The 249,888-nt window shown below is 43.1% G+C and overlaps 1 protein-coding gene across 5 annotated transcripts; it reads right to left on the bottom strand.

Annotated features, from left to right (window-relative positions):
• Positions 1–45,561: 45,561 nt before the first annotated feature.
• Positions 45,562–249,417, bottom strand: REEP1 (receptor accessory protein 1). 5 transcript variants are annotated; one of them, XM_030191049.1, is made up of 10 exons: positions 249,100–249,413; positions 198,380–198,452; positions 165,926–166,002; positions 153,609–153,729; positions 143,276–143,389; positions 136,466–136,628; positions 113,444–113,479; positions 93,114–93,188; positions 75,706–75,854; positions 45,562–46,884 (listed from the first exon to the last, which is right to left on the bottom strand). In XM_030191049.1, exons 1-10 carry the CDS (start codon positions 249,129–249,131, stop codon positions 46,813–46,815), a joined length of 912 nt encoding a protein of 303 aa, XP_030046909.1. In that variant the 5' UTR covers positions 249,132–249,413; the 3' UTR covers positions 45,562–46,812. The 5 variants fall into 5 exon arrangements, with proteins under 5 accessions (XP_030046909.1, XP_030046910.1, XP_030046912.1 ...); XM_030191051.1 differs by lacking the exon at positions 75,706–75,854 and adding an exon at positions 54,746–54,886 and having other exon boundaries at positions 46,796–46,884; XM_030191053.1 differs by lacking the exon at positions 45,562–46,884 and adding an exon at positions 54,791–54,886 and having other exon boundaries at positions 249,100–249,417.
• Positions 249,418–249,888: the final 471 nt, after the last annotated feature.

The raw sequence follows: 249,888 nt of genomic DNA, 5'->3' as shown, positions 1-249,888 counted from the left end.
CTACTACTACTAATCATTTCTATAGCGGTACTAGACATATGCAGCGCTGTACTTTGAGTTTCTCTGTCCCTGGAGGGCTCACAATCTGTTTTTGTACCTGGGGCAATGGGGGGGTTAAGTGACTTGCCCAAGATCACAAGGAGCTGCAGTGGGTATAGAACCCAGGTTGCCAGGATCAAAGCCCACTGCACTAAGCATACCTTCCTGCCTACTTTTTCCTCTGATCCTTTTCCCTTTACTGCATGTACATGTGCTCTGAAACCGATGTAAATACCTTTAACTACTGGATGGAAGATTTTCAGCTGAAAAAATCTACCTAAATTGTGCCCTGCTTTGTCTATATTCTTTTAGAGACTCCAAAGAAAAGCCAATATCATTTGCAAAGCAGGTCCTGTTGTGGATTAAAAACTGGTTAAAAGATAGAAAACAGAGAGTAGGATTAAGTGGTCAGTATTCTCAATGGAGAAGGGTAGATAGTGGGGTTTCCCAGGGGTCTGTGCTGGGACCGCTGCTTTTTAACATATTTATAAATGATCTCGAGATGGGAATAATTAGCAAGGTAATTACATTTGCTGATTACACAAAGTTTATTCAAAGTTATTAAATCACAAGAGGATTGTGAAAAATTGTAAAACCTTACAAGACTGGGAGATTGGGCATCCAAATGGCAGGTGACTTTTAATGTGAGCAAGGTTAAAGTGATTCATGTGGGAAAGAGGAACCCAAACCATAGTTATGTGATACAAAATTAAACATTAGGAATCACTGCCTAGGAAAAGGATCTAGCCCCCCTGTTTACTAAGCTACAGTAGCGCCGACACAGCCTATTCAGTTTGAATGGATTGTGTCAGAATTGCTGTGCAGCTTAGTAAACGGGGGGGGGGGGGGGGGGGGTAGATGTCATAGTTAATGATACGTTGTAACCCTCTGGTCAATGTTCAGTGGCAGCAAAGAAGGAGGGGAATGGGATATACTGTCTTTCTGTGGTTTTTGCTACTACATTCAAAGCGGTTTACTTTTTATATACAGGTACTTATTTTGTACCTGGGACAACGGAGGGTTAAGTGACTTGTCCAGAGTCATAAGGAGTTGCAGTGGGAATCGAGCCAAGTTCCCCAGGATCAAAGTCCATTGCACTAACCACTAGGCTATTCCTCCACTGCAAATAGAATGTTAGGAATTATTAGGAAAGGAATGGAAAACAAAACTGAGAATGTTATAATGCCTTTGTATCACTCCATGATACGACCACACCTCAAATACTGTGTGCCGTTCTGGTCACCGTGTCTCAAAAAAGATATAGTGGAATTAGAAAAGGTACATAGAATGGGGATGAAAATGATAAAAGAGATGGGGCGACTTCCCTATGAGGAAAGGCTAAAACAGCTAGGGCTCTTCATCTTGGAGAAGAGATGGCTGAGGGGGAGTTATGATAGAGGTATATAAAATACAGAATGGAGTGGAACAGGTAAAAGTGAATTGCTTGTTTACTCTTTCCAAAAATTCTAGGACTAGGGGCCATGCAAAGAAGCTACAAAGTAGTAAATTTAAAACAAATCATTGAAAATATTTCTTCACTCAACGAGTAATTAAACTCTGGAATTCGTTGTGATGTGGTAAAAGCAGTTGGCTTAGTGGGGTTTAAAAAAAGGTTTGAATAATTTCCTAAAAGAAAAGTCCGTAAGCCATTATTAAGATGGATTTGGGAAAATCCACTGCATATTCTAGGATAAGCAGCATAAAATCTGTTTTACTGTTCTGGGATCTTGCCAGGTATTTGTGACCTGGATCATCCACTGTTAGAAACAGGATACTGGGCTTGATGGACCTTCGGTCTGTCCCAATATGGCAATGGTTATGTTCTTATGTTAATACTACATTTAAGTCGATCTAGATTTATACCCTGGATGTACCGTTTAAAAAAATATCACTCTTTTGGATGGTTCACCCTTGGCATCTCTGCAGTTATATTTTTTGAGGGTTTGAATAAGCAGGTGTGTTTATCTGACTGAGGAGCCAATGCATTTACTATGCATTAAAGCTGTAAGCTGAAGCTCATTTCACAGTTTTCTAGTGCAAGTGCAGTGCAAAAGTTTTGCTCCTTGATGATGCAAGCAAATAGCATGCAAATAGGCCAAGTGCAAAAAATGTGTGCTAACATTGTTTATCATTTACTAAAAAAGAAATTTCTACACCACCTTTTCTAACATAGGTTAAGGCGGTTCACTTACTAGAAAAAAAGAAAGAAAAGGACTCCCGTTAAAAACAGGAAAGTAATTATCAGTCAAACGTAGATTCAATCAAATAAAATCAAGCATACAATTCCTGTTTTTGAAAGGTCAAACCACCCCTCAGTTTGGAGCGACGTATTAACTTCAGTCCTCTGACAGTTCACCAAAGGGAATGTCAAAGACATGGGATTTTAATGCTGTCTGAAATTTCCTATATGAAGATTCAGCACATAAAGATACAGGAAAATTGTTCCTTAAAGAGAGCGCACTGAAGAGAATTGCAGCATGTCAGGTAGGCCCCCAACGTGCCATTGATGAACCCCAATCTGTGATAATTTAAGGAACTCAAAAGGCAGGCTGGAGCATAGTGGATGATATTCCAAGTTACCTGTCTTCCCTTACTATCACATAGTGCTTTAAATTACAATGTTAATATCTTAAACATAATCCTGTACTTAACAGTAAGCCAATGTAACTGGATGAGTAAAGGGGTGACATGATCTCGTCTAGGGGCCTAAGACATGAGACAGGCAGCTGTGTTCTGTAGGGATAGGGATTTAATTTTTGTTCAGATTTAGTTGTGAGATGGCAGCATAAACAACATTACAGTACTTGTAATGTGAACCCACAAAGGCATGAAATATTGCATTCAGTACATTAATTTCAAGGTACAGTAGCTTCAAATAGATGTGAGTTTGCATAGAGCCAAAAGACTGTATTTACCAACGTTGATAATTTGTTGAGTAAAAGAGAGTAGAGAGCGCACACTGAAGGTGTGAGTGGAAACTTGTCTCGCACAAAAAATTTGTATCGCACTTGGTTTGCATGCACATTTATCCAAGTATATGTTGGAATACTGTTCTGTACATAAAACATTAATATTTACTTAATATTTATTTATGTAGTATGTACTTCATTCAGTCCACTAAGTGCCTTACCCATTTGTCAAAAGTATACAGATTCATTTTCAAAGCACGTAGACTTAAAAATTTGGCTGCATGACCAAACAGTTAGATGTGGGAGGGGCACTAGATGTGGTGTACCTGGATTTTAGCAAAGCCTTTGACACTGTTCTGCACAGGTGACTAATAAATAAACTGAGTGTGCTCAATATGGGCACTAAAGTGACTGACTGGGTTAAAAACTGGTTAAATGGAAGGAGACAGAGGGTAATGGTAAATTGAGTTTCCTCCAAGGAAAAGGATGTTATCAGTGGTGCACCACATGGATCGGTCCTTGAGCCAGCTCTTTTTAACATCTTTGTGAACTGAGACTAGTTTGCAGTAAATAATGTGTCCTTGGATGAAGTCATCACAGCTATGGCAAGCAGTAATATTCCATTGTAAAAAAAACTGGTTTCTGATGTATTCAGGCCACAGGCTGTAGAATCCATATTAGTTGGTTCAGGCTTGGACAGGCTTCAGACCAGTGAAGGTGAGAGAGCAGGAAAATACCCCTCAATGTCCAATAGCTTCATAAGTCTTTTACAGTGATTTGTACCTCACTACATAATAAACAGATCCGGTTTGCATTACTATATTCTTCCAAGCTGCAGGTTATTCATGATGGCCACACACAGATTTTTGAGAAGGTCGCAGAAGCTCTAGCCTTTCTACACAACCTAGAGAGTAAGTCTCCATAACCATCTTATAGATTCCTTATATCTAGTTGCATAAGATGGGATTTGCTCGTCTACTCTCAACTAGCCACGGATTTACATTTTGAATCTGTGAATTCATTATATTGAGATGGATCATTCTGATGCTGCTACTTGATAGGCTCAGGCTGTTTAGTTCAGACTGCAGCAGCTATATATGTGTTTTACTAGAAGCTACCCTGCACCCATGGGAACACTTGAGATTTGGGACCGCTGGAGCTTCTGACATGAGTTTCCTGAAGGCCTGCTATGTTTTGTGAAAATCATGAGGTGATTGCCATTTGAACAGCCAAATTTGGAAATGTAATCCCTCCCTTTTACGCTACTTTAGATTCACTTAAGAGTATATTTAGAGGTGTAGGGTATCTTGCAGTGTGGCACCTGCCCCCTTGATTGCTGTGCAGATCCCTATGGGGGTAGTGTTTGGATTCTTTAGGGGGTGCAATTTCAAACGCTTAGGACGTTGAATTCAACTGCAGTATCAATACAGGAGGCACTTGATGACCTAGATCTTTGGGTGGAGCTCTTGCTTACTTATATGGATGTTTGGGTTTCATTTGTGACTTTGTGTAATCCAAATTGCTGTTTTGGGAATTAGTTATATTGTGGGAACAGATTGCTGTGTTATGCTGGTTGATAATTGAAGGAGGGGACATGGGCAATATTCAAGTGACTGGACCCACTACGGGATGGATTCAGAGAGTAGTTGAGGTTGGGGGGTTCTTTATATAGGGTTTTTTTCCCTTGTTGGTAGGGGGTGGGGGTATGAAGGAAGGGCTATATGGTTTTCTGGAGGGGGGGAGGTTATAAGTTGAGAAGGGGGGAGGTTTCTAAATGATTACCCAACATTTGGGTCCTCATATTGACCAGTTGCATAATAAGAAGAGGGGAGAATTCTCTCTCTGATGTTGGAGGTTGGGACAACATACCCAGAGTTCTATTACAGATTTTATTTTATTTTGCATTCTATTATACCTTGGGTGTTATTTAATGGCTATGAAACTTTATTGCTGGAATGTGGGAGGTATCTTCTCCTATTAAATGAAAAGAGATAAGCTTGCACAGAAAATGAGCATCCATAGCAGTGCTTCAAGAAACACACTTGACATCAGCTGAACATCAAAAACTAAAACCTTGGTGGGTTGGAGAGTATATTGACACTCCAGCACAAGGGAAGAGAGCGGGAGTTATTTTATTTCATAAATCTTTACATGTGGAGATGTAGTCAGTTGTTATAGATCCAGAAGGCTGCTAAAATATCGCTCAAAAGTTGTCCTAGAGAGGATATTTTTCTTGCTTTGCAATGTTTATGTCCCCAATGTGTATAGCAAACAATTTTATCACAAAATTATTAATCTGATCCAAAGACATTATACTAACAACAACAATCATAGGAGGGGATTTTAATAGGCAATTCCAGACAGATAAGACGCATAACCCTCATAAGGATGTTAACAAAGGGATACCATTGCTCTGAGAAGCTGGCAAAAAACATCGGTTGGACCACTAGATGACTTGAGTGGTAAAAGGGGCAGTCAGGGAAGACAAAGCCTTAGCAGAGAGATTAAATGAATTCTTTGCTTCGGTCTTCACCGAGGAAGATTTCGGAGAGATACCAGTGCCAGAAATGGTATTCAAAGCTGACAAGTCGGAGAAACTGAATGAAATCTCTATAAACCTGGAGGATGTAATGGCTCAATTTGACAAAAGGAAGAGTAGCAAATCTCCAGGACCAGATGGTATTCATCCCAGAGTACTGATAGAATTGAAAATTGAACTTGCGGAACTATTATTAGTAATATGTAATTTTTCTTTAAAATCAAGCATGGTTCTGGAAGATTGGAGGGTAGAGGAGATCCGGGAAATTATAGACCGGTGAGCCTGACGTCAGTGTTGGGAAAATGGTGGAGATTATTATAAAGAACAAAATTACAGATCATATTCAAAAGCATGGATTAATGAGACAAAGCCAACATGGATTTAGTGAAGGGAAATCTTGCCTCACCAACCTACTACATTTCTTTGAAGGGGGTGAACAAACATGTGGATAAAGGTGAGCCGGTTGATACTGTTTATCTGGATTTTCAAAAAAACGTTTTACAAAGTACCTCATGAGAGACTTCAGAGGAAATTCGAGAGTCATGGGATAGGAGGTAGTGGCCTATTGTGGATTAATAACTGGCTAAAAGAAAACAGGGAGTAGGGTTAAATGTTCAGTATTCTCAATAGAGAAGGGTAGATTGTGGGGATCCCCATGGGCCTGTGCTGGGACCGCTGCTTTTTAACATATTTATAAATTATCTAGAGATGGGATTAACTAGTGAGGTAATTAAATTTGCTGATGACACAAAGTTATTAAATCGCAAGAGGATTGTGAAAAATTATAAGAGGACCTTACGAGACTGGGAGACTGGGCATCTAAATGGCAGATGACGTTTAATGTGAGCAAGTGCAAAGTGATGCATGTGGAAAAGAGGAACCCGAATTATAGCTACGTAATGCAAGGTTCCACATTAGAAGTCACCGACCAGGAAAGGGATCTAGGAATCATCGTTGATAATACGTTGAAACCCTCTGCTCAGGGTGCGGCAGCTAAGAAAGCAAATAGAATGTTAGGCATTATTCGGAAAGGATGGAAAACAAAAATGAGGTTGTTATAATGCCTTTGTATCGCACCATGGTCCAATCACACCTCGTATATTGTGTGCAATTCTGGTCACCACGTCTCAAAAAAGATATAGTGGAATTAGAAAAGGTGCAGAGAAGAGCGACGAAAATGATAAAGGGGATGGGACGACTTCCCTATGAGGAAAAGCTAAAGCGGCTAGGGCTCTTCAGCTTGGAGAAAAGATGACTGAGGGGGGGAGGTGTGATAGAGGTCTATAAAATAATGAGTGGAGTGGAACGGGTAGACGTGGATCACTGGTTTACTTTTTCCAAAAATACTAGGATTAGGGGGCACGCAATGAAGCTGCAAAGTAGTAAATTTAAAACGAATTGGAGAAAATGTTTCTTCACTCAACATGTAATTAAACTCTGGAATTTGGTGCCAGAGAATGCATTAAAAGCAGTTAGCTTAGTGGGGTTTAAAAACGGTTTGGATGGCTTTCTAAAGGAAAAGTCCATAGACCATTATTAAAATGGACTTGGGGAAAATCCACTGCTTATTTCTAGGATAAGCAGCATAAAATGTATTATTTTTTGGGGGGATCTTTCCAGGCACTTGTGACCTGGATTGGCCACTGTTGGAAACAGGATGCTAGCTTGATGGACCTTTTGTCTGTCCCGGTATGTCAATACTTATGTAGCTTGCAGAGTCCCGGTGGGCCCTGTGAGCTCTACCATTATCTGTGGCCGAATACCTCAAGCTCGCAGCTCACCCCTGAGCTCGGAGACAATTAAACTAACCTGGTTTCCAAAGTTCTAAACTGTGGAGAGGAGTGGAACATAAAAAGAGTTTGAGACCCGGAAAGCAGACAGATGGTATATTATAAGTTACTTTTTTAAATTTTAAATCTGATTTGAGGTATAGAGAATTTGGTGTTCAAGTTAACAAAATTGGTTCTTTTGTTGCATAAACATATATTCAAACAATTCTTCATGTAGAACAATTTAACAACTCAAATTCAAATTTCTTTTTGACAGGTACAGTAATAGCACTCTGAAACAGTGAAACCATCAGATAAGTATTGACCAAGTTATCTTATTTTCATTCTTTTTACTCTATAGCTATAACTTTCTTTTGCAGTGTGTATCTTAAGAATTGATTCTTTGTGATCTATTTTATGTTTTTCATGTGCAGACACCCAAAACCAGTCTCTAGAAAAGGTAAGTTTTATTGAACTCAGTGACTTCTCAATGTCCTCTCCTTTGTGTATATGGAGGTGCAGACTTATCTTTACTTTGGTCTTTCTTTGTGCTTCTTTTCTTCACCTTGTTTGACCATTGGAGCTCAGGTTCTTTTCTTCCAGCTTTAGAACCTACTGCCTTGCACTTTAAAACAAATCAACAAAAAAGACTTTTTTCCTTCAGTCTTAATTACTAAACTTTCAAACAGCACACAAGTAAGAAAAAATCAGTTTTCAGATTTTTCCCGAGCAAATCCCATACCTTTCACTTCCAGCTCACTTTATCTTCACTCAGTTTTTCTTCAAGTGTTAAGTACTAACTTTCAACCACTTTCTTGCTCAGAAATCCTATCACACATTCAGAGTTTCCTCACACACATCCTCATTCTTCAGTGTCTTCAGCCCCACTCCCAGGCAAGCTGTTTCTAAGGGAGACAGTGACTGAGTCACCAGCTGACCTTCGCTAGCCAATCCGGTCTCCGATCACAGGATGTGTTTAAGCATGGACCCTCACTGAATTTTTCACATTTCCATTTTGAAAGAGAATTTCTCCATAGAGAATAATGGAAAAGTTACATTTTTAATAAAAACACCAAAAAAATTACTATGAAATTTGTTCAAAATGTCCTCCAACCATTAGTAGAAATCCACCAAAGTGGAGAACTCTGAGATCCCACGAGATGCAACAGGAGTCAAGTGGGAAGACGATTGTGGACTCCAGAAACAAAAGGAACAACCTTGATACTTTAAGAACGCTTTATTGATAAAAAGACAAGACACGGCGCCGTATTTCGGCCTATGGCCTGCCTCAGGAGTCTAAAAAAAATAAAAGAAAACATACAATACAATAAATAAAACAATAATATTATTTTAAAAAAAACAATGATGCAGTGTTACAAAAAATGAAAAGTACAAAAACCAATAATATTAACAGAAAAGTGTGTGTATAATAATACAAATAGTCAATATAAAACAGGAAATTAAAGAAACACATAAAAGGAATGCATAGACCAATCTGTCGATGACAAATGGATGATAAAATCTCCAATGTAGTATCTTTTTTTTTGCAAAAAACGTAAGAGGGGTCTATAAAAGATGCACCACAAGATAAGAATACATACTATGTACAATGTAATAAACTTAAATAATAAGAACAACAGTCATATATTTAAAACAAAAAGATTTGAAAAAAAATTTTCTGTGCATATGTACAAAACATAAATATACATATACATGTATATACATATAATATATATATATATATATACACACACACACACACACATATATATATACTGGAAAATATATATCCCAAAATACGGTCGTGAATGACATGCATGGATAGAATTTGGAAATATACAATCATGACACAAAGCTGATGATAAAAATGGAGTATCAAGTATGTATTGTGTTAGACAATCCTATTCTAAGCTGGAAAGTAATATCAGTGATGTGCTTCATATGGGAATGAGAGGGATAAGGACGTACCTTTTCATAAAGTAGACAATGAAATTAATATGCATAAGATTTTATGGTTAAGACCATATAAACGGTAGCCAGAATGCTAATGACAAGTAGTCTCAATAAAAACAAAAATCCAAAAGATGTATTCATTATTAATTGTTAAATTAGTGTCCTTGGGAGAAAAAAATAATAATTTTGGAAAAATGGGACAAACATGGCAATCCCAAACGTGGGAATGTGTTGTCAAAATTGTATAAAAAATGGGATGGGACTGTTTTTATCTCAATAAGGAATCTAAAAAAACAAAGAGGACGTTGGTATGAACCTCTGACAACATATAATATGTGCTGAAACTGAAAAGGCACCAAACCAGCTGTGGTTAAAAGAAAGAAGAAAAGATCAAATCATATTCTTATCACTTAATAAAATCTCAAAAAAATATCAATGAGAAAAATAAGAAAAATTAAAAGTGAAAAGATAAGCAAATGTGAACAAATGAAGAAATGGCGCTCAAACCGTCATAACGGGTGTATAGGAACTGCGATGTAATCGCCAAATTACAACAGAAAAAAATAAACAAAAAACTTAATCTTAATTGTCAAGCAGATTGCATCAGTAAAGGTAATGACAATACCTATGAAGGGGTGCTTAAAATGAACAGTGCTGTGCATAAGGGACAAAAATCCATTAGGAAGCCAACTGAAAGAAAAAGAGAGTTAAAAAAGAAAAGCATATGACAGAGCACAGTGCCGTGGCCCACCACTTGATCATTTGTTGCGTGGCTCACGGTTAAAAAAAATATATATATATGAATAACTGTGCATGAGCTGGATAATAAAATCTTAAGTGTGTAATGGGGAAACATCACAGAGTTGCAGCAGTCTGATGGATAATAAAAAGGTAAACAAGAGAAAGAAAAGAAGCTGGCTGATGTAGTAAAGTGAAAAAGCATTCTCAGAATCTTATAGAGACAATGGATTGTACAAAGAAACCAATAACTACTTTAAAAAAGTACTGTCTTACCTTCAAAAAGGCCATGTGATAACGATTTTCGTCAGTGCTACCTCTAGTCGCTTAACCAATGCACTGAATGAAAAAAGACCTCTGTCAAAATATCGCCTTTTAAAAGTGAAATGGTGCCAAAAATGACATAATGAGGACGATAATATCAGTCCTGCTTGATGAGTGGTGCTTTAAACAGACATAACAAAATAGCGAAGAAAAAAAACTACACAGTTAGATAAGATGGTCATTCTCATATTTTTAAAATATAAAGATAGTGATGAAACGATGGAAAAGAATAGATGCTGTACGTCACTAAATGACATAATTAGGGGCATAATCGAATGGGGCGCCCAAGTTTTCCTGAGGGCATCCTCACAGGGCGTCCCCGTGAAGGGGCAGGGAAACCTGTATTATTGAAACAAGATGGGCGGCCATCTTTTGTTTTGATAATATGGTCGGGGACGCCCAAATCTCAACATTTAGGTCAACCTTAGAGATGCTCGACCTAAATGGTGAGATGGTCAACCTTAGAGATGGTTGTCCCCGGTTTTTGGCCATAATGGAAACCGAGGATGCTCATCTCAAAAACGACCAAATCCAAGTTATTTGGTCGTGGGAGGAGCCAGCATTCGTAATGCAGTGGTCCCCCTGACATGCCAGGACACCAACCGGGCACCCTAGGGGACACTGCAGTGGACTAGCTGATGCACTGACTGAACGGAAAAAGCCCTTCCCTTAGCGATTCGGAAAGGAACGGGCATGCATGAAAGAAATCGCATGCAAATGAGCTGCTCACTGTTAGGTCATTTGCACATGATTTCCTTCCTATGGAGGGGAAGTCAGTGCAGAGCAGCCAAGCATTATGCGTGGCTGCTCTGTGCGTGCCAAAGACTACAACCTTAAACTGCCATCTACAACCTTAGAAAAATACAAGTCCAGGTGAAAACGTCCAAGTGCTCATTTTTTTTTTTTTTTAGAGTATGGATGAAGGACGTCCTTCGCTATGCCTCCGCCCCTGCGACGGGAGTTGAGGACGTCCAAAATGTGGATGTTTCTGTGAGAAGGACGTCCATGCCTTTGCTATGCCTCTGACACTCCCTTTATTTATTTGGATTTTGGATCACAAGTAGCAGCAGTGGGATTTGAACCGGCCACCTCTGGATTGCAAGACCAGTGTTCTAACCACTAGGCCACTCCTCCACTCCAGTCCCTTGAAATTTGGCTGTCCCTTTGGGGGGGGGGGGGTAGTTCAGGATGTCCAAAATGTTTGAAAGAAGGACATCCATGCCTTCGCTATGCCTCTGCTGATACACACATACCTCCCCCCCAGGGACCTGCATACTGCTGCGATTGACCTGAGTATGACATTTCAGGCTGGCAAAAAAAGTTTTTAAAGTTGTTTTTTTTCAGAGTGGGAGGGGGTTAGTCACCACTGGGGGAGTCAGGGGAGGTCATCCCCGATTCCCTCCGGTGGTCATCTGGTCAGTTTGGGCACCTTTTTGAGGCTTGGTCGTAAGAAAAAATGGACCAAGTAAAGTCGCCCAAGTGCTCGTCAGGAACGCCCTTCTTTTTTCCATTATCTGTTGGCACGCCTCCAACACGCCCCCGGGAACTTTGGTCGTCCCTGTGACGGAAAGCAGTTGGGGACGCCCAAAATCGGCTTTCCATTATGCCAATTTTGGGCGGCCCTGAGAGAAGGACTCCTATCTCTCGATTTGTGTCGAAAGATGGGCGCCCTTCTCTTTCGAAAATAAGCCTGAATGCATTGTTATGTAAATGAATGGACCAATGGTTGCGTTTGTATTCCGCTGTTCTAAATACAATACAGTTTCGAGAATAACCACAAGGTAACCTACAAAAATTATGGGATATGTGCGTGTAATGTCCCATCCGTAAAATTCACCTGACAAAACATAAACAATAAAGACTGGAAAAATAAAAAAATATATTAAAAAAATGAATGAATAGAACATCTACTATAATAAAATGCACCCTCAACGTTCTGAGGACACTGACATCACTGCAGGCACTCACACACCAGTTCGTAAGTTCATGGTGGTGAAGCCACAACACTCACCATGTCTTCATGCCCCGCCCTCGCATCACACGTGATGACGTCGAGGGCAGAACAAGAAAACAAGGCAAATGAACGCACGGGGAGCAGTAAGGAAACGCGCGGAGCGTGTTTCCCTACTCCTCCCTTTCCAAGAAATCCTAGCCGACGACGACGTGCCCATCACCCCTGCCCCTTTCGCCCCATCGCCCCACCCCTTTCAAGGTACCGCCCCGCCCCCGGTAGCAGACTCTTCCCTTCATCACCTTCCCTCCCCCCTGTCACCTCCCCTCCCCTTATGCCACTATCCCTGGTGGTCTAGCGGTACCTGTTCACTCGGGCAGGAACGAAGGAACCCCCGCTTTCTTGCCCGGAGCGCTGCTGCTAGCTGCCCGGCTGCATCATGTCAGAGTCCGGCTCTTGGCAATTCAAAATGGCCGCCGAGAGTTGAAGCTGCCTCGCGAGACTTCAACTCTCGCCGGCCATTTTGAAACTCTGAGAGCCGGACTCCCACACGATGCAGCAAGGCAGCTAGCAGCACCGCTATGGGCAGGAAAGAGGGGGCTCTTTCTTTCCTGCCCCGACTGAACAGGTACCTCTAGACCACCAGGGAGACTAGCGTAAGGGGAGGGGAAGGGACTCCCGTGCCCGCTAGCGCCTGTTTCATCAGAGGCAGAAACGGGCCCTTTTTTACTAGTATTGCTATAAAAATCTAAAAGGTGAGTAGGGGGAAAAGGGAATTCTACAAATACATTGGACTGGTTGTGTTGCATACTGACATGGGGGCATAACTTAAGAGTGTAATTGTGTATAATGAAACATAATGAACTATAAGAATATGGCACGAAGTACCATTACACAAGGGGTATAAGTACAAGCCTCTCTAATGAGGACATGTACTATAGGTTAAGTAAGCTGTGAGCTTAAGACACTAAGGGGGTCTTTTACTAAAGATTAGCTCGAGTTATCTGCAGCAGGGCCCATTTTATTCCTATGGGCCCTGTTTACTAAGCAGCATTATAGGCGTGTTAACATTTTTAACGCACCTTAACCATGTACGTGCCTACAATATCCCTATAGGCGCCTACATGGTTAGCACGTGCACTAATGCCTATGTTTACTATGGTGCGCTATAGACACATTAGCAGTTTTAACTCACGTTAATGGTTTACGTGCGTTAAACGCTAACGTACCCATAGAAATGTATAGGCGTGTTAGTGTATAACGCGCCTTAACTTTAAAGGCACATTAAAAATGCTAACGCACCTTAGTAAACAGGGCCCTAAATGTATTTCATGTGCTTTAAAAAGAGCATACGATGAGTGCAAAATATAAATGACACTGTAAAAATGTATCAAAAATGAATATTAATAAAAATCTAAACACAAAAACATCTTCTAATGAGACACCTCGTTATTCCATGCTTGTAAAGCAAATTGGAAAGCTATCAAGCTATATGAGCTCAAGAGACTGCAATGGCTCCCAATCAAAGAACGTATCAATTTCAAAGCCCAAACTTTAATCCACAAGATAATAGACGGAGAATCTCCGAACTATATGATAAATCTGGTCGACCTTCGAGCAAGAAACATGTCTGTATCCTCAGGAAAGTACCTCAACCTGCACTTACCCCAGCTGTAAAGGTCTCAAGTACAAAACTTATTATGGATCCAATTTCTCCTTCCTGGGCAGCCGTCTATGGAACGCTCTCCCTAGACCTATCCGAGCAATCCATGACCACCTACCATTCAGAAAAGCACTAAAAATCCATCTATTCAAACAAGCCTACCCAAAAGACCCAGATTAATCTCATGAACCTATCTACCTTACATATACTGAAGAGAAAACGACATTGACCCAGACTCTATCTCCCACCTTACCCTTCCTCTCTCTATCACCTGTCTCTACCTACCTACCCATCCATCCTTCTATTATGTTATACTTAATTTCCTACTTTACATAACAAAATTCTGTGTTACCTATTACTATGTAAGCCACATTGAGCCTGCTTTTAGTGGGAAAGTGCGGGATACAAATATAATAAATAAATAATGTGTATGTGTGCTTGATGATTGAATATCTGATTCCCCAAGGGGAAGTTTTACTCACTGTAAAATATAAGTAAATAACAGAGTTAATAAAAACAATATACTTTTGTCACAAAGCACTTTTGCTATTTACAAATACATGTTACATTTAGCCCCAATGTGAGTATGTAATACTGTCTTGAAGCGTAATACATCACTGTAAATATAAATATTTTTAGTGATCAATAACTTCAAACAAGATTGGAAAAGAGGGAATGTGAACAATATCCTTCTCCAGGAGGAATAAGAATCCATTTTTGAACTCTACACTCGCACTCCTTCATGTTCAAATACAGGAGGAGGGGGCACATGTGCGTGGAAGGCCTCTGCTGCTGGTCCCCTGCCCTCTCGCACATCAACTTCCTGTTCCGTGGCTGGGGACCGGCAGAGCTGACAGTGCACACCTGCTCCATACATCCCCTCGCTACCAGCACCCTGGGCAGATCACCCCCACTGCCCTGCCGCTAAGTACACTAGAATATATAAGAATATAAAAAAAAAAAAATTTAAATATCCCAGTTGGACTATTGTAATGCTCTGTATGCCAGTATCTCTGTAGTCTTCTTGGAAAACTTCATTTATTTATTTGTATCCCACATTTTCTTGCATAGCAGTAGGCTCAATGTGGCTTACAGGTTCCGGAGAGGAGAGTACCAACTCCGGGAATATATACAGCGTGGAAAATAGAGTAACAGTAGGTGCAAGGAAGCTGATAAGGTTCCGGAAAATAATACAATTCTGGGATGAATATATAGTAGCATATAGAGAGAAGTAATCCCAATGAGGCTGATAAGTCTCCGGGGATGGGACTACAGCTTCTAGTGAGCAATACTGAGTAGGATAAGGGTAGAAGTACACTTAATTATAACTGGAGTGGTAAAATTCGTACAGTTTTAAGTAATAGGATTATGTGGAAGGGGTATTGTTCATTTCTTAGTTCGATAGATGTGATGCATTGTTCACGAATTAGTTCGGGTCTGCTGGGTAGGCTTTCTGGAAGAGGTGAGTCTTGAGGTCTTTTCAATATTCTAGGTGGGTGTTCACAGTTCTAATGTCTACTTCCTAATACAGCGACTAAGCTGATAATTCAAGTGGAAAAAAGTTTATCATGTTATGCCATTGTTCAGGGACCTCCATTGGTTGCCAGTCAAGGGAAGGATTGAATTTAAATTAGCTTGTTCGGTTTTTAAAGCCTTAAATGGGTCTACTTCTGAGCTCATTTCACCTGATCTCTCTATCCCGTGCTAAGGGTACTATTAGTTGAAGGGATCATTGAGCTGTAAATTTTCCTTTGTTTAAAAAGGAATGTTACAAGAAGATACTTAATTAGTTATTTTCTTAACAGACAACTAACACATGAAACTCCTTAACATCTGAAATCAAACTATTGTCTATCTATGTCTTTTTGTAAACACTTAAAAGCTTATTTGTTTGAAAAATATCTATTGTAAATTGTTACTGTTATCCTAGTTTATTTTGAGTCTCATGTAAACCGCTTTGGACAATCTTTGGGATCTGGCAGTCTATAAGTACCTTGATTAGATTAGGAGCATCAGTGGGTGAAGCAGGATTTGAACCCTGGTTGTCCTGGTTCTAAGCACTATATCAGAGCTTCTCAACTCGATCCTGGCCAGTCAGGGTTTCAGGGTTGCTACAATGAATATATATGTGATTTGCATACAATGAATTTCCTGAAAACCCTACTGACTGAATTTTCCTCTAGGAGAGGGTTGAGAAACACTGGACTAGGTTACTCCTCACCTTCTTAAGAAGACTTGACATCTTATTTATAGATTGGATAAAAAAAGACTAAACCCTAGGTTTTATATATGGCGCTCAAAATTGGGCAGTGATCCAAGATGTGCACCCAACTAAATTGGCTAACGAGCCAGTTAGTGCCAATATTTGGGTACTAATTAGCACTAATTGGTCCCAATTTGAATTTGCACGTTCATTTTGCTATACACTATTCTACAACAAGGTACACCCAAATCACATAGTGTGCAACCCAAAGAGGGATGTGACCATGGGAGGTGCATAGGCAGGTCAAGGGCATTCATAACATTTTTCACGCAGAGTTATAGAATAATGGGGATGTGCGCCCAAATTGGGCACCAAGAATTACCCCTGGTTTCAGCAGTGTTAGTCCTGGCGCCCAAATTTGGGGGCCGAAATCAGCACTCAATGCTATTCTTTAATAGGCACTCAACTTTTGAGAGCCAATTATAGAATAGCACTGAATGCTGATTTTTGAGCAATATTTATTGAATCTAGCCCTAAATATTGTTCACGAAATATGTAAAAAGTATAGAATAATCTCTATACAATTTGCAGTAAGATGCAGTTATTATAAAATGGGTTAACACAATACCATGTGTTAGAGGAACCAGGTGCAATTTCCTCTAGCTGCCACTAGATAGCACCAGTTAAATTTGTAGTTGAACAGTTAATTAAACAACAAACCTTACAAGCAATAATGAAGCAACAGTATATGTTGTTATCAATTCTAATACAAAATGCATCACTCAGTCTTTGCATGATACACCTTTTACCTACCTATCCTACCAGTGCTGACCTAGTCCCACAGCACAACACCTAAGAAGAGAGGTCTTGGTTCTTATAGCCTCCCCTCTCTATAAACTACCCATCCTATCCTCCACAACACCCCAATCCAACCCCCCACAACCAAATCCCATAGATTTCCATAGGTATGGTCGTGCTCATTCTCACTCCATTCCTCTTACAGCTAATTTAAAATCAAACTTAACCACCCTCTGCAGGAGGACCTCCAAATATGGGTCCCATATCAACGGGAACCGTTTAGTCCATTTGTGAATAAGGTGAGCTGCTCTTGCCTCCCATTCCACCTGCTAGTGAATCTGTGCTCTCCGTTTCCAAAAAGAGGGTGACAGATGATATCCAGGCAGGCTAGTAAGGTGCATTGTCTCCCCAGTAGACTTAGCTTCCTACTCAATAATTTCAGGCCTTTGCTCACAGTATTCAATGTAGCAGGAATGTCCAGCACCAGAGCCTCAGAAGAAGCATTAATTTGATGCCCAAGCAACAATATTTGCGCACCTCCTCCCAAAACTACAGTACCATCAAACGACTTCTGGATGCATTACATTTTGAAAATATATCAATGTGAAATTGTCCTGTTTTATAAAGTTGGGTCTGTGTAAAATAAACTTTGTGTACAATCCAAAAATAGCGTTCTCTAGGGGAATAGGTTTATTTAAGTCAAAGTTTCATTCATAGAAGACTATATTTTCTTCTTCCTCTTACTTACCTCTCCTGTATTTCTTTAGTCTGTCTGTCTGTATTCTTCTGGTCACTTGTGTATGTTTTCTGCAAATGTTCTCTGTGTTCTTTTTATGGTATCTTGTCAGACTGAAGCAAGATTGGTCATATGTTGTATTATCATACAGCAGGACATAGGTTGGGATGATGGGTATATAGAAGGGAGGCTCATCTCCCTACTCTCATCTCTCCCTACATTCCTCCCCCTGAACTCCGCTCACTGGACAAATCTCTCTTGTTGTCCCCCTTCTCCTCCACTGCTAACTCCAGGCTTCGCTCCTTTTCTCTCGCGGCACCTTATGCCTGGAATAGACTTCCTGGACCTATACGTCTAGCTCCATCTCTACCTGTTTTCAAATCTATGCTGAAAACCCACCTTTTCACTGCTGCTTTTTAGCTCCCATTACTTCCCTCACCCGTAACTGTCTTGTCTGTCTGTATTATTTAGATTGTAAGCTCTTTTGAGCAGGGACTGTCTCTTTGTATCTGGTGTTCAGCACTACGTGCGTCTGGTAGCGCTATACAAATGCTAATAATAATAAAGAAGAATTAGGACAAGACTTTACTAGTGTAGCCTGATCCTCAATGTATTGGAGATGAGGGTGACCCCAGGAGCAGGTGCACAACTTATTTAGGGCCCCTTTTACCAAGCTGTGGTAAAAGGGTGCCTATGGTGGTGTCAGCTTGTAGATTTGCCGTGTGCCGAGACCCCTTTTTACCACAGCGAGTAAAAGGTTGTTTTTGGCCAAAAAAAAGAAATGGCCCTGTGCTAATCGCAGGGATTGGCGCACAGCCATTTCCAGGGAGAGCCCTTGCTGCCACCTATTTAACTCAAATCAAAGTGCAAAACCCCTTCGCGAAAAACTACACTGGCTCTCAATCAGAGAACGCATTGCTTTCAAAATCTGCACTCTGGTTCACAAAATTATCTATGGTGAAGCTCCGGGATACGTGACAGACTTGATCGACCTACCAACTAGAAACACATCTGAATCAACACGAACGTACCTAAATCTGCACTACCCAAGCTGCAAAGGACTCAAATACAAATCAACTTACGCGTCCAGTTTTTCCTACATAAGCACACAACTGTGGAACACATTTACCAAAAACCTTGAAAACTACAAACGACCACCTAAACTTCCGGAAAACACTAAAAAGTAACCTGTTTAAAAAGGCATACCCTACTGATACAACATAAATGCCTGATCTTGGCAACACAACAAAGCTAAAGAACGTAATGGACATAACACAACTCTTCCGTTGTACAATTCCCTAGTGTGGCTGTGCCACATGAACTTTATCTTACCACTACATCACTTTGTATTTGTTTACACCGGAGTCTGTAACGCCTCTCCGGTACTATGTAAGCCACATTGAGCCTACAAATAGGTGGGAAAATGTGGGATATAAATGTAACAAATAAATATTTAGGTGACGGTAAGGAGTCCCATGCTAATCCGGTGGTAACTGGGAAGCACACAGTGCTGCTCGATTACCGCCAGGTAAGCCCCAGCACTACAAAAATTAAAAATATTTTTGTTGCACCAGAAATGGTAGTCCCGATTTGGTGCATGACAGTGCTGTGGTAGCTGTATCATGGCATTGTAAAAAGGCCCCTTAGTTTGTGGCCAAAATGTGCAATCGCCTGATAACCCTTCCCTAAGCGTACAGACTGGTCATAAAGGTCCTCTGACAAACTAGCTGCTTATTGAAGGAAAACAAAATCTGTTGACATACACATTAAATCCAATAATGTATAGGAGGAGGCTGATCATGGTTAAGATAAAAGTATCTTTCATCTTATTGTGGTCTAAATGGTACATTATGTTCTGAATTACTTCAGTACTTTTCTTTTGACAAGCTATTGTGCTAGCAATATAACTTTGAATCTTATAAATATATTTAAGTACAGTATCTTTTATTGGACCTTCTCCAACAGTAGAAAAATAAACAACAGCAGAGCTATGAAAATCATAAGACATAGAATCCATAAAAACAAGGTAAGATGGTAGCAAAAGCCATCAAAGTTGTGAAAAGTATTTACTATCCTTAGTCTCCTCTGAGGTGGGCTTTCTCCCCTATTCTCCTCATTCTTTTGTGCTCCTTCATTGGTGACTGGGCTTTCCACTTCTTTTCCTGACTCTGATACTAGTTGCAGCCTCTCCCTCCTCCTCATCCTTCTCCACATCCTCCATCATCATCATCTCCATCTAGGGAGAGAAGCATCTAGTTTAGTGGTTCAAGCACCAAGATAATAACCAGAGAAACATGTTTGAATGTAAAAAAAAAAGCTAACGTTAACTATTTTCCATAGTGTATAAACCTTTTTCCCATAGTTTTAAACTTGAACTTTTTGCCAGAGGTAGAAACTTAACTGTCATAGCATTAACAGATAGCCTCTAGAAGGCACACAAGGCACACAGCAGGGCCTAGTTCAGGCTTCATTCCCGCCCATCAATGGACTGCAGGAGAACACAGGAAGGAAGGTTGGAGAAAGAACAGGAGACGGCATGAAGTCACAAAGCCAAAGCCAGGTTTCCAAGCAGCCATCATATTGGTACACCCAAAACAAAGCAAGGAGGCTATCAGCTTCTGTGTTCACGTTGTTGTTCATTGGTATTTTATCTCAGTTATATTTAGAAACATGCTGGCTTTTTCAGCATACAGATGTACACAGAGGAACTATCACAATGGAGTAACCTTTCATCAGTTAAAGTAGTAATTTGTCCTAAATAGTAATCAGTGTATCATTTGGAGGGGCTGGTTATAGGGACACCCTAGCACTCTAACAGGCATTGTAAGGTGGGGTTTGTTTGTTTTTTACTTTATTTAGGTTGGATCCTGGGAGTATTTAAAATCTTTTTTCCTGTGTGTACATCAGAAGAAAAAGATGGTATGTGGAAACTTGCTCCTTTTGTTTTCTGGAATGCAGTGGTATATTATAAAAACGCAGTTGATTTTTTTTTTATTCTATTTAAAAGAAAGATATTGAATAATGCAAAAGTTCTGTTTAGATGTAAATGGCATGATTTTTTTTGTTTTCGCTTGTCTTTGTTTTGTTTTCTTATCTTTGTCTCCCCTATGGGTGTTAGTATAGTGTTTCCCAAGTTGGTCCTGGAGTACCCCCTCTCTTTCAGGTTTTCAGAATATTCACAATGTAATTCACAATCCCTTGCCCCTTGGGAGGGGAAGACACTTCAGCCCTCGGAGATAAACTCCTTGGCTGGAATAAGAGAGACAATCAGACTTAGTTTTAGGCGCAACAAGTAAAAGTTTTATTGGTATTTCTCTAAGTCATTACAAAAGCGATGGATCCCTTTGGAGCAGTTTGTCACCCAGAAAGCCAGACGCTCAGATTGAATAGCAAAATCTGCTTAGCAAAGCTTTCTCATTCTGCACTTATATACTGTTATAAGTTTAATTTCTTCTAAATCATATGAGTTTTCTCCTATTCCAACTTATTGTTCATATAAGGAAATGCCCTATTTTCTTTCTTTATACATATATGGTTATATTCTGTTACTCTTTCTCATTATACAAACATGGTTATTTCCTTGTTATTTCGTTATTATAAATGGGGGTGGGGTTCTGTCAACCAATCATTTTCCACCAGGAAGTAAGATGTTACTTAATTTTTGGTATTAAATCTAGAAGGCATTTTGCCGCCATCTTTGGAAGCAGGCACTAGGCAGGCACATTGAATGTATGGTGCCACAATGAATTAAAGGTTTGTACTAGTCAAGATTTGAATAATATTTTAACATTGCAACAATAGTGATATGCTCGTAATGGAATCTCCTATTGCAGTTTGGTCCTGGAATATCCTGATTCAGCATGAAAGCAAAACGCTGGCTACTGTCAGTGGGGCCATTCTTTTATCCTGGTTAACACTGAACTGAAGAGTTTCAGATACGATTTTCTAGCTGAAATATAATGAGAATTAAGTAGTGCATGGCACAAGTTTGATTTAAGGAGAGCCTTCACTGATTTTTGCACAGAATACACATTTAGTTTTGATTTGGAATTTTTTGCCGATGAGGTAAATGCCGATTTACATTGAGTTCAGAAAACTCAGTGTGGCTTTTCCTCACATTAAAAATTCATTTACGTTGTTCTAAGTGTTTTAAGCAGTTGTATGGTAAGTACTGAATCCTGTTTGGAAATCATTTTGAAGAGTAGGTGGTTATTTGAATATATATTCTTTTCATTCCTTTATTGATTGTTTTGACATTGGTAACCTACCTGGATTCCTGAAATTTTTCATAAGCCCATCCCTCAGTAGATTCTAAGGCTTTTGCAGCTCCTGAACATTGAATGGTATTACCATGCCTCCATTAATATATGCCTATGAGATGTGAAAGTTTGAGATTTGATCATCACAAGTGTGCCTTGAGTCACATGTCCTAACTCCTGAACTTCACCTTTGACTATTGGCTGTTCATCATCTATCGTATCAATTTTTCAAAATGAAATCCTTACACTTGAGATAAACTGATTACACCCTCTCTCCTGATTCATGCATATCCTGATGACACTATTATTATTGGTCACACTCTTATTGAACATTTGCATACTGCGCTTATCCTATAAAGCAGTGACACAACTGCTTAAATATAAGCGCCACTATTTATAGGTAGCCATTTACCATGTGAGCGGCAGCCTTCTGAATATTGGCGGTTAGAGGATGCTAACTGTGGGACTTGAAATTAATAGGTTACAGCTGCCGCCAATATTCAGGTAACCTGTTATATTTTGGTCACATAATTAGACCCAATTTAACCATGAGTCTGCTCATTAGCAATACATAGCCATTGATATTTAAAAGGCTAAGCAGCCATGTCGTTGGAAAGCTCTCTTTATTAACTTGTTAAGATGCAAGACTCTGTGAAAACAATTTTTCAAGGCAGACGACCCAGTTGGCAATTGACCTCATGCTGAGACACAGGGAAGGTCTCTTTAGGACTGCAGATGCCAGTCAGAAGCAACACCTGTGGCAAGACATAACTGCCTGAGTGAATGCAGTCCATCACCACAACCGTGATGTAGAGGACATTAGAAAAAGGGAGGGTGATGAGAAAAAGATTGCAAACCCCTTGCCCCCTCGCCCAAAGAAAACATGCAGACAACCTTAAGGTCTGGTAGCTACTTACTGACCTTGAGAAGAGGGTCTTGGCAATGGTTGAGAAGGTGGCCATAGCAAGAGTAGCTTGACATGACAGCTTACAGCCTGTGGAGGCCAGTAAGTTCTCTAAAGTCATATTGTTCTCACTTACAGGCTACTGTATGTATCTTGCTGTCTACTCCCTACCATTGCCATGTTTGTACTAGGGGCATAGCCAGCCCTGATATTTGGGGGGGGGGCACTAGGCATATAGTTGTGAGTAGTGCTTGGTATATGCTTAAATAATGCCTTAGAGTGCACTTAGTAATGGATTTCTATGTAAACAGTGTGTCCTGCATCAACATAAACTAGATGTACACTTATGGAAAACTTGGAAACCCTGATATTTTTAAATGAAGTTGCATTATCCCCATAACATAAATTTTGCCATTATAATGGACTTAAGTCTGGTCAATCTCTCAACATACATCACGGTATCCTGGAAAATAATTACTGTAGTGGCCCATATCTATCAAATTTGCTTTATAACAAATATAAAATGCCAAATTAAGCTGTATTCATAAAATAAGTCATCTTCTCCCTTCCTCTGGTTCTACTGCTTTCTCTCCCAGGAGTTCCTTACAGTGTTCCTTCCACCCCCTTCTCCCTTACATGAACAATTGTGATATTGAATAAATAAGTATATGTTTGTGTTCCTAGCCATACACCCAAAGGTTATATAATCCTTTTAAGAAAGACAATTAATTGTTTAACTTATTAGTGGAACATAACCACAGAGGCATGGTATGGTCGCATTTTCAATATGGTAATACTAGAGCCCAGCTAAGGAACAGTTTATTTTGAGTTCGTCTTCATATGGCTTACATTTGAAAATACAGTGAAACAGAATAATAGAATTCAATTATATCATGGGAACAAGTAGGTGGATAAGTCTGAAACATTTAACAAAGTTGAGATTAGCATATATACCCAACTGGGCATTTAAAAGCCTGTCCTTTAATGATGCTGCATGATCAGAAATCATAGCCATATGTATAGACATGCACACACCAGAACAGGCATCCATACACACATTACAAAAGTAAACAACAGTTTCTACTATTAATCTGAGCGTGAGCCATTGTGTCTAGGCTGAGGCTTAGGAAGGACCATGGCCAAGGCATAGGGTAGACCAAACAGGCGCTAAACAATACCACAGGCCACAAAGCCCCGCACACTCAGGACAATCAGTAAGCACCACCAGAAAAGGGAGATAGACCACTCAGGTGGGCCGCAAGGCCGATCCGGAACCCACTCGTACAGAAGCCAAGTGGACGTGCCTCATGGCCAAACTGGAACCGAATCATACACTAGGGAAGGGAAAAGAACAACGAGGGGTCCCCGAAGGGACTGGAGCTTAAGCAACACACCCCGCGCTAGCCAGTGACACAAAGGGAAGGGTGACCGATAAAACTGGCGGATACAGCCTATGACCAGAGGGAGAGAATACAAAGGCTACACAGAAACTCAGGTAGCGGAGGGCAAAGCCCACAGGGAAAAAGGGAAAGCCGCGGACAGAATGGGACACTATAGACACAAACTGTACGAAGCTCCACGGGAATGGCTAAACAGGGAAAAACAGGCTGAAAGAAAAGGCTGCTTTCAAATAAGGACAGGAAAGAAGCAGGCACACAAGAGTACAGAAAGGGATACGGCAGACACCAGAGAGAGGCTGCCTAACAAAGGCAGCGCTCACAGAAGGCAAATACCAAGCACTGCACATAAAGGGTTAACACTGAGTAAAGGGAAACACACACACACACACTCACTCACTCACTCACTCACTCTCTCTCTCTCTCTCTCTCTCTCTCTCTCCCCCCCCCCCCCCCCCCCCCCAGTCATTCCCCTGCTTGTCTCGGTAGAATCATAACATCCACAGAGTATATCCAAAATTTCATTTTATTTTCTCATTTCCATCTTCCAAAATCCTAGACACCAGATGTACAGATTAGTAGGACCCAAAGCAGTCCGAAACAAGTAAAGTCAGAAACAACACAGTTTATATCTAATTGTTCAACCACCCTTAGGATTCACCTTTGGGTTTAAAAAGCAAAACCATGTGCATGTAAAGACTGGATAAACAAAGTTTAAAGCAAATGCCCTTAATATGTAATACTTGGTAGCAATATTGAAACAGTGATGGAAATTTCCATTGAACATAATTAACTTTCTATGAACTTGTCAGCTAATAGCGTGCTGAACTGGCACATTTAGACTGACTCTGGACAGTTCTGCATAAAGGAGACCCTTCCCTCTTTATTCAATACCTTTTCTGTGAAATAGTAGAAATAAAAAAAAGTTGTGCGTTTTTATAATATACCTCTGCAATCCACAAAACAAAAGGAGCAAGTTCCCACATGCCATCTTTTTCTTTTGATATAGGCACAGGGAAAAAGATGTTAAAAGCTCCCAGATCTCAAGCTAATTAATTATTTTTTTTAAACTGTACTTATAAGTCTGATTGTTAAGCACCTGATACTCGTAATGTTTGTTTTGGTGGCCCTTTACTAGGTGAAAACATCAGAATACAGTGAGACCATATATTTTATTTTTGTTACATTTGTACCCTGCGCTTTCCCACTCATGGTAGGCTCAATGCAGCTTACATGGGGCAATGGAGGGTTAAGTGATAATACAGTTCCGGCCAGCTGTAGCGCCGCCGCCAACATAGATCGCCGGCGATGTTCGATTATGCCCCTATATGTGTGAGATTGTATACACATTGGCAGCTATTGGTTTTAGGGAGTTTGTGTGATACTATGGGTGACCTGTGAGAACTTAGCACCCACATCCAGCATACCCCTTCACACAGTCACTCCACGTGGTTTCCTATGGTAGGCCCAATACATATATGTGCATTGTCACAGGTGTCTGGGAATACACAATGGCTGAGGCTGCGTGTGGAACAGCAGCAGGATACGCACAACCCCAGCAACAGGTGGAGCAACAACAGCTGCTTGCCCCGGGGCTGGGGCCAAAGCCAGACGACAAACGTCCTGAGGCAGCACCACTTATTTCTAATCCTCAGTCATTGAAAGAGGAAGTCTACAGGGAGCAATGGGAGATATAGAACTCCCAAGGCAGCTCATTGCGAATGTGGCAACCATTAAAGAGAACTGTATCTTCCAAACAGAGTATATGCAGCACTAGTCATAAGCCAAGGAAACTATGGCTCAGAGTAGTGAGTGACACTCCCATTATTTGTCATTAAGACACAGGGAGATGTTCTCCATAACTGCCTCCCTGAAGGACATGTTTTCCAGTCTGCCACCTCCAACACCAATGGCAGTAGCCCACATGGAGGTGATTCCAGCTCCACCCCATCAGCCACCCAGCAGTTGCCTCACAGCAGGGAGAGGCCGAAGATGTGGAAGATGAGGACAGGGCAGTGCCTATTTGCATGAGCGCAAAGGCCCACAAGAGGACTTTTATTGGAGGTGTGTGGTGGTGTAGGGATCACAATGAGACGAGGGGGCACTGAATGGGTGTGGGTGGAGGTGGGGGTCACAGCACAGGGAGGCGGGGGAAAAGGGGTGGGAGTGGGGGTAGGGCTGGGGGGGTCACTGTTTTGTTCTGTGGATGTTTACCTCCTGCTTTTCTGTTACTTCCCTGCACACTTGTTTTCACACCCTGTCAAAATAAATACATTCCCCTCCTCCCCCCCCCCCCCCCTTTACACTTAAAATGCCTCTTGTATCTTGTCTGGCAGCCACATCTGCAGCAGTGTCTGCTGGGATATGCCTGTGTGCTGCATCAGCATCACAGAATACAGAGCTCCTATCCTGATCCTGATGCCCCTCTTGTTCTGGTAGGGCTATTCTCTGGGCAGCAATGTTATGTAAGATGCAGCATGCAGCATACATATCTCAGACCTTCTCGGGAGTGCTTTACATCCCAAGCAAAGCCTGCTGCATGTGCCACAATTTTTCATCAACTGGTGGATGTCTGAACCTGAGGGACCAATGCTAGCATACCCAGATGATGATGAGGGGGAGGCTGTTTATTCTAGAGATCTGGCACCCCCCACAGGCTTACCAGCATGCAATGTCTGCAAGGAATTAACACATCCACATTAAACCTTTTATTAAATGTGCACTATAGTACAACAATCAGCCCCAATCTGTGCCCAGTGTGCCCCCAATAACAAATATTCCTCTCCCATGTGTGTCACTACATTTGTATGTTATGTGCTCCCATGATCTCCCCTCCCTCCCCCACGCTCTGTGTGTAAGTGTGCCACCCTTCTAAATCCCTGGCTATTTCCCCCACCATGGCTGTGCTTTGGGGGAGCTGGCTGCAGGCAATTTCTGCAACACAAAGGCTGCAGTGTGACAGAGGGCTGACCTGAAGAGACTGGTCCACCTTGCCTCACCCCAGAGACCCACCTGATTTCCTCATGGAAGTCAGGAAAAAAACAGGTGTTGATGATTTGGACCACTGATGCTAGGCGCTGGGATGGGGCAAGGTGGATGATGAAGGTGGTCCAGATGTAGGTAGACATAAAATCAACTGGGGAAGCAAGGGGGCCAGGGTGCAATTCAGGCTCAGGAGCTCTGTTCTGATGACATTCAGTTTCTAGGTCACTTGTTCCTTCCTCCACTGTGGCTTGCAGACACTGAACATTCACATGGAGGCCACAAAGGAGTAAGTGGCCAAAAAAAGGAGTGCAGAAAATCAATAGACTACTGCTAAGGGATATGTGCACCATTTTGAACCCAGAATTATTATTATTAACATTTGTATAGCGCTACCAGACGCACGCAGCGCTGAACAGCTGACATAAAGAGACAGTCCCTGCTCAATAGAGCTTACAATCTAAAAGTAATACAGACAGACAAGACAATTAAGGGTGAGGGAAGTATTGGGTGAGAAGGAACAAGGGGAGGCAAATGAGTAATAGATAGGAGCCAAAAGCAGTGGTGAAAAGGTGGGTTTTCAGCATAGATTTGAAAACAGGTAGAGATGGAACTAGACGTACAGGCTCAGGAAGTCTATTCCAGGCATAAGGTGCCGCGAGGGAAAAGGAAAGAAGTCTGAAGTTAACAGTGGAGGAGAAGGGAGACGACAAGAGAGATTTGTCCAGTGAGCGGAGTTCACGGGGAGGAATGTAGGGAGAGATGAGAGTGGAGAGGTAATGGGGAGCTGCAGAATGGATGCATTTAAAGGTCAGTAAGAGAAGTTTGAATTGTATGCGAAAGCGGACAGGGAGCCAGTGAAGTGACTTGAGGAGTGGGCTAGTGTGGGTATAACGATTTTGGCGGAAAATAAGTCGTGCTGCAGAATTTTGGACAGACTGGAGAGGAGAGAGATGGCTGAGAGGAAGACCAGTGAGAAGTAAAATTGCAATAATCCAAACAAGAGGTGATAAGGGTTTGGACAAGGGTTCTGGTAGCGTATTCAGAAAGGAAGGGGTGGATTTTGCTAATGTTGTAGATGAAGAAACGACAGGTTTTGGCGATCTGTTGAATATGCGCAGAGAAGAAGAGAGAGGAATCAAAGATGACTCCAAGGTTACGAGCCGAGGAGACAGGGAGGATGTGAGAGCCATTAACAGAGATAGAGAATGGGGGAAGAGGGGAGGTGGATTTAGGGGGAAAGATGTGCAGTTCAGTTTTAGTCATGTTTAGCTTCAGATGGTGTTGAGACATCCAAGGAGCAATGTCAGACAAGCAGGATGAAATTTTGTCCTGGATTACGGTTGAGATTTCAGGGGTGGAGATGTAGATCTAAGAGTCATCTGCAGAATTGCATGGAATCACTCCTTCCCACCCACCCACCCTCCATCAAGAAGATCCCTGGGAAGTGCCAGATGCATATATGGGGGTGGGTAAGTTCAGAAGGGAGTGTTGGGGAATTGTGATTAGGCGTGCCAAAGGGTAGAGGTTTATTGGAATCCACAGCCAGCTCCTTTAAGAAGCTCCCGGGAGCATCAGGCCATGCAGTAGTGCATTATTGCCTCTATGCATATTAGTAACTGCCCCTCTTGGTATGTTTCTTGAACATTAAGAATTTGATAGTCACTGGGAACATGCTGATAGGAGTACGGACCCCTTCTACAGTGGCATGTTGCAAGTAAAGTTTGAAGTCTGGCTGTCTGCAAGAATCGCTTATGTGGAAAATGAATAATTCTGGAACATATGCTGCAATAGTGAAGTGCTAGACTACTGTTTAACATGCAGTGAATCCTGTGTTTAAGGCACAGCTGCCAAGTTCCTCAGTTCTAGAACAGAGACGTTTTGGCCTCTCCTGGTTTAGGAAATTGCAACTAAAATTTGTAGTCCTTATTTCCACCCATTTACATAGGTTGTATAATGCATCATGCTGGGAGAAAGCTTGTCTATAGGTCCTCAGCCGTTTAGCTACCAACAATGAAAGGGGGGGGGGGAGGTGGGATGATGGACTGGTTGAGAGTGCTGGGCTAGGGCCAAGATGTAATGCTCTCCTTGAAGTAAAGTAGAATAAATCAATTTACAACTTGAAATAGAAAGGACAAAGTTTAAATTAACGTCTGTATTCTACAAGTAACTAGTGGAAAGCCAAATGTATTGGTGAAATATTATATTCATGGCTGAACCTTGAAAGAAGCCAGTCCACCCTATCCTGCATGTATTGGAGACAGTGAATCAGTGTTACCAGGTCAGCAGATTCTAAAAAGGGCTTAGTTGAAAATGCTGACTTAAATGTTTAAAAAAGAGTTTTAGCAACATTGGCAACATGAAGTCTCATGGGAATTTCAGAGTTAACCAGCACATCCAATACACAAACCACTTTTTTTTACAGCAAGGTCTACTCTGTTTAATTTCAAGCATTATGATGATGTAAGTTGGGAAGCCAAATTTTCATCTCAGATTCCTGAGGGTTTAAGATCAACTTACTTTCAACCAAAGGGAAATTTTATTTAAACAAGATGACGCCTCAACTACATTTTCTTCTCTATCTGGATCCAACTCCATTTGGAGCTGAATAGTACCAACATACATAATCGAATCCCTTCAACTTGAATCAGGGTTCCCAGTGGCCTAACAGTGCGTTAAAAAAAAATAAAACTAGAAGGAAACAGGGACTCCTTTAGGCCTCTACATATCAATTTCTACACAGCAGCAAGTTGATTATTAAAAAGAACACATTGGATAAGATCAGATAAAAAAATGAGTGAAACCAGGCCACTGCCCTGCCTTCAACACCGCAAGAGTGTACTGTAGCTGTTCCAAAAAGAGGTAAGGATCCATGGCAGTTGGCTTTTCAGGATATCAACAGTGAATACATATGAGGTAAATCTGCAACTAGTGAATTTCTGATGCATGGAAATTTATCTCGTGCACAGTCTTTGTGGATATCCTGAAAACACAACAGGCCAGGTTAGGTTTGGAAAGCCTTGATCTGTGGTTCCAAGCGCAGTGTTTAGGTCTATGGCCTTTATTCAAAGAAAGGAGTTACATCAGCAAACAAAGAAACAAGAATGATCTATTGTGCTGCAGGTTAGCTGAAATCCCAATGGATGACAATCAGGTTTGAACAGGTCCTGGAGAAAAAGTTCTTTAAAAATCATCAGCCAAGTAAGACAGGAAAAGGCAAGCCATCACTTATACCTGGAAATGGGCTATGAGAAACAAACCTACTTTCTGGGATCTCTAGGCCACTGTCAGAGATATAAGAAAAAAAATAGCAATTTCATGCAAAAGTCTCATTAGTCTCTTAAACTAAAGGGAGACATGATTAAAACAAGCTGCCGTTAAAACATGTTATTTTATTGTTAAACCTCATTATTAGTAACTAGGTCTCATTCCATAAAATGGGATCTGTGTAAAATAGCACAAGGTACCACTTTTCCAGTATAATTTTTAAACATGAATTTAGTGAATGTTATGCTGATGGAATTCTTTGTTGTAAAATTGGCTTAAAGACCTGGTTTGTACATTTGCATTTCTACATTAATAAAAATGAGTTAAACATAAACATGAATTTAGAGGCCAATACCTGGGAAACAATATTAAAGAAATGGACACTATTCTCCTTTGTCCTTGGCTAAACAAAGTAGCGATTAGTTGGCTGGTATCATGAAGGCTTACTACTAATTAAACATCAGCTGAGACGTTGAGAGACTTTGGAAGAAAAACTGTTCACAAGAACAGTATTATTTGTTTAAGGATCAAAAGAAATATAACAATCAAGTTATCATCAAAACAATCTTACTTTGGTAAGATGATTAATTACAGTGATAATGGTGCTTGTCAATTGTGAATCTATTTCTGGTAGGAGTCTACCTATATCAACTATGCAAGCTGCAAGTCTTGAGGCTATGGGAAATGAACTACAAACTAAGAGAAACAATTTGTGTTTAAATAACCCTCTCAAAGTAGCAGTGGAAGAGGATACAGCCAATGTAGATGTAATCCCAAAACTCAGATTTACCATTTTTTAATCATGCTCTTTGATTTTAGCTCGAGTGGCTGCTGATATAAAGAGTGTGAACTGTTTTCTCAACCCAGTTCCAATTAAATGTATTAAAACAGCTAGACATGGTCTGTTCCCCTTATTTTTACACATGGTCAATCAGAGCCTTTCAACAGCTATAGTCCCCTCTAAGTGTAAATGTTCATACTTTTGGCCAATTGTAAAATCTTCGAAGGCAGATCTTTTAGCGATAAAAAAGTATAGACCTATTTGTAATTTAATATTTTCCAGCAAAAGTATTAGAACATATTGTTTTGAGACAGCTTCATGACTTTATTGAAGGATTCTGTGCTGGTAATAGTATGGAGACATTACCTGTTTGTTTGTTTGTTTGTTTTTGAATGAAACATAATAAGTTTGGGAGGGGGAGGATATTGCCCTTGCTGTGGTCCTGGATTTGGCACCAGCCTTCGATTTGATAGATCATAGGTTATTGATTCAAAGATCACAAGCAACTGGATTAACATCAGCAGTTTTGTCTTGGTTTGATCTTTTCTGGATAAGAGAACGTATATGGTTATGGTTATACTTCTATTTGATATACCACTATTCACATATTATGGCATAGTGGTTTACAATATACCAGATTATCAGATGGATGTTGCACCTCTGGATTATTTAGCTCTTCATGTGGTGCACCAAAGGGTTCAGGGGGGGGCACAGAGGGGAGCAGTTGCTCCCCCAAACAGATTTTGTAATAAAATGGTGTCTATGCACCATAGGTTAAGTCTCCCTGAGGTGATGGTCACAATTTAAATATTTTTACTTGTAGTTAAGAAGACAGACTGCCTGCTCTGGCCGGTCCTGGGACCTCTCCTGCATCCTGCTTCCTGGTGTAATTTCCTGTTTTTCTTGTAGGCGGGATATAGCAGAGGCAGCCTATGTCAATCATTGCCAGCCACAGCAATTGCACCTGAGTGATAACGCACTGCTACCTTGCCGACACCAACAGGTGCCTATTTTACAGGTCTGCTGACACTGATGTCAAAACCTGGCTACACCTTTGGGTTCTGCCCTTTCACCTGTGTTATTTAACATTTTATTGCTCTTATGTTGACTAAAATGCAAGAATTTGGTATAAAGGTTTACTGCTATACTGATGATCTACTATTAGTGGCTAAGGTGAATCCACTAGTACTAGATTTAATAGTATTACAAAAACTCTTTTAAGTGCTGGTCTAGTTATGAATGTGGTCAAAACTCGAACTTATTGGAATACAGGGAATGAGGATCAACTGACTTTAATTTGTTGAGTTCAAAGTTTTAGGTATGTAGGAGTCAATCTAGATTCAAAATTAACATTTGATAAACAAATTTCTTCAGTCATTAAGAGAGATTTCTATGCAATCAATTAAACATTGTTTTGATGAAAAGGCTCTTGATGCTTCAATACATTCATGCTCTTTTTACTTCTGGTATAGATTTTGGTAACATAGCATATGCTGGAATTTCTGCCCTTAATGTGAAAAAATTACAAACACTGCAAAAGGAAGCTATAAGGCTCTTGGGGAATGTAAGGAGGTTCAGCCGTGTTACTCCCATGTTGTTGAAGTACTTTGGTTGCCAGTTTGGTTTAGGATACATTTTAAACTTTTGACATTAACACATAAAGCATATTATAATTGTCAATCTGTTTATGTATATTCTTTAGTAAAACGAAGATACCTGTAGCGGGTATTCTCCAAGGACAGCATGCTTTATATTCACACAAGTGTGTGACGCCGATCCGCGTTGCCCAGTCTGGAATTTACCAATGCTAAATGAGAGCTTTGTGGAGCACGAGACACACTCCACCATGCATGCATGAGTGCCTTCCTGCCTGACATGAGAATGCAGTCTCCTCAGTTTAATACTATAGCAAAAAATAAAGTAAAAATATCAAAGGAGATAACTCCAAGGGGAGGTGGGAGGGATTGGAAGAACATAAAGCCTGTTGTCCTCAGAGAATACCTGCTAAAGGTAAGTATCTTTGCTTTCTCCAAGGACAAGCAGTCTTATAATTCTCATAAGTGGGGAATCCCTAGCATCCGGGCACACCAAAAACAACAAACATTGGTTAATTGGGCCTTGCAACACTGATGACATAATACAGATTAACCAGAAACTATATACAATCTGAATAAGAGTGCAGCCTGGAACAGAATAAAACGAGCCTAGGAGGATGGAGTTGGATTCTAGACCCCAAACAGATTCTGCAACACTGTCTGCCCAAACCGACTGTCGCGTTGGGCATCCTGCTCAAGGCGGTAGTGTGATGTGAATGTGTGGACTGAAGACCACCTCGCAGCCTTGCAAATTTCTTCAATGGAGGCTGACCTCAAGTGGGCTACCGACACGGCCATGACTCTGACATTATGAGATGTGACATGACCCTCTAAGGCTAGCCCAGCCTGGCCATAAGTGAAGGAAGTGCAATCTGCAAGCCAATTAGAAATGGTGAGTTTCCCGATGGCGACCCCCATCCTGTTGGGACCAAAAGAAACAAAAAGTTGGGTGGACTGTCTGTTGGACCTTGTCCGCTCCATGGAATAGGCCAATGCTCTCTTGCACTCCAAGGTGTGCAAGCTGCTTTCGCCAGAATGGGCATGAGGTTGAGGAAAGAATGTTGGCAAGACAATAGACTGGTTCAGATGAAACTCCAATACCACTTTTGGCAGGAACTTAGGGTGAGTGCTGTGATGAAACTTAGTTTAAGGTGCATCCACTACTAAGGCCTGAAGCCTACTGACTCTATGAGCTGAAGTAACAGCCACCAAGAAAATGACCTTCCAGGTCAAGTACTTCAGATGTCAGGAATTCAGTGGCTCAAAAGCAGCTTTCATCAACTGGGTGAAAACGATATTGAGATCCCATGACACTGGTGGAGGTTTGACAGGGGCCTTAGGCACATGCTGTTGACATGAACAAGTGTGCAGGGGTTGAGCCTGAGTAGGCTGGAGAGCCGAACAGTTGTACCAACACCTAGGATAGTAATAGGAACTCTTCTTTGGTTTGCCAAAAGTCCTCCTAGCTGAGAAGGCTGATGCGGAAAGCACCTGGCGAGAGACAGAAGATATGGTATCAGTATGTTTTTTGATTTAGTCTGCAACCTCCTTAACCTTCTATTCAAAAAGGTTTTCCCCCTGGCACAGGGCATTCGCCAACCTCTGCTGATCAGAATGTTCCAAGTCAGAAACATGCAGCCATGAGAGTCTGCACATTGCTATATTTTGAGCAGAAATCCTGGATGCCACATCAAAAGTGTCGTATGTGCCCCTGGCCAAGAACATTTGACATGCCTTCTGCTGCTTGACTAACTGGCAAACTGACTCGGCCTGCTCTGGAAGGAGTGTTTCAGCCAGGTCAGATAACTTGCACACCGAGTTTTGCAAGTAGATGGTCGTGAGCAGCTGGTAAGATTGTATAAGGGAAATGAATATTGAAGACTGGTATATCTTCCTCCCAAAAGAATCCAGGGTTCTAGCTTCTCTATTTGGGGGCGCCGAGGCATAGTCCCTGAAACTGGCTCTATTGAAAGCAGACTCCACTACCATGGAGTTGTGAGACAACTGAAGCCTATCAAAACCAGGCGCACTGTGGAGCCGATACTGGGTGTCAATCTTCTTGGGCATGACAGGGACCGACAGAGGGGACTCCCAGTTCCTGATGAGGACTTCCTTGAGTACCTTGTGGACAGGTGTAGTCACAGCATTCTTAGGAAGAGATGTGTAGTCCAGGACCTCAAGCATCTTGGCTCTGGGCTCATTCTCCACTTCCAAAGGAAATGGAAAGGCATGAGCCATTTCCTCCACAAACGATGGAAATGAAAGGCTCTCCAGAGACTTTCTCCTTTCAGGTGAAGGGAAAGGTTCAGAGGGAATTCCATAGGACTTATCTGAGTAAAAGTACCTTGGATCCTCCTCTGAATCCCATGAGCACTCCTCTTCGGTGTCAGACAATACCTTCCAATGGGAGTGTTGAGACCAAACCTGCCTCAATGCTGAGGAACCATGTCCTCGAAAGTTGATTCCCGTCTTGACTCCAATGAAGCTTCCTCCACTGATGTTGAGGGAGTGCCAGCGTGGGTGACACTCGACACCCGGGCCACATGAGAAACTGGTGTCAGAAGCTGCACCGCAGGCTGAGGGTCATGCGGGGCTGCAACAGGAGGCAGGGTAGGTGCAAGCACCCCCGATGCTGATGCATGCCATTCCATAAGGCCATCCAGCAGTTCAGGGAACAAGGCCCAGATGCACTCATCGAGGGTCGACACTGGGAAAAGCTGGGGTTCCGGCTCAGGCGCAGATTGCAGAACCGCTGGGGTTTACGCAGAAGCTGGATTTTGGCTGCTAGTAGACTGGTGCATTGGCACCTCTTGTACGGAGGAAGCGCGTTCCTCCTGGTGCCGACGCTTTTCGAGTGCCGAATCTTTCAAAGTCCCAGAGCTCCCAGTACTATACATTGAGGGCAACAGATGATGATGCGTCTTGGCTTTTGCCCGATGTGCCATTGAGGCTCCTCGGTGCCAACGAAGACGTTAAATCCATACAGTGCCTCGGGGTTGGGTCTGACGATGGACCGTCCCGGGGGCCCTGCACAGCAGGAGGCCTTGAGGCATCTGGAGACCCATTCAATGCTTTACTGCTCCCCGTGTCTACGGGTCTAGTAGCAGCCATGTTTACCGACACTCCCGATGCCGGTACGATGCTTGACATCGATGCCGATGTCTCCGACCTCAATGCCGCTGTGGACGAACTGGAATTGGCTCAAAAAATCCTCTCTTGTTGAGCCTCTCTGGAGGCTTGAGTCCTATTCTTCATATGAAGACTGAGAACACAGTTAACGGGGCTATGGTCGACCCCAGACACTGCAGACACCAAGAATGGGTGTTTTTTTCGAGAGATTGTCTGATTGCACTGGGTACAGCGCTTGAAGCTACTGGGAACCTTCGTGGAGATGCAAGGAAAAACTTTGTCAGCTAAATTAAGTGAAGGGAAATGATATACCACCTTTCTGAGGTTTTTGCAACTACATTCAAAGTGGTTTACATATATTCAGATACTTATTTTGTACCAGGGGCAATGGAGGGTTAAGTGACTTGCCCAGAGTCACAAGGAGCTGCAGTGGGAATTAAACACAGTTCCCCAGGATCAAAGTCCACTGCACTAACCACTAGGCTACTCCTCAAACAATGCTAGGTTGCCTGAAAAAGGGACAAGGCACGGAAAAAGAAAGGGAAAGTTCCTGATGGAAGTCGAGGCCTAAAAGTGGCCTGATAACGATGGAAAACAAATTAAACTTAAAACTGGGCAAAATTACTAACAAAATGAAAGGAAAATAAAGGATGGAGGTTCCAACAACAGGAACACAATAAAAAACGAAAAAGAACTAAAAATAGTCGAAAGGCACAAAAAAAGCTCTCTAGGACCGAGCGATGTGAGGAGACAGTAAAAAAACACGCCCTCTCCTCACCGCGGAAAAAGAACTGAGGAGACCGTGTTCTCACAGCGGGCAGGAAAGCACTCACGCATGTGCAGTAGAGCGGGTCTCGCGCTCCACAAAGCTCTCTTTTAGCTTTGATAAATTCCGGACTGAGTGACGCAGATTGGCATTACTCACTTGTGAGAATTATAAGCCTGCTTGTCCTCGGAGAATTCCATGTACACCTTCTACAGTATTAAGATCATTGCAAGATTATAGGTTAGCTGTACCAGGTCTGTCATGATGTAAATGGCCATCAACCCGCTCTAGGGCTTTGTACTGGTTGGTGGCTACATTATGGAATAACCTTCAAAAGGAAATACAAGCAGTAGTAAGTTTTACAAAGCTAAGAGATTGTTGAAAACCTACATTTTAAGACAAGGTTTTGGTGTTTATTTTGGATACTGAGGGAAGGATACTCTAGTGGATCTCTAGAATACAATTTCAGAGTAGATACGTTTAATGTGTTGATAAGTGCTGGATTTTTTCTATCTGAAAATGGAGTTCCTTTTATGATTTATTATTTTTAGTTGTAAGCCACTATGTGCTGTGAAAGTTTAGCAGTGTGTCATTTTAATAAAATATAAAACACACCTTAACAGTAGCCCACAATTGATAACTATGCCCCTAAGGGGGTTATTTTAGAAGCATCTCCATGTGTAAATGGTGACATTTACCTGTATAGCTTGCATACACAAGAAAATGGCAATTTTAGAAAGCTGCTATTTACATATGGAGATCCACACCTGCAGAAATTTGAAGGCAACACGGTGGGGGCATGGTTTTGGGTGCAACACAACTATATATGTATACCCCCCATTTTACAAAGACAATATGTATTCATGGGGAAAATTTTACCACATTGGGTTTTACCCTAACTCAAAGGCACACACAGCATTTTAAAAAGTGCTTATTTTGGCCAGGGCTTTACACAAGGAATTAAGGGGGGAAGTTATCAAGCTGCGTTAGGGCTTTTATTTTTTGTCATGTTATTTGCTACTTTAAGTGACTTAAAGGGCACTAATACTGCTTGCACTACCCTAATGCTGTGATACTTAAGTCACCGTTGGTTACATGGTAAATGAGATGCAAACATGTATGTAAAGAGCTCATTACTATGTAAATTCTATAATGTGACTTGCAGTAAATACCAGGTGCCTACTGCAAGTCGCATTATGGCCCTTAATTTAAGGTAAAATAATCTACACTTTTAGCTGGGGTTATTTTACCACCCTGGAACATCAGGCCACTTTTTAAAGAGATAGCATCTGTAGTAGTAGGCCTCCATGGGGGCCCCCCAATCATGGCCTCCCCTCCCCAAAGGGCACACCCAAGTTCTGAAGGACCCCCACATGAGCCTCCTTCACCCGTAACTTAAAATATTCATGGTGGTCTTTTACTAGGGATGGAAAAATATAGGGGTTCTCTGTCCAAAGGACACCGATATTTTCTATATAAAGTATGTGTGGTGGGTGTGAAGTGCATCTTGCAGAAGTGGTGTGTGAGAGAGGTTCCTAATTAGTAGCATTGATGTAATGCGCTTCAGTTGCTATTGACCTGGGAGGCTTGGTCTGCCTATTTCACAGCAAAGCGGAGAAAATGGTTTTGGATGGTCTGGGAGCCTTATAAATGGTGCCTCTCCCATCGAGCACCTAGCCTCCTTCTTAATACTTTACCTTTATAGGCATTAATGTGGAAATCTGCCTCTGGTTTCTGTGTCCCCTGTATTGTTAGTATGCATACCTTTGGGTGGGGGTGGGGGAGGATGGGAAGGGGGGACTGCTCTGGAGATTTTTGCTGTTCATGAAGGGGAGTGTCGGAAGAAGCAGGCCTCTCCTGTGCTTGGTATGAATGCTTTATATTACATGACAGAACAGTATTGGGATTGGAACTCTTATCGACTCTGTTATATTGATATATATATGAAGGTGGGGGTGAAAACTCTTTTAAAAAATTTGATGACAAGTTGTAAGGTACTTTCCAAACTTTAATTACCTATGTATTTACATATTGTACTGTTGACAATGTTACTTTTCTTCAGTCATCAATAAAAACATTTACAAATAAAATATTCATGGTGGTCTAGATGGTGGGCAGGAGCGATCATCATTCACTCCTTTTCTGCTGGCACCAGGATCCAAAATGGCAATGGTGACCCTAGCAGTAGTCTGCTCCTACCTGCCCCCTAGACTACCATGGATATCTTAAGATACAGGTCTGGGTGGGTCATGTGGGGGGTGCAAGGATCTTTCTGAGCTTGGAGGCACACCTGGGGTATGTGTATTGGGGAAACTATTGGGGGAGTCCTTTATGAGGGGCCCATGCAGAGGACTATTACTCCCGAGTCAATGGACAAATACTGCTTGTTGTGAACTGGCTTGCAGGCAGTGTTAGTTTTTTTTACTACAGGAGTCAGCAACCTGTGGTCCATCAAGGTGTGATTAAAGCTCGCTTTTACTGCACCATAACTTCCCTCCTAATTCTCTTTAATCCCCTGTTGTTTATTCTACCTCCAAAATAAAGAAAAATAAACATTACAGCCTTACTACTTACTGTAGTGGGCTGAACTTACAATCTTTGTAAAATTGAGGAACTGCACATGGAAGCAGCCCCACTTACATGTGGAAGCTGCAAAGTTGCCATCTCCACGTGGAAGTTGCTTTGCTAAATGGCTACTCTCGCTCTGTACGCCAGCAAAGATGGGTATGCTCTTGCATGTCCTTATCAGTCTTTTACAAAAGGCTTCTTGTTCAGCAGAGCCTTTTGTAAAATACTGCCAGAACTGAGAATGTCCTGACCTGGATATCTGAATTCTGATCTCACTGTTCTTTATAAAATGGGCCACCACAAAGGGCAGTTACTAATCTTGGTGGACTTTGGTCTGACAGTACAGCTTTTCTTAAATTGTTAATCCAGTAAACTGTAAGACTCCAAGAACTCCGACATTTGGGTAAAAATTGCACACACCACTAATTTTCCTAAAAGTGGCAAATTCACAATTCACTAAAAAGGGATGTGGTATTGTTGCACTTTAGCTTAAGAAGGATAAATTCTGGTCCTTGAGGGCTGCAGACAGGTCTAGTTTTTAATTCAGCAATGGTGATTTTCTGCCAGGTCACTGATCTGGAGCCTTCTGCCGCCAGCTTTTTCCTTTTTTCCAGTGCAAATGGAGGCCAGCACTGGCCCTAACCCAACAGGTTTTTTTGTTTTAATTGACAAAATGACCCACTGGTTTTCAGGATAGGTGACTATGCAAATCACATGGTTATTGAATGAACATTCAGCATTTGTTCTTCCTGTTCTACCGCAGACTTGTGGTAAGTATCACTCCTGTATGATAAGAGAGGTATCTTCCACAAGATAATCATTTGTGGCACATAGCACTGACCTCTAACTATCAAGATCATATTGAGGGATTTTGGGCCCAATATTCAACATAAGCTGAGCTCCTAAATGTATGACCTATTTTCAGCCAAATTTAGGGCTAGTTTTCAGTTGAGAATTCATCTTAATTTAGGAATTTAAAAACTATGCTTATATTTAGGCCTGCCATTCATTGGCGTAGATTTATGAGCCTAAAAATCAGTACTTAGCTCCTAACTTTTTCTCTCAATCCAAATTTACCCATCACTACTCACTTTTTATTTATTTATTGCATTTGTATCCCACATTCCCCCACCTATTTGCAGGCTCAAAGTGGCTTACATAGATTTGATAACATTGTCATAACAGGATATCGGGTACAATTAGTAATGTGTAGCGCTTAGGAGGGGGTGAGGGAAGAGAGTTGTTAGGGTAATTATAGGAGGTGTGCGCTCATAGTTGAGTGGACTTAGTGAGGTTATAAGTTCTCATTGTAGGCCTTGTTGAAGAAGAATGTTTTCAGAGATTTCCGAAAGATAGATGTTTCTTTGATTGCTTTCAGGTCTGTAGGTAATGCATTCCATATCTGCGTGCTCTTGTAAGAGAAGGTAGTGGCGTGCATCATCTTGTATTTAAGTCCTTTGCAGCTGGCGTAGTGCAGGTTGAGAAATTTACGGGATGATCCTGTGGCGTTTCTGGGAGGTAGGTCTACGAGGTTTAGCATGTAGATTGGGGCGTCTGCATGAATAATTTTGTGTACCAACGTGCAGATCTTGAACGCAATACGTTCCTTCAGTGGAAGCCAGTGAAGTTTCTCTCTTAGTGGTTTTGCGCTTTCATATTTGGCTTTTCCAAATATGAGTCTGGCGGCTGTATTCTGGGCAGTTTGAAGTTTTTTGATTGTCTGTTCTTTGCACCCGGCGTATAGTGCATTGCAGTAGTCCAGATGGCTTATTACCATTGACTGTACCAGGGTACGGAAGATGTATGGGAAGAAAGGTTTTACTCTTTTAAGTTTCCACATGGTGTAGAACATCTTTTTCGTCGTGTTTTTCACATGGTTATCAAGAGTGAGGTTTCAGTCAATGGTGACTCCGAGAATTTTCAAGTTTTGTGAGACCGGAAGAGAACAGTATGGTGTGGTTATGGCGTTGAAGTTTTTTGTGTTATGTTGTGAGGTGAGTACAAGACATTGTGTTTTTTCTGCATTAAGTTTTAGTTGGAATGCATCCGCCCAGGTGTGCATTATTTGGAGGCTTTGGTTGATTTCAATTAGATCTTGTTTGAATGTTTTATGCTCTTAAATTTAGGATTTCGAAAACTTACTAGGACTAAGTGCCAAACTTTATAAAGTTTCACTAAGGAAGCCAATTTAGAAGCATAACTGAAAATTAGGATCATAAATCCTTTCAAATTCAGACCTTTCATTTTTATTTTTTTCATAGAGCAAGGCATAGTTTCCCAACTCTGGCACCTCTGCCCCTCTGAACTGCTTCAGTTTAAAACAAAAACGATGCACAGAACAATTAGACCAAGGACTGTCCAGTGATTCACAATGAACTCCTGATGTTCAGTAACTGTATTTATCAACTGTTAATACAGACAGCAGCTCTGAAAGACATGCAGCACTTAGTGATTAGATCTTCCATGTACAGTGAGTGGTAAGCAAGAAATCACGCAAAAAAATATATGGCAATTAAATAATAATGAAACTGTACACTGGCCTGCCAGATAACATTGATCAGATAAAAGACATTTGTTAAAAAAAAAAATTGACTTCCATTTTTTTTGTCCACAGGTATCTAAATAAGATAAAGTAAATTAAATGTCAAAGCATCAACGTAGGACACACTGGTATCCAGTCTTAGGGATGGCTTGGTGTATCTATCCTAGCAGCCTATTTTGAGGTCTTTGTACATTATCAGGGGAGAAGCAATATCAGTGTCCACTTATTGCCGGAATATATTAACAGGCAATATATATTTCTAATGCACGTGTACTGTCCTTTACAATGCCAAATACTGAGCTAGGTGCAAAAAATAACGTAACCTTCAGAAATAAACTCCATCAAAGAAAGTTCTGTGATTACTAGACATTATTAAACCAGTAGAGATATAGTCACAATAACAATTTGCTAGGGGTTAACTAGATAAGTTCAGGACATAACAGTGGAAGATAAGTTATTTAGAAGTATCCCAACTTTACCACGCCTTTTTGGCTAATTTAAAATAACACAATATTCCATAGAATTGAAAATAAAGAGTATGTACATGATATTGATCTAAACTGAACATTTCTCAGCATGTTTCTGAATATCCTGAAAATGTGGACAGCTCTTTTGAACAACCTCTGCCCATAATGCGAGTGAACAATTATCCTGTGTACATAACAGTATACATATCACTAAGTGTACATGTTTAGGCATTTACTTTTCATATCATATACACAATTTTGATTGATGATCACATTTTCATCAGTTTCTTTTTTTGTTGTTTTTTAAAAATTATTTTTAGCAACACAGTGAATGTCTTTACTAATCGACAGATAAGGCAACGCGCCCACATGAATACTTCAGCTTCCACACTTGAAAAAATATTAATGTGAAGTCTATGTAAAACAGCAGACAAGATGTTGGGGGGGGGGGGGGGGGGGGTTGGGTCATTCACTAACAGCACACATGAATACTATTACCAATACTTATCGCAGGGCCCTGTGGTAAATAATGTGTGTGAAAAACCACAATGAATAACAGCGAATCAAAGTAATAGCAAGCCCACTTATTGTATAAGGAGGAAAAAGACCTCATCAAACTGTGACATGCAACGGTAAGTAAAAACGGATAACAAAATCAGCAGATCAGCATGCACACAGTAAAAAAGTCATAATTGGTCAAAAAAACTCCTGTAACGTTCAATTATAGCAGAAAGCTATTCTATAGCAAAAACAGCCTTCAGCTCTTAAATATCATACACTGATAATCATCAACACTTACCATAAATCATGCGTTGTGTCAGTGCTCAAACTCAGTCGCTCCAGCTTGCCAGGATAATAAGTGACAGCGTGGCCCATACAGACCCTTTTCGCTCCAGCTTCTTCTTGCCAGCTGTCTCGCAGTATAAAGTTCCCCTACAATTCGGAGCACAGAAGATGCTGGAGCGAAACATGTCCGTCGGGGCCACACTGTCACTTATTATCCTGGCAAGCCGGAGCGACTGAGTTTGAGAACCGACACAATGCACGATTTAAGATAAGTGTTTGTTGATGATTATCAGTGTATGATATTTAAGAGCTGAAGGCTGTTTTTGCTATAGAATAGCTTTCTGCTATAATTAAACGTTACAGGAGTTTTTTTGATCAATGATGACTTTTTTATTGTGTGCATGCTGATCTGCTGATTTTGTGATCCGATTTTACTTACCATTGCGTGCCAGTTTGATGAGGTCTTTTTCCTCCTTATACAATAAGTGGGCATGCTATTACTTTGAATCACTGTTATTCCTTGTGGTTTTTCACACATTTTTTGATTAGTGAACTGGATCTGTATATTTTCTACCGTAAATAATGTGTCAACAGCATTTTTACACACTGAAATGACCCCCTTTGTCAGTGCTTCTGAACTCCCTTCCAGTCAGGCTTTCAGGATTAGCATAATAAATATGCATAAGAGAGACCTGCATACCATGGGAGTCTTCAGTATATACAAATTCATCTCGTGCATATTCATTGTAGTACTCCTGAAAACCCAACTGGCTAGGTGTGCCTCCATGAGCGGGCTGAGAAACACTATCCCAAGTAATAACGTTGCCTCTCCAGCGCAGCTGAGAGTTATAATGCAGTACTAAGTGCAAATTTATCAGCTTTTCTCAAGTCTGTCTTCTGGCAAAATGAAAAAGAAAAAAAAATTACATTTATAAGGCCCTGTTTACTAAGGCGCGTTAGCATTTTTAACGTGCCTACAATTAGCGTGTGCGCTAATTGCGTAGGCACCTATAGGGATATTGTAGGCACATACATGATTAACGTGTGTTAAAAACACTAAGATGCCTATAACGTGACTTAGTAAACAGGGCCCATAGTTTGCTGTGATGGGGAGTTTAATTTGTTTTTGGTGGAGCAATTTTCTTTACACTTATTTTAATTTATTTTACAAATTCGTGCTAGGACGTTCACACGCACTGAACTTTTCCTACCTGTTTGTGTCCTGCTGAGTACATTTTACTTCAGTGACTTTTACAGTAAAATACCTAGAAACAGTGAGTTCTTCCTGAAAAGAGGTTAAATGTTCTAGACTTCTATTTGTGTTCTCCTATTAACCAGTTTTGTGTAGACACTGTTTCCTAATTCTTTTAGGATTTGATTTAAGTTCTTCTTTGATGTGGTGGCCAGGGGACTCTCAGAAGATCAGGATTTTCACTATTGCAGTAAAAAAAAAAAATCCTAGCTAAAAGCATTCTGAACTCACTGCTTTAACAGAAAAGTTTGGAGCCTTATGACTGCATATCATAGAATTCTTTGAGAGAATAAGGATGAGGATGTGCCAAGTGCTCATGAAGTTGTCTGGCCACCCTATTTTCAAGAAAGGCTAGGTTGGCTTGCACGTTTGACAGAGATTATACCTTAATTAGGCTAGCAGCTTTATTTGTGATCAGTGAGATTTCCTCTCTTCCTATTTCCAGTCCTGGCAGTGAATGCTCATGATACAAAATACTGGAGTGTCTGGAAGTTGTTACACCTTTTCCCAGGATCAACCAGAATGATTTATTCAGAGGCCTGTGAGGTTTTGAAAGTTCATGTGCTATAAAATCTTCCAGCTAGTCCTTTAAAAGGTTTTATAATTGATAAAGGCTCCATTTCTCTGCATGATCAATACAGCTACTAGAATTCTATCTACTCAATATGTAATAACACAGATATTGACTCTGCTCTGCTGCATGGGGTGTGAGCGCACATAATGGAAGGATAATATTCTGATCCTGAATGTCAAATCTGGAAGTTAATAGGCAACACTAACAAACCCCCAAAATATATAATGGATACAACATCCTTCAGTTCTTTATGTTTTCAGCATCATATAGGAAGAAGGGCTCTGAATGAAACTAGAACCTGAATCCATATGTAGCACAGGTTCTCAAATCTGTCCTGGGAGATATCCACCATACGTATTCATGAGATAGACTTGCATGCACTGGCTTCATTACATGCAAATCTATCACACACAATTCATTGTAGACATCCTGAGAAGCCAAATGGCTGGGAGACCCTCAGGTTAGGTTTGGGAACCTCTGATATACAGAGATGTGACAATGGCTGCAATCAATCTTCTGCATGCTAGAACATGTACTACATACACTTCCAAGTGATTCTGAATGGGTAGTGGTTATTCTTTTAACATCCTTCTCCCAGGAGTTTTTACTTACTAACTATTCATTCCATGTTGAACTTTCAAAATACATAACCAACAGGGTAGCCAAGATCTTCATCACTGGTGAAGGTATTTCTTTATTAGGATTTATTTATCACATTTTTGAAGAAATTCGACCAAGGTGGTGTACACAAGTATAACCTGGACATTGGCAGGCATACCATATGGAAATACTTTATTTCCAAATATTATTCTTTTCTTTAAAAGTTGGAGGTGGGGGATGGAGCTGTAGAGAAGATGTCTTTTGGTTTACAAAAAATAAAAGACAACTTCCAAATTTAGGTGCACAGAATTCAATTTCCATAAGTTGATCATCAAGACCCTCAAGCAAATCTGTTTTAGGGTAAGCAATTTACATATCTATCTACACAATTCTTAGATCAGTTGTACACAATATATTTAAGAATACTCATAGCAAAAGCTCTACCTGGTTGAGGGTCCTGAATCCATGTTTTGGAATAAAGACTTAATTGAACTACTAGGTAGACAATTTATGAACATTTTGATTCAGCAAACTAGGTAAGGCTATAAAAGATACCTATAAGTTGCTTCAGCAAGTAATGAAAGATTTGAGCAGAACTTGTCTTCCTGCTGTACGTGTCATATCTTTAGCAATACTGCCATTTGTAATGCTCCACTACCACTTGTGCAGTTGGTTCTCTTTATTTTCTTCCATATATCTACAATCATATGTCCAATTCCCCTACTAAGAGTGCTTCCCAACACAACTTAGCAATATGCATTAGTGTTTGATTCTGTAAAACGGAGATACGAGTAACCTTGTAACTGCCTGCCCTTTTAATCTTAACATACTGTAATATCAATGATTCTATACATTCATAATTTTAGTCTCTTTAATATTCTCATAGTTTATGCATTCACAGTCCTGCTTTAATCTTGGCAAATAACTAAGGCTCCAGAAACTTCATAGTAGCATTTGTATTGCCATAATACTGCAGATTAGGTGCGTTACCCAAAATAACCAATGGCATTCTTCCACTCAAAGCTAAAACATATGCGGACACAATTCTTTACAAGACATCTTATCAGCTCAATTTGTTTTAATGTTTCACAAAAGAAGCAGAGGAGCCTTGTGCTGCTTCTGTAGATCTGTTATAATCATGCGCTGTAACATACGACTGGCTTTCTTATTTTACGGAACTAAGAGGAGGAAAAGGCTATGCCTTCGATGCTGCACAGTCGAAACACCTCCTTCTTGTTGACGTCTACATCATTAGAGAATAACTCTTGTAAGGCGGTGAGGAGACATTGCACGGAGCTTGGTGCTAGCTGGCTCATCACACTCACATGGTTTCAGTGTTGGAGGAGATGGTATTGGTCTTCCTGAAGCGAGGTCTAAAGATCCTAGGTGGTGCCTGGCAATAAAAAAATCAAAACAAAATCATAGTCATGTACAAAGATGTTGTAATTTTGCACACATAGAACTGTTTGTGACCTTAAATGTGTGTCAAAATTTTCCTATTGCAAGATTGCTTTCAGCAGATATATTATTTTCTAAGGGGTCCTTTTACTAAGGTGTGCTAAAAAGTGGCCTGCGCTGGTGTAGACACGTGTATTGAATGCCCACATTTTTCAGCGCACCTGCAAAAAAGGCCTTTTTTTCAGCAGAAAATGAACGTGCGGCAAAATTAAAATTGGCTTGCGTCAATTTTGGGCCTGAGACCTTACCACCATCCACTGACGTAGTGATAAGGTCTCACGTATTAACCGGGTGGTAATCGTCAGCACATGTATAATGCCGATTACTGCCCGGTTAGCGCCGCATGCCGGAAATTTTCCATTGCGAGTAAAAAATGAAATTACCACCCGGGCCACACGGTAGCCGGGCGGTAGTTCCAAATTGGTGTGCATTGGGCACGTGTAGACGCCTATGCAGCATAGTAAAAGGGCCCCCTAATATCTTAAGGAAGTAGTGCTTAATAAGAATGATGTGAATGTTTCTTAATGTTATTCTCTTTCTAGTAAAGCTCAGGTGGTTAATCCTCAGAAAGCAGCTTTTGACTCCCTGGAGAGTAGTCAGTTTAATTTAACTAAATTTTTAGAATCATCTACTGCTAATACTGCATCAAGAGCTACTCTTCTGGTTACTTTTTCTGTCGAAAAAGATAAAATTATGGTTTTAAAAGCCTACTTTAAGAAAAAGGATGTTGCTTTCTGTGGTCAAAAAGTTCAGTTGTTTCCCGAAGTGGCTCGTAGCATGCAGCTAAGGAAAAAGTTACTTCTTCAATTGAAACTGAGGGTTTCTCATGTGGGGGAGATCCTTTTTTTTTTTTTTTAAAGCTTCCCCTGTAAATGTTTAATCTCCTGGCAAGAGAAACAATATATCTTTTTTGATCTTTCGCATTTGTTGAATGTTCTGAATGATAAGGTTTCCATATAAGAATATTTTCTTAGCATAGGAGTAGAATGGATTTATAAAGTGATAGGATCGTTTGGTATGGATTCATATGAACCAAGTTTATTTCTGTGAATTATTTCTTTATTTTCTCTAGGTTTTCCCGTGACGTGGGCTACTTCCACCCACTTAGTTTAAGTTTATTTCTATTATTTTATTGATTAATTTCTTGTTAATGGTGGAATTTTCTTTTTTGTATTCTAAGGGCCCTGTTTACTAAGCCAGGCTAGAGGCATGTTATTGCAGGACGTCAGAAACAGTCAGAACGAAGCCTTGCATGGGAAGAAGAGGACCTCGGCTGGCAGGGCCGCCAGCAAAGGTAGGCGACGGCGGTGGAGGGTTGGCGCCAGGAGGGGGGTCGAGAGTGTCGTCGGCAGGAGGGGGGGTCAAAGTTGTTGTTGGTGGTGGTGGTGTTGCTGGGGGTGGGGGGGTGTCGACAATGGCGGGGGGGGGGGGGCTAAAATGTGCCCCCTCACCTCGGGCTCTGGACCCCCTTCCCACCGAAGTCTGGCTACGACCCTGGACCTAAGTGACCACTTATAGAATACCATGTACTTTGCCAGTAGACATGCACATAAGTGGAGTTTGGGAGGAGTATGTGTGGAGGAGTAGCCTAGTGGTTAGTGCAGTGGACTTTGATCCTGGGGAACCAAGTTCAATTCCCACTGCAGCTCCTTGTGACTCTGGGCAAATCACTTAACCCTCCATTGCCCCTGGTACAAAATAAGTACCTGAATATATGTAAACTGCTCTGAATGTAGTTGCAAAAACCTCAGAAAGGCGGTATATCAATTCCCTTTCCCTAAATTATAGAATTCCATCATTTATGTGCATATATGGTAACATTTAAGCAAGGGCATTTGTACCACTTATAGGGCTTAGTGTAAGCGACTGCGTTTTCAGCCATTTGAGCTAGTATTCTATATAGGGGCATACTTTTTAAAATAGAATACACTTAAAATAAGAACCACAACAATAGTCTATAGTGAGCATCCTATTATAGATTTCTTTTCACCATATATGTTATACATCTAGGTAGTGCACTCAAAAAGCAAGCATAACTTGAATTGCATAACGTATATATTTCAAGTTATATGGGACATCTCAGTGGTACCATCTCAACGCATAGTGTCAGTGAATATATGTATGATGTTTCTGAAGTTAGATCTTTCAGACTCTATGTTGACTGTGCAGCTGAATACTGACCTCAATATCTCCTCACAAATGAGATGAAATTAGAAAAAGGGGTTTGTCTACAAATTATTGGCTAGTCCTATAGCTCTCTGTCTGAGAGAGGAAAGTAGACTAACAAAGGAATCCTGCAGAACGTTATACAGTTTCTGATCTCTCTGATTCTTGAGCTAAAAGATGTGACTTTGAGCTATAATCTTGCTATTGCGCTGTAAGAAAGAGTCTTCCTGAGGTTACCCATCATGAGGAGTATGGCTCCCCAAGGATGCACAAATTTGTATACTGGTGATCCTTCTCCACAGTCATTTTAGTTGAGAGTAGATAGGCAGATAGGATCCAATTCTTCAGTTCCCGTGACACAGACTCATATTTGCAGTATGACTGATGTGTGATTTGCAAAAAGGCACAATAAAGCACTGAGACATGTTTACCTGGCAGAGGCTGGATGTTAAAACCAGAAAGCACAAAAGCTTGGCATGTCCAAAAAATAATCTTCAGTGGTCAGACGGTTAGTTGTTTAACTTGACAAAAGACTATAGGTCTGCTGAGTTCCACTGTCAAACTACCTATCCTCTAATGCTAAGTGGTAATCCAGAGGAGGGAAAACCATAAATCCAGTTCTTCATTTTAAGGAAATGCAGAATTAAGAGTAGTTCAGATAGAAAAACCTTTTCATGACATTTCTCCTTTCTATTCTGAACTTGCAATTGCTCCAAACAGCAGATCAGATTTACTGCTCTGATCCCACAGTGCTAAGATCCCTGAGCGCACTCAAACACCAGGCCCCACTTGGGGGAAGATGGTACTTTTTCTCTACAATACTGGAGGAAGTTTTACTTACACACAAAAACACTGGAGCTGCAACCCTGGACCCAGCATATATTTTACTGATTTCCCCAACCCTTTAACTGCCCTAGATGAGTGAAAAATGAACAACATATTGGAACAGAGGAATTGTCCAGTGGTTAGAACACTGGACTGATAACCAGGGAAAGCCTGGTTCAAATCCTGCTGCTGCTTCTTGTGATTGCCTCAGGTACAAACTTAGATTGTGAGACCTCCAGGGACAGGGAAATACCTGTTTGTACATGAATGTAACTCACCTTAAGCTCCTACTGAAAAATCTGTGAGCTAACAATAGTTACAGAAATCCTACCAGTTTGGCAGGGGATTTTTTTTCAGGTGTGATTTACTGGATCTTAAAGACAGCCATGATAATATGATTCCTGTTACAATCAGGGATATTGCCTAGTTTTCTCGGTCTATGGGAAAATCTGCTGATACACTTATTATCAGAGGTTTTTTTGATCACATCTAGTAGTTGTGAATGGCTTTAGTTTTTTCCTTTGGTCACCAAGCTCAGGGGTCTCCGCCATCGCCAATTCTGTTTAACATACTGTTATCTAGGACTAGGGGGCATGCGATGAAACTACAGTGTAGTAAATTTAAAACAAATCGGAGAAAAGTTTTCTTCACCCAATGCATTATTAAACTCTGGAATTCATTGCTGGAGAACGTAGTGAAGGCGGTTAGCTTGGCAGAGTTTTAAAAGGGGTTAGACGGTTTCCTAAAGGACAAGTCCATAAACCGCTACTAAATGGACTTGGGAAAAATCCACAATTCCAGGAATAACATGTATAGAATGTTTGTACATTTGGGAAGCTTGCCAGGTGCCCTTGGCCTGGATGGGCCGCTGTCATGGACAGGATGCTGGGCTCAATGGACCCTTGGTCTTTTCCCAGTGTGGCATTACTTATGTACTACTTATCATCTTTAGGTTGATAATCAAATCTACATGTATGCGGATTTTATCACTGTTATATTCACATTTGATTCTGATCTAGAAGATACACTTACTTTAGTGGCTTGATGCATGTCTCTCATCAGTAACTGGATAAGCAATAATTGCTTCAAACTTAATAAGGAGAAGACAAAATTTTTATGCTTGGTAATAACCTTGCATTTGATAACAGCTTTACTTTTGTGGTGGAAAACATATACTTTAGAAAAATCGATAAAAGTGCTAGGCATAATCATCGATTTCAGATTAACTATGGAAGATCAAATCATGGAAACACACATGTTATGTAACGTTATATTGGACCTAAAGAAGGTATTTAATTTAAAATATTATATCAAATGGAATAGTTAAAATATATAACAAATTGTACATTGGACCATGTATAAGGTATATATACTATGTTTAGAGTGCAGAAGATGTAAAACAGCAGTAAGGAGAGTTAATATTGGGATTGTGAAATGATCTTAAATGCCTCTTTCTTTACTCACATATACTGCCCTCCTCCATCAGTCTTTTTAGGGCTACTTAAAATTTAGAAGACAGCCTAAGAAGGTCATTTTAGAATAAAGGTATTATGTACCCATTTAATAATGCCATTTTCTCAACTAAATGCCATCCTATATGCCACAGGACACAAAGATTTCAAGCGAGTATGTTCTGGATGGCTTATATGATATGAATGTATTACTGATTTTGCACAGGCGTTCTCATATATTTACAAAACTTTCTCCATTAGCATTTGCATCTCAGCAAACTGCTTGACTAAGCCAACAATTTAGAAAAATGATTAAGGAAGGAATGTGCCTAACCCTCTGACATTTAAGAAGTCCTTAAAAATGTTAAAAATTGCCTTTAGGACCTTGGATCCTTCATTTGTGGAAAACGGAACTTTACACATATAAATGCTGACATATACGTATGTGGTAGCAAAAATCACTACCTACACATATAAGTACTGTAGTTTATACGTACAAGGTGCTTAGCGATGACATTCTTTTTGTACATCTATATTTTCCTAAAATGCTTGCTCTGCATGTTTAGGAAAAGACACAGGTGACCTGCTGAGGGAAAAGGTACCAAAAGTGGAGTATGTGACTTTTTATACCACAAGATAAAGGGTTATCAACTGCAGAATCCTGCAAAATTTCAACCTCAGGTACGGACTAATTTCGTCTTAAAAAATGAGAAACATTTATCAATAAAAAAGTAATTAACCCCAGCAATTACATACCTCATTTTAGGTACCTGCAGTTTTTAGGCTGTAGAACATGAAAAATATCACAGCTGTGAAAAAATTTGCATAGTCCCATTCTACTATAGTACACGAAACTTTCAAAAATGAAAGTTGCCCAAATTTACCCCTACAAACTTTATCTCTGTTATTTGTAACCCCAGTGAGCCTTTTGAAAAACAGACTGGAAATTGTGAATGTCCAGACTTGGACCTTCCATTTCTGTTCTACATGTCTTATGTACAATCAGGCATTAAGGGCCCTGTTTACTAAGCCGCGCAGTAGGCACACTAACCTTTTAGTGCGCGCTAATGCTAAAGACACCCAAGGGTGTCTCTAACATTAGTGCATGGTAAAAAGTTAGCGCGCCTACAGCGCAGCTTAGTAAACAGGGCCCTTAATGTTATGCTGCAACTCTTAAGGAATTATCAAACAAATCAAACTTTGTTTTGGGTGATAAGATAAGGTTTTATTAAACTCTTATATCATATGCCTACTAGAACTCATATTCCAGCAAATCAATAAAATAAAAGATGCTATGAGTTATTTGGGATGTGCTTATGTTTTCCTGTCAATAGATGTGTCAATTGTCATCTTGTGTTCTGTTTGCAGTTTTCTGGTATTGCTTTCTTTTGCAAACTGCGGTATCACAAATGTTACAAATAAATAAATATGTATTAATGGGTGATAAATGTTGCAGTATAAAGACCAGCATTAATCTATTGGGCCTTGAACTGGGACTGATCTCATACAGTACTGAGAATTAGCTGTACAAAAATACTGTATCTTAAAACATCCCTAAACATCTCAACAGCCAAAGTTTTGAAAACCTACAATTTTGATGGCTGGCAAGCATCAAGGCTGAGGCTCCACTGGGATAAGAAAGGGAGCTACAATGTTAGCCTCAATTGGAGCTTGGAAGGTAGCAGCAGTGTCATATGGTCCTCTGCTACTGCTGGGCCATGGCGGTAGGGCCTTGGGGCCATATACCAGTAACAACAAGGGACAAGAAATGCGTGGCTTGCCTGGAGAAATAGTGAGAGGGTTTTTGTGTATCATCCTAAGAATTTAAAAGACATTTATCCTGCATGGGGTTCATGACAGGCTAAAATAATAAAAGAACTGATATGAGCCACATGATTATTACTAGCTCAGATAGGAAATCTGGGGAAACATTTCTTTAGCCGAGTGGTGAAGACTCTTGTTTGGAGCTGGAAAATTGCAGGCTTAAATCCTTGGCTCCCGAGTTGGAAAAAAAAAATAGATAATGGCACTGCAGAATGCATAATGTACTCTCACTTCATGGCAGTGAAGAGATCCAAAAGGTGATCCTCAACTGTCAGGAGTTAGCTGGAAAGCTGCTTTCCTCTTGGGCACATTAATGATAATTTTATAAGCCGTGTTTGCATGTAGAATGTGGATTTACCCACATAAATGGGTTCTTATAAAATTACGTCATGCCAAGAAGTACATGAGGTCTAAGCCAGCCTGTACTAGTACTGTAGGTGTACTCAGGGTTGTTTGCACAGAACATGGGTGGAAATGCTCTTGAGCAGATACTCAAAACACAACTCTGCGCTCTTAAATTTTCCAATTTTATAGTATACTGAGGAGTTGAGGAGACGCCTGAAGTCAATGGCATAGGACCTATTGAACTGACACAGCCTGGCTAAACTTGGCCTATGTTTGCTCAGGTCTGAATATAATATTTTAAAACCAAAAAGATAAGTTTTAAAGTTTATACTAATTTTTGTAGTATTGAAATATAAAGTGATTAAGAAATCTTGTAACGGAAGCCGATGACGATGCAGGCAAGCCACAGGGATCATTCCTGTGGGAAGCAAATTGCTGCTGAGGCTCCTACGTAATTGGATTTACCCACTGTTTTAAAAGTAATTGGAGAATTTAAGAGCACAGGGTTGTGTTCTGTGTCATTTATATTACCCCTGAGGTTTATACAAGGTCGTGGACTATTTAACAGTGATTTATCATACCTTCAATCTAGGCACAATTTCTGCAAGATTTGTGCTGGTATTTTATAAAGGCACATAGACGTCTATGTGTCTTTATAAAATTGGGCCAAAATCGACACCTGCTTACCCTCTAAACCTAGATATTCTCTTAGAAAATTACCTCCATTATATGACCAGACACAGTAAAAATGGGATGGATACGAGCCGCCAGCTCAAGGTTCACTGAGTGGCTTAGCTAAGGGAGCAGCTCCTTTATCCTCAATGGCAGAGTCCCTTGTTTTGGGCTAGAAAGTTGTAGCCCCAGAAGATCCTGAGATCTCCAAAATTAAGCACACATCTTATCATTTCCACATTTGCCCTTCCCCCCACCTCTTAAATGCCCCAAACGGGCCCAAGACTAACAAACTACAATTGTTACATGTAACTCTACCACTTTAAGAAGAAATTTTCTTTCAGTTGCACATTGTGAAAACACTGAGGGTGTGTCAGACCCCTGCAGGCAAGAAGTGCAAGCTCCAAAGGCACAATAAAATACAAAGTTTTCCCTTCTCTACCATCAAACAGCAGGGCACCTGTGTCTCAGACCCATATCGTTATCCCACATATTAAATATAAACATACTCACATTAACCAGGAGTTTAATGGTTAATGCACTGTTACTGTGGCTTTTTTAAGCTCCCTCTGCTTCTTGAATCTTCTTGTCTTTTCCCTGCTGCTGTTGCCTTCGGCTGATGCTGACTGCTTTTCTGCTCCACCTCGCCTGTGTCTGAAGACATTAGATAAGCAGGGAAGAAAAGGAAGGGAAGACAGGGAGCAGGTTGCTTTTTAAATATTGTTGTCTCTATGACAGAGGCAAGGAAGCAACAGGAAAGATGGAAATGTCTGATGGAGTGCACTTCATTCTTCTTCACACGTATGAAAATGTACACAGAAACAATTTGAACAAACTCAGGATGCAGCATACAAGACTTGGAATCTGACTTTCTTCCAGGGAACACACTTCTCATGTTCGCTAGATCCAGAGAGCCTTCTGATGTCCCAGCAAATGTTTGCACTGCTTTGGACACCAGCCAGTCTGTTATTGCTGCACGGCTGCCCAGAATATCTGCATTATCCATGCTCAGGTGGTTTTCCATTACTGTTTCCACTAAATCCCATGCTGTAGCGATCTTTCTTTTTCTAGGCAACATTATCAACATGATAATTATGAAATGAACAAGGACCCATGTGCACCGAGTTATTTCTTTTGACATTTACTATCATTTTCATCCATTTTGTACCACACAAAATACACTCATTCACATATACTATACATTTTGCCCTGTATGTCATGATTTTCTTTCTGTATATACCTCAACAAGTGAAGAGTCCAGTGTATGTGCTTAATTATTTGCATTAGAGTTACAGTAGCCTTCCTCCTCTTGCTGCTACTTTCTGTATATACAACATAGGATATATATTTCATTTATTTAAACTACATTTTTCAGTGGAATATAAATAACATCTTTTGGAGGTAAAATTTCAAAGAAGAATAGCTGTGCATCAATGTAGGTGACTAACTCTGTGCATGCAGAGATGGGGCAGAATTTCAGCCAATACTGGGTGTTGAAAATTTCCATCAGAGGAGCAGATCAGACATCTAAAGAGGACGGAGGTGTAGTTAAACATCTAAATCTCTGATGCAGTAAAGTATGGGCAGTCTAGACAGCTAACATGTTAGAAATGGATGCATTTATCGAGCTGCAAAACCATGCCAACAGACCATCCACTCTTTGAGATATCTCCATTTGGTTGTCTAACTGCACTTGGATTCTTAGGGTCAGATGTACTACATTTTTTATTCCATTTTGCATCTGTGGGAAAAATGTTTAGTATACAGGTCCCTTAACTTCTTGCCTTGGAAGTTAATTTTGATGTCTACATTTCAGTTTTTCACCTCCAATAGCCATGCCAGCTGTGAATGTAGGCCTTTCTCTCTTCCATTCTAGACCAGCCTATGAAACAGTAGGTCATATAAAGATTTTTAAAAATGTGTTTCAGGGTATTAAAGAAAAGAAACTAAGCAATTTGATTAAATGGCACTTCACTCAGTAACAAAACAATGGAGGAGTGGTCTAGTGGTTAGAGCATCAGTCTTGATATCCAAGGGTACCCGGTTTAATTGCCACTGCTGCTCCTTGTGATCTTGAGCAAGTCACTTAACCCTCCATTGCCTCAGGTACAAAGTTAGATTGTGAGCCCTCCAGGGACAGCAAAGTACCCAGTGTACCTGAATGTAACTCACTTTGAGCTACTACTGAAAAAGGTGTGAGCAAAATCCAAATAAATATGTATCTGTATTCAAAAGCTACGGCAGCGCATCATCCTAGCACACAAAACCCTGACCTTACGAATAGAGAACAACTTAAAATATGTTTCCAAGCAAAAAAAATGGAAACAAAAAAATTGTTTATCTTGTGAGCAAATATGAGCATTTTCTTCTTTGTCTTTCTCAGCAGCTCTCTGATCAGTGGCAAATGCCAGTCATAAAGAAACCGAGGAAGGGTAAGGGTTGGGCATACCAGTATGTCTGTATCTTCAGCAGATTATTCAGAATGGCAGGATTGTCAAAGATCGTCTACTCACCTGTGGTGATTGGTGTATTTAATTTATGTTTCCCTTTTGTACTCTATTCCTACTAACTTTCTGTCTCCCTCTTCCCTCTCCATGCCCATAGTTGAAAAATGATCACCCTGAAGAAGTAGAAGGGAAGTCTTGGCCTTAGCTGAACTGTTTTACGCTCTCTGTTGCCAGCCTAGTTTGCTCCTGAAATGTGATGCCTCATTCTCTTATTCTGATACACTGTGACCTAGTAAATCACTTTTCTGACAGTCTCGAAATCTGTCAGTTCCACGAGCCAAACCTCAGGGCTCCTGCACTATATAGAACACATGGCTATTGCCAAAGTCCTGAAGCAGAAGGTTAAAGGGGCAATTTTATTCTACTCTATTACTATGGGCTTCTTTAAAAATCGTGCTAGGGATTACGGCGTGGCAAATGGGACGAAGCCCATTCAATTCCTATAGGCTTCATCCCATTTGCAACGCCGGAATCCCTAGTGTGGCTTTGTGAAAAGAGCCCTATATTTCTTAGTCGCCCAATTCCTAACAATAATTTCTAAGCAATATACTGTTCTTACCACACACCAGGAGCTACAAAATTAAAAGAGATTTAAATACAAAACAACTTAGTTCTCACTGGAATAATATTTTGCAAAATAAAAGGTTTTCAGAGCATGATGAAAACTCAAGTAAGAAGAAATTTGTCTTACGCATAAAGGGAAACCATTTCCAGAGCTTAGTTGTTTGGAATTGGAAAGAGGCATTAAAAATTTGCTTAAATCAAAATCATCTAATAGGAATGTGAGCAAACAACGATTTAAACTCTATTAATGTTCAGGCGCAAGAACTGCTAAGGAATGTGAGAGACTCAGGAATAAAACCAAGCCACTTTAAAGAAAATCCAGGCCTGGATTGGCAACTAATGTAACCTCATCAACAGAGGAGTAAGTCTATCATATTTCCTGGCTCTAAAAATCTGTCTAGCAGCAGTATTTTGTAGAAGCTGCAGTCAATTTACCATCTTCACAGAAATTCCCAGGTACAAAGCATTACAGTAATCGATATGAAATAGGATCAATAACTGTACCAGCAATCTGAAATGATCCTTAGAAAAATAAGATCTAATAAAGCAAAAATGTCTCAGTTTGAAAATGTCCCAAATAATCTTTTCACCTGTGGCTCCATAGTTAGAGTGGATTCTAAAATAACCCTGGGAACTCTACATATTCTATCAACTGGAAGATTTCTTTCTGAATAAAGATACAACTCTGTAGGTGTTACATCTAGAACATTACTTAGCTTTTTTGTGTGTTCAGCTTTAAATAATTCTTTATGGTCCATTGTTTGTTATTATATATACAGTCGTTTACTAGACTGACTGTATTGATCAAAACTTTCTAAACAGGTACTAAAATAAATACAATGTCTATGTATGTGAACAGTTGACAACCTGGCATCTTAAACAAGGGACCTAGTGTACTCATGCATAAATTAAATAACTTAGGAGACTGTGGTGAACCCTGAGGAAGTCCCCTAGCAGAATTCCAACTTGCAGATCAAACCTTACTTTTGTAAACACAGTAACTTCTATTATATAAGAATTTAACAAACTAATTCAAGACGGGTCTAGAATACCGATCTCATTTAGGCAGGAAGTTATCAACGTGGGCTACTGTTAAGTTGGGTTATTTTAGCGCAAGGTCCCGTTTTATGCAAGGAGACCCTGTGCTAGAATAACCTGAATTGTGGAAAAATAACCCAAATTTGTGGTAAAGTAACCTGACAACAGTAGTCCACAATAATAACTCCCCAACCCCCCCCCCCCCCCCCCCCGTAATCTTGGCAGGAATACAGAATGATTTACTATGTCAAATGCAGCAGGTGTAACAAATTGCAATAAGATCATCTGACCTCCTTGACTTTGCATCTTTTCTATTTCTGAAAGAGCTACCAGAAAGAGCTCGGTATTAAAGAAAGATCTAAATCAAAACTGGGATCAATGTAAATAATCACATTTATCTTGAAAATTTGAAAATTGCTGAGCCACTAAAGTTTTTCAGCAATACGGATAGGGTTTGGTTTGCCGCCATTTCTTTAGAGAACGCTAACCCAGAGTGCTACAAGGCAAGATATCCTTGGTCGCTGTATCATTTGTAATCCTTAGGTTGGGTCTTCTGTTATTTGTATTTATACTACTACTACTACTTAACATTTCTAGAGCGCTACTAGAGTTACGCAGCGCTGTACAAAATAAACAAAGAAGGACGGTCCCTGCTCAAAGGAGCTTACAATCTAAAGAACGAAATGTCAAGTTGGGGCAGTCTAGATTTCCTGGGTAGAGGTGTAGAGGTTAGGTGCCGAAGGCGACATTGAAGAGGTGGGCTTTAAGCAGAGATTTGAAGATGGGCAGGGAAGGGGCCTGGCGTATGGGCTCGGGGAGTTTGTTCCACGCGTGGGGTGAGGCGAGGCAGAAAGGGCGGAGCCTGGAGTTGGCGGTGGTGGAGAAGGGTACTGACAGGAGGGATTTGTCTTGAGAGCGGAGGTTACGGGTAGGAACGTAAGGGGAGATGAGGGTTGAGAGGTAAGGAGGGGCTGCAGATCGAGTACATTTGTAGGTTAGAAGCAGAAGCTTGAATTGAATGCGGTACCTGATCGGAAGCCAATGAAGTGACTTGAGGAGAGGGGTGATATGAGTGTATCGGTTCAGGCGGAAGATAAGACGTACAGCAGAGTTTTGAATGGACTGAAGGGGGGATAGGTGGCTAAGTGGGAGACCAGTGAGAAGTAGGTTGCAGTAGTCAAGGCGAGAGGTAACGAGAGAGTGGATGAGAGTACGGGTGGTGTGCTCAGAGAGGAAAGGGCAGATTTTGCTAATGTTATAGAGGAAGAAGCGACAGGTCTTGGCTATCTGCTGGATATGCGCAGAGAAGGAGAGGAGACGACACCGAGGTTGTGAGCAGATGAGACGGGGACGATGAGGGTGTTATCAACCGAAATAGAGAGTGGAGGTAGAGGAGAAGTGGGTTTGGGTGGGAAGACAAGAAGTTCGGTCTTGGCCATGTTCAGTTTCAGGTGGTGGTTGGACATCCAGGCAGCAATGTCGGATAGGCAGGCCGATACTTTGGCCTGGGTTTCCGCAGTGATGTCAGGTGTGGAGAGATAAAGCTGGGTGTCGTCAGCATAAAGATGATACTGGAAGCCATGAGACGAGATCAGGGAGCCCAGAGAAGAGGTGTAGATAGAGAAAAGAAGGGGTCCAAGGACAGAACCCTGAGGGACTCCAACAGAGAGTGGGATAGGGGTGGAGGAAGAACCATGAGAGTGTACTCTGAAGGTACGATGGGAGAGATAAGAGGAGAACCAGGAGAGGACAGAGCCCTGGAACCCAAAAGAGGACAGTGTGTCAAGAAGTAAGTTGTGATTGACAGTGTCAAAAGCGGCGGATAGGTCAAGGAGAATGAGGATGGAGTAATGACATGGGCGTAGACTGGGGGGGGCGAGGGGGGGCAATGCCCTCCAAACGATGACGAGGCGCCGCCGCACCAGTAGTTAAAAAAAAAAAAAACAAGCAGGCACGCGCTCCTCTCCGTCTGCTTGGCTTCCCTGCCCTCTCTGTCTACGTCCCGCCTTCCTCTGACATCATTTCCTTTCGGGCTGGACGCAGACAGAGAGGGCAGGGAAGCCACGCGGACGGAGAGGAGCGTGTCCGTCTACCCCTCTCTCTTCCTCCCTCCCTCCGGCACAGGCAGCAGTCTTTTCCAGTGTTCCTGGCAGCGGTAGCGTTGTACACGCTGCCTTTGGCTCTGCCCCGAAGCCTTCTCTTCAAGTTCCTGTTCCCGATTAGGTGGGAACAGGAACTTGAAGAGAAGGCTTCCGGGGCACACCGAAGGCAGCGTGTACATCGCTACCGCTGCCAGGAACACAGAAAAGCTGAAAAAGACTGTTGCCTGCGCCGGAGGGAGGGAGGGAGGAAGAGAGGGGGTAAACGGAGTCACAATCCTGGACCTCGCGGGGGGGGGGGGCAGCAGAGGGAAGATGGATGGAACTGGGAGGGGTGGGGAGCAGAGGGAAGATGGATGGGACTGGGAGGGGTTGGGAGCAGAGGGAAGGAGCAGGAGATGGATGGGACTGGGAGGGGTGGGGAGCAGAGGGAAGGAGCAGGAGATGGATTGGACTGGGAGGGGTGGGGAGCAGAGGGAAGGAGCAGGAGATGGATGGGACTGGGAGGGGTGGGGAGCAGAGGAAAGGAGCAAGAGATGGATGGGACTGGGAGGGGTGGGGAGCACAGGGAAGGACCAGGAGATGGATTGGAGCAGAGGGAAGGAGCAGGAGATGGATGGGACTAGGAGGGGAGGGGAGCAGAGGGAAGGAGCAGGAGATGGATGGGACTGGGAGGGTGGGGAGCAGAGGGAAGCCTACTGGAAAGAAGACACTGCATAAAACAAGACACTGGGACCAAAGCGAATAAAAATCTAAATGATCAGACAACAAAGGTAGAAAAAGTATTTTTTTCAGAATTTATTAATTGAAATATGTCAGCTTTTTGAAATGTGCATCTGTGATATTTTGCCTGTAAATTTCAATTCCTTCCTCCATATTAGCATATTCATTTGCATATGTATATATGCAAATGAATATGCTAATAAGCTCCACCCATATGCTAATATGCTCCGCCCATCCTTTGTCCCCCCATATGAAACAGTCAAACTACGCCTATGAGTAATGACCTTTGGATTTGGCGAGGAACAGGTCATACAGACTTTGGATAGTGCCACTTCTGTCGAGTGAAGTGGGCGAAAGCCAGATTGAAGCGGATCAAGGATGGTATGAGAGGCGTGAAAATCAATGCAACGGCTGTGAACGGCGGCGCGTTCAAGTATTTTGTAGAAGAAGGGTAGGAGGGAGATGGGGAGGTAGTTGGAGGGACAGGTAGGGTCAAGTGAAGGTTTTATTTGTATTTATCTCCTTAGATGACCCCTGATGCAGGCGCTGTGCACCGAAACATGGCCCGTGTCGGGTCCATGAATTGACCAGTCTCTATTCTGAAGACTCTTTGTGGTGTTTTTTTTCACCACTAAAGTTTTTAGCAGTTTAGCAATACTGAGGATACTGGCAATTGGATGAAAACTACTAGGAAGAGACGTATCCAGTCCCTTCATTTAGGTGCCCCAATGAAGTGCGAACAGGACCCACCTGTTCTATAATGACATCTGGGCACCAAGATTCCATTATAAAGTGCTAGCATAAACCCACACTGGCACACCTAAATTTTGGTGTGACCATTTATGCCAGGTCAATGGCAGGATTAAACGGGCACGCCTAGGCGCATCATGCAAAGTGCATAATTGGTAGTATTCTATCAGTTGGGAATGCAAGTTGGAAACATGCCCATGCCCCATCATGCTCCATTCATGTGTATCCCCCTCTTGCAATTACATGCTACCTTACAGAATAGCCCATAGTGTACTTTAGGCACCTAAATGCCACTTTTCTGTGCACTTATGCATGCAAGGCACTTGGGGGACTGCACACACCCAGTTACAGAATTGCCCTTTACGTGACTTAAACCTCTAAGAAGTGTTATAATGTTCTAGGAAAGCATAACCTGGAGTGCTCCAGTCTGTAATGCTGTTTGATAGCGAGCTTGCTACTAAAAAGGCTAGTTACTACCATAATGGGCTACGACCTAGGAAAAATAGAGTTCAAATCCCATGTCCCCCTAGTGACACCTCTTGTGTCTCTGGGCAAGTCACTATATCCGCCATTGTGCACTAAGACTGTAAGCTCTTCGCAACAGAGACTTCTAGCTGAATAGTGATAATGCTGTAAACTGCCTTTGCATTATTTGGAAAAGCAAGTTAAAAATAATCCAAAATTTTCTCTGATTTTGTGTTTTCCTACTTTTAATGTAACAGCAGTACACAGTATACCCTGAACTAACGATTACACTTCTCTGCCAATATACTGTGTGGTCTATGAAATTGTTTCTTAAAATTTATGCTCTCACTTTCTGTCTTGCTGATTTGTTTCAAACTATTAGAAAATGGCAAGTACAAAAGCTTGAGAACGTCACACAAGACACGGTGAAAAGCTGGAGCCTTCAGCATCAGCACAGGACTTTGAGCAGCTTCAATATAACCATTAAAAATGCACCAACGTTAGCCTGGGGTTAACAGCACTGCAGCAGCCCTAGTGACATCCAAGCCAGGATGGCCAGAAGCCACTTAACAGCCCAGCTTTCCTTCTCTTGTAAGACAGTTCTCATGAAAATGGTGTTCTCCATTTGAGGACGTTTCCATCTCTTCTGCCATACTTTTGTGGTTCCTTGTATCAAGGACACCCTTCCTTTCATCACTGTTTTGCCAATAGGGTCATGCTGGAAACTGACAGAACTGCCAAAGCCATGAGGGATTTGTATGGAGGAACTGCTGAGGGATATGAATCTTATTTACCTCCCTTACCTGTCCCTAGGCCAGTGGTTCCCAAACCTAGTCCTGGAGGCACCCCCAGCCAGTCAGGGTTTCAGAATACTCACAATGAATTTCATGAGAGAGATCTGCATGCACCGCCTCCACTGCATACAAATCTATCTCATGAATATTCATTGTGGGTATCCTGAAAACCTTACTGGCTAGGGTGACTCCCAGGACCAGATTTGGGAACCACTGCCCTAGGCAACAACCATAGTCCATCAGCATCTTTAGTATCCTGAGAGCAGTTGTAGCAGTCTTAGTAGAAATCTGGGCAACTCTTTGTCATCTAGATGGAAGGCAAGCCTCCATTCCTCTAGCCTGGTGCCAAGCAACTTCCGTCCAGAAAGGTGAACCAACACTGCAATCTTCAAAAAGTCTCTTTGGAGACTGCTTTTGATAGTAATTGTAATGTATCATGCTTATCAAGTCTTTTACCTAAGCTCTAGAAAGAAAAAATACATTTAACTCCTTTCTAAATCTTCCTTCTACCTCTATCAACAACCTGCAAACTAATTCTCCCCTCACTAGTTTCAACCTTATGCTGTGTGACGAGCAGTTATTTACTGATACAACTCGACTAAATACATGCATCACAACATACCCTAAGTGCTACTCATTTTTAGCATTCTTTGGTGCTATCTATTGATTTGATTCATTTGGAAAAGTCAGGAGTAATGTTATAGTAACATAGTGGATGATGGCAAATAAAGACCAACGTGGGCCAGCTCCAGCTTCTTTATATCCTAACTGATTATAAGATGAACAAGGACCCATGTGCACGGAGTTATTCCTTTTCACATTTGCTATTATTTATATCCATTCTGTACCATACAAAATACATTCATAAGGATATATTGTGCATTTTGCCCTATATAAAATATAGTATATTTATTTAAGCTACATTTTTCAGTCAAATATAAATAACAGCCTTTGAAGGTAAATTTTCAAAAGAACAGCTGTGCATCAAAGTGGGATTGTGGGTGACTAGCTCTGTGCATACAGAGGTGGGGCAGATTTCAGCCAGTACTGGATGTCTAAAATTTCCACTGGAGCAATACTCCATGCTTGGTTTCCATCCTCTTGTCTTTTAGGGCTTCGGGGTGTATATCCTACACATTTTTGAACTGCAGCACCATTTTTGCTTCCACCACTGCTTCTGGGAGGGCGTTCCAAGCTTTTATCACCCTTTTTTATAAAAGAAATATTTCCTGATTTTGTGTCTGATTCCACCTGCTTGTAGGGTCATATCATGTCCTCTAGTTTTATAGTTTCCACTCCTTATTTATCTACCTTTGCTTAGTGATACTGGTGATTCAATTTTCACTGTCATACTACAGATTGTTTAATTGTTGTTAATACAAGTTATTTTTAAAAAGTGTTTAAAAGTCTGTATTATATCTCCTCTGTCCCTCTCCTCTCCTCTAGAGCATATATACTTAGGACATCTTGTTTCTTCTTGTGTCTTCTGATAGAGATCTCTTACCATTTTGGTCGTTTTCCTGTGGACCACCTCCAGTTTCTTTGAATCCTTACTGAGATATGGCCTCCAAAACTAAACACAGTACTCTAAATAAGGTGTTACCAATGACCTGTAGAGAGGTATTATGACCAACTCCTTTCTGTTGATTATGCGTCTCTCTATGCAGCTCAACATTTGCTACTGCCTTGTCACATTGCTTTGAAAATTTGAGATCTCAGACATTATCACTCCTTGCTCTCTATCCTGAGCCATGCATATTGGTCTCTTCCTTTCTATCATATACAGCTTCTTTGGGTTTTTGTACCACAAATGCATCGCTGTACAATTCTTTGGGTTAAGGTTAACTACCAAGTATTTGACTGATTGTTTAGTTTTTATAAATCATTTCTAATTTGCTTACGCTCTCTGAGGTGTCCACTCTTTTACAAATCTCCCTGCCATCTGCAAAAAGGCAAACTGACCCTTTTAACCTTTAGCTATCTTGCTCAAGAAGATATTGAACGAAAATCAGCCCTTGAGACATTCCCTACTCATTTTTTTTCTTCCAAATGAATTTCATTTACCACCACCCCATTTTGTCTGTCAATCAACCCATTTTTAATTCAGTCTACCCCTTTAGGACCCATCCCTGGGCTACTCAGTTTATTTCTAAGCCTTCTATAAGGAACTGTATCAAAGACTTTGCTGAAATCCAATTACATCATATCCACTGTGTTCCCTTTATCTAGTTCTCTGGTCACTCAGTAGAAAAAATAAATCAGATTTGTTTGGCACAATCTGCTGCTTTGGATCTTGCAACCCACTGGACTGTTGATAATTCTGTATTCTTTCTTTTTATAGAGTTTCTATTACTTTTTCCCCCACAGACAGAAGACTTTGCAGTCTGAAGCTTCCCACCTTTGTTCTGTATTCACATTTACTATACTGCTATGGCCGAGGAGAGGACAGAACTAAGTGGTTTACAGACTAAAACACAGATAGAAAAGAACTCCATTACTCAGCCAGAAAAGCATACAATCTCATCACAAACCTAAAGAGGAAAACAGACCACGAAAAGGAGAAGCTAGCTGGAGTGAAAAAAAAGAGGGGAGTAGGGATTTTAGACATTTCTTCTTCGTTACCACTTTTGTAAAGAGGGACAATGTCTGCCCTTCTCCAGTCCCCTCTACTAAACATATCAGTTAGCAGACCTGCCAGAACTTCGCTGAGCTCTTTTAGTACCTTGGGATGTATCACATACTGTCTTATAGCTCTGACCACTTTCAGCAGTACAAGTTGTTCTTAAGAATGTTCTTTTGTGAATAGAGTGGTATCTTCTCAAATATACTTTTATCTATGTTGCCTGTATAAAACAGGCTTAAAACAGAAACCTTTTTGGAATTGTCAATTGTAAACCGCTTTGATTGTTGCTTTAGACGGGGTATATCAGGTACTTAATAAACAGACAAACATAGGCGTCCTGTGATAAAATCAGGCCTATAAGCAGTAACACAGTCCTAAGGTCAAAACTGAAGGAGAAATATGTTGGGGTGAATGAGACAAGGCATTCAGAAATGCATTCACCAGGTGGGCAGATTCACCCCAAATGATTTATATGGTTGATACCCTGGACAGTTGAATTAAGGTGGTCAAAAAGAGGCCAGGTCAGGAGGCCTCTTTTTGACCTGAGAAGGCCTACGCATTCTCTCTGCATCTTCTGTCTGGTTTTTGGTCCTGTGATTAAGAAAAGAGGGGTTCCTCCTAGTTGGGGAAAGCTGAATTGTAGACCATGGACTTAGCCAATCTAGAATCATTGTGAGCTAGAAGTACTAAGCAAATTGGCAAGCTATGGACCTAGCAGAATTTCAGCCCCTAGCAATGGAAGCTCTTTCCAAAGACGGTACATTGGGACTTTGGTGTGGCAACAGAGCCTAGGCATGGGAGCAGGGCCCAGTGACTAATACGCCAGCAAGAGTGGGGCCCTGCAGTAATGTGAAGGCCCTAGGAGGAGAAGGGTCCAGAGGCAAAGAGGCAGTGGGATGCTGGCCCTTCTTAGGAGAAGCAGGGCCCAGTGAATGTGAGGGAGCATCCTGTCAGCCCCCTAGGGGGAGCAGTACTACACAGGTGAGAGGCAGTGGAGAAGCTCCCCCCCCAAGGAGGGCTGGATCTTGCCCCAGAGATGGATCTTTGGGACCCAACAATAGAATACAGAAGACCATCATGCAAAATATGATCCATTCTCCTTATGGCTCACAGCATTCACTGGGCTAGTGGTTGCACTCTTTTATCTGGGTGAAATTTTGGGTAAAATGGAAAGGGAAAAGGGGAAGGAAAACTAATGTGGAACATAGAGAAAACAACAGACTCTTTTCTATTTCTAGAGGATAATGCTGTAGGGATTAGCATCCCAGTTATATAAAAGGGCATCCAATACCTTGTAGAGATGCAAAAGAGATTAACTGCTATCCTTGAATAATTATATTACTGGGGATTACAAAAAAAAAAAAAACAACCAAATCACTTAGGGCTCTGTACATGTAAATGTCAGTACTTATATGTATAGGCAGTGGATTTTGCAACCTGCATGCAAGAGTGCCAGCATTTACATAGACTGCAGATTTTACAAAAATGCATATGCAATGTAGACAATTAAGTATCCAAGCTCATAAACTCACATTTTTGGGATTTTTTTAGATAGTTTTAAATGCCCCCCCCCCCCCCCCCAGCAATTTACAGCCTGGGAGTAGGTGTAAATGCCTAGAACACACCCCTTAAAACTGTTCATGTTGCAGGTATATACATGTATATAGCTATTTACATATGTAAATCATCTTTTTACTGGCACCTAACCCTTTTAAAACTGACCTCCTCCTCAAGTGTACAAAATAAAAACATACAACAGTATTACAAATAGCACGTAATCAAAACAATTGGGGAAAGATGCGGTTAGGGTGGTGGACTTTGGTCCTGGGGAACTGAGGAACTGAGTTCGATTCCCGGCACAGGCAGCTCCTTGTGACTCTGGGCAAGTCACTTAACCCTCCATTACCTGCCGCATTGAGCCTGCCATGAGTGGGAAAGCGCGGGGTACAAATGTAACAAAAAAAAACGGCTCGTGGAATTCTTTTCAATCCCTCTTCATGAAAATGCATGGGTGGGGGGGGGGGGGGTGTAAATGTTTGTATGCATTAGTGTGTTTGTGGATTGGTATGTGTGTGTGTGCTTTCTGTATGTCTGTGATCAGGAGACAGGATGAAAGGGGAAGGCACTTTGAAAGGTGCAATACCTTAATCACAATGTTACAGTGAATCAGTGTATGTATACTGCAGCTATTGGAGCTGCTTCTCCTATAGAAATGTATTGTGGCATTTTTTGAAGGGGGTTCATTCATCTTCTACCTCCCACCAGATACAGAAACCTCACTTTTATAGCAAAGAAACTCTCCAGATCACCTCCTCTCTTCCATCCCCATTGGCTGGATCCAATGGACACGGGCAGAGCAGGTTCACTTACAGAAAGGGGTGGGGAGAAACAGGGCCAGGAGGTAGCAGGGGGAACTAGAGGATAAAGATACAGGTTTTAAAATCGGAAAAATATCCAGACATATTACCAATTATTCTACCTTCTGGACATGAATGTAACATTTTGCTGACTTCAGAAAAAAGCCAGACAGTTGGCAATCATCCTAACTTCCTGAGTTCTGAGAACATCTCACAGGGCTCCCCCTAAACAGGTGGACACTAAAGTATGCCCTGCCACAGGTGTTTCTTGGCAATATATATAGCAACCAATAAGAAAACTGTATGATTCCTGAAGTAGTTTTCAGAGTAGAAGTAACAACAAAGATAATAAAGCTTAGGGAAATATTAACATTCCCTATCAGGCTTATTTTCGAAAGAGAAGGGCGCCCATCTTTCAACACAAATTGGGAGATGGGCGTTCTTCTCTCAGGGTCGCCCAAATCGGCATAATCGAAAGCCAATTTTGGGCGTCCCCAACTGTTCCCGTCACGGGGATGACCAAAGTTCCCGGGGGCGTGTCAGAGGCGTAGCGAAAGCGGGACTGGGGCGTGCCTAACACATGGGCGTCCTCGGCCGATAGTGGAAAAAAGAAGGGCGTCTCTGACGAGCACTTGGACGACTTTACTTGGTCCATTTTTTCTTACGACTAAGCCTCAAAAAGGTGCCCGAACTGACCAGATGACCACCGGAGGGAATCGGGGATGACCTCCCCTGACTCCCCCAGTGGTCACTAGCCATTTCACCCCCCCCCCCCCCAAAAAAAAAAAAAAAAAACTTAAAAATTTTTTTTTGCCAGCCTGAAATGTCATACTCAGGTTCATCACAGCAGTATGCAGGTCCCGGGGGGGGGGGGGGGGGGTATGTGTGTGTCAGTGGAGGCATAGCGAAGGCGTGGACATCCTTCTTTCAAACATTGTGGACATCCGAACTGCCCCCCCCCCCACAGGGACTGCCAAATTTCAAGAAAGTGGAGTGCAATGGAGGAGTAGACTAGTGGTTAGAGCACTGGTCTTGAAATCCAGAAGTGGCCAATTCAAATCCCACTGCTGCTTCTTGTGATCCAAAATCCAAATAAATAAAGGGGGTGTCAGAGGCATAGAAAAGGCATGGACATCCTTCTCACAGAAACAGCCACGTTTTGGACGTCCTCAACTGCCGTCACAGTTTTCACCTGGACTTGTACTTTTCTAAGGCTGCAGACGGCAATTTATTTAAGGTTGTAGACGGCTATTATACACGCAGCTTGTATGAAGCCGTCTTTGGCATGCACAGAGCAGCCACACATAATGCTTGGCTACTCTGCACTGGCTTTCCCTCCTTAGGAAGGAAATCGTGTGCAAATGAGCTAACAATGAGCAGCTCATTTGCATGCGATTTCTTTCATGCATGCCCGTTCCTTTCCAAACCACTAAGGGATTGGTAAGGGAAGGGCTTATTCCGTTCAGTTAGTGCATCAGTTAGTCCACTGCAGTGCCCCCTAGGGTTCCTGGTTGGTGTTCTGGCATGTCAGGGGGACCAGTACACTACGAATGCTGGCTCCTCCCACGACCAAATGAGTTGGATTTGGTCATTTTTGAGATGGGCGTCCTCGGTTTCCATTATCGCCGAAAACTGGGGACGACCATCTCTAGGGTCGACCTAAATGTTGAGATGGTGTCCCTGACCGTATTATCGAAACGAAAGACGGACGCCCATCTTGTTTCGATAATATGGGTTTCCCCACCCCTTCGCAGGGACATCCTGTGAGGACGCTCTCAGGAAAACGTGGGCGCCCAGTTCGATTATGCCCCTCCACGCGTGCATTTGTGGCCTGTGTGTATCTCTATTCTCTATCTGTGAGGGAGGTAGCTAGGTTTGAAGCACTTGTCAGGCAGCATGTTCGACGGGAGGGAATAGTTATGACCTTGTAGGGGTGGTTGTGAAGAAATAGTTTGGGGGGTATGGCAATTTGCGGAGTGTTGGGAAGCTGCAGGGGTGTAATTTGTGGGGTTGGGGCTGTTGCGGGTAGAGTAGTTTTTTGGCCTTGGGGTAGTTTGTAATGCGTTATTTTGGGGCAGCTGTAGGGTGGTGGTATAGTTGAAGGGGGTAGTTTTTTGGGGTGGGGAGGTTTACAGGGTAGTAGGGCAGTTGGGGGTATTTTTTTAAAGTGGGGCAATTTTGCAGGAGGTCAGTTGAGGAGTTATGTGGCAAGTGTGGGGCAGTTGGAGGGGGTAGCTTTTGGGGATTGGGCAATTTTCAGAGCGGTAGGGCAGTTTCAGGAGGGTATGTCTTTTAGAAATGGGGCAGTTTGTGGGGTGTTGGTTTTTGGGATGGGACATGATATCTTCTCTTAAAGGTTTTGCTTTATCACTACATCACCTTTAGCCCTATCTTGTAAGCTAATGATGGACATCTTTTTATCCCTGGCAATGTGCAGACAGTATACAGCCTTCTTTTTCCTTTCTACCATATGTCAACTTGCTGAGATTTAATTTAGATCAGAGCTTCTCAAACTGTGGGCTGCAACTCCATATACGGTTGCAAAGCTTGTGTTTGGGGGTGGGCACTCCATAGGATGTCATTAGTCCGTGTTGTCCAGGGGTCAAGAATGTTCTGTGGCCACAAAAGGATCAGTGACCACTAGAAACATTTTTATACTTTTGACTCGTAACCACTTGTAACCACTCGCCTCCACCAACCCTCCTCTCTTCCTTCCCGTTCACATTAATTGATTTGATTTGCTTACTTTATTTATTTTTTGTCTATTAGATTGTAAGCTCTTTGAGCAGAGACTGTCTTTCTTCTATGTTTGTGCAGCGCTGCGTACGCCTTGTAGCGCTATAGAAATGCTAAATAGTAGTAGTAGTATACTACGAGTTTCCTTGTGAAAGTACTCATGAACACTTGGGTAATTTCTTTTCTTCCTGTAAGAGCTGCACAACAATTCGCCAGCTTTGCTGTTGAATTTTGTGTTGTGCTCTGTTGACACTTTAGGAATTTTCCTTGGTAGCTGCAGTTGCTCTCTTCTCCATTTGGGAGCATGGAGTGTTGTATTCTTTAGTTCTTCTTTTATTTATTTACTAGTTAAAAAGGCCCGTTTCTGACACAAATGAAACGGGCGCTAGCAAGTTTTTCCTCATAGTGTGTATGTTTTGGAGAGTGTATGTGAGACTGACTGTGTGTGTGAGAGAGAGTGAAAGTGCGAGTGTGTGTGAGAGAGAGAGTGAGTCTGGGTGTGAGTGTGTCTGTGAGAGAGTGTGTGTGTGAGAATGTGAGTGTGTGCAATTGCGTATGTGAGACACAGTGTGATAGAGAGAGAGTGTGTTTCACACAGATACAGTGTGTGCGAGAGAGTGTGTGTGAGACACTGATTCTCTGTGAGACTGAGTGTATGAGACCAAGCGAGTGTGTAAGTGACTGTGTGACACATAGAGAGTGAATGTGATACACTGTGAGACATAGAGTGTGTGAGAGTGAGAGACAGAAAGACATTGTCTGTGAGAAAGTGTGTGTGAGAGAGAGAGTGTGTGTGTGACAGAGATACCTCCCTCCCTCTCTCTCTATGGTGTCAGGCCCCCCCTCTCTCTCTGGTGTCTCAGATTGCCGCCACTGCACCTAAGCAATTGGTGTGCTGGAGGAGGGGGAGAGAGAGTGTGTGTGTGGGGGGGGATGTGTTGGAGGGGTTCAGCTTGGAAGAAGAGGGGTGTGGGGTGTTCAGGAAGCGCTGGCAGATGAGAGTGAGAGAGTGAGTGTGTGTGTGTGGGTGGGGGGGTTCAGGAAGCAATGCCAGATGACATTGTGAGTGAGTGTGGGGGGGGGGCAGGGGGTTCAGGAAGCGCTGCCAGATGAGAGAGAGAGAGAGTGAGTGTGTGTGTGTGGGGGGGGGGGGGTAGGGGGGGTTCAGGAAGCGCTGCCAGATGAGTGAGTGAGTGTGTGTGTGTGTGTGTGGGGGGGGGGGTGTTGGGGGGTTCAGCTTGGAAGAAGAGGGGTGTGGGTGGTTCAGGAAGCGCTGCCAGATGAGTGAGTGTGTGTGTGTGGGGGGCGGTTTTTCAAGCATTGCCAGATGAGAGTGAGTGTTTGTGGCGTGGGTTCAGGAAGCACTGGCAGATGAGAGAGTGAGTGTTTGTGTGTGTGTGTGTGGGGGGGGGGGGGGGGGGGGGGTTCAGGAAGCGGGGCCAAATGAGAGTGAGTAAGTGTGTGTGTGTGTGGGGGGGGGGGGGTCAGGAATGGCTGCCAGATTAGTGAGTGACTGTGTGTGTGGGGTGGCAGGGGTTTCAGGAAGCGCTGCCAGATGAGACAGAGTGAGTGTGTGTGTGTGTGGGGGGGGGGTTCAGGAAGCGATGGCAGATGAGATTTTGAGTGAGAGAGTGTGTATGTTGGAGGGGTGTGTTGGTTGTGTTGGGTGGTTCAGCTTTGAAGAAGAGGGGTGTGTGGGGGGTCTGGAAGCGCTGCCAGATGAGTGAGTGTTTGTGTGTGGGGGGGGGCGGTTTATCAAGCGTTTGCAGATGAGAATGAGTTTGTGTGTGTAGGGGGGGGGGGGTTCAGGAAGCGCTGCCAGATGAGAGAGAGAGTGTGTGTGTGTGTGTGTGTGTGGTGGTGGTGGTGGGGTGGTTCAGGAAGTGTGGCCAAATAAGAGTGAGTAAGTAAGTGTGTGTGTGTGTATGGGGGGGGGGGGGGGGGGGTTCAGGAACGGCTGCCAGATTAGTGAGTGACTGTGTGTGGTTGTGGCAGGGGTTTCAGGAAGCGCTGCCAGATGAGAGTGAGTGAGTGTGTATGTGTGTACGGGGTTTCTGGAAGCGCTGCCATATGTGACAGAGTGTGTGGGGGGGGGAGGGGTGTGGGGGGGTTCAGGAACCGGTGCCAGATGAGTGAGTGTGTGTGGGGGGGCAGGGGTTTCAGGAAGCGCTGCCGGATGAGAGAGTGAATGTGTGTGTGGTGGGGAGGAGAGGGGTTTGTCAGATGAGTGAGTGAGTGAGTGTGTGTGTGTGGGGGCAGGGTTTTCAGGAAGCGCTGCCAGATGAGAGAGTGAGTGTGTGTATGTGTGTGTTGGGGGGGGGGGGGTTTAAGAAATGTGGCCAAATGAGAGTGAGTAAGTGTGTGTGTTTGGTTGGGGGGTTCAGGAACCGCTGCCAGATGAGTGAGTGAGTGTGGGGGGGGGGGGGCAGGGGGTTTTGGAAGCGTTGTTTTGAAGATGAGGGAAGGTAGCGCTGCCAGATTGCCGTTTTTTTTCGTTTATTGCCGTCATTGCCTCCTCCGTGTGATGTCCCCCCCCCCGCCGCCATCCCACCCACCGCGATGCCCCCACCCCCGCCGCCATCCCACCCACCGTTCGTTACGTTGTTTTGCTGGCGGGCGACCCCAAATCCCGCCAGCAGAAGTCCTTTGTTGTCTGCTGACTCCGTTTGTTCTTCGGCATTGCTAGCCTTTGCTGGGCGGGGTTCTGTGCGTCGGACGTCCTGCACGTGCATGACGTCAGACGCACAGAAGCTCTGCCTGCATAGGCTAGTAAATGCTGAAGTTCACGCCAGAGTCTGAAGACAGGACTTGTGCTGGCGGGGTTTCGTGTCCCCCGCCAGCAAAGCTACGCGACGGTGGGTGGCTTTGGGGGGTGGGGGGCGGCTCGGGGTGGTTGTTGCACCTCCATCATTTTGTTGGCTGGGCTTCTTTTCTTTTGATGTGCTTTGTTGGTTGTTGCGATGGGGGGGGGGGGGGTGTTGTTCCTCGGTCATTCTGTGTGTGGGGCTTCATTTTAACTCCTTAGCTTTTGGGTGGTTTGCGAGGTTGTTTCCCAGCGTTTCCTAGGCAGGGGGAGGAGTACTCCTCCCCCTGCCTGAATGCGGTCCCTTCTTTCGTTTTTTTTTTCGGTTTTCCGCCCTCGAGGGCGGGGCAGCGAGTCTTGGTCAGTGGCTTCACCACCACGAACTTACGAACCGTTCTGGGAGTCTGAGTGACTTCAGAACGTTGTCCTCAGAACGTTGAGGGTGCGTTTTATTATATTAGATTTGTTGCATTTGTATCCCGCATTTTCCCACATATTAGTAGGCTCAATGTGGCTTACAAAGTTCTGGAGAGGTGAGTACAGACTCCGGTGGAAAAATACAGAGTAGAAGTACAATGAATTAGAACTGGTGTCTTATTTTTCACTTGCCTGCGTCTACGGAAATCTCATATGAAGTTGTGATATTACGAGCCTCTGCTCCTAATATCCCTTTTTTAGAGTCCGATAAGAAATTGTTCAATATCCTGTTACCTGTCGCTTTACATTTAATTGTTTCAAATTGGAAGAATAATGTGAATCTCAATTATAATGAATGGTGGAGTTATGTCTGTGTAATACGAAAGTATGAAGCACTCCTTGCCCATAAACATCATAGAGTTAAGTCTGTTTTAAAGACTTGGGCTCGCCTAGATCTATTTTGTCTGGAATCTCATAGCACTGCTTGACCTTTTGCCTTGCCTCTTAGTATTGTCATGGAATGTTGGTAAAGTTATTTTTTTTCCTTTCTTTGTTCTAGTGTTACTATTGTTTGATTGATTTGGTGTTTTCTTTTATGGTGTATGTTTTGAAAACCTTCAATAAAAATATGAATCAAAAAAAAAAAAAAAAAAAGAACTGGTGTGGATTGTCCCATGCAGTTTGGAAGAATGGGATCATGTGGAAAGGGATAGAGTGTTGTCCGTTTCTTAGTTTAATTGTTAAGTTTCATTATTCAATGTTTATGTCGTTTCTGAAGGGTATGCCTTTCTGAAGAGGTGGGTCTTTAGGTTTTTTCAGAAGTTTAGGTGGGTGTTTATGGTTTTAAGGTCTTCTGGTAGTGCATTCCAGAACCGGGTACATATGTAGGAAAAACTGGACGCGTATGTTGATTTATATTTCAGTCCCTTACATCTTGGGAAGTGAAGGTTTAAGTACGTTCTTGCTGTTTCTAGTTGGCCGGACCTAGGCCACAGATTATTTTGTGGACCACAGTACAAATCTTGAAGGCTATCACGTGTTCTTTGATTGGTAGCCAGTGCAGTTTTTCACGAAGGGGTTTAGCTTTAGGTTGGTTATTAGACTAGTTAACAGTATGTAGCATTTTTTTCCTTTTTGTTTTTTTTTTAAATTTGTTTTGTAACTGTTTTGGAAATAAAATAATGAATTATTATATTTCCCTGCCCTAACAGGAATGCCTAATTTAGTATGGCTTAAAGTATATGTGCTGTGAATATTCCATACATATTTATTTATTTAAAATATTTAAACAGCGCTTTCCTAACTCAACGTGAACATACAATGAATACATTTGCACAAAGTGTAGGCAATTTTCAGACAGGCCTATTTACCAGGGTAAATCACTTTGAAAATTGCCTCTGTGATGTGATAAGACAACAGCACCAATTTAAGACAAGTCTAAGCAAGTGCCGAAATGGAATTATGTCAAATAATGATGTATTATAGTAAACGTGTTAATGTAGTCTGCTAATGTTTGCAGTAAAAAGCGCAAACTAAAATTAAAATGTAGAGTTGAACAGCTCTTAGCCTTTGTGCAAGCTTTCTTGCATTCCAGTACCTGCACAGGTTGTTCCTTCTTTCTCCACATTTTATGCTTGGATACCGGCTCCATGAAAGTGCTACCATTATCGTCTTCTTGTACTGACTCTTTTACTTCACAGTTTGCCTCATATTGTGTCTCAAACTCTTCCACATCTAACTCAACAACTTAAGGTAGATCAGTTAAAATCTATACAGTAGAAGACAAGCAGAAGAGGCATTTAGTCATACCTAGGCTGCCACGTATCACAGCAAGCAAGACAATTGAGCAGAGCCAGGCTCACAGCATGCCAGGACAGCTTTACTTCCTGCAGAGTTCATGCTGGATATAATAATGGGCTTCTATTTTTTTTTTGGGGGGGGTGGGGGCAGATGTGAGGTTTAGGTTCATCACAGTTCTTTTCAGATAATATAAAAACGGTATCACATTAAAACCTGTGTGTATGGTGGGGGGGAGGGGGGGAGAATTCATTTGCAAAGACTGTATTTTTCTGATACCAGCCTGGCACTCTTCAAGTTTTAATTCTTTCATCCAAATATAGCTTTTTCTAAATATAAGAAAGAGAAAAATACTAAATTAACCCCCCTCTTCAAATTCTATCCCCAACCTCTGTGATTTACAGTAGTACTCATTATGAAAATGTGAAAGGTAAAATAGTTTCCTTCTTGTGCTCTCCATTTGCCAAATTACATAATAAAGAATAAGATAAGCACACATTTTATGTTTTGGATATTTAAACTTTTAGGATTTGTGCTGAATAGGAAAATGTCCACAGAGCTCAATGATGTCTCTACGTGATTTTAAATAACTTGATGGTGATTTTTATCTCAGCCTCCTCTTTTCTGGAGTAGTCAAAACTAGGGGCACTGTACATGTGAAACTCACAACCCCTGGACAGTCTCAGATGTATAATAATAATGACAATTTAGAGATATTACTAGTTGGTCCGTCCATGAGAAACTTGTACTGGCCATTGGAGAAAATAATGCTCTATGTGACAGCTGAGACTAGACTAAGAGGTTAACAGCGGCCACTCTCCCAGAAAATAAATAAGGGTGGTGGTGGCTGGCGACAGGAGAAGGAGATATCTGGTCATTAAATATCTGGGCCCCTATGCTCAGAAGCACACGCAGGCACTAAAGGTCATCAGCGCCCACGTTAGTGAGCGCAGAAAGGGTATGATACATACCTGTAGCAGGTGTTCTCCGAGGACAGCAGGCTGATTGTTCTCACGACTGGGTGACGTCCGCGGCAGCCCCCACCAACCGGAAAGAAGCTTCGCGGGACGGTCGGCACGCAGGGCACGCCCACCGCGCATGCGCGGCCGTCTTCCCGCCCGTGCGCGACCGCTCCCGCCAGTTGAATGACTAGCAAAAGATGAAACACACAACTCCAAAGGGGAGGAGGGAGGGTAGGTGAGAACAATCAGCCTGCTGTCCTCGGAGAACACCTGCTACAGGTATGTATCATACCCTTTCTCCGAGGACAAGCAGGCTGCTTGTTCTCACGACTGGGGTATCCCTAGCTCTCAGGCTCACTCAAAACAAGAACCCAGGTCAATGGAACCTCGCAACGGCGAGGAAACAACAGAAATTGACCTACGAAGAACAACTAACTGAGAGTGCAGCCTGACCAGAATAAATTCGGGTCCTGGAGGGTGGAGTTGGATTTACACCCCAAACAGATTCTGCAGCACCGACTGCCCGAACCGACTGTCGCGTCGGGTATCCTGCTGGAGGCAGTAATGTGATGTGAATGTGTGGACAGATGACCACGTCGCAGCTTTGCAAATTTCTTCAATAGTGGCTGACCAGGTGGGCCACTGACGCTGCCATGGCTCTAACACTATGAGCCGTGACATGACCCTCAAGAGCCAGCCCAGCCTGGGCGTAAGTGAAGGAAATGCAATCTGCTAGCCAATTGGAGATGGTGCGTTTCCCGACAGCGACCCCTAGCCTGTTAGGGTTGAAAGAAACAAACAATTGGGCGGACTGTCTGTGGGGCTGTGTCCGCTCCAAGTAGAAGGCCAATGCTCTCTTGCAGTCCAATGTGTGCAACTGACGTTCAGCAGGGCGGGTATGCGGCCTGGGGAAGAATGTTGGCAAGACAATTGACTGGTTAAGATGGAACTCCGACACCACCTTCGGCAGGAACTTTGGGTGGGTGCGGAGCACTACTCTGTTGTGATGAAATTTGGTATATGGAGCATGAGCTACTAGGGCTTGAAGCTCACTGACCCTACGAGCTGAAGTAACTGCCACCAAGAAAATGACCTTCCAGGTCAAGTACTTCAGATGGCAGGTATTCAGTGGCTCAAAAGGAGGTTTCATCAGCTGGGTGAGGACGACGTTGAGATCCCATGACACAGTAGGAGGCTTGATAGGGGGCTTTGACAAAAGCAAGCCTCTCATGAATCGAACGACTAAAGGCTCTCCAGAGATGGCTTTACCTTCCACACGATAATGGTAAGCACTAATCGCACTAAGGTGATTCCTTACTGAGTTGGTCTTGAGGCCAGACTCTGATAAGTGCAGAAGGTATTCAAGCAGGTTCTGTGCAGGGCAAGAACGAGGTTCTAGGGCCTTGCTCTCACACCACACGACAAACCTCCTCCACTTGAAAAAGTAACTCTTTTTAGTGGAATCCTTCCTAGAGGCAAGTAAGACCCGGGAGACACCCTCAGACAGACCCAACGCAGTGAAGTCTACGCCCTCAACATCCAGGCCGTGAGAGCCAGAGACTGAAGGTTGGGGTGCAGTAACGCTCCGTTGTTCTGCGAAATGAGAGTCGGAAAACACTCCAATCTCCACGGTTCTTCTGAGGACAACTCCAGAAGAAGAGGGAACCAGATCTGACGGGGCCAAAAGGGCGCTATCAGAATCATGGTGCCGCGGTCTTGCTTGAGCTTCAGTAAGGTCTTCCCCACCAAAGGTATGGGAGGATAAGCATACATGAGGCCGGTCCCCCAATGGAGGAGAAAGGCATCCGACGCTAGCCTGCCGTGTGCCTGAAGTCTGGAACAGAACAGAGGCAGCTTGTGGTTGGTCTGAGAGGCGAAAAGGTCCACCGAGGGGGTGCCCCACGCTCGGAAGATCTTGCGTACCACTCTGGCATGGAGCGACCACTCGTGGGGTTGCATGACTCTGCTCAGTCTGTCGGCCAGACTGTTGTTTACGCCTGCCAGGTACGTGGCTTGGAGGAGCATGCCGAACCGACACGCCCAACGCCACATCCCGACGGCCTCCTGGCACAGGGGGCGAGATCCGGTGCCCCCCTGCTTGTTGACGTAATACATTGCAACCTGATTGTCTGTCCGAATTTGGATAATTTGGCAGGACAGCCGATCTCTGAAAGCCTTCAGTGCGTTCCAGATCGCTCGGAGCTCCAGGAGGTTGATCTGCAGATCCTTTTCCTGGAGGGACCACAGACCCTGGGTGTGAAGCCCATCGACATGGGCTCCCCACCCCAGGCGAGATGCATCCGTCGTCAGCACTTTCACGGGCTGCGGAATTTGGAATGGACGTCCCAAGGTCAAATTGGTCCGGATGGTCCACCAGAGCAGTGAAGTGCGGCAACTGGTGGAGAGGCGGATGACATCTTCTAGATTCCCGGTGGCTTGGAACCACTGGGAAGCTAGGGTCCATTGAGCAGATCTCATGTGAAGACGAGCCATGGGAGTCACATGAACTGTGGAGGCCATATGACCCAGAAGTCTCAACATCTGCCGAGCTGTGATCTGCTGAGACGCTCTGGTCTGCGAAGCCAGGGCCAAGAGGTTGGTGGCCCTCGCTTCGGGAAGGTAGGCCTGAGCCGTCTGGGAATTCAGCAGCGCTCCTATGAATTCCAGAGACTGAGTTGGCTGGAGATGGGACTTTGGGTAATTTATCACAAACCCCAGCAGCTCCAGAAGTTGAATAGTGCACTGCATGGACCGGAGGGCTCCTGCCTCCGAGGTGTTCTTGACCAGCCAATCGTCGAGATATGGGAACACGTGCACTCCCAGCTTGCGTAGGTAGGCCGCTACCACCACGAGGCACTTGGTAAACACTCGTGGGGCAGAGGCGAGCCCAAAGGGCAGCACACAATACTGAAAGTGCCGTGCGCCCAGGCGGAATCTGAGATACTGTCTGTGAGCTGGCAGTATCGGGATGTGAGTGTATGCGTCCTTTAAATCCAGGGAACATAGCCAATCGTTTTTCTGAATCATTGGCAGAAGGGTGCCCAAGGAAAGCATCCTGAACTTTTCTTTGACCAGGAATTTGTTCAGGCCTCTCAGGTCTAGGATGGGACGCATCCCCCCTGTTTTCTTTTCCACAAGGAAGTACCTGGAATAGAATCCCTGCCCTTCCTGCCCGGGTGGTACGGGCTCGACCGCATTGGCGCTGAGAAGGGCGGAGAGTTCCTCTGCAAGTACCTGCTTGTGATGGGAGCTGAAAGACTGAGCTCCCGGGGGACAATTTGGAGGCCGGGAGGCCAAATTCAGGGCGTATCCGCACCGCACTATTTGGAGAACCCACTGGTCGGAGGTTATGAGAGGCCACCTTTGGTGAAAGAATTTTAACCTCCCTCCGACCGGCAGATCGTCCGGTACGGACACTTGTAGGGCAGCTATGTTCCCGTGGATCCAGTCAAAAGCCCGTCCCCGGCTTTTGCTGTGGAGGCGCAGGGGGCTGCTTAGGCGCACGCTGTTGACGAGAACGAGCGCGCTGGGGCTGTCCCTGTGCCTGACGAGGCCTTCGGGCCGGCTGGTTGTACCTACGCTTCGCAAAAGATTAGGGTGCAGCCTGCCGGGCCCGGGAAAAACGTCCACCTGTGGAGGTGGATGCTGAAGGCGCCCGGTGGGAGAGCTTGTCGAGAGCGGTTTCCCGCTGATGCAGTTGGTCCACCATCTGCTCGACCTTCTCACCGAAAATGTTATCCCCCCGGCAAGGGACGTCGGCCAGTCTCTGCTGGGTGCGGTTGTCCAGGTCAGAGGCACGCAGCCATGAGAGCCTGCGCATCACTATACCTTGGGCCGCAGCACGAGATGCCACGTCACAGGTGTCAAAAATACCCCTGGACAGGAACTTTCTGCACGCCTTCAGCTGCCTGACCACCTCCTGATAAGGCCTGGACTGCTCCGGCGGGAGCTTCTCGACCAGGTCCGCCAGCTGTTGCACATTGGTCCGCATGTGGATGCTCATATAGAGCAGGTATGACTGGATGCGGGTCACGAGCATGGAGGATTGGTAGGCCTTCCTCCCAAACGAGTCCAGAGTGCGAGACTCCCGCCCCGGGGGCGCCGAGGCGGTATCCCTCGAACTCCGTGCCCTCTTGAGAGCAGAATCCACGACCGCTGAGTCATGGGGCAATTGGGGCCGCATGAGCTCTGGGTCAGAGTGGATCCTGTACTGGGACTCTGCTTTCTTGGGAATGGTGGGGTTAGTTAATGGTCGCACCCAGTTCCGGAGCAGCGTCTCCTTCAGGACATTGTGCAGCGGCACCGTGGAGGACTCTCTAGGTGGTGATGGATAGTCGAGGACCTCGAGCATCTCGGCCCTCGGCTCTTCCACAGAGACCACGGGGAAGGGAATGCTGATAGACATATCCCGCACAAAGGAGGCAAAGGAGAGACTCTCAGGAGGTGAGAGCTTCCTCTCCGGTGAAGGCGTGGGGTCCGAGGGAAGGCCCGTAGACTCCTCTGAGGAGAAATATCTAGGGTCCTCCTCTTCCCCCCACGAGTCCTCATCCTCGGTATCGGACATTAGCTCATGTAGCTGAGTCCTGTACCGGGCCCGGCTCGACGTCGAGGCACCGAAGTCTCGGTGTCGTCGAGCGGTGGACTCCCGCGCCGGCGGGGACGGAGCTCCCTCCATCGACGTCGACGGGGACTCCACCTGCGTGGCGGTCGAGACCGGCACCGCAAGCGGCGGCGGTGTCGACAGCCCCGGCGCCGGGCTAGAGCTCGCCGGCGCCACAGTCATCGGCGCCGAGGGCGCAAGCACCCCCGGCGCCGGCACAGCCTGGCGCATCAGCCCTTCCAGGATCCCCGGAAGGATGGCTCTGAGGCACTCGTCCAGGCCCGCTGCCGGGAAAGGCGGTGGGGCCGGTAAGGGTGTCGGTGCCGGAAGCTGCTGGGGGCCAGGAGACGGCACCGAGGTGCCGGAACCCCGACGCGTCGGTACCTCCACAACCGACGGAGACCTCTCCTCACGACGATGACGCTTCGGCGGCGTCTCCTCTCCGACATCGGGATGCACCGAAGGCGACCGGTGACGACGCTTCTTGTCTTTCTTCCGATGCACGTCACCGGCGCCGGAGGGCATGGAGGAGGAGGAGGTCGATCCCCCTCGGTCTCGAGGTACCGGGTCAGACAGGGTTCGGTCCCGCGGCCCACGAGCTGAGGGCGTGACCGGGGCCGACTGCCCACGCGGCCTCTCACCCCCACTCTCACCGGAAGACCGGCGGGCCGACGGGACCTGTTCTCCTGGGGTCGCTGCCATCGGTGCCGATGTCTCGGGCATCGATACCAGTACCGAAGGGCCGGGCGTCGATACCGATGCCTTCGAGGTCGACGTCGAGGGGCCGGCGCAAGTTCCAAAAAGACGGTCCCGCAGAACTTGCCTCGCAACCTGAGTCCGTTTCCGGAGACCGAGACACAAAGAACACGACTTGAGATTGTGCTCCGGCCCGAGGCACTGGAGGCACCAAGCGTGGGTGTCGGTCTGCGAGATCGGCCGGCCGCAGCGACCACACTTTTTAAATCCACTCGGGACCTTCGAGGACATCGACGGAAAAATCGCGTCGGCGAAGTCAAAGTCGTCAATGGTGGCTAAAATCACACCACGAAAACAAACGACCGAGCGGCCACTAGACCGCAACGTGGCGTCCCCGCTGGAAGCGAGGGAAAAAAAAGGGAGCGCGTGTCCCACACGCGCAGGGTTTCTTTTTTTTTTTTTTAAAAGGAAACCGGGCGGTAACTAATACCGATAAACAAAGTTAGAAAAAAACACGATCAGCGTATACGCGATCGAACGATCCGGCGGCTGAACAGAGAGAGCGCAAAACACGACTCTCTCCAGGCGCGGAAAAAAAGGAACTGGCGGGAGCGGTCGCGCACGGGCGGGAAGACGGCCGCGCATGCGCGGTGGGCGTGCCCTGCGTGCCGACCGTCCTGCGAAGCTTCTTTCCGGTTGGTGGGGGCTGCCGCGGACGTCACCCAGTCGTGAGAACAAGCAGCCTGCTTGTCCTCGGAGAATGCTCAGAATCTCTACTGCGGAAAACGAGCGTGCCAAAGATTAGCGTAAATAGCATGCTAATGTAGTCAAACAGATGTTAATGAGGTCATTTCCTATTGCCTCCCAATGCTCAGAGAACAGCACACAAAATAAAGCCGCCCTTACCGCTGAAAAAATAACACCAGCTCAGAGCAGGTGTTTGAAGAGAGGATTTCTCACGATTCTTTCTTTAAAATCTGACAATTTTTCTTTAATTTCGAAGCAGAAGGAAGCCTGTGCAAGCCTCTGAGCGCCAGTAGTAAGAAACGTATGTGCGCGAATCTGAGCAAACTCAAAAGTGAAAGCACAAGTTGGCGCCCGTTTCCTGCATTTAAATATAACCCTTCCAAGTAGAAAAAGAAATTGAAAAGCTTATATTTAATGGTGCAGAAAACAGACGCCAATGTGTGCTTCACGTTTGGGTTTGCTTGGTGCTTGCGCACAGGAGTGGGACTTACTGCAAAACTTTTCTGTGCATCTGCCAAGCATGTCCCTCCTCCTTGCTTTCACTTTAACAGTGCGCCTATAATCTGCATACCATTTCCTTTGAGCATTGGCGAGCTAATTTTCTACGCTGTTCTGGTGGTATAGTTTCTGTGCTGTTGGCTTACCACGGGAGTTCTGAGCATCAGGCCACTGGTTCTGAAATATTACATAGAGCTCATTGAAGCTCCTCTGGACTTCTTACCATTCCAAACTAGTCATTGATGTGGGCGCTAATGATACTACAAGATAGAACCCTTAGCATATCAGTAATCACTTCAAGATTGTGAGGGTGAAGAAGACAGAGGCAGTAGTGGTAAAGGGAGGGGGCAGTCAGATCTTTGAGGCAAATGCATGCATAGGCAGTTAGAACTACCAGGAGTGATACCATTTCCTTCATCATAGGGTGATCTTCCAAAAAGATGGACTTCGGAACAGAGACGGGATCCACCTGACAATGTAGGGGGAAGCATGTCTTTGGAAATGGACTTGCTAACTTAGTAGGACAAATATTTTGTTAATCACATAGAATTCTTGATCAAGGTCTAAAATGATCTGAGGAGTAAAACAGGAATATTAGTGAGGAAAATGATTATCATAGGTGTTTATATACAACTGAAAGAACAGGGAAATAAGCAGGTAAAACTTGAAATCCTGGTTCCCAATTAAAATTAAGACTTAAATGGCACAACAGACTTGAGAGGATAATTCACTGGGATATGGATCAAGAAAAGTGCTGCTTGTTAAAGAAGTACAAGATTAGAATGGATGAGGCACTGCTTTGAATATCCAATTTGTATCCAGAAAATTGTGAAGTATTTAGGGAAAATATGTGAATAAAGATGAAAGGGACAAAGTGATATTGAAGTAGGGTGCCTATAAGAGAATCAAATGTACTAAAATCATCAGAACATATGAACTTCTGATTCACATGCAGAATGAGGCACACAAAAAATACCTGGGGATGTACATGTAAAACTGTAGAGCTCGACTTAAGCAGGGGCGTCAGGGGCAGTTGCACAGGATTCCTCCTCCTCCTCTCCTAGAATTTTTTAGATGCTGCTGCTATTCTCCATCCAGATCGATCCAATAAACAGGATAAAAAAATCAATGTGCAGGGACACTAAAAATTCCACAGATATAATCCCAGCAACATACAAACTTTTACCTCCGCAATCTCTTTACACATCCACTAATATAAAGACATTTCTTTAACCTTCTTTCCAAAGTGGAGGAGTGGCCTAGTGGTTAGGATGGTGGACTTTCGTCCTGAGGAACTGAGTTCAATTCCCAGCACAGGCAGCTCCTTGTGACTCTGGGCAAGTCACTTAACCCTTCATTGCCTGCTGCATTGAGCCTGCCATGAGTGGGAAAGCGCAGGGTACAAATGTAATAAAAATAACCTCATTGCCTGGGGTTGTGTTTGTGCCAGCCAATCAGTGCTGTGTTCCATAGTCAGTTGTTTAGTATTTTAGCAGAGGCAGAAAACACTGCCAGCAGATGCTAAGGAAGTCAGATGGAGAAAATATAAGCTATTATCGTTATGTATTTTGGGAGTTTTTTGTTTGAGTTTTAAGCACAGTTTATGTGGGTTTTTTCAGTGACCCTCTTCCCTAAAGAAGTAAACGAAACCTGGCCATGTCGGAAGAGGTTCCGACTGCTGTTGGAAGCTAAGCAGCTTTATATTTTACTGCAATACAATTTATAAGAAAGTTTTTAAAAAATTGGATTGATGACGATTTACACAGTGCTGCTTGAGAAAAGCTGATTCTGCAGCATTTGTGTTGTAAGACCTGAAGATCCTTTTCCTTAAAGAAAATGTCTTTATATTAGTGGATGTGTAAAGAGAATGTGGAAATAGAAGAAGTTTGTATGTTGCTGGAATTACATTTGTTGAATTCTCCGCCCAGAGGCATCTCTCCCTCTGCTCCTCCCCCTCCAAAATTTGTCTCTCTCCGTTTTCAGATACTGCCGGCAGCAGTTGTGATCAACATATGCTGCCTGCAGCCTGCTCCGGATCCTTCTCTCTGAGCCGTTCCACTCTCTGACACAACTTCCGGTTAACACAGGGGTGGAACGGGTCAGAAAGAAGGCTTCGGAGCAGGCTGCAGGCAGTGTATGTCGATCACTGTTGCTGCTGGTGACATCTAAAGATGGAGAGAGACAAATCTTAAGGTAGGTGAGGGATTAAGAGAGTGTGGGAGATGTTGAATTGTGTGGACGGGAAACCCCCACCAAACTGGTTTGCAAGTGCCAAAGGCCAGCTCTGTATAAATGTATGCACTATCAATTCATAGCACATACTTTTACGCAGCATACACCTAAGTATTCCTGTAGAAAAGGGCAGGGCAGAACTGGAGAAAAGCTGCAAAATAGATATACGACACAAAATACATGTGTATTTAAGCAAACAGATGAGAAGTTATGTCTTCCTAAGAGAAAGTTTTGTGGGAACTTCCATGAAGACTACTTTATAAATACGTATAAGCACACATGTTCCTCTTATAAAACAGACGCAAACATATATATGCATATGTGTCTTACAACTTGAATGCCCTGCTAGAAAATTACTCTCCACAGGGGACTTAAATGTCCAAACATCTGCTGGGAAATCTATTTAAGCAGGTCACACACTATCCAACAAATTCCTGGTGTTTGATGATACAAAGAATGGTCGATCTTCTGGACTTGATCCTGAAAACGGGAACTGACAAAGTAAAATTGGAAGACAAGCTGAGAAGAAAAGATGAAATAATAAAAGTTGATGATTCTAAGAAATGGAGAGGATAACAGCAAAATAAAAGATAACTAATTCCAAGACAACACATTTTTATGAACTTAAAGAAATCAGTTGGAAGGATGCCATGGAACGTAAACCTAAGGAAAGAAAGAGCTCAGGAAGGTGGGTCATTTCTCAGACAGTCAGTGCTAGAGCTGTACTGAATAGCATATTTTCCTATTCGGCCAAATATGAATAATGAAAAATATTATTCGACCAAATATGAAAAATGGGCATTGAGCTTTAAAATAACAAATAATAAAAGAAAAAAATGTAAAATCAGAGATCAACTGTTTATTTCAGTAGAATTCAGCATAGTAGAGCCTCAGATTATTCGTATTTGAATTTAAATCACTAATCAACCTAATACGAACAATGTATTTGGGGCACTATTTGGGCCCAAACTGAATACAAATATTCAGTACAGCCCTAGTCAGTACTGAAGTCACAAGCATAAAGGATAAGCAGCATAAAATGTATTGTACTATTTTGGTATCTTGCCAGGTAACCTGGATTGGCCACTGTTGGAAACAGGATGTTGGGTTTGATGGACCTTCGGTCTGTCCCAGTATGGCAATACTTGTGTACTTATGCAAAATCTTTCCCAATCTAGAAATTATAATAAGAGACAAAGCTCACTAAACCAGGAGGTCTTCATTCATCGACCAAAAACTCAAACAGAAATCTCACAAACCCTGCACAACTGGTCTGATTGCTAAGAAAAAATATGACACTTGTAAAAGCCTTCACGCACTTGTACAGTTTTCACATTCTGCTGCAGTTTGAACGGTAGTTTTTAAAGTAGGAGTTTATTTCATTGATCTATAAAACACATTCTACACTTTCAATATAAAAAACAATTACAGAAATATTCAAAAAATAATTAGAAAATAAAAAAGTTATTTGGATAAAAGTCTACCAGCTAATCACAACAGGATGGTCCTGTTTTTGTTCATGAAAGCTCAAGAACTTTCAGGTTAAATGGGGTTCATATGTGGACTGCAGTCTTCAAGTCTTTTTTAATTTATTTTTTTTATTACATTTGTACCCTGTGCTTTCCCACTCATGGCAGGCAATGGAGGGTTAAGTGATTTGCCCAGAGTCACAAGGAGCTGCCTATGCCAGGAATTGAACTCAGTTCCTCAGGACCAAAGTCCACCACCCTAACCACTAGGCCACTCCTCCTCTTACTATTGGATTCAGGTCTAGGCTTTGATGGGGCCACTCAAGGACATTCACTTTCTTCTTGATGAACCACTCCATTGTTGATTTGCTTTAAGCTCAAGATTATTCTCCCGCTGAGAGGCGATTCTTCTCTCCAGTCCCAGGTCTGTGAGAGACTAGAAGAGGCTTCTCCCTAGGATCTGCCTGTATTTTCCCATGATCTTCACAGGCTTCCCTGTCTATTCTGCTAACTTATATATAAAAGTGTCTCCCCTTGTGTGAGGAAGGATGAAGAGGGACTGTAAGGGTCCTGCCACCTGAAGTTCAATGCTTTCCTACCCCTTTATGGAATAAAGACAGCATAAGAAAACCAGCTGCAAGCAAACTTGCAGCCAACTGAGGGCACCCAGGGTCTCCTAGTAAAAGGTTGCTAGACACCAAGGAAAGGTGAAGAAGGTTCAGGAAAATTCCTGGTTACCCAGACACATCAGGAGAGAACCTTCTGAGAAGGAGGAGGGCTTTAAAACTCTTAGAACTTGTGATGGGAGGGGGGAGGAAGAGCATCTTCCCAACACAAGGAAGTGGAAGCTATACTTCAGATGAAGTAAGGGAGGAGCCCATGGAGTTTGAGAGCTCAGTCACTATAACACCTGAAGAATGTGAAGAAATGGAAATACAAAACTGACCATTGAAAGGCTTGTGGATTGTGTCCAACAGTTGGGTCCCTGTATTGCTCCTGAACAATTGAAACATTGGTAGTTAATCCAGCTGCTTGCTTTGTAAGTAAAGCGTTTGTTTGTTTGTTTTTTAAATGGCTGCTGGCAGATGAAGGGAGGGCACAACAGAGGCCAGGCCTTCTCGATTATGAGCAATTGTGTGAGGGATCTTCTAGCTGTTTCAGCTCTAGGCTGATAGAAGGGGTCAAACAGAAGATATGGAATATATATTTTGGGTGCTGAGTAGTTTTTGTTTGCATCTGCATTTTCATGGGATGAGACTGTTTGGGAAGCAGGGAATTTAGGAACTTTCTCTATTGCCTAAAGACAGCCATACACTGTTTCCCTGTTAAACTATGTTAGGAAAAGGAAGAGATATTGTTTAAAAGAAAGGAACTGCTATGGAGGAGCTCATTTGTATAAAGCTCCCATAGTCCTAGGTTGGTTTTTTTTTTTGTTTGTTTTCTTTTTGGGGTCTATACAAAGAAAAGGAAACTGAAACCTGGATATAGTCAAAGTAGTGCATGTAGCCACCAAGTCTGTTTTTTTCAAGTTGTGATGCCTTACCTATGGGCTCCTATTTCACCCTGATTTCAAGAGGAATCAGAAATACTGACACTGGAAGTATGGACATCTCTGCCTAATTTGGGTAGTTGGGAATTCTTTTCTACTCATGTGACTTTTTGCTGGGAGAGGCCACATCACACTTGCTTATTAGCAAGCATTGGCTACTGATTTCTTCTCAGGTAACTTTCAAAATGATTCTTCTTGTATTTCAGATTCTTCAGATTTGTGTTTCTCAGTTTCTAAATAGGTCTCTTAGTCCTTACATACCTTCTCAAATCCCATTGCTGCTCCGACATGAAATGAGATTGAAGGGGGGCAGACTCAAGAAAAATGTCAGGAAGTATTTTTTCACGGAGAGAGTAGTGGATGCTTGGAATGCCCTCCCGTGGGAGGTGGTGGAAACGAAAACGGTAACGGAATTCAAACATGCGTGGGATAAACATAAAGGAATCCTGCTCAGAAGGAATGGATCCTAAAGAGCTTAGACGAGATTGGGTGGCAAAGCCGGTGGCGGGAGACGGAGATGGTGCTAGGCAGACTTATATGGTCTGTGCCAGAGCCGGTGGTGGGAGGCGGGACTGGTGGTTTGGAGGCGGGGATAGTGCTGGGCAGACTTATATGGTCTGTGCAGGTCTTTTTTTGCCGTCATCTACTATGTTACTATGTTGTGATCTTGGGCAAGTCACTTAACCCTCCATTGCCTCAGGTACAAACTTAGATTGTGAGCCCTCCTGGGACAGAGAAATATCCAGAGTACCTGAATGAAACTCACCTTAAGCTACTACTGAAAAAGGTGTGAGCAAAATCTAAATAAATAAATAAATTGTATGGTACACCAACTTACATCAGTCATTGACCTGTTCTAAGTAGGTGTGTCTGACTTTAGGTACACCAGTACAGCTTTGCACTAATAATCTGTACCAGCTTAGACTTGCCCTTAGGTCATGACTGAATCTGAGCTAAGCACGCTCCTTTGTGGTGCCTAAAATGAGGTGCCAATTTATAGAACTATCACCTTATTCTTCATCCAAGAGTATCTGAATCAGCTCAGATACAGTGACCGGACACAGATGGACTCTATTTAACTTCAAGGCAAGTTTTAGAAACTGAGCTCATTTGGGTTTGCTATAACAAAGGGTGTGAAGACTTATACAGTCAGTACTTTCTGGTTTCTTAGTCCTTCTTTATTCCTGAATACTTATTTAATTTTCTTTCACAATGAAAGTGTATAGCACGTTGTGTAGATCAATAACACAAACTTTTACTTTAATACATATTGAACTGTATTTTTTAGATAGCAGAATATGAAGAATGTACAGGGGTGTGAAGACTTTTACAAGGCACTGTATTAAGAATGTCTATGGTCAAACTTGTCCAGGCCAAGATACAATAAGATGCACCCAGTGGGGGACATAGCAGGTAATAGGATAATATTCTATAAATATATGAATTACCATTGTAGCTTGTGATATCTTTTATTGCCCTACCCGTGAAAAAGATGAAGTACATGAACTTTTCCAGACACAATAGGTCATATCATGAGTACCCACTTAACAAGATGTTAAGCCAAAGAACAAATCTTGTCTAATTTTCTTCTGTGAACAAATAACAGGCCTTATAGATAAAGGTGAATCAGTAACCTTATTTATATTGACCTGTTAAGGTCTTAGACTCTTTCATATAACATATCAGGTGTGAGCACATGGGACTTTTTAATACAGCCCACTAGTTTTTAAAAATTCATCTAAGTTAATATGATTGCTGGCCCCCATCGTGTACCTTTGAGCTGAGTCAGCAGACATCGTCAACAAAGGCTTGATACTGTAGGACATGGTCAGACGCACAAGTGGTAAAGGGGAAGCCAACCACCACCAAGTGGCAGAAGAAGGGGAAGTCAACTGCTGTCGCTGAACAAGTAGAAAAGGCAGACAGCTCTTGCTGTGCAACACAAGAAAGGGGGAGCCAACCACCACCAAGTGGCAGAAGAAGGGGAAGTCAACTGCTGTCGCTGAACAAGTAGAAAAGGCAGACAGCTCTTGCTGTGCAACACAAGAAAGGGGGAGCCAACCACCACCAAGTGGCAGAAGAAGGGGAAGTCAACTGCTGTCGCTGAACAAGTAGAAAAGGCAGACAGCTCTTGCTGTGCAACACAAGAAAGGGGGAGCCAACCACCACCAAGTGGCAGAAGAAGGGGAAGTCAACTGCTGTCGCTGAACAAGTAGAAAAGGCAGACAGCTCTTGCTGTGCAACACAAGAAAGGGGGAGCCAACCACCACCAAGTGGCAGAAGAAGGGGAAGTCAACTGCTGTCGCTGAACAAGTAGAAAAGGCAGACAGCTCTTGCTGTGCAACACAAGAAAGGGGGAGCCAACCACCACCAAGTGGCAGAAGAAGGGGAAGTCAACTGCTGTCGCTGAACAAGTAGAAAAGGCAGACAGCTCTTGCTGTGCAACACAAGAAAGGGGGAGCCAACCACCACCAAGTGGCAGAAGAAGGGGAAGTCAACTGCTGTCGCTGAACAAGTAGAAAAGGCAGACAGCTCTTGCTGTGCAACACAAGAAAGGGGGAGCCAACCACCACCAAGTGGCAGAAGAAGGGGAAGTCAACTGCTGTCGCTGAACAAGTAGAAAAGGCAGAAGAAGGGGGAACCAACTGTCGGTGGTGGAAGAAAGGCGCGATAGTCATTTTGTGGGAGGAAGAAAAGGCTGCCACCATTGTAGCAGACGGAAAGGGAAGGAAATTTGTGACAACTGATGTTTGGTCACAGATATGGGGTTGGCAGATGCTGGAGTCTGTCTGGGATGCGCAGTGGAAACAAGAAGGGAGTGCAGAAATCTGGCTAGGGAGAATTGTGGCCTCAGTATTTTCAGGCTACATAAAAAAAAAACTCTTGAGATTGTTCAGTGTTTATTTAAAAAAATAAAGTCCCAAACAAAGCCTCAACACAAATGAACAAGAGCAAACTCTGAAAACACAACCAAAAACACTGGGATAAAAATGAGACTAGCACTCACTGTTAATTGGTTCAAACTAGTTAACAGGAACACGCCAATGAACTGTTAATTTGTTAAGTGAAGCGAGGAGGCTGTTGTAAATAGCTGAAGTAAAATGTCATGCATAGTGTGTGACACTTACATCAGGATCCCAGAATATTTTTATATATAAAAAAAGAAAAAGAGAATAAACAGTTAGAGGAAGAATATTGAGAAAAAATGCAATAACTTGTCAGCGTTTCAAATTTGATTTCAATTTTGCCTACTGTTGAAGTTAAGGAGTAGTTCATAAAGAGTTTCACGAAGGCATGACAGCCTAGCCAACTCAAGAAATTCTCTCTAAGAGCATACAATGCTCCAATACAGCACTATACTACCTCAAATTAAGTTATTTTCAATGGCTCAATTTACCAAGAAAGATATATTTCATGACTTTGATGAATAGAAATAAGTACACTGAGGAAATGTAGACAATTGTGGCATTCAAAACAGGGCACGCTGAACACGTCTCCTTTCACACTTGTGCATGCTGTCAAACTAAGGTCTTGCAGATCTTATGTTGCAACGACCAATGAAACTGCAGGCCTCTCTGTTTCTTACCATATTGGTAAAATAGAAGGATAAGCCCAGATCACAAAAGACAGACCTCAAAAATAATACCATCTTAAACGTACACAGTGGACAAAAAGCACACCTTCTGACCCTAGAGAGAAAGCCCTTTGTATATGTTCTTTACATCAGCTGTGTGAAATTGGCCATGGGCCCTCTAAATTCCTCTCCAGCACTACCCTTCTGATTATGTATTGGATATTCATGGTGCACTCCTGTTTTTCATTACTTCTTTGACTAACCAGTACATTTCTTTGGCCTTTAAGTCACTAAGGGTCCCCTTTACAAATCTGCGATATGCACTAACGCATGCTTACTGCAGCAAAAACATTATTTTTTAGTGCTGGGTGCAGACGCTGGGTGTGTTCTGTGCTAATCGGTTAGCATGTGGGTATTGCCGCATGGTAACTGATTAGCGCAGGTTTAGCACGAGTTCACCGGGTACAAATTATATCACAATGGTAGAGTAGATCAAATTGGTGTGGGAAGAGGGGTTGTGCTATATCGTATGCTATATGGAGAACGAAATTGAGAATGTTATAATGCCTTTGTATCGCTCCATGGTGTGACTGCACCTCAAATTTGAATGCAGTTTTGGTTGCTGCATCTCAAGAAAGATATAGTGGAATTAGAAAATGTACAGAGAAGGGCAACAAAAATGAGACAGAGGATGGGACGACTTCCCTATGAGGAAAGGCTAACTCCAGACTTTCCCATACTCATGATCCATCTCCATTTCCCCCTGACCCCCCCCCCCCCCCCCCCCACACACACACATTTGATCCTCCAAATACACATTTTCTGCAGTGTGCACACAGAAGCACTGAACACATGCTGTCCCTACAGGATTGCCAGCTTACCACAGGTCAGTTGAATAGACTGATCCAGTTCTGACTTTGTCACATTGGATTCATAGATTTGGTACCTCTGATTATCTAAGAACATAAGAATAGCCATACTGGGTCAGACCAATGGTCCATCTAGCCCAGTATCCTGTTTCCAGAGAAACCAGTTAGACAAATAAAACTACAACTCAACCCATGCAATAGGAGAAATCCAGGCCTGGATCATCCTGTTTGATCAATCTCAGGTGAGCTACCTTTATGCCTTCCTCCCCCATGCAATACAGTCCCTCCAGCGGCCTTTGAACCCTTCACTATTCCCTATGGTCACCAGTTCCAGTGTCAGATATCCTGCAAAATTACCAGCATAATTATTTGATCACATCATTCAACAAACCTTTTGATCTGGCAGTGAAGTCCGAAGCCTATACAGGATTGGACAGAATATTAATATATTTAGCTTTTGGTATTCTCAGGTATAATTCTCAGCACTGACTACATATATATATATATATATAGATAGATAGATAGATATAGATAGATAGATATATACAGATTTCTATTTTTGTATAATTCCTACAGACATACATATCTTTGGTGTAATCCTAGTAATATTTATTTTGTTTTACTAATTTTATATATATATATATATATATACAGTGCACTCCGCTTAATTGCAAGGGTCTGGGACCAAAGAAATGCATGCAGTTAACCGGAGCATGCACTTAACCATTGTGACCAAAAGAAGCTTGACATCTGATAAAACATATGTACAGTACGGTTTATTATTATACGTACAGTATACAGTCTCCGTTAACTGACGTTAGACTTACTTGAAGTAATCAGTTATAGTCCTCTGTACACTATTGGGTCTGTGAGTTCCATAGACTATGTCTGCCAGATGGTAAAAATTGTCATAGCACTGACATCCAGTGGCCTCCAGAGAGGCCCGCACGGTGTTGAGACTCCAGCGCTCTTACAAAAGTGACAGGAGGAGGTTGTTGAATTTCGTCAGCATGTGCCTTGCTGCTCATTTCATCATCATAACGCTCATCAGACGACGTAGCACAAGAGCCCAAAAATGTTGTTTGAAATTGGCTATTATGCCCTGATCCATAGGTTGGATCAGAGAGGTAGTGTTTGGTGGCAGGAAGACCACCTTGATGTTAGACAGCCTGACATCATCACTGTGTGCAGCACAATTATCACAAAGCAGCAAAATCTGACGCTTTTGTACCCGCATTCTAGTGTCTAACTTCTTTAGCCACTGCTTCCAAATTTCCCCAGTCATCCATGAATTTGCGTTAGCCTCGTATGACACAGGAAGTCGCTTAACTTTCTTGAAGCAACAGGGCTGTTTGCTCTTTCCAATGATGATGGGTTCCAACTTCTCACTCCCATCCATATTGCAGCAAAGGAGGATCGTCAGTCGGTCCTTCGATGTTTTACCTCCAGTAGTTTTGGCATATTTAAATGCAAGTGTTCCATCAGGAATTGCTCGCCAGTAGCGACCATTTTCGTCATAATTGAAAATGTCACAAGGTCCAAACTCGTTCAAGATGGTAGGAAGAACTGAAACAACCCAATTTTCAGCACCAAAGTCATCAGCGTCTTGTTTCTCACCATGCTGTTTCTTGAATTTTATGTTCCTCTCCTTCCATCTTTCCAACTATCCCAACAGTCATAGGCGTAGACTGGGGGGGGCGAGGGGGGGCAATGCCACCCCAAATGACGCAAGGCGCCGCCGCGCCATTAGTTTAAAAAAAAAAAAAAAAAAAACACATGCAGGCACGCTCCTCTCCATCCGCTTGGCTTCCCTGCTCTCTCTATCTGCGTCCCGCCTTCCTCTGACGTCATTTCCTTTCGGGCGGGACGCAGACAGAGAGGGCAGGGAAGCCAAGCGGACGGAGAGGAGCGTGTCCATCTACCCCTCTCTCTTCCTCCCTCCCTCCGGCGCAGGCAGCAGTCTTTTCCAGCGTTCCTGGCAGCGGTAGCGTTGTACACGCTGCCTTTGGCTCTGCCCCGAAGCCTTCTCTTCAAGTTCCTGTTCCCGCATAGGTGGGAACAGGAACTTGAAGAGAAAGCTTCCGGGGCAGACCGAAGGCAGCGTGTACATCGCTACCGCTGCCAGGAACGCTGAAAAAGCTGAAGACTGTTGCCTGCGCCGGAGGGAGGGAGGAAGAGAGGGGGTAAACGGAGTCCCATCTTGGACCTCGCGGGGGGGGGGGAGCAGAGGGAAGATGGATGGGACTGGGAGGGGTGGGAAGCAGAGGGAAGGAGCAGGAGATGAATGGGACTGGGAGGGGTGGGGAGGGGTGGGAAGCAGAGGGAAGGAGCAGGAGATGAATGGAACTGGGAGGGGTGGGAAGCAGAGGGAAGGAGCAAGAGATGGATGGGACTGCGAGGGGTGGGGAGCAGAGGGAAGGAGCAGGAGATGAATGGGACTGGGAGGGGTGGGAAGCAGAGGGAAGGAGCAGGAGATGAATGGGACTGCGAGGGGTGGGGAGCAGAGGGAAGGAGCAGGAGATGAATGGGACTGGGAGGGGTGGGAAGCAGAGGGAAGGAGCAGGAGATGAATGGGACTGGGAGGGGTGGGAAGCAGAGGGAAGGAGCAGGAGATGAATGGGACTGGGAGGGGTGGGAAGCAGAGGGAAGGAGCAGGAGATGAATGGGACTGGGAGGGGTGGGAAGCAGAGGGAAGGAGCAAGAGATGGATGGGACTGCGAGGGGTGGGGAGCAGAGGGAAGGAGCAGGAGATGAATGGGACTGGGAGGGGTGGGAAGCAGAGGGAAGGAGCAGGAGATGAATGGGACTGGGAGGGGTGGGAAGCAGAGGGAAGGAGCAGGAGATGAATGGGACTGGGAGGGGTGGGAAGCAGAGGGAAGGAGCAGGAGATGAATGGGACTGGGAGGGGTGGGAAGCAGAGGGAAGGAGCAGGAGAGGAATGGAACTTGGAGGGGTGGGAAGCAGAGGGAAGGAGCAAGAGATGGATGGGACTGCGAGGGGTGGGGAGCAGAGGGAAGGAGCAGGAGATGAATGAGACTGGGAGGGGTGGGAAGCAGAGGGAAGGAGCAGGAGATGACTGGGAGGGGTGGGAAGCAGAGGGAAGGAGCAGGAGATGAATGGGACTGGGAGGGGTGGGAAGCAGAGGGAAGGAGCAGGAGATGAATGGGACTGGGAGGGGTGGGAAGCAGAGGGAAGGAGCAGGAGATGAATGGAACCGGGAGGGGTGGGAAGCAGAGGGAAGGAGCAAGAGATGGATGGGACTCCGAGGGGTGGGGAGCAGAGGGAAGGAGCAGGAGATGAATGGGACTGGGAGGGGTGGGAAGCAGAGGGAAGGAGCAGGAGATGAATGGGACTGGGAGGGGTGGGAAGCAGAGGGAAGGAGCAAGAGATGGATGGGACTGCGAGGGGTGGGGAGCAGAGGGAAGGAGCAGGAGATGAATGGGACTGGGAGGGGTGGGAAGCAGAGGGAAGGAGCAGGAGATGAATGGGACTGGGAGGGGTGGGAAGCACAGGGAAGGAGCAGGAGATGAATGGGACTGGGAGGGGTGGGAAGCAGAGGGAAGGAGCAGGAGAGGAATGGAACTGGGAGGGGTGGGAAGCAGAGGGAAGGAGCAAGAGATGGATGGGACTGCGAGGGGTGGGGAGCAGAGGGAAGGAGCAGGAGATGAATGGGACTGGGAGGGGTGGGAAGCAGAGGGAAGGAGCAGGAGATGAATGGAACCGGGAGGGGTGGGAAGCAGAGGGAAGGAGCAAGAGATGGATGGGACTGCGAGGGGTGGGGAGCAGAGGGAAGGAGCAGGAGATGAATGGGACTGGGAGGGGTGGGAAGCAGAGGGAAGGAGCAGGAGATGAATGGAACCGGGAGGGGTGGGAAGCAGAGGGAAGGAGCAAGATATGGATGGGACTGCGAGGGGTGGGGAGCAGAGGGAAGGAGCAGGAGATGAATGGGACTGGGAGGGGTGGGAAGCAGAGGGAAGGAGCAGGAGATGAATGGGACTGGGAGGGGTGGGAAGCAGAGGGAAGGAGCAAGAGATGGATGGGACTGCGAGGGGTGGGGAGCAGAGGGAAGGAGCAGGAGATGAATGGGACTGGGAGGGGTGGGAAGCAGAGGGAAGGAGCAGGAGATGAATGGGACTGGGAGGGGTGGGAAGCAGAGGGAAGGAGCAGGAGATGAATGGGACTGGGAGGGGTGGGAAGCAGAGGGAAGGAGCAGGAGATGAATGGGACTGGGAGGGGTGGGAAGCAGAGGGAAGGAGCAGGAGAGGAATTGAACTGGGAGGGGTGGGATGCAGAGGGAAGGAGCAAGAGATGGATGGGACTGCGAGGGGTGGGGAGCAGAGGGAAGGAGCAGGAGATGAATGGGACTGGGAGGGGTGGGAAGCAGAGGGAAGGAGCAGGAGATGAATGGGACTGGGAGGGGTGGGAAGCAGAGGGAAGGAGCAGGAGAGGAATGGAACTGGGAGGGGTGGGAAGCAGAGGGAAGGAGCAAGAGATGGATGGGACTGCGAGGGGTGGGGAGCAGAGGGAAGGAGCAGGAGATGAATGGGACTGAGAGGGGTGGGAAGCAGAGGGAAGGAGCAGGAGATGACTGGGAGGGGTGGGAAGCAGAGGGAAGGAGCAGGAGATGAATGGGACTGGGAGGGGTGGGAAGCAGAGGGAAGGAGCAGGAGATGAATGTGACTGGGAGGGGTGGGAAGCAGAGGGAAGGAGCAGGAGATGAATGGAACCGGGAGGGGTGGGAAGCAGAGGGAAGGAGCAAGAGATGGATGGGACTGCGAGGGGTGGGGAGCAGAGGGAAGGAGCAGGAGATGAATGGGACTGGGAGGGGTGGGAAGCAGAGGGAAGGAGCAGGAGATGAATGGGACTGGGAGGGGTGGGAAGCAGAGGGAAGGAGCAAGAGATGGATGGGACTGGGAGGGGTGGGGAGCAGAGGGAAGGAGCAGGAGATGAATGGGACTGGGAGGGGTGGGAAGCAGAGGGAAGGAGCAGGAGATGAATGGGACTGGGAGGGGTGGGAAGCAGAGGGAAGGAGCAGGAGATGAATGGGACTGGGAGGGGTGGGAAGCAGAGGGAAGGAGCAGGAGAGGAATGGAACTGGGAGGGGTGGGAAGCAGAGGGAAGGAGCAAGAGATGGATGGGACTGCGAGGGGTGGGGAGCAGAGGGAAGGAGCAGGAGATGAATGGGACTGGGAGGGGTGGGAAGCAGAGGGAAGGAGCAGGAGATGAATGGAACCGGGAGGGGTGGGAAGCAGAGGGAAGGAGCAAGAGATGGATGGGACTGCGAGGGGTGGGGAGCAGAGGGAAGGAGCAGGAGATGAATGGGACTGGGAGGGGTGGGAAGCAGAGGGAAGGAGCAGGAGATGAATGGAACTGGGAGGGGTGGGAAGCAGAGGGAAGGAGCAAGAGATGGATGGGACTGCGAGGGTTGGGGAGCAGAAGGATGGACCAGGAGATGGATGGGATTGGGAGAGGTCAGGCACAGCAGAGGGAAGGAGCAGAAGATGGATGGGACGGAGGGATGGTGAGCAGAGGGAAGGAACAGAAGCTGGATGGAACTGGGAGGGTTGGGGAGCAGAGGGAAGGAGCAAGAGATGGATGGGACTGGGAGGGTGGGGAGCAGAGGGAAGCCTACTGGAAAGAAGACACTGCATAAAACAGAAGACACTGGGATCAAAGCGAATAGAAAAATTAAATGATCAGACAACAAAGGTAAATAAAAGTATTTTATTCATAATTTTTAATTGAAATGTGTCAGCTTTTTGAAATGTGCATCTGATATTTTGCCTGTAAATTTCATTTCCTTCCTCCATATTAGCATATTCATTTGCATATTTATATATGCAAATGATATGCTAATATGCTCCGCCCATTCTTTGCCCCCCCAAATGAAACAGTCAAACTACGCCTATGCCAACAGTGACTTTGAATTCAGTTAGTCCAAGACTTTTAGCTAGCTAGTTAGCTTTCTCCATAAGCAGTGGACCACTGACAGGAAACTGTCTGCTCCTGACTCGAGAAAACCACCGAAGAAGAGCATCTTCTACCTCCTCAGCTTTTCCCACCTGTTTTCGTTTCCGTTGTGGATTTGTATTGTTTTGCCAGTCTTCCAGAAGCTGATCTTTCTGCTTCAAGATACGTGAAATTTGACTGGGATTGACACCATATTCTTTAGCAATAGATGCTTGACTTTGTTTGTTTTCTAATGTTTTAAGAACTTCTATTCATTCAACCAGTGTTAAAGTTCTTACAGTTCCTTCGCAGCAACAACAACCCCAGTGTACACTCTAACAACATTCTTTTGCTTATTCTGCCTGTGGCAGTTAAAGGGGCAGTAAATTTGAAATCTTGTTGGTTGTCACACACCAATCGGCTTCCATATTCTGTGTGCACGCTTACGCGGAGTCTTTCCTGCAGAGGAGCGGTCTTAAACCATGCATATAAGCAAATCTTGCACTTATCAGTGGTGCGCTAAACCGAAGTTTGTCCCCATAGAAATTGATGGTGCCAAAACCGGGGCCGAAGTATGGCATGCAGTGAAATAGAGCATGCGTACATATTGGCATATTGCTTCATGGAGTATTACCAGTTGGAAATGAACCTTGTTTATTCTCTGTGTGACCCTTAGACCAGAGCCCAGATAATTGCTAGATTAGGTGAACGCTGTCTCTTGGCAATTGTTTACTGAGATCGGCAAGCATCTGCTCCTTGTAAGCTTTGGGCTTAGCAATTCTTACTACAGGCCCTGGGCAGAAATTTGGGAGGGGACCCCAAAACCCATTACCAGGCTGCACTTTCTTCAGCTTCCAGCAGGCTTAGGGCTCTCTCTGGTCAGAGGCCAAGGGCAGTTGCCCTAGTTGTACTCCTCTGACATCACCCTTAGCATGCACCATCTTTATATTTCGAACAGTAAAGGAGTAAATGCATCTCCTTCTATATCTTTGGTGTTGTACTACATAACTGTTCGAGGCTTGTGCAGATGGAGTCAGAGCTTGCGGGGATGGGGACAGGAATGGGGTGGGGACAGAGCTCGTGGGGACAGGGACAAACGTGTCATTCTCTATACTCTTACACAAAAGCTTGTCATTCAATCTCTGTTCTTTTGCGAGTGATAGGCACACATGTGCTGGCACTTTTCGGGTTTTTGCAATACTGTTTGATGCACATACTTCAGCTCCGATGTTTGGTATGCTTTTGTGGATAATAAGAAAGCATACACTGGCATCTTGTTGGATATCATTTGGTGAGCATGCAGTGGTATGGATTTTTGCTGTGCTTTTGTGGGTTATAAGAATTAAGCACGCATGCATCATTGTTTTTTGGATCTTTGCCATATTGCCCCAGTATGTGGGATAAGCGGTGCTGAACTGTGGCATTGTAAGTTTTTATGACCTTGCATAGTAACATAGTAGATGACGGCAGAAAAAGACCTGCACGGTCCATCCAGTCTGCCCAAGAAGATAAATTCATATGTGCTACTTTTTTATTTGTACTGTCCTGTTCAGGGCACAGACCGTACAATGTAATCGTAGTTGTTGGATTGTTTTATTGATAGTTGATGATGTTGTTTATATTTGTGTCTCGTTTTAGTATGATGCTCCCTTTAAGAAGTCCCAGGAGGGTGAAACTAGTTGGAATGGAGCTGATATGGCAGTCTGAATATTGTGGAATATTTACTTTTAAATGTTTGTGTGAGACTTCATGTTTCCATCATTCCTTTTTGGAAGAGCTTGTGAGGACTTTTCATGCTGGAAGGTCTTTCAGATATCTTCAGAAAATTCTGAGATATGGCTATATTGGTGGATTACTAAAGAGTGATTTATATTTTTCCAAAAAGATTTTTTGAAATTTCTTTAAAGTAAAATAAGAATATCACCTCCTTGGAAAATGATTAGACTCCTTTTTTGGGTTGGTGTTTTCTATTTTTGATTACAGGGCTACTGTGTTCTTAACATTAGCATATGGCCATTAATGCAAAAAATAGAAAACGGGGATTTTTATGGCTGCAGTAAAAATGGCCTTAGCATGTGGGAAAGGCCTGCATAATGGTGCACTAAGGCCTATTTGTACTGCAGCTTAATAAAAGAACCCCTTAGGCTCCTAAGTTTGGCTGAAAATAGGGAACAAATCTAGAAGCATAATTTAAGAGCTTTAATTTAGGAAATCAGTTTTTGTTTAATATCAGGCCCATTAAAAATATGTTACTTTAATACTTAGCCCAGTGGTTCCCAAACCTGATCCTGGAGGCACCCCAGTCAGTCATGTTTTCAGGATATCCACAATGAATATTTATGAGAGAGATTTACACGCAGTGGAGGCAGTGCGATGGACCTCCAAACACCTCCCCCCGCCAAAAAAAGATGGTGGCACCCTGCCCGATGCATCCTGGGATGCACTGGACAGGGCTTCCCTACCATATAAGGGAGTTATATGGTAGGGAAGCCTTGCCAAGTGCATCCTGGGATGCACCGGGCTCGGCGCCGCCATTTTGAAGGTGGTGTTTAAAGGAGTGCTACTCCCTCCTCCAACTTACAGGTACGGTGGGGTCAGGGAGCTTGGGGGGGGCACAAGGCCACCAGGGCAGGTTGGGGGGGGCTACTAGGGTCACACTGGACCACCAGGGATGGGTAAGGAGGTCTGGGAGGGGTTTGTGTGTGTGTGTGTGGGGGGGGGGTTGGAGGTCCACCAGACCTCCAGCCCCGTGTCTGGGGGGTGGGTACGGGGGATCTGGTGGGGGTTTTTTTTTTTTACAGCCCGGACCTTTCAAACAATTTTTCTATGGGAGGAGTGTGCCTTGGGCGCATATCCAGGCACAGTCCTCCTGCAGAATTCTCCCCCATGATCAAAAATAATAGAGTACACAAATTTGCATGCTATTAGTTTTGATCATCAGGGCTTTAATTCCCCGCATTGTTTCAGCATTGTTCAGAACAGGGCAGAGAATTTGATCATCAGTCCCTAAATGGGGAGGAGCAGTGGTGGCCATACCATGAGGCCACCTGAAGCGGGGGCCTCAGGCAGCACTCTTCTGAGGCAGCGTCACCCCCGCCCTTCCTTCCACAAAGGTAAATTTGGGGAAGGGAGCTGGGGAAGGATGGGGGGAAGACGTCAGATCATGGTGGGGGGCAGCAGAGGATGAGCCAGGGCAGTAGCTCATTCCTTGCCTCAGGCAGCATATTGTTTCGGACTGCCACTGGGGAGAATGGGGGCAGGAGAGGAGCGACAACTCAGGGAATGAGTCACAGGTCGGGGATTCCCCTCTTTCAGAAGGAGCTGTTCCCTTTCTGTGTCCTGGTGTCTCCTGTCTTATCGCTCTGTCTCCTAAATGTGGGTGTTCCTGTACCTTGTCTATCTTGCTTGATTGGAATTGCTGAGGCCAGCCCAGAGTGCTAAAGGTTATATGTACTGTCTCTGGGCTGAATCAGGGCAGGGCTGTTTCTGTAATTGTGTTTTCGGTCTTGCCTTGGATCCTGCCCTGCATCTTGCTTCTTGTCTTGTTCCAGCTTCTAGTTTGTTCCTGCTTTTGTGCAGGATTCCTTTTCCCGGTTTTGTCTTCTTCCTGCAAGCTTTGATTTCTTGTTTCATTGGAATTGTTGCTTTGGGCATTTGCAAGCGTGGGTGCTATGTTTTTAACCTGCCCTTAGCACTAAGGCTACCTCTGGAGAAAACTGCCTTTTAGTCATCATTCGATTTTGTTTTCTCACAAAGAGGCCTCTTCTTAGTGGCTGCCGACAACCCAACTGGGACCCTGACAAAAGTGGAGACTTGAGGATTGAGTGGGAGGGGAATAGCAAGACTATCTGGGTGGGGGACATGACGAGCAGGGAATGAGCGATGGGACTGGAGACGTGAGATAAGGGATTAGGTGGGAGAGGGCTTTTGAGGCTGAGAAGGGACTAATTCTTGCTCCTGGCACTGGCCACAGATTAAGGCAGTCGACAGCTAAAAACATGTGATCCCAACACTCTTCTTCATTCTTCTGCACTGCCAGGTGTACAACATCTAGTGCCACTGGAAGAACAATGTATGGCTGTCTACATGGGTACCTTGCGGGAGGGGAGGGGAGATAGGGAGGGGGAAGAACATTGCTGGCGAGTAGATGAGATAGGAGTTAATTTATTTACTGTTGTCTGTAGTATACATATCAAACTATGAGTTTATCTTGTTGGGCAGACTGGATGGACAATATAGGTCGTTATCTGCCGTCATCTACTATGTTACATATTCATAATGCTAAGAAAAGCCCAGCTAAAGCTGGCTTTTGTTTTTGCAGGGTTTTCAATCTGCCAGGGTCACAAAATGCCTGACCCACATCTAACGTGGCCTCCTGTTTTCTTCTCTTCTATGTATGAAGCTGAGACATTGCTGAACTAATTACGTTTGATCCACTTATCTTAAATGACCATAACTGTCTTTCAAGCAATATACTTTTCATTACTAAATTGGAGATTGCCAGAAAACGAAAGCATCTGTTGCTATGCAACAGAAGAAAGTACAGCTGATATTCTGTATAGTGAGCAGGCACCAGCCTTACCGCTAATGCAGATTCAGTGATGCATCACTAACAGGGAGGGTGGGTGCAAAAGCAGAGAACAACAGGAACACTGAGAAGTCCATTGTATATGCTAGACACCAGGAGAACATGAATGAGTCTATCATCCCTCTAATTTCAATTACAATTGAAGTTTCATAATTATGAGGTAGCTGTACAATTCTGAATTAGCTTTCACCTCGGCTGGGGTTTTTTTTTTTTTTTTTGGAGTCAGGGAAGAGCACAGCCAAAGACAGAAGAAATGACCCAGGCAAGCACCGGGGGGGCTGGTGGGAGAGGAAAGGGAGGGACCTAGCCCCACCATGTATACCCTTCTCACCACAGTAGGAAGACCTCAACCCAGTGGCGTAGATAGGGTAGTTGACACCCGGGGCCGGTCATTTTTTAACACCCCCCACCCCGAAATCCAGTACTAGGCATACCGAGAATACAAAACACTCGGGACCTATAGAGCAATTCTACCATACCATAAGCAGTAATTTGTACGAGTCACACAAGGAAAAGTAAAGCATCTTAAACACTACAGTGAGCACTAGAACATCAATTCACCTATTGTAAAACGAAAACAGACAGATTAGTACAGATCGTCGATCCTGCACAGTCAATGCCAACCGAAAGCCATGTCTTTTTCACAAACACAGATACACCCTAATCCACTATAGAATAAGTAATCATAAACTTTCTATTTAGACAAAAATTAAACTGAACCCCCGATGCCAGACTCTGCATACAATGCAACACCACAGAAACAGAAAATGTCCCCTAGTACTGTGCAAAATATAAAGACAGCAGATGTAAATTTGAAAAAACTAACAAATACCAATCACCACTTTACAAATTAACAAATAGAAATAAAACAAATAATATCATTTTATTGGACTAATACATTTAGCTTTCAGAGGCCAAAACCTCCTTCCTCAGGTCAATTCAGTATAGTACTGTTACAGTGTCCTATCCTGACCTGAGGAAGGGGGTTTTGTTCTCCGAAAGTAAAATGTATTAAAATTAGTCCAATAAAAAGATTACCTTATTTACATGTTCTATTATAAACATTTATTAACACAGCTACAATACTACTTTATCCTAAAGCAAAAAAATAAAAATATATATTTACAGTTTGTTGTCTCTGGTTTCTGCTTTCCTCATCTTTTCACTGTCTGTCTTCGCTCTCTCTCTGCCATCCAGTGTCTGCCCTCTCTCTCTCTCTGCCCCTTCCATCCACTGTCTGCCCTCTCTCCCTTCCATCCACTTCTGCCCCTTCCATGCACCATCTGCCCCAGTCTGCCATCTCTCTCTCCCCCTTCCATCAACATCTGCCCTCTATCTCTGCCCCTTCCATCCACCATTTGCCCCAGTCTGCCCTCTTTCTCTCTCCCCTTCCACCCACCATCTGCCCTTTCTCTCTGCCCCTTCAATCCGTCTGCCCTCCCTCTACCATCCATCCAGGGTCTGCCCTCCCTCATGCTCCCCCCTTCTATCCCCTCTCTCTCTGCCCCCTCTTTTCAGCCCCCAGTTTCAGCCCCCTTATTCCACCTGCCCCTAGTCCCAGCCCCAGCCCACATCTCCCACCTGCCCCCCTTTTCAGCCCCACTATCCCACCAGTCCCCAGCCCTTTTCTCCCATCAGTCCCGAGCTTCAGCCACCAGCCACTTCTCCCTGTCCTCTTTTCAGCCCCTAGTTTCAACCCCAGCCCTTTTCTCTCACCAGTCCCGAGCTTCAGCCCCAGCCAGTTCTCCCTGTCCCCTTTAAAGTCCCTAGTCCCCACAGTTTCAGCCCCCTTCATCCACCACATGCCTTGCATCCCCCCTTTTCAGCCCCAGACCCATTCTCCCACCTGCCCCAGGCATGGACCCATTTTCCCTCCTGCCCCCTTGTCAGACCCCAGTTCCAGCTTCAGACCCCTTCTCCCATCTGAGCACTCCCCTCCCCCCTCCCCTTCTCCCCTCTCTGAGCACCCATCTGAGCTCCCCCACCCTCCCTAATCCCCTTTAAGCACCCCTCTGAGCTCCCCCACCCCTCCCCAATCCCCTTCTCCCCTCCTTGATGCTCTCCCACCCTCCCTAATCCCCTTCAAGCACCCCTCTGAGCTCCCCCACCCCTCCCCAATCTCCTTCTCCCCTCTCTAATCCCCTTTAAGCACCCCTCTGAGCTCCCCCACCCTTCCCCAATCCCCTTCTCCCCTCCTTGATGCTCTCCCACCCTCCCTAATCCCCTTTAAGCACCCCTCTGAGCTCCCCCACCTCTCCCCAATCCCCTTCTCCCCTCTGAGTCCCCCCCCCGACCCTACAGCTGAGATCCGTTCTCCTGCTGCTCCTACCCTGTCCTATCTTTAAAAAAAAATTTTCGAAGCGCCGGAGAGTGGCAGGCAGCGCGTCTCGCGTCTGCCCTGCTAGTAAAGAAGATCTCGTCGATGTCGTCGTCCTTCCCACACTGAGTCCCGCCCGCCCTCGCGGTAATAGGAAGTTGCCTCAGAGGGGGGCGGGACTCAATGTGGGAAGGGCGACGACGTCAGCGAGATCTTCTTTACTAGCAGGGCAGACGCGAGGCGCGCTGCCTGCCACTCTCCGGCGCTTCGAAAAAAATTTTTAAAGGCAGAGCAGCGGGAGCGGAGCACCCCCCCACCCGATGACACCCGGGACAGACCGCCCCCACCGCCCCGCCCTTGCTACGCCACTGCCTCAACCCCAAGAAAGACTCAATTCAGCCTGGGGGACGGGCCAGGAGCCTATCAAGGCACAGTTGCAAAGTTATGACCCTCTACCTGCTAGATAGAGAGAATACTGAGGTGAAGGGGACAGCTCATGACCACATATAGTGAACCTCAGAAGTTCTCTCTATCTCCACCTGCTGGCAGAGGAACATAACCCACAAATCTCTGGATTGAGCTGTGGGACGCTATGGAAAGTGGTGTTATGATATCTCTCCCTCAGCTGCAGGCCGGTACAAGGTGCACAGTTGCTAGAATCCTACAGGCATCTTCACCTTTTTCATTTCCTTTGAAGATTTGTGTTCTACATTTAAACAATTTGGTCCTTAAAAAAAAAAAAAAAAAACTATTGCAGCTGGTTAGAACCTGTGAAGCCAATATTCAGACTCTGGAATCTGGTTAAAGATAACTGGGTAAGTTACCCTTAACCAGGTATTCAAAAAAGATATATGGTTAAGTCTGATGTTTTGAAAATATTCAGTTAAATTGGACAACCTTTTCCAGTTAATTTTAGGACAGATATTTTTTCCATCAAACTAAGGGTCCCTTTTAGTAAGATGTAGTGAAATCTGTGTTTAACGCATTTTAATGCAGGATTTTCCCACAGCTACTTTTTTAGGGTTTTAAAAAAATATTTGAAAGTCATTTGCTAATGTTCCCATTAGTGTGCGAGACCTTCAAAAAATTAACATGGGAGCGCTTAAAGCTTCCTATTTAGGAGACACCAAGTGCTCCTGTGTTAACTCTGTGTTAGCCAGTTAGCACTCACTGGTCATAATGTACTAGCCTGATAATGCAGGAACACCCACTCTCTGCCCATGTCACGCCCCCTCCAAAATAAAAAAAAAAACAGCACTATGTTGGTTACCATGTGCCTGTTCTTGCATGCTAATCTTGCGTTAACAACTTAGCATTGTTTAGTAAAAGGGGCCCCTACCCTAAACTGTTAATTGGACAGCACTAATGATTGCTACTTTCTGATTAGCTTCCTTTACTTAACCAGTTAATTTTTTTTTATTTTAAATTTTTTATTTATAACCATTTAAATTTTTACAAGCGATAAAACAACTTGCCGGAAATACAGAGAAAGTAATATATAGGAATTATTTCAGTCAGGTAATTCTATTCTCTTCCTTAGACCACTAAATAGGGAGAGTGAAACAAGACAAGGAGATCAATTAAACAGTAAAAAGAAAAAAACAACGTGGTATTAACCTGATTATCCCCAGATATTACTCTTCTAATTCATTATTCCATATTGATCATCTGGTTGGCTTCTTCAAGGCCAATACGGTGTACAGTCAAATCATTTCATTGAAAACATACTTATTGACCAATATTAGTTAGAAATAATACATCTGATTACATTCTTTCTCTTTTAAAAACCAGAAGTTATTTAACAATACATATACTTAAGTCTCTAATTCAAATCCCACTGATTAAAGTAATCCCAGTTTTCACAGGCTTCACTCCTTTTAAAGTAATAATTGAGGAAATATTTCTGAGGAAAACTTTCGGAGTCATACCCAGAACTCTGGGAAAAACAATAATCTCGATATTAATCATCTATAATAATATTCATTTTATTATTCAAAGTTTCTGGTCTATTATCATTTTCAAAATCATAACCACTTCTTGCAACCAGTTAATTTTTAATTGAACAACCACTTGTCCAGATACAATTTAAGCAGTGGAAAAAAAAACATAAATAAAATAAACAGAATTTATCAAACTAGCTCCTAAAGTTAAGAATATAAATTGTCTGAAAATCACTGTCTAAGTGATCTGACATAAATCCATAAAACATTTTCAGCAACATCAGGATGTAGCAGGAATCTCAGTTTCCAGCATGAGGGGCAGGTAAGCCTCCTGTAAGTCCCTCAGAACCTGTCTGCCCCATGAGATTGTTCCAGCACGACCGAAGGTGGCAGACTTTCGTGTAGTTTAGAGGAAACAGAAATGAATCAAAAGACTCAAAGAAATAACTAATTTAAAGTATTTCGGACTATTGCTATGGGCTCTCCTGTCCCTGGTTTAATCATTTTTGTAATTTTTGATCGAGTAAAACAGACAAGATACCCAAACATCACTGGAAGAGTCAAAGGAACACCTTTTTGGTTGGAGGGGCCAAACAAAACAATCTCTGGCCCCATCCCTGAGCTTTCTTATTCTTGAAGCTGTGTTGGGCAAAATATTAGTTTGGTCATGGCCTCAGTGGCCTAGCCAAATCCACTGCCTATGATCACAGGTCTTACGGTGGGGGAAAAATCAGAAATTTTCTAGAACTTTGCTGAATGGACTGTCTCCTACAGACCAACGTTCTAAAGTGCGCTTACACTCACAAACTCAAACTAGCACTCATAAGCAAGGTGTTCTCATGCACTAACAGTGTTTTCAATGAGAGTACTTTAGCCTGCAGGTTTACATGCAAAAAACATGCTAATCAGTTAATAAGATGCAAATCCTATTAGCACGGCAACCCATGAACACAGCGGTAACATATTGTGTGCTGTTTCACAAACATAGTATCACAAGAAAATTAACTGCACCTCCAAGAGAGAGGGTAGCTATGCTTTCAGTGATAGATGCCATTGTAACTGATTTGCATGTAATTAATATCTCCAGTTAGTAAACATGTCGACCTCCTAGTGATGTTGTCAACTTCTCTGCCCATCTAAAATTAACTATCCTGTCACAAACAGCTGACTAGGTGCAGGTGAAAAAATGTTTAATGCGTCTTTTGGTTAAGCTATGATCCATATGGTCTTTCTGATACCAACATCTTGCACTTTTTTATTACAGCTTCCTACAGGGGAACTACTTCTTTTTCTAAAGAATAAAAAGTGAAGTTGAAATTTCAGGGAGGTCAAAGCACTTTTTACTGTTATTGAGGACTTTTAAAACTGCCTTGCCTTTGGTTTAGTAATTACAACCATATGCAAAATTCTGTATCAAACAGCAAAGAAATAAAGGTTAAACAAAAAAAATTAAGGTGATACCTTTTAAATGGCCTAACTTAATAGCTTTCTCGACTAGCTTTCAGGAGCTGGCACTGAGAAATAGATGTTGTCAAAGAATTACAACAAAATCCCTCAAAAGCTGGGGAGGTAAACACTGTACATAACGAACTATAAATCTGCCCTGAAAAAAGTGAGAACACAATATTGGGCTGAACCAAGTACGTTATTTTTATCATATTTTAAATAAATAAAATGTGTTAGGGAAGGGTTTCAGGGGAGGCTAAAAGCCCTGGAGCAATTGATATAAAGTACCCTCTCTGATAAAGGGCCGTACATAAATGCTCTTATTCACATCACAAAACCTTCCTTTCATTGTGTACTGAGAAATAGATATTACCAGAATTTTCAATTTAGATTTATTGCTTAGAAATATATGTAAAGACCCTCAGGCTTTGCTCCCTTAAGGAACAACAGAGACCTCTAGTGGCTCTCCCTGTTTATTTAAGTATTGACCTTTTGACTTTACAATATTACCCTGTTTCTGGAACATGGGCTGTTTCTCCTTCCAGTGACTGAGTGGGGGGGGGGGGGGGGGGTTCTTTGTCTTTATCTCTTGCTCTCCAGCCACTCTGCCAATACTGGAAGGAGAAGAGGCTTGGCTCTTGCCTCCCAACCAACATATGAAAGAAGAGAGGGACCCTGGATAGCAATGTCACATCTGGAGAAGATACAGGAGTGGCGTGCACTCAACAGAGTCTATAAAGCTGCTGAATATGCTCCAGAAGAAGAAATGGAACAGGGAACCAGCCCTCTGCTACAAATCCTACAAAAGGTGAGAGAGAAACTAACAAGCTCAAGCCTGAACAACTAAGAGAAGACCAAAAGAGTGTCCTACGTGGAAAAACAACAGAGTTTTCATGAGGAGGCATACCAAAGACTGTGAGTGGAGGAGTGGCCTAGTGATTAGGGTGGTGGACTTTGGTCCTGAGGAACTGAGTTCAATTCCCACTTCAGGCGACGTCAGACTCCATACAACTGGATCTAAAGATGCATGCAGCTTTCACAGCGCGCTGCACGACGAGGATGAAAAAGTTAAAGATCGCGGCTGGGCTGGCGGGGGGTTGGGGTCCCCCGCCAGCTGAAGCAATATTTTAAAAAGCCGGAGGAAGCGGACCTCGGGGTAGGTGACGGCGGTAGGTGGGGGGGGGGGAGTGTTAACGGCGGTAGGGGGGGGTTGACGGCGGTAGGGGGGGGGGCTATAATGTGCCCCCTCACTCTAGCCCCTGCCCCCCCTACCGCCGAACCTCAGATATGCCCCTGGCGTCAACGACGTCTGATTAGGGTGGAGTGGAGGAGTAGCCTACTGGTTAGTGCAGTGGACTTTGATCCTGGGGAGCTGAGTTCGATTCCCACTGCAGCTCCTTGTGACTCTGGGCAAGTCACTTAACCCTCCCCATTGCCCCTGGTACAAAATACGTACCTGAATATATGTAAACCAATTTGAATGTAGTTGCAAAATCCGCAGAAAGGTGGTATATCAAGTCCCATTTCTCTTTCCCTATTTGAGATTCTACATGGAATGTTGCTACTATTGGAGATTCTAGATGGAATGTTGCTATTCCACTAGTTCTGTCGGACTCACAGAAACAGAAGTCTGCGCGGCTGCGTTGCTGATCTACAAGGGCAGGCTTCTACATGGAATGTTGCTAGTGGAGGAGTAGCCTAGTGGTTAGTGCAGTGAACTTTGATCCTGGGGAACTGGGTTCAATTCCAACTGCAGCTCCTTGTGACTCTGGGCAAGTCATTTAACCCTCCCATTGCCCCAGGTACAAATAAGTACCTGTATATACCATGTAAACCACCTTGAAGGGCAGATGCTTGAAAGCTCTGCGCTGTTCAAAACAGTGCTCTAAAAATAGCACTGGTACAGCACAGGGCTTTACTGCCCCTATGATCAGAGATAATAGCATGCAATTTTAAGCATACTATTCTCTCTAATCACAGAGTAGAAGTACAGGAGGATCATGCCTGAGCATGTGCTCAGGCATAATCCTCCCGCACTTGCTTGACACGTCTAGGGTGTCAAACACAGGGGCTTGAGGTCCATGGGACCACCAGACCCCAAGTACCCCCATCCTGAGCCAAGTTAAACAGGGGCCAAGTTCAGGGAGGCTGGAGGTCCAGTGGGTCTCCAGCCCCCTCCCCCCCAAGCATCCCCTCAAATGTCCCTGGTGGCTCAGTGGGCCACGAGTCAATCTCCCCCCACACCCTACCTAGTGGTCTAGCAACCCTTTCCCACCCCCTACCTTGGTTGGAGGGAGGTGGCCTCCTTTCATCGGCGCTGCCTCAAAAATGGTGGCGCCCAGCCCTGCCCCGTGCATCCTAGGATGCGTTGGTTGGGGCTTTCCACCATATAAGGTACTTATATTTATTTATTATATTTGTATCCCGCACTTTCCCACTAAAAGCAGGCTCAATACGGCTTACATAGTAATAGGTAACACAGAATTTTGTTATGTTAAGTAGGAAATTAAGTATAACATAATAGAAGGATGGATGGGTAGTAAATATATGGTGTGAAGCCCTGCCCAGCGCATCCCAGGATGCACTGGGCTAGGTGCCGCCATTTTCGAGGCGGCGCCGATGGAAGAGGAGGGAGGCCAACGAAGGTAGGGAGGTGGGGAAGGCCCAATAGACCACCAGGTGGGGGGATTGATTCGCGGCCCTCTGGGCCACCAGGGACATATGAGGGGATGCTAGGGGGGGCTGGAAACCCACTGGATCTCCAGCCCCCCTGAACTTGGGTCGGGGGATTGGAGGTCACCTCCAGCCCCCGTGTCGCTGGGGTGTGGGTGTGTTGTGTTGGGTCGGGGTTCCTGCAGGGGGGCCTGCTAGCATGCAAATGCATGCTGGACAGGGCTTACCATTCCTCCCCAATGGTCTGCAAACCCTAAAGCCAGCTCCGAGCAAATGTAGTTGCAAAAACCACAGAAACGCGGTATATCAAGTCCCGCTCCCTTCCCCCCTTTCACATTTTGCAGTGCTGGTTCAGATGTTGGTGTTATTGTAACTCTCTTTATGTTGGATTGAATGCTAAATTTTTACACAAATTACAAATGATACAGAATACTGTTGTGCAGTGGCGTAGGAGCGGTGGGGGGGGGGGGCAGTGGGGCACGCCGCTGGGGGGGTGTCGGCTCCGCTGGTTCCCTGCTCTCTCTGCCCCAGAACAGGTTACTTCCTGTTCCGGGGCAGAGAGAGCAGGGAAACAGTGGAGCCGACGCAGCTCCCAGCAACGTGCACTCGGGGCGGAGCGGCCCTCCCACCCGTCCCCTTCCCTACGCCAGTGGTAAGAATGCGCTCTGGGGGGGGTGCGCGCCGTGCAGCACCCGGGGGGGGGGGTGCGCAGCGGCGCCCCACCCCGGGTGTCAGCCGCCCTCGCTACGGCACTGCTGTTGTGCGATTGGTTTTTCATTTAAAGAAATATGATAGTATCACTCCATATATGAGGAAACTTCATTGGCTCTCTATTGAGGTGTGTATTGTGTTTAAAACTGTTTGTATGATTTTTCATGTTTTGTATGGTAACACTTCAGAATTACTCATTCAATTTTGTTCGGATTCTTTTTTTTACTTCTTGGGCGAGTGGCAGCTTTTTATTAAAATTTCCAGCATTTAACAGTGCACTGTTTAAGTGCCAATTTGATGCTATGTTCTCTTTTCATGTGGTTTCTATTTGGAATGCATTGCCATCGTGTATTTGTTTAGAGGTAAACTATATGAAATTGAGCAGAAGGTTGAAAACTTTTTTATTTGATAAATATTAAGTTGTTGTTGTAGTACGGTATACAAATCTCAGATTAGATTAGTATAAGGGCTCCTGAACTAAACTGCTCTTCTCAAGCTTTGAATGCATGTCAGTGCCACATTGTAACACACAACCTGTACATGTTGCCCTGTGTGGCCACTGACCACATTCAGCCTTTTAAAAAATTCTTAGAAAACACCTCTACATTTTGTTATAAAAACACATTTACAGATGTTTTGCAGGTGCAGCTTCCATGCTTGTTAAAAATTAATCAGCACATAACTGTTATAGAAATCGGTTTTGTCACACTGAGCTCACCTTTAAGGATCCTGGCCCCGGAACAGCAGGCACAAACTGGAAGAGGAGCAGGGTGTTAAGAACTGCTTGGCTCTCTGACACGGTGTACAAATCCCTGCTCTGTGACTGGACACTAAAGACTCCTAAAGGTACTGATACCCCAGTTTAACAGTATGGGATATGCAGAGCTGGGCTGCCATGAAAGCCACACCTGTATCTGTGCACCTTGAACATCGGAGTTAAGAGACCCTGTACCACATTAGGGAAATGACTCTCAACCCGAAATTCACTGTGGCTATCTTGAAAACCCAACTGGATGGATATCACCTGAGGAAGGAGTCCCTTCTTGTCAGTGCATTTTGTCTAGCAAAAAAGGTGCCGGTACTCAAATTCCAGGCCACCCTTCAGGGGTAGAGTGCTCATTGAAGGACTCACCCCACAATAGCCAGGACCCCTGCAACCAGTCATAGAATCTATGACAAGGCAGAATTTGTACGTAGAACTTGAGCTCTTTCATTAAAATACGAGAACCATGGGTCAAGTTTAGCAGACAGTGGAGAAGGTGCCGGTACTCAGTACCCCCAAGTACCCCCTCAAAAAAAGCCCTGCTTCTTGTACTCTTTCATTTTTATTCCACTTCCTTCTTCCACTTTCTCCTTTTTTTTTTTAGCCATATTGCTCCTCCTTTCTCTGCTTCTTTCATTTTCATCCTCTTCCCCACTTTTCCTGTCTTTCACTTCCTTCTGAATTTCTGTCTGTAGAAATCTGTATAACTATACAAGAGACATGTAAGAACTATACTGTCCCTTGATGTTTTAATTAACATTATTTCTACCATATTGCTCAGCTTTTTATTAAGTTTTATAATCATTTCATTATAATCATTATTTTCCTTCTGCATGGCAAGGATTGCATTTCAAGGAAGAAGGGGGCAGGTGGTGTATAACTGAGCGGTTGCCACTTGTGCCAAGGTTTTGTGGCTGCACTGAAAGAAAACAACAGACGGGGGAGCTATTAATATCTGCTGGATAAAGGACCCTGCTTACATTCCACCTGATCACACGCCTTCCTCTCTGATCTCACAGGCCGGTGTCTTTTTGCTGAGTGAGCACCATCTGGTCCCTGACGGTATAAGCTCTTGACACACTAAAGCTGTTTTACCTTAAGTTGTAAGCCTCTAACGGATTGAGTGTACCATATTGGTTCTGTTAAATAATAAATGACATCGGTGGCCACTTACAGAAAGATTCCTAAAATGACTTTCCCTATTTGAGAAATCAACAATTCTGTATCTGTTGAAAGTTTGAGTGCATTTTAGATCTGATTTGGATCTTTTAAACAACCATATCAGAAGGCTCTACATGCCAGTGAAACTGACATACACTGGCCTTCAGTTTGGTCTGATGCCAAATGCATTAAAGTGCCTCTATACAGGCCATTGGGGATAATTTTATAAAGCTTTTTCCACAATTAAAGCATTTTTTTATACTTGGAAAAAAGCTCTTATAAAATTGTGCATGGGTATATACACATAAAACATTGCATGCTGGACATTACTCTTCAACAAGGCCTACAATGAGAACCTATAACCTCACTAAGTCACCTCACCAACCCACTCAATTATGAAAGCCCACCTTCTACAACTATCCTAATCATTCATTTCCTTCTTCCCTCTGCCCTTCCTTGATCGTTACACATGACTAACTGTATCTGATATCCTAATATGACAATGTCAATAAATCTATGTAAGCCACATTGAGCCTGCAAATAGGTGGGGGAATGTGGGATACAAATGCAATATAATAAAAATAAATATATTTTACACAATCTGATTGCAGGTATACCTGGGGGATGCATTTTTGTCAGAGTAAGGGTGGTATTGTAATGTACCTATGTTTAAAAAATATAAAATACATATATACATAGGAAGTACATGCACGCATTTACAGCTTAACAGCAGGTGTAAAACTTGTGCAAGAGAATTTGTGCACTAATGGGAGTCAGTGTAATTAGGGGCGACATAGGTGCCTATATGCCTTCATAAAACAGGTATATTTTTGAGCATTTCACATAGGTCTCCTCTTATAAAATTTTCTGGAGAAGTGTTTGGGTGGCTCATGGATGGAGTCGCAATTTACATGCATACCTTATAAAATACTTGTGTATATGTGTATTTTATGGCTAACATTTAGGCCTGCTCCTGAGCAGACATAAATGTCAGTGCCCACTATCTCTGTAAAATTTGTGCTAGTGTATTCTAAAGACATAGAGGCATCTTTGGGACTAATAGGCAAAAAATAGGCACTTTCCTGCCCTTTTAACCTTGGCATCTAGTTATAAGATTACCCTTAGTATATCTAGCACAGTGTTCTTTTCACCCTGAGTTCCATAGAATCCAACGTCTTCCCAAGCTAAAACACTGCTCTCTTCAGGCTGGGAGGACAGAATCTGGAGAAAGTGAAGCAGGAGAATGACACCTGCAGGCTGGGGAAATATACTGGGGGAAGGTTTGACAAGCTCGTAGATGCTCACTGTGGGGATGACTGAGGCTGAGGATGGAACTAAAAGGGATGACGAAGATGAAGAAGGCTTGGGGGAGAGGATGCATGACTGAGGCTGGTGGTGGGGCAGTGAGAGAACCACTGCGGATGGGGGCATTGAGGAAAGACTGCTGAGGTCTTGGAGGCTCTATAGTGATGCTTCATTCAGAGATTTTGAGGGGAAAACCTTTCACCTCAAGAAGTCCTTGACCTACTCCCCCCCCCCCCCCAAAAAAAAGGTTGAAAATGGTGATATGACATCAGAACAGGACGCCTAATATTTTGCAGCAAAATATTATCCAAACACCAATGAAAATTAGAACTGCTGCTTAACGCATGTTCATATTATGCAAAAATATAAATATTACAACATGTATATTAATAGTACAATCAAACGATGGGAAGTGAACAGAGAGTAGCATAAATTCTCTATATATTCAGGGAAGGTCACTGGCTTTCTTCTAGAAAACATATTTAGAGGATACGTTTATAACTGGGCTCCTAGGTTGTGTAATTACATAGGCAATTAGTTGTGTCTCATTTATAAAGGAATAAACCAGAGAAGAAAAAATCTCCACAGATACCTTCAGAACAGACACAAAGTGGAGATGGAAAAAAACAAAGGTGTAACCACAGGTCCAGATAATTATGTCTTTATTAACTGACCCACGATGGCTGTGTTTCGGCACAATGCCTGCGTCAGGGGCCTTTGTCTGTGTAAAACCATGATGTAAAAAAGGCCTTAATGCAACTCTTTCCACATCAATCGTCTCAGCTAAAATTCAAAGAGGTTCAAAGAGGAATTATAGCTGAGATGGTTGCTGTTGAAAGAGTTGCATTAAGGCCTTTTTTGCATCGTGGTTGCTGCATTGGAATCCATTTTAGAAAAAAAAACCCTGACACAGGCATTGAGCTGAAAAATGGCCGTGTCAGGTCAGTTAATAAAGACATAACCATCAGGACCTATGGTCACACCTTTGTTTTTTTCCATCTCCTCTTTTATAAAGGAAACATATACTCCTTTATGCCTTTATAAAATTGCCTCTCCAAAAGCTTCCATGCAAAGTTAAATCTGAGAGACAGAGATCATATTCTACATACCGTGGCTTAGGAGTGATGTTCATTACTGTCATAGTAAGCGTGGAACTAATCCACTTGGAGACATTGGTTTTCATTTTCAAAGCACATAGACTTACAAAGTTTCATAATGACATATGTAAGTTTGTAAGTCTATGTACCCCCCCTTACCTCTCTACCCTCATCTCCTCTTAGTTCCTACCCATAACCTCCGCTCTCAAGACAAATCCCTCCTTTCAGTACCCTTCTCCACCACCGCCAACTGCAGGCTCCGCCCTTTCTGCCTCGCCTCACCCCATGCTTGGAATAATCTCCCTGAACCCATACGCCAGGCCCCCACCCTGCCCATCTTCAAATCCTTGCTCAAAGTCCACCTCTTCAATGTCGCCTTCGGCACCTAACCACTATACCTCTATTCAAGAAATCTAGACTGCACCAACTTGACACTTCGTTCTTTAGATTGTAAGCTCCTTTGAGCAGGGACTGTCCTTTTTGTAAAATTGTACAGCGCTGCGTAACCCTAGTAGCGCTCTAGAAATGTTAAGTAGTAGTAGTAGTAGTACTTTGAAAATGAGCCTCCAAGTCTTCAAGAGTTAAACCTATGTGACTTTATAAAATACTAGCAGTAAATCATCAGAAATCATGGAAAGAAGAGAAAACAGCCGCCTGCATGGTTAAAAGGTGAAGTGAAAGAGGCTATTAGAGCCAAAAGAATGTCCTTCAAAGAATGGAAAAAGGAGCCAAATAAAAATAAATAAATAAGCACTGTCAAGCTAGATGCAAAGCATTGATATAAAAGGCAAAAAAAGAATGTGAAGAGAGGCAAAAACTCACAGTAACAACTTTTTCAGGTACATCAGAAGCACAAAGCCTGCAAGGGAATCTGTAGAACCATTAGATCATGAAGGAGCAAAACGGGCACTCAGAGAGGGCAAGGCCATAGAAGAGAAACTGAATGAATTCTTTGTTTCGGTCTTTACAGAAGAAGATTTAAGAGATCTACCTGTACCAGAAATGATTTTCAAGGGTGATGATGCGGAGGAACTGAAAGAAATCTTGGTGAACCTGGAAGACGTACTGAGCCAAATCGACAAATTAAATAGTACTTAATCACCTGGACCAGATGGCATGCATGTCACTGACCTGACTGTCAGCCCTTGGATCGCAGGCAGGCTGACTGGAGGTTGAAGCCTGTACAGTGGCGGACAAGTCAATGAGTTCTGGGTTGGACTGGAATGACAGGCAAGGCTGGCTAGGGCAGCAGGCATGGAATTGAGAAGGCTTGGCTTGGCAGAGCTGACTTGGTGTGAAGCTGAGCTGACTAGGCTTGGCTGGGCTGGCTTGGCGTGGAGCTCAGCTGGCATGGCTAGGATGGGCAGGCTAGTTTGGAGCTCAGCTGGCTTGGCTGGGTTGGCTTGGGGTGGAGATGAGCTGGCTTGGTTTGGCATGGAGATGAGCTGGATTAGTGTGGAGCTGAGCTGATTTGGCTTGGCTGGGATGGCATGGCGTACAGCTGACTTGGCTTGTCTAGTCTGAGCAGGCTTGGCTTGAAGCTGAGCTGTCTTGGCTTGGCTGGCTGGCTCCTCGGGAGAGGAGCAACGAAGGTGTCGGAAGCTTCCAGCGTAGAAGTTTTAAAGTGCCCGCCTTCTTGCTGTGCCTGATGTTCACATAGCATCGGACTTCCCCTCCTGAGGATGCACATCCAAGGGTACTGAAAGAACTGAAACATGAAATTAATGATCTGCTGTTAGTAATCTGTAACCTGTCGTTAAAGTTGTCTGTACTACCTGAAGATGGGAGAGTGACCAATGTGATGCCGATTTTTAAGAAGGGTTCCAGAGGTGATCCGAGAAATTACAGACTGGTAAGCCTGACATCAGTGCAGGGTAAAATAGTGGAAACTATTATAAAAAATAAAATTATGGAACACATAAATAAACATGGTTTAATGGGACAAAGTCATCATGGATTCAGCCCAAAGAAGTCTTGTCTCACCAATTTGCTTCATTTCTTTGAAGGCATGAATAAACATGTGGATAAAGGTGAGCCAGTTGATGTAATGTATCTAGATTTTCAGAAAGCTTTTGACAAAGTTCCTCATGAGAGACTCCTAAGAAAATTAAAGAGTCATGTGATAGGAGGCACTGTTCTGGTGTGGATTAGGAATTGGTTACTGGATAGAAAGCAGAGGGTAGGGTTAATTGGCCATTTCTCTTGGTGGAGAAGAGTGAATAGTGGAATGCCACAGGGATTTGTACTGGGACCAATTCTATTTAACATATTTATAAATGATCTGGGAATCGGAACAACAAGTAAGGTGATTAAATATGCATTTGACACAAAACTATTCAAGGTTGTTAAAACATATGCGGACTGTGAAAAATTGCAGGAAGACCTTAGGAAATTGGAAGACTGGGCATCCAAATGGCAGATGAAATTTAATGTGGACAAATGCAAAGTGATGCCCATTAGGAACAATAATCCAAATCATAATTACCTGCTGCTAGAGTCCACCTTGGGGGTCAGCACCCAAGAAAAAGATCTAGGTGGTGTTGTAGACAATATGCTGAACTCTTGTGCCCAGTGTGCAGCAGCGATCAAAAAAGCAAACAGGATGCTAGGAATTATTAGGAAAAGGATGGTAAATAAGACCAAGAATACTATAATACCTCTGTATCGTTCCATGGTGTGACCTCACCTTGAGTATTGCGTTCAATTCTGGTCGCCATATCTCAAAAATGATATAGCAAAATTAGAAAAGGTTCAAAGAAGAGCAACCAAAATGATAAAGGGGATGGAACTCTTCTCATATGATGAAAGGCTAAAGAGGTTAGGGCTCTTCAACTTGGAAAAGAGACGGCTGAGGGGAAATATGACTGAGGTCTATAAAATATTGAGTGATGTAGAATGATTTTTTACTCTTTCAAAAGTACAAAGACTAGGGGATACTCAAGGAAGTTACATGGAAACACTTTTAAAACAAATAGGAGGAAATATTTTTTCACTCAATGAATAGTTAAGCTTTGGAACTCTTTGCTGGAGGACACAGTAACAGCGCTTAGTATATCTGGATTTTAAAAAGGTTTGGAGAAGTTCCTGGAGGAAAAGTTTATAGTTTGCTATTGAGACAGACATGGGGAAGCCACTTCTTGACCTGGTATTTCTAACATGGAATGTTGCTACTAATTGGCATTCTGCCAGGTACTTGTCACCTGGGTTGGCTACTATTGGAAACAGGATACTGGGCTAGATGGACCATTGGTCTGACCCAGTATGGCTATCTTATGTTCTTATGATCATATTAAAGCTGTGGACACTTACACTATCCAGATAGTACGGAGGCAGTCTGTAAGGGTATCCAGTGACTTTACCCAGATAATACAAAGGAGTCAGCGAAGGTAACTCAATAAAACGATGATGCTGTATATGGTCTAGAAGATTTACTGGTCAACAACAATGACTCTTTTGGTCAACAATGACTCAACACGGCCGTGTTTCGGCGCACTGGCCTGCTTTAGTCTTCATATGTTGTATGGATGAGTATATCGATGTCGTTTGCTGTAAATATATTAAGCTTAATTTGCTGTTGCGGTAAAAAATGACAGGAAGTACTGCTGGCAGTGCTCCATGCTCTCGAAAAAAAATAACACTTTGAATATTCTCCAGACTCCTAACAACTGATTTGAAGTACAAACAGTATTTTGTTTACCCATATAATGACATTTTGAGTATCCACAGACAACGCCATTTTGAGTATCCATAGCCAATATTAAGGCATTTATCCAGAGAACGGCTACTGTTATCTGGACAAATGACTTTGAATATTTACCCGATGAATATACAGAATCATTGTTGGCAGCATCACTACAGCAGTTTATGACAATTAGTTACATCCATTCCCACTGTACCTGCCCATATGAGCACCACTAATGAGACAAAAGCTGGCGCTAACATCAAATGTAAGGTCTCAGCCAATCTCTCCTTGGTCTTCTGAATGAGATCTGAGAACCTCTACAATATGGGCCTGGTTTTATAAAAGAATGCCTGCAGGGCTGGCACAACCTTTGGAGGGTGCCACAAGCCATGCTTACCGCCGCCGTTGGCTCACAATTCCAGCCCCAGCTGCAGTCCTCGGTCTCCAGCTGCCTGCCCTCAGCTCCCTGACAGCCCTCTTTTTGTTCCTACCACCCTGCATTTAAATATTTTAGTTGACCTCAAAGTCAAAGCGGCAGCAGCAGCACTGACAGAAGCAGGCTTGCCTTGAGCCTTCCCTTCCTTCTCAGTGTCCCGCCTTCCTCTGATGTAATTTCCTGTTTCTGCGAGGGCGGGACACTGAGAGGGAAGGGAAGGCTCGAGGTAAGCCTGCTTCTTTCACTGCTGCTGCTGCCACTTTGACTTTGAGGTAAAATAAAAGAATTAAACGCAGGGCGGCAGGAACAAAAAGAGGGATGTTGCGGGAGAAGAGGGCAGGCAGGTGGGGGGCTGGGGTTGGAACTGGAACTCAGGGGCTGAAAAGGGGGGCAGATGGGGGCTGGGGTGAATTTCTGGACATGGATGGGGAGGATAGGGGGCAAAGGAGAATCACTGGACATGGATGGGAGGGGAGGGCAGGGGAGAAAGAATTGTTGGACATGGATGGATGGATGGAGGGGAGGGAAGGAGAAATGCTGGACATGGATGGAGGGGAGGGAAGACAGGAAGGAGATGCACATGGATGGAGGGGAGGGGAGAGAAGAAAAATGCTGGACATGGATGGCGGGAAAGGGAGAGAGGAGAAATGCTGGACATGGATGGAAGGGGGTGAAGACAGAGGAAGGAGATGCACATGGATGGAGGGAAAGGGAGAGAGGAGAAATGCTGGACATGGATGGTGTGGATGGCAGGGAAGAGAGGAAAAACGTTGGACAGGGATGGAGGGAAGGGAAAACAGAGGAAGGAGATGCACACAGATGGAGGGGAAGGGAGAGAGGAGAAATGCTGGATATGGATGGAGGGATGGGAAGACAGAGGAAGTAGATGCACATGGATGGAGGGGAGGGGAGAGAGGAGAAATGCTGGACATGGATGAAGGGGAGGGAAGAGAGAGAAAGTGAGATGAACATGGATGAAGGGAAGACAAGGAGAGAGAGGAGAAATGCTGGGAATGGATGGAGGGGGAGAGGAAAAATTGTGGATGTAGATGGAGGAGAGGGAAGAGAGAGGAAGGACATGCATACTGATAGAGATGAGGGAAAGGGAAGAGAGGAGAAAAACTGCAAATAGATGGAGAAAATAGGCAAAAACTGGATCCACTCTATACCTCCTCCAGTCAAGTCCGCAGAGGACCCAGCTTTTACTTATGGATGTAGGGCAAGAAATGAAGAAGAAAGGAGGAAAGTAAAGAAATAAATGGAAAGGAAGCCCTGGAAATGGAGTTAAGAGAACAGATAGAGAACAGCAGAATCAGAGACTGGGACCAACATGATCAGAAAAACAAAGTCACCAGACAACAAAGGTAGAAAAAATAATTTTATTTTCATTTTAGTGTTTGGAATATGTCCAATTTGAAAATGTACATCTGCTGTCTTATTTTGCAATGTATAGCAATGTGTTTCTTTCTGTTTTTCTGGTATTGTGCTGCATGCAGAATCTAGCTTCTTAGGATTTCAGGTTAATTTTTGAAGAATTTGGTTATCTCTGTTCTGCATGTGTGACTGCAAGGCCAAATGTCTGAATAGGGATATGTTTGTTAGGTTCTGAGATTTTGATAACATATTGTGTTTCAGAATTGGCAAGACTGTTCTCCTAATTCCTGGTTTGTATGCTAATTTGGTTTGTGTCATTTTGGGTATACTGGAGCTGTAACAGCTTACAGAAATTATTTATAATAATGAAATTAAAAACACAAGTTATTTTTCTTCTCCTATACTGGTGTAATATTTTCAATATTGCCTATTTATATGCACCATAGCTGGTAAAAGGGGTTGGTAGGAGAAAGGAGAGAGAGGAGATGCTCTATGGGTAGGGGGAGCCGACTAATAGGCTTCAGGGGGGGGGGGACAGAAACCCTAGCCCTGGCCCTGCATGCCTGTATGAGAAGCCCCAAATGGCATCTATTTTAGGCTTGTATTAAAAAAATAACATTGGTTTAATGTGTCTTTTAATAACAGGCACCCAAAACGAGTGCACAAACACTGACACACACGAATGTACTTTATGCATATACACAAGTTGTTTCATAAAATGCATGCGTACATTGCAACTCCACCATGCAACCAGGAACGCCTAAAGACTTATCACATAAAAGCAGGTGTGCACTTTCTGTGTGCATTCTTTTTCTATACTTATGCAGTCACACATATATAATAAAAATGCTTTTCTCCAAGTAGAACAGGCAATGATCTACAAAGTTACCCCCATTGGGATAATTTTAGAAAGCGTTTTCCATGTGTAAAGCATATTTTGTAATGTAAACCACTTTGAAGCCTAATACAGCCCATAAGGCGGTACATGAAGTAGAAATAAATAAATAAATGTTTGCATGCAGCAATTGGGTGTTCTAAAACTGCTCAGCCAAATAGCACATGTACAAGTGGGTGTGTCAATCAGACTGCATGTGCACTGTGTGCACAATGTATAGGTGCTCCTGGGGATATAGTTTGGGAGACGCTGGTGCACAGCTGCACTGTATTCTTGTATTTTATAAAACATGTGTGTACATACAGAGTACATCACACAGGCTAGAAATGGTAATGTACATTGCATCCTCCTCAGAGCAAGAGTAAATTTGTGTGCTACTGTAACATAATATGAGTTTAATTGTCAGAATTAAATGTATAGCATAATTATTGATTATGCTGAATCAGATATACCAATATAAAAATACAGTTTTAAAAGACTTATTGAAACTGCAACAGGGAAACTGATCTTAACTCCAAATCCCTCTTCCCCCTCCCTTTGGGAACACTTAACATAGACAAAAGGGCACTGCTCCAAAGAGATATAAAACTTCCTTCTCCTCCCACCTGAAGGACTGATCACAAAAGCTGACTGGGTGGATCACCAAGACACCTCCAAAGATCAAAGATACAAGGAGACCGAAAGTCTGGAGAAGCCATTGAAGACAAAGGCTTCAGAGGAAACCATAAACAAAACATTTGCCTGTCATCAGATGCATACCTGCCCCCTCCCATCAGCTATCAGACAGGAAGACGCCAGGACATGTGCAGAAAGGAAAGACTTATAATGTGATCATGCGAACAGACTACATTAACCATAATGCCTTGCAAATTATCCAGTGCAAACCAGGAAGCAAGTGCTGAGGTTCATGAGATCATGTCCTCCTGCAACTTGCAATGTATAAAAGGCAGAAGTTGTTTCACACAGCTCTCTCCTACCCTGCTGCAGCCCTGATCGTCTCCCTGCCACTGCTACAGAGACTCTCCTTCCTCCTGCAACCACGTGCTTACCTCATGCTGCTCATGCTTTGTAACAAGGACTTGTAAGTAACTTATAACTTTTGATTTAAACCTATTGCCTAGCTTTAGCACAGATTCTCTGTAAGAACTACCTCTCGCTGCAATTGTATTATAAATAAACTCCTTTTGAAGTTAAATATATGGTCTGTTCTTTACATATGTTCTTAAACTTGGTAATGCAGGGTAATGTAATCCAATAAATATATGTAATTCCTTTTATCCTTGCAATTGCAAATATTATTATCTTAATAGATAATTGGTGGAGAAATAACTAAAATATATCTTAAAAATTATAAATATTAGCGAGTGCTCTGGAGCAATATCCCCAAGTATAAATTATTTCTTGTTACACTATTAGGAATAGTTCGAGGGCCTGTTTTAGGACTACGTTCTATAAATGGTGCCCAAATTTGGGCAGCGATAAAAATTAGCGCTAAGCACTATTCTATACTTGGCGCTCAGAGCTGGCATTTGGCACTGGACTCTGCATCCAAATTACACCAACTGAAACCTAGTGTAAATTCTTGTGCAGATCTAGGTCCCTTATTTTGGAACACTGAGTGCAAATTCCAGGAACCCCCCTGACCTATCCATGCTACTCCCATGGCCATGCCCCCTTTTCTGATCCATACATAGGATCCCGGTGCCTAAAGATGTGTGTGTAAATTTAAATTAATGCCAATTAGCACTGATAACTGATTATTAGTACCCCCAAATATCAGCGCTAATTGGCTCATTTGTCAAATTGCACAGGCAAATTGGATGCGTGCCCAAATTTTCACACACAATTTTGAGCACCACATACAGAATTAGGGTGATAGTCATTTTTGTTACCTTTATAAAATACCACTATATCAAATAACCTCACAGGAATCTGACATGAAACACACACACACACTCTCTCTCTCTCACTCCCTGAAATAAAGCACCACAAAGTAGTTTGCTGCAGCACTGAGGGGATACCATAGCAACATGTGCTACCATTAACACGTTATTTTACTGTTAACCCCAGTTATTACTAACTAGGCCTCACTGCATAAAATTGGACCTATGCCAAAATAGCATGAGCAGGGGCGTATCTGCGTGGGGCCTCAGGGGCCTGGGCCCCCGCAGATTTCGCCCTGGACCCCCCTACCGCTGCCAACCCTCCCCCTCCGTTGCTCGCCTACCTTCGCTGGCGGGGGACCCCAACCCCCGCCAGCCGAGGTCCGCGTCCTCCTGCCGCTGCCGGCTGCCTTTGGTCCTTTAATTCTTCCATTGAAGCTGGCGCCGACGAAAGTTTCTTTTGAGTCTGACGTCGCTGCACGTTGTACGTGCAGGACGTCAGACTCAGAAATTGTTTCTGAGTCTGACGTCCTGCACGTACAACGTGCAACGTGCAGCGACGTCAGATTCAAAAGAAACTTTTTCGTCGGCGCCAGCTTCAATGGAAGAATGAAAGGACCAAAGGCAGCCGGCAGCGGCAGGAGGACGCGGACCTCGGCTGGCGGGGGTTGGGGTCCCCCGCCAGCGAAGGTAGGCGAGCAACGGAGGGGGAGGGTTAGCAATGGCAGCGGCTGGGGGGAGGGGGATCGGCAATGGCGGCGGCGGCGGCGGCGGGGGGGGGGGGGGGCTATAATGTGCCCCCCCTCTCTGGCCCTGGCCCCCCCTACCGCCGCAGTTCAGATACGCCCCTGAGCATGAGTTAGTGATAAAATAACACATCTTAACGGTAGCACCTGCTGATAACTATACCCCTAAATCAGAGTTAATATAGTTATTACAATTACTAATGTTACAATTTGATATAAAGAACCTAAGAAAGCAGGAGTTGTAAATACAGCGCTAATCAAAGCAAGCTGGTCTGCAGTGCTTTATTTTGCCTTTATAGAATAGGTGCTAATAGTTGCTTTTTTGGACACTTCACATAGCTTCCCTGTTAGGAAATTAACACTCAACATGTGTTCCTTTGGACCTTGGCTAGACTTGGAAGCATGACCCTCCCATAAAAAAGTCAAATAAAATAAAATCTGGTGGCTATTATATTCTATTTAGATCACGTGGCCAAATTTAGGGCTTCAGTTACTAAGCTTTATTTCCCTCATACAGAATAAGAAAAAAAAAGCCTTAGTATATTAGGCCCTTACTCTCTGTCACGTTTAGCATGCAGACAAATTCAGAGAAGTCTGCTTATTTTAATTTATTTAGATTTGTGGCCCAGGAAAACTAGATTTAGACAAAGACCTTGTTTTCAGCTGGGTATGGGAAAAATCTGATCTGATGCGGAGTATCTGAACGCCATGGGATGAAGAAACATTAAGGGGCCTATTTACTAAAGCGAACTAACATGTTAACACATGCTAAGTGCCTGTATTAATGCCTAACACATATTAAACAGCCATTAGCACGTTTACATTACCAATGATGCTTTTTTCCCAATAATGCAGATTGTTTTTCCATTCAAATTTAAAAGAGCTGATTAAAAATGAAAAATTAGTCTAAGCACAGCTTGTGTTTACATAAAAATCCATATTAATGCTGCTGTGTAGTTAAAGATTTTGCATTAAAAACTTGTGGTAATGCACATTTCTGGTAAGGGTTATTGCAACATGTTAATGTGTCATTCAATAACGGGAACAAAGCCATTCATGAACAGTGTGTTAAGTCACCTTAGTAGAAACCACACCTTATACAGGCTTTCAACCTGCTTTAGTGAATAAGCCCCTAAGAAATATTCAAAATGAGCTCTAAGCTATGCAGATGGAAATGAATGAAGCCCAAAAGACAGATCAGGTGAATTAACAAGATGAGAGATGACATAGGTGAATTGCAGAGGTTTTGAATGTAAATGACTAACTTACGCATTAGAGCCTCCAGCTAACTGGTCGGCTGCAGCTGTTCATTTTCAAAATAAAAGAATTAGCTGTACTTACCACATGTCCAATAGGTCAAGCAAACCAAGCTGTGAAACCCTGTTTAAAATATTACTGGTAAGCCATTATTAAGTTTGTACTCCAAGTGCGTTGAAGCAGCCATATTTGGAGAAGTGAGTAACTGTGTTGCTCAGATCAGGGAAACTGACTGGTTTATGTAATGCTTGCAGATTACACTGGTGATACCATAGCCAGTGTGTGTACTTTGGTTCCAGCATTTGCTGGTAATTTGTGACTGTCTGACTAGCAGGGAGCATTCTGAATTTTACAGATAACTTACCAGTAACATCTTTAATTAATAGCTGAACTTATTGTACAGTGCAGTTTTTATGTAAACAATGATCTTTAGCTAAAAGGAATTCATGCAGCACAGCAATGAATCATCCAGGAAAATAATTAGAAATAAATGCTTTAGCCCAGTGGTTCCCAAACCTGGTCCTGGAGGCACCTCAGCCAGTAAGGTTCTTGGGATATCCGCAATGAATATTCATGAACGATATTTGCATGCAAGCACTGCCTCCACTGCATGCAAACCTCTCTCACGAATATTCATTGTGGATATGCCGAAAACCTGACAGCCAAAGATGATTCTGGCTACAACAGAGTATAATGTGCTTAATTTAATTAATATTTTTGATTTTAGAAAACTGTGACATAGTACATTTTAGTGAATCAGATTAATAAAATTGCTTATGAATGACATTTTGTTATCAAGAAGATATCTGACACATTATAAAAGCAATGTCTTTGCAAGAAACTGCATAAACCACTATTTTCAACACATATTGAGTGAGGGTGGAAGGGAGAAGGAGTGAGATTGTGCAAGAGAACCTTAAGGACAAGATATCCAGAGCTCAGTGACTAGATCATCCTTTAAACTCAAGACGCTCTTACCCAAATATTTACTTCTGGGGAATTCTGCACCTGCTGCTCATTGCTAAATTTGTTCAGAATTCCCCTTCTGCACTTGCTCTGCGCACAGAGATCAGGAAGCAGCTGGTGATTCACATGGTTCCCTCTCCCACCATGGCACATACCCCATGCTTAGCCCTTCTTTCATTACCTCCACTGTGGCACAAATTGTTTCTCATATTTGGCCTTACCACTATAACTTATTCTGAAGGTGGTAAGGAATTAAACAGCAGCTGCACGTCAGGCCATATCTTCCTCTACCCCCAAATTCCCCCCCCCCCCCCCCCACTTAGGATAACTGTATTATTTGAACCACAGGATGTATAGTGTCCTGAACAGTGTTGATCTGAACAATGGAGAAGAAGGATGCAGCCACATTCCTTCTCCTTTGCTGTTACAGAATAGGCTCCAGGAATAAGGCAAAATATTAGCGACCTCCCCCACTGAGTTTTTAGGGAGATGAAGGATTATTTTGCTGGAGTGAACTTTTGGGGCAGATAAACGAAAGGGCTAATATTAAAAACTGGAATACACTGTCAGCACAGGCGAGCAGAAATTACAAGTTGTAAAATGATCCATCAGTGGGTAACCACTAGGCAACTGTTGTACCTCAACTCAAGGAGGTTAGATTGAGAACAGGAGACAGTACAAGGCTATGGGTTGAAGCCAGTAGATGTAGCTTGCTAGCAGTAGGTGGAGTCAGAAGTATATCCAAAACAATAGCAAACACTACTAAAAGCAATAGGAAAAGATTATTAGAAATAATGGACTGCCTATGTGTGGTCCATCTGTAAAAAGTCAAAAGCTGTTCCAGTTGGATAGGCAGTGCCTTAAAAGGTGGAGGACAAAAGATTGTTTTTGTATTTATTTGACAGCTTTTTAATTTAGTTGAAAGCATCCTATATGTAGCTATAAATATCATGAAATCAAAACTGAATATCACTATAACAGCTTCAAAAATTACTGTAGCTGGTGGGTGGAAATAGCACTAATAAGAGCTGTATTTTGTGCTTTTTTTCCATACTGTTCTGTACAATAAAGTAATACATGGCCAAATTTCAGTGAGGATTTCCTGTTTATTGATGGGTTCATCTTACATGTTGTTGCAATCTGCTCTGGGAAGCCTGGTGTTATAAAGATTGGAAGAAAAATTAAACTCTCCTTCACATGGAATCACATGTTTATCTCATCTCTTTTGTACAAATGGATTATTCTGTTTCAAGCGTGTTTCAGGGACAAGTGGATTTCATAAGTCAAAATAATAAAAACAATTATTTCCTTTCATGCAGATCTCTCATTTGTTTAAACATAACTAGATGGGCTTTAGACTTCTGCATGAAGGTAGCTCTGCCCTCATTATTTAAGCTCTTTCTTTTAAACAGTAGTAATAAACAATATTAAGTGCCTTTTTATAATATATCACTGCATTTCACAAAATAAAAGGAGCAAGTTCCCACAAACTAAATTTCTCTTTTGATCTAGGCACAAGGAAAAAAAAAGATTTTAAATGCTCCCAGGTTTCAACCTAATTCATGTTTAATGTGGGATATAACTGCCATAAATAACCAAACAAACAAACAAACAAACAAACAGATAAGCACCTGATTCTCATTACATGATGTCTGTTTTAGTGGCCCTTTTCCAGGAGAGAAAAAAAATCTCTGCAAGAATATAACCAGCCCCTCCAAATAACACACTGATTACAATTTATAATAAATTACTACTCTGCCTATGAAAAGTTATTCCGTTATTATACTTCCTCTGTGTATATCCGTATGCTGCACAAGATGGCATGTTTGAAAAATATAAGTGAGATTAAATAAAAATGCTACCAACAGTAAAGAACGACAACGTGGATGCAGCAGCTCATAGGTTTGTTTGCTTTGAGTGTACGCAGAATGGCTGCTGCATGGGAAGGGGAAACATAGACTAACCTAATTGGCTTCAACTTTTTGATGCCATGCTATCTCCTGTTCTCAATCAAACCTCCTTGACCCAGACTAGAGGGAATTGCAGGGGCGGGACATGCAAATTGCTGACTCCCACTGATAGGAAGAAATTGCATACCACTACTATTTACACACATAAATAATAATATCATTTAAAGGTGAAGGATAAGAATATATATATTGGAATACATGTATTGTGAGGAGGTGGCAGGAATTTATTCATGAAGGCAGACTCTCCAGCTGAAGCAGAAAGGCTTGGATCATGCCTAGCATATGGGTTCAGAATTACTTAACGAGTTCAACAAAAGAGGAAACTCAATCAGGTAAGACATTGTATTTTTGTTTCTCTGGTCTCTGCCTGATTTGGGGTATTTTGGTTGAGAGGAGAGGAGTCCTTCCAGGGTAGGCAAGCTGAACAACTATCTATGGTCTCTGTGAGCTGAGCTGGAATCAAAAAGACCTTAACTCACAAAGAACTAGAGTTTTGAGCCTTGGTTCTAGCAGGGATAACCCATCCCAAGGAAGAAGGCTCTACCAGATTCTGGGAAAAGCAGAAACCCCAGGAGGAGAAGATGCAGTATCAAAGAGGCAGTGCCTGAAGGATACAGCCCAGGAGGAGGAGCTGCAGCAGCAGCTGAGCGGCAGATGACAAGCAGCCCCAGGTGGATTAGTTGGAGTTGCAGGGTCCTGTAGCAGAAAGGCAATGGAGGAAGGCTTGGCAGCTGAGAGGTGGCACAGCAGCAACCCCTCCAGGTGGGAGGGAGGTTTGGCAGCAGAGTGGGAACAGTCAAAAGAGTAGTACAGGCAGATCAGTCATTACAGATACTCCCCAGGGCTTCCAGCAGCCATCAGTACAGCTGCACTCCTGTCTACAGGACAATTTGTAATGGGACATGGGGGTTAATACAAAGCTTCCTTATCTAGATAGTAATATTATGTTGGGATTGGTAATTCTAATTATCAAAATGGTTATCTGATACTTTTTAGGAATGCACATAAAAGGTTTTGCTGTTTTTGAACAGTTCAATGTTTTAAGTTGTTTAATATCTCCACTATTTAAGTGTATTGTTGATACTTGCCATAAATCTATAGCTGTATAGGTTGAATACACTTTTACATATTAGTAACATATAATAACATAGTAGATGACGGCAGAAAAAGACCTGCACGGTCCATCCAGTCTGCCCAACAAGATAAACTCATATGGTGTATACCTTGATATTGTCAGGTAAAGATATGTACAGAGCTTGCCTAGGGAATGATGTCCTGAAAATCTAAAGGCAGGAAATCACAATTGTTTCCACATTTCAGTCACAATGTTGCTTTTTATAAAATACCACCTCAAAAACTTATGAAGCCCAGCTCCATGAGAAATAATGGGAGAAACAAACAGCATTCTCTCATCATCTCACACTTAAGACTACTGTAACCTCCTCGTTCAAAATTCAGTTGTGTGCCTCACCTTTCTCCAGTGCTACTATGACTACGTGATCCTCTCTTTTCTCAACTGACTACATTAGAAAAGTTTTACAGAGTTTATTTAGCCCACATTTTGACTACTCCAATGATTTCTTATTGAGCTTACCAGGACAGGACGTCTGTTGAAAGCTTTGCAAGTCACACAAGATGCTTGTGCTTATGTAATTGAAGGTTGCTACAATTTTGTACAAATTGCGCTGGTTACCCATTGAATGGAAGTTAAATATAAAATTTTGTCTTTAATTATTGTAGCCACCAGCTTGCAGGTTTATCAACCCTCTATGTCCTTCAGACCTGCCTCTAAAAGTCTTTCGCCCATACCTTCTTTTCTTGTAATTAAATTGGAAGACTATCGGGCAAGAATTTTTAACAATGAAGGACCAAAGCTTTGGAATGCTCTAGCTCTTCAGTTACGATTATTAAAATGTTATGAGTCATTCAAAAAAAAAAAACCGTTGGATGCTCATTTATTGAGAGAAGTTTATAGGGATTAAATTGTATGGCTTTTTTGCCTATGATAATGCACTGATCAGGCATGAAGAATTGTTATAATGTGGTATAACGGTTTTTATTATTTTGTTTTTTGATGCATGATCACATTATTTGTGAGCCACCAAGAATGTTAACTTGAGCAGCCTATAAATTTGTAAATAAATAACAAATAAATAAAGCTTATCTTACTAATGTACAAGTACCTCTACTCTTCTGCTCCTCATTTCCTCTGTCTCCCCCAGACTCCTCTTGCTCTTTTCCTTCATTGCCAATTCCCAACTCTGCACTTTCCATCTTGCTGCACTGTATGCCTGGAACAGGCTTCCTGGGTTGGTGCACTATGGTCCCTTCTCTAGAGACACTCAACTCCTGCCTTAAAATGCACATTTTTTACAGTTACTTTTAAATCTTAAAAACTGGCTTTTCTAAATCTGAGTGAGCTTCCTTGATTTCAACCATGCACACAGGAATAAATACACTTCTTGAACCTTATTTGTTTTCTCTGTCTTGACTAGATTGTAAGCTCCATGGAGCAGGAACTCTCTGTTATGTGAACAGTGATGTATCCCCTCACAGTGCTACAGAAGTAAGTAGTAGCAGTAGTAGTACCAGTGGCATCCAGACACAAACAGAAAATAGTTAGAATTCAAACACCTGCAACCTTCTGGCAAGGTACATAACACACAGATCTACTGGCACAGAAAGGCAATACATATGAACACACCACAATACACCATTCCCTGTGCATTATTCTGATTTGCCGTATATCAGGAAATAAATAAACTGTAAACGCCTTCATCCATGAATGACAGCTGCCTGCCCTTTAAGAAATAGAGACCCTTTGCTTAAACAAATGTCACTCAATATTCAATCCCCGAAGAGCTTTCATGGCCTGACAGCTGACAACAGCCTTCAATATATCAAATACAGGAAATTGAGGGTAGGAATAATAAGATGTGGTGTCTCCTGGACCCCATGAGGCCTCTAATCTTAGCACCATACATACCCTGCAGGACCTTATACAAGCCATCTCCAGCAGCCTGAACAGCAGGCCTAAACTAAATGGAGAGTGATGACACAGCGACAGCGCTACCTGTATATTCAGTACCAAAACCTATACAAATGGCGGCACTCAATATGTTGATTAAGTTAACTTAAGCTGGTCACTGCACTGGTCCATATTAACCTCAGTGTTTGTTTGTCTGTCAAATTCATATTTGGTGCAAAAATTTTCAAATATTAAATATCACTGCCCAGAATCAGGGCACTGCTTTTATGTAACAAATCACAGATGTGCCAGTCTGAAGATAAACAATTCAAAAATATTCCCAGCAAACAAATATTTCTCTTCAGATGTCATCAATGTGTGCAAACTTCAAAGAATTTTTCAGAACATTTTTTAAGAAGTTTTTTTTAAAAATATGGATCCTCAGAAGCCTGGCCAGTTGAATACATACATTTTTCTCAAATGCAAACGCTGCCCATTTGTCATCATGAATGGGCAGCATTTGCTTTTGAGAAAAAATATATGCATTCAACTGGCCAGGCTTCCGAGGATCCATATTTAAAAAAAAAAAAAAACTTCTTAAAAAATGTTGTAAAAAATTCTTTAACGTTTGCACACATTGGTGACATCTGAACAGAAGTATTTGTTTGCTGGGAATGTTTTTGTATTGGTTATATATCCCTGCATATTAAGTTTGTCCGTTTAATTGGATTAGTCTGAAGATAAAAGCACATTGTAGAAAGCAGAGTCAGATATTTGCTTAGATGAGCTCTCTGTTAATAGTTCAAATAAACAATTACATTTTGGTTCAAAAATTACTAAGAGGACAATCTTCAAACTGTCTATATTGGGAGAAAGACGGCGTGTACTTGCTTTGCACCAATTTTCAAAGCAAAAGAATGATCATTTTTTCCTTCCTTAGCTTAATCATGCTCCTGGGAGCACCTCCTCTCAATGCAGTTAAAAGTCCACCTAGTGTGGGATGACACACAGAGGGGCATAATCGAACGCAAACGCCCATCTCCATGGGCGCCTATCTCCGAGGACGGGTATGCGAAGGGGCGGGACAGACCGTATTTTCGAAAAAGATGGGTGTCCATCTTTTGTTTCAATAATACGGTTTGTGCCGGGCAAATTAATCGCATTTGGGCGGATTTGAGCTGGGCGGTATCAGTTTTCAGCGATAATGGAAACCGAAGGCGCCCAGCTCAAAAACGAACAAATCCAAGGCATTTGGTCATGGGAGGGGCTAGGATTCGTAGTGCACTGGTCCCCCTCACATGCCAGGACACCAACTGGGCACCCTACGGGGCACTTGTAAAAAGTAAAAAAAAAAATTTAAATAGCTCCCAGGTGCATAGCTCCCTTCCCTTGGGTGCTGAGCCCCCCAAATCCCCCCCCAAAACCCACTGCCCACAACTCTACACCATTACCATAGCACTTATGGCTGAAGGGGGGCACCTACATGTGGGTACAGTGGGTTTTGGGGGCGGTTTGGAGCGCTCCCATTTAGCAGCACAAGTGTAACAGGTGGGGGGGGGGGGATGGGCCTGGGTCCACCTGCCTGAAGTCCACTGCACCCACTAACAACTGCTCCAGGGACCTGCATACTGCTGTGATGGAGCTGGGTATGACATTTGAGGTTGGCATACGGGCTGGGAAATAAAGTTTTTATTTTTTTTTGGTGGGCGGGAGTTAGTGATCACTGGGGGAGTCAGGGGAGGTCATCCCTGATTCCTTCCGGTGGTCATCTGGGCAGTTGGGGCACTTTTTGGGGACTTGTTCGTGACAAAAAAGGGTCCAAAAAAAGTGACCCAAATTCTCGCTTCTGGTGCCCTTTTTTTTCCATTATCGGCCAAGCGCGCCCATCTCTCCTCGGCCGATAAACACACCCCAGTACCGCCTTCACCATGCCTCCGACATGCCCCTGTCAACTTTGTTCATTCCCGCGACAGAGTGCAGTTGGAGGCGCCCAAAATCGGATTTTGATTATACCGATTTGGGCGCCCATGAGAAAAAGGCGCCCATCTCCCAATTTGGGTCGAAATATGGGCGTCTTTCTCTTTCAAAAATAAGCTGGATAGACTTTTAGCCGCATTCGCCCAGATTCTATATAGTACGACTTAAATTGCAAATGCAAATTTGGTCATATTCTGGATTTGCGCATGTAATTTAATTACTTAACAAGCCAATTAGTGCCCATAATTGCTACTTAAGCAATTACTGACACTAATTTGAATTAATCAGTATATACGTGCACTGCGGTCTAAGCGTATTCTGTAACATCATGTGTGTAAATTCTAAGTTGCATAGTTGAAAAGGGGGCACGGCCATGGGTGGGTTATGGGTGTTTCTAAAATCTATGTGTGTTGTTGTAGAATACACCCAGTATGCGCCTAATTTAGGAGTCAGCATTTACACCAAGTTTTACTTGGCGTAACTGCCCGTGAGTAGATTTAGTCACGCAGACAGGCGCTCAGTGTTTTCTATAATTTGCATGGAAATGTAGACGTATTCTACATTTCCCCCTAGGCGGGGGAGTTTTTGGCGCTGATTTTTCAGGCGTCAGATATAGAATCTAGTCCATTGTAACTGTGCACTTTTCAAGAAGTTGATTTATGCGGTTAAACAATTTTCATCTGTGGAAATCACTTTGAAAATTGCCCTCTAAGAGCCTAATTTACTAAGGCCCTCTTTTAGAAAGCTGAGCTAACAGCTGCCGCACGGCAATGCCAACACAGCCCATTCAAAATGAACGGGCTGTGTCAGCATTACCGAAACCGACGGCCGCCAGCGCAGTTTTGTAAAAGGGAGCCTAAGCTTTTATCCAGACAGAATGGGAAGAAATCTTTTTGCACCAATAAATCTGAAATAGTTTAATCAGTGAAGTGTGAATGCAGAAAGATTATTGCCAATAAATGCCCAAATGTGATTACAAGTCAACATTTGCTTTACACTTCAGTTGATGATATTAATGTTAGAGTCTGTGTCCAGCATACACCATAATGACATAAATAAAGCTGAGTGCAATAATGCCTTACTCAAATGATAAGGAGCTTCAGAGAAATATTACAAACAATCAAGTACAGAGTCTTGTGTGTATTTTATCCTTTGATGAAGGCCCTGTAAGCATCAGAGCCATGGTATCCTGCTTGATTTTTCATCATGTTTCCAAATGCCAAGAAGGAAACTATGTCACAACATAACTGAGCCACCCACCTGTGTTGTCTGTGCCCTGCGGTGCACTTCTCGGGGTCTTGGCCTTGCTCTGCTTGTTGTTTGTCCGCACAGTAACAGGGGGAGGGACAGGGGTTTCACCTCGAATTGTGGAGAGATCCTGCATGCTGAAGCTTCTTAGCCGCTCTGAAAGAGCTCCCTGTCCCTGAGTCAACAAAAGAAACATGTTCAAAAAGCGTTATTTTTTCTTTCTGGAAGTCCAACATGTATAGGTTTAACATTTGATAGACACTGGAATTTACTGTTCCCCTGACTTCTGTCAGGCTTTAGAATTTTTGCAGGAAAATACTTATTTTCACAAACTAAACTGGCTATCTGAAAACTGTTCACCCGGTATTCTAGTAACAAGAGGCATGGTAATCAACATGTGTAATTTTACAGATAAGGATCACAATGTCCACCTTTGAGGATCTGGGGACAGAATAGATAAAGGGGATGTAGAGTTCCAGGTTAAGGAATTTACCCCAGGCCTGTGGATAACAGAAGGTCACTGTGAGCAGACTCCATTTTGATTATGAACAAAGCCAAAGGAGTCGGCCTGCTTTGCTTAAGAAATGCCTGACTCAAGGGAAATGATGTTGTGTAAAATACAATCACCTGCATACAGAAGTAAAGCAAAGCTAGATGAAAAAAGAAATGAAGGGACCCTCTGCAGCAAGGGGGTGAAGAGAAAAGCCTACCACTGGTGGACAGTACTGAGAGGTGACCTCCCCACTCCTTTCCTGGACATGAAATGTGGTGTTTGCTCTTCAAAACAAGGGTGAAATTGTCTGGGGAGGACCGCAGATGTCTGCAAAATATCTGGCTATCAACCTCTCCTGTACAGGCGAGGGATGGAGGTAATAAGACTGACTTGCACAATGACCTGAACATTCAGAGGTCATGTCCTCCCCACCTCCATCCCACTCACACCTCCTCCTCCTCTTCTGCTGTGCAGGGCTGTCCCAACCATTAGGCAAACTAGGCAACAGCCTAAGACAGCAGCTTGAGGGGGGCTCTAAACAGCAATGTTAATCAAAGCAAAATAATAGGTCTTGACAACCATAAACTACCAGCCTTTGGTTTTACATGCAGACAGGGTGTCCCATTTACCCTGATTATTCGGGAGGGGCGGTGTTAGGGCAATTGAGATTGTTGGGGGGGGGAATGTGCAAGGTTGAAGGTTTGCCTAGGGTGCCCTAATATCCTTGCACTGGCCCTGTTGATCCTGCATGAAATCACTGGATAAAACCTTCGTTCCATGACTTCGTTCAATGCATGTAGACATGTGTTACAGACGTCAAGAGGTGGCAGAAAGAAAGGAACTGACAAAAGCAATAGAAGAAGGAGAAAAGGCATAACAACAGAGAAGTAGAAAAAAGCTGCAACACCAGAAAAAGAACAGAAGAAAAATATCAAGCACGAGGAGGAAAGGAGGAATCCCAGAAAAGGCCACTTGTTACACTCCCCATTCTTAAGGCATTCTTCAGTAAGATAAATCCATAATTTATTTTTATTTAATTCTATATTATTAGTATTTATATTCTGTACGATCTGTACATTCTCAGCAGATAACAATGATTAAAACATACATAATTTTCTCATACATACAATAAATTAAAAATAAAACAAACAAACAAACACTCCTAAAATACTCCTCATTCTAAAATAACTTCAACAGATTTGTACTTAGTATCAATTTTCACCATATGCTCAAACAAATAATAAAGTTTTCAATTCTTTTTTAAATAACTCCACATTCTGCACTGTTCGTGACTGATGTGGTAACACATTCCATAATTTTGGACCACTCATCATAAAAATGGATCTCCTATAACCTTCCTGTTTAATAATACGATATCAAGGTACCTCCAATTGTAATTTTGCAGCAGATCTTAACACTCTAAGAGGTTGATAAATCTTTACATTTGAAGCTATTATCGAAGAAACAGTATTATTAAGAACTTTATACATGAGAAATAAAATTTTAAACTCTACTCTCTGTTCAATAGGGAGCCAATGCAATTTTTTTTAAATTGGTGAAATATGAATATAATGGGAACATTCTGTCATAACATGAGTAACAGAATTCTGAGTATTTTGGGGGTTAGTTAACAATCCAGCCTATAATCAAAACTTTTCGCTGGTGATCTTCCGACACAAATCGGGAGATCGCTGGCGATTTCGCAAAAGCGGCTAAAAGCGTATAATCAAAAGCTGGCTTTTTAACAGCATCGCCGCTTTCCCGTCGCCTCGCCGGCAAAAGTTAAAGGGGGTGTGTCGCCGGCAAAGTGAAGGCGGGGCATGGGCAGGCATGGGCGTGGCTACCAGATGGCCGGCTTTCGGCGATAATGGAAAAAAAAAGCAGCGTTAAGCGGTATTTGGCCGGGTTTACTTGGTCCTTTTATTTTCACAACTAAGCCTCAAAAAGGTGCCCCAACTGACCAGATGACCACCGGACGGAATGGGGGATGACCTCCCCTTACTCCCCCAGTGGTCACCAACCCCCTCCCATACTACAAAAGTTAAAATGAAAACCTTTTTTGGCAGCCTGTATGCCAGCCTCAAATCCCGTACCCACCTCCATGACAGCAGAATGTGTTGTATCGTCTGATAGCCTTTCCGTGGTTGCGATGTGGCTCTCGGGTGAGTGTGACACCTGTTCTGTTAGGTGCCCTGCAGAGTCACATCAGCAATGCATTGTGGTGGGTGTAGGGTACTGGGCTATACTCCCATGGTGCTTTTCCCCCCTGCTATCTGGGTCAGAGTGTGCCCTGTTTTGTTTCCGGTAGTCCATGAGGTAGTGGCCATTTTTGTAAGCCAGTTTTAGATCCCTTTCATATGTTACCCACGTTAGAAAACGTTCTTACCTTGAATGTTGCTGAAAGAGGGCATTGTACAGCATTCTGCCAGCTCGGACCTACTGCTAATCTCAGTATCAGGGAGACTCTTTGCCAGTGGGGCACAACCTCTGATCTGCAGTTAACTGTGAGTAAACGTGCTTATTCAAATAAAGCACTTTTTCAAAGACATTAGTCTTCAGGTGTCAACTGCTGTGCTAAGGTTATACAGCAGCAACAAGTCTTAGAGGTCTGAGTGTGTGCAGGTCCCTGGAGCACTTTTAGTGGGTGCACATTTGTGGGTAGGGGGTTTGGGGGGGGTTCAGCACCCACAGTAAGGGAGCTATGCATGTGGGAGCTGTTTCTGAAGTCCACCACACTGACCCCTAGGGTGCCCAGTTGGTGTCCTGGCATGTAAGTGCACTACAAATGCTGGCTCCTCCCACGACCAAATGCCTTGGAAGTCGCCGGGTTGGAGATGGCTGACATTTTTTCCATTATTGCTGAAAAACAAAACCGGCCATCTCAAACCCAGCGACATCCAAGGCATTTGGCCGGTCAAAAAAAAAAAGATGGCCGGCCATCTTTTTGATAATACGGTTCCGGCCAGCTGTTGCGCCACCAACAAAATAGATCGCCGGCGATCTATTTCGCCGGTGCCGTTCGATTATTCCCCTCCACATCAGTCATCAGATGTGTGAGGTAATAATTTCAACAAAACAAATCCATAATATATATAGCTGCTGTCTCTCTTTATCCATTGTAATCTGTAACAATTGGCTTAAAAATAAATTCCTGATACCAGAGATGAACCTAGTGATAAATTTTGGGTAAGTGCTGGCAATTCCCAAAGTTGTATTCCCACTTTCCAGAGTTCTCTACAACAGTGGAGGAGTAGCCTAGTGGTTAGTGCAGTGGACTTTGATCCTGGGGAACTGAGTTAAATTCCCACTGCAGCTCCTTGTGACTCTGGGCAAGTCACCTATCCCTCCATTGCCCCTGGTACAAAATAAGTACCTGAATATATGTAAACCACTTTGAATGTAGTTGCAAAAACCTCAGAAAGGCAGTATATCAAGTCCCATTTCCCTTTCTCAACTCAGTCCTCAAGGCACTTGCAGCCAGTCGAGTTTTTAGGCTATCCACAATATGCATGAGAGAGATCTGCATACCAAGGAGGCAATGCATGCAAATCTCTCTTGCATATTCATTGTGGATATCCTGAAATTCTGACTGGCTAGGTGTGCCTTGAAGACTGGGTTGAGTAGCAGTGCCCTACAACACTTTTATCTGGTAAATAGGCATGATTTTCAAATAAAATATACTGTTGGAAATACAGTACTTTATTTCTGGGATGGTTTTCAAAGGGAGAGCATGCTTATACTTTCCCTTGGAGAACAGGTGCTAAGTCCAGATGTATAGATAACTGCAGAATTTGCATCAATGTGCCTCATTTTGAAAACTGTCCCCTTGTTGCATTAAAGAGGCCAGGGCCGTGCTGATACAGTAAGCGGGGTAAGCACCGCAGGAGGGCGCCGACCTCTGGAGGGCGCCGCCGCAGTGCTTACCCTCGCTGCTTACCTGAGCTCCGCGCCGCCGAGGCCTTTAAATCTTTTACCTCCGGTCGCAGCGGCATCAGTGAAAGCGCTGCCGACGTCTCCCTTCCCTTCGCGCTGGTTGGTTCCCTCAGTGTCCCGCCTTCTTCTGACGTCAGAAGAAGGCGGGACACTGAGGGAACCAACCAGCGCGAAGGGAAGGGAGATGTCGGCAGCGCTTTCACTGATGCCGCTGCGACCGGAGGTAAAAGATTTAAAGGCCTCGGCGGCGCGGAGCTGAGGTAAGGGAAGGGCAGAGAGGCATGGATGGGAGGGCAGGGCCCAGGGAGAGGACAAATTGCTGGAAATGGAGGGGAGGGGAGGGGAGAGAGGAGGATTGCTGGATATGGATGGAGGAGGGAAGGGCAAAGAGGGACAAGGATGAACATGGATGGGAGAGCAGGGCCCAGGGAGAGGACAAATTGCTGGAAATGGAGGGGAGGGGAGAGAGGAGGATTGCTGGCTATGGATGGAGAAGGGAAGGGAAGGGCAGAGAGGGACAAGGATGGACATGGATGGGAGGGCAGGGCCCAGGGAGAGGACAAATTGCTGGAAGTGGAGGAGAGAGGAGGATTGCTGGCTATGGATGGAGGACGGAAGGGCAAAGAGGGACAAGGATGGACATGGATGAGAGGGCAGGGCCCAGGGAGAGGACAAATTGCTGGAAATGGAGGGGAGGGGAGAGAGGAGGATTGCTGGCTATGGATGGAGGAGGGAAGGGCAGAGAGGGACAAGGATGGACATGGATGGGAGGGCAGGGCCCAGGGAGAGGACAAATTGCTGGAAATGGAGGGGAGAGGAGAGAGGAGGATTGCTGGCTATGGATGGAGGAGGGAAGGGCAAAGAGGGACAAGGATGGACATGGATGGGAGGGCAGGGCCCAGGGAGAGGACAAATTGCCAACTAATAGTCTGCAGGGGGGCGCCAGAGACCCTAGGCATGGCCGCGAAAGAGGCCCTCAAGAATGAGGCTGATAAAGTCTCCCAGTCTTCATCTGATTCTGAAAATATGTCTGTATACCTTGTCTCACATAGGTGTAAGGGAGGGGGGCAAGAGGAGGCATTTGCCCCTCCTGGATTTCTTAGCCACTAGCTGCTGCCTGCTACTGCATCATCCATCCTATTACCACCTGCTCCATAGAAAGCTCTGTTGGGTAATGCAAAAAATCACTCTGCCGCCACTTGGAGAAATTCCTCCCTATGCTTCTGTTGTCTCAGTGTATAATGACTGCTATATGCAACATGTATAAAACTGTACTAGAATAGTACCATCTCTCTGTGTGATTTCTGTTCACAAAAATTGTAAATGATAGCTATCAAATGGGGTTGACATGTTTCTCCCAAAACCTCCGATGTGAAACATAACATAAGCACGGAAGAAACAAAGTGAGGCAAACTCAAAGAGGATGTTCAATTTAATTCTGACAAGCATAAAAACGACCCGACACAGCCGTGTTTCAGCTCAAAGGCCTGCCTCAGGGGTCAAAATGTCTCTTATACTCTTGTCAATAGGACTGTATAAAGCAAGGTCCCTCGTTGTTGAACTGTTGTATAATCTTCAAAAAGAAAAAATGCTGGGTAGAACCACCGAACAGCCGGCAATCATAGGTAGCAAGTGTGACACTTGTGAGGGGTTAGACAGATCTAGGAGCCGGAACTCCGGACTGGGGTGCTGGAGAGGCAGGTGTGGGTGGGAACAGTGGAGGGACTACCAATCCCAGCATCCTCGGGAAGGATCACCTGAATCCTCTAGGAAGGCTAATCAGTGCTGCAATGCCCCTGACTCCCAGAGGAGGCCACTAGATTCCCTTAGAGAATGTGAACCAGACTACAACTCCCAGGTTCCCGGGGGGGGGGGGGGGGGGGAGGAGGAGACTTTTGAGCAGGCTCATGATAAAGATTGGGAGCAGCTGGGGAGAGGGGAGAGACAGATAGAGCCTATGGAGTGGATGCCTGAGGAGGTGATTACCGAGGCCAAAAAGGTTGGTAAAGGAATGCAGGTAGAGCCCATGGATATTTCTGCCTTAGCCCGGGTGGAAAAGGTGCATAACCATAATGAATATGTATGATATATGCAAATGAATATGCTAATATACCCCACCCCCATTCTTTGCCCCCCAAAATGAAACAGTCAAACTACGCCCATGAGTTAGTATTGCCTGGGGGAGGGTATATTTTCTCACTAAAGTCCATATTGACACTAAATGTATGATGCATTACATCTACAGTAATAGGAAAACAGTACTGGGGTGCTTATTTTAAATCCTTACTGTTTTTAAAAGAAAAAAAAAGCTATCAACTGCTGGTACTTGTTAGATGCAGGTTTTGAGTGCTGATGGTGAGATTCTAAAGGCCTTCACCATGGCCTACAGCTGTTACCTTAGCAGCAGCGGTCACAGCAGCACTGGCTGCCACATTCAGTCCTCGCTTCCCAAAGTGCACCAGGGCATCGTAGCTTCGATCTTTTGCTTGGATGAGACAGTCATCAATTTCCTGTCACAATAAAAAAAAGAAAAAATAAAACACAATGCTAGAACAGTTGGAGGTTCACATTTTCTGTTCCTCCTTTCTTCTAAGAATGACCACATATATTCTAAATTATAGTACAAAATTATATTTTTAAATGAAAGGCTGTGATTGCCTTATTTTTCTACTAGAGAAACAAGCCCAGCAGCGTATCCAGGATTTTATCACAGGGGTGTGTCTCCTGCCCCCTCCGCACCACCACTCTGTGCCCCACCCCTTCAAATCAGTTCCACTCCCTTGCCCGGGCAGTGGCACTCATAGGCTGCCTGTGCCCACACTGGGACTTTTTCTTACTCTGAACCGTCTTGCCCTTCACAAAACAGTCACGTCAGAAGGGGTGTGACAGTTCAGAGTAAGAGGAAGTCCCGGTGCAGGTGCAGGCAGCATATAAGTGCTGCTGCTGCTGCCCGGGCAAAGACTGGAACAGAGGTGATCTGAAGGCGAGAATTGGGGGAGCTTTGCCGGGAAGGGACGTGAGAGATGTCAGACAGTTTATCTGTCTCTCTCCTGCTCTTCACGGAACCCAGGTGATCGTGTCCTGACAGGAGCAGGAGAGAGAAAACTCCGGCGCCAGCCCCCACCTTAGAGGTTGGGGAGGAGCAGACACAGGGCTTCGGGGCCTCTGGTTGGCTGGCAGAGGTCCCCAAGTCTCACCAACAGAAGCCTTCCTCCAGCGCTGTTCTCTGTCGCATTGCCCGCCCTGCATCTGCTTTTCCTCTCATGTCTGTAGTCTGGCTACGCGGCGGGTCAGGGAGGGGGGCCCTAGCAGCCCTGCCCCAGGCCCGGCTCAGTCTCTTGGCAGCCCTGACCTCAGATTGTTAAATCACAGCTCTTGCTTCCCCAGCATGTCTGTTTTTCCATGACTCACATCATCTTGAGTCTGAGTGCAAACAGCAACAGAGCCGGTAGTGGGAGGCGGGGATAGTGCTGGGCAGACTTATACGGTCTGTGCCAGAGCCAGTGGTGGGAGGCGGGGCTGGTGGTTGGGAGGCGGGGATAGTGCTGGGCAGACTTATAAGGTCTGTGCCCTAAAGAGGACAGGTACAAATCAAGGTAGGGTATACACAGAAAGTAGCACATATGAGTTTATCTTGTTGGGCAGACTGGATGGACCGTGCAGGTCTTTTTCTGCCGTCATCTACTATGTTACACGTTACTATGTTTTAGAAAAGTCATGGATGTCGGCATATAAACGGCAAAACATCTAGAGCCTGTGATGTATTTTACAAACGCAGGACTAAACATAGAAGGCAAATGTAAAACTGAAATATCTCCGCCCCCTGACCAAGGCATCCTAAAAGCATTCAAAAATGTATAGCACATCAACAACGATGTCTCAATATGTGATAATGTAAAACATTTGAAAAAAAAAAGTATACCCAAGGGAGTCCATGAAGCTGAAAACGGCCCACATGAACTCAGATCATCATGCCCTGCCCTCAAAAGACAAGTACATGGCATCCACGAGGTCCCCACCATGTCCCTAGTGCCCATTTAGTGAATGCAGAGGAAAATGTCTAGCACTGCCTGTGGCAACAGTACAGAACTTTTAGTGCATGCAAAAAATTAAGCACTATAAAATGTTTTGTACTGCCCGATACATTTTGCACTGCTCTGGGGTGCAAAATTTTTATTTGATCAGATTTTGCTCACATCTTTTTCAATAGTAACTGAGTGTGAGACCATAAGCAAGGTTGGGGAATGGGCCAGTAGAAAAATGCAGATGGACAACTGGGGTGCACACAAAAACAAATATTTATTTACAGGAATCCCTGGGCCTGTTACTTCACAGGGCCAGAGTCATAGTGTAGGTGAACCTCTGCGGTTCCAAAACATAGTTATTAAACATGCCTGTAGCGGCACGCCTAATACAGTTTGTGACGCTGGGGTTGCCATGCCCCAAATACAGCCTTTAGTTCTTGTCTTCTCTTAGTGGTACAGGTTTTGTTTCAGCCAGACCTCAAAACAAACGTGCAATATTCAGTTCAGTATTAGCAGTGGCTTATCTCAGCCAAGTCATAGCAGCTATACGTCTTTAGTAAGGGCACAGGCTTGGGCTTCAGTTCCTCCCTCCCTGGGCCTCCTTAATTTCTGCCTGGCCCTGTCTTTTGAACTTCCCCTATAGTGGCTCCACTCCTCCCGGCTTATTTTCTCCTGGGGCGGGATCTGCATTCTTAAGGCATCCCAGGCTAATTAAAGAGGGATTTCTCTTAAGGGTGAGGGACAATGTACTATAAACTCCGTCACAGTGAGTATACTAGGCATTTCCCTGTTGGACTCACAATCTAATTTTTTTTATGTGAGGCAATAGAGGATTAAGGAGCAGATGCGCAAAGCTTACTGAGCTTTGTAAAAAAAACAAACCAAAAACCTCCTTATATGGTACTTAGCCTCTCCCAGTGTATCACAGGCTGGGTGCCACCATTTCATGAAGGGCAGGCCCAGAGGCAGGAAGGAAAAGGTGCTGCTCCTGCCTCCAACATTTTGAAGGTATAGGGAAGGGAGGGAGGTCACTGGAGTGAATGGGGGCTCGAGAGGGGGTCTACTGGACCACCATGGATTTTTGATTCAAGGTGGCATGGGGGGGTTAGAAGGGGGACCACCAAGGATTTTGGGGAATGGGAAGGGCCACCACAGAGTTCTGTGAGTTGCGTGGGGGGGAGGGGTTCATGAGGGGATCCCTTGGACTCCAGTGGACCCCCTCTCAAGCCCCCCCCCCCAAGCAACTAAACAAACTGTGGTGGTCTAATGTCAAATACATTTGACAGCTTTGAGTTGCAAACAGTGACTGATGCACAAAGAGAGATCTGTGCATCTCATTTGCATGCCATCCCCATTTTGCTGTTTGTGACTTGTTAACTTCTCACAGGGCTGCTGTATTTAATGGGCCCTTTGTGCAACGGTGCCTAAGTGACTTGTACCAAGTTTACAAGGAGAAACAATGGGATTTGAGCCCAGCAACAGCATTCTCTCAGATGTTTAGCCCAGTGCTCTAACCACCAAGCTATTCCTCTGATTCTGAGGTACAACACATTTTGCCTTAATCCTAGGTGCAAAATGAATTGTTCTACAAAAATTTTTTAGCTGAGCAATACGTTTTGCATTACTCTGATCACAACAAGCAGCAGTGGGGTAAGTACATAAGCACTGCCATATTGGTACAGACCGAAGGTCCATCAAGCCCAGCATCCTGTTTCCAACAGTGGCCAATCCAGGTTACAAGTACCTGACAAGATCCCAAAACAGTACATTTTATGCTGCTTATCCTAGAAATAAGCAGTGGATTTCCCCCAAGTCCATTTTAATAACGGCTTATAGACTTTTCTTTTAGGAAGCTATCCAAACCTTTTTTAAACACCACTAAGCTAACTGCTTTTACTACACTCTCTGGCAACAAATTCCAGAGTTTAATTACACGTTGAGTGACAAAATATTTTCTCTAATTCATATTAAAGTTACTACTTTGTAGCTTCATTGAATGCCCCCTAATCCTAGTATTCTTGGAAAGAGTAATTCATGTCTACCTGTTCCACTCCACTCACTATGTTATAGACCTCTATCATATCTCCCCTCAGCCGTCTTTTTATGGTATAACATTTTTATTAATGACAATGCCACAAAAACACATACAAGAATCAGTACTCATATATATCAGATGATACAATCTGTCATCAATCTTTTAACATTTTATCCCTACCCCTCCCCCCCCCCCTTCCATAGCCTTATCAACACTTTAACACCATTCCATTGAGAAACTTTGTGTCTGCCTTTTCATGTTATGCCAGAATTTACACTATTAGGCTACAGCCAAGGCTAGACAAACAAAATTAAGTATCATACAATTCATCTTCAGCGGTTAACACTTTGTCCCTCCCCCTTCCTCACCCCACCCTTACTAACTCCTCCTCCCTCCTAACCCTCTCTCCCCTCCCTAGACTCCATTCCCTCCTCACCCCTCCCTGGATTGACCTCTACCAGACCATACGCGCTCCCCCCCCTTCTAGAGCCAATCAGCACCCTCAGCTGTCTTTTGTCCAAGCTGAACAGCCCTAGTCACTTTAGCCTTTCCTCAAAGGGAAGTCGTCCCATCCCCTTTATCATTTTCATCGCCCTTCTCTGTACTTTTTCTAATTCCACTATAACTTTTTTCAGATGTGGTGACTAGAATTGAACACAATATTTGAGATGCAATCGCACCATGGAGCGATACAAAGGCATTATAACATCCTCATTTTTGTTTTCCATTCCTTTTCTAATAATACCTAACATTCTATTTGCTTTCTTAGCCACTGCTGCACACTGAGCAGAGGGTTTCAACGTATCATCAACAATGACACCTAGATCCCTTTCCCGGTTGGTGACTCCTAATGTGGAAACTTGCATTATGTAGCTAAAGTTCAGATTCCTCTTTCCCACATGCATCACTTTGCACTTGCTTACATTAAACGTCATCTGCCAACGTGTAATTAGACTCTGGAATTCGTTGCCGGAGAACATGGTAAGGGCGGTTAGCTTGACGGAGTTTAAAAAGGGGTTAGATAGATTCGTAAAGGACAAGTCCATAGACCGCTATTAAATGGACTTGGAAAAATTCCGCATTTTTAGGTATAACTTGTCTGGAATGTTTTTACGTTTGGGGAGCGTGCCAGGTGCCCTTGACCTGGATTGGCCACTGTCGGTGACAGGATGCTGGGCTAGATGGACCTTTGGTCTTTCCCAGTATGGCACTACTTATGTACTTATGTACTTATTTGGATGCCCAGTCTCCCAGTCCTCTTGTAACTTTTCACAACCATCTTGTGATTTAACAACTTTGAATAACTTTGTGTCATCAGCAGATTTAATTACCTCACTAGTTACTCCCATCTCTAGATTATTTATAAATGTGTTAAAAAGCAGCGTCCCAGCACAGACCCCTGGGGAGCCCCATTATCTACCCTTTTCCATTGAGAATACTGACCATTTAACCCTACTCTCTGTTTACTATCTTTTAACCAGTTTTTAATCCACAATAAAACACTACTCAGGGCTGCCGAGAGACTGAGCCGGGCCTGAGGCAGGGCTGCCGCTGATGCCCCCTCCCTCAGGACCGCACCACAATTCCACATACCTTAGCTGGTGGGGGTCCCTAGGCCCCGCCAGCAGAAGAACTCTTCCTCCAGCCCTGTTCTTCACTCTGCCGCATTGCGTGCCATACCCCTGAGGTTGCTTTTCCTCTCACGTCGCGCATGCTCAATTTCATCAAAATAAGCATGAGCGACGTGAGGGGAAAGGCAGCTGCAGGAGCAGGGCAGGCATGCGGCGGAGTGAAGAACAGCACTGGATGAAGGCTTCATCTGCTGGCAGGGGAGCTAAATTCCCCCGGGCCCAGCCTCCAAGGAGGGCCTGGAGCAGGAGTTTTCTCTCTCCTGCTCCTGTCAGGATACAATCACCCAGGTCCTGTCAGGAGCAGGAGAGAAAAAGACCCCGGCGCAGGTCTCCCCATGGAGGCTGGGCCCGGGGAATCTAGCCCTCACTGCCCCCCTCCTTGGCGGTCCTGACACTATCTCCTATATCATGACTCTCCAATTTCCTCTGGAGTCTTTCATGAGGTACTTTGTCAAATGCCTTTTGAAAATCCAGATACACAATCTCGACCGGCTCACCTTTATCCACGTGTTTGTTCATCCCTTCAAAGAAATGTAATAGATTGGTGAAGCAAGATTTCCCTTCACTAAATCCATGTTGACTTTGTCTCATTAATCCATGCTTTTGAATATGCTCTTGTAATTTTGTTCTTTATAATAGTCTCTACCATTTTGTCTGGCACTGACGTGAGGCTCATCGGTCTATAATTTCCCAGATCACCTCTGGAACCTTTTTTAAAAAATTGGCGTTACATTGGCCACCCTCCAATCTTCTGGTATCATGATTGTTTTTGAAGACAAATTACATATTGTCAAGGAATTTTACCTCCCCAGTTTGTTAGCCTCCCTAATTTCTGATAACATTTCTACATCCGTCTGTTCATCCTGGCTACGTACATTCCTATCACTATCCTTCTCCCCTTTACACATTGAATTTCAATCCATAGGGATTCCAAGATGTGATTTATTTCCTGCAGAATTTTCATTCTATTGATTCAAGGCCCTCCTTAACATACAATGCTATCCCTCCACCAATTCAATCCACCTTATTACTACGATATAATTTGTACCCTGGTATGACAGTGTCTCACTGGTTATCCTCCTTCCACCAGGTCTCAGAGATGCTTTTATATCTAATTTTTCATTTACTGCAATATATTCTAACTTTCCCATCTTATTTCTTAGGCTTCTGGCATTCACATATAGACATTGCAAACTATGTTTGTTGTTCTTTTCTTTAAAGACACCTGGTCTATTGTAACCTTGCTATCGGGATACCCTATATTCCCTGTTTTGGTGATATCTTTGAAAGATACCTTGTTCCAAACCATAAGCTTTTGAACGATCGTCGGCCTTCCCCCAAGTTCTAGTTTAAAAGCTGCTCTATCTCCTTATTAAATGCCAGTGCCAGCAGCCTGGTTAAGGTGGAGTCCATCATTCTGGAATATGCTCCCCTTTCCCCAGAATCTTGCCTAATTCCTTACTAATCTAAACCCCTCCTCCCTGCACCATCATCTCATCCATGCATCGAGACTCCAGAGCTCTGCCTGTCTCTTGGGTCCTGTGCGTGAAATGGGAAGCACTTTGGTTCTGGATTTGAGCTTTCTACCTAAAAGCCTAAATTTGGCTTCCAGAACCTCTCTCCCACATTTTCCTATGTCATTGGTATCCACATATACCAAGACAGCTGGCTCCTTCCCAAAACTATCTAAAATCCTACCTAGGTGACGCATGAGGTCCGCCACCTTTGCACCAGGCAGGCTAGTTATCAGGCGATCCTCACGTCCTCAAGCCACCCAGCTATCTAAATGCCTAATAATTGAATCACCAACTACAACAGCCATCCTAACCCTTCCCTGCTGGGCAGGAGCTCCTGGAGACACATCCACTGGTGGGCTGGTCCTGGCTACAGGATTACTTCCAGCTATAATAGAGTGATGTTCACCTTTTAGAAGACCTCCCTCCTCCAAGACAGCACCTGGATGGCAAGCTAGTTGCTCTTACCACTGAGCTACTCCCCTGAGTAGATCTCAAGCCCACTGCTCTAGCCTCTAAGCTACTCCTCTGAATCTGAAGCGCAAAATGTTGTGCTCTACAAAGCCTTTGGCAGGGCAATGTGTTTTACATTACTCTGAGCACAAGAAGCGGCAGCAGGATTTGAACTAAGCACACCTGGATAGCAAGTTAGTTGCTCTAACCACTAAGTTACTCCTTAACTGGATATCAAGCCCACTGCTCTAACCACTAAGCTACTCTGACTATGAGATGCAAAATATATTGCTCTTCAAAACCCGCTTTACATTACTCTGATCACAAGGAGCAGCAGTGGGATTTGAACTAAACACCCCTAAATGTCAAGCTAGCAGTTCTAACCACTAAGTTACTCCGCTAACTGGATAGCAAGTCCACTGATCTAACCACTAAGCTACTTCTCTGATTCTGAGGTACGAAATACATTGCTCTACAAAATCTGTTTATATTACTCTGATCACAAGAAGCAGCAGTGGGATTTGAACCGAGCACAACTAAATGTCAAGCTAGCAGCTCTAACCACTAAGGCCCCAATGCTCAGAGGTAAACACGGGTGCTACAGGCCATTAGCACCAAACTAGTACCTGCGTTTACCAGTGCAGAAAGCACAAAAGACCCTACCGTGAAAACAACGATCATGTCAGGAACACTGCAAATGACATGCAAATGATATTAAAAACATGCAGATGAGATGCTCAAAAAACAGCGTGCCTCACAAGGGTGCTTCTACCGCTTAAAAACCCTATGCCAGCTCCAAGATGGCGTTAGGGTTTAAAGCACTGTGGTGTCCACTCACTGGCTGAGGACTTGGGCTTCAGCTGGTGAGGGGGGGGGGGGGGGGGAGGAGAGGGGCAGACAATGTCTGCCCCTCTGTGGAAAGTGTCCCATCCACACACGGTGAAAGGCAGAAGTCAGGCGCAAGCTGCATGGCTGAGGTTCTGTTTCCCCAGACCACCTGCTCAAGCCAGCACATTGTTGCAACAAAACCGATGCAACAAGGGATCACCCCGCTGGGAGCTGATGCAGCCAGCAGCTCCTGTAAGCAAGCTCAGAGGCTCCATCAGCCATAGCCAAGAACCCCTTTACCTGCACCAGCCCAGGACCCTGTCCAACCAGGCATGTGCTAGGCACAATCCCCCTCCTTACTTCTTAATGCTTGGCGCTAACAATGTGCATAAATTTGCATGCCATTAGCACAGAGCATTGGGAAGTCCTTTTGCCACACTGTAACGGCGGTATTTTCTGGCACTGTTTTGCACAGTTTACTTAATCAGGTATGGGACTGAAACAATAAACCTGGTGTTGGATATCATTCGATTCTTAATGTCACCAGTATCGAAATTTCTAATATTTTTATGTAAATTTTTATGCTGTGCTCAGTCACACTGTCGTGCCCATTATACCAAAACAAACTCTGGATAGGGTACACAGTCACCAAACATCATCGCACATGTCCTTCCTTCCGTCCTTCCATTTACAATACTGATTAAATACTCTAAATGTGATATAATGTAGAACTTTATAGAAGAATGAGACTTATCTTGATTGGCGATGTGTGCTGGCTGTGGCACCTCCAGACACCATAAAACTAGTGTTTTGCACAGTGCCAGAGTTTTCAGCATTACTCTTTTAACAAGGAGCAGCAGTGGGATTAGAACCAGGCATACTTGGATAGTATGCTAGTTACTCTAACCAGAGTTTTGAGCATCTGGCCCTAAGTTACTTCCCTGAGGCGAAATCAAGCCCACTGCTCTAACCACTAACTAAGCTATTCCTCTGACTCTGAAGCAAAAAACATATTGCTCTACAAAATGTGCTCTGCATTACTCTGATCACAAGGAGCAGCACTGCGCAGAAACAAAACAAGGAACACACATCATTAGCAAAAAGAACATAAAGGACTTCAAATCACAAAAAGCAACTGAAATAAGAAGAATGTTGTACTACCCAAATCTTCGATAAACAGCTCTGGCTCTTGTTTCAATACTGAGCCACAGGAGCTGCCAGCTTTGTAAAATGGTAGGCATAGATGTTCTGCCGCCTTTAACGTTTACAGCTGCTGGCAATTTCAGAAACTCAGTTGTACCAAATAGCAATGTTTACAGCCCTCCTACCTAGACATTTTTGTAAGGCGTAATTAAACAATACACTTGCCATTTTACAATCTCTAGCAGGTACTGCATGGGAAGGTCTGTGCTGACTCCTAAGCAGCAATTCTTGTTCTGCTGCTACTACTACTAATCATTTCTATAGTGCTACTAGATGTACACAGTGCTTTACACACTATATGCAGGTACTTTCGCTGTCCATGGTAGAAACCTCACCTCTGAGAAGACGGACATGTGGGGAGGGGCAGAAGAAGTGCTGAGACACAGAAAACATCTTTTTGTTGTGACAAGGCAAAGGCTCAGCACCTAAACCATACAAAAGGCATGTGTTGGGATCTGCCAAGGTAATGGAGGACTGTTCCAGTTCCTCAGATAGCACAAGGAGCTGTGGGCACAATGATGAACATGCTGACACCTGATGTTCATCTGGCGCTGGATGTACGTTGGCGTGCTATCTGGAACTGGGGACAAACATCACTGAACAGGCCCCTGATATGCCTCCTTCAGCCCTATACATTTTAGTGGCTTAAATTCTTTTCCTGCCCTTTTGTAAAATACTGGCTTATACGTTTTAGCTGCTTTTAGCTGCTTATATTGTGTCAGGATTGGGACATTTAAAGCACAAATGGCGCATGTAAAATGAGCGTCATAATGAAAATCAAATGAACGCAATAGTGAAAATCACTTAGCCCTTGAGGTTTTAGATACTTTGAGGAGAAGGATGGGAGTGAAAGGAAGGTTCTCGCCATTATCTGTGTAACATTTTCAAAGAGGCATAAAGACCACTTGAGCTAGATAGCCAGGATACATTCTCCACCCCCCCCCCCCCCCCACCACCAGCCAATTATTAGTCCACTGAAATAATTATATATTTGCAAATCCCAGTCAAAGGGTAAATCAATCCATTAACATGCTTAGTACCTTTTCTTTTGAAGAGAGTGTTGGGTGCACAAATTTTCTGTACAAAAGACTGGAACCTCTTGTGTATGGCGACAGCAACCAGGCTACAAAAGCTATCTTCAGTTCATAATAAAAAGGAAACCTAGAGAAAAATAAGGTGAGATTAGAGACAGAAATTTCTAAAGAAGCACATGTGCGTAGCAGGGCCTTGAGAGACAAAGTTGGGCCCAGGGCAAACAATCTTCAAGGCCCCGCCCCCAACTACCACCGGCCCTACCACCACTACTGCCACTACTCTCCCCCGCCACCACTGCCATTGCGGCTCTCCCCATCACCACTGCTACCCCCCATTGCCACCACCACCACCCCCCTCCCACAGAAGCGTACGAGAGAGAGTGCTCTGCCAACTACATGTCCTTATTCCTGCTGCGTCCCACCTCCTGTGAAGTAGCTCGCTGTTTCTGCATAGGCAGGGCACGACAGAAAGAAGGAGCTGTGGCCAGCAGAACAGTCTCTTTTGATCGCTGATACTGGGTCCTCCTTGGAGGCCGGGCCCAGGGAATCTTGCCCCCCCACCACGCTCCCCCTCTCGGCGGCCCTGGTGCACGGTCACATAAGCTGGCTACAGCTAAACTAAGATTTCAAACTCTATGTTTGATCTTCAAGGCCCTTAAAGGAAATGGCCCAGAGTAACTGAACAGGATCTCCCTCTTCACACCTCCAAGGTCACTAAGGTCCTCCCAAGGTGTATCCCTAACCACACCTTCTTCAAAGGACATCACATGATGCGATACCCGCAAGCAAGCCTTCTCCGGAGTAGCCCCCACAATCTGGAATGCACTGCCTGAAAGGCTTTGCTTAACACAAGACTATCTCTACTTCAAGATGCAGGTGAAAGCTTGGCTCTTCAACCAGACCTTTAATAGAAGAAGTAACTAACTTGCTAGTCACACGCACACACACACGGAATGACACCGGCTACACATACTATAGCAGGACATGTTTATCCATTCCTACCCAAGCTAAGATAATATTCAAGCACCTTTCTGACCTCATTTGCAACTTTCTTTAAATCAGTACCTTATTTTCTTATTCCCATTATTCTTTCTTATTTATCTGTATGTTCCATATTTGCATACAATGTATGCTGTGGTGACATTGTAACGCAGCATACTATGCCATACTTTGTATTGTTTGAATATTTTTACTGCTGTAATTGTCTATTGCTTATGCTTGACTAATTCTTGCTGTACACAGACTTGAGTTAATTCCTTTAAAAAGGCAGTAAATAAATCCTAATAAATAAATAAATAAATAAAATGATTTTTTCTGTTTAAATAAGCAATTATTATTTTTTTAATTTACCCTAGGGTTGCCAATTTCCCAGTTTTCAGCTGGCCTGGCCGGTGTTTCAATAGCCAAGCCTGGTACTGGCAGACCCTCAAAACTGGCAGTAGAAAAGCCAGGTTCATTTTTTATCCCTGATGCCATCTGCATCCCCGAAGTACTAGCATCTCTCCCTCTCCCGGGCCAGTATCTTTCCAGCATCTCTCTCTCTCTCCCGGGCCAGTATCTATCCTGCTGTTTCTCTCTCCCTTCCCCAGGTCAATCCAGTGTCTCTTCCTCTCTCTCTCCCAAAGTGCACCTTCACTGACTGTTCAGCAGCCGCAGCATTTCAAGCAGTCTGCCTCTGCCAGCTCTGAGCTCTTCCCTTGGCCATATACCATCTCCAATGATGCAACTTCCTATTTTCACGTGGGTGGAATGCGTCCAAGGGAAGGGCCTGGAGCCAGCAGAGGGAGACTGCTTGAAACATCTAGCCCAACATCCTGTTTCCAACAGTGGCTAAGCCAGGTCACAAATACCTGGCAAGATATTTGGACTGGGGGTAGCAGCAAAGACATTGGACAGGGAGGAGGGAGAGAGAGGGTCAAAAGATTCTGAACATCAGATAGGGGAAGGAAGATGGAGAGACACTAGATCCACGACGTGGGGGGAGAGAGGGCAAAATGATGGATCTGCAGGGGGAGAGGAAGGACAGGGACTCAAAGATTTTGGATTCAGCATCTCTACATTCCTCTGGTGAGCCCATCAGGGAAAGGGAAAGAGAGAAATGCTAGATCTCCTGGATGGGGTGGAATGGATAGTGAAAGATGCTGGATCCATGGGCGAAGAGGGGGACAGAGAGAGAGAGAGAGAGAGAGAAATCAGACTGGGGGAGGGAGAGAGAGGGAGAGATGATGGCTCTAGAGTGAGTTGTGTGGGAGGAAGGGGAAGGCAGGGACACAGAGAAGAAATGCTGGGTATGGAGGTAGTATAGGTATAGGAACACAGAGGAGCAATGCTGGAAAAAGAGTGGGGCAGGGACACTTAGAGGGAACATGCTGAATACGGGGGAGCATAAGGAAACAGAGGGCAGATGCTGAACCTGTGTGGGAGGATAGGGACAAGGACTAGGACAAAGAGGGGAGATGCTAGCAGGACAGATAGGGCTTTAGAGAGAAGATGGATGATGAACATGAAGAGAAAAGAAATGTTAAATAGACAAGGGAAAATAGAGAGAGACTGAGACAAAAATTAATGGAAACATACAATGCTCAGATAACAAAGGTACAAAAAAAGTATTTTATTTGAAATGTATTATTTAGAATACGTCAGTTTTTGGAAATGTATTTCTCTGATACCTTGCATTTCAATTTCTGGTTCTCTGGTATTTATCTGACTTTTTGAGGTTTCCAGTTCAGTTTTTTGTCCTCATATCATTATTGATCTGTGGTTTCTTGTTTTGGTTTAGTTGAGGGTCCGTGTTTTGCACCTATGACCAAGACGCAGTATTTGGATAGCATGTAGGTTCTGTGTGAAAATCTTATAGCAGTCTTGTTTGTTTGTTTTTTTTCTCACTAGGTGGTGTATCAGTCTTTTAGGGCCAGGAGTAATATTTACAGGGCTGTTTTTCACAGATATGAGTCCTAGAAGTTAGTTCTGTTAGGGTATGATAAGGTACACCAGATCCAGTTTGTAGCCAAGACTACTTCTTCCTAACTGTTAGATTAATAATAGCTCACAATGCACAACCAACGGTGCCTTCTGAGCAGCCTGTTTAAAATTGAGCATATTGATTTGTTACGCAGAATTTTCACATTTTCTGTGTCTTCCATTTCCGCTGGATTTCCTGGTTTGTGAGATCCTCTGGATCTTGTTCTTTATACTGCATTAACTGGTGTGAGATGTGTTTCACAGAACCAGTAAATCAGTTAACCTTCTACTGTCAAGGTATAGCGGCACGTTTCTGCTCTGGTATGTGTTTCATAAATTAATTGCCATATAGTGCTTAGTTTGTCTGAATTAAATATTGCTAAAACAATTTTAGCCTCCTTCTTTCAAGTTTGTGAAATAATCATAGAACATGTGGCAGTTTTTTCTTCTGAAATGGCAACCCTAGTGCAAACAGTTGGATGTAGAGGGGTGAAGTGGTAGAAGGGTGTAAACAGTAGGTATGGCAAGGGACAGGCATGAAGCGGGGGCAAGTGTCAGGGTTTCTCTCTGTCAAAAGATTGGCAACTTGGCAACCCTATTTTACCCTGAACTATACAGTATGCTCATATGGGTCTATATTCATTTCTTTTGTCTTTTTTACTAGCATAGAAAACTAATATCTATGTTATCATGTATTTCCACTATTCATGATGTATTGTAAGCCACACTGAGCCTGCAAAGAGGTGGGAAATGTGGGATACAAATGCAATAAATAAATAATTTGTCTTTATTAGGCTTGCTTTTCTGAAGTAAGTTGTGAAAACTGTAAGGCTGTTTATAGCTACTCTGAATGCTATTTTAGATTCTTTAATTTGTAATTTTTCAATTTGTATTTTGTATTTCTTATCATTTTATTACTTTATATTCTTTAATTTTTTTAGGCCTGCAATTTGATGAAAATTTGTAATTGTGATTAATCGCACAATTAAAGGCTTATTTTTTTTTCCACCCACTTCAGCTCCTTATGACTTTGAGTAGTGATTTGCCCAGAGTCACAAGAAGCTGCAGTGGGAAAAAATAGCATACCTTTAATCAAGTGATTAATCACAATTACACTTTTTCCCCACTGCAGGCCTAAAAAAATTAAAGAATATAAAGTAATAAAATGATAAGAAATACAAAATACAAATTGAAAAATTACAAATTAAAGAATCTAAAATAGCATTCAGAGTAGCTATAAACAGCCTTACAGTTTTCACAACTTACTTCAGAAAAGCAAGCCTAATAAAGACAAATTATTTATTTATTTATTTATTTATTTATTTATTTATTTATTTATTTATTGCATTTGTATCCCACATTTTCCCACCTCTTTGCAGGCTCAGTGTGGCTTACAATACATCATGAACAGTGGAAATACATGATAACATAGATATTAGTTTTCTATGCTAGTAAAAAAGACAAAAGAAATGAATATAGACCCATATGAGCATACTGTATAGTTCAGGGTAAAATAGGGTTGCCAAGTTGCCAGTGGAAATGGAAGACACAGAAAATGTGAAAATTCTGCGTAACAAATTAATATGCTCAATTTTAAACAGGCTGCTCAGAAGGCACCGTTGGTTGTGCATTGTGAGCTATTATTAATCTAACAGTTAGGAAGAAGTAGTCTTGGCTACAAACTGGATCTGGTGTACCTTATCATACCCTAACAGAACTAACTTCTAGGACTCATATCTGTGAAAAACAGCCCTGTAAATATTACTCCTGGCCCTAAAAGACTGATACACCACCTAGTGAGAAAAAAAACAAACAAACAAGACTGCTATAAGAGTTTCACACAGAACCTACATGCTATCCGAATACTGCATCTTGGTCATAGGTGCAAAACACGGACCCTCAACTAAACCAAAACAAGAAAACCACAGATCAATAATCGTAATAATTTTTAATCGTAATGCAGCACTAATCTTCTTTCACCTACAAAAGCTGAAAGGGCTGTTGCTGACCATGCACCAAGCAGTAGCATAGGCTGCATCAGATCATGTGCTAACACTGTCAGTGTGAATGAATTTAGGGCTTCTTTTACAAAGCCACTCTAGCGATTCCTGTGCGGCAAATGAGAGGAAGCCCATAGGAATTGAATTGGCTTCCTCACATTTGCAGCACTGAGAACTGGCAGAACAGCTTTGTAAAAGAAGCCATTAGTTACCAAGAATTGACCTCTCTACTAATAAAGAAAACTGTAGCTCTTGAAAGAGGATGAGCTCTTGAAAGCAGGATCAAATGGTCAAAGAACAAGGTTAGCAGAAGGAAACTGCTATCTCTTCACGCCTTAGCCCCTTTGGCAAATACAGGGTGTTGTAAGGCACCCAGCCTTTCTGTTCATATAAGCATTTCCACCAGAGAATACAAACCACGGAGAAGGGCAAGTACATGCTATTACACTGTAGCCAGGGTCTCTGGTTTTCCTCTTATTTGGATAAATATGTAACCCATTTTCTGAAAAGGCCAGGGTTCACCTTCAAAGGTTACTATATACTAGAAACTCACTGAAGTGTCTGGAAGATTGATTCTGGGAAGGGGGACAGTAGGGAGTTGCACGGGGACAGAAATCTAACCCGTCCCCATGGGAATCTATCCTGTCCCCACAGCAAGTAATCTCCTCCAGCCCAGCCCCTGAAACACTGCACTGAAGCCACCTTGCTTCCCCCTCCCCCCCCCCCCCCCCAAGAAAGAGATCTGCATTAAATATTTATTTTTATTATTTTGATTTATGAAAACCGATTGTCCCTGAAATATGCTCAAAACAGAATAATCCATTTGTACAAAAGAGATGAGACGAAGATGTGATTCCATGTGCCCGAATGAAAGGAGAGTTTAATTTTACTTCCAATCTTTATAACACCAGGCTTCCCAAGGCAGATTACGACAATAGTTAAGATGAACTCATCTGGAAACAAGATATCCTCACTGAAATTTGGCCAAGTATTACTGTATTGTATAGAACAGTGTAGAAAAATTAGCATAAAATACAGCTTTTATCAGTGCTGTTTCTACCAGCTACAATAATTTTTGAAGCTGTTTTAGTGATACTCAGTTTTTATTTCATGATATTTATATCTACATATGGGAAGATTTCAAATAAATTAAAAAGCTGTCAAGTAAGTAAAAAAAAATATTTGTCCTCCACCTTTTAAGGCACTGCCTATCCAACTGGAACAGCTTTTGACTTTTTACAGACGGCCCATGCATAGGCAGTTCTTTATTTCTAATAATCTTTTGCTATTGTTTTCAATAGCATTTCCTGTTGTTTTGGGTGAACCAGTGTGGCGGCAATCTCTGCCTACTGCTTTCAACCCATACAATGGGCTAAATAGTCTCGTACCATCTCCTGTTCTCAATCTAACCAATCTTTTTTCCCTTTTCCTTGCACCCATACTCCCATCCCTTTTAACAGCCCCCTCTCTCCCACCCAAGTACACATGAACGATTACATCCACCTCCCCTGCAGCCCTGGGTGCCCTCCCCGCACATACCTCAAGGCACTCTGGTGGTCAAGTGGCTTCTTCAGGGCAGGAAAGATACCCACTCTTTCCTGCCCGCTGCCACCGTTTGTTTAAAATGGCTGCCAAGGCTTCAAGTGGTGGCCTCGCAAGACTTCCATGGGAAGTCTCGGCAGCCATTTTAAACAAGAGGATCAGCGACAGCTGACAGGAAAGAATGAGGATCTTGTTAAAATAACCTGACTTTACAGTAGCCCATGTTGATAGCTTCCCCCATATGTGTTATTCAAAACCTCAAAATAAAATTTACTGAAGTAAAAAATCAGCAAAAAGAAAATGGGCAGAAAAATCACAGGGAATCATAGTTCAAACCTCTAAACTACAAAGTTCAAGAGCAGAAATATCATCAACATACACACAAAAAAACTCTCTTTTCAAACTTCTTGATTGAAATGAAGGACTGCTAGTACTTCCAAGGGGCTTCCCTTCTGGGCCTCTATCCTTCTACTGTCCTTCTTGGAACCTCCTGCATTATCTTCATCATAGAAACACCTAGTAAATACTTTGGTGGTGAGCATCATCTCCAGACAGAGCACTTCATACCAGTGACTTGAGACAAATGTCTTCCAGAATCATCCTAGACTCCTGAGCACCCCTGCTGTAGACCTGACCCCGACTTCTTGCCGAGGCCTGCTAGTGAGTCGGGGTACAGGGCACGGCCTGGGGCTGTGACAGTCCCTCCTCCACAAAGGCTCTTCCCTGTGTGGTCTTGGTTTAGGTTTATGAGGAAACAAGTGGTAGAATCTTCTGAGGAGAAATGGAGCATGGACTGGTTCCCAAGAGTTTTCTTTGGATCCATAACCTTTCCAGGCGAGGAGGTATTGGAGTCTGACCTGCAATCTCCTGGAATGGATATCCTGAAATTCATATTCAGTACCTGGGTCCGTGGCTATGGAGGTCAGCGCAGGCAGGGTTCTGTGTTTCCATCTCCTTTCTATCTGAGTATATCTCACCTTCGCCGCTCTCGTCGTACCTCTCCTCCGTACTCTCTTACTCCTTCTCCTGCTCTCCGCTGGGGACATTAATCCCAATCCTGGTCCTCCACATCAGCCCTCATCCTATTTCTGCAGGTCACACCGTGATATCTCCAATCTAATTTCTGTTCCTCTCCTCCCCCATCCTTCCCTGCCTTTCTCTTGCGCTCTGTGGAATGCCCGCTCTGTCTGTAACAAACTGTCCTACATCCATGACCTCTTTATCTCTTGTACTCTCCATTTGCTTGCCCTAATGCTTTACCCTGAAGACTCTGCTTCAGTTGCGTCCCTATGCCATGGAGGTTATCTTTTCTCCCATACTCCTCGCCCAGTTGGCCGCGGAGGTGGTGTAGGGCTACTACTTTCACCCTCTTGTAGATTTCAACCTCTTCTTCTACCGCAGTCTCACTGTTTTTCTTCCTTCGAAGTCCACTCCATCCATCTATTTGCTCCTCTGCCTCTCCAAGTAGCAGTCATTTTTTGACCCCTGATAAGTCCCTTTCTTCCTTTCTCACTGACTTTGATGCTTGGCTTTTCTTCTTTCTTGAACCGTCATCTCCTTTCCTCATTCTTGGGGATTTTAACATTCATGCTAATAATCCCTCTGACTCTTATGCTTCGCAATTTCTTGCTTTAACATCCTCTTTCAATCTTCAACTGTGCTCCACTGCCCCCACTCACCAGAATGGCCACTGTCTTGATCTTATCCTCTTCTCAAACTGCTCACTCTCCAGTTTCTGTGCCTCAGCTCTTTCCCTCTCTGACCATCATCTGATAACTTTCACACTTAAACACCCTCCTCCCCAGTCCCATCCAATCTTAACCAATACATTTAGGAATCTTCAGGCTATTGACCCTTCTACTCTGTCCTCCAATGTTTCAAATCTCTTCTCTACCACTATGCTATCCAAATCTACCAATGAGGCTGTCTCTTCCTATAATACTATTCTCTCCTCTGCTCTGGATACTCTCGCTCCTCTCATTCCCCGTTCTGTAAAACGTACCAAACTACAACCTTGGCTGACCTCTAGAATCCGCTACCTACGTTCCTGTGCCCGCTCTGCCGAACACCTGTGGCTGAAATCCCGTACCTATGCTGACTTCATACATTTCAAATTCTTGCTGACTGCCTTCCAGTCTGCTCTTTTACTTGCCAAACAGGACTATTACATCCAGTTGATTAGTTCTCTTGGCTCAAACCCTCGTCGTCTCTTTGCCACACTGAACTCTCTCCTCAAAGTGCCTTCACCTCCAACCCCCCCTTCACTTTCTCCCCAGACTCTGGCTGAGTTCTTTCATGATAAGGTTCACAAGATTAAACTTGAATTCTCAACCAGGTCACCTCCACCTCTCCTTCCCTTAGTCCCTTCTCTCAACCCTCCAACCCCTGCCTCCTTTTCTTCCTTTTCTGAAATCACTGAAGAGGAAACTACACATCTTATTTCCTCCTCAAAATTAGCTACCTGTTCCTCTGATCCTATTCCCACTCATCTACTTAACACTATCTCTCCTACTGTCATCCCTTTTATCTGTCATATCCTCAATCTTTCACTTTCCACTGCGACTCTTCCTGATGCCTTCAAACATGCCATAGTCACACCACTCCTTAAAAAACCTTCATTGGACCCTACCTGTCCTTCCAACTATTGCCCCATCTCCCTCCTCCCTTTCCTATCCAAGATACTTGAACGTGCTGTTCACTGCCGTTGCCTTGACTTTCTTTCATCTCAAGCTATTCTTGATCCACTTCAATCTGGCTTTTGCCCCCTTCATTCAACTGAAACAACGCTTGCTAAAGTCTCCAATGATCTGTTCCTAGCCAGATCCAAAGATCTCTATTCTATCCTCATCCTTCTCGATCTATCTGCTGCTTTTGACACTGTTGATCACAGCCTACTCCTTGATACGATGTCCTCACTTGGATTTCAGGGTTCTGTTCTTTCCTGGTTTTCTTCTTATCTCTCCAAGCGTACCTTTAGTGTATACTCTAGTGGATCCTCTTCTACTTCTATCCCACTGTCAGTTGGTGTACCTCAGGGATCTGTCCTGGGACCTCTTCTCTTCTCCATCTATATTTCTTCCCTTGGTACTCTGATCTCATCCCATGGTTTTCAGTATCATCTTTATGCTGATGACTCCCAGATCTACCTCTCCACACCAGAAATCTCAGCCGAAACCCAGGCCAAAGTATCAGCCTGCCTGTCTGACATTGCTGCCTGGATGTCTCAGCGCCATCTGAAACTAAACATGACCAAGACTGAGCTTCTTATCTTTCCCCCTAAACCAACCTCTCCTCCTCCCCCATTCTCTATTTCTGTGGATAACATTCTCATCCTTTCTGTCTCATCAGCTCGTAGCCTTGGGGTCATCTTTGACTCCTCCCTCTCCTTCTCTGCACATATTCAACAGACTGCTAAAACCTGTCGTTTCTTTCTCTATAATATCAGCAAAATTCACTCTTTCCTTTCTGAGCACACTACCAGAACCCTCATCCACGCTCTTAACACCTCTCGCTTAGACTATTGCAACTTGCTTCTCACAGGTCTCCCACTTAGCCATCTCTCTCCTCTTCAATCTGTTCAAAATTCTGCTGCACGACTAATATTTCGCCAGGGTCGTTATGCTCATATTAGCCCTCTCCTCAAGTCACTTCACTGGCTTCCTATCCGTTTCCGCATACAGTTCAAACTCCTCTTATTGACCCAGAGCTGGTCCTAAGGTTTCTAGCGCCCTCCTGCAGTCTATTAGTCGGCGCCCCTACCCATCCAGAGGCGGGATCACTATGGCCCCGCCCTACAGTAGACACACCCCTTTTCCCAGCCATGGCATCATTGAAAATATTACACCAGTATAGAAGAAAAATAACTTAGCACACAGACCAGGAATTAGGAGAACAGACAGTCTTGCCAACTCTGAAAAACAATGTGTTATCAAAATTTCTAAATCTAACAAACAGATCCCTATTCAGACACTTGGCCTTGCAGTCACACATGTAGAAAAGAGATAGCCCCTCTTCAAATTCTTCAAAAATGAACCTCTAATCCTAAGAAGTTAGACTCTGCATGCAGCACAATAGACTTCCCATCGAGCACAGCTTAGGATCTAGCTAGGACAGACTTAATCAGCATAAACTAACATATTCTACAATCTGAGTTGGACAGACTAACAGGAGTTACTGAAGTGGGAATGAGAGATAGGTGATGGTTAGAAAGCAGGCATCTAGCCCTCCTGTCCTGTGAGTTGCTGTGTTGGGGGTGGGGGTGGGGGTGGAAAAGGGTGGGTCAGGTGCAGCACTAAACAGCAGTCTCTGACAAAACAAGGGTCCAGGCTCTGCTGTGCTGTCTCTGTCTGAGCCCTCTCTGGGCAGAGGTTAGCTGAGCTCCCACAAGTTATTTCAGAGCCAGATTCAGTTGGCGCAGTGACTCCTCTGACAAACACAAGGAGGATATTTCTCTGCTTGGGAGTGGGGAGGGGACGGGACAGAGAGCTGACAGCTTTGGAGCCAGACTGAGATGAGCAGCAGAGATTAGATAAAAACAAAAGCTTCAGCAGAGCTTGATTGCTTGCAAAGTGGCGCCTTTGAAGGCAGGCGCCCTCCTGCAGTGCTTACCCTGCTTACCGGGTTTGACCGGCCCTGTATTGACCTATAAGTGCATTCACTCTGCAGCTCCTCAGTACCTCTCCACTCTCATCTCTCCCTACATTCTTCCCCGGGGACTCCGTTCACTGGGTAAATCTCTCTTATCTGCACCCTTCTCCTCCACCGCTAACTCCAGACTCCGTTCCTTTTATCTTGCTGCACCATATGCCTGGAATAGACTTCCTGAGCCGGTACGTCAAGCTCCATCTCTGGCCATCTTCAAATCTAAGCTAAAAGCCCACCTTTTTGATGCTGCTTTTAACTCCTAACCCTTATTCACTTGTTCAGAACCCTTATTTTATCATCCTCACCTTAATATTCCCTTATCTCTTGTTTGTCCTGTTTGTCTGTCCTAATTAGATTGTAAGCTCTGTCAAGCAGGGACTGTCTCTTCATGTTCAAGTGTACAGCGCTGCGTACGTCTAGTAGTCCTATAGAAATGATAAGTAGTAGTAGTAGTAGTCAAAACAAGCGGCATGAGAAGGGACACATGAAACGTGTTATGAATACTCAAAGTGGCGGGTAAGTTCAGTTCGTAAGTAACCGGTACCACCCGATGGATAACGGGCTATTGCCCAATGAATCGGGGTCAAATTTGGTGGAGGAAGACTTAAGGTGCAGGTTCTGAGTGGACAACCAGACCAGGTCTCCAGGGCAACAGTGAGAAGAAGATATCTCTTCTTATCCACTTGCTTCTTGTACAGGAAAAATTTTCCTTCTAACCATTCCCTAAAATCATATATAAAGAAACTGAAGACGACTGAGCTAGCACCAATCCCTATGATGCTCCATTGGTCATTGATTTATAATAAATTGATTAACAAACAGAAAATGGTAACCAATGCTCGAGGGAATGTTACCAATGGATTGCCACAGGGGTCAGTGCCGGGCCCAGTCCATTCAGTGCCTTCAATTTAGCCACCCTGTTCCTGAAGATCAAAAATGTCAAAGAAAAATCATGATCAAATGGTAGTGCTTTAAATGACATAAACACATGTAGAAGTGCAGACCACAAAGCACATGCCAAGTTTGTTCTCTCCTTGCAGAGACCTAGACAGAAGGGCTGTTCTACAGCACTGGAATGAGCCATAAGCTTGTACACAGCTCTAGAAAATTATTAATATGCGACAAGGCACAAAGAGGAGGAGCAAGAGGAGAAGAACATACTAGTCTCATACTCACCAGGAAAGAAAGATATCTGTGACCGTTTCTACTGTAGTGAAGAGTGCAAATATGATCCAATACATCATCCATTTTACCTAGGAAAATAAATCCAAATTATTAAGATAGTAACAGCAGCAGACACAGCTGACATTTCAGCTAGGCTACTCAGTATTATCGAAATATGAACAGAACAAAATTTTATACTGAAAACGACAAGGCTAAATGCTAGGGAAGGAATTTAAAAAAATGCTCAGTTCTTCACAAGATGGGTACTTTTCAGCTAAACTTATGCACTTTTTGTTTTTTACTATAAATTTTCCTAATCCTAAATGGCCAGAATCTGGACATCTAGATTCAGAATGCTATTCATTTTCCTAAATTTCACTTCTTAGCACCTAAATTACTTCCTCTCAGTGGCATATTTATTCAAGGTGCATGTGTTACATACGGGCAGCAGCAGTGGTACTCATAGAGGGGCATAATAGAAGGAAAACGTCTATCTCCATGGGCGTTTATCTCTGAGAACGGGTCCGTGAAGGGGCGGACCGAACCGTATTTTCGAAAAACATGGACGTTTATCTTTTTTTGAGCTGGGCGTTTTTGTTTTTCAGCGATAATGGAAACCGAAAGCGCCCAGCTCAAAAACGAATAAATCCAAGGCATTTGTTCGTGGGAGGGGCCAGGATTCGTAGTGCACTAGTCCCCCTCACATGCCAGGTCACCAACCGGGCACCCTAGGGAGCACTTTTACAACAAAAAAAAAAAAACCAAGGTAAAACAGCTCCCAGGTGCATAGCACCCTTCCCTTGGGTGTTGAGCCCCCCAAATCCCCCTCAAAACCCACTGCCCACAAGTCTACACCATTACTATAGCCCTAAGGGGTGAAGGGGGGCACCTACATGTGGGTACAGTGGGTTTGGGGGGCGGTTTGGATGGCTCCCATTTACCAGCACAAGTGTAACAGGTGGGGGGGGGGATGGGCCTGGGTCCACCTGCCTGAAGTCCACTGCACCCCCTAATAACTGCTCCAGTGACCTGCATACTGCTGCCAGGGAGGTGGGTATGACATTTGAGGGTGAAAATAAAAAGTTGTGAAACGGCATATTTTGTGGTGGGAGGGGGTTTATGACCACTGGGGGAGTCAGGGGAGGTCATCCCCGATTCCCTCCAGTAGTCATCTGGTCATTTAGGGCACTTTTTGAGGCCTTATTCGTGGAAAAACAGGGTCCAGGAAAAGTGCCCTAAATTCTCGCTAAAAACGTATATTTTTTTTCCATTATGGGTGAAAGGCGCCCATCTCTGATCGCCCGATAACCACGCCCCAGTTCCGCCTTCACCACGCCTTCGACACGCCCCCATCAACTTTGTCCGCATCCGCGACGGAGTGCAGTTGAAAACGTCCAAATTCGGCTTTCGATTTTACCGCTTTATTCGTTTTTGTGAGATAAACGTCTATCCCCCGATTTGGGTCGCAATATAGGCGTTTTTCTTTTTCAATTATAAGCTGGATGGGCTGTTTGCAGCCTGCACCTTCTCTCTGAACCATCCTCCCCTTCTGATGCAACTTCCTCTTTTGTGAAGGGCAGGGACAGTTCAAAGAGAAGGTCCCGGTGCAGGCTACAGGCAGCCTATGAGTGCCGCTGCCACTGCCCAGGCAAAGACTAGAGCGGAGGTAATTTTAAGGTACCGGGGTGGGGGGGGTGCAGGAGACTCACCCCGTTAAAATTCTTGGCTATGCCACTGCTTCCTCTGATCTAGCCCCATCACCAGCTCCATCCACTATCTGGATACCTACATTCAAATATCTTCTGAAACAAGTTTTCTAATTGAATTTATATTCTACTTTCCAAGTAGGCAGTCTCTGTCCAATGGGAATTTCAACAACAGGTTATGTTACCAAAATCCCTGTTCAATACATTTTACAACAAAATCACACAATACAATACAATAAAATATTCCTGACATTCAGCTCAGCTTAAAAATGAGACAATTTAGCCACCTAAATCCCAAAGTTAGGAGAAAAATCTCTTTAAATATTAACCCCTATGGAAGGAAGAGGTTCTGTGCTTGCTAAGCATAAAGCACCTAGGGAATTGCAAACCAAGAACAAATGTTGAGATAGTAACTTTGGAGGTGATTCTCTAACTGTGCACCTGATAGGAGTCTATTCTATAAAGGAATATGGTAGAAGTCTATTTTATAAAAGAATAAGGCACCTACTTTCCATTATAGAATACTAGGGTTAACAGCAAAAATACAATTTAGGTGCAAGCAATTTTTTCAGCCATGCTGTTGCTAGTGTGCCTAGGCTGGGGGAGGGAAACAGCACAGGTACCTTCCATTTCCAGAATGACACATGCTATCTCACCCCTTTTCCCCTATGCCAAGAGCAGATGAAAGGTACGAGAGTACCTTTTTGCAGTTGCTAAGTTTTGTATTTAAATTTCTGTTTATTGAACAAATAAAATCAAACATAGCAACAGCTATTCCATTAATAACATTCGTTCTGATATTATAACATCATATAGAATGTAGCATCCTCTTCCCCTCTTCGATTCTCATTTCCCATGTTATTAATGCTAGACCCCCCCCCCCCTGCCCAAAAATCATGCCAGTCATGGGACTAATAGAACAATCCTATCTATGCATCACGTCTACACATCCAATTCATTTAGAATTTTGCTTCTCACCCATGTAGGCAGCGATTATTGAATATACTTCTCCCAGACAGATAAAAATACCTTCTTCCTTTTAAAGGAGAGGCGAGCATGACCTGCTACCAGAATTCTGCAGCTTGCTGCTAAGGCTACTAATTCTGCTGCCATCATTAAAGACTGTCAGACTTCATTACCGATTTGGGGGCAGAGGGAGTGGTCACGGTCTTCCAGGTCGCAGCTCAATGACATTACCCGCTACTATTTAAAGTCTGACGCTTCTGAGGCATCACACCGAAGGCATGAGCCAAAGAAGCATGTTCCATCTCTTTGTATACCCCTTCGTGCGCAATTGAGGTGGAACTGAGCAGATACTGTACCACCAGTATTAGTTTGTACTAGCTGAGGTGCACATTTTATAGTGTTTGAGTTGTTTCTAAGGGTCCAACAAAGTCTTGGTTGGGTTTATTTATCCTCCTTTTTCTTTTTCAAATTTTTTAACATTTACATATTCATCATAAGATGTGAATTGGAATTGTTAAAAAAAAAAAAGGAGGAAAAGAAATTATACATAAAGGGACAAATATTCCCTAAGAAAATCAACTAACCCTCAAAAACAAAACAAAAATAAGGCACTCAAGTCAGTATAAACTATTATATACAGCACATATACCCCCTTAATCCACACTACTACTTTCATGCGCCTTAATAAACTGTTCAAGTTGTATTGAGTCCAAGAATATATATTCAGTAAGAAGACATTTACAGGAGTACTTCAGAAAAAAAGTATGCAATTAGATCATATTTTACTTTGCTAGCAGACGCAGAAGATGTTAACTTGCAACTTGAAAATCGCTCAGACTCTCAGGTAATGAGCTTCTATATCTCTTTGGACGGCTTGGGTCTTTCCTCTTTACTTAACAGTGCTACACATGTGAAAGGACATCAGTTAGATCTTTTAATAGCTACTAACTCCTTACTAGACTGTCGCTGTCTTTTTCATTTCTGGAATCTGTTTGAGTACCATGGTCTGACCACTTTTTAGTTAATTTCTCCCTATTATGGTTATCAATAGAAATCAAACAAAATAAAACATGGAAAAGAAAATAAGATGATACCTTTTCTATTGGACATAACTTAATACATTTCTTGATTAGCTTTCGAAGGTTGCCCTTCTTCGTCAGATCGGAAATAAGCAAATGTGCTAGCTGACAGTGTATATAAGTGAAAACATTCAAGCATTACTATGACAGTCTGACAGGGTGGGAGGATGGGGATAGGTAGGAGGTATGCATGGGGACATCAAAGCATATCATTGATATTCTAACAGGATGAGTGTGGATAGGTGAGGGGTGGGGTGATCAACAGAGACATACAGTTTTATGGTTTATAATGGGCTAGGAACCCCAGATCCTTGTTAAGTCCTTTCTGTTGGGTGTTAAAATATTCAATCATTCTGACTTCAAAGATCTTACGTTCTTGTATGGTTTTAAAGTTATCTTTCAGGATTCTCACTGTGAAGTCACTGGTACAGTGTCCTGGTCCTGTAAAATGCTGACCAACAGGCGTGGGAGCCCTACTGGCACCAGTATTGTTCATGTGATGTCTATGTAAATTGAATCTTGTCTTAAGCATCTGGCCTGTTTCTCCAATATAGCATCCTTCGTTACATTTTTTACACTGAATGATATATACCACATTGGAAGATGAGCAAGTGAAAGATCCCTTTATGTTGAATATCTTTCCTTTGTGGATAACTGTGGGGTCCTGTGAAATATTTTGGCATAGTTTGCAACTGGATAAATTACAGGGAAGTGTGCCCTTCTGTTCCTTTTCAGTCTGTGATGGAAGTCTACTTCTGATTAGCTTGTGTTTTAAGTTGGGTGGCTGTCGGAAGGCCAGTACTGGTGGGGATGGGAATATCTCTTTCAGTAATTCATCCGTATAGGTTGTAGATCTCTTATGATTTTCCTCAGTTTTTCCAGCTCTGGATTGTATGTCACTACAAGGGGGATTCTGTCTGTGGATTTTTTCTCCTTGTACTGTAGCAGATTCTCCCTGGGTGTTTTGACCAAGAAGGGCAACCTTCGAAAGCTAATCAAGAACTGTATTAAGTTATGTCCAATAAAAAAGGTATCATCTTATTTTCTTTTCCATGTTTTATTTTGTTTGATTTCTATTGATAACCTTAAGAGTGGACTAACACGGCTACCACACTTCCCTATTATGGGAAGCTACATTTTAAAAACTACCTAAGGTCCCTGGCACTCGACAATATAGAAATAAAATGAATCCCCCACAATTTTGGGAGGAAGTTGACTCTCATTTATCAGTAGCCCAGAATAAGGAGAATTTTTTTTTAAAGAATGGAAGCAGATGGGAATTGTAATTCTGGATAAATTATCTCCTGTTGAAACCAAAATTAAGAACCAAAGGAAATCAGATAGGTGGTTTGATTAAGAATTAATGAATTTAAAACACAATTACAGAAAATTGGAGAGGGTGTGCAGAAGAAACCCTTCTGTAGATAACAAGGCGAAATGGCGGGAGCAAATCCACACTTACAAGTGACTCTTGGCTATCAAGAAGCAAGAGTTTAATTCTAAACTGGTAGGAGTTGAGCGCCCTGATATTAAAAAATTATATTACTCTTAGAGGATCTAACCAATTTGAACTGTGTTGTGAACAATACTGACTCTGTTTCTCCATCAGCCTCAGATTCAGCCTCATATTTTGAGGGTAAAATTCTGTCTATTAGAAATTAACTTTCTTCTAGTATCAACAGGGTCTTAAAATATGTTAGAATCAGGTACTCCAACTGATACATAGCTAAGTTAATTCGAGAAAATTGATTCTTCAGGCACAAAGAGACTAATTTTAATATATGCTAAATCTTTTTGTAGTTTGGACAGCTGTCCCCTGTACTCGCTTAAAATCCCCTCACCATAAATTTTTGAATGCTTTAACAGACTGATTTAATTTTTATATGGAGAGAGGAATGCTTCCTCCTTCTGGAAGAGATATTGTTCTCACTCCATTTCCCAACAATCCTAAAGCCAGTCTCTCAGAGGTTTGTAACTATTAACCTGTAGTTTCTATTCTTCTATTTGTTAAAATAGTGGAAGGGTATGTTACAGAACAACCGGTAAAATTATTTGACTCACCATGAGCTTCTCTATGCTACTCAGTCTGGTGTTAGAACAAATTATAGCATTCTTCTATGGTCTGTGCCCTGATTGTGGCTGGACAGATAGGGAAGTGCTGGGCAGACTTCTACGGTCTCTGTCCTGATCAAGGCTGGACAGATTCAGCTTCCATAACTGAAGAACAAGGCCAGGGCCAGGCAGACTTCTACAGTCTGTGCCCTGATCGTACCTGGATAGATTTGGATGGGCTGGAGTAGGGCTTCAATGACAACTTCAGAAGTTGGAGAAGAAGATCAGTGCCAGGCAGACTTCTATGTGCCATGAAAATGGCAGGGATAAATCAAGATCAAGGATACATACTGTATGTAGTATCACATCATACCTTATGCTATGAGCTTATCTTGTTGGACACACTGGATGGACCATATAGGTCTTTATCTGCTGTCATCTATTATATTACTATCAGGCTCATTTTCGAAAGAGATAGATGTCCAAAAAGTGACATGTAAACATTTGGACGTCCATCTCACAGAAACGTCCAAATCAGTATAATCAAAACCTCATTTTGGATGTCTTTCTCCAAAGTCCGTCAGAAGGACGTCCAAATTTCAAGGTGGCGTATCAAGGGCATGTTCAAGGCAGGATTTGGGCGTTCCAAAGACTTGAACATCTTTCAGTCATAATGGAACAAAGCAAAAACGTCCAGCACTAAAACTTAGACGTTTTGAGCTAGACCTGTTTTTATTACGAATAAGTGGTGTTTCCCAAACAAGGTCTTTATTAGAATAAATAAAATGACCCGACACTAATTATTTATTTTATCTTATCATTTTTTATAATATGTGTAGGTTTGATTGTTTATGTTTTTATTTATAGACCCCTGAGGCAGGCCCTTGTGGCCGAAACACGATTCGTGTCGGGTCATTTTATTTATTCTAATAAAGACCTTGTTTGGGAAACACCATTTGTGCGAGGACCCCTTTTGTTTTGGATCCACTTGTTGTACATTTGACTTTCGGTTTCTCCTGTGGTGAGATCACCCTCTGTGGGTGTTGGCTTTATTACGAATAAGGCACAAAAAGGTGCTCTGAATGACCAGATGACCACTGGAGGGAATCAGGGATGACCTCCCCTTACTCCCCCAGTGGTCACTAACCCCCTCCCACCCCCAAAAAGTGTGTTGAAGAACATTACTTGCCAGACTCTAGGCCAGCTTCAGATGTCATACTCAGGTCCAATACAGCAGCATGCAGGTCCCTGGAGTAGTTTAGTAGTAGGTGCAGTGCACTTCAGACAGGTGGACCCAGGCCCATACACCCACTACCTGTTCACTTGTGCAAGAAACTGTGAGCCCTCCAAAACTCACCAGAAACCCACTGTACCCACATATAAGTGCCCCCTTCACCCATAAGGTAGTGGTGTACAGTTGGGGGTAGTGGATTTTGGGGGGGCTCAGCACACAAGGTAAGGGAGCAATGGTCAGATGTGTACCTGGGGACATTTTATGAAGTCCACTGCAGTGTCCCCTAGGGTGCCCTATTGCTGTCCTAGGATGTCAGGGGGACCAGTCTACTAAAAATGCTGGCTCCTCCTATGTCCCAATGGCTTGATTTTGGACGTTTTACACTTGGACGTTTTTTTTTCCGAAAATGGCCAAAAAACAAAGACGTCAAATCGAAAAATGTCCAAATCACAGGCCGTCCATGGTATTTTTGAACACAAAAGATAGACGTCCATCTTTTTCGAAAATGACCTTCTTTCCTGTTCGGAATTTGGACGTCTTTATAAAACGTCCAAATTCTGATTTAGACGTTTATTTCAAAAAAGCCCCTCCACGTTATACATGTTACCAGCTTTCCCTGGTTATTATTTCAACGTGAGTGGCTTGCTCATGAACAAGGACAACTGAGAGGATTTTAAGCCACCCACTGGGACCATTTTATTTCTGTTCTGTGTGCATGGGAAGATAGTGGTGGAGGAGATTTGTCAGATTTGAGCCAAAGACACCAAAAGTACTATTTAGTACCTGTGCCAGGGGTCACTCTCAGCTCCACTAATTGGAAGACTTGCTTACATATGGATATCTGGATAAGTGAAGACCAAGGGGCTTGACAGGAACAGGGCTTCTTAAAGAAAAGCAAAAGACATATAGATTGTTGTGGGCTGGTTGAAGGCAGTGTTGTGACCTTATACTAAGGGTGATTTATGCACATTTTGCATACAAGCAGCAGACGTCTTCAAGTCCAAGTAAAGTGCTTTATTTTGCTTGCTTGCCCCACCTCCCAAAATGATCTAAGTGTTGTCAGCCACCTCTTGGTTGCCTACCCCTTTTCTCCCAGTCTTCTGGTGTTCCCCAAAACAAAGGGTGGATCAGTCTGTTTCTCTTGGCAACAAAGAGATAATAAACCTTTTCTCAATGAGCCATCCACTTCCCTAACCCTTATGTACCTGTACCTCCTGCTCCTACCATCTTGGGACATACAATTAAATACTTTGAACAAATAAGAATCCAGGGAATGATTTTTGACAGCAAACTGACTTTTAAAAAGCATATTGATAAGATTATACAAACATCTTTCATTGCCTTCCATCATTCTGTCAGACCTTTTTTGCCCATGTCCTGTATTCATATACTGATTCTGTCTCATTTAGATTATTGTAATTCCCTTTTTCTGGCCTGTCTTTATCCTCCCTCAAGTAATTACAACTTATCCAATCATCAGCAGTCAAATTACTTCACAAGGCTCATCATTTTTACCAGGTCACACCTCTACTAATCACTGAACATTGGCTCCCATTATCCACTCGCATTCATTTTAAATTGCTAATCTTGGTTTACAAAGGACTCTATTCGTCAACTCCAGATTATTATTTCAAACCTTCTGGTCCCCTGCATACCATCACAGGCAATATGCTCTTCTCAGACTGCCCTTCTGTAACTACCTCCTTACTTCGCACATTCAACTGGATGTCACTCATGAAACAGCCTTTAGTTAAGTGGGGCTAAAACTCTGGAATACTCTTTCACTTGAATTAAAACATGAACTCTGTTATACTACTTTTAAAAAGCTTGTCAAGACCTGGCTCTTTAGTCAAAACTTCAGTGCTCATTAGAATTCCTAGGGTTTTTTTTTCTCTTTTCTTCTCCCTATCTTTGTTTTAAATTTGTAAACTGCTTTGCTGCATTAACAATGAGAGGTGGTATATTAAGTCTCTAAAAATAAATAAATAGCCAGCCTCAGTGTAGACCTGGTCATGGTCCTGGGCAAGATTTTGTCAGAATACTTCAGAGAGAACACCTTAATCAAGTTACATCTAGAACATGCCTGCCTGACATGACATGATCCAAACAGCAGGCAATGGCTGCATAGAGAAGGGTATAACCATCAGAAGAAAGAAGGCACTGATGCCCCTCTACAGGTGGTGAGGCCCCACGTGGAGTACTGTGTTCAGTTTTGGAGGCCATATCTTGCTAAAGATGTAAAAAGACTGGAAGTGTTGCAAAGAAAAGCTACAAAAATGGTATGGGATTTGCATTGCAAACCGTATGAGGACAGATTTGCCAACCTGAACACGTATACTTTGGATGAAAGAAATAGGGGTGACATGATACAGACGTTCAAATATATAAAAGGTATTAATTCGCAAACAAACCTTTTCTGGAGATGGGAAGGCGGTAGAACTAGAGGGCGTGAATTGAGGTTGAGAGGCAGATTCAGGAGTAATGTCAGGAAGTATTTTTTCATGGAAAGGGTGGGGATACATGGAATGCCCTCCAACGGGAGGTGGTGGAGTTGAAAATGATAATGGAATTCAAACATGCGTGGGATAAACACAAAGGAATCCTGTTTAGAAGGAATGGTTCCGCGGAATCTTAGCGGACATTGGGTGGCAACACCGGTAATTGGGAAGCAAAACCAGTGCTGGGCAGACTTCTATGGTCTACTCCCTGATCGTGACTGAATAAATATGGATGGGCTGGAGTGTAAATTTTATGGGGCTTCGACGTTAGCTTCAGAACTTTTAGTACTTCTGTCTGTGCCCTGAGAATGGCAAGGACAAATCAAAGTTGGGTATACATATAAAATATCACATAGCATGTAAAATGAATTTATCTTGTTGGGCAGACTGGATGGATCGTACAGGTCTTTATCTGCCGTCATTTACTATGTTACTATGTTGTGGGAAAGAGGAACCCAAACTATAGCTATGTGATGCAAGGTTCCACATTAGGAGTCACCGCCCAGGAAAAGGATCTAGGTGTCATAATCAATGATACTTTGAAACCCTCTGCTCAGTGTGCCGCCGCGGCCAAAAAAGCAAATAGAATATTAGGAATTATTAGGAAAGGAATGGAACACAAAAATTAGAATGTTATAATGCCTTTCTATCGCTTCATGTTGTGACCGCACCTAAACGCTGTGTGCAATTCTGGTCACTGCATCTCAAAAAAGATATAGTGAAAAAAGCTACAGAAAAGGCTAAAGCAGCTAGGGCTCTTCAGCTTGGAGAAGATGCGGCTGAGGGCAGATATGATGAGTGGAATGGAAGGGGTGGACGTGAATCGCTTGTTTACTCTTTCCAAAACTACTAGGACTAGGGGGCATGCAATGAAGCTATTAAACAGTAAATTTCAAACACATTGAGAAAATATTTCTTCACTCAACGTGTAATTGAACTGTGGAATTCATTGCCAGAGAATGTGGTAAAAGCAGTTAGCTTAGCAGGGTTTTAAAAAGGCTTGGATAACTTCCTAAAAGAAAAGTCCTTAAGCCATTATTAAGATGGACTGAGGGGAAAATCCACTGCTTATTTCTAGGATAAACAGCATAAAATCTATTTTACTGTTTTGGGATCTTGCCAGGTACTTGTAACCTGGATTGGCCACTGTTTGAAACAGGATATTAGGCTTCATGGACCTTGGGTCTGTCCCAGTATGGCAACACTTGTTCTTATGATTAAATGATTCTAGGTCATAAGAATCAGGTTAGCCACTCATGTTACAAAGCACTCTTAGAGTTACTCAATATGAAAATCTTCCAAGAAGTCATTTAAAAATAGGCCTGATTAATTTGTTCCTTGTGAGTGAAAGACTGATATTGACTCTACCTCTCCATTGACCTTCCACATATGAATAATACTCCCAGAGAACACACGGAAGACACAGGGGAGTGACATGCTTCTATTTCTCAGTGAATAAAGGTCGGGTGGTATCAAGTTCATGTAACATAATTATTGTATAGGACATTTATTTACTTACTGAAATTTTAACCTGCATAACCATAAAAAATACCCAAGCGAAGGAAAAACATCAATAAGAATATATTAAAATCACAAGAAGTGGAGTGAGAAGATGGGTGAATAAAGAGGGTGCATCCCTGGTTGCTCTACACTGAAGACCGCAGCAACAGGAGAACAGACCATCATTCACAGACTTCCTGGGGCCAGAGAAGAAATAATGTCACCCGCCCAAGATGGAGGCATAAAAGTAGGATCTCCAGATGAACACCTTTTTGATTAAATTACTGGAGAAAGTAATTTTACAACAGCTGTTGGACTACCTGAACTGCAGCACTGGATCCCCATTAGCATGGGCTCAGGAAGTCCCACAGTACAGAAACATCATTACTCTCTACTGTTGATGTCAATTGCCTTGCTTTTGAAAGGTGAACAGTTTACCATGGTAGGACTTGATATCAGTGCTGCCTGTGCTACTCTAAACCATACAGTTTTGTTGGCACAACTGACAAAGATAGTGTTACTGTCGGGAAGGGAGGTCAGAGCAGGCCAATGGCCTAGACAAATAACTAAAAGAAGAACTGAATACAGGGACTGCGCAGACCTGTCACATAGTTTAAAAACATTAACAAGTGTGTGTGAACTGTGTGGCAGTGCTGATGAGAATATATGGGAGTTCAGAGCACTTTGGGCATGGCAAGAATGGTGATATCATAAGCTCTTTGGGCAAGGGACTTACACATATGAATTGCCTTAAAAGAAGCTTGCATGGAGATATGTGCTTTAACATTAGTTCCATATTGCTGCAGCATCCTCAGCTTGTATTTTAAGGAGATAAAGATATGTACCAGGTGCAAACTAATGCTGGAATGTTATGAATTTAGAGAAAAAACTGTAGCTGGACAGGACAAAGAAACAGGATAAAAAGCGGGAAAGATTATTCTGGAACATGGGAGGGATGAAGACCGGGTGAGAGATGACAGGTGGAAAGGACAGATAGGCAGATGAGAGGGAAGGCATAAAGAGCTGGATGAAAAACCTATAAAATGAGAGAGCGCCTTAGTCCCTGGGGGAGAGTCTGGTGGGCACTTGGGAAGCCAGGTGACTGCTAGTTCTTCCCACTTCTAATCTTTCTTTTTCTTATGTTTTAATAAGCTGTTTGTGCACTGCTTCTGCTATGTTCTTGTCTGTCATTTGAAATGAAGAAAAATAAAGAGAAATTGCTGAATTGACAACCGGTTGTGTGAGAATTACTGGGTAAGCTTCACCCCATCACAGAGATGGCGTGAAGAGATTAAACCTCACAAGTGAGCGTACACCAGAGCTGTGCTCAGGTGGTACAATAGGATTAGGAGATGCAGTTTTAGAATGGTTTTGGCCAGGTCATATTTGACTGGAAGGACACATAAATACATGGTTGGTGAATCATCTACAGATTTTCTTCCTATTGCTACTGTTTGTCAGCAATATTAATTAAAGTATATATCATACTAATTTCTGAATTAATGAAAGAGCTTAAGGTGCATTATAGATTGCTCAGAATCAGAAAGCAGATATGGCCCCATCCCTTCTCCTTCAGACCTTTGAAAGCCTGAAACAAAAGAAATGGTCAACCAGTGTGTAACAAAAGCAGGCTGTGTGGATAAAGGAGAGATAATTACCACCATTCTCTAAGAACAGGATCTGTATACTGACAGCAATCAAAGAGGCTGGATATAACAAAAGAAAGACCATCTACCTGAAACTCCCAGACAATGACTCTCTTAATCTTGCCAGGTATATTCTGGGGTGTGTACTACAATAGCTGGTCATCCAGGAAGCATGTGACCAGCTAAACCAAGTTTTCCAGGCCTCCATCTCCAAAACCAGTTTAAACTATCCCTGAGTTTTGATTAGGTTAATACAAACATGACTTTGTTATGGCCCAGCAAGATTATATAAACTGGACTCTCACTCACTGAACTCGCTCTTTCTGGACCCTCTCTGCACCACTCCCTCTGGACTCTCACTGAACCCAGCTCTCTGGACCTTCGCTGGACTCCACTCACCCAAGATAAGACTTCCTCCAGGATCCATTCCCAACAAATCTGCAAACAGAAGACTTCTCTTCCAACAAGGATCACCATCAAGCCACAAATACAAGACCTCCTTCACCACTCCAACCAGCAGCTGAAAGAATACATCTGAGCCTCAATCAGAATGAGTTAATACCAATCCAGCATAATTAATAATTCAGACTTTCTAACAATATTTATCTTGTGGCACGTTTATAAAATCGCCAAACCGAAGCTAAAATGATTGCATTACCTATACAGTATTGTAAATAAACTTGTTCTGTACCTGAGACTAAGAATCTAGTCCTTCTGAGTATATTTCATTAAACATTATACAGGACACGTTAGTGCAATTCCCCAACACATATATTAAATTCCTCTCACATAATTTAAATCTAATTAAAACATTTGTAATAATGGGTGTGTTAAACAGGGGGCAGAAGCATGTTTACAAGATACAGGATTACAACAGGAAAGCTGTGGAAGGTTCTTTTCACCCAGAAGAACTATTAAAAATCAGTGCTAACACTGACAGGATCTACCATATTGAAAAAGTTTTAGAAGTTAAAGGAAGGGGTCGTAGTAAAAAATGTCTAGTGAAATGGAGAGGATGCCCTAAGAAATTTAACAGTTGGCTGCTGGTCAGCAAGGTACAAGACATCTAAGGCTGCACACAAGAACCAACATGAACGATGAAGGGTTCTACATTACAGTACCTAGCAACGCATCTGTGGAAATATTTCTGCAAAACACCAATTCTAATTTTACAGTACGTTTAGAAAGACCTCTGGATCTACATGGCCCTTGGAAAGTGGGTTTGGCGGAAATACAATACCCACACATGTGGGACAACATTCCAAAAGACCAATTTTACATCTTGATGGTGTATGGCTTACCAGATGAAACATCTGTAGTACGGAGAGGTTATTACTCGAGCGTGGAAGATTTAATGGAGACTATGAACTAAGACATTGTCAATTGCTAAGATAAGCAGTCCATAATCTCTTATGACCCCATCAGGCATAGAACCGTAATGAGAAATACGAGCTCACTGGTGCTCATCTGAGCAGAAAATGAATTAGCAATCATTATAGGGTTAGAACCCAATAGTTTTACTAGTAGTGCAAATTTATGTGGAAATACCGCCTTTATTGGCCTTATTGGAAACCGCACCACTTGACTTTTACATAGCCAGTCAATGTGAAGATTATTTGGATTTGAACAATACGTTGTTGTACCTGACCTGTAAGATTGTGAAAGAAGATTGAATGGACGTCGCAGGGATAGCCAAAGTGGAACTAGTAAATTATCCCATAGCCTCCCTCTTCAGTGAGAGCATCAACTATTATCCTTTTAAAGCCCTCATAGAACTGCTTCTCAATTACAGCGAAGGACCCCTCAAAACACAGGTTACGAGTGTTTTATAAAGACTCAGCCAGGAGCCATGAGTTGACAGACCCTGGCAGTCGCAACGCCGGTTTCAATGAAAAAGCTCACTTTACAGCCAGTAGCCAGAATTACTGGGTCATAACTGAACATAAAAGCAGGCTTAACAAACATGTATTAACCGCTCCTTTAGTTATACACTGTATGGAGAAAAACCATCAATTTGTTCAACTTCAATGGCTAATTATTGATCAAGTGATTTGCTCGGTTAGGGGTGGTGATATGGACAGAGTATTAAACAAGAAAGAACAATTTTGGATTTTTGAGTTGGACACCATGGTCCCCAATGGACTGAATGATTTCATAGAGTGGAACGCTGTTATTTGACTCCTTTCTTATGTTTCATGCCATCTGTGGCATTTTTGCAATATGTCACTTGAAACATCAATTTAGGGAGGGTTGGCGGGTTTTTCTGAATTGTCTGTATTTAGCTTGTATTTATTGCATTACAATATGTTTTGAGATTAAGTAGTTTACATTTAATGGTTATTACTGAGTTTTCCGGTACCCATTAGTGAAGTTTAGACGTAGCTGGCACGTCATGACATCATTTCCTGCCTTTTACTATCAGAATTGTGGCACTTTTTTGCATTCTGGTTTTCAGAAGATTGCATTTCGAGTTCCTGAAGAAGATCATTCGAAACTCTGCAGTGTAGAACTCGTTATGAAACCGACGATAGAAGACAGTTTGGAATAATATTGAAAGACGCTGAGACGCTGAGAGAAGTTTACATCCGCTGGGTGCAGTGCACACACCCAGCAGTATTAAGTTAAGTGCGCCATTATTCATTACTTTTAAAGTCTATTTAGAATTTCTAGCACATTTAGAGTGCAATATCGTAGTTTGGGAGTGTATACCATATAATTACATCAGCGCACATTTATGTGACAAAACTCTAAGGATAGTTGCCTGTATGGAGATACAGTCAAAATCCTATGAATAGCGTACGTGCGTGCGTATATGTAGGTTTGTTTATGTTTGTACACAGACAGGCATATATTTGATAGCATCTGAAAATGCACATAACAAATATGACTTAAAAATAGTTTAAATAGTTAAAAATAGTGTCAGGCTGACTTCCAAGATTAACAGAGAGTTTAATTTTGAGATAATGTCCTAGAACTTGTGATATATAATGAGCAATGTATGTGCGAGGAAATATATCCTTGAAAGTAGTGAGTAGTGTGAATGAGGTTTATTGAGAGAGTGAGAGGATAGACCTTGAAGTTTATTATTTGAAAAATTATTCTTTAGGTGAATGTTTATCACAATGAAATTGGGGAGCACTGGTTTTGTTAGCTCACGACATATTTGAAAAAACTTTGGAGACGTTCAATGATCGAGAAACTTGTCCACCCTTAGAAGCAGATTTTACCCTTAGAAGCAGATTTTACCATTGATTACTGTTTCGCTTGGGTGAGTTAACAATAGCAGAGGATTGTTATTGGATTCGTTAGAATCGCATGCTACCACCCCATTGGCATTATACTTAAGCCAAAACATTGATCTGGGTGGGCATGTAATCGTCATCAATCCAACTTTGCAGTTTTATATATATATTTTTTGTAAAACGTTTTTCATATATATGTGTGATTAATTCTCTATATGGAGAAACAAAAATACTTAGCTCCATGTAGAGTGCGCCATTTGATAATCCATAATCCGTCAGGAATCCTTTCCTAGCCAACTAACAAGGAGACTTATCTTGCCGACATGAATTCATGTTTCGCAGAGGGCTATATCAAGGTCCGTCTCCTAAAGACACACAAAGTCCATTAGAATTTCAGGAAAACATACATCAATACTTTCATCCCAATAGCAATACTTCATACCACATAAGTTCTCTTCGTCGTGGTTTAAAGATGGCCACGGCGTTTTTTTCATTTTTTATACTCCCATCATATCTGCTGTTCAAGAGGGCACCAATCAGGTTCGAGGGTTGGGCTAGCACAGCCAATACCATACTAGCTCTAAATCAATGTCATCCAATCTACCTCCCGGTTTAGTCCCCCAGGGGCCATTGCTTTTAAAGAAAAAAACCCAGTATTGTTCCGTATAGTTAAGTAATTTATCTATCTTTCCACCCTCCCACCCCACCATAATGTGATCAATGATCCTCCATTGAATATCAGTTATTTGATGTCCACATTGAATCCAGTGTTGCACTATCAGTGCTTCAATTTTATGATTTAAGATGCGTGATTTATGCTCATTCAAGCGCAATTTTTTCAACACGTTTACTCCTACCCACGTAGATTTTACTGCATGGGCATTGAATGGCATATACTACCATTGTTGAAGAGCAGTCCAGTAACCACCTTAAATTTATCAAACAGCCCATCTTGCGGGTCCGACCATGTAGGGCCAGTTAAAGCCTGAGAGCACCATTGGCAATTACCACAACAAATCTGTTGAGCAGCTTTAGATTGGTCCATACAACATCTCTTCTTCTTAGATAGAAGTTCTCCAATATTCTTTGACCTTGAAAATGCTATAATAGGTTTGTCAGCAAAAGGTTTTTCCACTTGTAACACATGCCGGTGCTGCATTATCGAACTTACCACTCCCTTAGATAGTGTGAAATATGGTAGCATGCATACTAACTTAACATCTGTAACTGTCATTCGATCTTGATCAGATAGTAGAAGTTCCCGTTGTGCAAGTCGGGCTCACAGATATGCTCTCCGGACCAATTTAGGTGCCACAAACCTTGATGTTAACAATCCAGCCTGATGTTTAAACTCCGTCACTGATGAACATAATCTTCTCAAGCAGAGAAACTTACTAATAGACAAGTTACTTCGTAGATGATATGGATGAAAGCTATACACAGACTACAAGCCAGACGGTGCCTAAGCTAGCTAGTCTGAACACACATAGAAACTCACACAGAGCAAACACTGAAACCGTGTACAGAGCACTCTGTACACCAGGACCTTTAGATGAGATGCAAAGGCCAGGACTGTAGTCTCTGAGTGATTAATAAAGCCCTTCAACACCAGAGCCCCAGCTGCAGCAATCACCTTGCAACCAAACAGAGGCTTGACACACCGAGCAGTCATCCCATAGGAAGGAACAGCGGGAGCCATCTTGGATACTGGCAAAGAGGAGGAGGCGGCAGCCATCTTGGAAGAGGCATAGCCCACACAGGTGAGGTTCAGTAGGGCAATCAGCACACAGAGCCAGAGAGAACCTAAGACAGACACAGACACAGAGACAAGCAGAAGCCAGCACAGACACTGACTCCCAGAAACAGGGTAAGTCTGAGGGTTGTCACGGCCACGGACGTGACACCAATGGCGAACAAAAGGACCACCGAATAAAAAAGAACAGAAAACTTACACCACGAGAGGAAAAATAGATCTGGTAATATTTTGGCAACAGATTTACCACAACGAATGGACAATAAAAACAGATACAATTCAATTCCTCTTAGAATGGGATGACAGATGCAGATCTATATTAGACAATATTGCTCCAACCCAAACAAGAACCTCACACAGAAAGAACTCAACACCATGGTTCAATGAAGAGTTGAAAAAACTCAAAACACAAGTCAGAAGGTTAGAACGAGCTTAGAATAAAAAGAAAGACGACACCACACTTAATGCCTGGAAACAACTTCAAAGAAAATACAAATACACCATAAGACAAACCAAAAAACTACATTACAAAACCATAATCGGACCAAATTACAAGGACACACATAAACCTTTCCAACTCGTGAACAAACTATTAGATATCACACCAGTCACAACCAACAGCAAAGACACTCCTGGAGCAGACAATCTTGCGAGATATTTCAACGAAAAAATCACACAACTATGACTTAAAATACCTGTCAGTACCATCGACTATGCTGAACTCCTTAACTGCCTAGACCCAGTCCCTGGCATTCACCCAGCGGACAGGACCTGGACTAACCGAGATATTATCAGAGAACATCATCTCCCAAATGCTCAAAAGATTTGCCAAATCTCATTGTAAACTAGATATGCCCAAACAACCTGATGACATCTGCTCCTCAACAATTCATAAACGACATAACGAAATACCTGAATTACATGCTACAAAATGGACTCTTCCCAAAGGAAAAAGTAAACATTTTACTCACCCCCATACCCAAAGACGCAAAGAAAAGTGCTGGTAAACTAACTAACTACAGACCAGTAGCATCCATTCCCTTAATAACCAAATTAACAAAAGAGCTGGTGACCAAACAACTTACAAACTATTTAGATAAATTTTCAATACTTCACGATTCCCAGTCAGGATTTGGGTCTAACCACAGTACCGAAACAGTATTAGTAACTCTCATGACTAAATTCAAACTAACGATTGCAACTGGTAAGAACATACTACTTTTACAATTTGACATGTCAAGCGCTTTCAACATGGTTGACCATGGAATTTTATTACACATCCTTGAATACTTCGGAATCGGAGGCAACGTCCTCAATTGGTTCAAGGGATTCATAACCACAAGATCATACCAAGTGACATCTAACTCGACTATTTCAGCCGCACGGGTACCTGAATGCGGAGTATCACAAGGATCCCCCCTCTCGCCGACTCTATTCAACTTAATGATGATACCCTTGGCAAAATTACTATCAAATCAAAACCTTAATCTATACATTTATGCAGACGACGTAACGATCTACATCCCATTCAAACAAGACCTAAAAGAAATTTCCAATGACATCAACCAAAGTCTCCATATCATGCATTCTTGGGCGGACGCATTTCGGCTGAAATTCAATGCAGAAAAAACCCAGTGCCTAATACTCACCTCTCAACACAACAAGAAAGAATTCACCGCCATTAACACACCAACTCTAAACCTTCCTATTACAGAAACCCTAAAAATTCTTGGAGTCACCATTGATCGACACCTACCACTAGAGAACCACGTGAAAAACACAACCAAGAAAATGTTCCACTCAATGTGGAAATTAAAAACAATAAGACCTTTCTTCCCAAGGAGTGTTTTCTGCAACCTGGTACAATCAATGGTGCTCAGTCATTTAGACTATTGTAACGCACTATATGCCTGCTGCAAAGAACAAATAATCAAGAAACTCCAAACAGCCCAGAACACTGCAGCGAGACTCATATCTGGCAAAACAAAATTTGAAAGTGCCAAGCCCTTATGAGAAAAATTACACTGGCTCCCACTTAAGGAACGCATCACGTTCAAAATATGCTCACTAGTTCACAAAATTATACATGGAGACGCACCAGTTTACATGTCAGACCTGATAGACCTACCACCAAGGAATGCCAAAAGATCATCCCGCACATTCCTCGATCTGCACTTCCCCAACTGCAAAGGTATGAAATACAAACTAAGGCATGCGTCAAACTTTACCTACCTGAGCACACAGTTATGGAACGCATTGCCGCGCAGCTTGAAATCGATCTACGAAAGAACGAACTTCCGCATATTACTGAAGACCCATCTCTTTAATAAAGCGTACCAGAAAGATCAACCAATGTGAATATGCACAACTCGCCCATCTATATTCAGAACTGTTTCATAATATCTGCTTGTATACTATTACTTTGTTTTATTATCATCATGCTGACCAAGATCCTTCTGTAATACTAAATGTTTATTTTCTAACATTCTTCCACTACTCATGATGTATTGTAAGCCACTTTGAGCCTGCAAAGAGGTGGGAAAAGGTGGGATACAAATGCAACAAATAATAAATAATAATAATAATAATGACGTTGATTTAGAGCTAGTACGGTATTGGCTGTGCTAGCCCAACCCTAGAAACTGATTGGTGCCCTCTTGAACAGCAGATATGATGGGAGTATAAAAAATGAAAAAAACGCCGTGGCCATCTTTAAACCACGACGAAGAGAACTTACGTGGTATGAAGTATTGCTATTGGGATGAAAGGTATTGATGTATGTTTTCCTGAAATTCTAATGGACTTTATGTTTCTTTAGGAGACAGACCTTGATACAGCCCTCCGCGAAACATGAATTTGTGTCAGCAAGATAAATCTCCCTTATTAATTGGCAAGATAAGTCTCCTTGTTAATTGGCTAGGAAAGGATTCCTGATGGATTATGGATTATCAAATGGCGCACTCTACATGGAGCTAAGTATTTTTGCTTCTCCATATAAAGAATTAATCACACATATATATGAAAAACGTTTTACAAAAAATATATATATAAAACTGCAAAGTTGGATTGATGACGATTACATGCCCACCCAGATCAACGTTTTGGCTTAAGTATAATGCCTAACACCTAACACTCGACAGCCACGCGAAAAAAACAACCAAGAAGATGTTCCACTCAATGTGGAAACTAAAAAGAGAAAGACCTTTCTTCCCAAGGACTGTTTTCCATAACCTGGTACAATCAATGGTGCTCAGTCACCTAGATTACTGTAACACACTCTACGCCAGCTGCAAAGAACAAATAATTAAGAAACTTCAGACAGCCCAGAACACTACAGCGAGACTCATATTCGGTAAAACAAAATATGAAAGTGCTAAACCCTTACGAGAAAAACTACACTGGCTCCAATTAAAGAACGCATCACGTTCCAAATATGCTCCTTAGTCCACAAAATCATTCACAGAGATGCACCAGGCTACATGTCAGACCTGACAGACTTACCACCCAGGAATGCCAAAAGATCATCCCGCACATTCCTCAATCTGCACTACCCTAACTGCAAAGGTCTAAAATACAAACTAATGCACACGTCAAACTTTACCTACTTGAGCACACAGCTATGGAACGCATTGCCGCACAACCTAAAAACGATCTACGAACTAATATAGTAACATAGTAGATGTTTGATATCTCAGTAAGATTGATTTTTGGGTTTTTCAGTATTAGAGTAAGAAGAATTTTACTTGCCTCAATGGGAAACTGTCCTGAATGAAAAATGTCTGTAATACATGAATACGTATAGGGGCCCTTTTACTAAGCCGCGTAAGCGTCTACACGTGCCCAATGCGTGCCAATTTGGAGTTACCACCCGGCTACCGCGTGGCTCTTGTGGTAATTTCATTTTTGGCGTGCGTCCAATACGTGTGTCCGAAAAATAATTTTTATTTTCTGGTGCACGTCCACTATGCATGCCAAGTGGCATTTGATAAGCATAGGTCATTACCATCTGATTAACGCGTGAAACCTTACTGCTAAGTCAATGGCTGGTGGTACGATCTGAGACCCAAAATGGACGCAAGCCAATTTTTATCTTACCACACATCCATTGTCAGCAAAAATTTTAAAAAGGCAATTTTTGCAGGTGTGCTGAAAAATGGATCTGCGTGCGTCCAAAACACGCGCCTACACTACCGAAAGCAACTTTTCAGCGCACTTTAGCAAAAGGACCCCATAGTTTATAAAGAAAATAAAACTATGATTTAATATCAAATTTGAATAATGATCCAGGGCACAATATGAAGAAGAATGTGTTTTCAGAAATGATTCAAGTAAAGGCAGTTCTGGAATTTTAAAGAAGCTCCAGGTCTTCTCAGCTATTATCCCATCTTGCCAAACATTAATATAATCGAGATAGTCTAGATCACTAATGACATCTTAAGGGAATGCCTAATTTTTTCAATTTTAGGGCCCTGTTTACTAAGGCGCGTTAGTGGTTTTAACGTGCCTACAATTAGCGCATCAGCTGTGTAGGCGCCTATAGGGCTATTGTAGGCATGTACACAGTCAATGCGAGTACATGGTTAATGCTCGTTGAAAACGCTAATGTGCCTATAACGCAGTTTAGGAACAGGGCCCTTAGTTTTTATAAAGCAGGCTAATTCATTGGCCAATAGAACTGAGTTATTTGATTCTGATAGCTGTGAAGGAGTTAGTAATTTATTCACTAATTGATACACATTTTTAGAATCTGTCTTGATCCAATAGTGAACTGAAGTATAGCTGTTTTGATTGCTTTAATTGTAATGTATATTTAATTAATAAATAAATTAATCACTCAATCAATTAATTCATTAATTTATATAACCTTATGGATTTCCTCCAAGGCAACTTGTCAGAATCTTTTTGAGTTTTACATCATTTACATTCTAAGGTTCTACATTGTCTTTTTAATTTAAATAATTCTTCAGAAAACCCAGCTGGATTTATATTTTTGACATAACTGCTCCTAACTTTTAGTGGAGCTTAATTTGTCCATCACATCTTTACTTAACAAAGACCAATTTAAAAAGCTGTATGAACCGTCTGCCAACTAAGATAATAACAATGGATTTATCTTATCCTAAAATTCTTCTGGTTCAACTTTCCTGTGCACTAAACAGTCTTGACTCTTTGGTGGAGGCTTAATAAATTGTAATTTTTGCCGATTTATGATAACATTTAGAGTAAAATTATCTGACCAAACTACTGGTTCCCAATGACTATCAGAAATAGACATATGGTTATTACATGAAAATCTATACACTAAAAGATGTAAACGGTGACCTTTATTATAAGAAGTGAAAATATGCCATTTAAAATCTAAAGAATGTAAAAATGCCAAGATATGCCTAACCTTAGGTTCTCCCTGATCTTCAAGATGGAGATTTGTGTGTGCAACTGGCCTAGTCACTATTCTATAACATCTGCACCTACATTTTATAATGCGCAACTCAAAAGGGGACATGGGAGGGGCATGTGCGGGTCAGGGGTGTTCCCAGAAATTAGGTGTGAGGTTATTGAATACTTGGATTTGCGTGCCCAACTGATAGCAGTTGGGCATGAGGATTTACAACAGGTTTCAAAAAGTCCTAGCACCCAGAGTTGGGCATGGGAATCTGCTCTAAGTGACCTTTATAGAATTAGCGCTTAGTGCAGATCTTAATGGCACCTAACTTTAGACGCCATTTACTGAATCTGGTCCCTTAGACTGTAGAGAAAGACACACTATAACTACATGTAACTCATCTTGTTGTGAGATAAATCTAAATAAAAAAAATAATACAAGGACAATTTTCAGACATCAATTTATGCACACAAATAGCTCTTTATGAACCTAATTTTATACAAGAACACTTTTGTGAGAAGTTCAAAAAGGCATCCATTTTACAAAGGCAACACAGACCTATGCATTTTTATAAAATAAGATTCTGGATCCAGCTCCGGCAGCACACAAATGCCAGCAACTGCTCCAAAAATGGTATAAATTTGTACAAGTATTTTTCGGGTGTGCATGCAAATTCTGTAAAATACATGTTTACATTCCAATGCTGCCTCTACTCCACCCAAACTACACCCCCTAAGAATGCCTACTCAAGGATCACATAAAAGTAGTGTCCACTTCTCATGTACATGTGTTTTAGCAGGCAGGTTTAAAGAATAGACAAACTAGGCACATGCCTTGGGCCAAATGTTTAGGAGAGACCCTCTCTCAGATGTGCCAATGTAATGGCTCCCAAGGCAGATTTTTATCCTGGTAAGTCAGCTGCAGGCAGAAAAAAGGATGGGGGTGGAGAGAGACAAGAGTTATCCCTACTTATACAGGTCTGTCTCTTCTCTCTACCAGTGGCATAACCAGAATACAATTTTTGGGTGGCCCAGTGGTTAGGTTGCGTGGACATGCATTTCCTCTTCTCGTCCCTTATCCCCCCCCCCCCCAACCACCACCACCACCATGAAATTTAAAAGTTAAATACTTTAGTTGGTGAAGATCCCTAGCCCTCCGACCCATGTTTAGAAAAGCACAGCAGTCAAAGGCAGCGCTCCAAGCCACAGACACCAGCGTCACAGGCATGCTCAGCTCTCATGCATGAACTGAATATGCATGCAGACCCAGTATGCCTACGGTCCTGATATTAGCAGTATGGAACACCACGACTGACTGGCATGGTTTTCAGACTGCGGATATCTTCAGTTGGTGGGGGCTTGGAGATCCTCACCAGCTATATGAATGATGCACCTAGGGTTGACAACCTTTTTAAAAGATAAAACTCGGCACCTGCCATAGCCCTGCTCCACCACTGTTCTGACCCTTGCCACATCCCATCCCGCCCCCAACAAATAACTGCAGTGAGGATTCAGCACCTGCAGGCCACACCGAGGGCTGGGAGGGGATAGTACAACCAGGGCTGCTGAGAGGGGGGGACAGGGGGGACAACGGGCCCAGGCCTCCAAAGGGGGCCCAGCGCTGGGGCCAGGCCACCGGCGCTGCAGTCCCCGGTCTCACCTGCCTGCCTCCTCCACTCTGGGCCCCCTGCATTCGAAGCGGCAGTCACAGATCGCCTCCCTTCAGGCCTTCCCTCCCTGTGTCCCGCCCTCGCAGAAACCAGAAGTTACATCACACGAGGGCGGAACACAGGGAGGGAAGGCCAGAAGAGAGGCAATCTGCGACTTCTGCTTTGAATGCAGGGGGCCCGGAGCCGTGGAGGCAGGTGCGACCGGGGACTGCAGCGGCGGGGGAAACGACAGAGAGCGGCCAGGGTAGCGATGGGGGGGCGGCCTTGCCCTGGGCCCGGCCTAGTCTCTCGGTGGCCCTGAGTACAACAGCTGCACTTTTCAACCTCCAATGAACCACAACTCCCTCCATAGTCCCACAATATACATATGCTTCCTCCATATAGTATTAAACCCAAAAATAAGTTCTGCATTCATACAATCAGTTAGCATCTCCCTCAACAATTGTTATATAGCAACGCTAGGACATTTCCCCGTAAAACATGATATACAAAGTCAAATATTTGTTTCTAATACAATCTCAGTAACAGCAGCATAAACTTTATCAGCATATTGTGAAGTAATACAAAAATGAACAAAAATTCACTTAAGACCTAGAACAAATCTACCATTCTGGCATAACCAAAAACTCACATAAGAAGGTCCATACCTAGGGAAAAGAAGCACCATAAATGTGTAGTGGGCTCTAGAACATCAGTACACCTATTGGGAATACTGAACATGTCAGATTACCACAGATCTTTACACGAAACGCTATGCTGGCATCAGTCACTCACACAAAACATAGACAGACCCTCACCAAATACAAACTAGAGGACCATAAATTAATAGAAATATATAGACAAAATTCAACTGACCCCCCCCCCCCCCAAAAAAAAAAAAACACACACACCAGAAATTCTCCTTGTACTGATGCAAAGATAGTAGATGTCAGGGCCAGAACTATGGGGGGGGGGGGGGGGGGGGGGACTGGGGAAAGTTGCTACCAGGGCAATTGAACTAATAAAGCTTGTATTTTATGCTCATTTTCCACACTGTTCTATACAATACAGTAACACATATCCAAATTTCAGTGAGGATATCCTGTTTCCTGATGGATTCATCTTAACTGTTGTTGTAATCTGCCTTGGGAAGCCTGGTGTTATAAAGAAGGAATATACTGAACTTAAATTGAATTAATAACTCTACTTTCATTGAGGCACATAGAATCACATCTTCACCTAATCTCTTTTGTACAAATGGATTATTCCGTTTTGAACATGTTTCAGGGAGAAGTAGTTTTCATAAGTCAAAATAATAAAAATAAATATTTTCTTTCATGCAGATCTCTCATTTGTTTAAACATAGCTAAATAGGCTATAAGCCCCTAATGGCAGTCCATTGTTTTTCTTATATTTTGTACTTGTGATGACTTATACTGTGCGAAAACTGGAAATACAGTGAGACAGAATAATAGATTTCTTCCTCCTTGGTTAATTTTAAACAAGAAGCTAAAAAATGATTTACTCTGGTCTTACAACAAGGACATCCCATCAAGCTATGGATCACCATTTGGAAAACATAAATGTCATTCAGCTCCAACTGTTCTACTGCTGCTTTCCCTTAGCCACCATTATTCCTGGGACTCATCTATATACAAACACGTAGCTGGGAGAGAAAGATTAACCCCCCCCCCCCCCAAAACAAACATGCCTTTTACAACCGAACAGACTTGAAGGCGAAATATGGAAAATGGAGGCAAAATTTAGACTGACTCTGGACTTCTACATGAAGGTAGCTCTGCCCTCATTATTCAATATCTCTCTTTTAAATAGTATTATAAGGAGCAAGTTCCCACAAACCATCTTTCTCTTTTGATCTAGGCACAGGACAAAAATATTTTAAATGATCTCAGGTTTCAACCTAATTCATGTTTAATGTGGGATATACATGTCATAAGTAAATAAATGAATAGTTTTAGTGGCCCTTTACAAGGATAAAAAAAAACTCGACACATATACAACACGTGGTAGGGTGCCCCTATAACCAGCTCCTCCAAATGACACACTGATTACGATTTATAACAAATTACTACTCTACCTATGAAAAGTTATTCCGTTATTATACCTCCTCTGTGTAGATCCGAATGCTGCACAAGCTGGCATGTTTGAAAATATAAGTGAGATTAAATTAAAATGGTACCTACCAACAATAAAGAATGACAACCTGGATGCAGCAGCTCATAGGTTGGTTTGCTTTGTGCATACAGGGCTGCACGGGGGAGGAGAAACAGAGATTAACTTCCATGGCTTCAACTTTTTCAGGTCATGCCGTCTCCTCAATCTAACCTCCTTGTCCCAATCATGTCGTGCTGATGGCTCTGTAGCGTCCCACCCTCTAAGACACAGACTTCCTGTTTCTGCGAGGGCAGGAGGATGCTGCACAGCCATCAGCGTGATGTGGTTGGGGTTGGGAGGTCCTGCGCTGCTTTGTAAGGATGTCGCTGCTGCAGACTGCAAGACCGCGACAGCTGTGGAAGAGGGAGCAGGTCGAGAGGGATTGTCTCACGGTTTGCTAAAAACTTGCAGGTGGCTGTTTTTTTTGTTTTGCCAGATACTGCAGGGTGGGCCTGGGACGAATGTGGGTGGGCCCAGGCCCACCTGTGGCTACGCCCTTGCTCTCTACCCATTATGCCAGTGGTTCCCAGGTTTTTAGGATATCCACAATGAATATTCATGAGAGATTTTCATGAACTGCCTCCACTGCATGCAACTCTCATGAATATTCATTGTGGATGTCCTGAAAACTTGACTGGCTGAGGTGCCTCCAACACCAGGTCTGGGAACCAATGCATTACGCATTGCTTTCCAGTCAGCAGAAGTCGATGATCAACATTTCTACCTGCTGCTTCCTTCTTTGCTGGTTTCCTTCTGTAGTGAAAACTACGAGGCCTATTTTCAAGAGCATTAAAATGCATTTATATTACAATGAGGGGCCCAATGAGCATGTTTGCCTGGGGTCCACCAATGAGTTAATTCTGTCCTACATTTTAGGCATATACACTGTTGCATAATTTATAAAAGCCCTTTTCTGTATGTAGACAGGCTTTGTATGTTGTGAAAAATTTATGAAATTATCTCTAAGAGGATAATATTATAACAGGTCACTTGTGTGTGAAGAACTAGTAAGAGCCTACTTTAAAAAGACACATAGGCGCCTATGCATCTTTATAAAATACTAGAGGCAAAGTGGCAGAAATCATTCCTAGATTGAAGCTATGGACATTTGTACCTTTGCATTGCTTGGAATAAATGGTATAGTAAGTTTTATTAAACATAAACATATATGTGTATTTTATGAACAACCTGCATAAACTGTGACTCCGCCCATGGGATGCCCAAACTGTATGCTACAGGCATGTCATGTGAAAGTATGTATCTTACATAAGTACATAAGTATTGCCATACTGTGAAAGACCAAAGGTCCATCAAGCCCAGCATCCTGTTTCCAACAGTGGCCAATCCAGGTCACAAATACCTGGCAGGATCCCAAAAAAGTGCAAAACATTTTATACTGCTTACCCCAGAAATAGTGGATTTTCCCCAAGTCCATTTAATAATGGTCTATGGACATTTCCTTTAGGAAGCCGTCCAAACCTTTTTTAAACTCCGCTAAGCTAACCGCCTTTACCACATTCTCTGGCAACGAATTCCAGAGTTTAATTACATGTTGAGTGAAGAAATATTTACTCCGATTCATTTTAAATTTACTACATTGTAGCTTCATCGCATGCCCCCTAGACCTAGTATTTTTGGAAAGCGTAAACAGACGCTTCACATCTACCCGTTCAACTGCACTCATTATTTTATAGACCTCTATCATATCTCCCCTCAGCCGCCTTTTCTCCAAGCTGAAGAGCCCTAGCCACTTTAGCCTTTCCTCATAGGGAAGTCATCCCATCCCCTTTATCATTTTCGTCGCCCTTCTCTGCACCTTTTCTAATTCCACTGTATCTTTTTTGAGATATGGTGACCAGAATTGAACACAATATTCGAGGTGCGGTCGCACCATGGAGCGATACAAAGGCATTATAACATCCTCATTTTTGTTTTCCATTCCTTTCCTAATAATACCTAACATTCTATTTGCTTTCTTAGCTGCAACAGCACACTGAGCAGAAGGTTTCAACGTAACGTCAACGACGACATCTAGATCCCTTTCTTGGTCCATGACTCCTAACGTGGAACCTTGCATGACATAGCTATAACTCGGGTTCCTCTTTCCCACATGCATCACTTTGCACTTGCTCACATTAAACGTCATCTGCCATTCAGACGCCCAGTCTCCCAGTCTCTTAAGGTCCTCTTGTAAGTTTTCAAAATCCTCCTGCGAATTAATGCCTTTGAATAACTTTGTGTCATCAGCAAATTTAATTACCTCACTACTTACTCCCATTTCTAGGTCATTTATAAATATGTTAAAAAGCAGCGGTTCCAGCACAGACCCCTGGGGAACCCCACTAACTACCCTTCTCCATTGAGAATACTGACCATTTAACCCTACTCTCTGTTTTCTGTCTTTTAACCAGTTTTTAATCCACAATAGAACACTACCTCCTATCCCATGACTCTCCAATTTCCTCTTGGTACTGACACAACACAATGGAGACGACATCAGTGGTGCACTAAAGTCCTTTAACAAATATCTTCAAGGAAACACAACGACTCGACACGGGCCATGATTTGGTTCAAAAGGCCTTCCTCAGGAATCCTGAAGTGTTTGCCCAATGGATTTTGATGCGATTTTGTGAACAGCACCCTTACTAGTACTCCAGCTGGAGACTTCTTGCATCGGCAACTTTGCCGCATTTCACACTGTGATGTAGCATTATTGGACGTTTGTTTTTATATTCCAAGAGAACAAATACTGTACATCTCCAATGGGCAAACACTTCAAAACTCCCGAGGAAAGCCTTTTGAGCCAAAATATGGCCCATGTTGAAGATATTTATTATAGGACTTTAGTGCATCGCTGATTTGTTGTCATCTCCACTGTGTTGTGTCTACATCTGGAGTGTGGAGTTTGTTCTTGTGTTCTGGTTTGGTCCTTCTTTGTAGTGCACATACTTTTAAACTATAAAATTTCTTTTCCCTGCAAAAAATCCTTCATAAAATTGCCCCTTAACCCCATGGTGCGCACAGTTAGGCATGCAATTGCAAACCTAGTTATAGAATACCATCAGTTGTCCACATAATTTAATTAGGTAATTGGAAATTAATTGGCAATAAGTATCAACTGTCTTTAACGAGCACTAATTGGCTCTTATGTGTTAAACTGCTTTACACTCCTATAAAGTTAGTACCTAAATTCTATAGTGCACAACTACAAAGAGTGAAAATGTGGACGGGGCATGGGCATAACTACTACTTATCATTTCTATAGCGCTACAAGGCACACGCAGCACTGTACACCATACACAAAAAAGACAGTCCCTGCTCAAAGAGCTTACAATCTAGATAATGCAGATAAACAGACAGAACAATTAAGGGTAAGGGAATAAAGAGGATAAAGGTCAGGGCAAGTGAGTTAGGAGTCAAAAGCAGTGGTAAAGAGGTGGGTTTTGAGTTTGGACTTGAAAACGGCTAAAGACGGAGCTAGACGTAGAGGCTCAGGAAGTCTATTCCAGGCGTGAGGTGCAGCGAGATAAAAGGAACGGAGTCTTGAATTAGCAATAGAGGAGAAAGGGACAGATAGGAGAGATTTATCTACAGAACGGAGTACTCGAGGGGGGACGTAGGGGGAGACAACAATGGAGAGGTACTGGGGAGCGGCAGAGTGAATGCACTTATAGGTTAATAGGAGAAGTTTGAATTGAATACGGAAACGGATAGGGAGCCAGTGAAGTGACTTAAGGAGAGGGCTAATGTGGCCATAGCGACTTTGGCAGTTTGACTAGCAGTTACATGCATTGGTTACAGAATAATGTCACTTAAATGCCCAAGTGTCAACATTTAGTTGCGCTCACTTACACTTTCCATAGACCAGGTGTAAGTAGTCACACTTCAATGTTGCCACATAAATGCAAATCCAAGAAGACAGGAGCAGCCTCCACGGAAAGTCAAAGCAAAACAGCAAAAGTAGAGGCTGACAAATGCGCAAACCAATAGGGAGATGATATCAAAAACCAGTTTACTCAGAATATTCATATCAAGGACCCGACATAAATGCAGACTTAAGCCAGTATTCTATAATGGAATCTGGTTACACAGATGTAATGGAATTCTTGCTTAGCACACAGCTTTTTGGTGCCCTATAGTGAATTGATCCCTAACCCCCATGTTATTTTCAGCTGTGCACACAACTAAATTGGCTAAACAGCCAACTAGTGCCAATAATTGGGTGCTAATTAACATTAATTAGCCACAATTTGGATTTGCGTGTGCAACTTGCTATAAAGAAGATCTGCATGTAAATCTTATAGCGTGCAACTCAAAAGAGGGTGTGGCCATGGGAAGGGCATGGGCAGATGGAAAGCAGGAACAGGAAACTCCCTCTACTGAAATCCGGTAGGTATGGCAAAGGAGTACAGGATGACAAAGTGACTTCCAAGCAGGGAAGTAATTAGTAAGGAATTCTTTATTGAAGCACCAGGAAACAGACCTGACACGGGGCCATGTTTCAGTGGTCACAACCTTCTGCTTCAAAGGTCACAAGTAAACAAAGAGTAGAGCACTATGGGCCAGATTCTATATAAGGCACCTAAAAAAATCCATGCAGTAAACATTTCCACCTAAGCACATTCTATAAGTGGTGCCTAGATTTAGGCACGGTATATAGAATGTGCTTAGTTGACATCTCAGCTCTTAAAATTATGTGCTTCCATTTACACCAACAAAAACTGTGGCATAAATCTGGGCCATATTCTATAACTACATGTGTAAATTTCAGAACACCCACGAAATGCCCATTTCCCCACACGTAGCCACGCCCCTTTTGAACTGAATGCATTAGAATATAGGCGCAGTTCATTACAAAATACGCTTAGCGAGTTGTGTGTGTAAATTCTAATTATTGCCAATTAGTGCTCATCAGTGCTTGCTAACTGCTGTTATCAACGCTGATTAGCTTACGTTAATTAAGTTATGCATGTTATTATAGAATACACCTGGATTTTGGCTCAGATCTCTAGACATACTATATAGAATCCGGCCGTATATGTGAAGCCTGGTGCAACAGCTAGATGTTCCTCACCTAATGTAAACTGAAACAGAGCACTGTTATTGGAGCGCAGTGCAGAAAAAAACAAGCAAACATCAAAAACGCCAACGCTATTGGGTGCATGGGTGGATCAGGGGTGTTTCCTAAAGATGCACACAGTATAACTGAATATTATGCGCCAGGATTTACACCAGGCTTCAGCTGGTGTAAATCCTCGCACCCAAAGTTTGGCACGGAAATTGGCTCTAAGCATTACTGTATATACGGTGCTCAGCTTGGAGCACCGTTCATTTACTGAATTTAATCCTAAAAGTGTAAATGGTTTTGAAAATTGCCCTCCCCGGGTTTCCCTCAGTGGTGACTTTAATGTATAGATTTGCCAATAAAAAATTGTTTCTCTTTGGGAGTTGTTGGGAACCTCACTTCTCTGTATTATAAATAAACGCAGTTGGTTTACTTTCATATATTTGAAAGTTTTACAGAAAAACTTTTGCTTTCCCAATAAGATTCCAGAAACAGTAAAGTAAATATCAAATAACTTACATATTCTTTGATGTCCTTTGATTTTACAGCCTTGTAAGAATAATAAGCAGGGTAAAGTGTGCCAAAAATAAGCCTGCAAAAAAGAGAAAATTAAAGCATTGAAATGTGATTTTACGCACATATATGCCCCTATTTACTAAACACAAGAAAAAAATCCCCGGTCTTTGGTAAAAAATCTAATATGCTTCTCTAGAACCAAGACTGCCACTACCTAGACAAAATAGCTAGCACCCACTAAAACATACATCAATGTGTTTACTTTAACTTTTCTTTCTTTATTAATAAAGTTTTTTTCAAAGGAATTTTTTGTATAAGAGTACTCTCAGTAAATTCCACTGTTTACAGGCAATTAGATTTCTATTGCCCAGTGGCATAGCACTTCTTTCATCGGGCTACTCTTTTTTTCTTTTTTGTGTGCGTGCTATTCATAGCATATAGTGATACAACTACAAAGTTTTAAATGGATTAAACTAGCCTAATCAATCAAACGATGAACTTATCTTTATCATTTTGTCGGCGTTCTCACTGAGTCCTAGCTTCGCTGACTCAAGGAACAGGAACAACTGTACATCTCCAACTGCCTTCCCCTGAAAGCGCCCGACACCGCGGGTTTCAAATATCTTTCCTCAGGGACTCGGGTTAAAGCCGTCTTCTCTTAATGGAGCAAGCTGTAAGATTGCAGATTTTGACCACCGCCCGCCCCCATCCTGCTATAAACATCGACGGCAAAACTACCTTGATCGTCCCTGATTTAGCCAAAACAACGGCGAGGAAAAGGAAAGCTTTCCTCGAAATGAGGCCCAAGTGAGGTTCGGCCTGCAATATCCTGCCCGAATGACTGTCAAGCTGCACAACACCACTAAAACGTTTGATTCTCTAGAACAGCCTTAGGATCACTTGGATCAACTTCACTCGAATTTGATGTCATGAAGTAACTGTATAGCCTTTTCATTTGTTTATTGATCGCTAATACTCCCCGATGGGATATCTAAAGTTTATACTGTAAATGTATAATCAAAAGTGAATGTCTCAAACTCTTTACTTCTCAACATGTCTGACTAAATCTTTTGTGTTTACAATGATTTCTGACTTCTCTATAAGTGATTATCAAGTATAGTTGATTCTGTTGTTGCTATTTAAGTTTCTGTTCTTGCAATTGCACAACTCTAGTTAACACTAGTACTGAATTGATAACTATACAGCTGGCAGGACCTGCCCAGTTAGGTCCTTATTCTCACCCCTCCTTTGTCACAGGCATTGGCACCATTTCATCACAGTTATCTTACAGTGGCTGAGCTAATCATAAATTAGCTCTTTATGTCTTTTTGTTTGCTGAATGTATTTTCATCATATGCCAACCACCTTAATTTCTAATGTCTCTCCCAAAGCAGCTCTAAATTGCGTATCATAGAATGTAAATGGTTTAGAGCGCCCTGTTAAGTGCAAGAAAATATTCACACACCTTAAAAAATTTAAACCATCTATTATCTTCCTGCAAGAAACTTATATCCCCAACCTAAACAAGTTCATTTCTAATGGTGGTAACAAAAGTGGCAATATACTAGCAAATTATCTTACATGTAAAAGAATCAAAGTCCAAATTCCATCAATTAAAAACAATAAAAATAAAGTAGTCACATCAACAGCTGATATTTTGAAATCGTTCCACCAGTTCTATAGTACTCTATATCCATCAGAGACTGATGCTGACTCTACAAAAATAGAGAGCTTCCTTGCTCACCTTAAACATCCGCAATGGTCTGCATTAGATAAAGAAATTCTTCTAAAGGCATACAATTTAGAAGATTTTCTTCAAGCACTCAAATACCTTCCTTCCCACAAAGCTCCTGGCCCAGATGGCATCCCTGTTGAATTTTATAAAATTTTTCAAAGCTCTCTCTCTACAATCCTTATACAATTATTCAATGTGCTGGACCCCTCAAATGCTTCAACTAGCAGATTCACAGAAGCTATAATCTCAGTTATACCCAAACCCAATAAAGATCCTCAATTGGTACAGAATTATAGGCCCATTTCCCTTCTTAACTCAGATTATAAAATTTATGCAAAAATGTTAGCTAACAGAATGAAGAAAACAATTAGTAGAGTAATATCTCCAAATCAAGTTGGCTTTATGCCAAATAGATTAATTTTGGATAATTCCAGATTATTCTTTCAACTATCGCATATTGCCAAATCCCAGGATTATCCCATTGTAGCCATGTCTCTGGATGCAGAAAAGGCCTTTGATAGGCATTATCTATTCTTAGTTCTTGAATGGCTAGGTGCTCCACCAATCTTTATAAATAAAGTTAAAGTCCTTTACTCTCAGCCTACAGCTAAAATAATTGTCAATAATCATTTGTCAGATACTGTGTCTCTGCAGAGAGGCATGTGGAAAGGATGCCCTTTGTCTCCTTATTTGTTTAATCTGGCATTAGAACCACTTCTTCTCGCCATAAACTCTTATCCTGAAATAACAGGAATCACTTACCGAAATGCACAATTTAAAATTTCTGCTTATGCAGATATACTTTTATACATTTCTAATCCTTCGACTTCTCTCCCTCTGCTTTTTTCCCTTATCCAATCCTTTTCGATTTTCTCTGAATACAAAATCAATCAATCAATCAAAAACGGAAGTCCTACCACTAAATATACATGCAGAACCCAGCGTTATTCAACAATATAATTTTACGTGGTCTTCTAAAAGCCTCAGATATCTTGGTATTGATCTACATTATACATTACAAGATACTATTAAATATAATAGTGAGAACATAGTCAAATTTTGCATGGATCTTCTGCTACAATGGCATCCTTTACATATTTCATGGTGGGAAAGGATTGAAACTATTAAAATGATGGTATCTCCTAAAATAAACTATATATTAAATATGATCCCAGTCCTTTTTCAATCCTTATTCTATAAACACTTCAACACTTAAATCTATTTTCTTTACTACTCTGCTGTTTAATATAATGCCAAGCTTTAATTTACTGTTTGTACTGTTTTAGTTTTCAACATTTTTATTGATGACAATCAAAATAAGATACATTCCACATCTGGCATAAATAACATATCAACATCATAACATACATAACAGAAAGCCAATGATTAAGACCGTCATCAATTTTTGTTTTCACATTTTCACCCTCCCCCTCTACCCTCCCATCCTCCCACATCATTACCCCTTTCCCTCCCGTTGCCCTCTCCCCCTCCCTCACGTGCCTTAGGACTTGGACTCTGATAGTCCCAGGGTACCCCCCCATCCCAAATGTTTGTACTGTTTTAATATACTATTGTACTGTAGTCCTGATATAGCTTTGTAAGCCACATTGAGCCTACAACCAGTGGGAAAATGTGGGATATAAATGCTTTAAATAAATAAATAAGTAAAATAAACAAATTGAAAAACTACTGGTCACTTTTCTTTGGAAGTCTAAAATTCCTAGAATCTCTCTAAAAAAAACTTAAAGCCCCAAAAGAAAAGTTTGGAGTTTTTTTCCCCCGATTTTTTAATATACCACAAAGCATGTATTACTCAACAAGGTTATTATTGGTTCCCCTCTGAAAAATAATATGTACCCACATGGCTCCAATTGGAGCAGTCTGTGTTTTATCCAACACCTCTACATTTGCTTTTATATGTCTCCTGCTTCTTTTGAAATAAACAACTCTATAATCAGCAGTACCAAAACTTGCTTGCAGAACTTAGACAAGTTACTTGATCTGCCCATTTCTTCTACATTTCAAATAACTATTTGGAACAATTCTAAATTCCTCATTAATAAGAATACCTCTTTTTGGAGAATTTGGGCTAATTGTGGAATCTGGTCTATTAGAGATCTTTGCAATGAGGCCCAAAACAACTTGTTATCTTTTCAAGAACTCCAAGTTCAATTCCACCTTCCTATTGTTACAAGGAATTAATTTATACTTGGGGATAACTAGAGCACTCACTAATGTTTCTCCACCACTTACCTATAAGGTAAGAATGATTTACAATTGCAAGGATAAAAGGAATTAAGTGTATTTATTGGATTGCCTTAACCTGCATTACCAGGTTTAAAGAACAAGATTCAAAAGGTTTATTAAGTTACAATATGATTAATGCAATCATATAAGCGAGAGATAGTTCTTTTAAGTGATCTTTACAGATAATCTGTGCTTAAGTAAAGTAGCAAATCTAGATCAAAAGTTATAACTTACAGAACAGTCTTTGTTGTAGGATTGTTGAAGCTGAGAGAGAGAAAGTCTTTTGGAAAAGTTCTATTATTCAGCAGAGTGATGAGCACATGGTCAGGAGCAGGGAGCAGGGCTTCTGCAGAGATAGATCTGAGTTGCAGCTGAAGAGAGAATCTGCCTGTCTGGAACAGCTTGTATCTTTTATATCTTGCAAGCTTGCAGGATGATATGATCACAGAGTCCCAGCACCTGCTTCCTGGTTTGAACTGGATAACTTGCAAGGCATTATGGTTATTGTAGTCTGTTCACATGATCACATTATAAGTCTTTCCTTTCTGCAGATGTCCTGGCATCCATTTGTCTGATAGCTGATGGGAGGGGGCAGGTATACCTCTGATGACAGGCCAGTGACGTAGCCCAGGATGGGCCTGGGTGGGCCCAGGCCCACCCACTTTGGGCTCAGGCCCACCCAGTAGCAGCACACCTATGATGTGGCTGGCAGGGATTCCCAAGCCCCACCAACCGAAAACTTTCAACAACTGCCCCTCCTGCATACCTTGTAAATAGCAGATCTTCACCTGCAGCGAGAGACAACTGATACCTACTGCTCACACTGGCTCCACAGCCTTCTCTTTGATGTATTCCTGCCTATGCAGAAACAGGAAGTTGCATCAGAGGGAAGGCTTAAAAGGAATATGGGGGAGGGGAGATGTTTGAGAGACCATATGGCATGCAGACGAGAGAAGGAGAAACCAAATCACTTGTGGGACAGGGTGGAGTTCTGCCCACCCATCTTGAGCCCAGGCCCACCCAAAACTGGGTGTCTGGCTACGCCCCTGTGACACGCAAATGTTTTGTTTATGCTTTTCCTCTGAAGTCTTTGTCTTCAATGGGTTCTCCAGACTTTCTGTCTCTTGCGTCTTTGGTTTTCGGAGATGTCCTGATGAGCCTTCAGGTATCCACCTAGTCATGCTTTGTTTCAGATGGGAGGAGAAGAAAGCTACCTTTTGTCTCTGTTAAGTGTTTGTAATTGCCTAGCCCTGCTATCAGAAATTCCCAGAAAAAGGGATGGGGAAAGAGAGTTTGAAAACTCCTTGCAGGCAGTACCTTTTGTCTTTTAAATGTTCCCCAAAGGGAGGGGGAAGATGGCTTTGGAATGAAAGCTAGTTTCGGCTGCATCTTCAAATATATTTTTAAAGTTGTATTTTTGTTTTGCTATATATATATATTTGTATCTCATTCAGCACAATATCATGCTACACATTTAATTCTGATGATTAAGACTCATATCGCGCTACACTATCACACAATACTTTCAATGGTTGCAATTGTCCCATTGTGTCAAAAAAGCAGGTATATTGACAACTGCTAAGTCTCAAGAGCCGTCTATTTATCAGCTCGCTGAATTCTTAATAAACAATGGGCACAAGGCCTCAACCATCTATAAGAAATTACTGTTATCTCAATATAAAGATAGTTGTGTGATTCAAGAGCTATGGGGGGAAAGACACCAATCATCAGATTCTAGACTCGGTGCAAACCAAGCTATGGTTATCCCTTATTAGACCGCTTGCTTTAGCAAATATCATGCAGTCAATGTTCTTCTTATATCATAGAGCTGTATGGACCTTACAGAAAATGCACAATGCAAAACTACTAACTTCGAACTTATGTTGACACTGTCAAACCCACATGATTTATGACTGTGAAAAAATTAAGCCTTTTTGGCAATCTATCTGGAAAACCATATGTTGTATTTTTAAAATTAATGTGCAGCTTTCTGAGTATGCAACCACAACCCTCATCCACACTCTTATCACCTCTCGCTTAGACTACTGCAACTTGCTTCTCACAGGTCTCCCACTGAGCCATCTCTCTCCTCTTCAATCTGTTCAAAATTCTGCTGCACGACTAATATTCCGCCAGTGTCGTTATGCTCATATTAGCCCTCTCCTCAAGTCACTTCATTGGCTCCCTATCCGTTTCCGCATACAGTTCAAACTCCTCTTCCTGACTTACAAATGCATTCACTCTGCAGCTCCTCAGTACCTCTCCACTCTCATCTCTCCCTACATTCCTCCCCAGGAACTCCGTTCACTGGGCAAATCTCTCTTATCTGCACCCTTCTCCTCCACCGCTAACTCCAGACTCCGTTCCTTTTCCTATGCATAATTTCTGTATTGTTTTTTATCACATATGTTTACTTGTTGGTTTATGTATTCATTTACTAAGAAAATACAATAAAAGTTCTGGAAAAAAAATAAATGCTTATGCTTAGGAATTATCAGTTATTTCTTACAGTTCTTAAAACAACCTTGTTTCATGAATATTTTGTATAACCGCAAAATGTATATCTTTTTTTCCCAAAAAATACCATTTGTAACAAGATTTTGTGTTCTGTGCATTTATCTTTTCAGGACTTTTTTGGGGGGAAAAAACGTGCAAGTAAAAACAGAAAAATCAAGCCATTCGGATGGAGGGGCCAGCACCTTTAGTCCCCCAGACATCCCAGGAGAGCAATGGGGCACCCTAGGGTGCACTGCAGTGGACTTCAAATAAATGCTCCCAGGTACACATCTCACCACTGCTCCCTTATCTTGTCTGCTGAGCCCTCCAAAACCCACTATCCCCAACTGTACACCACTACAACCACCCTTATAGATGAAGTGGGCACCTATATGTAGGTACAGTGGGTTTCTGGTGAGTTTTGGAGGGCTCACAGCTTCCACCACATGTGTAGCAGGTAGGGGGAAGTATGGGCCTGGGTCCACTTGTCTGCAGTGTACTGCACCCACCAGTACACTACTCTGGGGACTTGCATGCTGCTCTAATGGACCTGGCTATAACATCTGAGGTTGTCACAGAGGCTGGTGAGTACTATTTTTATTCAGATTTTTTTTGGGGGGGGAGAGGGGGTCAGTGACCACTGGGGGAGTAAGGGGGTCATCCCTGATTCCCTCCAGTGGTCATCTGATCATTTAGGGCACCTTTTTGTACCTTATTCATTCTGAAAACAGGTCAAGACCAAAACGTTGGTTTTCGCCCTAGACGTTTTCGTTTTGTTCCATTACGGCTGTAAAATATCCAAGTGTTAGGCACGCCCTAAGCCTGCCCTTCAAAATACCCCTGACATACCCCTTTGTGATCTGGATGAACTGTAGGTAATATGCAATGTCTGCAAAACAGGTTTCGAAAATACAGATTTGGATGTTTTGAGAAGAAATTCGTCCAAATATTTCCAGAAGCAAACTGTACTGTATTATTCAGTGGAAAGTCTTGGGACTGCCACAGACTTTCTGTGATCCCTGGGGCAAGTCCCTTTTTCTCACTGTTCCTCTGTATCATTCAGATGGAAACAGTTCTTGTTTTAATCTGGTCACCAGATTTATTCCATTTTGAAAGTACCTGTAGTTTCTGGAGGCAAAGATTGAAAGCCATCTGCATCCCTCTTGGCTGCTCTAAGATGTTTGGTGGCAAACGTCCGTCAGACACACAGAAGCCCTGCGGAGTACAGCGAAGATCAGCTGAGAGGAGCGCGTCTGTGTAGGCCGCGCATGCCAGAGTCAGAAGACAGCACTTCTGCTGGCGGGGGTTCAGGTGGAAGGGGTCCAGCCCGGTGGCGGAGGCGGGTGGGACTGTGGCGCCAGGCCCCCCTCAGGGGGGGCGGTGACAACCTCGAGGGGGGGGTGGCTGTGGGGGGGGGAGGTCTTGTCCCAAGCCCGGCCCAGTCTCTCGGCGGCCCTGTGTACAAATGATGCCAAACAGACGTTTTTGTGCCTGCGTTTTTGGCATTCATATTTTGGACGTTTCATTTTTGGAAAGTGGCAGTTCATTTTGCACATTTTCAGCGAAAGAACGTCCTTTTGACATATTTTCAAACAGGAAATTCTGACATTTTTTCCTGCTTGAAAATTGCTGTGAGATGAATGGGTTAGGGTTTATTTGGGACGTTATGAGCTGGATGTCCCAATTTTGACTTGGGCATTCTTTTGGAAAATGCCTCTGTATGTCCTGCCTCTTCTCTCCCCTGCAATACTCTAACAACAACAAAACCTCTGGCTTCAGTTCACTGCTCAGCACATCTGTAAACAGAACTATTATACAAGATAAGGTTTGCTCTGATTTTCCTCTTTTCTAAAAGCAAACCTGATTACAGAAGTCTCCACTCTTCACTCTATATTCCTGACAGCACTGGTACAACATTTTAACCGGTTGTTAACAACCTATGGGGCCATTTTACAAAGGCACTCTGAAAAATGGTCTGTGGTAGTGTGGACACGTGTTTTGGGCGTGCTCAGAATCATTTTTCAGCGCACCTGTAAAAAAGGCCTTTTTGAATTTTTGCCGAGAATGGGTGTGTGGCAAAATGAAAATTGCCGCATGTCCATTTTGGGTCTAAGTCCTTACCGCCAACCATTGACCTAGTGGTAAAGACTCATGCGGTAACCAGGCGGTAGACACGAGTCAGAAAATAAAAATTATTTTTCAGACGAGCGCCAAAAATGAAATTACTGCAAGAGCCAGGCAGTAGCTGGGCGGCAACTCCATTTTGGCGTGCGTTCGGCATGCATAGACGCTTATGCGGCTTAGTAAAAGGGCCCCTATTTTCTTCTGGCAGCCAGAGCAAATTCATTATTCTGACAAGGATTATTAATCCACAATGAACAAGCCACAAGTTACACCACATAAGATTTGAAAAGATCCCTCCTCTTCTTTTTTTTTTTTTTTTTTTTAGAGTACTCATTTACGTTTAGAAAAGGACCAAGATGGCATGAGCTGTTAGGCTCACCAGGGCTGGCTTTGAGGGTATTTGACAGGGCAGTGTCACCTTCTCTCCACACAATTCTGCATCTGGTCTGCAGGCAGTCCAAGACTGATGCTCCTTTGCTATGCAGTGGGTGGGCACAGTCATGCAGAAGCAGAATTTAGCAACTTGTGCAAAATGTAGAACCGTACACCCGGCTGCTGAGCTGAGGAAGCTGCCACCTCTGAAAAAGGCAAAGTGCTCAGTTAATACTGTGCTGCAGCAGTTGCTAAAGGAGGGAGATTTGGCAGTACTGTATGAAGTTACTGGCAGGAGGAAGAGAGAAGCTTCTGACTCTGGTGGTGAGTGAAAGATCAGTATGCTGACAGGGAGGGGGGCGGTGGGGGGGGAGAGAAGGTAACAAGGATGTCCCTGACCAGGAAAGGGGGAGAGAAAAGGGCATACTGCATACTGTGGATAGAAGGAAAGAGAGCAGGGTTTATCTGTCAAAGGAGGGAGCACTGTGACAGAGCCGCAGCTGCCAAAGTGGTAGTGTCAATTTCAGTTTTGCAAAGGCCATCAGTTAGCATAAAACTTATTCTGGCCTTACAGGACAATCACAAATTCAACCAGGTATGAGAAAAAAAAGCAGAAAAAACAGGGTACTCTCTTGAAGGGACACTGTAAAGACTGATGACATTTTTATCAGAGATTACAAATGAATCTATTGTTTTAACTCTATAAAAGAAAAATAATTTGATGGAATTTACTTTTTTATTTTAGAAGCAAGAAAAGATTAAAACTTAAGCACAACAAAACTTGTTGAACTGTTCTGTTTCTATACAATGGATTCACTATCAGGCTTATTTTGGAAAGAGAAGGGCGCCCATCTTTCGACACAAATCGGGAGATGGGCATCCTTCTCCCAGGGTCGCCCAAATCAGCATTAATCGAAAGCCGATTTTGGGCGTCCTCAAATGCTTTCCGTCGCGGGGACAACCAAAGTTCACAGGGGCGTGTTAGAAGCATAGCGAAGGCGGGACTGGGGCGTGCCTAACACATGGGCGTCCTCGACCGATAATGGAAAAAAGAAGGGCGTCCCTGACGAGCACTTGGGCAACTTTACTTGGTCCATTTTTTCTTACGACCAAGCCTCAAAAAGGTGCCCGAACTGACCACATGACCACCAGAGGGAATCGGGGATGACCTCCTCTTACTCCCCCAGTGGTCACTAACCCTCTCCCACCCTACAAAAAAAAACTTTTTAAATATTTTTTCCCAGGCTCTATGCCAGCCTCAAATGTCATACCCAGCTCCCTGACAGCAGTATGCAGGTCCCTGGAGCAGTTTTAGTGGGTGCAGTGCACTTCAGGCAGGTGGACCCAGGCTTACCCCCCTACCTGTTACACTTGTGGTGGTAAATGTGAGCCCTTCAAACCCCACCAGAAACCCACTGTACCACATGTAGGTGCCCCCCTTCACCCCTTAGGGCTATGGTAGTGGTGTACAGTTGTGGGGAGTGGGTTTGGGGGGGGGGTTGGGGGGTTCAGCACCCAAGGTAAGGGAGCTATGCACCTGGGAGCAATTTGTGAAGTCCACTGCAGTGCCCCCTAGGGTGCCCGGTTGGTGTCCTGGCATGTCTGGGGACAGTACACTATGAATGCTGGCTCCTCCCACGACCAAATGGCTTGCATTTGGTCGTTTCTTAGATGGGCGTCCTCGGTTTCCATTATGGCTGAAAATCGAGGATGACCATCTCTAAGGTCGACCTAAATTTAGCAATCTGGGCGTTCCCAACCGTATTATTGAAATGAAAGATGGACGCCCATCTTGTTTCGATAATACGGGTTTCCCCGCCCCTTCGCCGGGACGTCCTCTCAGGAAAACTTGGGCGCCCCTTTCAATTATGCCCCTCCACATCTTCCAACCTTTTCTGCACTGCCTATCAGAAAAGAGCCAGCAGCAAGCCTCACACAGAAAAGAAGTCTCTGTTTGGGAAAAAAAAAATGGTTATTTATTTATTTAATTTAATTTAACTTGATAGGCAACTCTTAGTTTCCATAGAAGAGATAAGCTAGAATAAAGACAATGTCACAGATTGCCAACTCGATTTACAAACAGCCTTCAATTCCTCCTCCCCCCTCCCCACACATTTAGAGTGTCCCTGATATCTTCCATCCTATCACACCCATTGCTCTAATCGCTTCCAATACTTGTCCCAAATATTATAGTACAAATCAATTTTCCCCTTCACTGAGTAAGATAATTTCTCTGTTGTGGCAGTCTCAGAAACCTGCTTGTACCAGTAAGAGAATTTTGGGACCTCTTTCCAGAAGGCAGCAATGGTGTAGCAAGAAACATGCAACAACTACCCAGGCAACAAACGTCCATCCCTGGACAATGCTGCATCCCATCAGTAGCCCAAAAGACAGAGCAGTGGCATGAGAGTTACTTCTTTACCCAGAATCTCCCTGATCTCCTCACCCACCTACCTTCAGAATGAGGCTATTTTCTTGGGCATATCCACTACATATGTGGTTTGTCTCCTAGACAGTCACATCCAGACCAGCACAGGCCCAATGCAGATCCTGAATACTTCACATAAAAAGGGGGAGGGGAACTGTACATACGATGCTGTAAGCTGACCATCAACTCTACCATCCAGGAGCACATACAGATTGAATGGGTCAAATGCCAAATACTACTACTACAAATCATTTCTATAGCGCTACCAGTCGTACGCAGCACTTCACAATTGAACATAAAGAAAAGACAGTCCCTGCTCAAAAGAGCTTACAATCTAAATCAGGACAGACAGACAGGACAAATAAGGGATAAGGTAACATCCCAATTACTGTCTAAAGACTCCCATAATTCATCAATCCATTTGTCTCCCAATTTTAAAATTTTCACTGGCGATCAATCAGTGTCTGTAACAATATAATACAGCCAGAATATCAATTTCTTCTCAAGACTGGGTGTACAGATGTATATTTCAAGAGGGCTGCTTAAAATTCCACTCCCATCTCTGCAGGAATCCCAAAGCCTCCCTAATCTGAAAATATAAGTGATATGTCCTAGGCTCAATCTTGAACTCACCTTTTAGAGGTGTAAAATCTTTCAGCCTTCCCTCCCTCCACCCCTGCTGTCATAGGAATCTTAATCCCTTCTGCTTCCATTGTCTCATCTCTAGAAAGAAAGAACTAGCAGATTCTTGCCCAAAGGAAATAGCAGTGACAATCAGGATCATTTTCAAAAGAGATGGACGTCCATCTTCCTACATAAATCGGCACTTGGATGTCCATCTCTCAGAGACGTCCAAATCGGTATAATCAAAACCCGATTTTGGACGTCTCTAGCAAAAGTCCGTCGCAAGGACATCCAAATCTGAAGGGGGGGGGCGTATCAGAGGTGTGGTGAAGGCAGGACTTGGGTGTTCCTAAGTCTTGGACGTCTTTAAGCCATAATGGAAAAAAGCAGAGACGTCCAAGACTAAAACAGACGTTTTCACCCGGACCTGTTTTTATTGCGAATAAGGCACAAAAAGGTACCCGAAATGACCAGATGACCACCGGAAGGAATCAGGGATGACCTCCCCTTACTTCCCCAGTGGTCACTAACCCTCTCCCACCCTCAAAAAACATGATTCAAAATATTGATTGCCAGCCTCAGGTTCATGACAGTGCATGCATGTCCCTGGAGCAGTTTTAGTGGGTGCAGTGCACTTCAGACAGGTGGACCCAGGCCCATACTCCCCCTTCCTGTTACATTTGTGGAGGAAACAGCGAGCCCTCCAAAACCCAAACCCTCTGAACCCACATATAGGTGCCCCCCTTCATCCGTAAGGGCTATGGTAGTGGTGTACAGTTGGGGGTAGTGGGTTTTGGGGGCTTAGCACACAAGGTAAGGGAGCTATGTACCTGGGAGCATTTTATGTCCACTGCGGTGCCCCCTAGGGTGCCCTATTGCTGTCCTGGCATGTCATGGAGACCAGGGGCGTAGCCAGACACCCAAGTTTGGGTGGGTCTGGACCCAAGGTGGGTGGGCAGAACTCCGCCTTGTCCTACAAGTGATTTGGTTTCTCCCTCTCTCGCCTGCATGCCATATGGTCTTTCAAACATCCCCTCTCCCCCATATACCTTTTAAATAGTAGATTTTCACCGGCAGCAAACAGTTGTTGGGAGTTTTTGGCTGGTGGGGCTTGGGGTCCCTGCCAACCACATTATAGGTGTGCTGCTACTTGGTGGGCCTGAACCTAAAGTGGGAGGGCCTGGGCCCACTCCAGCCCACCCTTGGCTACGTCACTGATGGAGACCAGTGTACTACAAATGCTGGCTCCTCCCACATCCAAATGGCTTGCATTTGGACATTTTAGACTTGGACGTCTTTGGTTTCGAAAATCGTCGAAAATCAAAGACGTCCAAATCTAAGCCAATCTAAATCTAAGGACATCCTTAGTATTTTCGAAACGAAAGATGGACGTCCGTCTTTTTTCAAAATTGACCTTTTCCCCGCCTCTGAATTTACAAAGACGTCCAAATTCCAACTTAAACGTTTCTTTCAAAAATGCCCCTCAATATCTCCTTGCCAATGTGCAATAACTCACATACCTGCTGCCATACCGCCACTGTATTAGTCAATAAAGAATGCCTCTGTAGGATCCTATGTACCACTGGCGTCTCCCTCGGTAATGTGAGCAGCAAGAAGAAGGAAAAACCCTGAACCTGTACCTTTTGCTGGCACAAAATGTTCAATCCATAGTAACATAGTAAATGACGGCAGATAAAGACCTGTACGGTCCATCCAGTGTGCCCAACAAGATAAACTCATTTTACATGGTATGTGATACTTTATATGTATACCTGAGTTTGATTTGTCCTTGCCATTCTCAGGGCACAGACCGTAGAAATCTGCCCAGTCCTGGAGACTCTATTATACCATATGAAACTTAAGTTTCCCATTTAATGATTGAAGATTGTCCTGGGACTTAAACAACAAAGGTGCTGGAACAAATTGGCAGGATATTTATCTTGATTAAATTAATCCTCCCTGCCCAGATATTGGCAAATCCATCCACAGTCTCAGATCTGCCTGAATCTTATTAAGAACCACAGTATAGTTATCTTTCTAGAGATCACACAGTCTAGGCAGAATAGAAATTACTACGTAAGAAAACTCCAAGATCCTACAAAACTGGCACTGACACTGCTCTCTTGGAACCCCATATAAGTATTTCAGACTTATGAAGAATGAGTTTATATCCTGCCACTGCCCCAAATTCATTCAACAGCTGCATCAGTGCTGAACCTAAGAGTTCAGCAGGCTCATTTTCAAAAGAGATAGATGTCCAAAAAGTCAGCATTTGGACGTTTATCTCACAGAAACGTCCAAATCAGAATTATCGAAACCTCTTTTTGGACGTCTTTCTCTGAAGTCCGTCTGAAGGACATCCAAATCTCAAGGGGGCATGCCAGGGGTGTGTTCAAGGCGGGACTTGGGTGTTCCTAAGACATGGATGTCTTTCAGCAATAATGGAACAAAACAAAGATGTCCAAGTCTAAAACTTAAGATGTTTTGAGCTAGACCTGTTTTTATAGCGAATAGCTGTAGTGAAAACTGAACCCACTTCCTCAGGATCAAAGTCTGCTGCTCTAACCACTAGGCTACTCCTCTACTCCACACAAGAGGTGCCCCAAATGACCAGATGACCACTGGAGGGACTCGGGGATCACCTCCCCTTACTCCCCCAGTGGTCATTATCCCCCTCCCACTCCAAAAAAATATGATTAAAAATATTACTTGCCAGCCTCAGATGTTATACTCAGGTCCATTAGAATAGCATGCAGGTCCCTGGAGTAGTCTAGTAGTGGTGCAGTGCACTACAGACAGGTGGACCCAGGCTTACTTGTTACACTTGTGGAGGAAACCGTAAGCCCACCAAAACCCACCAGAAACCCACTGTACCCACATATTGGTGCTCCCTTCACCTGTAATGGATATGGTAGTAGTGTACAGTTGGAGGTAGTGGGTTGGGGGGGGGGGGGCTCAGCAGACAAGGTAAGGGAGCAATGGTCAGATGTGTACCTGGGAGCATTTTATAAAGTCCACTGCAGTGCCCCAAGGATGCCCTATTGCTTTCCTGGGATGTCACTTTTCCACTGTTCTACCTGATGCCAAGCTTTTTTTTTTTTTTTTATAACATCTGAGCCTTGTGTCTATTGTTTATCATTAGATTTGGGCTTTAAATTCAGATCTATAGATGAAAAAGGAGGTCTCATTACATATACTGTATCTAAATACCAGAGTGCTATTTTTCCATACTTCATAGCAAAAGTGTACATTCCCTAATTACCAGTCCCAATGCAACTGAAGCTTTTACCTCCTCAGTGCATGTAAATGGTTTCATCCCTTTGTGGATTCCCTGATACCATGTGAGGCTTTCTTTCCAACCAAAGCTTTTACCACACTCAGGGCATGTAAATGGTTTCATTCCTGTGTGTTTTCTCTGGTACATTGTGAGGTTTACCTTTTGACCAAAGCTTTTACCAGACTCTATACATGCAAATGGTTTCTCTCCCATGTGGACTTTCTGATGCACGCTGAGATTTACATTACAACCAAAGCTTTTACCACACATAGAACATGTGAATGGTACCATTCTATTGTCGATTTTCTTGTGTATTTTGTACGTTTTGCATTTGGATGTATTTGTTTGAAAATGGACCAAAAAAATAAAACATCCAAATCACAAAACATTTTTCCAAACAGCATTTTCAAAAGGAAAAGATAGACTTTTTTTTGTAAAAAATGACCTTTCCTGTTCTGATTTTGGACTTTTTACAAAAAATATCCAAATTCACTTAGATGTCGTATCCAAAAATGCCCCTTGTGCATTTGATTTGCCCAAAGTTACAAGGAGCAGCAGTGGGAATTGAACCCATGTTGCCAGGATCAAAGCCCACTGCACTAACCATTAAGCCACTCCTCCTCTGTTTTGGATGTCTTGCATTTGGACGTCTTTTGTTCGAAAATGGACCAAAAAAAAAAAGACGTCCAAATCACAGGACGTCCATAGTATTTTCAAACACAAAAGACAGATGTCCATCTTTTTCAAAAATTATCTTCTTTCCTGTTTGGAATTTGGACGTCTTTGTAAAACGTCCAAATTCTGATTTAGATGTTTCTTTCAAAAATGCCCCTCCAGATGACTCAAGAACAGTACATCAATCTGCATCAGAGAAATATTAATCCAGAAACCTTCATAAACGAATTAGATCTGAACCCAAGGGAAGACTGTATTTGGAATAACTTCACTCATCTAAGCACCAAAATAATAGCTCACACACTCAGAAAATTCTCCTCCGCCCACTGCCAACTAGATACCTGCCCCAACTATATAATGACCCTCCCTAATCAATACATCACAGAACTCACAGACCACCTTAATTATCTACTCAAAAAAGGCCTAGTCCCACAGGACAGAGGAAATATCTTACTAACTCCCATCCCAAAAGACACACAAAAAAAGCAGAAGACACCTCGAATTATAGACCGATAGCATCCATACCCCTAACAACCAAACTGACAGAAGGCATAGTCACCAAACAACTAACAGAATACCTCACTGATTTCAACATACTGCACAAATTTCAATCTGGCTTCAGACCTCAGCACAGTACAGAAACAATACTAACCACACTCCTGACCAGATTCAAGCAGGAAATAGCAAGGGGTAAAAACATCCTCCTACTCCAATCTGACCTATCAAGCGCATTCGATATGGTCGACCACCACATACTACTGAGAATCCTCGACAAGATAGGAATTACAGGAAACGTGCTCACCTGGATCAAGGGATTTCTGACATCCAGAACATACCAAGTCAAATCAAACTCAGATATATCTGCACCTTGGAAAGTGGAATGTGGAGTACCACAAGGATCACCGCTCTCACCTATATTATTCAACCTAATGATGACACCACTGGCTAAATCTCTATCCAGACAAGGCCTCAATCCATTTCTCTATGCAGATGACATCATCATCCATATTCCCTTCAAACAGAACCCCACAGAAATCACCAAGGAAATAATAAACAGCATGACCATCATGGAATCATGGGCATCGGCATTCAAGTTAAAACTCAATATAGATAAAACCCAATGTCTCATTCTCTTGTCCCAATACAATAATGTTCCCCTTCAGCAATTAACACATAGGATTCATCCCTCCCAATCTCAAAACACTTTGAAAATCTTAGGCATAACAATTGACCACAACCTAACGCTAGAAAGCCAAACTAAGAACACGACCAAGAAACTGTTCCACACTATGTGGAAGCTCAAACTTATAGGGAAAGGGAAATGGGACTTGATATACTGCCTTTCTGTGGTATTTTGCAACTACATTCAAAGCGGCTTACATATATTCAGGTACTTATTTTGTACCTGGGGCAATGGAGGGTTAAGTGACTAGACCACAGTCAAAAGGAGCTGCAGGTCGAACCCAGTTCCCCAGGATCAAAGTCCGCTGCACTAACCACTAGGCTACTCCTCCTTACTTTCCCAGGGATTCATTCCGAAACATGATCCAAAACAAGGTGCTAACCCATGTAGACTACTGCAATAGTATTTACGTAGGCTGCAAAGATCAAATCATAAGAAAACTACAGACAGCACAAAACACGGCTGCCACACTCATCTTTGGAAAAACACACTTCGAAAACGCAAAATCCCTCCTAAGAAGCTTACATTAGCTTCCTATTAACGCTCGCATAACATTCAAAATATGCACAATAGTCCACAGAATCATCTACGGACTCACACCAGATTATATGACGGAACATTGATCTACCATTAAGAAACGTGTCGAGAATAGCAAGAACGTACCTAACCCTTCACTACCCCAATTGCAAAGGTATAAAGTACAAATCTTCACATGCCACCAGCCTCTCCTTTATAGGCACACAACTTTGGAACTCACTACCCAAAGACCTGAAACTCACAGAAAACTACCTACAACTCAGAAAAAAACTGAAAACACATATTTTCAAGAAGTCTTCCCCCCTGGATATGACTTGGTCCTTAGTGGAGCGCATGATCTGGTGAGGGACGTTATGGTACTGGGGCCGCTTGATAACAGTGATCATAATATGATCAGTTTTAATATCGACCTTGAAGTAACTATACACAGGAAGTCAAATACGTTAGTGTTTAACTTCAAAAAAGGAGACTATGATAAAATGAGAAAAAAGGTGGAAAAAAAACTTAGGGGGTCAACTGAGAGGGTAAAAACTGTACAACAGGCATGGACGCTGTTCAAAAATACCATCCTGGAGGCCCCAGGCCAAACATATTCCACTAATTAGAAAAGAAAGACGGAACTCCAAAAGACAGTTGGCCTGGTTGAAAAGTGAGGTGAAGGAAGCTATTAGGGCTAAAAGAAATGCCTTCAGAAAATGAAAGAAGGAACCGTCTGAAAATAACAAGAAGCAGCATAAGTTGTGTCAAAGCAAATGCAAGGTGCAGATAAAGAAGGCCAAGAGGGATTACGAAAAAAAGATAGCATTAGAGGCAAAAAAACATAGTAAAAAATGTTTTCGGTATATTAAAAGCAGGAAGCCGGCAAAAGAATCGGTTGGACCGCTGGATGACCGAGGGGTAAAAGGGGCGATCAAGGAAGACAAAGACGTGGCGGAGAGATTGAATGAATTCTTTGCTTCGGTCTTCACCGAGGAAGATTTGGGTGGAATACCGGTGTCGGAAATGATATTTCAAGCGGACGAGTCGGAGAAACTTACTGACTTCACGGTAAACCTGGAGGACGTAATGGGGCAGTTCAGCAAACTGAAGAGTAGCAAATCTCCTTGACCGGATGGTATTCATCCTAGAGTACTGATAGAACTGAAAAATGAGTTTGCAGAGCTACTGCTAGTGATATGCAATTTATCCTTAAAATCGAGCATGGTACCAGAAGATTGGAGGGTGGCCAATGTAACACCCATTTTTAAAAAAGGTTCCAGGGGAGATCTGGGAAATTATAGACCGGTGAGTCTGACGTTGGTGCCAGGGAAAATGGTAGAGGCTATTATTAAAAACAAAATTACAGAGCACATCCAAGGACATGGATTACTGATACCGAGTCAGCATGGCTTTTGTGTGGGGAAATCTTGCCTGACCAATTTACTTCAATTCTTTGAAGGAGTAAACAAACATGTGGACAAAGGGGAACCGGTTGATATTGTGTATCTGGATTTTCAAAAGGCATTCGTCAAGGTACCTCATGAAAGGCTACAGAGGAAATTGGAGGGTCATGGGATAGGAGGAAAAGTCCTATTGTGGATTAAAAACTGGTTGAAGGATAGGAAACAGAGAGTGGGGTTAAATGGGCAGTATTCACAATGGAGAAGGGTAGTTAGTGGGGTTCCTCAGGGGTCTGTGCTAGGACTATTGCTTTTTAATATATTTATAAATGATTTAGAGGAGTCCACGTGATGCGATGAGCTGAGCAGACGTGCAGTGCTGCAGCTCGTGGGCCTCAACCCCGTATTCTTAAAAATACTGCTCAAAAAACATTAATAAAATAGCCGCCGGCTACAGCATAACTGCATGGACAAATACCTGAACAAAACCCCGATTGGAATGGCGCTTCGGACCGGGAAAAAAGAGAAAGAAAAGGTTAAGTTGCCTGCCTCCGAGTCTAAAATGGCGGGCGAACCACAACAATGTGAACAAGCATTTTCGACGTCGCAACTGGAGCAACTAACAGCCGCGGTGGCGAAGGCCTGGCAGCCTCGGTGGGACACTGTTGAACAAAAAATAGACACTTTCCACGCTAAGTTGGAGGGACTGGAGACCCGCGCGGAAGATCTCTCTGTGCGGGTTTCGGCTTTAGAAGATGACTCACAGGCCTATAGCGTGGACATCCGCGAAATTAAACAACAGCTCCAGGAGCATTACGATAAACTGGAGGACTTAGAAAACCGCTCCAGGAGGAACAATGTGCGCATTGTAGGCATCTCGGAAAACATACCGGACAGAAATTTAGTGCCTTGGCTCACAGACTGGCTATCTAAAGAATTGGCCTTATCAGACTCCCTTGGGCCTTTAGTACTTGAGCGCGCACACCGCGTGGGACGCAAAACTGATAGTCAAAAGAGACCTCGTGTCATAGTGGCGCGAGTGCTCAACTACCGCTCTAAAATGGAAATACTGAATGGATTTAAGATTAGGAGGGGAGACTTAACACACGAGGGGCGCCCAGTTTTGATGTTTCAGGACTACTCCTTTGGCGTACAAGAGCAACGGAAAAAATTCCATCAGATATGCTCAATGCTAGCACAGAAACAAATTCGCTTTAGGCTCCAATACCCGGCTACGCTAAAAGTTCTGATACAAGGACAGTGGCACACTTTCCAAACATCAGAGGAAGCCAAGACTGGATTACAGGAGAAGGGCATCTCTGAGGGTGATTGAAAGTCCTAAAACGCTTGCTGTGAGTCGGAGAATAATATATATAGCAGCAGCAGTAAGTACAGGAAATTTAAATCATACGGGGAGGAGGGCCCCTCGCTACTCAGGTGGACTCTAGCCGTACCCAGGCGCAGGTCTGGGCCTGGATGATGGCAGAGGGATGGAAGAAAGGGTGGGGGGTAAGGGGGGGATTGGGATTTGGGATGTTATTCAGTTCAAAATCAAAGAGTACCAGAAGTTTAAAATCACTGTATGTTAGAGATCAATGGGGTAATATGGAACACTTAGGCAACTTGGGTAGTTGGGGTGAGTGGTCGGAGAGCTGGGGGAATCTTACAGTTAAAGAACAGCGAGAGACCGTAAAGTTGGGGGGCAAGATCACTAAAAATGGTGAGTTTAGTAAGCATGTCCACTAGAATTGTAACCTGGAATGTAGGAGGAATAAGCTCCCCGATTAAAAGATCTAAGATCTTATCAGCATTGAAAAGACATAAAGCTGATGTGGCATGCTTGCAGGAAACCCGCCTCACGGAGAAAGAACATTTAAAGCTGCAAAAATCATGGGTTAGCGAAGTATTTGCCTCCCCATCTCGCGGTAGGAAGGGGGGAGTTGCTGTACTATTTCGAAAAGGACTCCCCTATAAAGCTACAATCTTGGAAAGGGGGGATAGAGGGGATTTTATTTTGCTAAAAGTGTGGCTAGAAGGGAGGAACTTGTTGCTGCTGGTATTATATGGGCCCAATAATTTTGATGCTGCATTCTTTAAAGATCTGGCCGGGAGATGTTTGCAGAGTGGGGGAGGAGATTTGATAGTAGCAGGGGATTTTAATGCGGTTATAGACCCTCGTCAAGATTGCACTAATATCCTGGCCTCCGACTACCGTGGGACGAGGGCGCGAGAGTTCCAAATGTTTAATAAAACGTTAGATTTAGTGGACACGTGGAGGGTGCTCCACCCTGGGGAGAGCGATTATACACATAGGTCAAGGGCACATGGCTCTCATGCCAGGATAGACTATATTATGTTGGCCCGTCCCTTGTTTCATCTGGTGGAGGCAGCAACCATAGGTCCCGAAGAAATATCCGACCACGCCCTGGTATGGGTAGACCTTAAGCTTAGGTCAGAGTTCAAGGGGGGGACAGGATGGAGGTATCCGGCTCATCTACATACCGACCCGCACCTGCGGGCGCATGTACAAAAGAGCTGGGAGCAATACATAGAGCATAATGGTATACATGCAGATCTCCAACCTGAGCTGTTCTGGTCAGCTTCAAAGGCAGTTCTGCGGGGGGCTATCATAGCTTACTGTAGCGTTAAGAATAAACGAAAAGCAGCTAGCATATTACTCTTAGAACGACAGCTACAGAGGGCTAAAAAGATACACTTACATCATCCATCTTTGGTTACCCTGGAAAATTTAAAAGCCACTCGGGTAGCATTAAATAGTCTGCTGCATGAGAAAGAGGTGAAGTCTTCTTTGTTTTATAAATACAAATTAGAGAGGTTTGGGAACAAGGTAGGCAGAATGATGGGGCGATTAATTAAAACTGTAGGCGGTCCACGGACGGTGACCTCCCTAAAAAACCATAAGGGAGAACTCATAACTGACAATAGAAAGATAGGACAGACATTTACAGAATATTTTACTACTTTATATCAAAAGCAATCACCTCCAAACGCACATGCAATACGAGATTATTTGCAGCACATAGACCTCCCCAAATTAACGGAGGAACAGCTGGAAACTTTAAACCAGCCATTGACAATGTCCGAGCTGCAGAGGGGGGTCAAAGCGTTAAAATTGCGGTCTGCACCGGGCCCAGACGGTTTTTCTGGGGAATACTATAAAATCCTGCCTGGTAAAGCCTTAGCAGCACTCCTGGAATATTTCCAAGAGGTCATTGAGGAAGGGAGTTTTCCACGATATGCGAATACAGCGTTGATAACGCTCATTCCTAAACCAGGGAAACCCTTAGACAAAGTGGAATCATATAGACCGATATCGCTATTAAATGTAGACACAAAAGTATTGGCGAAAATAATGGCAGATAGGCTGGCACAATGCTTGCCCTCACTGATAGGTACAGAGCAGGTGGGATTCGTGAGAGGCCGACAGGCGGTACATAATGTCAGGAAGCTCCTTTTGACAATAGCAGCAAGTAGACAAAACGAGGTACCCACCCTGATTCTGAGTCTTGATGCTGAGAAAGCCTTTGACCGGGTCGGGTGGGACTTCATGTTTCAAACATTGGAAAAGATGGGTATAAGGGGGTGGTTTACACAAGCGGTAGAAACTCTATACTGTCAACCCAGAGCGAGTGTATTGGTGAATAGTATCAGGGAGACAGAGTTTCAGATTTACAGAGGTACCAGGCAGGGCTGCCCCCTGTCTCCCCTGCTGTTTCTATTGTCTCTGGAGCCCCTGATACGAACGGTCCTCGCAGCCCCAGACCTACAAGGGGTTACATTAGTGGGTCATACAATAAAAATTCTGGCCTACGCAGATGACTTATTGGTGGTACTGAGGGAGCCCTCCAGAACCCTAGAACGATTACTAAAGATCATTGAACAATATGGGAGTCTCTCTGGCTTCCAATTAAACCTACACAAATCCACAGCACTTCCAGTGCTCCCGGAGATACAAACAACCTGGCCTGGAACTTTTCCCCTACAATGGGCGCGGATCTCGCTGACCTATCTGGGAGTCCACATCCCCATGGATTTGTCCAAACTTTATGAACTCAATGTACAGCGGCTTTTGCGGGACACAAAAAAACAGTTGTTGGCCTGGAGGGCGCTGCCACTTTCTCTAATGGGACGAATTGCCCTGGTCAATATGGTCATAGTTCCTAGATGGCTGTATACATTTCAGACCCTCCCGCTCTTTTTAAAGAGGACTGATGAGCAACAACTGATAAAAACAGTGCAGGTCTTCGTATGGAGGGGGAAAAAACCACGCCTCCCATACTCAGTGCTATGTATCCCGACAGAATATGGCGGCTTGGGACTCCTGAACATCAAATTTATGACAGTGGCCAGTGGCATGCGCCATATAAATGACTGGTTCAGAGGAACTCAAGATTTCACAAACACAGCACTTGAACTACAGCAGCACCCTGAAATACATTTTAGTACCTACTTACATGTAAGGGGGCCCCAGATACCTTACATTTTGAGAGTTTCTGGAATAATGAAGACAGCAAGAATGGTGTGGAAATGGATTTGTAAACTTCACAACTTTTCAGCGAGGACCACTCCATACCTACCCATATGTGGAAATCCGGCCTTTGAGGCTGGCTTACTATATCCAGCTTTTCAGAGATGGGGACGCAGTGGGATGCGATATTTACTACATGTTGTTACCCCGGAGGGAAAACTTAAATCCTTTCCGGAACTACAGAAAGAATACTCTTTACGTCCCTCGGACAAATTCAATTACCTCCAACTGAGGCATTATGTGCAATCTTTGCCGTGGGAAGACTTAGCAGAGGACGTTCAAGAGGAACTAACTTCAGCCTTTTCTCTCACAGCGCAACAAAAGATTCCACTCAAATTCCATCACAGACATATTAAAGATACAGCAGAAGAACTGGATTATAATAAGCTACTGGCCATGTGGAAAAATGACATACAATTAGATTTGACGGCATCTCAACTTAAAGAGCACCTGTTAAAGATACGGAAACAAACCAGCATGACTATGCATTGGGAACTGCAATTTAAAATAGCGCTCCGCCTCTACATATCCCCGAGAAGAGCTTTCCACATGGGGCTCTCCTCGTGGGGAGAGTGCCCCAAATGCGGAGAAGTCGGAGCCACACTGGGACATATGCTCTGGAGTTGCAGGGGTGTAGCGCGATTCTGGACACTTCTGATCCAATATGTCTCTGGCCTGTGGTCCGCACAATGGAAATATGACTCTGGGTTATTGCTGGGACACCCAAAATTCATCTATCCAATCCCAGCAGGATTTACAATTTTTGTTCAGAAAGCAATTATAGTTGCCAAACAAGTGATCATGGCTGGCTGGCTGTCTCGACAATGTCCCACGCGGACTCAGTGGAGGACGCGCATGATAGCACTATTGAGGTTGGAGAGAATGGGGATAGCGGACTTTAATTCCAAAGCTGGATCACAGTTTCAAGTTGTATGGAACACATTTCTTCACACACTAACTCCGACAGCTAGGAGTAGACTATTGAACTACTAATGGTACTCTGTAGACTAGCAATAAGGGGATGGGGAAGGGGGGAAGGGGAGTAGGGGGGAGAGGGGGGAGGGAAAGGGGTTAGTTGGAGGGGAAGTATATATAAAACAAGTTCTGATTATTGCGTTTCTGTAACAATGTGTTTTACTTTACCTTGCAATAAAAAAGATTTAACATAAATGATTTAGAGATGGGAGTAACTAGCGAGGTAATTAAATTTGCTGATGACACAAAGTTATTCAAAGTCGTTAACTCGCGACAGGATTGTGAAAAATTACAGAAGGACCTTACGAGACTGGAAGACTAGGCGGCTAAATGGCAGATGACGTTTAATGTGAGCAAGTACAAGGTGATGCAAGTGGGAAAAAAGAACCCGAATTATAGCTATGTCATGCAAGGTTCCACGTTAGGAGTTACAGACAAAGAAAGGGATCTAGGTGTCGTCGTCGATAATACACTGAAACCTTCTGCTCAGTGTGCTGCTGCGGCTCAGAAAGCGAATAGAATGTTGGGTATTATTAGGAAAGGTATGGAAAACAGGTGTGAGGATGTTATAATGCCGTTGTATCGCTCCATGGTGCGACCGCACCTTGAGTATTGTGTTCAATTCTGGTCGCCGCATCTCAAGTAAGATATAGTGGAACTGGAAAAGGTGCAGCGAAGGGCGACTAAAATGATAGCGGGGATGGGACGACTTCCCTATGAAGAAAGACTAATGAGGCTAGGGCTTTTCAGCTTGAAGAAGAGACGGCTGAGGGGAGACACGATAGAGGTATATAAAATAATGAGTGGAGTGGAACAGGTGGATGTGAAGCGTCTGTTCACGCTTTCCAAAAATACTAGGACTAGGGGGCATGCGATGAAACTACAGTGTAGTAAATTTAAAACAAATCGGAGAAAATGTTTTTTCACCCAACGCGTAATTCAACTCTGGAATTCGTTTCCGGAGAACGTGGTGAAGGGGTTAGCTTGGCAGAGTTTAAAAAGGGGTTAGAGGGTTTCCTAAAGGACAAGTCCATAAACCGCTACTAAATGGACTTGGGAAAAATCCACAATTCCAGGAATAACATGTATTGAATGTTTGCACATTTGGGAAGCTTGCCAGGTGCCCTTGGCCTGGATTGGCCGCTGTCGTGGATAGGATGCTGGGCTCGATGGACCCTTGGTCTTTTCCCAGTGTAGCATTACTTATGTACTTATGTACTAATCCCACACCACCATACATCACGAAAAGTTCAGAAACTGAAAACAATAATATTAACCTCTCTCAAATATGCTAATATATCAACCTAAGCGTTTATTGTACTTCTGTATTATGTACTAGACTTCTACAAATCTAAATTTTGTAACCGCCTTTTTAGCAATATGTAAGCCACATTGAACCTGCCATATGGTGGGAAAATATGGGATACAAATGCAATAAATAAATAAATAAATACATTGATCTTTTATGTTCTACCCCCTCAACCTTAAACCTGGTAACTAGTAAAGACCCTAGACACTTCAAACCACAGCTCAACTGCCAAATCAAATAATGTATGGGACAAGGGACATCCCTGCCTAGTTTCATAGTGAACAGAGAATGGAATAAGATTAAGAAGAAAAGGGAGAAATGGGAAATGGACAGGAGACTCAGGAAAGAGAATTAGAAGCAGACAGCTAAAATAAAGAAGGATGGGACCAACAAAACTGGGGAAAAATAAAATGCCCAGTCAAGAAAGGAAGAAAAATACATTTTATTTTTAATTTATTGATTACAATATATCAGCTCTGGGAAACATGTATCTCTGATGTCTTTGTATTTTGCTCAGTATGAGAGGAAATGCATTTCTGTTTCTATTTCTTCAGCACTGCATGCACAGTCTGGCTAATTTGGGTTTCCAGTTTAGTTTTTGTTTGTACATTTCTATTTGTAATCTCTGGTCTCTTTTCTGGTATTTGGCTAGGTGTGGGGGGGTGGTCTGTCTGTGTTTTGCATGTGTGACCGAGGTAATTCAGCTAGCATAATTTCTGTGTAGGAATATGTAGGGATCCTGTTTTTTTCTGTTTCCCTATAGGAGATAAATTGGTGATCTAGATTCTGATGTAATACTTGCAATGCTGCCTTTTCATGGATAATGTTGGTGCTGCTTAAATCCTGGTAGTGCTCTTATGGTGTAACAGATTTGCTCTAGGCTCTCAGTGGTGTTTTTGCCAGGTTTTATATTACTTATAATGTACCTGGGAGTTGGCACTGAAGGAAGTTGTGTTGCTATTACTAAGGTGACACCAAAATTAAATATTAATGTTTCAATATATTTTATTCAAGAAATAAACAGGTTAAGTCCAATATGTAGAACAGAGATCTTAAACAATATATCTTAACCAAGAGATACAAATGTTAAATTTTAGATGAATATTTTAAGAGTATGATGACCTTGTTTCCAGCAGAGCTGGAAATTTTACAGGATCATGCTTGGAGTAGGTGGGAGGTCATGATTATTGCTCTAATATTCAAAATATTGGGTGGGGACTCTGAGGAGGCTCTGATTCTTTTAATACATCTGCCTACTGTTCATAGTGAGTCATGATAGTCGTGATATCACCTCTTTTCTCTCCCAGCCATTCAGTTGCCTGCTTATAACTCTGCCATCCAATCCTAGCTGACAACAGAAGAGTGGATGACAGGACAGCTGATTCTCTAACCTGTTCTTCCTGCAGATAGCATTTCTACTGGTCTTGAGTAGAAATGTGCAGAAAACCAGGCAGGTCAAACATCTAATGTGAACTGTGAACTGTGTGGGTATAAGAGGTACTGGCAACAGGAAGAGCAGATTAGAGAAACACTCTCTTTGTTCTCCCTTGCTGTCCAGGTAAAGCGAAACCTAAGTGCAGTGAAGAAAAAGAAGGTATCACCTGCTGATGTGAGAACTTAAGACACAGTTCTTTCCCAGATAAGTGAAGAGCTTTGCTAATTACCTATGGAGTGGCAAGTTCATGACACAATGGAATCTTAAATGTATATGCCTGTTATATGTGAGAGAGAAAAAAAGTTTTATAAGAATAAGAATTAAGTGCTTGAATAAGAAAATAGGTAATATATGATTTGTATTATTCATAGTGCTCTTTTTAGAGATCACATGAATAAGAGGAAATTAAAGGAAAATAACCCTCATTTGATAGTATAAAATGCTGAGACTGACTTTCTCTTATCTGTCTTCACCCTGACCCCAGGAACAACTCAAGCTATGTAGATTGCTTTTGGGGGTCTGAAAGACCCCAGGTACCAGACATATCTCTACAGATTAAGCATGATGTTTCTTTTTTACTCCTAAGTTCCAACTGACTTGTTTATAGTAAAGAAAATACTATATTTCATAGTTCTGAAACAGACCATCTGTATTCTGTCTAACCCCTATCATTGTATTTTGTTATCCCAAAAAGAATGGATTAATTACCTCATCTGTGGGTTAGGTTATAAAAATGAACCCATTTTGAATCTTAGGTCAGAAGAGACTAATGTCCCTGCTGGTCTCGTCTCCTTGTTAACCAGCTAACGCGAATCTAAAATAAATGACTGGTTTCAATGACCATTTGTAGATTGGATTTATTTATAGGAATGGCAATTCCACACTTTTATCTGGGACTGGACCACCAGTGAGGATGGCAGGGGGCCAGAAATGGTATGTATGGGGAAGCTTAAATATAACACTCCCTCTAGGCACTAAAGGCCCACAGGATATCATTATGCCTATATATGAGAACAATGAGGATTATGACTAGAACTGCAGGTAGACATGACACATAGAGCAGCTTTTAAACTAGCGGGGGGAAGGCCGACAGTCGCTCAGAAGCGCATGGTTCGAGATAAGGTATCTTTCAAAGATATCATCAAAACAGGAAAGATAGGGTATCCTGATAGTGAGGTTGCAAAAGAGACCGTAGTAGATCAGGTGTCCTTAAACAAAAATAAAAATCAGACAAAAGATTGCAAATTAATACTGTCAAGTACTAAACATCATGTAAAATTACATTGAGCCTGCAAATAGGTGGGAAAATGTGGGATACAAATGCAACAAATAAATAAATAGGAACAACAAACATACTTTGAAATGTCTATATGCGAATGCCAGGAGCCTAAGAAATAAGATGGGAGAGTTAGAATATATTGCACTAAATGAAAAATTAGATAAAATAGGTATCTCTGAGACCTGATGGAAGGAGGGGTAGCATTGTATATTAATGAGAGCCTTGAATCAAATAGATTGAAAATTCTGCAGGAAACAAAACACTTCTTGGAATCACTGTGTATTGAAATTCCATGTGTAAAGGGGAAACGGATAGTGATAGGAGTGTACTACTGTCCGCCTGGCCAGGATGAACAGACGGATGCAGAAATGTTAAAGGAAATTAGGGACGCAAACAAACTGGGCAACACAATAATAATGGGTGATTTCAATTACCCCGATATTGACAGGGTAAATGTAACGTCGGGGCAGCTGGTACAGGAGACGACGAGAGAAGGAAAAATTCTAGACCTAGTCCTTAGTGGAGCGCATGATCTGGTGCGGGAGGTAATGGTGCTGGGGCCGCTTGATAACAGTGATCATAATATGATCGAATTTGATATTAGCTTTGAAGTATGTATACACAGGAAATCAAATACATTAACGTTTAAGTTTAAAAAAGGAGACTATGATAAAATGAGAATGGCGAAAAAAAACTTAGAGGAGCGACTGCGAGGGTCAAAAACTTACATCAGGCATGGATGCTGTTCAAAAACACCATCCTGGAAGCCCAGGCCAAATATATTCCACGTATTAAAAAAGGAGGACAGAAGACCAAACGACAGCCGGCGTGGTTAAAAAGTGAGGTGAAGGAAGCTATAAGAGCTAAAAGAAAATCCTTCAGAAAATGGAAGAAGGACCGACTGAAAATAATAAGAAACAGCATAAGGAATGTCAAGTCAAATGCAAAGCGCTGATAAGGAAGGCTAAGAGGTACTTCGAAAAAAAGATTGAGCTGGAGGCAAAAACACATAGCAAAATTTATTTTAGGTATATTAAAAGCAGGAAGCCGGCAAACGAATCGGTTGGGCCGCTAGATGACCGAGGAGTAAAAGGGGCAATCAGGAAAGACAAAGCCATAGCGGAGAGATTGAATGAATTCTTTGCTTCGGTCTTCACCAAGGAAGATTTGGGTGGGATACCGGTGCCAGAAATGGTATTCGAAGCTGACGAGTCAGAGAAACTTAATGAATTCTCTGTAAACCTGGAAGATGTAATGGGGCAGTTCTATAAACTGAAGAGTAGCAAATCTCCTGGACCGGATGGTATTCACCCCAGAGTACTGATAGAACTGAAAAATTAGCTTGCAGAGCTATTGTTAAAAATATGTAATGTATCCTTAAAATCGAGTGTGGTACCGAAAGATTGGAGGGTGGCCAATGTACGCCGATTTTTTAAAAAAGGTTCCAGAAGAGATCCGGGAAATTATAGACCGGTGAGTCTGACGTCAGTGCCGGGCAAAATGGTAGAGACTATTATTAAGAACAAAATTACAGAGCATATTCAAAAGCATGGATTAATGAAACAAAGACAACATGGATTTAGTGAAGGGAAATCTTGCCTCACCAATCTACTACATTTCTTTGAAGGGGTGAACAAACATGTGGATAAAGGTGAGCCAGTTGATATTGTGTATCTGGATTTTCAGAAGGCATTTGACAAAGTACCTCATGAAAGACTCCAGAGGAAATTGGAGAGTCATGGGATAGGAGGTAGTGTTCTATTGTGGATTAAAAACTGGTTAAAAGATAGAAAACAGAGAGTAGGGTTAAATGGTCAGTATTCGCAATGGAGAAGGGTAGTTAGTGGGGTTCCCCAGGGGTCTGTGTTGGGACCGCTGCTTTTTAACATATTTATAAATGACCTAGAGATGGGAGTAACTAGTGTGGTAATGAAATTTGCTGATGACACAAAGTTATTCAAAGTTGTTAAATCGCGGGAGGATTGTGAAAAATTACAAGAGGGCCTTACGAGACTGGGCGTCTAAATGGCAGATGACGTTTCATGTGAGCAAGTGCAAAGTGATGCACATGGAAAAGATGAACCCAAATTATAGCTACGTCATGCAAGGTTCCACATTAGGAGTCACGGATCAAGAAAGGGATCTAGGTGTCATCATTGATGATACGTTGAAACCTTCTGCTCAGTGTGCTGCTGTGGCTAAGAAAGCAAATAGAATGTTAGGTATTATTAGGAAAGGAATGGAAAACAAAAATTAGGATGTTGTAATGCCTTTGTATCACTCCATGGTGTGACCGTACCTCGAATATTGTGTTCAATTCTGGTCGCCACATCTCAAAAAAGATATAGTGGAATTAGAAAAGGTGCAGAGAAGGGTGACAAAAATGATAAAGAGGATGGAACGACTTCCCTATGAGGAAAGGCTAAAGCGGCTAGGGCTCTTCGGCTTGGAGAAAAGGCGGCTGAGGGGAGATAAGATAGAGGTCTATAAAATGATGAGTGCAGTTGAACGGGTAGATGTGAAGCGTCTGTTTACGCTTTCCAAAAATACTAGGACTAGGGGGCATGCGATGAAGCTACAATGTACTAAATTTAAAATAAATCGGAGAAAATATTTCTTCACTCAACGTGTAATTAAACTCTGGAATTCGTTGCCAAAGAATGTGGTAAAGGCAGTTAGCTTACTGGAGTTTTAAAAAGGTTTGGACGGCTTCCTAAAGGAAAAGTCCATAGACCATTATTAAATGAACTTGGGAAAATCCACTATTTCTGGGATAAGCAGTATAAAATGTTTTGCACTTTTTTGGGATCTTGCCAGGTATTTGTGACCTGGAGTGGCCACTGTTGGAAACAGGATGCTGGGCTTGATGGACCTTTGGTCTTTCCCAGTATGGCAATACTTATGCATGACCAGCAGGAAAAAGGAGGTGATAGTGCCGTCGTATAAGTCTCTGGTGGGGCCTCATTTGCAGTACTGCGTGCAGTTCTGGAGACCACACCTACGGAAAGATATAGACAGGATGGAGTCGGTCCAGAGGGCGGCTACGAAATTAGGAAGCGGTCTTGAATGAAAAAATTATAGGGACAGGCTTATGAACCTCAACATGTATACGCTGGAAGAGAGGAGGGAGAGAGGAGACATGATATAAATGTTTAAATATCTCAAGGGCATTTATGTACAGGAAGAGAGCCTTTTTCAAATGAAGGAGAGCTCTGGAATGAGGGGGCATATGACAAAGTTAAGAGGGAATAGGCTTAGGAGTAACCTAAGGAGGTATTTTGTTTCACAGAAAGGGTGGTGGAGGCGTGGAATAGCCTCCCGGTGGAGGTGGTGGAGTCTAGGACTGTTCCAGAATTTAAAAAGGCATGGGATAAGCATGTGGGATCGCTTAGGAACAGGAAGTTTTAGGGGTTACAGAGGATGGGCAGACTGGATGGGTCATGTGGCCTTTATCTGCCGTCATGTTTCTATGTTTCTACGTTTCTCTATGTACTTCTAATAAGCATGCAAGAGCATATGACAACAAATAAAGCTGTATGGAAAAAAACAAAGGGATCCCTGAATGGAGTTCAAGGAAGAAGAAGGCTGTAATTTCACCTAGCCTACGCCAAGCCAAAGAAGATCTTCTTAAAGGCCAGACAAATTAAATCCCTAGAAAGGGAAGGAGAGAGATAGAAACAGAACTCTCCTATAGAATGTTCTTTGTGGAAGCCTTCTCTAGAGAATTTCTGATTTAAAAGTTCAACAAAATCCCCAGGAAATAGCACTTTATCAAAGAGAAGCTCTTTGTTTTGTCATTTTGCTAGTTACAAAGAAGGGCATATCTGGCAGCAAAATAAAGGTCCAGGCCTAGTGATGGAGTGTCAACCCTGATTATCTCACCCCAGGCCCCACAAAAGAAAGGAAGAAGTCCAAACTATGTCCCAGTGGCCAGAGCTGTATTTTTCTTTTGATCTTTTAGTTTGCACCCCAAAATGAAGTCTTGGGGGACACCTGAGACTCATTTCACGTTCTGTCTCAAGGGAGACAGCCACAAACACTCTTCCTGACTTCACTGCTGCTGTGGCAAGGAGCCATTCTACTACACTCAGATATTTTAAGACTTCATAAATTACAAGATATCGTAGAATGAGGAAGACAGGCAAAAATACCTTGAAAAGCCAAGAGAGGCTGGAAAAGTTGTCAGGAAAGCAAAGATGTAAATGGAAGAAAAGGTAGCCAACACAATAAAATAGGTATTGGTGCTCTGAACTAATGAATTTGCTCAAAGGTCTCTTTAGAAAAACAACTGAAACACTAACAACAGCAAAGGCAGTAGGCAGTTGGTATTTACAAAATTTCCTTTTCTCCTTCTTAACCTTTCCTGTGGTAAAATATGTGAATATTCTCTCCTGAACTTTCCTTGGTTGCTGTATCTCAAAAAAGATATAACAGAATTAGAAAAGATTCAAAGAAGTACAACCAAAATAATAAAGGGGATGGAACTCTACTACTACTACTACTACTATTTAGCATTTCTATAGCGCTACAAGGCATACGCAGCGCTGTACAAACATAGAAGAAAGACAGTCCCTGCTCAAAGAGCTTACAATCTAATAGACAAAAAATAAATAAAGTAAGCAAATCAAATCAATTAATGTGAACGGGAAGGAAGAGAGGAGGGTAGGTGGAGGCGAGTGGTTACGAGTCAAAAGCAATGTTAAAGAGGTGGGTTTTCAGTCTAGATTTAAAGGTGGCCAAGGATGGGGCAAGACGTAGGGGCTCAGGAAGTTTATTCCAGGCGTAGGGTGCAGCGAGACAGAAGGCGCGAAGTCTGGAGTTGGCAGTAGTGGAGAAGGGAACAGATAAGAAGGATTTATCCATGGAGCGGAGTGCACGGGAAGGGGTGTAGGGAAGGACGAGTGTGGAGAGATACTGGGGAGCAGCAGAGTGAGTACATTTATAGGTTAGTAGAAGAAGTTTGAACAGGATGCGAAAACGGATAGGGAGCCAGTGAAGGGTCTTGAGGAGAGGGGTAGTATGAGTAAAGCGACCCTGGCGGAAGATGAGACGGGCAGCAGAGTTTTGAACTGACTGGAGAGGGGAGAGGTGACTAAGTGGGAGGCCAGCAAGAAGCAGATTGCAGTAGTCTAAACGAGAGGTGACAAGGGTGTGGATGAGGGTTTTGGTAGAGTGCTCGGAAAGAAAGGGGCGGATTTTACGGATGTTGTAAAGAAAGAAATGACAGGTCTTGGCGGTCTGCTGGATATGAGCAGAGAAGGAGAGAGAAGAGTCAAAGATGACCCCAAGGTTTCGAGCTGAGGAGACAGGGAGAATGAGAGAGCCATCAACAGAAATAGAAAACGGGGGGAGCGGGGAGGTGGGTTTGGGGGGGAAAATGAGAAGCTCGGTTTTGGTCATATTTAATTTCAGGTGGCGTTGAGACATCCAGGCAGCAATGTCAGACAAGCACGCTGAAACTTTGGTTTGGATGCAAGGTGAGATATCAGGGGTAGAAAGGTAGATTTGGGAGTCATCAGCATAGAGGTGGTAGGAAAAGCCATGGGATGAGATTAATGAACCAAGGGAAGAAGTGTAGATAGAAAAGAGGAGGGGACCAAGAACAGAACCCTGAGGTACGCCGACAGGCAGAGGGATAGAAGTAGAAGAGGATCCACCAGAGTGAACACTAAAGGTGCGGAGGGAGAGGTAGGAAGAGAACCAGGAAAGGACAGAGCCCTGGAATCCAAGTGAGGACAGGGTATCGAGAAGTATGCTGTGATCGACAGTGTCAAAAGCAGCGGAAAGATCAAGAAGAATGAGGATGGAATATTGACCTCTGGATTTAGCCAGTAATAGGTCATTGGAGACTTTAGTAAGCGCAGTTTCGGTTGAGTGGAGAGGGCGAAAACCAGATTGTAATGGGTCAAGAATAGCATGTGAGGAGAGAAAATCAAGGCAGCGGCGGTGAACAGCACGCTCAAGTAATTTGGAGAGAAAAGGAAGGAGGGAGATGGGTCGGTAATTAGAGGGACAAGTAGGGTCAAGTGAAGGCTTCTTAAGGAGAGGTGTGACCACAGCATGTTTAAAGGCAGCAGGGACAGTTGCAGTGGAAAGTGAGAGGTTGAGAATGTGACAGATAAAAGGAATAAGAGTAGGAGAGATGGCATTAAGAAGGTGGGTGGGAATGGGATCAGAGGAACAGGTGGTACATTTTGAGGAAGAAAGGAGAAGTGTAGTTTCCTCAATAGTAACTTCAGGAAAGGAGGAAAGGGAATGAGGGGAAGGAGAGAGAGGGGAACGGACTAGTGGAGGGAGAGCTGGTGAGGTAGAGAAAGCAAGGTTTATCTTTTGAACCTTGTTGTGAAAGAATTCAGCAAGGGTCTGAGGAGATAATGAAGGGGGAGTTGGGGGAGGGGGCACCTTGAGGAGAGAGTTCAATGTGGTGAAGAGAAGTCGAGGATTAGAGCCAAGAGAGTTGGTCAGTTGGATATAATAATCCTGTTTGGCACGTAAAAGAGCAGATTGGAAGGAGGTCAGCATGAACTTAAAGTGTAAGAAATCAGCAAGGGCCCGAGATTTCCGCCAGAGGCGTTCGGCGGAGCGGGTACAGGAACGTAGGTAGCGGATATTAGAAGTCAGCCAAGGTTGGGGTTTTGTACGCCTTACAGGGCGGGTCATCAAAGGTGCAAGAGTGTCTAAGGCAGAGGATAGAGTATTGTTGTAAGAAGAAACAGCCTCGTTGACAGACGTGGATGGTGCCACAGTAGAGAGGAGGTTTGAAACATGGGAGGATAGAGATGAAGGGTCAATGTCGTGAAGATTCCTAGATAAATTAGATAGGATAGGACGGGACTGGGAGGGAGGAGATTTAAGTGTGAAAGTTATAAGATGGTGATCAGAGAGGGGAAGATCGGAGGCAAGGAAACTAGAGGGTGAACAGTTGGAGGAGAAGATGAGATCAAGACAGTGACCATTTTGATGAGTGGGGGAGGTGGAGCATAGTTGGAGATTAAAGGACGACGTTAAAGCGAGTAACTTGGAAATATAAGAGTTGGAAGGATCATTAGCAGGAATATTAAAGTCACCAAGGATGAGAGAGGGGGAGGAAGGATCATGGAAGAAGGCAAGCCAGGCATCAAAGTCACTGAGAAAGGATGAAAGGGACTTATCGGGGGGACGATAAATGACCGCTATTCGAAGAGGCAGAGGAGAGAAAAGGCGGATAGAGTGGACTTCAAAGGAGGAAAAACAGTGAGATTGAGGTGGAAGAAGGGGTTGAAATCTGGAGGAGGGAGAGAGAAGTAGTCCAACACCGCCCCCACGGCCAGCAGGGCGAGGAGTATGTGAAAATAGATAACCGCCATGGCACAGGGCTGCGACTGAAGCAGAGTCATCAGGGCAGAGCCAGGTTTCTGTTATGGCGAGCAGATGGAGGTGACGCGAGATAAAGAGGTCCTGGATATAGGGGAGTTTGTTACAGATAGAGCGGGCATTCCATAGGGCGCAAGAGAAGGGCAGAGAAGAGGAGGGGAGTAGAGGAATAGAGATGAGGTTAGAGAGGTCACGGTGAGATCTGTAGACTTTGGATAATAGTTGGTGAGGAGGGCCAGGATTGGGATTGATGTCACCAGCTGAGAGTAAGAGAAGGAGTAAAAGAGAGCGGAGGAGAGTAGGAGAGGTGTGGCCACGAAGGCGTCGAAGGCGAGAGGTATTTAGGTGGAATGGGGAAGGCAAAATGGAGGGAAGAAAGAGACGGAGATTAAAAGCCAAAAAGGAGGAAGAGGGTAGGAGAGAAGGTGAGGTGTTGAAGTCAATGGATGGGAAGTGAGTTCCTGTAGCGGAGAGAGGTAGGGGGTGAGGGAAAAGATTAGGAAGGGACAGAGCTAGGAAGAGAATGTGAATAGGGGCCATAAACGATTAAGGTACTTTAGCAACTGGAAAAAGATTAGATACAAAGAGAAAAATGCCCCGCGCGCCTTTAGGCGCGCGGCACCTAGAGCGGAGGCCCTGAGTGGATCGGGGTGGACCTGGGTGTCACCCCGGAGAAGGCTGTAAGGATATGCAGATGAGCTGCAAGTCCTCCACAGCACCTGAAAGGCAGCCGGTGGTAGAGGTGGGTACCTCTCAGCTGAGGAAAGGCTTACCAGGGGTTAGGCCGAAGCCAGCATTCCTCCCCCTGAGGGTCGCCTGATCCTAGCCAAAAAGTACCTGGGAACTCTCCTCTCCTCTCCTCTCCTCTCATATGAGGAAAGGCTAAAGAGGTTAGGTTTCTTCAGCTTGGAAAAGAGATGGTTGAAGGGGGAAATGACTGAGGTCTACAAAATCCTGAGTGGTGTAGAACGGATAACAGTGAATCAATTTTTTACTCTTTCAAAAAGCACAAAGACTAGGGGACACTCAATGAAGTTAAACAGAAATAATTTTAAAACAAATAGGAGGAAATATTTTTTCGCTCACAGAATAGTTAAGCTCTGGAACTCATTGACGGAGGAAAGGTTTGAACAAGTTCCTAGAGGAAAAGTTCATAGTCTGCTATTGAGATAGACATGGGAGAAGTCACTGCTTGCCCCAGGATTGGTCACATGGAGTATTGCTACTATTTAGGTTTCTGTTAGGTACTTGTGACCTGGATTGGCCACTGTTGGAAGCAGGATACTAGGCTAAATGGATCATTGGTGTGACCCAGTATGGATATTCTTCTTATGAATAGCAAGTAGTGTAAGTATGTTTATTTATTTATTTATTTGTTACATTTGTACCCCACATTTTCCCACCTATTTGCAGGCTCAATGTGGCTTACATAGTACCGTAAAGGCGTTTGCCAATTCGGTTAACAACAAAGAAGATTATCATTTACATTCTCTGTTGTTTCAGCTGCTGAGAGACTCATGGAATCTGAGAAGCAGTGCTTGGCTTGGTCCTGTTTGGATAGGTGATGATCCCCAGAAGTAGTTCTTATTTCCTCAGCCTAAGGAGCAGTTCCAGGCATCAGTGAAGATGATAAGTGGCCCTGGTCACCTGCTGGAAATACATAAGTATGCCCAGCTTCTCCCTGGTTCAAGGAGAAGGTACAGCAGCTTCCCCGTGCCCACTGTCCCAGTCACAGCATAAGGCTTAAGTGACTCCTGTCACTGTAAATGTTTCTAGACCTCATAAATTGTGCTGACCAGGGTAGCCATGTATCCCTAACTCCTATACCTACTTGGGCTTAGATGGCTAGGGCCTTTGGGCTGGGTGGCCCTCCTCTCCCATGCAGGCCATTCGGCTGGGGAGGCAAGGAGCCAAAAAGAATAATTTAAATTGAGCCTAGGGTTTTATAACCCTGGGAAATTCCCTTCAAAACAAATTTCTTCCCGTCATTATAATACTAGACACTGTGAAAACTCCTCTAAGACAAGCTTTGAAGGCTTCCCTGGTGCAATTCTTTTGGTACATTCATATTGAAACCAATAGAAACATCCACTTTGACCCCTGAGGCAGGTGCAGTTGAGTGCCAAAACATGGCCCGTGTCGAGTCATTCACAATAAAGACTGTACCATTGTTCCAGTTCTGGCAGCAAATGGTATTACTGTGGGTACTCAAAGCAGGACCCCCATAGTCTCTACAGGTGTTTCTCAAAGGGTACAGACAGAGAGCAAGCAATGGGGCTCATTTTCAATACAGGAAAACATTCAAAAAACCGCCTAAAGCAGCAGATGAAAAATGTTCTTGCAAAAACATCCAATTTGCTATTTTTGAAACACATTTTTAAGACATCTTTCTCTCCAGTGCATCCAAATCACAAGAAGGCATGTTGGGGGCACGATTTGGACACAACTTGGACATTTTTCTGCCATAATGGAACAAAGCAAAAATGTCCACAGCTAAAACTTGGACATTTTGGTCTGGACCTGTTTCAGTAACCACCGAGTCATAAAAAGTTGCACTAAATGACCAGATGGCCACTGGAGGGATTAAGGGATGACCCCCCCTTTACTCCCCGAGTGGTCATTGACCCCCTCTCACCACCCAAAGATGTGAAAGAAACAGTATATACCAGCCTCTATGACAACTTCAGATGTTATGGCCAGTCCTATTAGAGCAGCAAGCAGGTCCCTGGAGTAGCCTAGTGGTCAGTGCAGTGCTCTGTAGAGAAGGGAACCCAGGCACTTATCCCACTCTGTTACACTTGTGGTGGAAATTGTGAGCCTTCCAAAATCCATCAAAAACCTACTATACCCACATATAGGTGACACCTGCAGGCATAAGGGCTATTGTAGTGGTGTACAACTGGCAGTAGGTTTTTGGTGGGTTTTGGAGGAGTCACCATACAATATAAGGGGGTAATGGTGAGATGTGTACCTGGGACCTTTTATTTGAAGTCCACTGCAGTGCTCCCTAGGGTGCCTCACTGCTCTGCTCAGATGTCTGTGGTGCCAGTCTACTAAGAATGCTGGACCCCCCAGACATCTCAATGGCTTGTTTTTGTGCATTTTTCTCTTAGACTTCTTTTATCTCAAAAATGGTCACAAAAGAAAAACGCACTGAGCACAAAACGTCTAAAAACATCTAGGAAATGGCCATTTTTTTTGAAACAAAAAGATAGATGTTTTTCAAGTTCTAAAATGGCCATGTTGACCACTTGAGTTTTGGACGTTTTCTGCAAAACGCCCAAAGTTGGATTTAGACATCATGTCAAAAATGCCCTTCCACACAAGACAGTTTTCAAAGGATTTGCCCAAATAACTAAGCAGCTGGCTACGTGAATTCTCCAGGCTGAAAACTGCCCTTCCCTAAAGTATGCACACAGATTTCATACCACATGTACTTGTAGATGTAGGGAAAAGGGATCAGGCAGGGTGGGAGGAGAAAGGTGAACAAACTAACCCTGTCTTTGGAAATGGTTTGTTCATTAAAACCTTTCATGTATTTAAATGGATATCATATCTCCCCTGTCCCTCCTTTCTAGTACAGTGATACATCTGTTTTCGTCGATAATCCGTCCCAAAACAATCGGCAAAATCTGAAACCAACGAAAACCGAGGCAATAAGAAATTTATATAAAATTAATACAAAAGACTAATGTAAAGAATAAAGGAACATTTATTTAACATGGCAGTTTCATCACAGTTGAGGGACCTTAGGTATCAAGGCACTATCTGGGGTCACTTGTCTTCTTGGTCTTTTGGCACTAGGGCCAGCTTCAGAGTCAGTGGATGGCGACTTCCCGTACATGCAACAGATTTAGGCAATCTTAACGCCATTCTCGTATTTTTCAATGATTTCCTTCTTCAACTCGATCGTGTTCCTGGCCTTCTTCTTCGAAGGGCTGCTGGCTGTGGAAACATTTTTGGGCCCCATGATGGAGCTAGGGGTGATGATCACACAATGAGAAACAACGCCATAGGAGAACGCCAAAAGAGAACGCCACAAGAGAACGCAAAATTAGCAGAGTGGGCACACCGACGAAATCTGAGGCAACCGACGAAAACCGACACAAATTTTTCGAAGAAAAAACCGATGAAAACCGAAAACGATGATAACCGAAGTCAACAAAAACCAAGGTTTTACTGTACCAAGAAATCAGAACACATCTTTCTTCCCTTTTTCCTACACCTACAATTTAGAGTTGCCAACTGGCCAGTTTTCCTATGACAAATAGAAAACTCTAGAACACAAACTTATGCAATATATAAATTTTTAATTATAAATAATTTAAATAATGGCCTATCACATCAAGCACACTCGAACCATTCATCCATACCATTCAGACCACATAATCTTATGAATAACAAATAAACAAAAATAAAAACTACAAAATCTCAATAAATGAGTCCAATATCAAATTGCACATAAGCTTAAAAATTGTTGTATAGGCTACACAATGAGAGCCCAACTCCAACAATGGATCCTTGTTGGGTGATACTTTGTTTGAATCACCAAAACATAATCCCTTCAAATTGTTGGGTGTCTCCCTTAAACAACTTGTAAAGCAACTGGATTCAATGCATCTCAATATAATCGCTCTAAATGAACTTGAGGACTTGAAAACCAATGCTGTTATCTGGTCACATGATATGCAAATTCCACTCAGTCACCATGCTTCCAATTGTAATGCTCAACTGCTCCCCAATGCGGAGAATCCTGAAGAAGAGTAACGGAAGTTGTAGTGGGTTTTTTTTGTTTATTATCTGTTATTCTTAGAATTATGTGGTCTGAATGGTATGGATGAATGGTTCGAGTATGCTTAATGTAAAGATGTATATATTGTGTTCTGGAGTATTCCATTTGAGGTCGTGTAATACTTGCTCCAATTTATTTTTTATTATCCTCTGTATTTGAATTAATGTACAGTTTTCCTATGGCCAGGCTATTTGCTGGCAGAGGTTGAGTAGAGTGGTGTGTTAGCCGTGTTAGTCCACTTTTAAAGGTAATCAATAGAAATCAAACAAAATAAAACATGGAAAAGAAAATAAGATGATACCTTTTTTATTGGACATAACTTAATACATTTCTTGATTAGCTTTCGAAGGTTGCCCTTCTTCGTCAGATGGGAAATAAGCAAATGTAGATGACAGTATATATAAGTAAAACATCCAAGCATTTCATTGACAGTCTAACAGGGTGGGGATGGGTAGGAGGTATGCCTGGGAACATCAAAGCATTTCAGAGATAGTCTAACAGGATAGGGGTGGATAAGTGAGAGGAGGGTGATAAACATAGCAATACAACTTTATGGTTGTACTTCTAATTGAAATAGCTGTTAGACTGTGAGCCAGGAGACAGAGTAGTTTGTAAGACTAACGATGAGCTGATGCATAGTGTTGACAATTGCAATCTTTACTTCTGTAGGTCCTGAGAGAAGTCGAAGATCCTGAGCAGAAGCATCCCTTGAGAAAGCAACAAGGAGCGAAACAGGTACCTGTCGGGATTATACGTGCGGGACTATGAGCTAAACAGCGTCACTACAGATAAGTGCGGTTCTGTAACCATTAGGGTGGTATAAGCACAGCCACCATAGTTATGTTATAAGTGATGCTGCTAGACATTCAGACTCACCAGGGAGTACATCTCAATTAGAAGTACTACGGAGTTGGAACGAAGCGTAATAAGAGTTATAAAACAAAAAATAATAAAAATAAAAAAAGAAGGATTAACAAATTTAACTCAATCAAATAAGATCTTAAACATCGGAAGGAGGGGGCCAGTCTATGATTATAAGCGTCACTAAACAGGGGCTCACCTGAACTGGTGTTAAACTTTACCCCAGTGACTGTATGAGACTTTCCCAAAATAAGATAATAGCGAATTGGTTGTTTTGATTTGTCCTCCCACTATTATTTCTACTAAAGAGTTATTGTAAGTCAGATGATATAGTAGATCACAGCCAATAGTATTTGATATTTATAGGATAAGCAGCATAAAATGTATTGTACTGTTTTGGGATCTTGCCAGGTACTTGTAACATGGACTAGGACTGTTGGAAACAGGATGCTGGGATTGATGGACCTTTGAACTGTCCCAGGATGGCAATACTTATGTTCTTATGACCTATGCACCCCAAGGGGATGAAGTACTTCTGTGAACAAATGAAGAGTGAAACTTGGCGGTGATTGTATCTGATTATCTTAAGGTGGTCAAACAAGTAGAAAAGGTGATGCAAAAGACAGAAGGATACTTGGGTGAATAGAGAGAGGAATGGCAAGCAGGAAAAAGGAGGTAATAGTGCCTCTGTATAAGTCTCTGGTGAGACCTTATTTAGAGTAAAATGCACAATTCTGGAAACCGCATCTTCCAAACGATATAAATAGGACAGAGTCAGTCTGGAAGATGGCTACTAAAATGGCTAGTAGTCTTCATTATAAAGCACCGAAGGACAAACATGAAAATCTCTATATGTATGTTCTGGAAGAATCGCGGGAGAAAGGAGATATGATAGAGACGTGTAAGTACTTGTGTGGCATAAATGCATTGGAGGTGGGTCTTTTTCTATTGAAAGGAAGCTCTGAAACCAGGGACACAGGATGAAAACGAAAGGGAACAGATTCAGGAGTATTCTAAGGAAATACTTCTTTATGGAAAGGGTGGTGGATGCATGGAATGGACTCCAAACGGAGGTGTTGGAGATGAGGACTGTAGCTGAATTCAGGAAAGAATGGTACAAGCATAAAAGACCTTTATGGGAGAGGATAGAACAGTAGAGATTAGTAGTTAGCATGGATGGTCAGATTGGATAGGTCATATAGTCTTTATCTGTTGTCAATTTCTATGTTAATTTCACAATTCAATCAAACATATAACCAGCAAGTGACTGACTCACCTGCAAATGTGCAGTACAGACTTCCCTCTCTGTCCCGCCCTCGCGTCAAGACGTCATGACGTCAGAAGGCGGAACAGAGAGGGAAACGGAGTCTAACTGTCGGACGACGACGCTGCCTGGAAACGAACATCGCGCGAACCAGAGAATAGTTAAGCTCTGGAACTCATTGCTGGAGGATGTGGTAACAGCAGGTAGCATATTTTTTGTTACATTTGTACCCCACGCTTTCCCACTCATGGCAGGCTCAATGTGGCTTACATATTGTATACAGGTACTTATTTGTACCTGGGGCAATGGAGGGTTAAATGACTTGCCCAGAGTCACAAGGAGCTGCCTGTGCCTGAAGTGGGAATCAAACTCAGTTCCTCAGTTCCCCAGGACCAAAGTCCACCACCCTAACCACTAGGCCACTCCTCCCACTCCCACTCTGAGTTTAAAAGAGGTTTGGACAAGTTCCTGGAAGAAAAGTCCATAGTCTGCTATTGAGACAGACAGGGGAAGCCACTGCTTTCTCTGGGATCGGTAGCGTGGAATGTTGCTACTATTTGGGTTTCTGCCAGAAACTTGTGACCTGGATTGGCCACTGTTGGAAACAGGATACTGGGCTAGATGGACCATTGGTCTGACCCAGCATGGCATATTCTTATGCCAGATCATTAGCTGGCAGCATTAAAGACTGAGAATTGGGGGAGCGACGAGAAAGTTGAAGGAAGATGGGGAAAAGGGTCTTAGAAGAAGAGTTAGAGGATTTAGAAATAAGCAAAGAATAGTAGGATTGTGTTGAATAATGAAAGACAAGAGTTGAAAAATAGGCGTCAACTGGGCAAGCTGGTATAGGATTGTTGTGGGGAGATGAGGAGTTCAGAGAAGAGACAATCCTGGCATCTTGTAAATTAAAGGGACGGTCAAAACATGAAAGAGAGGCAGGAAGAGCAGAGTCTGAAGGGGGTCAGGATCTAAAGACAAAGTAGGAAAAGTTGAGTGGGTCAGTGGAGGGAATCCTTCTTGTAGATGCCTAACCTTGTCAAAAAAAGATTTGGCAAAATCAGGGGAGAGTGAAAAGGTAGGGCTGTGGACCTATTGAGTTTTCTAAGGATGCAAACAGGTGAGAAGGATTCGCATCTTACACAAGAAGGGTGGAGAATTTTGTTTTTCTTAGCTAGATTGATCCAGAAAGAAAGAGTGAGAATCAGGAGAAGGGCAGGAACAACCAATTTTGCTCATTCATTCTAGTATTTATATACTGCTTAGACCTAAGTGGTTTACCATTTCATTTTACAGGTACTGGGTTTGTCCCTAGTGGGCCCACAATCTAAGTAGTATGTTGCACCTGGGGCAATGGAGGGTACTGAACCTGGTTCCCCAGGATCTCAACCTACTGACGATCATCAGGCAGCAGCAGGTATTGAACCCACATCCCGAGGTCCACAACCACTGCACTATTAGGCCACTCCTGACCTGTCTACTTTGGAGTATAAGTCCTGGATGATACCAGGGCTGTGATTTCTTTAATGCATTAGGAATGGTTGTTTGTCCTGGAGTGGGTTTGTCCAAAGTTGCATGAAGGGTATTGTCCCAAAAAGCAGCCTGCTCTTCAAGAGATAAGAAAGAGAAATCACAAGGAAAGCTTTCACCACAATCTATGAAACTGTCCAGAAAAAGGGATTTCAGTTTCTATGATTATTGGTTGCAATGGAGCTGGTGTAGCAGTGAGGAGGAAAATGTGAACTGGGTAAGGCCCAATTCCAAGAGAAAGTCAATGCAGTCCTGTCCAACTGAATCAACAGGATCATCAAAATGTATATTTAAATCACCCAGAGAGATGAAGAATGGGCCTAGGAGGAGAAAAGATTGTAAAGGTCAAGCAGATAGGTGGAAGTAATGGAAGGTGGTTGATATAGCATGAGGACATCAAAGGGGAAGGATCCTAAGATCCTAAAGGACAGCAATTCAAAGGCTGTATAATGATGAGAGCCAAGAATATGGATCTCCAGCTGTTTAGAATATATGAAGGCAAGGCCTCTACCCATTCTGCTCAGTTGATTAAAAAAAATGGAATTGGAAGCCAGGCGGCCATGAATCATCAAGATAGGCAATTTCAAAGCCAGTAAGTCAGGTTTCTACCATACAAAAGATGTCAAGACTAATAGAGGCAATATAAACCCTAACGACATCTGTCTTATTGCATAGGGAACATACATTAAGGTAGCCTATATGAAATGAAAAGCTACTAGCCACTTTAAAAGAGGAGAGGACAAAATACTATAGGGGTCTTTTACAAAGGTGCGGTAGCGGTTTTAAGGCACACTAATCATTAGCGACTAACGTTTAGCACGTGCTTATTTTTAGCCCGTGCTAAGAACGCTAGCACGCCTTTGTAAAAGGACCCCTATGAGAGCAAGGTACAGCAGACAGAAATCTTACCTAAGGTAGGCAAGAAATGGAAGGGTGAGATAATGGTCTATGGTCCCAATGGACCAGAATCTACAGTGAAACAGACACGTTAAATTGGTAATCTGTGAAAAGAGAGGCCTCAAGGGAGCATGATTTGCTTCTTAAGCGTGTGCCAGCAGCATGCACTGCAGGGAAGCAAAAGCTGATTTAAAACACTCAGTAATGATGTAACCTCCAGAGGCAGAGTGAGTGGAAAGAGCCAATGTGCCACATTCGTGGCCAACAACAAAAGAATAAGCAGTGGGGCCAATTGGGAGGAGAGGAGCCTTTTCTGTGTCTTACACGCATGTGCAATGTTCTCGATTTTGCAAGAGCATAGATGTTATCAGACACTGAGTCACTGTCCGCAAACCTCTGATGAATTTGTTTCTATGGACTCTGGTAGTTCTGTAAACTAAAAGTAGACAAAGTGATGAGGCTGGATGGGATACATCTGAAGCTACTATAGTTCTGGGAATTTGGGGAAATTCTGAAGTTCTGCTGTCTGACCTTTTCAATGTTTCTTTAGATACAGGAGTTGTCCTGGAGGACTGGAGATGGGCAGATGTGGTTCCTCTTCACAAAAGCAGACTGGGAACTACAGACCAGTCTAATCTTAGTGGTGAGTAAATTAATGGAAACTCTGCTAAAACAGAGAATAGTACAGTTTCTAGAATCTATTTGCTGCGACAGTGGGTGGGGAGTGGCAGGATGGCGAGGCAGCAGGGCAGTGAGGCGGTAGACCAAAATGTGCCCCCCCCCTCACCTTGGGCTCTGGTCCCTCCCACTGTGAAGTCTGGCTACACCCCTGCTCAGTGGCATATTTAAAGTAGGTGCATCAGTGGTGTACGCTCCACCCCCCATCAGACCCGGCCCCCGCCCCATCTTAAAATCCTCTTTGCTGCAGTCTTCACCCGGGCAGCGGTAGTGGCACTCACAGACTGTCTGCACCAGGACTTCCTCCCTGAACCATCCTGCCCTTCACAAAACAGAAAGTTGTGTCACAAGCGGCAGGAAGGTTCAGGGAGGAAGTCCTGGTGCAGGCCGCCTACGAGTGCTGCTGCTGCTGCCCAGGTGAAGACTGCAGCAGAGAGGATTTTAAGGTACAGGGGCGGGGGTGATGGCGGGAGGGACATGCACCCCCTGTAAAGAATTCTTGGCCATGCTTTTCTGCATGGACCCCCCCCCCCCCAGGGATCCATAACCCACAAGTTGGGAACCATTGCTATAGGAAGAACTTCTGTACACAAAAGGAGGACCTGAGGTTGATCGTATCAATAATCTTAAGGTGGCCAAACAGGTAGAAAAGTTAATAGCAATAGCCAGAAGGATGCTTGAGTGCACAAGGAGAAGAATGCTCAGCAGAAAAAGGGACATGATAGTGTCTCTGTAAAAGTCTCTGGAAAGATCTCATTTGGAGTACTGTGCACAGTTCTGGAGACCACACCTTCAAATGAATATAAGAATAAAATAATCTAGAGAGGGCTAATAAAATGGTCATAAAGTACATGGGAACAGACTTAAAGATCTAAATATGTATACTTTGGAATACAGTCAGGAGGGTGGAAATATGATAGAGCTATGTAAATAAAAATGCACAGGAGGCAATAAGGGGTCACAGGATGTACATAAGTAATGCTATACTGGGAAAAGACCAAAGGTCCATCGAGCCCAGCCAATCCAGGTCAAGGGTACCTGGCAAGCTACCCAAACGTACAAACATTTTATACAAGTTATTCCCAAAATTGTGGATTTTTCCCAAGTCCATTTAGTAGCGATCTATGGACTTGTCCTTTAGGAAACCATCCAACCCCTTTTTAAACTCTGCCAAGATAACCACCTTCACTACGTTCTCCGGCAACGAATTCCAGAGTTTAATTATGCGTTGGGTGAAGAAAAATTTTCTCTTACTTGTTTTAAATTTACTACACTGTAGTTTCATCGCATGCCCCCTAGTCCTAGTATTTTTGGAAAGCATGAACAGACGCTTCACATCCACCTGTTCCACTCCACTCATTATTTTATAGACCTCTATCATGTCTCCCCTCAGCCGTCTCTTCTCCAAGCTGAAAAGCCCTAGCCTCCTTAGTCTTTCTTCATAGGGAAGTCGTCCCATCCCCCGCTATCATTTTTGTCGCCCTTCGCTGCACCTTTTCCAGTTCTACTATATCTTTCTTGAGATGTGGCGACCAGAATTGAACACAATACTCAAGGTGCGGTCGCACCATGGAGCGATACAATGGCATTATAACACCCTCACATCTGTTCTCCATACCTTTCCTAATAATACCCAACATTCTATTCGCTTTCCTACCCGCAGCAGCACACTGAGCAGAAGGTTTCAGTGTATTATCAACGATGACACACAGATCCCTTTCTTGGTCCATAACTCCTAACGTGGAACCTTGCATGACGTAGCTATAATTCAGGTTCCTTTTTCCCACATGCATCACCTTGCACCTGTTCACATTAAACGCCATCTGCCATTTAGCCACCCAGTCTCCCCCGTCTCATAAGGTCCTTCTGTAATTTTTCACAATCCTCTTGCGAGCTAACAACTTTGAATAACTTTGTGTCATCAGCAAATTTAATTACCTCTCTAGTTACTCCCATCTCTAAATCATTTATAAATATATTAAAAAGCAGCGGTCCTAGCACTGACCCCTGAGGAACCCCACTAACTACCCTTCTCCATTGTGAATACTGCCCATTTAACCCCACTCTCTGTTTCCTATCCTTCAACCAGTTTTTAATCCACAATAGGACATTTCCTCCTATCCCATGACCCTCCAATTTCCTCTGTAGCCTTTCATGAGGTACCTTATCAAACGCCTTTTGAAAATCCAGATACACAATATCAACTGGCTCCCCTTTGTCCACATGTTTGTTTACTCCTTCAAAGAATTGAAGTAAATTGGTCAGGCGAGATTTCCCCACACTAAAGCCGTGCTGACTTGGTCTCAGTAATTCAAGAAGATGAAAAAAGGTAGACTCAGGAAAAACCTAAGGAAATTTCTCTAAGGAAAGGGTGGTGAATGCTTGCAACCGTCTTCTGTTGTAAGAAATGGCGATAAGGATTGTATCTGAATTCAAGAAAGCATAGGACAGGCAGTGCTTTCTTTCTAGCAAAAAAAGGTGCCGGTACTCAAATGCTAGGCCACCCTTCAGGGGTGGGGTGATCACTGAGGGATCCACCCTACAATAGCCAGGCCCCCTGCAACCAGTCACAGAATCTATGACAAGGCAGAATTGGCGTGTAGAGCCTGAGCTCTTTCATTAAAACATGGGGTCCATGGGCCAATTTTAGCAGACAATGGAAAAGGTGCCGGTACTCAGTACCCCCAAGTACTCCCTCAAAAAAAGCCCTGGGGGCAAGCAAAGATGATCTCTAAGGGAGAGGAAGGGACTACAGAGCTTAGTAGTTGGCATGGATGGCCAGACTGGATAGATTGAATGGTTTTTATCTGCAGTCATTTTCTCTATTTCTATCTTCTCAGTGCTGGCTGCTGCTTAGTCAGTAACAAGTGAACACCCGCTACTTGTAAAAAGGGGAGTACTTGATAAGCATGTAGAAATACTGGAAAACTGTATGCAGCTTACAGCTAGGGCAGGGCAGGGCAGGACAAAGATAATACAAATTTTATGTTCCAAAGATGCAAAGGGCATTAAAGCTAATCAGCTGTTCAAACAGAGTGGTTCAGCAAAAAAAATAATTAATAAATTAATGATCCAAGGATTGTATTTCACTTTCTGCAGCATTCATTTCCAGCCACAAAAATGTCCTCAACTATTCTTTGACAAAGGGAACATTCTTCTCGCTTTCAGAGCAGCATACGGGACACAGGAACTTGGATGGTTCAATTAACTAGAACCCATGAGAAATGAAATAGAATATGTTTTCCCTCTTACATATTTAAGATGCATGTGATTCAGAAAATCTAGACAGCTACCACATCCTTCAAATGCCTTCTTTAGAACTTGGAACTTCCCAGGCCATTGCACAAAAGAAGAGGTGGGGTTCATGATCTTTAAAAAATAAAGCATTTTCAAGTGAGGTTTAAAATAAGCATCTCATATTGACACCTTACATTTCTCTGTCTGTAAAATTATAGTGCTGATTAACTGAATGTTTTGCATGATTTCTCAGAAGTGAAGGGGGGGCTCAGTAAACAGCATTTAGCGACAGCTGTAAATTGTTCTGGTCATTTAGGGGGCTCCCAGAGAATTCACTCTAATTCTTATAAGGGAACCCCCACCAGAAACATGTCTTTCACGCCAGACCTGCTTGTATGGATGGAAAGAAACCATTACAAGATGACCTTTCTTTTTCATTTTTTATATGGCAACAAGACTATACAAATTCAGCGCTTTGTAGCATCTCACATTTTGTATCAAACAAAGGAAATGGTAGGCCACCAAACACGCATGTTGTCAGTGGAGATTTGCTGTCTTGGGTTCTACGATGGACTGTGTATTATCTGGATGTTTATTTGGTAAAACAAATCCAATAAATATATAAAGACATATACCTTAAACTGAAAAACAAAAGCAACTGTACTGATCTTTAGCAAAATGATAACTATGAAGCAAATCCTCTATGAGTAGTTAAGGTAGAACCCTTCTTTATGGTCTCATTTTGTTCTGAAATACTTAAATTTAGAGCAGATTCAAAACAACTGTCATAGGTGTAGTTTTTTTCCACAATTAATATCATTAGACATTGGTCCAAAGGCATTTGTTGCCACTGTACTCCAGAGCTAGAAATGTTAAAACCTGAAAAATATTCTATGTATTTTTAAGCTCCATGAACATATTAAGGCAGACAGAAAATACATATATAGATATACATTCGTGTCTAGTTGAAAATCAGATTTTAAACAGGACAATAATATATATTTATACTCCTTTATCCTGATGGCGCCCTCTTGTGAATGTTAGGAAGAGAGGGAGAGAATTATCCATCTAGCTCTCTAATATTACAGTAACAATAGTACTTTAATTAGAATAAGCACAATTTCATTCTCAGTCCTTTGCTTTCTATTTCAACATTTAGCCCTGAGAAAAGAATGATTCTGGTTGAAAATGACTGTTCTGTAACCCAGAAGCACTATTCACATGCAATTAATTCGCAGTTACTCTCGGCAGAAACGTCCATTCTTCTTTCAACAATGTAGGTTATTTTCCCTATATTTCTTTCCGTCACCCCCATGCACCATGGTTAGAAACACTCAAGCAACAACTACTTGCTATTTTTAGTTGACACTGGCAGATCATGTAACGTCAATAGGAAAACCACTGCAGGCATGCACCTACACTCATGCAAGGCGGAAAAGGGGAGACGAGGGACGGAGCCTCAAGATCTTGAAAAATATACGATCACTTACACGACTAGCCTGGATATGATCCATGAAACCATGGTGGGCAGCAGGCTGGAGCTGTGCGCCTTCTGTTGTCTATCACAGGGAGGGGTCTCCTCCTTGGCTCTGGCCGTCCCTGTGCCACCCGATGAGAGCTTCAGCCATGAGCGGCTGCTCCAGGCAGTCTTCTTCTGTCACGGGGGAAGTGCTGCTGCAGGGAGGAAGGGAGGGATAGCAAAAGGGGTGAGAAGTGCCGACTGCCCTGCCTGCTCCTCCCGTCTGTGCTTAGATCCGCAGCCTGTGAGGGAGGGTGGTGGGGGAGGGGAGCGGCATGCGGCTGATTGTGCTGCTTTTGGCACCGAAGCGCGCAGCCTTCAAGGCCTGAGAAGTGATTCTCCACCCCCCCCCCCCCCCCCCCCACCCGTCAAGCTGGAAAGCGGCTCGATCTGGGACACGCTATCAAACATGAAAGCAACGAAAAAAAAAACACCTTGTAATACATTTATCCCCACCCAAGCTGTCCTATTCCAGTTTTTTTTTCTTTTACTACAGAATGCTAGTACATTCTATAAGGGATAGCATTTTTTTTTGTGGGGGGGGGGGGGGCTAAATTATCCCAGGATCAGGTTTTATGAAAAGGACATGAACAATGAACGGTTACACTCACATGTAAACAGAACTAGTGCAAGGGGATGAGGCGAACTTCAAGCCTCCCACTCTCAGCAGGGCCAGGCGAGGGTATTGTATTGGGCACCTTCCTCACCCTCGTCGGCATTACAGTTCAGACCAAATAGATCTCCCTCCAGTGTTTAATAA

Source organism: Microcaecilia unicolor, chromosome 2, assembly GCF_901765095.1.
Source record: "Microcaecilia unicolor chromosome 2, aMicUni1.1, whole genome shotgun sequence".
Lineage (NCBI taxonomy): Eukaryota > Metazoa > Chordata > Amphibia > Gymnophiona > Siphonopidae > Microcaecilia > Microcaecilia unicolor.
This window is presented reverse-complemented; position numbering and strand designations above follow the sequence as displayed.

Coding starts and splice junctions, on each gene's coding strand:
- REEP1 (XM_030191053.1), bottom strand. CDS start 249,131: ATGGTTTCATGGATCATATCCAGGCTAGTCGT. Junction 153,730..165,925: donor ACAGATATCTTTCTTTCCTG/GTGAGTATGAGA, acceptor ATTTTTCTCTAG/GTTTCCTTTTTATTATGAAC. Junction 113,480..136,465: donor GCAGGGCACAGACAACACAG/GTGGGTGGCTCA, acceptor CTCCTCTTCCAG/TTTGTGCCTGCTGTTCCGGG.